The 288358-nt window shown below is 37.1% G+C and overlaps 1 protein-coding gene across 1 annotated transcript; it reads left to right on the forward strand.

The window, feature by feature from the left end:
• The first annotated feature begins 241957 nt into the window (after window positions 1-241957).
• Window positions 241958-243204, forward strand: LOC145039366 (secreted RxLR effector protein 161-like). The gene is made up of 2 exons (XM_078987430.1): window positions 241958-242402; window positions 243164-243204. The coding sequence occupies exons 1-2, from the start codon at window positions 241958-241960 to the stop codon at window positions 243202-243204; spliced, it is 486 nt and encodes a 161-aa protein (XP_078843556.1).
• The last annotated feature ends 45154 nt before the right edge of the window (window positions 243205-288358 follow it).

Raw genomic sequence — 288358 nt, forward strand, 5'->3', positions numbered from 1 at the left:
TTTATATTGAAAGGTAGATCGGTAACTTGGAAGAGTTCTAAGTAATAGATGGTGGAAGATTCTACTTGTGAATCAGAGTAAATCACAGCAAGCGAGGCAACGAAGGAAGTGGCATGGTTGACAAACTTTGTTGGAGATCTTGGAGCTATTCCTTCAATTCAAGAACCAATAGATAATTTCTGGTAAAACGAAGGTTCGGTTCCTTTGCCCTATGAAGTAAAGGGTCATGATAGATCAAGGCACATTGACAAAAAAATACTCTTATATTCAACATCGAGTAGAAGAAGGTAAAATAGTGGTGATTGAAGTATCATCAGAGGATAATTCTATTAATCCTCTCATAAAGGTGTTAAGTAATATCAAACACTTCGAGCATGCTAGGAGCATTAGGCTAAGATGATGTTAGATTTGAGATTTTAGTAGTTAGTGGATAGAAATGAAACAATGTAACAATAATAAATTGTAATGGAATGGTGATTAACTAATAGGGATGTATTTATATTCAAATTATGTGAAACCACTTGTTAATTAATTTATTCTTGTGTTCCACTTTGCATGTTCTATGTAACATCCCAAAAAACATGAAAAAAATTTCATTTATAAAAAACATTTTCTTAAAAAATAAGACTATTAAACATTGTTTTCAAAACCAAATCTATAAAAATCAGTGTGTCAAACAATCTCTCAACACAAAAGTCAGTTGGAAGATGTGTACGATCACGCCTTCACCTTTCCCGGATCATCTGGATCACCTGAAAATATTGAAATCAACAACTGTAAGCCAAAGCTTACTGAGTTCCCTGAAAGTACCCCGCACAACAATACGTATATAATGCATGCACACTAGGATCTATCATAAGACTTGATTTCCCCTGAGCCTAGATCATTAGACTTGATTTCCTCTCCCATAACTCATCTTATGAATGGCTTGCACCCGATCGCACATCATAATACTGGAATGCCCCTCCTAGTCCTCAACTATTGACTGGTTAGGTCCCGGGTTTGTTGTATTATAGCACGAAGCAGTACCGCTTGAACGTAAACACATTATGTCGACATAATTAAATAATAGTGAATAACCAAAAAATGCAGGTAATCGTATAAGTCTACCAATCTAACAGATCACTATAGTATACCAACATCCTACACACAAGGATACATATGACAATACAAAGTATAGTAGGAAAATTTAGCTCAAAGTCTAGAAGATGACAACACCGATCACAGATCCAAAAACCAGTATGGCACCTACACTGAAAAAAGGGACCAGATCTCAAACTACATCCTGAAACCCTAAAGTTTACCTAAACTTAAACTTAGTCAAAATATCAATGATAAAAGTCAAAGTCAACACTCAAGATTCATACAGTCGGTCGCTACATCGTGACATCCTGCTGGTCATGTTGTGGTAGAATGAAGACAAAACGGTCGTGAAACATGCCATCGCCACGTTTTGACGCCCAAACCCGTCATGTCATTGAGAACGCTCTGAATAGCTTAATGCCTTAAGCTCTTAATCCTTCAATCCAAGCAACGAAAATTTTTAGAAGCCTTTCTTCATCTCAAAATACCATAAAACTATAACTTTTTAGAAAAACAAGTCCAATGCATATTTTTAACACCAACTAGGTCAAAATTAAAGGAAAATAAGATCAAATCCCATGAATGCAACCCAAAAATCACTAATATTTTAGATCTGGAACAAAGGGATACAAGGGAGTCACAAGAACTCGTGAAGTTGCCAAGTTTATGAGTTTCCAACACTCAATTTCCGTTAAAATGTGAGAAAAGTGAACCAAACCCTAGATCTAACATGCTTGAACTAATAAGGTAGGAACTTAAGGAGTTACAAGAGTCCTAATGCAACTCAAGATGACATGGGAGTGGATTGCTAGCTGGGATGATGCACCAAAATGCATTCTCTTCTTCCTTAAGGCTTCAAATCACCAAAAAGAGCTCAAAGATCAAATATGGAGGATAAGGGTTTCTTGAAAGTATAAGGGACGTGATGGAGGCTAAGACTATGCAAACTCTAGTCCCTCACTTCCTTTAAATATGGGACTAACATCGAAATTAAGGATTTTTATACAAAGGTTGTCACGTCGTGACAACCAATAAGATGCACGTTTCTCACCGGGCATAGTCACACTGTGACAAAATTATGCTAATGTCGTGACCAAGGTCTTATGCTTATAATTGATTGATAATTCAAAATTAATGGTTACCTAGAACTGGTTGTTGCAATTCCCCCCACTTGAATTTGATTTCATCCTCGAAATCCTCAGTTGCAAATAAATATGGGTAGTGCTCGTGCATCCCCGATACGGGATCGCATGTCCACTCGGAACCCTTCTAATGCTACCACTAAATCTTGACAAAAGGTACCACGATGTCACACATGGTATTCATCTTCCTATTCAGGTGCTTATCGACCAGAATGCCATATAACAGAACCACCATCGTATCATCAACCAAGCACTTCCGAAGGTAAGAGACATGGAAGGTGCTAGGAATCTGACTAAGATCCTCATAAAGATCCAACCGCTTACCCACCTTTCCTACCTTGTACATCACTCTAAAAGGTCTGATGAATCGGGGGCCCAACTTTCCCTGCTTCCTGAAGCGTATAACACCCTTCCATGATGATACCTTCAACAAAACCATGTCCCAAACCTGAAACTCCTACTAAGACTGTCAAATATCAACATAACTATTATGTGTGCTATGTGTTGTCTATAACCTCTGCTTGATCTGCTAAATAAGCTTCATCGCCTGGAGAACTACCTTAGTCCCCCCTGACCTTATGACCAACCATTACCTAATAACCTAGAGTATGACATTTCCTCCCATATAAAAGCTCATACAAAGGTGCACCAATGTTGGAATGATAGTTGTTATTGTAAAAACACTTCTCTCGGGGGAGGTAGGAGTCCCAACTCCCACCAAAATCAATGACACAAGCCCTAAACACATCCTTGAGTGTCTTAGTAGTTTTCTTATTCTGACCATCTTTATGAGGGTGATAAGCAGTGCTGAAGTGCAATCTCGTACCCAACACCTCATGAAACCTCTGCCAAAATCGTGAAGTGAATCGCACATCACAATCGGACACGACGAAAACCAGTACACCATGGCTAGTGAAAATCTCATGTACATACTGTTGGATATAGTGTCTAAGTCCATAACTTTATTTGGTATGTACTTGACCCGACCTGACATGGTGCATTTGGGTTGCATGGCATTGCAATACTTGGATAGACTAAATGAGAGAAAGGACACTTGTGATTATTAATATATTATAAGTTCTAATATATTAATAATAGTATTATTTAATTAGTGATGATCAAGTATTAATTTAGAATTAATTTGGTGATCAAAATGAGACTAGTTAAATATATAGGGTTGATTATGACAATCATCTAATCTTTTATGATGGATTTATGATCCATGTTTTTTGGAGTTGGGTTATAACCATTTGGAGCTCCATGGATAGTTCATGAGAGTTACAAACTCATGGATCATTAGAAATGTTGAGTCATGACAATTAAGGGTATTCATGTGTAAACCCTAATTGTGGCAACACTATAAAAGGATCCCTATAGCTAGCAAAATCGGACTACTAGTGAGTTGTAAGAGAGCATAACCGATTTTTGGGTCAAGTGTATTCTCTCAAGTTATTCCAAGTCTTGTAGTGTTGTGTGAAGCATTTCAAGCACATCATTTAGGGTGCTAGGCTCACAAAGATTTCAAAGATTCCAAGCAACAAGAAATGTATGTACTTCTACTGGTTTTATATTACAAATTCCCCATGCCTAGCTAGTTAGGAAGTAAACCTTGAAAAATCAAATTTGCATGTATATTAGAGAAAACATATATTCAAGGTTTAGAGGGTTGCATGTACACCATAGGAGTGTTAGAATGCTCAAAACCCATCAATGGTATCAGAGCCTAGGATTGTTTTCTGTATATTTGATGCAATCTGCTTGAAAAATCGAAAAACTACTCACTGTTCGACTAGACTCGCCGAGTGCAAGGGGAGAACGCGACGAGTCCAAGGCAAAATATATCCTACTCCTCGAGTAGGATCATGCACTCGATGAGTACGCGCGTGTTGAGCAGTTTTCCGAGTTTTGTTGCTGGAAATGGGCTAGAATCATTATACCAAACTGTTTTTGACTTGTAAAATCTGTTTTTCAAAGTGGTAATGATTATGTTAACCCATTTCAAATGACTTTTATCAATTTTCAAGTTTTATATGTGTTAATATGATTTCTTGAAATTGTTTGATATGAATATTTGTTCTTATGAGTTTTAGAAGATCATAGGAGTTGTGAGTAACCTACACGCTTGTTTAATTCATGATCTTAATGCTAGTGATGGTGTCCATAACTTGTCCTCAAGTTATGGATAACCAAAAGTCACTTCTATAAAAGTTGTCATTAAAGAATAGGAGGTTTCATAAAATGAAGAGTCTTCAACTTTATGAACTGTTAAAACTCATAAGTTACAAATTGAAGAGTCTTGAAATAGTTTCAAAATTTGCCCTCAAGTTTTGGAATTTGTAAAGTCGTACACTTTAATACTTTAATTCTAGATTAAATCTTAGTTTTTTAAAAAGGTTTAAAAAACAACACTTATACTATTATTATAATTTTATTTATATAGATATGTATAACAATAAGTCAATCTTACCGCAAGTAGGCGTCATTCATGAAGTCGGTCTATAAGGGGGGTATAAGGTTGTTGCCTATAAAATGGCAGCTTAATAGGTGTCCACTCTCACCCACCACTTCCTTGACTAGTGGAGGATCATTAACCGAACGGGTAGGATAAGACTTTAACTCTCATTAAAAGTATAATGAATTATAAAGTAACTATACATTATTAATTCACAATCTTAGTTACTTTAGGAAAATGTTAAATAGGTGCTAGCCAATAAAATTACACTTTGTACCTTACCAAGTCGTTAGTGGAGTGTGTGGTTAACAGGAACACTAACAAGGACTAGTAAGTGTGGAAAAGGGTAACTTGACTTTATTATAGATCGGTGGAGCGTGTGTAGTTAACCGACACATCGATTAGGTAATATAGTTAAGGGTACCAAGTCAATTTGTATAGTTATTCACACCTTGTTTGTGATCCTCGACATCCCAGTCACAAACTTGAGAGGGCACAATCGAGTTTCAAATATGCCATTGAAAACTTCAATGTATCTCAAAAGATCTAGGAGCTACAAATCCAATAAAACCTAATAATAAAATATTTTGTTCTTATGGTGGAAATTGGTAAATCGTCATTTACCTACCTTCAAATATTTTATAGCTTGGATTACAGCATCCCTCTTCCAGCTATAAATAGTTTGTTGGATCCTAGCCTTAATATTTCATTTAGGTGACTTATTAAGGATTCTTCATCTAATTAAACTTGTCCTTCTTCATTTCAGATGTCGTCCAACACTACTACTGGCTCAAACACTACAGGCTCCTTTTCCCTCATGAACTTGTGTGGGAAAGTCACTTTTGATGGGTTTAACTTCAATGAATGGATTAGAAACATCAGGATGATTACCCGCTATGAGAAACAAGGAATATGTCCTTGATAAGGATCTTAGGGTTATCAATGAGTCCACTGCTACTCCTGAGGAGGTTGCAGAGTACACTGCACATGAGAGGGATGCTACCAAAGTGTCCTGCATCATGTTGGCTACCATGACTCCCGAACTCTAGAAATCCTATGAAGATTTCTACCCCTCTGAGATGCACCTGGATCTGATGGATAGATACCATCAGAGCATGCGTCAAGAGAGGTATGAAATCATCTCCTCCATGGTAACGGCCAGGATGAAGGATGGTGAACCCATCACTGGTCACTTGCAGAAAATGCAAAGGTTCGTGGACCGGTTGCTGAAGATGAATGTGGACTTCCCTGAGGACTTGGAAATTGATATCATTCTCCATTCCTTACCTCCTAGTTATGATCAGTTTTGAATGACTTATCATATGAACAAGGAGGAAGTTACACTTATCAAACTTCAAGGACTTATACGGACCGCTAAAAGTAGCCTTAAAGGTAAGATGGCTGCTACTTCTACACCTACTCATTCAACAACCCATGTTCTTGCAATTGGACAAGGAAAGGGTAAGAAGAGGAAAAACCCTTCGAGGTACCAAAGGTAAGCCCCTTGATGGTTCCTCTTCAAGTAGGACAAATAAAGGTCGCATTACTCCTTCCTCAAACCCAAAGGAAGCACAATGCTTCTATTGCCAGGAAAAGGGGCACTGGAATCGAAACTGCCCCAAATACTTGCAGGATGTAAAGGATGGGAAAGTTAAACCCACTCATGTAGGTATTTATACAATATTGTCTAATAACTCATCTAATGCTAATTCTTGGGTGCTTGATACAGGTTGTGGTATTCACATTTGTACTAATTCGCAGGGCCTAAGAAGAAGTGAGCAAGTGGAGCATGGGTAGATAAACTTAGTCACGGGCAACAGGAAAGAATCACCTGTCACCAACATAGGAGTTTATTCTTTATTGCTTAATAATGGGTTAATTTTAGATTTGAACAAATGTTGTTACTTGCCTGAAATGGCAAGAAATATTATTTCCTTTCATGGCTTGTACAAACAAGGGTTTACATTTTCTTTTGATAATAATAATGGTGCTATTAATGTTTATTACAATGATGTATTTTACTTTAAAGCATTACCTTATGATGGTGTATATGAAGCTGTGAATGTTGTAGACAATATAGGAAATAATGTGTTGTATATTGATTCTTCAAATAGCTTGGATAAAGCATCCTTGTGGCATTGTCGTCTTGGACATGTCAACAAGAAGCGCATAGGCCAACTCCAAAAGGCTGGAGTCTTGAAATCATTTGACCTAAAGTCGGATGATAGTTGCGAGTCTTGTTTACTTGGAAAAATAACAAAGTCGCCCTTCACAGGTACTTGTGATAGGGGTGAAGGTTTGTTGGACCTGGTACACATAGATATGTGTGGGCCCTTCAGAGTTGCTACAAGGGATGCTAATCGCTATTATGTGACTTTCACTAATGATTACAGCAGATATGGATATATCTACTTAATCAAGCATAAGTTAGAAACCTTTGAAAATTTCAAAGAGTTTAAGCAGGAAGTAGAGAATCAATTGGGCAGGAACATCAAGATGCTCCGATCCGATCAGGGAAGAGAGTATCTTAGCATTGAGTTCCTTGACTATCTTAAGGAATGTGGGATTGTCTCACAATTGAGACTTCCCAAAACACCACAACTAAATGGTGTGGCTGAGAGGCACAATAGAACCTTGTTGGATATGGTTCGTTCCATCATGAGTTGAGCTTCGTTACCAATCTCTTTTTGGGGGTATGCCTTAGAGACTGTCGTCCATATCCTTAATCTAGTCCCTACTAAAAAGGTGGCCAAAACACCTCACGAGGTGTGGACAGGGAAAGTTCCCAATCTAGACCACATCTAGATTTGGGGTTGCGAAGCTTTTGTGAGGCTCGAGTCTCATGACAAGCTTGAACCTTGAAGTGAGAGGTGTATTTTCATCGGCTATCCACTGAGATCCTTTGGTTACCTCTTTTACAGACCCAGTGATAATATGGTCTTTGTAGCTAGAAGAGGAGTCTTTCGTGAGAGATAATTTATAAGCCAAGGGGATAGTGGGAGGAAAATTGACCTTGAAGAGCTTCAAGAGTCAAGTGGTGAAGGAACCTCGAATACTATCGACCAACTTGAGGAGGAAACACCTGTCGAGTCGATAGATGAGTTTGTACCTCTGAGGTGTTCCACTATGGTGAGGAACACACCTGATTTTTATTATGGTTATCACATCAATATTGAAGGTGAAACATTTATCAATGATAGTACACTGATAGATTTTCATGAACCTAATAATTACAGGGAAGCCATGGTGGCCCTGATTCTGCTAAATGGAAGGAGGCTATGGACAGCGAGATTCAGTCCATGTATGACAATCAAGTTTGGAACTTGGTTGATAATGTACTAGGTCGAAAGACAGTTGGGTGCAAATGGATCTTCAAGAAGAAGACCGACATGGATGGGAAGGTACACACCTACAAAACGCGACTGGTAGAGAAGGGCTTTACTCAAACTCCGGGAGTTGACTATGATGAGACCTTTTCACCAGTAGAAAAGATTAAGTCTATTAGAGTTTTGCTGGCCATAGCTGCATTTCATGATTATGAAATATGGAAAATGAATGTCAAAACTGCTTTCCTTAATGGAAAGTTGGTTGAGGATGTTTACATGGCTCAGCCAGAGGGTTTGGTCGATGCAAAGTAACCTAATAGGGTGTGTACGCTTGAGAAATCCATTTATGGATTGAAACAAGCATCTCGTAGATGGAATCTTTGCGTCGATGAGAAAGTCAAAGAATTTGGCTTTTCGAGGAGCAAAGATGAGTCCTGTGTGTATGTTAGGGCTAGTGGGAGTATAGTCAGGTTTCTAGTGTTGTATATGGATGACATACTACTCATAGGAAATGACATCCCAACTTTGCAGGAGGTTAAGTCCTGGCTTGGGAAGTGTTTCGCTATGAAGGATCTTGGAGAAGCCACCTATATCCTAGGCATAAGAAAATTGAGAGATAGTAGCAAGAGACTAATTAGACTTAGTTAAAGTACTTACTTGGATAAGGTGCTTAAGAGGTTCAGCATGCAAGATTCCAAGAAAGGGGAATTACCTATCCAGAGTAATGCCAAGCTGAGTAAGACTGAGAGTCTGAGTACAGAGGTTGAGATAGCTGAGATGAGTCATATACCATATGCTTCCGCTGTGGACTCGATCATGTATGCTATGACTTGTACTCACGCTGATGTGGCCTTTGTTTTGAGCATGGTCAGTAGATATCAAGGGAACCCAAGCAAGGCTCACTGGACTGTGGTAAAGAATATTCTCAAATATCTGCGGAGGACTAAGGACTGGGTCTTTATCCTAAATGGACGGGAAACTACTTGGAAAATTTCCAAGCAGGAGATAGTAACTGTTTCTACTTGTGAACCAGAGTACATGGCAGCGAGTGAAGCGGCAAAGGAGGCGACATGGCTAAAGAACTTCATCAGAGACCTTGGAGTTGTACCAGCTATAAAGGAGCCAATAGAAATTTTATGTGACAGCGAAAGTGCGGTTGGTTTGGCTAAGGAACCAAGAGATCACAGGAGATCTAGGCACATTGACAGAAAATACCATTTCATCAGAAATCGAATAGAAGAATGACTCCTCGTGGCAAAGAGGGTATTATCAGATGAGAACCCAACAGATCCCCTCACGAAGGGACTGAGTAGAGTTAAGCATTTACAGCATGCGAGGCGCATCGGGCTGAAGGATGATATTAGTTTCAATAATTAGATTTCTGAAACTTGTAAAATGTAATTGACATTTTGATGATTAAATAAAAGTTGTTATTTATGTATTAGTAAAGTGTTACTATCTTTTGTTAATCGTTTACTATGGTTTCAATTTTGCATGTTTTGACTTCCAGAATAATTATTTTATTCGAACTCTCCACAGTCGGTCATATGTCGGAAGTAGATATGAATCAAGACTGTAATGAATTTGGTTTGTATGATAAGTCTAAAAGATATTAGACATAGCAATAGTTGCTGCAACATTCATGAGTGCTCATAAGTCCTGATTATTGGATTCAACCCATGCTCACTTGCATCACTTCATGGTATTTATCTCGAGTGATCGTGAGACGGTAATATGATATAAATCTTTAAACCTAGAGATATGAGTTGGTTATCCATTGATTGTACGAAACCACATTGGTAACTCGATGTTATAGAATGTTCTTTTGTGCATAATTCAACAAGTAGTCAGTACAAGCATATGAGTCGAAGTTTATCTATTCCTTCTAGAAATAGAAGCGATATCTGGGCTACTCGATGATTTGGTTTTGACTTAAGTATCGGGCCCGGTCAGAACCTAATTGACGTGTTAAATTTAGTTCTATGTTGAGACAAATCAGAGATCAAGAAACAAATGCTGGACAATAAGTAAGACCATGTCCCATGTGTTTGTCCGGCTGATATCTTGAGAGCAGAGGATAATATGACCACTTATCTTAAATGGTGTATCATTAACATCTCAGTTCCAAGAGACTTTGAAAGAGCTACGATTACTAGTCGGATTCTGAAGTCATATATGAAAATATAGTTATTAGACTTATCCAAGTGGGAGACTGTTGGATATAGTGTCTAAGTCCATAACTTTATTTGATATGTACTTGACCCGACCCGACATGGTCCATTTGGGTTGCATGGCATTGCAATACTTGGATAGACTAAATGAGAGAAAGGACACTTGTGATTATTAATATATTATAAGTTCTAATATATTAATAATAGTATTATTTAATTAGTGTTGATCAAGTATTAATTTAGAATTAATTTGGTGATCAAAATGAGACTAGTTAAATATGTAGGGTTGATTATGACAATCATCTAATCTTTTATGGTGGATTTATGATCCATGGTTTATGGAGTTGGGTTATAACCATTTGGAGCTCCATGGATAGTTCATAGGAGTTACAAACCCATGGATCATTATAAATGAAGAGTCATGACAATTAAGGGTATTCATGTGTAAACCCTAATTGTGGCAACACTATAAAAGGATCCCTATAGCTAGCAAAATCGGACTACTAGTGAGTTGTAAGAGGGCATAACCGATTTTTGGGTCAAGTGTATTCTCTTAAGTTATTCCAAGTCTTGTAGTGTTGTGTGAAGCATTTCAAGCACATCATTTGGGGTGCTAGGTTCACAAAGATTTCAAGGATTCCAAGCAACAAGAAATGTATGTACTTCTACTAGTTTTATATTACATATTCCCCATGCCATGCTAGTTAGCAAGTAAACCTTGAAAAATCAAATTTGCATGTATATTAGAGAAAGCATAGATTCAAGGTTTATAGGGTTGCATGTACACCATGGGGGTGTTAGAATGCTCAAAACCCATCACATACACGTCTACCAATTTCTCGATCGATGAACTCTCCCAAATGGAAAGAAAATAGAAACTCTTGGTTAGGTGGTCAACAATAACCCATATGGCATCAAATCCCTTGGCCGTCCTCGACAACTTGGAGATGAAATCCATGGAAAATTTCTCCAATTTCCACATTGGATCCTCCAAGGGGTGTAAGTTGTCATGCGGTCTCTAGTGCTTTTCCATAACCATATTACATGTCAAGAATCTCTCCACATTCCAAGCTATCTCACACTTCATGCATGGCTACTAATAGCTTAATCTCTGGTCTTAGTAGATTTTTGTGGCTCTAGGATGTATCGATTTGTGCGTCTCCTATAACAATGTGTTTTGGACCCCACAAGAAATTGGACCCAAACCTACCCATACTTGGGTCATAAGCCTTCGGCCATCAATAACAAATATACCAACTTGTCCCCAGATATTCTCCTTTTTCCAATTCTCCCTCTTGATTCCCTCATCCTAATCTTCCTAATCAGATCCAACATCGGTAAAACGATGGTCATTCTCAAACATAATCCTCGAATGGGATTATTGTCCGCCAAGTGGATAAAAGCATCATCGACCACAATATCATTCCATGGATGATAAATAATCTCACAGTCATAATCCATAACCACAACAAGCCACCTAAATTGCCTCATATTTAGATTTGGCTGATCCATAAGATATCTCGGGCTCTTGTGATCCGTGTAGATGACACAATGGATCCCATAGTGATAGTGTCGCAAAATCTTGAGGGAAAACACTATGACCCCCAACTCCAAATCACAAGTTAGATAACTAACCTCATGAGGCTTTAGCTACCTAAAAGTATACATGATGACCCTACCTCGTTGCCTAAGTACCACCCACAGTCCCATGATCGAAGCATCACAAAATACCACAAAATCATCAACACCCTTTGGAAGGGTCGATGTCGAGGCCTCACATAAACTCTGCCCTAGAGTCTCATATGTTACCTATTGTTCATGTCACACCCCCAAACCAAGATGGTGGAAACGTCCAGGGGCGGGTGACTATCATGTAGTGTATCATAACAGTTGAGTATAAATGTTCAAAGCAAACACAACCAACATATATATAATTAAAAAAGTTACATCATTTGTACGTATTACATGTTTCAAAATATCAATTAAATATGTTGTCAAAAGATTTGTTTAGACGCCTAAGAGTCCCATCCTCAAAGCCAGTTGTTATCTGATTTACTGATTTCCTGAGAATACAAGTTATTTGAAAAGAGAGTATCAGCATTTAAGTTGGTGAGTTCATAAGCATTTGTATGTATATTTATAAACCTTTTCTATGAAATGTAATAATGTTTATTTTCCGGAAAATCCTATATTTTCCCTAAAATGAGATATGGCCTTAAATGAACCAAGACCAAAGCGTATAAGTAATTTCCTACTTAAAATGATGTTATGCAGTTTTGTTTGTATATTAAACTGTTTGAAGACTATCTTTGTGTAAACGAAAAGTGTCGTTGTTGTTTTATGTGACTTTTCATTTTTATCTTATAACCATGCTTGTTTGACCCATACTGCCTTGTTCACAACGTTCTTCAGGTTTCGATTTCGTTATGACATTTGTCACCCCCAAACTTGTCGGTCCAGCTGTTGCAAGCAACTAAGGTGTGGGATTGTTAGTCCCAGTATACATCTATACACAACTATCATGCTCTCCCTACAAGAGACTCTAGTTATATTTAACAGGACTTTCGTGTGTACTTTATAAGGTACCATGATAAAAAAACGCACTAAATTTGATCAATAAGTTTACGTGTTTTTGTGCTAAAAATGTTTGTATAAATGATCATCCCCTAAGACTGGGATAGCTATGAAAAATATCGTGAAATCTTTAGATATGCATTTGATACTATTTTACCCTTTTCTCAACAGGATACAAATGGGGTAAAGTTTCGTAAACTATATTTGTGTATTTTTGATGCTGAAAAAAAGTTTTTTAAACAAAACATATGTATGCAAATGGTTAAATATATGTATAAATTTTAAAAGATGATTTGGTATGTTTCGTAATTGTTGTTCATATTCGTACGTTTTTATTAGAAACTTTGCATGAAATAATCCTTAAGTTTGATAGTAAAGACCATTTTGTACTTATCATTTTTGTAAAAATTGTAATTAAACATATTTAAATGATTGTGTTTTAACTTCCTTAATGTATAAACCTTGCTGAAAAATGTTAGAAGGTGTTAAAAAATCTATAAATCACTTTTGACAGTTTTACCCTTTATTGTCCCTGTTTTTAGAAAACTTATACAAAAATCATCGAAAGTCGAAAACTGAATCCGTCACCTCTGAAGAGTTTACAAAATAAGTCTAATTTGTTCCTAATTTTTTTAATGATTTTTAGTGGTCTCAAACTAGTGTGAAAATGAACATCCTCACAGATTGGTACGGAATCACTTCTGAAATGATAGGCAGTTTTATAACAATCGTCATAAATTGCAAAAAAGTCATATGAACGCGTGCGAGTAGTCCTTAGAAAGGTATAAACCTTAAATATTTTCATATTTTATAGTTTTGAAAGATATTAAGTTTAAGATGGTCAAAACAGTCCGTGAACAAGACTTAACTTTTCTATAGAAAGTTGTCTTTTAAATTTAAGTTATGTTTAGTGTTCTAAATTATACCCCCCCCCCCCCTTAAAACTAGAAGAAAACATGAAAATATAGGGGTATGAACTCACATTATGTGAATATTTGAAGAATGGAAGGTTGAAGATGAAGAACTTTTGGGTGTTGCTTTGATGCTCCAAAACAGCCACTGTTTTGGCTATGTTGTTGTCACGAAAACTTCACAGCAAAAGTGTAAAGGGTATTTTACTCACTGTTTTGAATCTATAATTTTGATTAGAATAACAACTAGCTTCCAGGGGTATTTGGTGGTAAAAATATCAAGCAAAAGGAAGGTGTATATGGGTGAAATGGTGGCTGAAATACAAATGGGAGAACAGCCCTTTAGTTCACGGTTTTGATGGCTTTAGAGGGAAGTTCTTGTGGCTGAAAATGAGATGAAGGTTGAGAGTGATTCCCTGGAGTATTGGCTGTTGAATTGAGGGTAAAATGAAGAGGAAATTTCGTAATTATGAAGGAGGAAAGAGTGGAAGAGGATAAGGGGATAAAACCTAGACTAGCTTGTGATGGGATGTGAATTTAAATGATGTGATCTTGTCTAGCCACTTGTTTGGGTGGTTGCTTATAGAAAGGGTTAGTTAAATAACTAACTACTAGTTATTTGGTTAGTTAGGAGTTCTAGTTAAGGAGAGGGAATATCTTAATCTCGAAAATTAGAAGAGGAATTAAGAAGCATTCTTAGTAAAATGTCTTAAGTGATTAAGCACTTATTACTTAAGTTGGCACTTATATCCACCAATTCTCTTATCTTAATTGATTTAGACATCATATTCCTTACATGAAATCACTTTAATTCATGACCCATAACTAGTCATTCACTAGATAATTATACATATGTACAAATACATACATGTATACTTAGTATAAAATAACAATGCTGTTTTTGTGTATTTGAACTTTAATGTTTATGTTTTATTCTTTTTATTCAAAAACACTTAAATACATTCTAATTATACCTTATAATAAATCATTTTATATTTTTATTTATTTAAATATAAAATTTATTCACCAAGGTATAATTTCGTGAGATTTAGCTGGTTAACCATATCGTTAAACACGTTTGTCACTTTGGTTCGTATATTTGTTAAATTTAGATCCTCCACAACTATTAAGCACACATTTTACATAGAACCTAACTTACTTATCAACTAAATACATGTTGATCTAAAAATTACGTTTGTTTCGTTCAAATGATGTTATATGCTAATTTTCACAAACCGGAAATGGTTCGTAGTCATACATCATAATATAATTTACCAATAATTACTTGTTTTATATTTCAAGAACTTATTTAAATAAAAGAGGTAAAAGTCCTTCAACCATTCTTGATAAAATACTCATATTCCTTAATAATGAAAACATAGCATCGTATGATCGCTCCTATTTTTACCAATTGTTATAGTTCATGCCCCCAACAGAAATCCATGCTCTTTTTCTTCAGGCGAGTAAGAGGAGGAACAATCTTGGAGAAATCCTAGATGAACCTCCGATAGTAACCTAACGACCCTAGAAAACTCATGATTTTAGATGGGGACGTTGGGACCTCCCACTTTATAATTGTCTCAATCTTGGCCGGATCGACCAAAATTCCATTATGGTTGATGAGGTGTCCCAAGAACTAGACCTCTCGTAACAAGAACTCAAACTTGGAGAACTTGGCATATAGCCTCTCTTTACTTAGAACTACAAGTAGCTCTCGCAGGTGCTCCTCATGATGCTATTTGGTATTGGACTAGAACAAAATACCATCAATGAAAACAATAACCAAATAGATGAACATTGTTCTGCATACCCGATTCATCAAACCCATAAATACTATAGGTGCATTTGTGAGCCCAAACGACATCACTACAAACTCATTATGACCATAGTGTGTCTGAAATACTATCTTCTCCACATCCTCCTCTCCAACCCTCATCTCATGGTATCCCGACCTTAGATCAATCTTGGAGAGCCAATATGCACCCTAAAATTGATCTAAAAGATCATCAATCCTAGGAAGTGGGTAACGATTCTTCACCATCAACTTGTTTAATACCTGATAATATATGGACATATGGTGAGACCCATCCTTCTTCTTCACAAACAAAATTGATGTTCCCCACGGTAAAATACTCCGTCCAATAAACTTCTTTCCTAGTAGCTCTTAGATCTAAGAGGACAAATCCTGCATCTCTGGTGATTCAAGGCGATACGACGTGTTAGCAATCGAGGCCACATCGGGGATCATATTGATCCTAAAATCCACCTTCCTTGCGGGAGGAACACTATGTAATTCATCTATAAAAACATTTGGACACTCTCTAACCACTGACATATCTGCAACCGAATTCTTCCCCACAACTCAAGTGTCGACCACATATGCGAGATAACCGAAACATCCATGTTAGAGATACTGCTTGGCCCTTGCAGCCGAACAAAATTCTAAACCAATCCTACTTGGATCGCCATAAATTGTTAGCTCTCCCCTAATTAGGGTTGGAATCATCACTAGCAGCCTGTCGCAATCGATCACAACTTCAAACCTACTAAGCCAGTCGATCCCTACAATCACACATACATCCCCATAGTGATAATAATCGGGTCAATTGGGTAAGGCACCCTGAATACCTACAAAGTAAAAATCACAAAACATGATCGAATCAGAAGCATTGTATTCGTTGATGATGGAAAATCACAACGGACAATCCATCTCACCTATGGTCATATCGAAATCCCTACTGAAGGATTGAGATACAAAAGACCGATGCGTACGCGAGTCAAAAAGCACAAGAGTAGGCAAACAATTCACTAAGAAGGTACCTATCAGGAATACAACATAAGCTTACAAAAATTAACTTATCAGAATAATAAATGAATCCATACCAATAACGATGTCAAGCACCACCCTGGCCTCCTCTGCAATAAGCTGAAGAGCGTGACCCCTGGCCCTTATGGCCATCCGTGATCTAAAGGGTGGTCAGAGTTGGTTCCTACCCTGGTCTACAAGTGAGCAAGGCATATTTTTCCTTCAAATGAACAAATTGATCACAGTGGTAACAAATCCTAGTGCTCGGCGGTGGAACCTGCCAATAACAATCCCTAGTATAATGACCCTCCCTGCTATAATTATCACACTATGTCACTGATTGGCATGGTCCCTCATGCATCTTCTCACACTTTCCACAAGTGTGGCTCCTTTGGCCTTCAAATCTTAAATCAGTAGGTTTGAATTGCTTCGTTGCTCATTGAGTCTGAACTGGGGTCTGCTTATTCTCTCTTGCTTGGATCTCAATATCAATCTCCTTCTTTTAAGAGAAAGACTGCATCTTGGAGAAGGCCTAATATTTTTCCTTCGACACAAACTCACGGATCTTCGTCTTAAACATGCTCAAGTAGCAGGACATCTGAAACTTCTCTGAAACAACATACTTGAGGCATAAAAGAGCTCTCTCAGTAACCATCTTTGTGATCTCTATCACCAAATATGTCGTCTAGTTAAATGAACAATATTCATGGGCTAACCTCTACCTCTCGACCAATGGAACATACTCAATATGGAACATCTTCTTGAACTGTTCCCAAGTTAATGCAACCTTCTCTATAGGAGAATAAGCAGTTGTTACCAATTTCCACCAATCCTTCACTGCCAATCGTAGAAAGCTCAAAGTGAACATGACCTTCTAGTCCTCCGGGCATGAGCATATGAAGAAACAACCCTCCACATTAGATATCTACCTCATTGAAATGATTGGTTCCTTGACCCCGTTAAACTATAGGGGCTCCGTGCTGTTGATGTCCCGATACTACATCATCCCTCCCCCCCTGAAATCCCTTAATAGTGGTTGTGGTAGCTGCAACCTCAGAAATGGATCCATAATGCTTGTAAGATAGCTTAATCATGGCGGACTTGAAAGATCTGAACATCTCTGGGATCACCTCCCTAACTTCCATGGTCACGTGGGTGGTGTTTATCTCCCGAATCTCCTCTTCATTCATTATTGGCTTCTATGGTCCGTCAAATCTAGATCCTGGACCTCTATTGATCGCCATACTGAAAATAAACCGGAACACATCCAAAAATCACATAATAATTCAACATATCACTACTCGACCACTAAATCCTCAGAATTCATGACTACCTTGATATACATATGAGTCCTGTTCTTTCAGTAGTACGAGCTCATACTACCTTCCACACCTACCCGTATTTGTCTTGAAGAATCACTGCTAATTTCTCAACCACAAAGCCCATGCAAGTAGAATACGCATACATCCTATAACCACTCTCACAAGAGTAGCTAACCAAATGTTACGCCTATTTCTCACAGTGACACCCACTCATGAAACTTCCACTAACCCTGCAACCGCTTTGTGTATGCTAATTATACATAACACTAGATTCGATAGATAGTCGAATAACTGATTCTACCCTAAGCCCACAGCAAGAAAAGGAATAGGAAATAATGCTAAATCGAACATTCTCAGGATATAAAATCTTAGTTATGTATAACTATGATGCACACACTAAACAAGTGGCCGAAAATCACAGCGTATCAGCCCTATTTATATTGCAGTCAAGAAACCCTAGATAATCCCAAATCCAAGATTATCTTAAACCGGTTAATTATCCACTTTCCTGATTATCCATTAGAGACTATTCAAGAAACCCTAAGGCACTAAAAAACCATCCATAGCCTATGGAGGGTTCTAGATTATCTCTTGCTCAACTATTGAACAATTACAATTCAGTCCCTACACTATTAATTAATTATTTTAATCCCAAAATTAATTCTAATTAATTTCTAATTAAATATTACCATTTCTAATTAATATATTATTCTCATAATATATTAATAAATTACTTAGTTCAATTTATTAATCAAATTAATAAATCAACTTCTTTCTCCAAAATCATCCTTCCCAGTTGCTAGTCTTAAGGACAACCCAAAAGGATTGTGTTACTATAAATTTAAGTATATACCAATTATAGTTATGAGCTTAGTCATGTAATCCAACATATACAATGCATGCATATCGGGCCCACAACATAAGACTGGATTGACCCCAAGCCTACAAAAGAAGACTAGATTGAACCTCCTGGCCCTTAGCTTATGATTGACTTGCTCCCAAGTCCACATCATAAGACTAGAATGCCCCCTTTCGGGCCTTTGGCTTTTAAATGACTTTCTCCTGGTTTTTTTTTTATCTTGTAGTACAAAGCGGTATTGACTCAACCCAACCATAATTTTTCAATGTATTTAAATAATAATAAATAACCAGCAAATATAGGTAATAATACAAATATACCAATCTAACAGATCACTATAGTATACCAATATCCTACATACAAGCACACATACTGCAATACAATAGATAGTGAGAAAACTCACCATGCGGTCTAGAAGATAATAGCATCGACCATAGATCCAAAAACTAGAACTACAGGTCACCTATACAGCAAACAGGGACAACATCTCAAACTACATCCTGGAACCCTAATTTGACCTAAAGTCAAACTTGGTTAAAAAGTCAATGATCAAAGTGAAAGTCAACACTCAAGGCTTATGCAACCAATAGCCACATCATGACCACCTATTGGTCACCTTGTTGCAGAATAAAGACAAAATAGTCGTGAAATAGGCAATAGTCAAATCTTGACGCCCAACCCATCACATCATGGAGAACGCTCTGAACAACTTAATACCTTAAGCTCTTAATCCTTCAAGCCAAGCAACCAATCTTTCTAGAAGGCTTTCCCCATCTCAAAATACATTAAAATCGTAACTTTTTATACATACATATCTGATGCATCTATCTAACACCAACTAGGTAAAATGAAAGGAAAATGACATCAAATCCCATGCATGGAACCCAAAACTCATTAATAATCTAGATTTGTGACAAAGGGATTCCAGGGAGTCACAAGATCTCATAAAGGTGCCAAGTTTATGAGTTTCCAACATTCAAACTCCCTCAAAAGGTTAGAAAAGTGAACCAAACCCTAGATCTAATATGCTTGAACTAAAAAGGGTGGAACTTGAGGACTAACAAGAGTCCTAATGCATCTGAAGATGATGAGGGAATGGGTTGCTAGCTGAGATGATGCACCAAAATTTCTTCTCTTCTTCTTTAATGTTTCAAATCACTAAAAATGGATCACATATCAAATATGGAGGTTTAGGGATTATTGAGGGTAAGGGAAGTGATGGAGGATGAGGGTGTGCAAGCCATAGCCCCTTACTTTCTCTAGATAGGGGATAACCTCCAAATTAGGGTTTTTAAAGGAAAAGATGTCACATCATGATCAACATATGTGTCACGCCGTTATAGCAGATGAGATACACATTTCTCACATGGCACCATCACATCGTGACACAATTGTGGTCACGTCGTGACCAAGGTCTTAACCTTCTAATTAATTGATAACTCAGAATAAATGTTTACCTCAAATTGGGTGATACATTTTACTTCCTAAATATTAATTTATTCTAAGTTCCATAGTTACGCATACTTCTGGGGAGTTGGTATTGATTTAAGACTATCATAAATCATATATAGATTGTCCATAGGGATTGGACATCGCATATGTATTGTTGTAATATTCATGAGTACCTAGAAACTAAGGATTTTGAGTGTTGGTTAAACCTGCCCTTAGAGATTACTCCAAAGATTTAATTATGTGTAATTATAACACAATTAACTCTTTTATTCTGAAATTGAAGATATATAATTCATAGTTTATGAATTTCTTATACAATGGTTTGCATCAATGCATCCATAATTAGTTGTCATAAAGTGTATTTACATGTATGCCATGCTAAGTAAAATGTATGATTATATACTTAATGTTTAATTGTTCCTTTTTTATATTTAGGGAAGGTGATATCTTTGGGGCCCCTGATGATTTGATGTTGACATTATAGTGTTGAGCCCGGTCGAGACTAAATTGATGTGGTCAATTTGTAATCTGATAACGTCATCATAAATCGAGAAATCAAAAAATTGAATCTTGGACCATGAGATATTGAGATTGATTATAATCTGTGTCTCATGTCTAAACGATATCAGGAAGAATGGAGGAATAGCTGATCACTTATCTTAGGGCTGACGTCTGATTTAATCAGACTTTAGCATTGGCATTGAGTGAACTCTTTACTAGCTATTCAGAGAGTTATGCTTGCACTATAGTTGATGACTTATCAAAGTGAGAGACTGTTGGATTAGGATTTATAAGGTCTTAACTAAATTGGTCTATTAAGTGAATAATAGTAAAGTTCTTTTTGGGTTATCTTCATAACCGGGAAATGGCCTGGATTGATATTGATATATATATATATATATATATATGTATATATATATATATATATATATATATATATATATATAATTTATTAGTATAATATAGGATTAATATATTAATTAGAGATAGAAATAATTAACTGAGAAATAATTAGAGTTAATTTAATTAATTGTTCTAGATTAATTAGAAGTAATTAATGTGTCTACGGGTTAGGGTACAATTGTTCAAAAGTTGAACAAAGAAGCATTCTAGATCTTCCATAGGAGGGTACCGTTCTGGAGTCCCTTTCTTGGGCTTTTGGAAGCCTCCTTGGTTGATAAGCAAAGTGAAATTGAATTGCAATTTGTTATTATTATTTTGAATTCAAATTAGAGTTTCCTACAAATATAAGTAAGGACCTCCATAAGATCCAAGAACCCAACAAAAACACAAGGAATTCTCGAAATCCCTCTCCATCTCTCTATTATCGATCTTAGCATTTGTGTGTGACTCATTAGAGGCTTCTACACTACTGGGGCTAGCAATCCAAGAATGATTCTTCAACGTAAATTACTATTTTCGATAATAGCAATAACATATTTAATCAAACCTTATGATTTTCGATTCTACTACAATTATTTAGTTTTTCAAAGTATGTTTCTATATAAGAAAACCCATAGAATTTCTAAGTTGCATGTGGCCATAACTGCTATGTGAAAATCTGCAAGTACATAGAAGTAATATAGAAAACCTATCGGCTTTGTCCTAATCATCATAGAGAAGTGTTACCAAGAAAATATGGCATGCATACATCACATATAAAACATCACAAAACACACTTACTATTATTTACCTATCGTACCTCACACATCAAATAAAAGAATCTAGCATATAAGCATCATAAATTCTCATATATAGTAAGGAATTCAACATTAACAAAAACAAATCATACATAATAGGGGGACATGCAACCTATAAAACTTAGGTTTATTCCGATCCCTCTAAGATATAGAATTCACTAACATTGTACTTTAATTCCACAAAGAATAACTCACCTTTCTAAAAAAAATGTTCTTTCCGTCTTTAGGTCATACAATCACTCAGGGTATCAAGATTTTCCTTAACACAACACAAAAAGTATATTACTAGATGTTTTCAAGATTAAAAATGATTATTCTATATCCTAAAAACATAGACGAATTACTAGACTAAAGTTCCACATTTTGACTCGAAGCAACATCGTGTTCAAGGTCGTTTTAACACCACCAAAACCTGCAAAAGAAAGAATCTTTTTCTATATTATACTAGCTTAGAATTTTTTTTTTTCTTTCTAGGGATGAATTGTACATGTCCTTATGATTTTTCTAGACTTTTTATGGATTTTAGAAAATTGCATATCAAGGAAGCTAATTCTGGATCAGTCTGTGAAAATGATGATTTTCACAGTATTTGGAAAATCAAATCAGAGAAAAAAATCAGGGACATACTAGACTTAATATCTAAATTCTTAGAATTTACGGGTACTAAATCCAACTCACGGAGGTTTTTCTAGAATTTTTACAAAATATGGACATAATAAATATTTTCATACAATTTCCCAAATTTGACTTTTAAGTGTTAATTGATATCATTACCCATTAAGCGATAACCAAAAACAACGATCAATCTTAAAAATGAGTTCTTAATAGTAGCAAAAATCTGTGGAGTCAAAAAGGACAATTTCAACTTCAATCCTTGACTCAAAGTAGAATGCTTTTAAGGGAAAAACAAAGTATGATGCTAAAAAGGGAAAAACCAACTTAGGTTTGAGTTTCATCCTCCATTAAGCCACATACAAATATATTTAGATACTATTTTGAGAACCTTTTAGATGGTTCAAAACATGGTTTTTATTCAGACAAAACATCACACATGAAATCACAAGAATCGAGATAACAAAAAGCAAGAATTTAAAGACTTTTCAACCTAGTAGTTTGATATCTTCTTGGTAGAATAGCAAGGTACTTTAAAAGACATTTAGAGATTTTTTTAAGAATGTTATGAAAGGTTAAAAACACGTACTTTAAAATACCACACACAAACTCAATAAGAGTAGAAGTGAAAGAAAAGAAGATTAATCAACAAATGGGAGGCAAATTCAGTTTCACAATTCCAAACAATTCTATAGCCATTGAGATATAAACATGAGAGGAAGAAACAATTTCAAAACATTTACCACTAGATTACTCAAATTCAACACTAATAGCAATCACAAAAAATCCGTCGACCTCCAATACCTCACTGCTCCGCGAACGTCGTTCCCCTCTCCCCCTTCACGATCGATTTTTTTTTCCTCCAGATACACGATCGACCCAATCAACAGAACAACGGCCCACAAAATTAATTTGGTGCTTACATATTCGAATTAAGAAAAAAAACAAACAAACGACCCTCAAGCTTTAATCTCATTGATCCGAGTTCATGGGAGTTATATGCATTTTTCCTTTTGCGCCCCCTCAACATTTGATATTGACTCGCCCTTCAACCCTAACACTATATATTTTAACAATATAAATTTCTTTTAATGATATTTATCCCCTTCAACCTTCATATAAACCTTTTAATAACATTAAATCACCCTTTTAATGATTTTGTAACCATAAAATCTCATATAAATTAGTCACCTTTTAATTATTGATTAATCCTCTTTATATATATATATATATATATATATATATATATATATATATATATATATATATATATATATATATATATATATATAGGTTTAGGTTCATTTGAGACCATTCTAATTTTGTGAGAGCGTGAGACCAAATTTAAAAATAATTTTAAAATGCAAAATAAATGGAAAAATCCAAAAATTCTTTTTTTAAATATTATTTTCGGAACTTAAATTAACTAAAAAAAATATAAAAATATATAAAAAAAATAAAAAAAATATAAAAAATTCCGTTTTTTTTTTGAAAAATACGTGAAATATTTTAAATAGAATATTACACTAACATATTCTAAAAAATAATTTTAAAATGCAAAATAATTGGAAAAATCTAAAAATTCTTTTTTTAAATATTATTTTCGGAACTTGAATTAACTAAAAAAAATAAAAATAAAAAAAAAAATTCTATTTTTTTTGAAAAATACGTGAAATATTCTAAATAGAATATTACACTGTACATATTCTAAAAATAATTTTAAAATGCAAAATAAATGGAAAAATCAAAAAATTCTTTTTTTAAATATTATTTTCGGAACATGAATTAACTAAAAAAAATAAAAAAAATAAAAAATGCGTCTCACGGTCTCACAAAATATAGGTTGTCTCAAATGAACCTAACCCTATATATATACATATATATATATATATATATATATATATATATATATATATATATATATATATATATATATATATATATATATTACTATTTTTATTTAATTTATTTCATTTTAACACTGTAAAGCTAAAATCATTCGCATAATTAATTATTCGGATAGCAGAAGCAAATCGTTGATGGAAGGTAATGCGGGTCGTTACATAATTAATCTCAACACAATATTGATCATTCTAACTCAATCCTTAATACTCCACCCACCCCATATGATTCTTGGATTCTTTCTTAAGAGTTGAAAAATTGATGTATATCTTTTTTATTTAATTTATTTCAGTTTAACACTGTAAAGCTAAAATCATTCGCATAATTAATTATTCGGATAGCAGAAGCAAATCGTTGATGGAAGGTAATGCGGGTCGTTACATAATTAATCTTAACACAATATTGATCATTCTAACTCAATCCTTAATACTCCACCCACCCCATATGATTCTTGGATTCTTTCTTAAGAGTTGAAAAATTGATGTATATCTTCAAACATTGTAATCATGAACATTTTCATATTATATAATCTAAACTTTCTACATTCCTCGGGTTCTAAAGATGGTAATAGGATACTCAATCCTAACAATTATTCTTGCATAAGTTGAAAATTGCTACTCAATTTCATACAATCCTATAAGCATGACTTCATTGCTTAATCTCAACACGTATCAATACATATTCTATTGGCGGAGGTAGCCCAATAGCGGGTGTAAGGAGTTAAAGGCTATAATAAAAATCGTACAATTTGGACATTTGGTTGAAATTACTAGATTGTAAAAAATATATAAAATTGTACAACAAATGACAAACAATAAAACTTTGACATTTTGGAGAATTTTGCATTCCAAACAAGTATTGTGTTTCCCGAGTGATTATCTAAGGTTGTTTAGGCTTTGGACGGGTGTTGGTACTAATCTAACAAAAAAAATATGGAAAAAAAAAAATATATATAGAATTAATGCTTTCATCGTCGTAAGGTTTCGAAACAATTACTCGTATTTTGGAGCAGTTCTTTGGATTTCTGACAAACATTTTTAATATTCCAACTTAAATTTGTATTCAAAAGAGCATGCCATATTAATTTGCTTCATAGCATCCATGTATTTCTCCAGAAAAAACTTAAAAGTTTGACTTGAATTTTTTTTACAGAATTTCAAAATGTCAATTATATATATATATATATATATATATATATATATATATATATATATATATATATATATATATATATATATATATATATATATGAGGATAACATACATATAGATAACACATTTTTGGACTAATTCATTAGTTATTAGAAACTGTCAAAATAAAGATTTTTTTTAAGTATAAAAATGGTTAGTTTAATCAACTATAATAAATGAAGAATTATTTTGCCACATATCAATTTCTTACGAATTTTGATAATTGTTATTTTATTATATTTTCGAAATAAATAATATCTATATGTTAATTTTTGGGTTTTTTTTTTTTTTTTTTTTTTTTTTATAATTTTAAGTTAAAAAGCCATATAATACTTATATTTTTTATATATAAAATAATAAATATAATTGTAATTATAATTAATAGGTTTCTTCATTTCTTATTTCAAAATTTTATTTAAAAAAATACTTAATGTTTAAATTTTAATATTTATGATTTTATTTAATTAATCTATGTAATACAAGAGTTTTATATCTAATTTCCTATAAAATATGATAAATAGAAAATTAGTTTTCAGATAGTTTTGTTTGTTTATTTATTTATTTATTTATTTTTTTTGGCATGTATAGATGCATGTATGGATGAATGTATAGATGCATGTATGGATGAAGATACTTTTAAAGAATAGGTAGAAACGTCATTATAGCATGGGAGTGATGTCATCATAAACCCCACAAGTTAATGGGTAGTGATGGTGGCATAGGCATAGCCATCATCAAATCCTTGGCTAATGAATTATATAGCAAGAGGAGCATATTAAATAAAACAAGTCCTAAAAAGTTTAAATAAAGTGTGTTTCTTATGGGGACCAAACTTGCCATGCGTGTGACCACCAAAAACACATAAATAAAACAATTATTTAAGCTGCTTACATTCTTGGCCTATTTTGGGAGACCATGGTAGCCATGTAAGTCATCTCACAAATAGATAAAATCATGTATTTATGTTACTCTCATTGGGTCGGTACAAAAAGAGTTAAAAGTGTGCATAAAAACATGATCACCAAAATCTAGGTGCCTAAAATTTTTCCAACCTTTGTATTAGCCTAGGTCCAATTTTTTTAACGGAAATATGATTTATTAAGGTAATTTTTTATAGAACGGCGGTATGTTTTAACGGAAGCCCCTTCATATTTTTCAACGAAGACCTCGAGATCGAATAATCCAATAGGGCAGAGACGATCCCATAAAGATTCCAGGGAAAAATTCCCCACATGAGGAGATAAACACTTTATCTATTTTTTTATAGAGGCTTTGCGGGAGTCGAACTCCCAACCTTCCACCTCATATGAGTATAAAACTCATGTCTCTTCCTAGCTAGGTTTGAAGTCATTGACTTATTATTAAGATAATTAATTTTTTGATTTCTTCACATCTATGTAACTAGTTTTTATTTATTTATTTATTTATATATTGTATATATCTAGGTAACAAACTTTTTGAAAGTGTTCACATATAATCGTTATAACATGTTGTAGCAGGTTATATCCGGTATGAAAACAGTTTCAACAAGTTCGTTACCTTGATATGTACAAAAAAATAGTTACCCACCCATATGAACAAAACGAAAAGTAAGAGTAAATTACACGAATGGTCACTGTGGGTTGGGAAAATTTATATCTCTGGTCCCTAATTAATTTTTTTAACCCGGATGGTCCCTATTGTTTATTTTTGTTGGACACTTGGTCCATGTCTCACCTAAAAAGAGTATTGTGCTCTTATTAATTTATTTTTTTTAATTAATTTTCTTATTTGTATATTTATTATTTATATACTTAAAAAAAATTAATAGAACGTACATATTTGTATCTCATCCCTCCTAACTTCTATTTTCTTTTAATCTTTAGTGATATTGACGTCTTCACAATCTCTTCTTATTTTGGTCCTTCAACTCCGGCGAACCTATACCACAACCCCCTTTCTCTTCATCGACTTTTCCACCACCACAACCCAATGCATCACAAAAAGAAGGGATGGTCGATTGTGGTATTGGTTTGCCGGAGTTAAAGTACCAAAAGAAGAACGGGTGATGAAGGCGTCGTTGCCATTAAAGATGGAAAAGAAATAGAAGTTTGGGAGGATGAGAGACAAATATGTGGGGTCTATTAATCTTTTTAAATATATAAAAAATAAATACATAAATAAAAAATTAATTCAAAAATAAATTAATAAGGACACAATATTGTTTTTAGTAAGAAAGAGAGCAAACGCGCAACAAAAATAAACAATATGAATCATCCGAGTTAAAAAAAACAAGTTATGGACCAAACGTATAAATTGCCCCAAACCACAGGGACCATTCGTGTAATTTACTCTTACTTTTCGTTTTGTTCATGTTTGGGTAACTATTTTTTTTTGTACACATTCAGGTAACGAACTTGTTGAAAGTGTTCACATATGACCATTATGACCGGATGTAACATGCTAAAGCATGTCATAATGGTCATATGTGAACACTTCAAAAAAGTTCGTTACTTAGATGTGTACAAAAAATAGTTACCCAAATATGAACAAACTGAAAAGTTAATTACCTTAATAAGTTATATTCCCTTTTTTAACCAAAATAGTATTAGGTTATCTATTAGTGAAGGAAATGAACGACAAAAAAGGAGAATCATAAGCTGGAATCAGAAAGTTTTGGCTAAAAAATGACGCTTAGGTTCCTTTAATGTTGCAGACAATGATTACGATTCAGGTATGGGAACAAATTAATGATGCCAGCGAAATAGCGAATCCCCGTCCAACTCCTTGGTAAAGTTCTCATTCTTTCATTCTTTGTTTAAAATCCGAAAAATGATTCATATGAAACCTTTCAATCTTTGAACAACATCAGAAGCATTGAGTTCTTATCTCTTTCTTCTTACTTCTTTCTTCATACATCTTTAATAATCTTCATAAATATTCGAAATTAGACTGAAATCGGAAGCCTTCAATTGTCAATAAGAGTTGTTGAAAATAAGAATTCAGGTCTTAGGGAGTAGGGATGAAAATCTAAAGGTGTTATACACTTTTTCATCTATATTATACATATATGATACTATTTAGAGGTTGTTTGGTAATAATTTACGTTTATTTTATCTTTAATTTAGATTTTTTTTATAAGAAGAAATCAAGATTTGAAAAACAGAAGATATTCTTATAACTCTCACCTTAGATTTTTTAGTAAAATGTTTTTCCTATTCTTATAACTCTCACCAGGATCAGGTTTGGATCTCTCATTTGATAGGTTTGGAATGATGGTGTGTTTCTTCTTTATGGAAAGTTCGGCATCTCTGAGTTTAGGATCATCCTAAACTCCCTTTGTAGGTTTGTTTAGAGGACTTAATTTCCCGACGGGATATATGCAGATATACCTCATTAAGTCCCCCTAGTTCAGATTATTATTATTAATAATCATTCAAATTATAGCATTAGATCCGAACCTTTCTTGGAATGGATAAGTCTAAATTTACCAAATTTTCCATAAATGTGAAGGGACTATTCTACAAGTCTATCTCTCATCATTACCCTATTACATCATAAATTCCATTTCCCTTAAATCCTGATTTTTTCTCTATTTAAGACTTCAACAACAATATTTAAACATCCACTCATTAGTTTCCTCTTCCGCTTCATTATTCTTATTCTTCTTGCAACCTTTTTTTATTCTTATTTCCATTCCTTTCGATTTGCCATGGCGAAGAATAATATAGGTATTTAGACTGTGTTAAACTCCTTTAGCAATAATCAATTCTCTAACCTCATTAAGTTGTTCAAAATCGATCCTTTCTTCAAGCTGCAACTTCCTTTTTCCCATTCAAATGATTACCAATCTTGCTCACAGGTTTGTGGAAGTATATAACAATTTCTTTTGGTTAGGCTTGAGGTTGCCATATTTTGATTTCTTGTCAATTTTCCTTGATCATCATCATCTCCATATCACCCAAATCACTCCAAATAATTTTTGTAAAATCGTGTATCATTATGCTTTACAAAGCTTTAAAGATCGTGCCTTTACCTACCCTATTGTGGCATTTTGTAAGTCCCCAAATCTGCTTGTGTATCAATCAGATCCAGTTGATGGTGTGGAATCCCAATCAATTGGATGATGTCAGATCAAAATAAAAGAGAAGGAGAAGAAGATGATGATGAATCTATGATGTATTAATGAAATGATTGATGCTCCATACACATAGTTCATGCGCACTCTTCTCTCTTGTGTCTCTCACACCTTAGAATACACACACTTAAGCTCCTTGGCTATGTGACTCACATGCACTCCTCACCCTATATATATATATATATATATATATATATATATATATATATATATATATATATATATATATATATATATATATATATATATATATATATATATGGACCTAAGGCTAAGCCCAAAATACAAATAATCCAATGCTAGACTAAAAACACATGGGTTTTCGGTCCAAGCTACAATTAATCCTATACAATTTTTTCCCAAATAATTAAAACAATAAATGCTTAGAAAAGTAAAGTATAAACCATATTTTTGACCCAACAATCTCCCTCTTGGTTTATAGCTTTCTTTTATAATTGACCCAACAAGCTCCCCCTAAAAAGTAGATGGCACTTCTTGTCAATCTTCATTGGGAGCTTGGCTTCGGCTATTATCTTCAAGTTCTTCACAACGTCAAGATGATTTTGATGAATCTTCAATGAATGACTTCATCTAGAGCATTTGGGATTTTCTTTAAGATTTGACATTGAACGCACATTGGGTGAGGAAGCTTCATTTACTGATTCTTGAAAGATAGCGCTTTCAGCTTAAGAATCTTCAGAGAGAACTAACAGAGAGAAATAATCTTCTGGATCACTTAAGCAGGTACAAAGATAGCAACAGAATGATTGAGGAGGTTTCAATGCAATCTGTCACATAATGTTCAATTATAGCTTCACCATGCTTCTGGGTTTGAAAGATTGAATGTCGAAAGAATAATCTTCATTTCTTTCTCCTTCGAATGAGAATTCTTCGATGATCACGGATAAATCCTTGGCTAAGAAAATCTTCGATACAGTCTCCATGAGTCTCATCTACATCTGAATTCATTTTTTCAAGACGAAAGAAAACTTAGCACACAGTATTTTTGGACTTTTTATATTTTCTGGAAAAATAAAAACAAAAACAAAATATTTTTGGAATTTTGATTTCTGTGAAGAAGAAATAAAACGGAATACAACACTATTTTTGGATTTTTAATTTTCTGATTTTTGTTTGATTTTTGAATTTTTTTTAATACTCCCCTAAAATTGTGCATAGAGGAAAACTATGAACAAATTTAACAAAAACAAAAATATTTAAGATCAAAGTTGTTAGACAGTCTTAATCCGTTTGTCAGTGCCTTCCCCTTCATGAATAGATATGGTCGATCGTCGGTATTGTGGTCCGTTTAAGCACGAAAAATTGTGACAAATTTTGGACATGCTATACGTAACAAGACAAGTTGATCCTATGTTCCAAGATAAAACTTCCTAAGGACCATTCATCCGACGACGACCAAGGATATTTTTGTCCACCTAAGTTAAGCAACGAGATCTACAGATAACCTATAAATCGTTCAATTTTAGTTGTACTAGAACGTGTTTCCCGCTTCCTGATATACCCAAATAATCAAGGACTTCCGAAATGCTCCTTACATTAGGTGAGTAGACAATTATTAGGAGAGAGGATAGATTTAGAATGCATATGTTGTACACCCAGGTTGGATCTCTTCCAATCACATAGAGGGTGAAACATATGACTAACTATAGTTTCAGAGGGATTGAGAAGCAGAAGGTTGCATATGCTGTGTACCAGGTCGGATTATTAATCACACAAAGGAGACAACATATGGCTAACAGACAGAAAGAATAGCATAGCTAGAAGATGCAGAGAGACATAGTTGCATATGTTGCAGTCCAGGTCGGATCTTTTGATCACACAGAGGAGGCAACATATGACTAACAATAGGAAAGAAAGAAAATAACTTTCTATAGACCTAATTTATCGGAATTTCCCAGTTGCCCCCATCAATATCGGAATTAAGGACAAAATTCGTCCGTTAAGGAAAAGTTAAACCACAGTTCTAGATAAGGGTTCTGTTAATGTGACTGGTAGATTCTCATGTATATCTCCCTGCTCAACCTACCCAAGCGTCATATTGTCAGGCTAAATGGAACTATCTAGGTCAAGATTTATCAAGTCTCTAGATTCCTTAAGTTCATCTGTACCTAGTCAAGTCCATTAAACTTTTCATGCCTACCAGCGCATCGAACACTGAGCCTAGAAAATTCAGCTTTGGTACTTTACACAGATTCAGATTGCTTGTTATCACAAGTTTTATATCACTTCCCAAAAATACCTAATAACGAAAAACTATAAGAAAATAAAAGATTAACTTCAAAATGAATCAGTGTAAAATAAACTCAGGAGTATCGAGAAGAAAACTCAAACCGTAATTCACCGATTGAATTTGCATCCAGAAGGTCTGAGAACACCATGCATAATCTCAGAACATATCCGAAAATTCTTCATGTTATTAATGACTAACCCCATGTGTGATCCCTTCCTTTCTTCCTTTCCCACAAAGGACACATACTCTCAAACAAAGTTCTGAATGTTGTACAGTTGAGATATGCCTCCTATCAAGTGCCTGTAATAGCCACTCTCAACAAACCGAATTCTGATTATATGCCTCCATAGCTGTTCCGACACCAAGTGGGATCAGTTGGTCTTTGGAACCTAGTACATTTTGAAATTGGGTTGACCTTTGTCATCTTTGCAAGGAACTCTCTTACATGGCATATCATGCATATCACAAATAGAAGATGATGAAATATTAGAATCGTTAGAATATTTGGGAGATTGAACCTTTGGTGCCCATCTGTAGTTGGGTTTGACCTATTTCTTGTTCGAGCGGATGGGTGCCTCGGCACTTGATTTTGAACTTGAAGCCGTCCTTTGAGATGACTTTGACCTAGTTGGTCTTGGCTTCACTGGAACATCTCTTGGATTAGGCTTCTTGCCTGACATTTCCTTCTTGCCATTGGGATTCGAATTCTTGACCTTTTGTGCGTTCCACTCACCATTGCGCGATTGAGACCTGGAAAGGTTTCTTTAGAAGTATCTCCCACTTGGAGCGTTTTGCCATCCTTGTGCGTAGTAGGGAACGTATGCGCGAATTGGACAGTTTTGGGCAATGTTTCCAAATGTTCCACAGTGAAAACAAGTCTTTTTCTTCACAGTGAAATTATTTCTTCTTGCCCCTGGTGGCGTGTCTATGCCTTGTCTCAGGTTGTTCCCACATGCACACTTGCAACAAGCCGTAAGTTTCGCTTGTTTTGGTGGCCTGTATTTCTCAACAACAGGTTGATTAGAAGCAACTGAGTTCGAAGCAACAGATTTAGAGTTCAAGGAGTCATTGGATTGTTCAATTCTTTTCTCCTTGTTCTCATCTTCTGCTACTTTACCTACACATGTAACAAAATCTTTAGAAACATTCACCTCAACCTTTTCTGGCACAACCACAGCATGTGTAACGCCCGCGTTTCCATGCTAGGCATTATGTTGATGTAATAGTCTAAGTTAACTCTTGTAACTCTTTTTGAAGTATTAATGATGAAATATTTCAGTATTATGTGAATTATGTGTTTATTTTCTTAATTATTATAATTTAATGAATTAAGAATAAAATAAGCGTCAAAATTAAAGTGTGAGATAATCCCTATATCTTTGCATGAAGATGCAGTGGTTGAAACAAGGATTCCGGAGATATAAAGAATTCTGAAATCCGAGTTATAACGAAGATTCTATGACCTGTCGAAGTTTCGTGATAGAACCGACAACGCTGAATGATGTAAAAAGTGAAATTTATGTTAGAGCGATATTTATCCTTAGTGATCTAAATGAAAGTCATAGAGTTCATTAAACCGAGAGCGTGCATTAAAAGAACGCCCAAATCTGACTTCGTATGAGGAAGTTATGATTTTCCGAAGTTTCGACTTATTAGTATGCAGCCTGAATACTCGATTTGAGACCAAACGCTTTTTAGCCGAAACAATCTAAACGAGAATTGAAGATCTCGTTAATAATAGTGAAACGATAAAAGGACAGGCGAAAACGGACATCAACTGAAAAAGTTATGAATTTATAACGAACTTTTCCCGTCCCGGCCTACTAAAAATAAATAATAAAAATAAAGTCAAAAATAGCCGACAGAGTCTAAATGAAAGTTGTAAAGCGTAGTCTCACCTACGCAGATATATAACAAACGTCGAAAACGGAGTTCGTATGAGGAAGATATGAATTTTTGAAGTTTATTAAATAATTAAAATATTAAATTTAATTATAAATTCCGATATTATCCAAAGGGGGGGGAGTCAGCGATCTTATCCGGGTTACGCCCAGCGTAACTAGGATTTACGCCCCGCGTAAATCGAGGATCCAGCCCCCTATAAAAGGGAGTCGAGGCTTCCGAGTTTCTTTGCTCAGTTCCTCTTCTCTCTCTCTCCCGTTTTACCTCGATTTTCGTGCAAGAAATATCCCGAAGCCTTGGTATCATTCCTGAGATTCGAAGCAAGTCCCAAAGCCCCGGAGATCCTGAGAAGTAAAATTCCCGATCCGAAGCTCTGCCTACGAGGAGCCCGATTTTTGTGAAGATCTTCCAGATCTACCGAAGAATACTACTTCTACAAGCCGTAGTGTTGTCCGATCATCTTCTGATCAAGTGAGTGTGTAGTCACTTTCTTCTAATGCATAATTATGAAGTATTTTATACGAAATACATGTTATGTGTATATTTTTTTGTTATATGTGTGAATGTATATTCACTTTCTTCTATCTCATAGATATGATTTATTCTTTATGAAATACTTGTTATGTGTATGTGTCTCATCTGTTGTGTTGGAATATGTATTGAATGAGAATGCTATACAGGTTTTAAACTATATAAAAGGGAGGCGAGGCTTCCGAGTTTCTTTGCTCAATTCCTCTTTTCTCTTTCCCGTTTTACCTCGATTTTCATGCAAGAAATATCCCGAAGCCCCAGTATCATTCCCGAGACCCGAAGCAAGTCCCGAAGCCCTGAAGATCTTGAGAAGTAAAATTCCTGATCCGAAGCTCTACCCACGAGGAGCCCGGTTTTTATGAAGATCTTCCAGATCTACCGAAGAATACTACTTCTACAAGCCGTAGTGTTGTCCGATCATCTTTTGATCAAGTGAGTGTGTAGTCACATTCTTCTAACGCAAAAGTATGAAGTATTTTATACGAAATATGTGTTATGTGTATATTTTGATGTTATATGTGTGAATGTATATTCACTTTCTTTTATCTCATAGATATGATTTATTCTCTATGAAATACGTATTATGTGTATGTGTCTTATCTGTTGTTTGGAATATGTATAGAATGAGAATGTTATACCGGTTTTAAACCATGTATAAAAATATATATTTTATCTACTAATATGTTGGGTAGAACATGGGTAGATATTTGATGTGTGATAAACAGATGAGTGGCCTCGATGTTGTTTTTGATTCAGTCATCTAGCGGAGTTTAGATGACGACCACGGACTTGGGTGTTCATTCGTTGTACTCCATCCGCCTCATGGTTGCCTTATTTGACATATATTGCCGGGAAACCCCCGAAGCATGTGTTGTCACCCTGATGAAATATTCTGAGACTAGGTCCCTTGTGTTAGTTGTTTTAGGGACGTGAAGTGAGAATAAGAGGAATGGGTGATTGGGTTATTGTTGGTTAATGAAAATTAATTTAATTATTTATTGTTGGTTGAAAACCCTATATGCTCACCAAGCTCCCAAGCCTGACCCACTCAGTTTCTTTGTATTACAGGTAGTGGTGCCAGAGCATATGTTGGATGATTTGTCAGGATATTTTGGATTATAGACCTGTTGTTGTAAATAACTGTTGTAAGGTCTGCATTGAAATGTTTATTCTTTTGGTCTATTTATCGGAACATGACATCCCAAGTATTGTAATATAATGAAAAATACATTTCTTTAAGAAATGCTTTGGTAAATCTTATTTTTATCATATTTCATTTTGGGAACAAATTCTGCAACTGTTTTAATCAACGGATTACTCTGAAATTAATTTAAAAGCATAAATATACCGGTCTAGTCTAGTCGTGATTTTGGAGATGTCACAGTTGGTATCAGAGCATTAGTTTAAGCGAACTAGGAATTTGTAGGACTTCTAGACTTAAACTTAGAATGGTAAGTGAAATTGTGAGATGTGTGTCTGTTATATTTTAGACACGAGCACTAGTTTATTTTAGGAAAATTGACTAAAATGCGTTTATGTGCTAAATGTTATATGTTTTCCATATATGATATTATTTGTTCGGATCTATGGTCTGTTGCCGATCGGATCTGGAAACCTTATGTGTGTAGGATTCTAAGCATAGGTTTACGATATTAGAACTAGCATGTAAACGTTTCGGAGTGATAGGGATTATTTGAATATCTATCGTGAATGAGGATTTAATTTGACCTTACTCGGTGTATAGATCAAAAATGGTGAGAACCAAAAGTGGCATTGGAAACACAGATGAAAACAGAAATCAACCACCAGTGATTGAGCAAATACCTGTTGTAGCAGCAGCACCTGAGCCAATGACAATGGTTGGTGTACAAATGATAATTCAAACAATGATGGATCGTCAAATGGAAGAGACTAGGCGTTTGCTTCAACATAATCATGAAGAACTGTCAATTCAAGTGGAATATCCCGAATTAAATGAACGGCACTCGGAAGGTGGAAACTTCAGTGGATCTGTTGGTCAAGCCAACCCACCGATAGTTAGGCAGAACAACCAGGATAGAAGGAATGATGGAATGGGATGCAAGTATAAGGATTTTATGACTTGCAAACCATCGACATTCACTGGAAAGGAGGATCCGATCGGAGTTATGGATTGGATCTCGGAAATGGAGCTAGCCTTCATGACGTGTGGTTGTAGAGGCAAGTTGCAAACTACGTTCACTATACGTCAGTTCAGGGGTGGAGTTGTTCGTTGGTGGAACACTTTGGGGAAGACCCGAAGCCCTAATGAGCCATTACAACTGACATGGGCAGAGTTCTTGGTGCAGTTCAAGCGCAAGTTCTGTTTGGCCCAAAATCTGTTGGAGTTGGAGAACAAGTTTCTGACATTGACAAAGGGCAGCATGTCGGTCGACGATTACACTAACACTTTCACAGACAAGATGCAGTTTTCTTTGCGCATCATTCCAGATAAGCTGACAAAGGTTGACCGATATGCAAAAGGACTCCCATGGGAGTACACGATGCTAGTGCGTCAGGAACCTACTTGTAACATACACGTTTTAAAATCATGTTTTGTAATGAATAAAACTGTGAAATATTATGTAAAATTGAGTGTTGAGTTCTAACAGATGGTTTTTACTAGAAATGAAGTAAAACTATGTTTAGAATCACTTAGAAAATATTGGAAGTCTTATGAGTTTCCAATTAAAAGCCAAATAGTAAAATTTAGCGAAAATATGAAATTTTAAATAAGTAAAATTTTATTATTTGATGTTGTAGAGAATCTCGTTAGAAAATTGTAGGAGAAAACCTCATCAAAATCCGAGTTATAATGAAGAAGTTATGACCAACCGAAGATCCGCGACAAAACCGGCACGGCGCCGAATGACGTAAAAAGTGAGTTTTTGATAAACTACTTTTTATCCTTAGTAATCTAAATGAAAGTCGTAGTATTCGTTAAACCGAGAAATTCGATAAAAAAACGCCAAAATCTGACTTCGTATGAGGAAGTTATGATTTTTCGAAGTTTCAACTTAGCAGCAGACAGCTAAAAACTCGAATTTTAGATCGAGCGATATTTTACCAATACATCCTAAATGAGAATCGAAGGTCTCTTCATATGTAGTACAACGGTAAAAAGTCTGACAAAAACGGATGTCGGATGAAGAAGTTATGAATTTTTAACGGATTTTCCTGTCCCGGTCTGTTAAAAATAATAATATTAAAATTAAATTCAAAATTAGCCGATGAAGTCTAAACGAAAGTTGTTTAGCATTATTTTATCTACGCGTGCATATAAAGAACGTCAAAAACGGAGCTCGTATGTAAAAGTTATGGATTTTAGAAGTTCGGGGCACGAAAATCGGAAATTTTCGCATGAATAGAAACCGGCCACGTCACCTCGCACGAAGCAGGTGCGTCACCGAAGACGTGGCCCGGACCGAACTACTTCGTTGCCTGCTTCCGGAAGTCCGACGCGTGCTGCTCAGCCATTCGACCGAAGTGCGAGCCAATAGGCTTCCGATGCGCCTCACCCTCGTGTCCGAGTCTCGCACCTCCACGTCGCGCCTACCAGCTTCGTAGCCGAGCCTCGCATCCGAGCCTCCTTCTCGCGCCACCTGCTTCGCTCTGCTTCTGCCACCGAGCTTCGCTTCTTAAGCCGACATCCGAACCTTGGCCCTATATAAAGGGGCCTACGAACCTTTCCGACTAACTTTGAAAATTTGACACATTTAGCCCCTCTTTCCATATTTTCTTCATATTAACTTTTCCCGAAGCCTCGAAATCAATTTTAGAACTCGAAACACATCCCGAGACCCCCAAGAAGCCCGGAAAATTTTATCTTTTCGGTTTTGAAGCCCTACCTTCGCAGAGCCCGGTTTTCAAACAAACTCCCGGTTTTCATTATAGAAAGGCATATTTAAAGCCGAAGTGCTGTCCAAATTACTATTTTAACCCCCAGTTAACTTAAGGTGAGTTCAATATATATGAACAATTGTATGTTATGTGTTATATGTGCTATGTGCTTTTCAGTATTATCATTCTGAGTTATTTTCTCGTGTTATTCGCTATGTTAATAGCAATTGTAATACCTTTGACCATGTGATCAGTGAAAGGACTTAGATTCACATTGGTATTGGTACGTAGCCTCTGGCTATGTAGAGCATGTCTCCGTAAGAGAATGAATTCTATTCTATGGCATTGGAAAATGGTTAGAAAGGATTATAAGCATGAAATCTAATAAGATGTTAATCAGAAATTGCATGTCTTTTATGCCAATTGGGCCAAAGCTTTATTGATATATATCAAGAATTGAAAAGAATATCTTTGAATAATGTCTTTGATTGATATGAACGTTTGTCACATGATCTCACATACTTCTTGTTGTTCCCCTTTGCTTTTGCCACATTGAAGTATATATATATGGCATAACATTATATTGTATCTATTTTTGAACTCACTAAGCGTCACCGCTTACCCTATCAATGTGTAACAATTGCAGGTGATAAATAAATAGTATGTTTACATACTATTGAAAGATGTAGAATAGTTTGTAATAGTACTTTTGTACTACTTTTTCCATATTTTGCCAAGATCTATCTAAAAACGCAGAAATCTCTTCAAAATAAGATCAAATAAGCTCCAGATCTGAAAAAAATGATTGATACAAACCAAGCTCGGATACCACTTGTAAGTCCCCAAATATGCTTGTGTATCAATCAGATCCAATTGATGGTGCGGAATCCCAATCAATTGGATGATGTCAGATCAAAATAGAAGAGAAGGAGAAGAAGAAGATGATGAATCTATGATGTATTAATGAATTGATTGATGCTCCATACACATAGTTCACGCACACTCTTCTCTCTTGTTTCTCTCACACCTTAGAATACACACACTTAAGCTCCTTGGCTATGTCACTAACATGCACCCCTCACCCTATATATATATATATATATATATATATATATATATATATATATATATATATATATATATATATATATATATATATATATAATCCAATGCTAGACCGAAGACACATGGGTTTTTGGTCCAAGCAACAATTAATCCTATACAATTTTGGCCCAAATAATTAAAACAATAAATGCTTAGAAAGAAAAGTATAAACCATATTTTTGACCCAACACATTTCTATATGACTATGGTTAGTAATGTTTAGGTATCCTTCTTTCTTTGCAAGGACAGGATCGATATCTGTTTTAGGTTACCCACTTCAACTATGAAGTGGAAGAATGAATTCTTTTTCATGGATGCCTATTGTTTACCGATACGAAAGTTTGGGAATCTTGTGGATTGTGATTCTAACCCTACCCCTGAACTCAATTTCAAAAAGAAAGCTAATCTTGAGAGATCGTATGCAGATTACATGTAGTGGTCTGACCCTAATGAGGGAATGCTTAAGATGGTCGAACTGAACAATGCTTGGGGTAAGGAAGAGACGAAATATGTACCAATTCTTCAAGGCAAAACTCCTACTCTTTTGGATCGTTTTCACCATCGAGGTCTCGTCGGGACTTCCAAATAATTTGAGGGTCCTACGACTATGTCCCTTGGAACTTCTGAGGAAAAACCAACTCTTCACTTGAGTCGAGTATTGATTCGGCTTTTATTATAGAGGATACTAAATTTGAACACCCCATATGTTGTCAAGATGAGACGAAGGTCATCAAAGCTAAGCGATCTGACATCAAACCTTCAACATCTTCTTCCATTAGGGTGCTTGTGTCATGTAAGAGGAAGGAAGCAAATCTTCCTATTCGTCTAGGAGTGGTTGATTCTGAGATTGACAGAATTTTATTTTGGATACAGTGATGGAACGTTCAAGTGATCCCTTAAGTGTCTCTCCTCTCAAGTGCCGTAGGACTTATTGCTCCCTAAAATCTAAACTTGCTTCTTCAAAAAATGTTGAGGTTATATCTCTGCTACTGCCTATAATTATTGTGAGTGTGAATGAAACTACCGAGCTATATGAGTTTCAAATTCACTCTAACCCTATCTTGACTGATTTTATAGAGATTGATACCGAGCCAGTTCCTATAAAGACTCCTCATGAAGGTTTGGGAGAGAGAGCCCATATTCAATCTGATAACACCTAGGTTTCAATCGTTGTTCCCCTACTATTGGTATTTCTAATCTCCTTATTGATTTTTTGAAACTTTCTTTTTGCCAGAAGTTCTTCAGCTAAAGATTTGGTATTGGTATGTCCAAACCTGACTTGAAAGTGAAGCCAACTATTAATGTATCTTATGAAACAATCCTATCTGGAAAATGGTCCCTAAGCATGCCATTATTGACACTATTGACTCGTACTCCTTCCTGACTACTTCAAGTCAACTAGCTATCCATTTTGATGCCGATGTTGCTGCACATATAACTCTTATTTCCTCCGTGGGTATTTCTAAGGCTATTGGTATGGCCCTCTCTCTTTGTACTAAATTTTTTATTTTTTTTAATTTGTGTACATGCTTTCTTTATTTTATCTCATACAATTTTTAACGTTATAATCATCTCATATATGAACGAGGCTCCAGAACCAACCCTAATGTTTTATGCTGCCTCTATTCCTTCCTTCACTTGTCCCTTTACCCGTACCAAATTTGTTATCACAACTGGCTTGGGGAAGATGAACGATAAAGAGGGCATTGATAAAGATCTTTCTCACCTCCTGGAAGGGCTTTATCTAATCAAAAAACTTCTTCCTTAGCTTCCAAGGAGATAGAGTTTAAGTCTTTGAATAAGGCTTTAAAAGGGGCTCACATTAGCTATGAAGATTTAGAAAGGAAGAAACTACAGCTAGCTTAGAAGAATGCTAATTTGGTCATTGGGAATAAGAAGGTGATTGCCGATCTCAGCGAGAACATGTTTAAACAAGAGGAGTCGAGCCAACTAAACTTGGAGTTGCAGATGTAGAGCGAGGTTTCTTGTAACCAAAAAGCTTCTGCCACTAAAGCTTTATACGATCTAAATCAACAGTTTGAGTGTTTAAAGGTTCTTTTTACACAGAAGGTATCTAACGCTGACAACGCTTGTTCCAAAATGGATGTAAGCATCAGGTTGTTGGAAGAAGAATTATCTTTGTGTCTGGTAATTATGAAGGAAAATAAATCCTGATTTCATCTCCCGGATTCTGAGAAGGCTAAAGCCCATCATGATCTCGGTTTTCAGAACACCCTGGACTCGCAATGGATTATAAAGATAGGGATTTATACCTTTATTTGTGATTTTTTAAGTTCAGAGTATTTTAGTATAATGAATTCCTCTCTTTAGACTGCTACTATCCAGCTAGGTCTGCATCAAGATTGCGCTCAGATGAAAGGTAAGTATCTAAAAGAGATACCATGAAAGAATCATTTGTATTTGTATCCCAATGTTGAAGAGATCGTGTTGGAGTGTTTTACTAAGTTATTTAATGATGACTACTCTTTTCTCAAGACATTTGATGCAGAGGATATTGATAAGAGGTCACTGAAGAAATTCATGGAAGACGTCCTCCCCTTATGTGACAAGGTTGATCAATGTAGTTCCTCTCATTATTTTATGTCATGGCTTCTATTGTATTTTTCATCTTTGTCTTGTTGTTTTATCTATGTAAGGGTTTGATAATTGTTTGAATCCGGATATGTTGTTGTTGGGGATGTATGACAATGAACTTCTTCTACTTCCTTATTATTATTTTTAGCTCAACATGTGTGTATATCTACCTTTTCATTATCTTAAACATTCATGTGTTTAGACTTTTGATTTTCTTTCTATTGTAACATCCGTGTTTTAGGTATGAATATTTAATGTAAAAAAATATGACTTTTAGATGGTCATGATGTGGTGAAAGTATCACCATGATGTGGCATAGACAAAGGATACATACATATTAGTGTATTGGCCACAATGTGGTGATTGATTATGTGCAAAACTCTAATTTTCGGGATTAAGGCCCTATTTAAAGGAAGTGTTGGCTAGGGTTTTCCTCATCCTCAACCTCCATCACCTCCTAAATCCTTGAAGCAAACCTGAATCCCCTCTTCTTCATTTTGAGCACATTTTGGTGTTCTTATTGATTATTTAAGGAAAAAGAAGTCCCTTGTGGTGTAAAGGACCTTTTGGCAAGCTTGGAGATTTCATTCGAGCAACTTCTAGATTTTGTATGTCTCCTTTTTTTAGATCTTGTTGGTTAGGTTTTTCTAGATCTAGGTATAAATACTTATCCTTCATGTTCTTTGTGTTTTGAGTGATTAGATTCATTAAAGTTTGCAACTTTCCTTGAGGTCCCTAGATGGTTAGATGTTGCAAATCTAAAGAGTTATGTAACCTTGAGTTCATGCATGGGGTTTTGACAATATTTATGCCATTTTTACCTAGTAGAGCAAATGAAATGCAATGGACATGTATGTCATCAAAGCAAGGATTTTTAAGGACCATTAGGATCCCAGTAACTCTTCTTGAAAGTTTGAGCTTAGGTATTTACAAATTGAGACCTTAAAACATTAAGCTCATCAAAGTAATTATCACAACGTAGCGGATTGGCCACCACGACGTGGTGACACACAAACTTTACGATGATTTTGTCTATTGTTGCCACGACGTTGCCAATGAATGGCCATGACGCGGCCAATGGATTGCTACGACATGGAAGAACTGAAGTCAACTTTCACTGTTGACCTTGGCTGTTGACTTTTTGACCAAGTTGAATTTTGGTCAAATTACTAGTTCTGGTGTGTAGACTAAGGTGTGACCTTGTGTGATTCGTTAGTAGGTTGTACTACCAATTTCGTGTCAGTCGAGTTGCAGCTTATCTAATTTCGTGAGCAAGGTGAGTATTCTCACTATACTATGTAGGATGGTAGTTGTCTTTGTGATACTTGCATGGACGATCAAGATCAGGATCTGGCCCTAACATTTGTATGAAAGACCATGGGGGTTGCCCATGGCAGTTGTTTGAAAGACCATGGGGGAAGCCAATGGCACTTGCTTGTAGTACCAGGATTTGACTCTTGACATTGCAACGAAAGACAATGGGGAGTATCCCATGACAAAAAGTGATTGTAAGACTATAATTTGGCTCATAGATTTCACTTAGGGTTGAAATAGACCCGATATATTATGTGTGGCATGTAGTATTTTGGGGTACTTGCTACGTTTTGTGCTTATGTTGTATGTTTAAAATGTTTCAGGTACTTCTAGTTCCGAAGGGAAGGGACGACTTGATCACACTGCATCCCCTAGATATTTCATTCCCCATTGACTATTTATGATTTTACTATGACGTTTTAAGAATATTTTTACTCTGATTGTCTTTTGATACAAATGAATGATCGCTTTGGGGTAATTAAAATGAAAATTTTTACTTAGTGTTTTTAAACTGTTATAAATTGATATCAGAGCTTTGGTTTGAGGGATTTGAGTACACTTTTTGGTGTGTCTGAACGCAAACTGAGGATTTATAAAATATTCTCTAAATGAAAACGATTTTATAAAAAGGTTTTTTATAAAGAATAAGGGGTGTGATGCATGCAATTAGTTGCGCTCAAGTAAGTGATTTTAAAAGTACCTATACATGTTGATATGTTATATGTGTTATTGTATGATATACATGATAGAAATTAAATTAAGGACCTGCTTAGGGTTGTATGCTAGAATGCTTGCAAGGGAGAGATCCTTTTTAGGTATGGCATGTGAGCTATTGGACATGCATAAGGACCTTCAGGAAGTGCGAGTGGCAATTGCCTAATATTGATGATGCCTTATTACCAATTGGTTTTTCTGGAATGTTTCTTGCTTTATGATATATGAGACTCCTATTGATTTTGATTAACTAATAATTGAATACGTGAGGTTGCATGCTATAGGGATAAAATAGTTTTTCAATGCTTGATTTAGATCGATTACGCAACTCTTTTTTGACACCAACCGCTATAGTGCAGGATCTAACAGTCAAAGATTATTTAATTCTTGTTGCATGTGATTGTATTTTCATGAGATATTAAGTCAACATTGATGGAAGTTTTATTTGTGCTTGAGAGTAGGGTGAAGTAGTGTTCCTCATGGAGTAAGGACAGTTGTAACACCCCAACATTCAAGGCCAAAAATTACATTTTTAAATAAGTTGTTATAAAACAATAAGTATAAAAACATCCATAATAACATCGCATGTCAAAACCCAAGTGTCAATAGTCAAATGTGTGATCATAAAGTAATATTAGAGTGTAATCCCAAGGATCTCATGTGCGGAAAAAATAGTGTGACGCACCGCAATCGAGCCGACTCCTTTCCTTTAAAAATGTAGTACCTGAAACCAAAACTAAAAACCGTAAGCACAAAGCGTAGTGTGTCCCCCCCCCCCATCACACCACATACCACAGAACATACATACTGTCAGGAAATTCTGGGGTGCCCAACCTACCCATGTCAAGCAGTTTTGGGGTGCTGACCAACCCATGTCAAGCAGTTATGGGGTGCTGACTAACCCATGTCAAACAGTTCTGGGGTGCTAACCTACCCTCCAGTTTATCCCAACCAGCTTCGAGGACTATTTCAACCCTATTACTATCACATAAAATATAACATAAACATACTGTCAAGCATATCTGGGTGCCCGACCTACCCTTCGGTCCTAACAACTGAACTTAGGGACTATTCCCCTCTTACTACCACTATCACATATAACGTATCATAAACATACTGCTAGGCTTGCATGGGTTCTGACGACCCCTTCGGTATCTTCCAACCAGTATCCGGGGCCGATTTCACCCCTACTACTACTAATATGTTTCACAAAGCATCCTAGCACACAAACATAACAGATAATGGCAAATTAGATAATTATCACAAAGATAATCATCTAACAAAAAACTCCTACTAGTGGGTCGGCATTATGGCCGTAGACCCACCACTACTGGAAGGTAAGTCACCTCATAATGTTGAAGCCCCATAGACAAAACCCCCAGCTGCTGGATGATAGATTCCCAAACTGTCGATGTTAAAACATCACCCAATTAATAATTGGGTTCCAATACATAACCATAAATACATACTTGGGGGTAAATACTACTTTACCCATAACTTAGCTTTATTCAAACCCAATGCCCAATCCAAAGGCCCAAAAGTCAACTATGATTCAAAGCCCAACATATGACCCAATTTTCCAAATTGGGCCTAAACCTTAACAAGGTCTTACCATAATTCCCAACCATGTAGTCCAATCCAACATTCAACATTCTAATGGCCCAATATCACATAATCATAAAGGCCCAAACTATGTCCCAATTTTCCACATTCGGCCTAACTCCTCATATGGGCCTTACCTTAAAGCCCATTAATTATTCTAGTCCATTTGCTTGCTCTTGGATAACCCATTAATAACCTAATCATCAAGGCCCAATAGAAACGCCCAACAATAAACCCCAGTGAAATTAGGGTTTCTCATAAGATGATGATTAGGGTTAAGTGTTTCTCACTTAACGTATTAAGGACTTAATTCATTAGGTCCATCATTCTTCTAATTAAATCAAATGGTGGGATTGGGTTTAATACAAAATTTCATTCCAACGGCCCAAATGTGAGTCCCGATAAGTCCAAGCCTATAAATCCAATATTAGGATTTTCTAAACCCTAGTTAGGGTTTCTAACCCCATCTTAGCCTAATAGGCCCAATAGCTAGGTCTATTGATCAATTAAGGTTCATTAGGCCCATTAGGGTTTCACTAGGCCCATTAGTCATATGTTTGGGCTTTTAGGCCATTGAGGGCTTGATTGGGCCCACTAGGGTTTATTAGGCTCATTAGCGTTTTAGTCCCTTATCCAAACATCCAAACAAGTTACAAACCAAACAAGGCACACCGCCACCCGATGCGGCGGCCGGTGGTGGTTAGGGTTTCTTTTTCATTATTCAATTGTTTTAGAATTTACAATGCATATTTCCAAAGTAATACACACTAAAAAATAAGCACACACACACAGCCACCCTTGTGATGGCCGGTGGTGGTAGAGGGCGGAAGCCACCACCTCACGGTGGTGGTGATGCCTTTTCTGACCAAATAAACACCCACACACACCTCTCCATGATTTAAACACCCACATACATGCTTCTAATATGCAAGATGTCCCCCCTAGCCACCCTCACGGTGGCTCACAGCGGCGACAGAAACCCTTTTGGGATGACAGCCACCACCCCACAGTGGTGGGGGTGATCTCTTCTGGTTCTCAATCAAGCAGTAGCACACCCTGACCACACCTTGCTCAAGCAGCTACCACTTTGTGGCGCATACGACAACAACAGTAGTTCAAGCAGCCACAACGGTGGCTATCGACGGCAAAACGAAAAGGAAGAAGAAGAAGAAGAAGAAGAAGAAGGATGGTGGCAGAAAAGTAACTCGACAAAGAACAACACTTGGAGATGTCATCCACTCCTCATCGCTCTCCGATGTTGACAGTAACGAGGGCTACCCGGTGGTGCTAGGCGGTCGGAAAATGAACGAAATGGATGGTGGCGATAGAGGTGCGGCGGAGGGAGTGAGAGTGGTGAAGATGACGGTTGTAACCATTCTTTGGGGTTAGGGTTTGAATGGATGGTGCCTTATATACTCACGTTCATTCTCAAAATTTTGCTATAATGGCACTTCTAGCCCTTCCATCTCCTTCTTCTTCCAAAATAAATCCAATATTTACCATTTAAACCCTCAACATTAAAATCCATTACAAATTAGGTACAAAATTTACCAACAGCCCCTATCCTCCAAAATCTCTTCAAATGAAGTCCCTTAAATTCCCATTTAGTCCCTGCCTTCAATAATACTAACAAATTATGTCCGGATTTTATACTTTAATCTTCGCCTTCTAAAATTATGACAATTAGCTCCTTGATACCAACACCTTGCTATATAATTATTAATTTTGGGCTACTATTCATTCATTAATTTGTTTATTTATTTATTAAATAAACGTGGTGTGACTAAAGTGTTGGGGAGTGTTTATAGGAAGTGGAATCCTAGGAGGGCGTAGGAGATAACCTAGTCTGATTGAAGTACTTTGCTTAAAAAAATTCCCTATGAGTTTAGCCACAGAGGAGAGAATTAGAGAAAGTACAAATAGTTATGGAAGGTATTATTGGGCATGTACAACTGAAAACACAATATTTGTAATCACGGAGATCCTAAGGAGCTTGTAGCATGAGAGATAACTCGAGTTCCGATTGTTAATATGTTTACCTATTAGTATGGTGGTAATCACTTGAGGATGAGGTTCTGGTTCAGGATTTGGTACTAAACCAATTGATAAGAGGATATGAAAGTTCACCACATCAGAGATTGCTCAAGGTTCTGGTTTAGGTTCCGGTACTAAACCCTGGAGGATATGATTGCATGCGCCCGAGAGCAAGAAATTGATTTGGAGCTTTGGATGAAGTGGAAGCTAGCTCCAATTTAGACATTAAAGGGCTCAACGAAGAAGCCCAAGACTCATGACTCGCAATTTAGGGACCAACACGGTCGGGGCCGTTGGCAAAAGTGTGGAAAGGTACTATGGGGCTTGTATAATGGGTGGTTCGGGCTACTATAAATGTTGTGAGACAGGTCACCTTAGCAGGGATTGTACTTAGGGGTCAAGACAGATTTGCTTTAACTACAATCTGTGACAACTATACAAATTTAGTCATCGTTAAACGTGTAACGTCATAAAATTCCAACCAAAAATTTTCATTTTTATAATCATCAAAACCTGAGTAATAAGTTTAGATTCCAATGTAACAATTTAGTCATAACCGATCACATAAAAAAGATAACAAAATGGTTTCCCCGAGTGTGTGTACGGTCACGCTGGCGCCTTCCCACGGTCCTCGCTAGTACCCGAAACACATAATACAACAACTGTAAGCATAAAGCTTAGTGAGTTCCCCAAAATACAACCTACGCACGTACGCCTTTCCAGGCCTTGACCTTCCGATCCATGTGTCTCAGGGGACTTCCGTCCCGACTGGGTAAACCTTCCATTCCTACCCACGTTAACCTTACAGTCCATATGACCACGCCTTCCGGCCCATATCATGTTGCCTTCCGGCTCAAATCAAACATATCATACATGGCACATATAACGAATAACTTAACACACATAAGGCATATATCTCATATCATATTCGACCTTCCGGTCACACAGTCAAAACCCAACCGGGTACAGTATAGTGAGAAGACTCACCTCGTATGCCTCGCTAAGTCGCTAATCGTGAATCCTGGAATCACTCGGGCTCGAACCCTTGAGCTGCAATCCTCCTATGATATTATAAATCTATAATTATTACTTGTACCACAAAGGTGGACCTTCCTTATCAAGTCAACACAGGTTGACTTGGTCAACAGTCTTTAGTCAATTTGGACCGGACTCGGCGAGTGCACAATAGTGACTCGGCGAGTCTACGCATTTTAACCAACTCTCAAGGTTTTCCCCTTTGACTCGTCGAGTACTCCCCCGACTCGACGAGTTCCTACTGGGCCTGAATCACAGGGCCACCGCGACTCAACTCGCCGAGTCGAAGGTCAACTCGGCGAGTCCCAACCTGACTCGGTCCACCTGTCAAAACCTTTCCAACTCTCTGCAACTCACTGAGTCGCCCATAACTCGGTCCGGACTACACACAGGGTGGTCTCAAGGACAATCTTCAAGCGACTCGTCGAGTGTGTTCTTCAGACTCGGCGAGTCCATGCCATGCACCAGCTAAAACTGGATTTTGCGGTCAGATTGGTTCCATACATACATAGATCTGGCCTTCCCAAGCTTATTTGTCACGTAAAGTCTCAGTCTTGGTTGCCATGCAATGCATACAAGGCTTATTTTGAAGAAACAACCTCTAATATGGCAAGTTTAGCTTCTAACTCAAAAGAATGGACATAAAGCTTGACATATGGGGTCTCCTAGACCTGCTAAGGTCCAGATCTAGGTTCCATATCTCCATGGGACCTCTCATACTTCCAATTCAAGCCAAGAAATGCAAAAAGAAACCCTAGATTTAGCACATCAACACAAAACACGAAGTTTAGCTCTGAAATTTACCTCAAGAAGACTCCCTTGATGAAATAGCAACAGATCCAAGCTCCCCAACTCTTCAAGCTTGATCCTCTCCCTCCTTTCCTTGCAATATCCCACAAAAGTGATGAACAAAAAGCCTCCAAACACACTCACAAGGGCTCACAGACGTATGGGGGCTCTTAGGATTCAAGGTGGCCGCAAATGAGGGCCATAAGGTCCTTTAAATAGGGCTTAGGACCGGGAAATTAGGGTTTCATTAAACAGCACGGACTCGCCGAGTCCATCCCTTGGACTCACTGAGTCCGGACGCGAACCCCCACCCAAAACCGCGACCCGACTCGGCGAGTTCAACCTCCAACTCGCCGAGTCCCCTCACAGAATGTCAAAAATATGAAATGAAGGTACCTGGGGATCCGAGCTGTTACAATTCTCCCCCACTAGAATAAGACTTCGCCCTCGAAGTCCCGCTAGGCAAATAGCTCCGGATGCTTCTCCCGCATCTCACGTTCCGGCTCCCAGGTCATCTCTGATCCCTTCCGATGCTACCACTGAACCAATACCAGGGGTACCTCCTTGTTTCTCAAAACCTTGATCTTCCGATCTCTGATGGCTACAGGTCTTTCAGCATAATTCAGGCTTGCATCCACGTGAATATCCCCTAACGAAACCACCGTCGATTCGTCGGCTATACATTTTCTCAGTTGCGACACATGGAAAGTATCGTGAATCTGTCCCAACTCTGCTGGCAAGTCCAAACGGTAGGCTACCCGACCCACCCTCGCGATCACACGGAAAGGACCAATATATCGGGGCCCCAACTTGCCCCTCTTCCTGAACCGAATCACTCCTTTCCAAGGAGAGACCTTCAGGAGTACGAGATCACCAACTTGGAACTCAAGCTCGGACCGTCGCTTGTCTGCATAACTATTATGTCGGCTCTGAGCGGTCAACAACCTTTGCCTGACCATCTGAATTTGCTCGGTCGTCTGAAGCACGATCTCCGTGCTACCCATAACCTGTTGTCCCACCTCACCCCAACAGATGGGGGTGCGACACCTCCGCCCATACAACAGCTCAAAGGGCGGCATACCAATGCTCGAATGATGGCTGTTGTTATACGAGAACTCTGCTAAAGGTAGATAGGTGTCCCAGCTCCCTCCGAAGTCCAACACACATGCCCGAAGCATGTCCTCAAGTGTCTGAATTGTCCGCTCACTCTGACCGTCTGTCTGAGGATGATATGCCGTACTGAAATGTAACCTAGTACCCAACTCCTCATGGAATTTCTTCCAGAACCTGGAAGTGAAACGCACGTCGCGGTCCGAAATAATCGAGATCGACACCCCGTGCCGAGACACTACTTCCCTCACATATAACTCGGCCAACGTCTCCGCAGAAGAGCTCTCGCTAATGGCTAGAAAATGAGCGCTCTTTGTCAGCCGATCCATGATCACCCAAATCGCATCGACTCCTCTCGCCGTTCGCGGTAACTTGGTGATGAAATCCATAGAGATTTGTTCCCAATTTCATTCGGGAATCTCTAGCGGTTGCAGCTTACCGTGCGGTCGCTGGTGCTCGGCCTTGACATGTCGACAAGTCAAGCACCTCTCGACAAACCAAGCGACATCCCTTTTCATACAGGCCACCAGTACTCCTTCTTGAGATCCAAATACATTTTCGTAGCACTAGGATGAATCGAGAATTTCGATCGATGTGCTTCCTCCATCAAAATAGTGCGCGCACCGCCCACAAATGGCACCCAAATCCGTCCCTAAAAAGTCATAAGCCGTCGACCATCCGTAACAAATCCTGATACCTGACCTACAACCCGTTTCTTCTTCTGGTGTTCCGGCTTTGCAGCCTCCACCTGAGCCCCTCGAATAATATCCAGAATCGGGGTCAAAACCGTCAATCTCTTACAAATATCTCGGATCGGGGTGCTATCCGCCCTACGGCTCAATGCATCGGCTACCACATTAGCCTTGCCCGGGTGGTACAGGATCTCACAATCGTAATCCTTCACCACATCCAACCACCTCCTCTGTTGCATATTTAGATTTGGCTGATCCATCAAGTATTTCAAGCTCTTATGGTCCGTGTAAATCGTACACCGAACCCCGTACAAATAGTGTCGCCAGATCTTGACGGCAAACACCACCGCCCCCAATTCCAGGTCGTGTGTGGGATATCTCGACTCATGAGGCTTCAACTGCCTCGAAGCGTACGCTATCACATGACCCCTCTGCATAAGTACCGCCCCCAAACCCGATATAGAGGCATCACAGTATACCACAAAATCCTCCATCCCTTCCGGGAGTGCATGCACTGGAGCCTCGCACAATTTCTGACGAAGCGTCTCGAATGAGGACTGCTGCTCCGGTCCCCATGAAAACGTAACACCCTTCCGGGTCATCCTAGTAAGTGGCACATCGATCTTGGAGAAATCCTTGATAAATCTGCGATAATATCCAGCCAAACCCAGAAAACTCCTGATCTCGGTGGGCGATCTCGGCATCTCCCACCTCAACACCACCTCAATCTTGGCCGGGTCGACCAATATCCCTTTCTGGTTCACAAGGTGCCCGAGGAACTGGACCTCTTGTAACCAGAAATCACACTTGGAGAACTTGGCATACAGTCTCTCCGATCTCAAAACCCCAAGAATCTCCCGCAAATGTTCCTCATGCTGGTCCCTAGTCCTCGAATACACCAAAATATCATCGATGAATACAATCACCGACCGATCCAGCATCGGTCGGCACACCCGGTTCATGAGATCCATGAACGCGGCCGGGGCATTGGTGAGCCCAAAAGGCATCACCACAAACTCATAATGTCCATAACGAGTCCTAAAAGCAGTCTTTTGGATATCCTCCTCGCGAACCCTCATCTGATGATATCCCGACCTCAAGTCAATCTTGGAAAACCAAGATGCCCCCTGCAACTGATCGAATAGATCGTCGATCCTAGGTAACGGATATCGGTTCTTCACCGTCAACTTGTTCAACTCCCGATAATCGATACACATCCGATGGGAACCATCCTTTTTCTTGACGAACAAAATCGACGCTCCCCAAGGCGAGCTACTCGGTCGAATGAATCCCTTTCCCAACAGCTCCTGAAGCTGCGAGGATAATTCCTGCATTTCCGGCGGAGCGAGACGATAAGGCGCCTTGGCGATGGGCGCCGCTCCCGGAACCAAATCGATACGAAACTCCACTTGCCTCTCCGGAGGCACACCTGGTAACTCTTCAGGGAACACATCCGAAAACTCACATACGACCGGAACGTCATCAATCGAATTGGGCCTCTCCGCGGTCACACGAGTATCCATCACATAGGCTATGAATCCATCACAGCCCTGCTGCAAACTCTGCCTCGCCCTGGTAGCCGAACAAAACGCCGACCCACACCGGGTCCCCTCGCCATAAACAGTGACCACTCCCCCACTAGGGTCTCGAATCATCACCAGATGTCTCTCGCAGTCAATGACTGCTCCAAACTTGCTCAACCAATCCATGTCCACGATAATGCAAACATCCCCCATAGCTATAGGGACCAAGTCTATAGGAAACTTGACCCCAAAAATCTCGAGCACGCATCCTCGAATCACTTTGGTGGCGTATACCACTCTCTCATTCGCTATAGCAACTCGCAGGAGACGACTCATCGCCTCACGATCGATATCGATGTGCTGGCTAAAAGCCAACGAAACAAAGGACCGACTCGCACCCGAGTCGAATAATACCAAAGCAGGCACATGATTCACAAGAAAAGTACCTACGCAGATAATAATATAAGCATAATATATCAGTATAAATGTAAGTACATGAAAGAATACATACCGGCACGACATCAGGCGCCACACGGACCTCCTCCGCAGTCAACTGGAAAGCTCTCCCACGAGCCTTCGGAGTCTCGGTCTTCACTGGTCGAACCTCAGGAACCCTGGCAGCAGGCGAAGATCCCTGGCGAAGATGGGGGCACTCGGCCTTCTGATGGCTAGTCTGGTTGCAATGGAAGCAAACCATGAATCCCTTGGGGCAATCCCTAGCAATGTGCACCTCCTTGCCACACTTCCCATAAGTGCGGCTCTTCTGACCTCCGGATCTCAAATTAGCGGACTTGGTCTGCTTGGCTGCCGGCTGAGACTGAGCCGGCCGCCGATCCACCTGTTGAGACTCGGCCTCCTCCCTGGCCTGGGTCTCCAACTCAATCTTACGCTTACTGGCATTCGCCTGAAGCTCAGCAAAAGTATGATATGACAAGTTCGATACGAACTCCCGGATATCTCTCCTCAGCACTCCCAAATACCGGCTCATCCGAGCCTGCTCCGTGGACACCTGCTCGGGGTAGAACATCGCCCTCTCATGAAACTTCCGCGTGATCACCATAACCGAATCATTACCCTGCTTGAGGGTCAAGAACTCCTGAACCAACCGTTCCCTCTCCACCGGGGGAACATACTCGTCTCTGAACATAGCAGTAAATCTCTCCCAAGTCACGGCTGAAACCTCCGCAAGAGTGAAGTTCGCCGTCACGAACTTCCACCAATCCTTTGCTCCCAGGCGGAGCTGGTTCAAAGCGAACCGTACCCTCAGATGCTCCGGACATGAACAAGTATAGAAGCATCCCTCGATATCAGCAATCCATCTCATCGCAGTAATCGGATCCTGCGTCCCGTCAAACTCTGGTGGCTTCGTGTTGCTGAACTCTCGGAACAGCAACGAGTCACCCCCCTGTGGTCTGGCAGCGGCCACAGTTGCGGTAGCTGCAGCAGCGGCAGCCTCAGTCAACGCGGCGTACCGCTCATCAAACATCTCCATCAGCATGGTCTTAATAGACCCAAACATCTCCGAAATCTCGGCCCGGATCACTTCAGCTACCTCCTCATGAATTATCTGATGAAGCTCCTCGTCAGTCACTCCAATCGTACCAGGTCTGTGTCGTTGTCCAACCATGATGTCTCTGAAATACAACATAAAAATATCAGAGACTCTATCGGGTATAATCACACTCGATAACGCAGTCCCACTTAGTCTCCGATACTCAGGGATTCTTACTTGGGCTGCCCACTGACCCGGTGTCCTTGGTAGTACGGGCCCAATACTACCAATTACACCGCATCGATATTCACCCCAAGTCCTCCTCCCCAAACCCCGAATCCTGAGTACTCTATTCTTGTCATACACTAGTTACCCACTCGCTCTCAAGCACTTCATAGAAACAGGTTTCCCTAGACTAAGGCATCACAAAATCAGGCCACTCTAGTCCTAATATGTATACCTAGTCTACTAGCATGCGTATCATATCATATCATATCTCATAACACATATTGTAAGAGTATTTTGGGGATTTTTACCGTTCGGGCGCTAGCTGACCGTACACACTCTTTCTTCTTTGGTTGTCTCAAAATCACTTATCAAAATTTTTTTGATTTATTAATTAAAATTTTCTCAAATCCCTGGTTTGAGTTCAGTTACGCCCGAAGGTGTATGCGAATCCCTCAAACCAAGGCTCTGATACCAACTTGTAACGTCATAAAATTCCAACCAAAAATTTTCATTTTTACAATCATCAAAACATGAGTAATAAGTTTAGATTCCAATGTAACAATTTAGTCATAACCGATCACATAAAAAAAAGATAACAAAATGGTTATCCTGAGTGTGTGTACGGTCACGCTGGCGCCTTCCCACGGTCCTCGCTAGTACCTGAAACACATAATACAACAACTGTAAGCATAAAGCTTAGTGAGTTCCCCAAAATACAACCTACGCACGTACGCCTTTCCAGGCCTTGACCTTCCGGTCCATGTGTCTCAGGGGACTTCCGTCCCGACTGGGTAAACCTTCTGGTCCTACCCACGTCAACCTTACAGTCCATATGACCACGCCTTCCGGCCCATATCATGTTGCCTTCCGGCCCAAATCAAACATATCATACATGGCATATATAACGAATAACTTAACACACATAAGGCATATATCTCATATCATATTCGACCTTCCGGTCACACAGTCAAAACCCTTCCGGGTACAGTATAGTGAGAAGACTCACCTCGTATGCCTCGCTAAGTCGCTAATCGTGAATCCTGGAATCACTCGGGCTCAAACCCTCGAGCTGCAATCCTCCTATGATATTATAAATCTATAATTATTACTTGTACCACAAAGGTGGACCTTCCTTATCAAGTCAACACAGGTTGACTTGGTCAACAGTCTGTAACGACCCATCCTTGGTATGTGGTTTTTAGTATCTATTTTTGAAGTTAATGGAGGAACTCGGCAAGTCTATGTCCCGAATCGTCGAGTAGGGTCGCGTTGTTGATCAACGTATAGATCGGCGACTCGGCGAGTCCATATTCGGGACTTGACGAGTCGGTCTGCCAGGTTGAAACCCTAAATCTTCGGGTTGCTCACTATTTAATCCACCTTATAGCCCCCATTCTCGCCTCCTTCACCCTCAGAACGATGTTAGAAAACCCTAATCCATCCTTGAGTGATCTAAGTGTTCTTATGTGATTTGTGAAGGCTTGAAGAAGGAGAAGAAGAAAGGAACAAGGAGAAGAGGAGTAGTGCAAAGATCCAAGGGCAAATCAGAGTTATTTCAGCCGGGGAGATACCGGAGCAGCATCAGATAGTTCCCGGAGCCACACACTCAGCAGCCAGATCACGAGGTGAGTTTCCCTTCAGTAGGAATGGGTCTAAGGCCACAATGCCGGCCCGTTTAGCTAGCAGTAGTATCCGGACTTCGGTTCGATGCAGATTTTAGTATATTTGATGCCTTCATGGCTCGGACAGTATTTGGTGTTATGTGTTCCGGGTTACATCCCGATGTAGTATGTTATGTATGTACTCGTGGTAGTTGATATGCTTATGTGATGCTATGTTCAGTATGTTCCGGACTTCTGTCTGATGCAGTCAGTTCCGGAATTCGGTCCGATGCAGTAGTTTCGGACTTTGGTCCGATGCAGGAGGCAAGGCCTCAGTAGTTCCGGATCCCAATCCGATGCAGAGGGCAAGGCCCTGGGTAGTTCCGAACTTTGGTCCGATGCAGTTTCCGGACTTCGGTCCGATGCAGTGGGCAAGGCCCAGTATGTGATTATATGTATTATTTGGTATGTGGTAGTTTGGGGGAGCTTACTAAGCTTCGTGCTTACAGTTTCAGTTTTGGTTTCAGGTACTTCCGCAAGCAAAGGGAAGAGCTCGAGTTGATGGCATCGCACACACCCACCACATTATCATTTGTCCTGAGAGTTGTTTTGTTTTTCATAGATGTGACTAATACATTTTGATTCAGTTCACTTATAACACTTTATTATTGTTGTGAGATATTGACGTACGAGTTTACCTTATGATTTTATTATGGTGTTTTTAGTAATTATAAAAAAAAATTGGGTCATTTCTTTTGGGATGTTACAAGTTGGTATCAGAGCCTTGGTTTGAGGGATTCGGGTGCACCCTGGGTGTATCTGAACTCAAACTAAGGGAGAGATAAAAAGATTTTCAAAAAGGAAAAATGTTTTCAAAAAAAAAACAACACTTAGAAAGAAAAGAAGTTTTAAACAAGATAAGGGTGTGGTGCGTGCGATCAGCCGAGCTCAAGTAAGTACTCCCAAATTACCCATACAAGTTTTATAATTCTGAATAATTGTTCTAGTTTCAGTAGAACAGCATGCTAGTATAGGACTAAGGAACGAGTAGACAATAGTGACTCGGCGAGTGCACAATAGTGACTCGACGAGTCTACGCATTTTAACCAACTCTCAAGGTTTTCCCCTTTGACTCGTCGAGTACTCCCCCGACTCGACGAGTTCCTCCTGGGCCTGAATCACAGGGCCACCGCGACTCAACTCGCCGAGTCGAAGGTCAACTCGGCGAGTCCCAACCTGACTTGGTCCACCTGTCAAAACCTTTCCAACTCTCTGCAACTCACTGATTCGCCCATAACTCGGTCCGGACTACACACAGGGTGGTCTCAAGGACAATCTTCAAGCGACTAGTCGAGTCTGTTCTTCAGACTCGGCGAGTCCATGCCATGCACCAGCTAAAACTGGATTTTGCGGTCAGATCGGTTCCATACATACATAGATCTGGCCTTCCCAAGCTTATTTGCCATGTAAAGTCTCAGTCTTGGTTGCCATGCAATGCATACAAGGCTTATTTTGAAGAAACAACCTCTAATATGGCAAGTTTAGCTTCTAACTCAAAAGAATGGACATAAAGCTTGACATATGGGGTCTCCTGGACCTGCTAAGGTCCAGATCTAGGTTCCATATCTCCATGGGACCTCTCATACTTCCAATTCAAGCCAAGAAATACAAGAAGAAACCCTAAATTTAGCACATCAACACAAAACACGAAGTTTGGCTCTGAAATTTACCTCAAGAAGACTCCCTTGATGAAATAGCAACAGATCCAAGCTCCCTAACTCTTCAAGCTTGATCCTCTCCCTCCTTTCCTTGCAATATCCCACAAAATGATGAACAAAAAGCCTCCAAACACACTCACAAGGGCTCACAGACGTATGGGGCTCTTAGGGTACAAGGTGGCCGCAAATAAGGGCCATAAGGTCCTTTAAATAGGGTTTGGGACCGGGAAATTAGGGTTTCATTAAACAGCACGGACTCGCCGAGTCCGGATGCGAACCCTCGCCCAAAACCGTGACCCGACTCGGCGAGTTCGACCTCCAACTCACCGAGTCCCCTCACAGAATGTCAAAAATATGAAATGAAGGTACCTGGGGATCCGAGCTGTTACAAAACGAACAATGTAAACCTGATCACTGTCGTAATAGATTTAATATGTAATAATTCATGGTTTTATTTTTTTTATAGGATTTTATACTTTGAAATACATTCAATTTATTAGTCAAGTCTTGGATTGATATGAAATACATAAGGAATTGGTTAGTTTAGATGATTAAAATATATATATCTAATAGACATTATTATTGGAGACCAATAGGATCATGACTTAGTCCTTGAAATTAGCGAAATTTAAACATAAATAACATCAAAAATGGAGTTTGGATGCAAAATATATGACCATTTTAAAAATATCTCACCGCCTGATAGGTATCAAAATCCCACTTCAAATGAAAAAATGAGACGTCTTAGGAAAAGAACTTTTATTCCCGGATAATTTTCACATGATTTTCATTCATTTCAAGAAATTGTCATCTTCCTAAATTTTTATGCCCGAAAATACCCCGAGTTGTTGTGGATAGGGTTGGACCGGTATGGTTCGCGTTCTTCTCTAAGTAATCTTCGTACGACTTGTAGAATCATTTCCGGGTTTTGTATTGAAAAGTTAGTTATATATTACGAATTAGGTTTTGATGTATTGTTTAATACAATAGCTAAATTTTATGTCTCATGTCGTCTCGATTCTTTTACGAAGTGAAAGTTCGTAACTGAAAGTGCAAAACGCCCAAAAAAACAATTTGAAACACTTAGTGAGGATAGCTACATTTTTCCTTCACGACTACAAATCTAACCCTTTTTCTAACATAGTAATGTGTTTAGGATCCTGTAAATCTAAGAATGATATAAGAGTTGTAATTGGTTATCATGACCAACCGATCAACAAAATTACTTGAGTTGTGGGTCACCGCCTCAAGTTATTTTGGGTGACGTGGATCTTAGCTTTTCAAAATTTAATTGGACATGTAATTAATTTCTAAATGAAATTATATCAAAGATATTAAAATGAATCTTATTATTTTGTAGATGACTAACCCAACTGTAACCACCTCATCACTCACCATTCGATACATCCTCGAAAAAGAAAAATAAGCAGACCCAACTTTCTTGATTGGTTTAGACAACTAAGAATTGTCCTTAAGCTTGAGAAAAAGGACTATGCCCTTGATGAACCTATCCCAAAAGAAATCCCGACCAACACTACCAAAGCATTGAAAGATGCTCGTGCGAAACACGTAAATGGTTCGACCGAAGTGGATTGCATCATGCTAACAACTATGACTCCTGAACTTCAAAAAAAATTTGAGTTTCATGAAGTTTTCAAAATGATTGAACAACTTCGAGTGCTGTTTCTAGTTCAGGCTATGAAAGAGAGGTTTGAGACCTTGAATTCTTTCATTGGTTGCAAGATAGATGAGGGATCTTGTGTGAGTCCACATCCGCTCAAAATGAAAGCTTATGTTGAGCAAATTGATTGCCTCGGATTCCCGTTTGGGGATGAGCTAGAAACTGATTTGATCCCATCCTCATTTCCCACGTCATTCAACTAATTTGAATTGAACTACACAATGAATAAATATGAGAGTAGCATTATTAAGCTTCATAACATGCTCAAGAATGATGTGGCAAACATTAAGAAATCTGGGAACAACTAGGTGTTGATGATCAGTGAGGGTCAAATCTCCCAACAGAAAACTAATACTAATATCGGTAAAGGGAAAGGAAAAGCTACCATGACAAGTAAGGGCGTAGGAAAGGGTAAATGGAAGCCTGCCGCTACCAACCTAATTCCTAAGCCCAAATCTGTTACTGAATCTTATTGCTTTCACTGCAATAAAATGGGACACTGGAAACGTAACTATACCAAGTATCTAGAGCAACTTAAGAAGATCAAGGCCAACCAGGTTGGCACTTCAGGTATATATGTGATTGTATTATACATATGACGTACTAGTTCTTGGGTATTCAATATTGTAAGTGGTACTAACATATGCAATGATTTGTAGTGCCTAAAGAATATTAGAGAATGCAAAGATGTCGATTTGGAACTTCATGTTGGTAATGACACTAAAGCAGCTGTAAAATCCATAGGAAAATATCAACTCTTGCTTCCAAATTTCCATAATCTTATTTTGAACAATTGTTGTTATGTACCTTGTATAACTAGTCCCAATAATGGAATATATGAAATGGTTCATACCAAAAGGATAATTCAATGTACAACTTAAATAAGAAAACAAAGTTAGGCTCAAATAGAACTTATTTATGACTTTGTTGACTTAGGTACAAAAAAACTCACATTGCAAAGCTATAAAAGTGTGACAACCCGATATTTCAACTCTTTGTAACGACCAAAGTGGGTCAAGTATTGTAACCACTTCTGAGTAATAAAATTTACTTTCATAATAAATGTACAAATAAGTTCTATTTATTTTCCTTCTATGATTAAATGTCTTTGAACCATGATCGTACGTGAAAAGAACGCCCAAATCCGACTTCATTTAGCGAAATTATGAATTTTCCAAATTCGACTCAGCAACAGACAACTAAAAACTCGAATCAGAAATCGAGTGACTTTTGACCGGAATGACCTAAACGAGAATCGAAGGTCTCAACAATGGTATTCTAGCGGTAAAAAGTCTGGCAAAAACCGACATCAGATAAAGAAGTTACGAATTTTCAAAGAAATTCCTTAAACACGATAGATTTTATATTTAATAAAAAAAATAATTTTGGAATTTGCCGACGGAGTCTAAACGAAAGTTGAAGAGCGTAGTCTCACCTACGCGGGGATATAAAGACCATCGAAAACGGAGTTCGTATGAAGAAGACATGAATTTTTGAAGCTTATTAAATAAATTAATTATTTATTTAAATCAATATTCGGATATTATCCGAAGGGGAGTCAGCATACGCGTTACGCGCCGCGTACTGCTGTACGCCCCGCGTACCCGAGAATGCTCGGTCTCAAACAGTCCACGCCGCACGATCCGAAGACCCGACCCGACGTCCCATCCGACCCGCGTGCCAGCGATCCATCCCATCCGACCCGCGAACCCAGGAACCCGTCCCATCCGAGGCAGAGGCGGTCGTGGCTCGGTCACGCATGACGCACGCGTACGCGCTGCGTACTAGCGTACGCCCCGCGTACCGAGGCAGACCAGCCTCCCTATAAATAGCATGCGAGGGTTTCCAAAGAAGGGGCTCATTTCTCTTCTCTCTCACTCTACTTTGCCTCGTTTTCCGTGCCCTTTCAAACCCGAAGCTCTGGTCTTTTTGGCTCAAGTCCCGAAGGTTGATTTTACTCCCGAGATTCCCGAGAATCCCGAGGAAAATCCGTTTCCCGAGACGAAACTCTGCCCGGTCTTCCATCTCGCTATCTCCAAAACTTTCAAGTGAGTTTCATACCCCTTAATCAACCGTTTTAATTATTCTAAATACTTTTATATGCTTTCAAAGGGGGGGATTACAAGTAAAACACATGAGTATTATCGTGTGTTACATAAAGAAACTCTTTTATATACTGTTAAATACTCAAATCACATTCGGTTTATAAACTTTTAAAGGAACTTTTATATATAAATACAACACATATGTTACAATAGTATTCGAATCTTTTAAAATATGAAGTTGTTGTAATACATGTGTAAAACTAAACTGTTCTTAAATTATTCTTTTTCTAAGTATTTCTAAACAAACAAAGCACACTTTTCGAAACTATAATAGGTATAGTTTTACGAATAGATTTCTAACTCTTATGTACTAGAAACATATATTTCAAGAGGTTTACCTTCGTATACAAGAACAAACGTAACATTTTAACAAGTTGATCTGTTTTTATACCACGGGTTTGTGAGACACTAACTTCATGTACGTTCGAGTACACATCTCAAGTCCTGTATTATATACCAGAATCCCTTGGAGGGGGAGCATGGTGTTTGTGTATAGATCTATACGGGCTTGACAACCCGCGCCCTGACTGTTAGCTACAGTCCACCGTTTGGGGTGACAAACGTCATAACATTCCAACGCCTGAAGAACGTTGTGTATAGGCATTTCGAGTCAATAGTATGGTTATAAAACTCACAAGGGGTATTAAAAACGCATTGATTTACAAGGTTTTCAAACTCATTTATTATTTTACTTTTACATACATTTTGGAAACAAACATTGGTCTCGAGTGAAGGCTACTTTTATGCTAGTAGAAAATATAGGATTTTCTAAACACACACAAGAAAAGATAAAACATTTCATTTCATTTAAACATTGTCATTTAAATACTTATGGAATTCACCAGCTTAAATGCTGATCAACTCTTTCAAAATTACTTGTATGTCCCAGGGATTCAGTAAATTTCAGGTACTAGTATGCTTTTGAAGAAGAGATGCTGCAGCGCCAGTTTAATCTCATATTTTGACATCATATTGTAATTGGTTTTGAACATGTAACTTTTGACAAATGTAAACTTTCAATTATATATATGATGGTTGTATTGCTTTCTTTACTATGTATTCATTTGTTACGCTACCACATGAAGTCATCCACCCCCGAACGTTTCCGCCGTTCAGGTTTGGGGGTGTGACAGATTGGTATCAGAGCAATGTTTATAGTGAACTAAGTATATCGAACCACATAAGATATACAAACTATAAATGCTTAAGGGACTAATACTCTCTAACAAAACAAATTTCTTTTTACACTTAAGCAGCATTTCGTTCAACTTAAATTAATAGTTCATTTAAGTACAATTACATGCATACCACAAACTATTTTCATGTTATACAATTTTACAAGTATATAGGCAAGTTGATACGCACGAATCAAGGAATGATCATTGTGAGCAACAAGTCAAACCTTACCAAGTCATTACAAAAATCAAACACAAAAATTTAAATACTATAGGAGTATTTGTTATCTAAAACTAGTTTAACTTACACGTTTTACATGTTCCGACGTTATTCAATTCTTATAACCTTAATTCTCGTATAGTCAAATGGCTGGATTTCACCACCCTGGCGATCCCTACTTTCCCAACCAAGGTAACGGAGGATGGATCGAAGATGATCCCGAAGAGGACGAGGAACCCATAAACGTGGGTGATGACTCCGGTACCGACTTAGAGCCGGATGTCATCGATCCACCACCCATTCAACCTCCCGTCTTCGTAAGGAACTTTCAAGGACCGACTCCCGTCTGGGGAAGTCACCTCCACCATTGGAGCCAACAGCAGAACCTACGCCCTCCCTACGGCATGTGCCGGGACTTCTATGATGTCCGCGGCGGAGGTTCGGCTGATCGAGCACTCCCAGTAATGGTGGGTAAGTTAGCCAATCAGTCCTATCAGTCTGGAGTACAAGCTAGTCGACTCCGGGATGTCAACGTGGAAGTGCAGGTTCACACTTCTGACATCCGTAGGTTGGACAATAGGCAAGACAACGCTCAGTTCCAAACCAAAGCGTTTCAAGCGCAAATTATTGCAGCCCTCGCCGAACTAAGGGAACAACAAGCCGCTTTAGATAGACGTTTAATGGAGTCAAAGCAATCAGGTACGGAGTCAAGCTCCAAACACAACTTTCGACGCAAGTAGTGCTTGTCAAGAACTCAAAATTTTGTTATAGCTTAGGACCTCGGCTAAAAGTCTTTAAATTTCTTAAACTTAGTAAACGGAGATCCTTATAAAGGACAAATTTTCTTGATCGTTGTAACAACTTTTATATTAATATAAGTGGCACTATTATTACTATGTGGAGTATTTCGTTCGAACCATGAATGGTCCTTGGGAACCCAAATACTTGTTTCATACCTTCAGTCTTACAAATAACTTTCATTCTTCTATTTTAAGACTCATGCTATCCTTTGTTGTTGAATTATAGTGATTTAATTCATGAGACACATACATTTTCCATTTCATGAAATTCTTATCATTGTTTTTCCTTCCATCTATAGTTGAAGGATGCCTCCGCGTAGGAATCCAAGGCGATACAACAATGAGGAAATACCTATACCACCACCTCCACCACCCCAATTTGATGTTGTAATGTTTCAAGCAGCCGTCACCGCAGCAGTGGCAGCTGCCATGTCACAGATCAATAACTCGAGTGCTAATGTCTCGGGATCTGGCGTACACACGTCCAATCATGGCGAGAGTCATGGACCACCTCGGGAATGCAACTATAAGGACTTCACCAATGCCAAGCCCCGGATGTTTTATGGTACTGGTGGTGTGATGGCCCTGAGACAGTGGATTGAAAGGACGGAGGCAGTCTTTGAAATATGCTCCTGTCCCGAACACAGCAAGGTCAAGTTTGCAACCTTCACCCTTCTCGATAAAGCTTTAACTTGGTGGAATGGCCACGTTAAAGTACTTACCCTAATCGTGGCAAACTCCATAAGCTGGGAGAGCTTGAAGGCCATGATGATGAGAGAATACTGCCCGCGGGGAGAAATTCAAAAGCTTGAACACGAACTATGGACTCTCGGAATGGTGGGTACCGACATCGCTACTTATACCAACAGATTCTGTGAACTGGCAATCCTTTGTCCAGACATGATTGCTCCTGAGAGCAAGAAGATAGAAAGGTACATCTGGGGACTGACGCCCCAGATGCGGTCAAGCGTGTTAGCTTCCAAACCTGACACCTTCGAAAGTGCTAAGGAACTGGCACAATCTCTGATCGACTACGGAGGTCATCAGAACTCAACCACTTCTGCACCAGCACCACAGAAAGGAAACAACAACTACAACAACAACAATGGCAGGAAGAGAGCGTGGATCAAAGGAAAGGCTGGATCTTCCCAAGAATCCGCAAAGAAACCACTCGTGTCGGTTAACGCTGCTATTGTACCTGCTACAGTCCCTACAAATACCTACCCAACAAAGCCTTATGTAGGCAACCTCCCAAAGTGCACCAAGTGCAATTTCCACCACCATGGACCGTGTCGAGATATGCAGTGTGCCAACTGCAACCGGAAAGGACACACGGCTCGTTTCTGCAAAGAACCCGCAAAGCCGATCACTCAAATTCCCGGTGCGGGTGTAGGGCAGGCTTGCTACGGTTGTGGCGAGGTGGGCCACTACAAGAGGAACTGTCCTAAGGCAGCAGGCACTGGAGGTGTAGGACGAGTTTTGGCAATAGGCCACGACGAAGCTGTAGCTGACCCAACTATAGTTGCTGGTACGTTTCTTCTCGATAATTCATACGCATGCATATTATTCGATAGTGGAGCGGAGAGAAGCTTCGTAAGTCAAAACTTTATCCATTTACTTAAACCTAAACCTAGCAAGTTAAAAGAATCATTCACTGTAGAGATGGCCAATGGAAAAACCGAAAGCACAAATTACATATACATGGGCTGTACGTTAACATTGGACGGCCATTCTTTCCCAATCAATCTCATGCCAGTACAAATTAAAAGTTTCGACGTCATAGTCGGCATGGATTGGTTGAGTATCTTTCGCGCTGACATCATGTGCTTTGAGAAAGCAGTCCGTCTTAATCTCCCGAACAACGAAACATTAGTTATCTACGGCGACAAACCTAGTACAAACCTTCGCATCATTTCGTGCATCCAAGCTCGAAAGTGCTTGCGGAAGGATTTTCGGGCATTCCTAGCACACATCGTCGATACAAGTCAAGAACTGAAGGACATCAAGAGTATCTTGGTAGTACGCGACTTTCCCGATATCTTTCCAGAAGAACTACCAGGATTACCACCGCAACGCCAAGTCGAGTTCAGGATCGACTTAATTCCAGGAGCTACCCCAGTAGCGAGGTCGCCTTATCGCCTGGCACCAGCAGAGATGCAAGAACTTTCCAGTCAACTTAACGAACTCCTTCGCAAAGGATTCATAAGACCAAGTTTCTCACCTTGGGGAGCACCGGTCTTGTTTGTAAAGAAGAAAGACGGATCGTTCCGTATGTGCATCGACTACAGAGAGCTGAACAAACTTACTGTCAAAAACCGCTATCCTCTACCCCGTATCGACGACCTATTCGATCAACTGGAAGGGGCGAACTACTTCTCAAAAATAGACCTACGATCCGGATATCACCAATTACGAGTTCTAGAGGGGGACATTCCAAAGACAGCTTTCCGAACTCGTTATGGACACTATGAATTCGTGGTGATGCCGTTCGGATTAACCAATGCACCAGCAGTATTTATGGACCTAATGAATAGGGTATGCCGCCCTTACTTGGACCAGTTCATCATCGTCTTTATCGACGATATACTTATCTACTCTCGAAGTGGGGAAGAGCATGGTCAACACCTACGAAAAGTCCTAGAAACACTACGAACGGAAAAACTCTATGCGAAGTTCTCTAAATGCGAATTTTGGATTCGAAGAGTCGAATTTTTAGGTCACGTTGTTAGCGAAAAGGGTATACACGTGGACCCCTCCAAAATTAAGGCTATTGAGAATTGGTCGGCACCAAAGACACCTACTGAAATTCGTCAATTTCTAGGTCTAGCTGGCTACTATCACAGATTCATAAAGAACTTTTCGAGCATTGCGAAACCTCTTACTTCATTAACCCAGAGAGGTGTGGCCTTTGACTGGGAAGCGAAACAAGAGAAGGCATTCCAGACACTAAAGCAGGCCTTGTGCACCGCACCGATACTAGCCCTCCCCGAAGGAATAGAAGACTTCGTTGTGTATTGCGATGCTTCAAATCAAGGACTAGGTTGTGTTCTTATGCAGAGGGGAAAGGTTATCGCTTATGCCTCCCGACAGCTTAAGACACACGAAGTGAACTATACGACACACGATCTCGAATTAGGAGCTGTGGTATTTGCTCTGAAGATCTGGAGATACTACTTATACGGAACAAAGAGTACCATCTTCACCGATCACAAGAGCCTTCAACACATTTTCGATCAGAAGGAACTCAACATGCGACAACGACGATGGGTCGAGTTACTGAATGACTACGAATGTGAGATTCGTTACCATCCTGGAAAGGCCAACGTAGTAGCCGACGCCCTCAGTCGAAAAGAATACACTGGTCGGAGGGTCAAATCTCTGACCATGACTATCCATTCCCACTTATCCACACAAATTAAGGAGGCACAAATGGAAGCTTTGCAACCCGAAAATGTGGCGGGTGAATCCCTGCGAGGAATGGAGAAGAATTTAGAAGTCAAGGGTGGCGGAGCCTACTATCTCATGGACCGAATCTGGACCCCAAAACATGGTGATTTCAGAAACATAGTCATGACTGAAGCTCACAACTCAAGATATTCCGTTCACCCGGGTTCAGATAAAATGTATCTGGATCTTAAGAAACTGTACTGGTGGCCTAACATGAAAGCAGAGATTGCTACCTTCGTGAGTAAATGTCTTACTTGCGCTAAGGTTAAGGTCGAGTATCAGAAACCGTCAGGACTACTACAACAGCCAGAGATACCGGAATGGAAATGGGAGCGGATTACTATGGACTTCATAACCAAGTTACCCAAGACGACATGTGGACTCGATACCATATGGGTCATTGTCGACAGACTGACCAAATCCGCGCATTTCCTACCCATCAAGGAGACTGACAAAATGGAGAAGCTTACAAGGACTTACTTAAGGGAAGTAGTGCGACTGCATGGTGTTCCGATATCCATTATCTCCGATCGAGATAGTAGATTCACTTCAAGGTTCTGGCAGTCACTACAAAGTTCCCTGGGAACTAGGCTGGACATGAGTACGGCCTACCACCCACAGACAGACGGACAAAGTGAGAGAACGATACAAACTTTAGAAGACATGCTGAGAGCCTGCGTGATTGATTTTGGAAAGGCATGGGATGTTCATTTACCCCTTGTCGAATTTTCATACAACAATAGCTATCATACAAGCATAAAGGCTGCTCCGTTTGAAGCCCTCTATGGTCGAAAGTGCAGATCCCCTCTGTGTTGGACTGAAGTTGGCGATACCCAGTTAGCTGGAGGAAGAGTTCCTGAAAGCACTCTCACCGGTCCGGAGATCATACGTGAAACAACAGAGAAGATCGTTCAGATTCGTGAACGATTGAAAGCCTCAAGAGACCGACAGAAAAGCTACGCTGACCAAAGGAGGAAACCTTTGGAATTCCAGGTAGGAGACCACGTCTTGTTAAAGGTCTCACCGTGGAAGGGTTTAATACGATTTGGAAAGCGTGGGAAACTAAATCCAAGATACATAGGGCCTTTCGAGATTCTTGCCAGAATCGGCCCTGTGGCTTACAAGCTTAACCTACCGCGCGAACTTAGTAACATCCATCCAACCTTCCACGTCTCAAACTTGAAAAAGTGTCTGTCCGACGAGACTCTTGTTATCCCAATCGACGAAATCGAGATCAACGAGAGCCTCAACTTTGTGGAAGAACCAGTAGAAATCATGGACCGAGAGGTCAAACAAATAAAACAAAGTCGCATACCCATCGTGAAGGTTCGCTGGAACGCCAAGCGGGGACCCGAATTCACTTGGGAACGCGAAGATCAGATGAAACAAAAGTATCCTCATCTCTTTCATATTCACTAGTATCTTTACTACTTTAAATTTCGGGACGAAATTCTCTCTAACGGGGGGATGATGTGACAACCCGATATTTCAACTCTTTGTAACGACCAAAGTGGGTCAAGTATTGTAACCACTTCTGAGTAATAAAATTTACTTTCATAATAAATGTACAAATAAGTTCTATTTATTTTCCTTCTATGATTAAATGTCTTTGAACCATGATCGTACGTGAAAAGAACGCCCAAATCCGACTTCATTTAGCGAAATTATGAATTTTCCAAATTCGACTCAGCAACAGACAGCTAAAAACTCGAATCAGAAATCAAGTGACTTTTGACCGGAATGACCTAAACGAGAATCGAAGGTCTCAACAATGGTATTCTAGCGGTAAAAAGTCTGGCAAAAACCGACATCAGATAAAGAAGTTACGAATTTTCAAAGAAATTCCTTAAACACGATAGATTTTATATTTAATAAAAAAATAATTTTGGAATTTGCCGACGGAGTCTAAACGAAAGTTGAAGAGCGTAGTCTCACCTACGTGGGGATATAAAGACCATCGAAAACGGAGTTCGTATGAAGAAGATATGAATTTTTGAAGTTTATTAAATAAATTAATTATTTATTTAAATCAATATTCGGATATTATCCGAAGGGGAGTCAGCATACGCGTTACGCGCCGCGTACTGCTGTACGCCCCGCGTACCCGAGAATGCTCGGTCTCAAACAGTCCACATCGCACGATCCGAAGACCCGACCCGACGTCCCATCCGACCCGCGTGCCAGCGATCCGTCCCATCCGACCCGCGAACCCAGGAACCCGTCCCATCCGAGGCAGAGGCGGTCGTGGCTCGGTCACGCATGACGCACGCGTACGCGCTGCGTACTAGCGTACGCCCCGCGTACCGAGGCAGACCAGCCTCCCTATAAATAGCATGCGAGGGTTTCCAAAGAAGGGGCTCATTTCTCTTCTCTCTCACTCTACTTTGCCTCGTTTTCCGTGCCCTTTCAAACCCGAAGCTCTGGTCTTTTTGGCTCAAGTCCCGAAGGTTGATTTTACTCCCGAGATTCCCGAGAATCCCGAGGAAAATCCGTTTCCCGAGACGAAACTCTGCCCGGTCTTCCATCTCGCTATCTCCAAAACTTTCAAGTGAGTTTCATACCCCTTAATCAACCGTTTTAATTATTCTAAATACTTTTATATGCTTTCAAAGGGGGGGATTACAAGTAAAACACATGAGTATTATCGTGTGTTACATAAAGAAACTCTTTTATATACTGTTAAATACTCAAATCACATTCGGTTTATAAACTTTTAAAGGAACTTTTATATATAAATACAACACATATGTTACAATAGTATTCGAATCTTTTAAAATATGAAGTTGTTGTAATACATGTGTAAAACTAAACTGTTCTTAAATTATTCTTTTTCTAAGTATTTCTAAACAAACAAAGCACACTTTTCGAAACTATAATAGGTATAGTTTTACGAATAGATTTCTAACTCTTATGTACTAGAAACATATATTTCAAGAGGTTTACCTTCGTATACAAGAACAAACGTAACATTTTAACAAGTTGATCTGTTTTTATACCACGGGTTTGTGAGACACTAACTTCATGTACGTTCGAGTACACATCTCAAGTCCTGTATTATATACCAGAATCCCTTGGAGGGGGAGCATGGTGTTTGTGTATAGATCTATACGGGCTTGACAACCCGCGCCCTGACTGTTAGCTACAGTCCACCGTTTGGGGTGACAAACGTCATAACATTCCAACGCCTGAAGAACGTTGTGTATAGGCATTTCGAGTCAATAGTATGGTTATAAAACTCACAAGGGGTATTAAAAACGCATTGATTTACAAGGTTTTCAAACTCATTTATTATTTTACTTTTACATACATTTTGGAAACAAACATTGGTCTCGAGTGAAGGCTACTTTTATGCTAGTAGAAAATATAGGATTTTCTAAACACACACAAGAAAAGATAAAACATTTCATTTCATTTAAACATTGTCATTTAAATACTTATGGAATTCACCAGCTTAAATGCTGATCAACTCTTTCAAAATTACTTGTATGTCCCAGGGATTCAGTAAATTTCAGGTACTAGTATGCTTTTGAAGAAGAGATGCTGCGGCGCCAGTTTAATCTCATATTTTGACATCATATTGTAATTGGTTTTGAACATGTAACTTTTGACAAATGTAAACTTTCAATTATATATATGATGGTTGTATTGCTTTCTTTACTATGTATTCATTTGTTACGCTACCACATGAAGTCATCCACCCCCGAACGTTTCCGCCGTTCAGGTTTGGGGGTGTGACAAAAAGGATGGAATCTTAGAGTCAATAAGCTGAGAGTCTTTTGATGCATGTGAATCGTGTTTAAATGGAAAGATGACCAAAGCTCCTTTTACCGGTGTTGATGAAAGAGCTTCGGATCTATTAGGACTCATACATACTTATGTATGTGGACCTTTTAGAAGAATGACTAGAAGCAGTGGAATATACTTCATTACATTTACTGATTATTTCAGTAGATTTGGATATACGTCTCTCATGAAACATAAACATGAAGCATTCGATGTCTTCAAGGTATTCCAAAATTAAGTAAAAAATCATCTTGGTAAAAAGATTAAAACCATACGATCAGATCGTGGTAGTGAATATCTAAGATGTGAGTTTGATGAACATCTCAAGAATTATGGCATAGTATTACTACTCACTCCACACAGAACACCTCATCATAATGGTGTCTCAGAAAGGAGATATCATACTCTACTTGATATGGTACGATTAATGATGAGTCTTACCTCCCTTCCTCATTTATTTTAGTGTTATGCCCTTGAAACTGCAACTCGAATTGTAAACATGTTCCCAACTAAAAAGATTAGTAAGATTACGTACGAGTTATGGCATGGAAAATTTCCAACAATGTCTTACTTAAAGATTAGGGTTGTGAATCATATGTTAAAAGAGAGACATCTAACAAGATTGACCCTAGATCTCAAAAGTGTATCTTTGTGGGATACCCCAACTAAAAAGGTTAGTAAGATTTCTTGAAACTGACTTTATCTTGCTTAAAGCAAGTGGGAGCCTCACTGACCTCGAAGAAATTTGGGAGACACATCCTTTAGTTGAGAATGATAATCAACAAAGCATTGTTGAACCTAAAATTATCGTTCAAAAGCTAGAAACCACACTCACTGTACGATACTTCAGTAAACCTTGACATGAACCTAATAGATTTGGATTTTTCATTGCTAAAGAGGAATTCTTTTTGATGGATCAATGTGATCCCATCAATTACAAGGCTTTTACTACAGACCTAAAGTTTCACAAATGGCTTGAAACCATGAGAGCTAAAATTCAATCCATGAATGACAATCAAGTATGAAACTTGGTTGACATAACTCCTAACAACAGAGTTGTCAGAAGCAACTGGATCTTCAAGAAGAAGATCGACATGGAAGAAAATGTACAAAACTTCAAAGCACGACTTGTTGTGAAAGGGGATACTTAAATTCAAGGTGTTAACTATGAAGATACTTTGTCACCATTTGAAAAGATTAAATCTATTACGAGTATCATGGCCATAGCTGCATATTATGACTAGGAGATATGGTAAATGGATGTCAAAACCGCTTTCCTTAACGAATATCTTGAGGAAGATGTTTATATGGAACAGCCTGAAGGTTTTGTCAAAGTAGATAACCTAAAGAAGCTGTATAAGCTAAAACAAGTCCATTTACGAATTGAAACAAGCATCTAGGTTCTGGTATCATCGTTTTGATGAGAACATCAAAAAGTTTGGTTTCTTAAAAATTCTCGATGAACCATGTGTATACAACAAAGTAAGTAGGAGCCATAATGTTTTTCTAATTCTATATTACGATGGCATATTACTGATCGGGAAAGATATCCCAATATTGAAAAATCTAGGGGATACTGCACACATACCCGGTTTTAGGATCTATAGAGATAAATCCCAAAGACTCATTGGTTTGAGTCAGAGTACATACATTGAAAAAGTCTTAAAACGATTTTCAATGGATAACTCAAAATGAGGAATTGTACCCATACTTCTTGGCACCATTCTTTTTAGGCTAACAACCATAATACTGAACATGAAATCAAAAGAATGAGTTGTATACCATATGCTTCATCAGTAGTTCTGTTTACGTATGATATGGCATGTACAAGGCTAGATGCACCTTATGCTATTAGTATAACTAGAAGGTATCAAGCTAATCCTAGAAAATAACACTGGATGGATATTAAGTACATACTTAAGTACATAAGAAGGACTAAAGATATGTTTCTAGTTTATGGAGGAGTTGAAGAAGTGCTTACTTTAAGATGTTACACTGATGCTGACTTTAACACTGATCAAGATAACTAACGATCATATTTAATGGAGGAGCCATTTCCTAGGAAAGTTAAAACAAAAACGTGGTCGCACTTTCTACAACATAATCAGAGTATATAGATGCATCTTAAGCTAATCAAGAAGTTGATTGGATGAAGAAATTCATCGGTGATCTAGATGTTGTTCCAAGTTGTCACACCCCCAAACCGGAATGGCAGAAACGTTCGGGGGCGGATGACATCATGTTCAGTATCACAACAAATGCATAATAGAAATCAAAGTACAACAACCATGTATTGATAAAGTATAAGTTTTACATTTATGTTCAAAATCATTGTATACATGACAACAAAATGTATATCAAAAGTTTAAAAGACATGAGTCTATGAAGCTCCATCTTCTCAAAACATGTGGATACCTGCTTACTGTTTTCCTGAAAATACAAGTAGTTTTGAAAAAAGTGTCAACAATTAAGTTGGTGAGTTCATATGCAAGTTTGTAATTGAAAATTTGTCATTTGTTCCTTGAAAACGTAAGTATGTTTTTTTCCAGAAAATCCTATATTTTCTATTGTAAATGTTTTGTAGTCTTAATACTCTAAGTCCGAAATGTATGGTTGATACCGTACTCTGGAATAATATAATGTAGTTTTAATTCACATAAAACCCTGAAATGTATGTTTGCTCTTTACTAGTATGGTATTCTTTAATTTTACTTGTATGAAAACTCTGTAACCGTAAGTGTCTGGATTCAGCAGTTGTACTTTGAAATACTGTATTATAGATTTATTTAAAAATAAAACTAAGTATAGTTGTTTACTTATTCATACACTAATCGTATTGGTCAATACCAAATTATAAGTTATAATAACCATGCTTGATGACATCGGAATGCCTGAACACGACGTTCTTCATGTGTCTTAATTGGTATGACATTTGTCACCTCAGGCCTGCCGGCCTAGCTGTTGCAAACAACTCAGGTGTGGGATTCTCAGTTTCATATAGATCTATACAAAAGTGTCCAAATATGATTACTTAACTATCTAGGTTTGACTGTAGTGTTCAACATCTAAATACTTATGTTTTGCTCCTCTTGTGATACTTATCCTAGTATGCAAGCATGTATGTATGCTTTTATAAAAATATTGTTACATTTTAAAAGTATAACTCTTTGTCAGAGTGCTTTAGCCCCATTATATTTATAGTTGTATATCTTTTATGGTTTGATATACTTAGATCAATATAAACAATGATCTGATTCCAATATGTGACACCCCCAAACCGGAACGACGAAAACGTTCGGGGGTGGATGATTTCATGTTCAATATCAAAACAATTGCATAATATAATTCAAAGTACAAAAACTATGTGTTGATAAAGTATAAGTTTTACATTTGTGTTCAAAATCATTGTGTACATGACAACCAAATGTATATCAAAAGTTTAGAAGACATGATTCTATGAAGCTCCGTCTTCTCAAAACCTATGGATACCTGCTTATTGTTTTCCTGAGAATACAAGTAGTTTTAAAAAGAGTGTCAACAATTGTACTGTGAAATATTGTATTATAGTTTTATTTAAAAATAAAAATGAAATAACCTTTATATTTATATATACATATAAGATATATAACTAAAAATGAAAAGGCAGTCGGACAAATAACCGATACCCTAAGTACACACCCAAACAACGAAAAGGAAATAAAGCGAGTCCTAAGACCTTTAAGTTATATATATATATATATATATATATATATATATATATATATATATATATATATATATATATATATATATATATATATATGAATTTTGGGGAAAATATATATTTATAAAATATTTTAAAGAGTTTAACATTTTAAAACACTTTTGATTACTTGATGTCATTTTAACAAATTTGAAAACATTTGATTTAAAAATATTTGAAATCCATTTGTAAGATATTTTGAATCCATTTGTCTATAACACAAAATCCTTGTGTTAGACTTGTATCCCCCCCCCCCCCCTTTAAGATAGTAAATACTATGAAAATATGGGGGTATGAACCCACCTTTTGGAAGGTGATTCAAATGATGATTTGGTATAGGATGCTTGGTATGCCAAGTGACATCCCGAGCACAAATGGGTCCTATTTATCATATATTAACATATATTTATGAACTTAGGGTCTATAATAGTTAATATGTAAAGGAAACCTCCTTAGGAACTAGGAAACACTTACAATAAAGTGTTAGTAACGAAAATGAAGAGCTGAAAGATGATCACGACCACACAAGAGGGGTTCACGGCCCTTGAATTGGTCACGGTCCAAGAACACTTGAAGTGTTCATGACCCAGATGAAGGGTTCACGACCCAAATGAGGTGTTCATGACCCTGAGTTCTTGATAAATGAAGAACACTTGATGATCCTAAGCAAGTTCCTAAGAAGATTCAAAGGTCTTTAGATGAGTGTTCTTTGTGAAAACTAGTGAAATTCATGGATTTCAGCCTAGTATAAGATGATTTAAGGGTGTTCTTGAAGTGATAACAAGATCAAGAAATGATACATGTTAGATATTATGACGAACTAGTGATTATCACTAGAAATTGATGAGAAAGGATGATCTTAGCATGTTCTTGAGGTGAGAGGTAGTTCTTGGCTAATGATACTTGAGATAGTAAAAATCTGCTGAATTGTGTGTCTATATATATATATATATATATATATATATATATATATATATATATATATATATATATATATATATATATATATATATATATATTAGGGTTCACGACCATGAACCTCGTTTGCGATTTGAAGGCGGTGGTGGCCGAGAAGCGAGATTGCGGCCAGCTAAGGAGTTCATGGTCCGAGGGTTTACGACGCTCGTTTACGGCCGAAGTTCTCGATCTTGATCACGGCTGCGAGGCTGCTGACCGAAGGGAAAGAAAGAAAAAGATGCGAAACTTTCCCGATTCAATTTAACTCCCTTCTTAAACACCTAATATTCTTAGGGTATTATTATGCAATTATTATTATTCTAACCCTAACAAAAATCCAAATAAATAAGGTGCATTGCATCATGCTCGCTACAATGACTGCTGAACTCCAAAAGTGCTACGAGGACTACTATCCATACGAGATGCACCAATATTTGATGGAAAGGTACCATCAAAGTGCTAGGCAGGAGAGGTACGATATCATCGCCTCGATGATCACTATCAAAATGAAGTATGAAGATTCCATTATGCCCCACTTGTAGAAAGTGCAATTGTTTGTGGGCCGCTTGCTGAAGTTGAATGTCAACTTCGATGAGGAGTTGACCATAGATATCATTCTAAACTCGTTGGCTCTTTGTTACGGCCAGTTTCATATGACCTATCATATGAACAAGGAGGAGGTCACTTTGAGCAAGCTTCAAGGCCTGCTAAGCACTGTTGAGAGTAGTCTAAAAGGAAAATCTGTTACATCTACTCCTACTATTGCTTCCCCAGTCTTGGCTATTGGGCAAAGAAAAGGGAAGAAGAGGAAGGCTCCTTCTAAGAGCCACAAGGGAAAGTCCCATAATGGAATCTCTTCTAGTCTAACCAAAGGTGGTCCTGTTGCTTCCTCTTCCAATCCGAAGGATGCAGAGTGCTTCTACTACCACAAAAAATGGCATTGGAAACAAAGCTATCCAAAGTATCTACAAGGCATCAAGTATGGGAAGATAAAGCCCAGCTTCACAGGTATTTATACTATTCAATCTAATAACTTATCACATTCTATTGTTTGGGTCCTTGGTACAAGATGTGGTTTTCACATTTGTTCTGATTTGCAAGTTCTAAGAATAATTAGGGATGTGGAGCATGGGATGATGAACTTGATAATGGGGAATAGGAAAGTGTCGTCTGTCACCGAGATTGGCGATTACTCTTTAGTGCTTAGTAGTGGGTTAGGTTTAGAGTTGAATAATTGTTTCTAATCGCCAGAAACGACACGAAACATTATTTCTTTTCATGGTTTGTATAAAAAAGGTTTCAGATTTCGTTTATCAATGAAATTGGTTCAATTAATGCTTTCTTGAATGGTACTTTCTATTTTGAAGGATTCCCTTGTAATGGTATATATGAAGCTTTGATGGTTGTAGAAAACTTAGGAAATAATTTGTTCCATATCGATTCATCCAATGCTTTGGATAAAGCATGCTTATGGCACTGTCGTCTTGGACACGTTAACAAGAAGCGAGTATTCCAACTCTAAAAGGATGGAGTCTTGGAGTCATTTGATCTAAGGTCCTATGACATGTGCGGATCTTATTTTCTTGGAAATATGACCAAGTCACACTTCACTGGGACTTATGAAAGGGGTGAGGGTTTATTGGATGTCATACATACGGATGTATGTGGGCCCTTTAGATCCACCACAAGGGATGCAAAGCGCTTCTATGTGACTTTTACAGATGATTATAGCATATATGGGTACATCTACTTAATGAAGCATAAGTCAGAAACCTTTGAAAAGTTCAAGGAGTTTTAGCAAGAAGTGGAGAATCAGTTGGGCAGGAAGATAAAGATGCTCCGATCTGATCGAGGTGGTAAGTATCTTAGTATCGAGTTCCAAGACTATCTTAAGGATTGTGGAATTGTTTCTCAATTGACATTGCTAAGGAGACCGCAGTTGAAGGGTGTGGCTGAGAGGCACAATCGAACCCTGTTGAACATGGTTCGTTCAATGATGAGTCGAGCTTCATTAAGGGTTACGCTAGCCATAGCTGAGTTTCATGATTATAAAATATGGCAGATGGATGTCAAAACTGCTTTCCTAAATGGGAAGTTGGCTGAAGATTTTTACATGATTCAGCCAAATGCGTTTTGTCGATACATAGTACCCTAATAGAGTGTCTAAGTTTGAGAAATCCGTTTATGGATTGAAAAAAAGCATCTCGTTGATGGAATTTTTATTTCGATAAGAAAGTCAAAGAGTTTGGTTTTTTGAGAAGTGAGGATGAGTCCTTTGAAAATGTCAAAGGTAGTGGGAGTATAGTTAGCTTTCTCGTATTGTCTGTGGATGACATACTTCTCATCGGAAACAACATCCCAACCTTGCAGAAGTTTAAGTCCTAGATTGGGAAGTGCTTCACTATGCAGGACCTCGGAGAAGCTGCTTATATTCTGGGGATAAGGATATTGAGAAATAGGAGTAAAAGACTAATATGACTTAGTTAGAGTACTTACTTGGATAAGTGTTGAAACGTTTCAGCATGGACAATTCCAAGAAAAGGGAGTTACCAATACAGAGCAATACCAAAGTGATTAAGACTCAGAGTCCGAGTACCAATGCTAAGATGGAAAAAATGAGTCGAGTACCTTATGCTTCCGTTGTTGGCTCGATCATGTATGCTATGACGTGTACTCGCTCTGATGTGGCCTTCGCTTTGAGCATAGACAACATATATCTAAGGAATCCTGGTAGAGCTCATTAGAATGTGGTAAGGAATCTTGGTACATGCGGAGGACTAAGGACCGGGCTCTTATCCTCGGGGGAAGTGATGACTTGCGAGTGCGAGGGTATAGTGATGCTAGTTTTCAGACCGACCAAGACAATTTCCTCTCTTAGTTGGGCTGGGTATTTACCCTGAATGGAGAAGTAGTGACTTGGTAAAGTTCCAAGTAGGACAACCCAGAAGATCCACTTACGAAGGGAATATGTAGGGTTAAGCACTTGTTGCATGCTGGGAGTATTCGGCTGAAGGATGATATTAGTTTTAATGATTAGATAGCTTTTAGAAAATTGTAATAGATAAATTGTAATTAAGACTTGATGATTAAATAAAGGAATATTATTTATAAGTAATGTTACTATCTTGTGTTAATTATTTACTATTGTTTCATTTTGCATGTTTTTACTTCATAAGTAATAAGATTATTTAAATTATCCACAGTCGATCATACGTTGGAAGTAAGTATGAAAGAAGGTTGTCATGAATTGGCTTGTAGATTGTCTAAGCGTTTAGACATAGCAAAGGTTTTCTGCAACGTTAATGAGTGCTTCTGAAATAAGATTTGAGTATTGGATTAAACTCGCGCTCACATGAATCGATTCATGGAATTTAATCAGGAGTGATTGTGAGACGATAATATCATATTGTCTTTAAACCTACATATATGAGTTGTTGTTTACGAGTTGGTTGTGCATGGATAATGTGTAAACGCATTAGTAACTTGATTTTATACAACATATTGTTGTGTACAATTTGATGAGTAAATAGTACAAGCATATAAGTCAAAGTTTATTTGTTCCTTTTATCCTACGAGGCTAAAAGCGATATCTTGGGCCCCTTGATGTTTTGATTTGACTTATTTTTTGGGCCCGGTCAGGACTAAGTTGATGTGTTCAATTAAGTTCTATGTCACACAAATCAAAAATTGGGAAACAAACCGTTGGACAATAAGTATGAGTATGTTCCATGTATTTCTCCACATGATATCTTGAGAGCGGAGGACTATACGATCCCTTATATAAAGGACGTGTCAAAGTTCGACAACGGCTTTTGAGAGCCACAATTGCTAATCGGATTTTGAAGCCATACTTTCATTTATAGTTATTAGACTTATCCAAGTGGGAGACTGATGGATTAGGTGTCTAAGACCATAAATATAATTGGTATGTACTTGACCTGATAGTAGCGTAGTCCTTTTGGGTTGCCTTTACCAAAGCAACTTGACTGGATGAATTATGGAGAAAGAGGTTAATGGTGATTTATTAATACATTACGTGAATAATATATTAAAAAATAAATCATATTATTTAATTGATATAGATCAAGAATTAATTTAGAATTAATTTTATGGTCAAACGAGATTAATCAAATTTAGGGGACTGATTTTGTAATTATAAGATAGTTACAAAATGGGTTAAGGATCTCTTAGATAAGAGATGGAAAAAATCTTATAGAAGGCCATAAGGATTTTGTCCAATGATAAGGTTCTGGAGTGATCCTATGGGCTGCTTAGTGCTTAAGCAACCATATTAAGTATTTGAGCTATATAAGGAACCCCTTAGGCACCTAAAATTGGCTACCAGAAACCCTATAAGGATCTTAGACCTGATTTTGAGCCTCCTCCTCCTCCTCCTCCTCCTCCTCTCTCTCTCTCTCTCACACACACACACACATATTTTCCAACTTGCTTTTGGTGTTTGTGATCGATTAGAGGTATTATACTTGTGATACTAAAGCTCTCAGAGGTTGAAGATCTTCAAGCAACAAAGAAAGGTATCAATTATTATGTCAATTTCGAAATATGCATGCTAGATTAGGCTTTATAAGCTTTGGATGATTATTGAACGTATAATTAGAAAAACTAGATCCAAAGCTTTAGGCTTTGCATGTGCACCATAGGATTGTTGTTATGCTCAAAACCCATCAAGTTGATCTAGGAGGATCCCAAAATTTTCGAAGTTCTTTTTATTGGCTTTAGATTATATATATATATATATATATATATATATATATATATATATATATATATATATATATATATAACTTGTATTCATCACAATATACATGATTTTTTGGCAGTATACTAGCACTTGTATTCATACTCATTACATTTTCTCTGTAATTATTCATTTCAATCAATAAAATCATTAAGGAGGGTGATCATTATCAACTACCAAGGTTTTATGTCGGAGATTCTTGTAAGGATCAAGGGATTTCCTTGTAAATCTCTTGTGTAATCTTGTTCTAATTTCATTAATTACTTCACTTACAACACATTAGCTTCTCATACACTTTGGTTGATATCCCTTCAGTCGATTTTTGATCAAAACATGTACCATAGCTTATCATACACACACACACACAAATCCATTCCAGCCATATATTCTTCATTACTATTTTATGATTCTGTGTATGAATCCAGTCACTAATGAGAATTTGAAAACTCTATGTCTTTGGGTATATCACGTCCCGTGATGTATTTCACACACCTACCCATTCTTTCCAAAATTTATTCAATTAAAAAGGTTGATGATTCACTGTATCTACCATATAGTGATAAAACTTTGACATTCTTTTCCATTGGGTACACTACGTATCAGAATGTATTACATACATCATCCTATTCTCACCCTTTATTCTTCTAATAAAAGAAGTTAATGATTCAACGTATAAAACCGTATGCTGATGAGACATCACAATACTATGTTAGTGAATGATAGTACAAACCCATACTATTAGGAGACATCTCAATCTTACTTGTTCTTTAGCTATAACTTTGATCAACTGATAATATAACTGTGATACTTTGATCGCTTTCGTTGATGTTTCATGACGTTGATGTTATGTCTCACTAATTCACTTATTTAAACGATGACTTTCGGATGGAAATTAAATATTCGAATCAACATCTTGAAATAAAAGATTTTTATGGTGCTGCTCTCTCCAATCATGATTTAGTAAAAGGGAAGAAAATTCACGGATAAATTAGGAGAACTCTCTCTCATAGGTCACTTTTTCAACTTATTCGAGGAGTCGAAGTTCTCTCTCAAGAGGCTCTCTCGATCATCATATTCTTTGTCTCAATTTCTTCAAGATTTCATCATTTAAAAGGTTTTCTACGTGTTTTCTCTTGATGGTAATGTGGTCAAAGGCCCCCATGCTCCTGATACTCCCATCATTGTCCAAGCAAACAACGTTGCCTTTTTATATATCATCACAAATCAATAAAAGGATTTAGGAATTGAAGACTTTGTCAACTACATCAAAAGCTTTCCTCTTCACTATGTGTTCTGTGATTTCTCAAAGCTATTCTACCCTAAGCAAGTATGTGAGTTCTACTATTATTTCACTCTCTACTATAATGCTAAAACCATTACCGGAACCGTTGGAGACTGTCATTCTAGGGTTGTTATCAATGCACCATCTTTTCGACTTGATCTACGTCTTACCCAATCAAAAAATTACTCTAAAACTCTTTCCAAGGAAAGATGAAAGTCTATTCGATACATATTAGGGTATAATTTCTCTACTCAGGGTACTGCTCCTGACCCAACCAAATACACCCTTCGTCAATGCTATTATGTTAGGTGGAAGTGTCTAACAGGGGTAATTGGTAAATGTATTGGATATAAGAAGGGAAGTTTAGATCAGTTAAACCTTTGAGCAAGTAATTGCGTATGCTATGTCCTATAACCAAATGTTGGATTTTGCACAACTCTTTTTTGATCAACTGGTTGAGTGTGTCACTAGAAACAAAAAACCAACCTACTTTCCATATCCTCATTGGCTTGCACTAATTATAACTCACACTAGAGTAGGTTACATTTTCGAACATGGAGCCTCCTTGCCAATTTTAGTTCTTTCATAAAAGATTATTAATGTCGATCCCTACGATGTGCTAACACATTAGCTTCTCCTCGACTTTTACTTCATCAACAACTCCTTCTGCAGAAGCTATAACACAGCACAGATCATCCCCAACTCAAGTGGAAACCATTGATCCATTGATTCATGTTGTGAATTCTACAAGACCAGCATCTCCTCCTCCTCAAGCTGCAACTGTCCCTCTAATATCAATTCCTATACAGACTATTGCAACCTTTCAGGGGGTGGGTCTAACTTAAACTTAAAATGAATATGCTCTCCCAACTCTCCTTATTGGTTCATATGACTGCATGTCTTGCAGAAAGATTGACCAATGTTGAGAGTCATGTCGCTGACGTCAAACACATAATGGCTTGGTTGATAATGATGATGATGATGATGATGTGATGATTGATGAAACTCCTCCTAGCTCTCTAGCTGATGATCAACCACATCCACCACTATTGAGAAATAATGTACCTCTACCACCACCTAGAAATAATACTCCTCCACCACCAACAAATCCCCATCGACGCACTCCTTCTCCACCTCAAATATCTCCTCCCCAAGATGAAGATGCCAAAAGAGGGAGAATAATCAAGAACTGGTGATGACAGTTGCAATTATGTTACAGCCTGATCAGCTTGAATCAACGAATGATGACCAGTCTATTCCAGACATTGATAATCAGCATACTTTAGTGTTTCAATATTGATGTGGCGAAATGAAATAGGGTCCTTAAGCTGAATGATCTAATCATACGGAAGAAATTCAGAGATATTTTGGCTCTAAGATATCAACTTGATCCCATCGTCAATTTCATGTGCTTAAAACCCAAGAATGAATCACTCTAGATTCATCTGGTCTGGAAGAAGTCAGAGTATGAATAAACTAAAGTTGTCTTTGCTTGTGAGTCAGTTAAATATGTCTAAAATGAGTGGATACAAATTTAGGAGATAATTTCTAAACATAAAGGTGTTTATGCTCAGGAGGTAAAATTGGCAATTCAACATTTGATCAACCGAGTTAAGAAGCTAAATTTAGTGCCTTCAGCTGGTCCATCTCAACCATCCACTTCAGAAAGAACTATCAATCCCATAATGTTCAAATATACTAAGTTCCTTCTTCCATATGACACTCCCTACATGAACAACAAACTGCTAGAGGGTGTTGAACCAATTCAACAGATGTCATTTGGGAACCAGAACCTGGTATTTCCAACCTTAATAGTTAGAACCAAATGTGCTTCCAACGCACTGGAGATCTTCCTGCTCCTCCCACTGAGAATCTATTCAATCCTCATCTAGAGGTTATGTGACATAAAGAACTAGAACGAGGCTTCCGTGTGTTGATCTATGCTAAACTTAGTAAGTGTCTAGTTGACCTTCATCTTGATGAATTTAAGTGGTTGAAGCCTGAGATCTTTACTGAAGCTGAAAAATTCTCCAATGATGACTCCAATGTAGATTAATTTTGAAATCATAAAATAGAGGGAGATTGTATGGTTACACCTTATGATCTGATAATTTAAACACAATACACACTGACAACCAGCACCAGCACCAGCATCAGGTAGATCAAAATCAGCGTGAACCCAATGATCTTAGTGATCATATGTATATTAGGTAGTTATAAGTTGTATATATATATATATATATATATATATATATATATATATATATATATATATAAAATAGATATCTGATTTGTAATTTTAGTTATAAGGATCAGACCTTTACATAGATTAGAATATATCCCCAAAACAGTAGGATCTTTGTTTCTATAATTGTATATAGTATACTATAAGGGTTAAACTCTAATAGAGCTTATGCTAGCTTTGTGACCTGTTCTCTTTGTAAGAACCCTCTTTCTTAGTGAAAGTATATTTGTGATCATCTTATCCTTTGTTCCTTGTTTTCTCTTTATTATTCATACTTGAGTGTATCCAATCGATACCAACCTTCAATCCGCTACCCGAATTGACTTGACTATGACTAAAAGGATTGTTGTTATTTGTTTCTGTATTAGGATTGTCATGATAATGACCACGATCATGGCCAAAAGCGGATGAACCTCCTCAACTAGGGTGTCCATGAGAACTAGATGAAATAAGATATTGCTTGTATTTGATAGAACAAATCCTATGAAAACAAATAATTTAAAGTGGCCATACCAATATGTAAATCATAAATAGTAAACGTGCAGTTTTAGAAAACAATGTACTTAACAATCAAGTTCATCCCATCTAAATTATGAAGAGTGGTTAGAGAGAACCATTCCACCTTCATTATCATTTGTACCTTCTTCATATTTAAATTCTACATATTCAAATTGTACCTCTTCAATAGTTAGTTCATTCAACAACTCTTGTTCATCAATTTGGAATAACCCATCTTCATATGGGTTCCAATCATGGGAAACTTCAAGTTCATTTCCTTTATAGAACCCTCTTGGTTTTGTCTTAACAACCTCCCATAAATTATTTTCATTACAAGGTATCATGTATAAAACACTTGTTATGTTGGTGATGCTCATATGTGACAACCGGTAATTTCCGGTCAAGACAAAAAGTCAACCGAAGTCAACAAGTCAAACCGTTTGACTCAATTTGCCCGTGGGTACTAGAATTTACATTATGAAACTTCTACATAACTCTCTATTCTAATGAGAAATCATAAAGCAAAAAGTGCGAACATCTAGATCTCCTTAACCTAAAACTGTGGTACGTGGCGAGCTAAACCGATAAAACAATGTTGCATACTCATCGGGAGTGTGTAAGATCCTTAAACAAGGCTTAACAGGGTTTACGAACCAGGCATTGCGATGCCGAACACTCACAATTGTCACACATGGAACCTCTCTCAATCGTTTTCACTCTATCTCTCTCTATGTCAAATCTCTCCAAGTATGTGAAACCTCTCTCAAATATCTCTCTATATGAGAAATCTCTCCAAGAATGTCAAATCTCTCCCAAATCTCTCCAAGTATGTGAAATCTCTCTCAAATATCTCTGTATGAGAAATCTCTCCAAGAATGTCAAATCTCTCCCAAATCTCTCCAAGTATGTGAAATCTCTCTCAAATATCTCTCTATATGAGAAATCTCTCCAAGAATGTCAAATCTCTCCCAAATCTCTCCAAGTATGTGAAAACTCTTGCAAATATCTCTTTGTATGAGAAATCTCTCCAAGAATGTCAAATCTCTCCCAAATCTCTCTCAAAAGTTTCCCGTAACTTTTTAGAATCATTCGGGTCATTCCGACCCTTAACCGGGTCAAAAACGGCTTAAAACGGGGTAAAAACGAGAAAACTGGACCTTAGGAACCGAAACCCTTCTTAAGGAGCCGAAGCTCCTTAAGGTCGAGACTAGGAACCGAAAATGCCCCAGGACCGAACCGAGCCCCTGTAGCTGAGACCGAGTCTCGATCTCTGTTGCCTCCTCTCTGTCGCTTCTCCTCTCTGTTCTCGCTTCTCGCTCTCGGTCGCTTCTCAGTCTCTGTCGCTTCTCGCTTTCGGTCGCTTCTTCACTCTCTGTTCCTCCCGCCTCTCTTCCCCTCTCGGTCTCTATTCTCTCTTCTCTCCTCTCTGTCTATTCTCTTCTTTCGGTCTCTCTTCTCCCCTCTCGGTTCCTTCTCTCCCTCTTCTCCCCCTCGGTTTCTACCCTCTCTCCTCTCGGTTTCAACATCAGAAGGCCGAACCTAGGCTAGAATTCGGAATATTGTCACTTTTAACCCCTTTTTGATATTTTTAACATTTTAAGCCCGTTTTTCGTGATTTTAAAGCGGGATTTTCTCCAGAAATTATATTTTAACATAATAAACCCTAAATATTCATAATTTAAACATATTTTGATGAAAATCATTATCTAAATAATAAAGATCTAATGGGGGATTTATTTAAGGTGGAGTGTTGACTTTGCCTTAACTTATGTCACAAGCAACCATCCCACACCCACTCTATGACCAGCCACACCTCCCCACCTTACCTAGGTCACTTCAATGTCCCTTACACTTAATTTACACTCATTCCCACGTTTTTAGAGCTGGAACAAACATCCTCTCTCCTCATTTCTCTCATTTGCTCTCCTGTCACTAAGTATCAAACACCACTTTTCTCTCAAACTTTTTCTCCACCAAACTCGAGATTCAAGGCTGATTATCAAGTGTTCTTCCACATTTGGGAAGCATAATCCATTCTCCTTATGATTATCTCACTTATTTCCACTCAAATCATGGATATCTTACACAAACTCCATCATTTTTGTGTTAGAGCTTCGAATCTCCAAGTGATTCTTCAAGTGTTCTTGGGTTGAACACTTCTCTTCTTTAACACTTATCTGCTGAAATCACTCAAGGTGAGTTCATACCCCTACATTTTCATGTTTTCTCAAGCTTTTAAGGGGGGAATACAAGTTAAAACACCAAGAACATAACTAAATTTTTCTAATAGCCTTCATCAGAAAAGTTAAACTCCATTCACGGACTGTTTTGGGTATCTTAAACACTTTTGTTTTCAAAACTGTACAAGGTGAAAATAGTTCAAGTTTTTAGTTTTAAAATTACTACTTGCACATCTCCATACGATTTTTCTACAATTTATGGTGATTTTTACAAAACTGCCTATCATTTCAAACAACGATCCGGACCAGTCTGTGATTTTGGACTTTTTCACCCAAGTTGGAAGTCATTAAAAATCGTGATAAAAATTATGAGTAAACTAGATATATTTTTTGAACTCTCAGAGTTTACGGATCTAGTTTTCGACTTCGTATGATTTTTCTATGATTTTTCCAAAACAGTGCAGAATGGCTAAAGTTAGCCAACAGCATATAAATATCATAACACTTTGTATTATGTTGAGCAAAGTGTATAATCATAAGTTCTAATTATTGAATGTGTTTCTTTGTTAGTTTATCATCATGAACTGAAACTAAGTCATTCGTAATAAATATTATACATTCATTTTAGAACACGTATAATAAACTATAAAAAGTATAGTTTAATAAATTCATAACACTAATACGTTTCCATAAAAGAGTTCATACATATTACAAACGTTTTAGATAAACTATAATAGGTATAGTTTATGATACATCACACAACACACTCGTACAAAAAGGGTACATTCATACAGAAAAGATTTATATCCACACACATTTCACGTAAACTTGTTAACCTATATTGTGAAACATTCTCTCCCCGTACGTCCGAGTGCGGGATATAATTTCTGGTAGTTATAATCGGAATCTCCTTGAGGGAGAACGTGATACTTGTATATAGATCTATATTGGGTTTGACACCCCACACCTTGCTGCTAGCTACAGTGGGACCTGCAGGTCTACGGGTGACAAATATCATTTTCGTTTTCGTGACGTCTGAGAAACGACGTGGCAGGTTCACATAGTCATAGTATGATTATAGCGACTCACATAGGGATATAACAATCCATAAGTTTATGGGATTTTATTTATAAAACCTAAATAAGTTTCATGTCGATTTAAAATCACTTTTTATCTCAATGAGTACAGATATTACTGTACACTTTTGGTTTTGGTAGTTATGACTACACATAATTTGAAACCACATTTATACCTTTAAGTATAGTCAATACTTGTTCTTTCTCGGTCTTCGGATTTAGGACTACATATACATAAAGTATTAACAAACATGAGAACATACGGAAATTTCATTTAATTCAAACGCGTCCATGTCCGTTTAAACATATAACATTTTCTATTAATAAGAAAAGTTACTTATACATTTTGGTCTTCGGTCATAAGACTACATTACACAGATTTTAAAGAAAATATCGGATTTTCTGGATACAAATTCTAACGCTTTTACAAGGAAAACGGTTTACTTTTCTAATGAAATCTCTTATGAACTCACCAACCTTTGTGTTGACACTTTTCAAAACTACTTGTATTCTCAGGAATTCAGTGAAAACAGGAAATCAACAACGTTTTGAGGATGGGACGATAAATCGTCAAACAGTTCATTTTGTATCATAATGTAATTGATGTGAATCATGTAAACATGTGCTTTGATGTAATGTTTTCAATTATATTTGTGTTGGTTGTATTTACTTTGAGCACTATTATACTCATTGTTGTGATACTCTACATGAAGTCCTCCACCCCCCGGACGTTTCCGCCATCCTTGGTTTGGGGGTGTGACAGATTGGTATCATAGCATTGTTTATAGTGAACTCAATATATCAAACCACATAATATATACAATCTATAAATGCATTGGGAATAAGTCTCTGATTTAAAGTTTCAAAACAACTATACTTTTAGAAATAAATAGTTTCGTATTAAAAGTATACATGCATACATACATACTAAGGTCAGCATCATTCTAGAACAAAACAAAAGTAACGATTGTTGGATATCACAGGTAATCTTGGGGATGTATGGTCAGTCTTGGGAGTAGCATAGCCTGATCAACTATGCTGGTCTGAGGAGTGATTAGCACATGCCCAAGAATAGTTGTGATATGGCAACAAATCTAAAAACTTACCAACACTACCACAATGAGAACATTAGAACAGAACATGAGTTTAAAATACTATAGGAGTATTTTGTAATATCATAACTTATATGAAAACTAAATAGCTCCTTAATCATAGGTCTATAGTCCCCATGTGGATACTTTAAGGTTATATATAACTTAGAAATTATAGACTTAGAATTTGTGGTCATTACTTTACTTCCTTTTCCTTGTTTGGATGTGGACCTAGAGTGGGATCACTTATTCAAAGGTCTATCGTATCTTGTTATATGTAATTAGTATGCACTATGTCATTATAGAAGTAACTAATAAGGATCACCCCCTATAAGTAATTGATAATAGAGTTAGACGCATAGTACTTATCTCCTCCACTCCTATTGTTGCAAATACGACATAGCAAAATCCTACTTACCGGACGACCCTTACTTTCCTAATCCGAACTCGAGGAATGGTGAATGGTTATGAGAAGAATCAGAAGCGGAACCGGAGGTAATCGATCCTCCATGCATAGCAAGGGTTCCGTGAACCGTTTCGACTATATCGAACATGTGCCCCGTGGGGCAATCGTGATCGAGGGTTGAATGTCGACAACAATGACAACAACCACCATGTGGAGACCAACGAGGGTGCTATGACCTCAACCACAGGGGAACGATTGACAGAGCCCTCCCGGTGAAGACCTGGCGGATCGCGGACATTGGGGATTAAAACAGGAAAACTACAATCTCAGTTCAGAAAACTGCACGCTAATACAGACCCTACCATCTTGTGTACCCGTGACTCAGAATTAGACTACTATTCCTGAGATCAACTCTCTTTTTAGGACTTTATTGCCACTCGTGAAGAGGAAAGAGAGTGACAGGGTAGACACACGACATTCAAAGGAAGGATGATTGCAGCCAAGTATCGATTGGCAAAGCTACAAAATGCATCGACCTAGCCTCAGTCATCACGAGGGATGGATCGTCGTGAGTAGAGTTCATACCGCTCACCAGACCTGGTAAATTAGCTTCATAAGTATGCGCTGGTGCTACTCTATTGTAAGTAAAATCACGACACTACAAATTAAGTGGTCATACTAAACGAGAAATCTATATACTATAAAAACCCGCCCATGCACAAATGTGAAGTAGAGCTGCATCGAGGTCAAAATTTTCATTGAAACCATGATTACTAAAGTCATATTAACAAGATGGGCTTAGGATGTACCTAACAGACTCGAAGGACTATCTAGCCTTAATTATATAACTAAGCATACATCAATAGGTCGTGATAAGGACCTAGCTTGGGTCAAGTATAAGGTTTCACTTGGATACAATGCTACTAAAATACATGAGTTTATTATACCAAGAATCTCGTTATAAATTGTTTTCAGAACACCCTAAACAACCGAACTTTGATACAAATCGATATGAGATAAACTTAGTTAGAAAACTCGCGACATATAGCCATTCTAAAAACTCATTATCATCTCACCTTTAAACATTTGTTGAGAAGTTTCTTCTTCATAGACCTATGGAGTGCGAACATTCCAGCACTAATGCACCGGATCCCATCAAAATTCCTTAGCCAAGTGTGTTCGGACAAACATGATTCTAAGAGGAGTAAAGCTTAATGTCCGTATGAAACCTACTTGTACCTACTGCCATAACTCCATCTCGGGAGCGTTAGCAGAAACACTAAGAATAGTACAGTAATGTGCAAAAATTTATATGCGTAAATATAAATTGTAAGGATGCACTTAGACAATCATTTCCACTAACGAAGTCGTTTTTCGTCATGAAACAGAGCTATGTCTTCACCAAGAGGCAACAAACCAACTAGCAAGGCGCCAACACTTCAGATAGACGCTGCTTCTTTTCAAGCTGCAGTCACGGCAGCCGTGGCAGCCGTCATGATGCATTTCAATACTAACAATGTCAGCAGGGGTGGAAGCGGTACTAACAATACAAATTGTGGTAACAATCAGGGACACCAATGGGTACCTACCAACAAAAATACCTCAGGCCACGAACCTACGAACAAGAAGAGAAAGTTTTGGAACATGAAAGAGCGCCACCAATCTCAAGGATACACTAAAAGACAACAACCTAAGGCCTCCCCTACCATTACAACAGCAGTCATGACACATGCCTCGACACTAGCCACGGGGTTTGCCACCCAAATGCCTGCCAGACCATATGAGGGATCACTCCCAAAGTGCAACCAATGTGGCTTTCATCACCATGGGGCTTGCCGGGAGATGCACTGTAAAAACTGCAATAGGAAAGGGCATACCGTCCGTTTCTGTAGGGCCCCAGCCCATCACCTCCCTTCAATCACCTGCACCAAGGTAGGCCCAGTATGCTACCTATGCAGTGAAACGGGACACTTCAAGAGAGAATGTCCAACTGAGAAGAATGACGAAGGAATAAGAGGAATATGATGAACACACCAATAGGAGCAGCAAGGGAACCATGTTAGGACGTTTGTAATGTTTCCAACGACAAAACGTTTAGGTACTATATGTTTGTAATGAATTTGGTACGCTTACTAAAGTAACCGTCCTTCTAAAAAGTAGCTAAAATATTTTCTCTCTCATACAAATCAAACCAAAGACATTCATATGTGACCTTAGGAGCATTACCTGTAAGTTGTGATGACCTTGTCCCTACATCGGGGTTAATTTAAAATCAAAATACTAAAGTCTTGAAACAGATAATTCCATCCTAACTCCGATTCCATGTCTAGTATTAGGGGTCGAGTGGGGTCACCTACTCGACGATTGCACGATATCAATTTACATACGACGATCATATACCGCTCGATCGTGAGGAGACCTGTCAGGAATCATGATATCAAGTATCATTATTGGCTATCGAAAACACACCCACTACCAGTTCTAGACACTGTGGTATGAAGCATCTACAATAATCATAACATTTAACAAAACGGAACACATAGAAAAGAAATACAGGACACTCTATCACTCTAGTGATCTCTTTCTTCGAATACAACTTATCTCATGTTATCTAGAAAGATATTGTTGTCGTTATCCAATTTTGATTGATATAGCCCTCGTCTTCCCGATTTAACGACTACAAAAGGGCCCTTCGCCTAACCCCCTGAATATCGAAACTATCATCTCTCATAAACATCCAGCACAGACCTTTGGGTCATCTCTCGCAGTGGAACTCCAAAACACGCACCAGAGGAGTGTTATACTTCCCGAAGCCTTATCACATGTATATACAGGAGACCTTCGGGAATGTCGCGCATGTAGCAGACAAGATTCAAGCATAGAAGCTTGGGACAGATATGGTACGAGTCCTGCCATGAGCTTCGGGCTAAGGTTGCCCAAAAGGACGAGTAAATGTCCTACCATTCAAAAAAGGCCTAGTCGCATAAACCAAACCCACATACTTCCTACCGAGCTACAAGAGCTGTCAGGTCAAACCTGTCGAACTACTCAACAATGAAATTGAAGAACCAAGCTTCTCACCCTAGAAAACTATGGTCTTATTCGTCAAATAGAAAAGCAAATCGATCATAATTCCATCGATTTCAGAGGCCCCGACAACATCTCCAATAGAAACCTTTACTATCTGCCTCGCATAGACGAATAGGCCGACAAACCGCAAGGAACGAGGTGCCCTTCAGGAATTGGACCTAAGATCTGAATATCACCATTTACGAGTATTGAAGAAGGATGTCCGAGAACAATCCTCCAATTTCGATGCAGACGCTGAAGGTTCGTAGTGATAACCCTCGGATACGACCAAACCCACTCGTAGAATTCATGAACGTAATAAATAGGATATGCCATTCTTGCTAGGATTAGTTCATCATCGTCATTACAAATGACTTACTTACCTACCCTGGTAGTAAGAAGGAAACCAAGGAGAGCAGCTACAATAAACCACGGAAGCAATACGATCTGAGAAGTATTACCCGAAGTTCTCTAGATACGAGTTTTGGAATTGAGGAGTCCAATTCTCAAGACACATCGTTATCAAGGTGGAAATTCATAAGGACCCTTTCAATTGATCAAAACCATTGAGAAACAGTCAGCACCGAAGGCGTTAGCAGGAATACGCCAAAATTCTAGGTCTCGCTGACCTACCGTCTTAGTTCCTTTGGAACTTCTCGAAAAATACGGACCCCCCTCCCAACTTTGACCCTAAAGGGAGCAACCTTTGACAGGAAGAGAAGCAAGAGGAAGAAACCTTTAGAACTCCAGTATAACCGACCAAAATTCCTCTAGAAACACTCACTCTAGGAAGGCTTAGCACGCTTCGAAAGCATGGAAAGCCAATACCCCAAATAATTGTGTCTTTCGAGATTCTTGTCAGAATCAGCCCTGTAACTCGCTACTTCAATCTACTCCCGCGAGCTTGGTAAAGTACACCCTACCCAACACATGCCAAATTTACAAGAAGTATCTATCTGACGAGACTCTTACAATTCCCCTCGACGAGATCGAGTTCCACAAGAGCCTTACCTTCTTGGAAGAACCATGGTGACCATGGACCGAGGTCAAGCGGATGAAACAACGCCACTTCCCATTAGTGAAAGTTCGCTGGAATACTAACCAAGGACCTAGAGTCACATGGGAGCGCGTGAGTCAGTCGATTAGGAAGTATCCTCACTTCTTGGCTTGATTATTCATGCCTACTCATTGCCTAAATTCAATTTTCGGGATGAAATTCCCTCTAACGGGGGGATGATGTGACAACCGTCAATTTCCGGTCAAGACAAAGTCAACCGAAGTCAACAAGTCAAACCGTTTGACTCAATTTGCCTGTGGGTACTAGAATTTACATTATGAAACTTCTACATAACTCTCTATCCTAATGAGAAATCATAAAGCAAAAAGTGCGAACATCTAGATCTCTTTAACCTAAAATTATGGTACGTGGCGAGCCAAACCGATAAAACAATGTTGCATACTCATCGGGAGTGTGTAAGATCCTTAAACAAGGCTTAACAGGGTTTACGAACCATGCATTGCGATGCCGGACACTCACAATTGTCACACATGGAACCTCTCTCAATCGTTTTCACTCTATCTCTCTCTATGTCAAATCTCTCCCAAATCTCTCCAAGTATGTGAAACCTCTCTCAAATATCTCTTTGTATGAGAAATCTCTCCAAGAATGTCAAATCTCTCCCAAATCTCTCCAAGTATGTGAAATCTCTCTCAAATATCTCTCTTTTTGAGAAATCTCTCCAAGAATGTCAAATCTCTCCCAAATCTCTCCAAGTATGTGAAATCTCTCTCAAATATCTCTCTCTATGAGAAATCTCTCCAAGAATGTCAAATCTCTCCCAAATCTCTCCAAGTATGTGAAAACTCTCGCAAATATCTCTTTGTATGAGAAATCTCTCCAAGAATGTCAAATCTCTCCCAAATCTCTCCAAGTGTGAGAAATCTCTCCCAAATCTCTCTCAAAAGTTTCCCGTAACTTTTTAGAATCATTCGGGTCATTCCGACCCTTAACCGGGTCAAAAACGGCTTAAAACGGGGTAAAAACGAGAAAACTGGACCTTAGGAACCGAAACCCTTCTTAAGGAGCCGAAGCTCCTTAAGGCCGAGACTAGGAACCGAAAATGCCCCAGGACCGAACCGAGCCCCTGTAGCTAAGACCGAGTCTCGGTATCTGTTGCCTCCTCTCTGTCGCTTCTCCTCTCTGTTCTCGCTTCTCGCTCTCGGTCGCTTCTCAGTCTCTGTCGCTTCTCGCTCTCGGTCGCTTCTTCACTCTCTGTTCCTCCCGCCTCTCTTCCCCTCTCGGTCTCTATTCTCTCTTCTCTCCTCTCTGTCTCTTCTCTTCTCTCGGTCTCTCTTCTCCCCTCTCAGTTCCTTCTCTCCCTCTTCTCCCCCCTCGGTTTCTACCCTCTCTCCTCTCGGTTTCAACATCAGAAGGCCGAACCTCGGCCAGAATTCGGAATATTGTCACTTTTAGCCCCTTTTTGATATTTTTAACATTTTAAGCCTGTTTTTCGTGATTTTAAAGCGGGATTTTCTCCAGAAATTATATTTTAACATAATAAACCCTAAATATTCATAATTTAAACATATTTTGATGAAAATCATTATCTAAATAATAAAGATCTAATGGGGGATTTATTTAAAGTGGAGTGTTGACTTTGCCTTAACTTATGTCACAAGCAACCACCCCACACCCACTCTATGACCATCCACACCTCCCCACCTTACCTAGGTCAATTCAATGTCCCTTACACTCAATTTACACTCATTTCCACGTTTTTAGAGCTGGAACAAACATCCTCTCTCCTCATTTCTCTCATTTGCTCTCATTTCACTAAGTATCAAACACCACTTTTCTCTCAAACTTTTTCTCCACCAAACTCGAGATTCAAGGCTGATTATCAAGTGTTCTTCCACATTTGGTAAGCATAATCCATTCTCCTTATGATTATCTCACTTATTTCCACTCAAATCATGGATATCTTACACAAACTCCATCATATTTGTGTTAGAGCTTCGAATCTCCAAGTGCTTCTTCAAGTGTTCTTGGGTTGAACACTTATCTTCAACACTTATCTGCTGAAATCACTCAAGGTGAGTTCATAACCCTAAATTTTCATGTTTTTTCAAGTTTTTAAGGGGGGAATACAAGTTAAAACACCAAGAACATAACTAAATTTTTCTAACAGCCTTCATCAGAAAAGTTCAACTCCATTCACGGACTGTTTTGGGTATCTTAAACATTTTTGTTTTCAAAACTGTACAAGGTGCAAATAGCTGAAAATTTTATCTTTAAAATGACTACTTGCACATCTCCATACGATTTTTCTACAATTATGGTGATTTTTACAAAACTGCCTATCATTTCAAACAACGATCCGGACCAGTCTGTGATTTTGGAGTTTTTCACCCAAGTTGCAGGTCATTAAAAATCGTGATAAAAATTATGAGTAAACTAGATATATTTTGTGAACTCTCAGAATTTACGGATCTAGTTTTCGACTTCGTATGATTTTTCTATGATTTTTCCAAAACAGTGCAGAATGGCTAAAGTTAGCCAACAGCATATAAATATCATAACACTTTGTATTATGTTGTGCAAAGTGTATAATCATAAGTTCTAATTATTGAATGTGTTTCTTTGTTAGTTTATCATCATGAACTGAAACTAAGTCATTCGTAATAAATATTATACATTCATTTTAGAACACGTATAATAAACTATAAAAAGTATAGTTTAATAAATTCATAACACTAATACATTTCCATAAAAGAGTTCATACATATTACAAACGTTTTAGATAAACTATAATAGGTATAGTTTATGATACATCACATAACACACTCGTACAAAAAGGGTACATTCATACAGAAAAGATTTATATTCACACACATTTCACGTAAACTTGTTAACCTATATTGTGAGACATTCTCTCCCCGTACGTCCGAGTGTGGGATATAATTTCTGGTAGTTATAATCAGAATCTCCTTGAGGGAGAACGTGATACTTGTATATAGATCTATATTGGGTTTGACACCCCACACCTTGCTGCTAGCTACAGTGGGACCTGCAGGTCTACGGGTGACAAATGTCATTTTCGTTTTCGCGACGTCTGAGAAACGACGTGGCAGGTTCACATAGTCATAGTATGATTATAGCGACTCACATAGGGATATAACATTCCATAAGTTTATGGGATTTTATTTATAAAACCTAAATAAGTTTCATGTCAATTTAAAATCACTTTTTATCTCAATGAGTACAGATATTACTGTACACTTTTGGTTTTGGTAGTTATGACTACACATCATTTGAAACCACATTTATACCTTTAAGTATAGTCAATACTTGTTCTTTCTCGATCCTCGGATTTAGGACTACATATACATAAAGTATTAACAAACATGAGAACATACGGAAATTTCATTTAATTCAAACGCGTCCATGTCCATTTAAACACATAACATTTTCTATTAGTAAGAAAGGTTACTTATACATTTTGGTCTTCGGTCATAAGACTACATTACACAAATTTTAAAGAAAATATCGGATTTTCTAGATACAAATTCTAACGCTTTTACAAGGAAAACGGTTTACTTTTCTAACGAAATCTCTTATGAACTCACCAACCTTTGTGTTGACACTTTTCAAAACTACTTGTATTCTCAGGAATTCAGTGAAAACAGGAAATCAACAACGTTTTGAGGATGGGACGATAAATCGTCAAACAGTTCATTTTGTATCATAATGTAATTGATGTGAATCATGTAAACATGTGCTTTGATGTAATGTTTTCAATTATATTTGTGTTGGTTGTATTTACTTTGAGCACTATTATACTCATTGTTGTGATACTCTACATGAAGTCCTCCACCCCCGGACGTTTCCGCCATCCTTGGTTTGGGGGTGTGACATCATACAGAAGGGTCACTAGTTTGAAGTCGAGACTTATACTTAACATCGAACAACCTATTCTTGTTAATTACTACACCATGGTATTTATCTAACCAAACATATTACAACACTATAACAGTTGAATACACATTGCAAATATACTCAAACTCTAGTTTATAGCTAATCGCCTATAATAGTCAGACTCTTGGGTGTTATATGTCTCCCTCTCATACTTACTCTATAGTTGCTCGTTATGCATCCTAAACCGTATGCATGTGTGTGTGGAAACCATTTACAAAGTACCCATTGTGAGACTTAGTGTGTCATGATGGATTCCTTGCTAAAATTTCGAAACATTTAGCAGCATGGTTTTCATTAGATGTGACTGTCAATAGCTAGATTGAAGAACACACATGCATTGTGTTGGTTATCAATGCATTAATAGTAATTCTTATGATTTAGTTGGTTTTAATTTTGTTGTGTTTGAACCATTTAGCAAAGTATATATCTCTAAGGCACGGTTTTGGGCCATTTAGATATATTTGTGATGGCACTTTATCAAACTCATCGATGTAAGGGGTGGCTTCTGGATAATTTAATAGCATATAATTGAGTTGTTTATGTGTTCTCTATTAGGGGTATTATAACTAGTTGGATGTCGAAGTTACAGAAGTGTATTTCTCTTTCAATAACAGAAGAAGAGTACATGGTAACTATAGGAGCAAACAAGGAGGTTATGGTTAAAGAACATCTTATTAGAACTTGGGATGCAATAGGAAGATTGTGTATTCCATTATGAAATCATAGTGCAATAGATTTAGTTAAGAATCCAATGTTTCATATTAGGAGGAAACACAAGGTACCACTTTATTTGATAAAAAATAAGTGATGGTATGCTGGACCCGAAGAAGATCATTGGTTCAATGATTCTAACAAATATGTTTACCAAGGTGGTGGCAATAGAGAAGTTGAAGTTATCAACAAATTCAACTAGCCTTTTAGGTACTTGATCAAAATGCATGAACAAGAGAGAGAGAGAGAGAGAGAGAGAGAGAGCAAGAAAGAGGGAGAGAAAGAGAGAGAGAGAGATAGAGAGAGAGAGAGAGAAAAAAAAAAGAAGGAAATAGATGGAGTTACAAAGTTCTAGATTAGATGACATCACTTTGGTGGATCAGCCTCAAAGTAGGAGATTGTTAAGTTGTATAGAACGATTCATCATGTTGACATTGTAGCCGCTAGGCAAACTGAGCATCAAGTACCACTTGTGTTCGCTCCTGGACGTAGCTAACCACTATGATTGTATGAACCATCTAAATTTATTATGTTCTTGTTTTCTCGTTTTCACTATTACTATATATGAAATCATTCAAGTATTTTTTATTTGTTGAAGTGCTTAAAACATAATAATACTAACTGAACAAGCTGCGGACGATGCCTAATTTGTGTCACACCCGAATATTTGAGGAGCAACTTTAGGTATAAATCACCTTTTGATGATTGAACATAGCATTTTGGAGGCACCAACATGACATGTTCAGATAAGATGAGGTATAAGTTTCATTGTAAGAAACACAACATGTTGATGGCTGGAATGAATCCCTACTCTTTTGGGTTTTGCTCCGTATTTAAAGGAATGTGGAGGCTAGGGTTTCTTTACCCTCAGCCCCCATCAGCCCCTCAAGCCTTAAAAGAAATCCTAATCATCATTCCCTCCCATTTTTGAAGCTAGTTTGGATTTTTTGAAGCTAAATAAGGAGGAAGGTGAAAGAAGGAGGAAAAGATCCAACAAGCAATTCCCATTCTTCAACTTGGCACTCTTCTGGACCTTTATATGTGTCCAAGACTCGATTTTTTATCATTCAAAGTTGTTAGATCTTGGGTTTCGTCCCTTTAGCTTCTTGGTCTTGAATGTTGGAATGGTTAGATCTCATAAAGTTTGCAACTTTATGAATCTCCAGGTCAAGGTGACCTAGTAGTGTCTTGGATCAGGTCTATAATCAAGTTTTAATGCCATGCATAAAGATTAGGTCATAAATATCAATTTCACCTAATATGGGTTCAAGACATGCATTGGACATGTACGTCTAAAAAGCACCAACCTTTATGATGGTTTAGGTGTTTAGATCACTTCCGGAAAGCATGGACTTCAGACTTTAAGTATTAAGTACGTACTGGTTAAGCCCTTCCATTATTAAGCTTTATGGTTTGGTTTTTGAACCTTTTTAGTAGTCCCCAATGGATAAAGTTTGAAACTTTATCCTTCTTAATCACATATTGGTCTAGATCTGAGCTTTGGAGCTCTTAGGGTCGAAGATACACCTGAATGTTTTATGTTGTTGGAACTCAAGTGAACACAGCATGTTTGCAAGTCAATACGGCGTGTTGGCTAAAGTTTTCTCGACTATTTGGATGCTGGCGGAACACGGTATAGCCAAGGGGAACACGATGTGTTTGGTCAACATGAACTGTTGACCTTGACCATTGACTTTGACTAAGTTGGACCTTGAGGATATTTTGGGTGTTTTGTATTTTGATGGAATTCAGCACTTGGTGGAAATAGGTATCGGTTAGAGAGATGAGATTCGGAGTCAGTCCTCATCAATTCTGTTCAATATGCGAGGTGAGTTTTCCTCACTCTACTTACAGGTCGAAGGCACCAAGGCCAGCTCATTGGATTGCTATCATGGTTTATCGCATTTTGGCATGCTATAGTGAGCTGTTAGGTCTGTATCCTGGTATATAGGATGATGCTAGTATCCAGGTATATAGGATGATGTTGTGCTTAGTGCTCTGTAAGATCTGTCTGTTGGTTGGTTATATGTTTAGTTGTGTATGTGTCATCACGATGTGAGTGGGTTGAGACTGTACTGCTTTGTGTTTTCAGTCAACAAACCCGATAATGTTTATATCGATAAGTATATGTTGACATGTCATGTGTGGTTGGGTTGAGGCGGTCCTGCTATGTGTTGAAGGCCAAGAGACCCAGGGCATTCCAGATATACTGTGGGCCAGAGGGGCGTACCAATCAAGCCGAAGGCCAGGAGAACGTTCCAAATAGGTTGAAGGTCCGATGAGGCGTACCAGTTATACTAAAGGTTCTGTGAGCGTACCAGACAGACTGTAGTCTGGTGGGGCGTTCCAGTCAGGCTGAAGGCTTTGTGAGCGTACCAGATAGAATGTAGGCTAGTGGGGCGTTCCAGTCAAGTTGAAGGCTCTGTTTGATTATTGGTTGGTTATTTGTATCATTGTCTGTTAGATATGTGTTTCGAAACGATTTATCTGTGGTTGAAGTTAGGCGGTCCTATTTTCTGCTAAAGGTCAACAAACCCAGGACGTCACGGATAGACTGCAGGCTAGTAAGGCATACCAGTCAGGCCGAAGGCCTGGAGAACGTTCTAGATAGGCTGAAGGCTTGGTGTGGCATACCAGTCATGTTGTATGTTATGTGCGCATACGAGGTAAGCTGTAGGTCGACGGGGGCATTCCAGTTAGATGGAAGGCTTTGTATGCATGTTGTTGATGGTAGGTTATCTGTTTGTGTGATGGTATTTTGGGAGAACTCACTAAGTTTTCGTGGTTACAGTTTGATTTATGATTTCAAGTACCTTAGTGGACGATGGGAGGGCGAAGGTGTGGTCGTACACATCATTGGTTTTACAACTAATTGGATCTTGCGACACTCTGATTTTTAATAACGTTTTGGAAATAATAGTTTGTAAACACTTCTATTACTAAATTAGTGGTTTTTGAAAGGTTTGAATTTATTAAAATTTTTGGACTGTTACTGGACAAATAATTTGATTGAAGGTTTACTTTTTATATTTTAAATAAAGAAAATGCAACAAAGACTTTAGGTTGTCTTTAAGTTCTCTTCTTTTTAGAAGAAATGTGATTACCTGAATTTTTTAAAACTTTAATCCTATTCGGTTTTGTTCACAATATTAGCATTTTAGTGTCCAAACAAATCATGAAGACATCCAAAATTTTAGTCGAGCCAAATTCTAAATACTTCCAACAGTTTGGAACCATATCATAGATTGCAAGAAGTCAAAAATTGATGGCCGACTAAGAAGCCTCATACTTACAGTTGGAAAGTAAATTTTGGACCAGATGGTCCACAAAGTCAACCAATTTGAACGATTGCAATCAACCATACAATATCCCTCAAGATCCTAATTAAGTGGGTCCAAAGTGTGTGTTGACGGCTTGTTAATCTCTCACTTAAGTAAACTCTAGGAAGCCTCAACCTCCCAAATCGACAAAGTCTATGGCGCTCGTTCATTGACTCTTTTTTTTTTTTTTTTTTTTTTTTTTTTTTTGTTCATGTGTTGAACCTTGTAGTAAACACTAAACATCTCAATCAGTTAGCATCAAATTATTCTTTATTCTCATGGTTGTTAGTTAGGAGGATAATTTTCTAATCCGAGGTTTATCTTTTAATCTTCATATATATAATTCTCAATGTTATTAACAAAATATGCCGGACTTAACAAAAATCACAAATAAAGTTTTAGATTATATTCTTTTATAATTCAAATTACAAACCCTTGTGTTATCATCTAGTTAAATTGAACGAATATTATATTTATAATACCTTAACCCTAAGTTGTAACCCCTCATAGTGCATTATGATCAACCATAATTAACATCATCTTATCTTATGATCAACTATAATTAACATCATCATTCATTTTTGCTAATTATACTACAAACCAAAATCTCAACACTAGAGGTGTGTATGAGATGGTTTTGTTTGGTTATGGTTAAAACCGAACCATAATCAGTACAATTAGTTAATGTTTTTCGATATCCATTGAGTAACAGTTAATATTGGTTTTGATTAATGATTTTGATCGGTTAATATCTAATGCTAGTTAATAATAATGATTCAAAATAACATAAAAAATTTTAAATAAATTCTATTAAAATTTGAAAACATAAAGCTCATTGCTTTTAAAAAAAAAGTAAATTATTGTGTATATATAATCGTAATAATAAAAGATTATTTATCCTATCTAATAAAAAATAATTATCTTTTAAATTTTCAATTCCTAATATAATTTACATATCATATATTTAATATTATATTACATTAAAAGGTTTATAAATATTAATTGTTCAATTCAATTTATTGTGGTTTGGTTTTAGATGAAAACAGTAATTAAACCAAATGTATTTGATAAATCAAAATTGAAAACTGCACCATATCTTTTGTGTTAAAATGGTTCGGTATATCGGTTAATTTGATAGGTTAATTTGATATGTTCACCCCTACTTAACATATAAATAATAATTAACATATAAATAATAAGGAACCGTTGGATTTAACAAGTAACGTAATTCATATTTTAATGGATATCTTAATGGTGTTCTTTGTTGCATATATTTTGTTGTAATATTATAACGCATACTTGATACGATATTTTTGTTTATATATTTTATAAGCGTAGGATATCAATGAAAAGACAATACACAAATAAATCTCAAATAATTATTTACATTTTAAAGACCGAACATATACAAAGTAGGTGTTCACGGTTCGGTTATTAGATCAAAACAAAATCAAACCGTTAGTAACGGTTTTTGTCAAGCAAAAATCGAAGGTAAACCATTGAAAATTTAAAATCGAATCAAACTAAATTGTTACTAACGGTTTGGCTTCGGTTTTGGGTTCACGGTTCGGTTATTAGATCAAAACAAAGTCAAACCGTTAGTTACGGTTTTTGTCAAGCGAAAATCAAAGGTGAACCATTGAAAATTTAAAATCAAACAAAACTAAATTGTTACTAACGATTTGGGCTTTTAGGCCCATTTTAATTGAACCCGTTAAACTATTTTAAAAAAAAAAAAAAACTTCACTACTAAAACTATTAAAACAGCAAAAATATTATCAAATATTAAAAAACAAAAAAAAAATTGCAATATTAAAATTGGCAAAACAGTAAAATTTCTAACAATTATTGTTATTAAAAAAAAAAAAAAAAAAAAAAAAAAAAAAAAAAAACTGAAATATTAAAATTATCAAAAAAAAAAAAAAAAAAAAAAAACTGCTAAAACAGTAAATAAAAAATAGTAATGATAATATCAAACATTGTGATAATATATCAACTATTTGTCCAATTCATTCATCCTAAAAAAACCATCTAAAACAGTAAATAAAAACAGCAAATATTGTTTCTATTAAATTAAACATTAAATATTGTTTCTATTAAATTAAACATTAGATTATTACACAAAGCCTAATAAGTTGTCCAAAACGGTCTAATTATTGTTCCAAAAACATTATCAACAAGCTCACTTCCAAAATACTATAAAATTCATAATTTTCTATTATCCAAAAAAATCAATATTAAAATATCACACCAAAAATTCAATATAAAAACCATGAGAAGAAAGGGTACATTTGAATCGATTTTGTCGGTGCAAATATTAATTTTCTTTGCAAAATCTAATACAATTTATATTTTGTTAGAAATAATAACTAACATAAAATATATAACTATTGAAAATTTGAAAACTTGCATTTTCAATTTCTTCAAGGTCTTCAATTTCTATCAACACATCTTCATAACCAACTTTTGCAGTTTTTTTAAACACACCCCGAATCCAATTTTGTGGGCATACAAGCGCTTGCATTGTTTTAGGAGAAAGACTTCTCCTAAATGAATCCAAAACTCTACCCCCATGCTAAGTGCGGATTTTGAAGCAACTATAGAAACTGGAGCAACCAAGACACCACTTGCAATTTTTCCTAAAATTTTATATTTTGCTTCATTTGTCTTCCGTCAATCCAACAAGTCAAATGACTTGTAGCTTAGCTCTGGATTATCTAAGAAATATCTTTCAAACTCACTCACTTATCTTGTTTTTTCATCTTTCAAATGTGCCTTATATTTTAGCATACGCTTCTCTTGTTTGCTAAGACTCTTATTAACTTTGCTTCTGTTATGATTCTTGATTTAAGAAGAACTTTTGGCATGCATAGGATCTTTTGCCAAATAGAAGTCATAAAGTCGAGTCAAAGTGGCTTTTAACTTCTTTTTCAAGTCAGATGCAATATCATCAATAGGATACATTTCTTCCAAACTCCAATTGACATATTTTAACTTGTATCGAGGATCAAGAACAACAACTATATACATTAAAGGATTCATCTTTTCTCCATTTCCTCAATTTTTATCATACTTTCCTTTTACATTCATAGCCATCGAACTCAACCACCAATCATCAATTTTCATTGCATTCATCAATATGGCTATTCAATGACATGTATCATAAAAGTAAGCACTCGAAGTTGCATACAAAGACCTCGAGGCTACACTTTGGAAAAAAACCACATGCTATTCCGACTTCAAACGAATTAGATATTCACGTTTTAAAACATTCACATAATACAAAAAAAAAATTAAAAACATAAAATGTCTAGTTCTGATATCCCGACTTTGAGGGGATGTAAGTCAATGAATATTAACTCAAAATTCACAAAATTATAGTCTAAAATCATATACAAACTATAAAATACACTCTGGAAAAAACCTCATGCCAATCCGATTTCAAACGAATGAGATATGCATGTTTTAAACTTTTCATAGAAACCGGTACCGGCCCCTAAAACCGGCTTCGGTTCCTAAAAGAGTTTCGATTCTTAAACCCGGTTTACCCGGACCCAAAGGACCCGAAACTTGGATTATCCAAACCCGGATAAAGCCATTCTTTAAACCCTGGGCTCGGACTGCTTCTACATATTCTGGTTCTAATGGTTCTAGTTCTGGTCCGATTCTGGTTCCAGTCCGGTTTTCCGGTTCTAAATCTCATCCCTACCCGAGAGTGTGCCTGAATCCCTCAAACCAAGGCTCTGATACCAACTTGTAACATTCCAAAAAATTTACGGTAAAATTTTCATTTTTTTAAAAATTTTTGTTTAACCAAGTGGTCTAAATCACTTGGCCACCAGGGGTGACCTTGGGTGGTTTTACCATGGGAGGTCTCGGGTTCGAGACTTGCTAAGGGCTTTTCCTCAGGAAATGGGATAGGGGGATTGTTGTTATGGATCGGCCTGTGAAGCGAGGTGTTCGAGGATGCCATATTGCCCATTTGGATGTCACTTGACTCCTTGACCCACTAACCTATATCCTTGTCGTTCTAAAAAAATCATTTTTAATTAAACCATAAACACCATATATCCTTTTCAACCATTCAAGATCATATAAAGGTAAAAATATTAATTATAGTACAATCCAAAAAATATAAAGTGCGGAACTATGGGTGAATGCACATCGATCAAGCCGGGTCATTATCTGAAACCACAACCATGAAACCGTAAGCACAAATCCTAGTGTGTTCCCCCACATAACATATACCATACATATAATGGGCTATGCCTGCCATCCATCAGGCCTTGCCTAATATCGAGCCCCGGCCGATACAGATATGTCAGAAACATGCAATAGGCCTCGCCCATCACACTCATCAGGTCCCGCTTGGCATCAGGCCCCGCTCAGAATACATACAACACATGCAAGGGTCACACAAACAAGTAGCATACAAATAACAATAATCCATCGGTTGAAATTGGTTCCTTCAACCAGCCAAGCACTACGATGAGACTCACCTCAATCCGAGATAAAAGAAACACACATGTTACAACTACCGGATCCCTCACAGTGAACAAAACCAAATTATCCCTATTCAATAATTAAGATAATTCCCCATGATCAAAGGTCCAATTCATTTTCTATTATTCCAATGGGTAAAAGACCATTTTACCCTTCCCATATCTGATCTAACAACTCCTGTCTCAACTCTCAAAAGACCCACGACCCAAAAGGCCTAATAAGTACATTTAACGAGTACGCCTCGAGTACTAGATTAGTATGCCATACGTACTGCATGTTAATGCATAACGTACAGCTTACCACAACATGATATCGGGAAAACATGCATTACGTTGAGCGTACACATATGTACGCCTAAAGTACGCCCTAGGTGATCAAATTCCACTTTATGCACTTAATGGTTATGACCAAAACATCCACACTCAGATCTAACTTCTAAGGAATGTCTTAAACCATAAAGTTCCTGAGTTTTTGATTTTGCATGGCTTAATGGAGTCCAAACCAAAATCCAAGCTTCATAACCTCAAAAAAGACCAAATATGATGCTCAAAGGTTCTAGAGTAGCTTCTACTCACAAGAACCACAACCATGGGACCAAAACAAGACAAGTTATGAACCAAACTAGATCTATATGAGAAATCCATCAAGATTAAAACGTTATAACTCTAAAAGCTAGATCAATATGAACAAGGCCTGGATCTACAAGCTCTAAGATAAACAACACTTCTCCAAGGAGTTATTCTACTTCCAAAGGCACCAAAAATCCACCAAACCACTCCAATGCTCAAAATCTATCTAAATGGGGGCTAGGGTTTTGAATCTAGGGTTAGCGGGGATGGAGGTTGAAGATAATGAGAGTTGGAAATAAGTTAAGGCCTTGAAATCGGGTTCAAGCCCCAATATTAGGGTTTGAGACTAATTTGTGTATGCACTGCGTACATCTGGTATGCCTAACGTACCAGAGAGGAACGCCCCGATCATCATAAGCTAGTACGCCCAGCATATGCAGCTTAACCCCAAAATCCATAACTTCTAATCGTCTTAAAATTTTTGTTCCAACTCCGTTTTCGATGATCCTTATATCTAAAGAAAGGTATTGAGGAGTTTTATAACCCTATCTAATTCCTTTGGACTTAAAACACCTCGAACTAAAATACTTAACTAATGAAAGGCTCGAACCATGACTTTTACCTTTATACCCTTAGGCTCTAAGGAACCAACCAAACTCTTGGATCGTATAATCTACATTACTCACATCCAAATGGATCTAAATATCTCCTTCCCTGAAGTCCGAAGCCTTATGATAACTAGAATTTGAGCCACAACCTCGAATTATGAAACGAATCGAAACAGGGTGTTACAACCTTTCATACACTGACATGACCTTTGATCCATTTCCAATATACCGATGTATTATTCCCAACCACAAAATAAAAATATAATCCGTTTATCAAATATATATCTCAAAATCTATCTTACTAAAATCACTAGACTTGAGACTTTCGGCATCAACTAGACATTTGGCCCTAAAATCAATTAGACTTTTGAGGTCAAACCAACTTTTTCTTGATTTGGTAGATAGTTTTGTAGACATAAAAGGAAAAGAATATGCCATTAATGATATTTTCAAAACAATCTTTTAATCAGTCGTTATGGAAACACAAATACGCCACACTATAATTTTCATTGGCACTAAAAGTTCAAAACTGAGTTATTATGATATTTTCTCAAGGAAAGCACAAGATTTAACAATTCGTCATCCCCAAACAAAGCACAAATTGCACAAAATCTCAAAAGCCTAAATTTTTTATAAATATAAAACATTGTTTCAATCTTTATGACACTCAACATACAACAATATACAAGAGTGTTAATAACTAAGGCACTAATCTGCAATAATAGAGATAAAAACATGTTTGTTAAAGAATACATATACAAAAACTCCACCAAATCAATCAGAAAGAAACATACCTCATAGAGTGCCAGAGTAGAACATTAAAACCTAAAATTCTCATTATCATTGGACAAAGGTTGTGCAATATAGTAAAGGGCCAATACTTCCAACCAAAAATTATTGAAATTAAAGCACAAATTAGACCTCTACACTTTAAAATTGATCTTCGTCCCCCATAATCTATATACATAGATTCCAAGAAGGGTGACATAGGAAATGCTAATAACCGAGTTGTGTAAATTACATATGGAAAAGGTTTGGAGGAAGAAGTGTTTAGGGTTTTTTTTCTTTATTGTGTCTTTAAAAGGAAATAGAATTAGATAGAGATGTAGGAAGAAAAAACTCAAAAATCGTAGAGCAAAAAAATATATAGGAATCACACACCAGCAAAAATAAATGAAGAAACTGAACACCAAAATAAAAGCTAACCTTTCTTACTGTTGATTGACCACTGATTAAAGGAGATTTGTAAAACAAAACCTTTAATTCAAACTAATCGATTGAATGGGTGTCCACTCTCTCCACTGCTTGATCCCAAAGTTTAAACAATACTACGACTTTGGATTAGTATTGCTATATAGCAATCAAAGGTATGTTTTGTAACCCTAATTATGTGTTTTGATTCTATTATAGTTTTCTACGGTTTCTACATTATTGTTCATATTGTATGTTCAGTTAGACAAAATGCAGATCAAATTATTTAGGGTTGCATGCATGCATAGGATTATATGTTTTGCATAATACCCATCAGTGGCATCAGAACGTAGGTGTAGTTTTCTATTGATTTATTATGATGTTTTAACTTGAATAAGAAATAGAAAACATAATCATCATTTTGTACCGCAAACACGCCGTGGTATTTTTCCAACACGACGTGTCGGCCTACGAATTTGTCCTAACACGGCGTGGTGATTGTTTATCACAGTGTGTTGGACTATCAGATCCACAAATTTTGGTTTTAAGATATATCATGAATTGATTTGGATAACTACCTTTAATAGTGCTTTAATTGTATAAAAATAAATATTTTTTTTAAAATGTAATTTGATATCCTTATCTTGAATTCATGATTGGTTTTATTTTAAATTTAATTAATTGAATGCTAATTTTGAAATTTTAAAATATAACCTTAGTATTTTTGAAAATTTTTAAAAATTGTAACATCCCAATTCTGAAGACCAAAAGTTTCATTTTTATATGACGATTTAGAAAAACAATTATAGGAAAACGTCATCAAGTCACTTCATTTCATAAAACCATAGTCACATGTCTCAAATCCATATCATAAAATAGTAACAATGCCAGAGTATAATCTCAAGAATCTTATAATGCAGAAATCCTATGTGTGTGTGATGCGTTGCTACCGTGTCGGCTCCTTCCCCTTCGATGAAGAGGTACCTGACAACAAAACTGAAAGGTATAAGCACAAAGCTTAGTGAGTTCCTCCATCATACCACATACCACATATATATATATATATATATATATATATATATATATATATATATATATATATATATATATATATATATATATATATATATATATATATATATATATACACATAATGCCTAGCAAATCTGGGTGCTGGCCTCCCCTTTGGTCTCTTTTAATCGGTAACTACCTAGCATATCTGGGTGCTGGCGTCCCTTTCGGTCTCTTTCAACCAGTAACCAGGAACTATTTCACCCCTACTACTACCACATAATAATCTAGCATAAAACATATAAATCATATACTGCCGGGCATATATGGGTGCTGGCATCCCCTTCGGTCTCTTTCAACCCGTAATCGGGGACTATTTCACACCCTACCACTATCATATAATAACATAGAATACTAGCACGTAAAGTATAACAAATAGCAGAATACAATACAATTATCATAAAGACAATCATCTCAACTATAGTTACTTACTAGTGGGCCAACATTGGCGCCTTCGACCCACTCCTACTGGAAAATAACTCACCTCAATGTCGTGTAGTGTCTGAACTATCCTCGGTGCTAGGATCACTCCTCTCAAACTCTTACACATAACAATCTTCCTTAATTACCTTTTCATACTCATAACCCTTTCAAGGGCCAACTCAGGTTAAAGTCAAAGTCAAGGTCACCACCTTGGTCAAATTAAACTTTTGGTTAAAGTCAACATCTAGTTGATTCAACTCGTCGAGTTGGTCCACCAACTCGCCGAGTTCCTTAATCCCCAAAATTTTGGAACTTCGATCCTACTCGTTGAGTATTTCAAGAACTCTTTGAGTTCCCTACTACATATTCGAGACTTTTTCTCCTAACTCGTTGAGTTCTACTTGAACTCGTCTTGTTCTCCTTCATACAAAATTGGGACCTTTTTCTCATGACTCGCCGAGTTCATCCTTGAAGTCGTCGATTCCTACTTCATATTAGTTGGGACATTTAGCCCTTGACTCGCCGAGTTCTTCCTTGAACTCGTCGAGTTCTTCTTCAAGTCCATATTCGCGTCCATCTTGCTGAGTCCTCTCCTAGACTCAACCAAATTGCTCAGAAACAAAAAAGGTTGGGAAATTATGACCCGACTCGCCGAGTTATATGAACGACTCGTCGAGTCCCCTAAAGTCCAAGTCCATCCAGTCGATTTCATTCGGGCTTATTACATCCAAAGCATATATTTGACCTCCTAGGGTCAATATAACACATAAAGTTACAAACTTTACGTGCATGCATGGGTGTTATGAATCTAAACACCAAAAATAAGCTATAAAGTAGTTCTAATGCATGGGATAGGGCCATAGGTCAAGAAAGGTGGCAACTTTAAGCTTCCTAATCTCCAAAGTTCCCAGATCTGAAGTCATTACTCTAATATGCACTCAAATCCCTAGAGTGGATTAGAAATGGCCCAAAAATGACAACTTGCAAGCCCTACAGAATATTTAAGTGATGGAGATCCAAGTTATAAGCTTTATACCTCAAACAAGTTGGAAATGCAACCTAAACTCTGGATCTACTACCCTCTTCTTGAATCTCCAAGCATTTCCTTCCTTCTCCAAGCTTCAAATCACTAAAATGGCACAAAATAGCTCAAGAATACTCACAAGCTGATTAGGGTTTCTTGAATAAGGTCTGAAGGTGATGGAGGCTAGAGTGGAGTGCATATAACGTGTTTAAATAGGGTGCAACCCCTGAAAATTAGGGTTTCATTCTGGCAGAACTACTCATCGAGTCGCGGGCCTCCGACTCATCGAGTAGACTCTTCCACCCGCGACCCTGATCTGTCCCTACTCGATGAGTTTGGGGCCTCCAACTCGTCGAGTTCCATTATAAAAGTACAAAATTCTTATTTAAAATATGAACCAAGAACCGGGCGTTACAAAAATACACCCTTATATTATATGTAACATTAAAGGTCTAATATGACTATATATATAAGACAAGTCAGTCAACCACTAGTATGCCTCATTTAGGAAGCCGATCTATAAGCGTGGATAAGGAAATTGTCTATAAAATGTCGATTGAATAGGTGTCCACTCTCTCAACCGCTTCCTAGATTGGTAGAAGGTTGATAGCGGAATGGGTTCGATGGGACAACCTGATCCTCATTAATAAGTATAATGAATGATAATGTAACTAAACATATTTTTATAAAATTCCCAGACTTAATTAGTTTAGGAAAAATGTGAACTTGTATGCTAACCCATGAAATAACACATTGCACTTTATGAGTCGTTAGTGGAGCGCGTGTGGTTAACCGGCACACCAATAGGAACAAATAAAGAGTGAATAAAGAGTGGTAATGGGCGTCTCGAAAATTATCATTGATTAATGGAGTGTATGTGGCTAACCAACACATTAAAATGAGATGATAAATGACAACGAGAGTACCAAGTCAATTTGCATGGTTATTCACTTCTTGTTTGTGATCCTCGGTATCCCAGTCACAAATGGAAGAGTATAATCGGGATTAAACATGCCACTGAAAAGTTCAATGATTCTCAAAAGATCTAGCATTTAATTTTAAAAAAAAATCGTTAAAATTTTGTTTTCAGTAGTGAAATTGGTAATTCGTCCTTTACCTACCTTTATATAATTTAAAATTAGATTACGAAATCCCTTTTCTAATTCATGAATTATTTAGTTGAATCCTAGCCTTGATATTTCACTTGGGTGTTATATTGAGGATTATTCTTAAGTAACTAAAACTATCTTTCTTCTTTTTATAGATGTCTACTCTAAATGATGCTTCTGGATCCTCCTCATCCTCCTCCAACAACAACAAGTTCTCTCTGTTGAACATTTGCTCAAAGGTGCAATTGGATGGCTTCAATTACAACGACTGGATGTGCAACATCAAAATGGAACTTCATTTTAAGGATAAGGACTATGTCATCGAGAAATCACTCGATGAGATCGATGAAACGAAGGCTACTCCTGAAGAAATGGATGCCAATGAGAAACACTAAAAGGATGCAACAAAATTTTCTTGCATCATGGTGGCCACAATGACTCCAGAATTACAAAGATACTATGAGGATTGATGGCCATATGAGATGAACAAGGACCTTATGGAAAAGTACCATAAGTGAGATCATTAATAGAAGTACGAGGTGGTAAAGTTCCTCATGGCGTGCAAGATGAAGGATGGTGAGTCTATAAGATGGAAATCGATATAGTGTTGAACTCTATGACAAGTTTTGGATAGGATCATCAAGATGAATGTGAATTTTGATGAAGGTAAAAGTACCATAAGTGAGCTCATCGAGAATGCAACGATATGTGGATAGGCTCATCAAGATGAATGTGCATTTTGATGAAAAGTTGGCAATTAGCATAGTGTTGAACTCTTTTCCAAGTTGTTAAGATTACTTCACTTGTTACCAAGATTCGAGTTTATATCTTTGTGCTTAATAGTGGGGTAGGGTTAGATTTATTGAATTGTTGCTACTCGTCAGAGATGACATGAAACATCATTTCATTTCATGATTTATATAAACAAGGTTTTAGATATTCTTTTGATGATAAGAATGGTTCTATTTTTGTTTATAAAAATGGTGCGTTTTATTTTGATGCTATAACTTGTGATGGTGTGTGTGAAACTTTGATGATTGTAGACAATTTAGGAAATAGTGTTTTTCATATTGATTCGTCTAATGGTATAGACAAAGTGTGATTGTGGAATTGGTGTCTTAGACATATTAACAAGAAACACATGGCCCAACTCCAAAAGGATGGAGTGTTGGAATCATTTAACTTAAAGTCAGATGATACATGCGAGTCGTGCTTGCTAGGTAAGATGACAAAATCATCTTTCATTGGTTCTTGTGACAGAGGTGAAGGATTTTTGGACCTCATACACATAGATGTGTGTGGGACCTTCAGATCCACCATAAGGGATGAAAATCGATTCTATATGACTTTTACTAATGATTATAGAAGATATGACTTTTACTAATGATTATAGAAGGTATGGAATAGTTTTAAAATTGACTCCTCCAAGGACACCACAACTTAATGGTATGGTTGAGAGGCATAATCAAACCTTTTTAGACATGGTTCGTTCCATGATGAGTCGATCTTCACTTCCAATATCTTTATATGGGTATTCCTTAGAGACTGTCACCTACATTCTTAATCTTGTCCCAACTAAGAAGGTTGCCAAAACACCTCACGAAATGTGGACATTGAAGGTTCCCTCGTTGGAACACATCAAGGTTTTGGCTTGTGAATCTTTTGCTAGAAGAGAGACTTGTGACAAGCTCGAACCTCAAAGTGAGAGATGTATTTTCATCGACTACTCACAGAAGTTCTTCAGATATTTGTTCTACAGACCTGGTGAGAATGTGGTCTTCATAGCACGAAGGGGAGTCTTTCACAAGAAAGAGCTCATATGCAAAGAGGACAATGGGAGTACCATTGATCTTGAAGAAATTATAGAGTCAAACAATAAAGGAACATCTAAAAATACTACCGCCCAACCTGAGGAAAAAATTCTAGTTGAACCAATTGATGAGTCATTACCTCTTAGACGTTCAAGTAGATTTAAAATGCCACCTGAATTTTATGGTTTCCATATTAATATAGATGGTGATATGTTTATTAGTGATAGTACACTGGTAAATTTGGATGAACCAGCTAACTACAAGGAAGACATGGCAAGCCCTAAGTCAACCAAGTGGAAAGAGGAAATAGACAGCGAGATCAAGTCCATGTATGACAATCACGTTTGGAATTTGGTTGATAACATACCAGGCCGTAAGACAGTTGGGTGCAATTGCATCTTCAAGAAGAAGACCGAAATGGATGGAAAGGTACACACTTTCAAGGCTTGACTGGTTGGAAAAGGCTTTACTCAAATCCTAGGGGTTGACCATGATGAGACTTTGTCACCATTGGCCAAGATAAAATCTATTAGGGCAATGTTGGCCATAGTTGCATTTCATGACTATGAAATTTTGTAGATGGATGTCAAAACTATTTTCCTAAATGGAAAGTTGGATGAGGATGTTTACATGAGTCATCCAATAGTTTTTTGTAGATGCCAACTATCCGAATAGAGTGTGTATGCTTGAGAAATCAATTTATGGATTAAAGCAAGCTTCTCGCAGATATAATCCTTGCTTTGACGAGAAGGTCAAAGAGTTTTGCTTATCTAGAAGTGAAGATGAATCTTGTGTATATGTCAATGCTAGTGGGAGTATAGTAACCTTCCTGGTTTTGTATGTTGATGACATATTTCTTATAGGAAACAACATTCCAACCTTGCAAGAGGTCAATTCTCTGCTTGGAAAATGTTTCGCTATTAAGGATCTGGGCGAGGTTGCTTATATTCCGGGATAAAGATTTTGAGAGACAAGAGTAAAAGGCTAATTGGACTTAGTCAGAGTACATATCTGGATAAGGTACTAAAACGTTTTAGTATGGAAAATTCCAAGAAGGGAGAACTGCCTATATACAGAGTAATACCAAACAGAGTAAGACTTAGAGTCCGATTACAGATGAAAATATAACATAAATGAGTAGAGTTCCATATTCTTTCGCTGTTGGATCTATCATGTATGTTATAACATGTACTCGCCCTGGTGTGCCTTTTTCTTTAAGCATGGTTAGTCGTTATTAGGGAAATTCGGGTAGAGCTCACTGGATAGTGGTCAAGAATATTCTTAAGTATCTGCGGAAAACTAAGGACTGAGTCCTTATGCTTGCTGGCAGTGACAACTAAAGAGTAACCGCAACTTTCAGACAGACAGAGACAACTTTTGTTCTCAGTCTTGCTGGGTGTTTACCCTTAATGGAGGAGCGGTAACATGGAAAAGTTCCAAACAGGAGACAGTGGCTGATTCTACTTGTGAATCAGAGTACATAGCAACGAGAAAAGCATCAAAGGAGGATATTTGGTTAAATAAATTCTTTGGAGGCCATGGATTTGTTCCAACCATAAAGGAGCTAATGAAGATTTTCTGTGATAACGAAGGAGCGGTTGCCTTAACAAAGGAGCCAAGAGATCATGGCAGATCGAGGCATATTGACAGAAAATACCATTTGATCAGACATAGAGTGGAAGAAGGTCACTTCGTCATGAAGAGAGTATTATTAGAATAGAATCTAGCAGATCCCTCACAAAGGGTCTGAGTAGGATTAGGCATGTTTAGCAAGCTAGGAGCATTGGTCTGAAGGATGATATTAGTTTTAGTAGTTAGATACTTGTTTAGAAACTTGTAATAAAATAAATGTAATTGACTCTTGTTGATAAAGTAATGGAGAATTATTTATGAATATTGGTTACTATGTTTTATCAATTGTTTATTATTGTGTTTTACTTTGCATGTTTTACTTCACGGATAATTTGATAATTCAAATATCCATAGTCGATCATACTTTTCGAGGTAAGTAGTGAATTAAGACACTCGTGAATTGATTGTAGATTTTATAATGATTTTTAGGCATAGCATTGGCGTTCCTGCAATGTTCATGAGTACTTTGAAATGGAGAATTTAAGTATTGGATTAACCCACGCTCAGAGAATTACTTCATGGAATTTATCACGAGCAATTCTGAGATGATAATATGTTATAATCTTTAAAGAAAGATATATGAGTTGTTTTTTACGAGTTGGTTGTGTATTGATAATACATAAACGCATCAATAACTTGATGTTATAAAATGTATTGTTGTGCATGATTTGATGGAATATAAGCAAAGGTTATATGTTCCTTTTTCCCTTAGGGAGAAAATGCGATATCTCTAGGCCCCTCGATGATTTGGTGTTGACCTGTAGTGTCGGGCGTGGCCAGGACTCAATTGATTTGTTCGATTAGTAGTTCTTTATCATTACAAATAAGAAATCGGGAAACAAAGTTCTGGACAATGAGTTTGATTATGATCCATGTCTCATATCCACATGATATCTTGCAAAACGGATGTTTATATGATATCTTATCTTAGGATATGTGATTAACTAGGTCAAAGTTTGAAAACACCGTTTGAGAGCTATAATTTGCTAATCAATTTTGAAGAATATACTAGCAATTATATTTATTAGACTTATCCAAGTGGGAGACTGTTGGATTAGGTGTCTAAGCCCATAACTATAATTAGTATGTACTTAAATTGATAGCAACACAATCCTTTTGGGTTGCCCTCAAGACTAGCAACTGGGAAGGATGATTTTGGAGAAAGAGGTTGATTTATTAATTAAGTAATTAATTGAAATAAATAATTTCTTAATATATTATGATAAAAATATATTAATTAGAAATAGTAATATTTGATTAATATTTAATCAGAAATTAATTGGAATTAATTTTGCGATTAAAAGAATTACCTAAAAGTGCAAAGACTGAATTGTAATTGTTCAATAGTTGAACAAGAGACAATCTAGAACCCTCCATAGACTATGGATGGTTTTCATGAACCTTAGGGTTTCTAGAATGGTCTTTAATGGATAATCAGGAAAGTAGATAAATACCTAGTTTAAGATAATCTTGGACTTGAGCTTATCTAGCGTTTCCTATGTATACTATAAATAGGATCATAAACCTACAAATTTTGGCCAATTATTTACAAGAGTACCAACCAAAAACTTAAAGCCTTCCTACTCCTTCTCAATTATCTTCCATTGCTAGTATTGGGTGTGAGACATTAGAGGCGTGACAATTGTGACGTTTGCTCTCAAAGTTTGAACAATACAAAGATTTACCTTGTTATTGCTATATAACAATCAAATGTATGTTTTATAACCCTAATTATGTGTTTTATTATATACTAGTGCTCTAATATTTCTACATTGTTGTTCATATTGTATGTTCAATTAGAGAAAACGTAGATCGAAATTATTTAGGGTTGCATGCACACATATGATTATATGTTTAGCATAATACCCATCATTTATAACCCTAGTTTATAATTTAGAGATGATTTTTCTTCTAGTAACATATCAATTCGAAGGGTATATATAGGGGGTTTTCTAGTATAAGGGTAAATTGGGTAAATTTTTAGATTAGAAAAATTGGAGGAGGCTGGAAATATTGACACGTAGCAAACATTGTATTTATTTATTAAGTAGGTAGATTTTATTCAGTTTGTACATGCATTTCACATAGCGAAAGAAACTTATTTATATTGACTACAAAATAAAAAATTTGTGAAATCTTAAAATAAAACTATAAGAAAAATAGTTTTACTTATTTTTGGAATATAAAAAATAATTTAATTAATTTTTTTTCTATAAAAAAATATTATGATTATGTTTTATATTATTGAAAGTAATTTATGATTATAATTTTGTTATTTTAAGGTAGTGTTTGGTGGATGGAATAAGAGTCACCCTATCCATTGATATTGTCCTTTCTATGTCTATAATTGCGCCAAATGTAAGACTAGGTAACAATTTTGTCAAATAAGTTGTACACTTTGGGATCTAGCAAACAACTGACTGACTAAGTATTCCTAAACACCTAGATATGGTTGTCTTTGTTATGTCCTCTTCATTTGAAGAGTATAGTGAAATATCATTTTGAAGGTGTTTATAATCTAGGTTGTGGTCTGCATAAGAATTGTCTCAAATATGATTTCTTCTAAATCCTAGCTTTAGTTTCTTTTATTGCATGTTAATTTAAGTTTTTTTTAATCAACTAAAAATAGCTTTTTTATTTAATTATCGTTTACTTTTATGTCAAGTGGATATACCATCTATGAAGAAGCATATAACAATAGCTATGTGTCCTTGTAGATATAAACCCTATTTCAACTATACTATCCCTTGGTGGTAGGTATATTTTATGCACCTATTTTGCATATTTATTTCCATCCTTTCATTGCATTTTACTTCTTAATTCTTGAATTTAGTTAAGTATGTGGGCACTTGTAAGTTTTATTTGGAATGTCTGGTATTTCACTATTTTTGATTTGTTATGTAGGCATTATGGAGCTTAGAGCATTGGAGGCGAGCAAGAAGCATGGAGCCTGGATGATAGAGATAAGATGGAACAAACGTGTTGTAAAAGAAAACATAAAGACATATCCCAAGTCGTTGCACATCATCATAACAAAGGACTACATTTGAAACACGATCTATGTCACACCAAAATAGATCATGCTTGTCCTTTTCATCATATATTTAAGCAACATAACTTGGGTCGAAGTTAGAATGAAGACGAAGGCAAGTTTCAAGGCTGATAGAAGTTTTAGCAGGAAGCACGGTCTGATCCAAAACTCATAGTCATGAGCAAAAAAACATGGTCAAATAGGAAAACTCATGGGTTGGAAGTAAAAATGCACGATATGGAGTCTGATCATGCGTTTCACCCGAGAGAAGTTACCTTTTATGCTAAAAATGAGGAATTTGGCTCATTCCTTGATAGAAACAGTTTTTGATAGCACAACGAGAGATTCTAGGTATTATTGGGAGATTTTGAAGATTTCTAGTCATTGCAAAGATCTTAAAGTTGAATTTTTAAGCATCATGCATTTCTAATTCCCTCTTTTTGTTTGATTTGTTCTTAGATATGTGTAGCTAAGAAACCTTGGTTTCTAGTTCTTATTTAAAACATGCTGATTGTTTGATTTGATACATATGGCTTGATGTTTTATTTATTATTTTATTTTAGTGATTATGTTCTTCTTTAAATTAGAATCCTTGAACTTGATTTATGTTTGATTGGCAACTTATATGAACTGAATTCATGTGTAGCTAACTAACTTTTTAGGAACTTAATCATTCTATAAATTCAATAATTGGTAACAAACAACAGGTTTTCTTATTGTACTTATACCACACGTTTTCACACATCTGAGCATATGCGAAGAAATGAACATTGTGGGGAAGCTTGTATAAAACTTAATGCGGTTATTGAATGCAATCTAAGAGTGTGTTTAGGTTGAATTAGTAAATCTATGTCTAGTCAAAGAACGTGTTTTGATTATATAATTTGGAAAGCATGGGATATTAGAGCGTGTTAATATCTTTTAGTACCAAGTTAGAATAGTAATCTTGAGTTGCGTAAAGTCATAATCAAGTTAAATGACAATGTTGAGAACTAGAATGGAACCATTTCAAATACTTGTTACAAATCTATTTAATTTTTTGCATGATTTAAAAGTATATTGTTATTTGTATTTTCAAACAAGCCTCCCTTTTTGTGACCAAGGTACATTGTGTAAGGAGTTATAGACTTTTGTCTCGTGCCTCTGAGGATCAACTCTACTTTCTATGAAGTACTTTTTAGTCTATTATAACAGTGAATTTGGAGTCTATAGTACCCATATTATGTGGTGGGTTTGACATGCCTAACAAGTTGGCGACTTTGTTGGGGACAAAGTGTTACTAAGTGTGTATGCCAAGATATTTTCATACAGGTACATTATTTCCAATCAACACAGATATAAAGAAGACACTCAAGAGGATAAAGAAGCTAGCCAAGCTTCGAAAGAAGCAACCGTATTAAGGTTCCACTTCATCACCCGTTCCTCTTATCATCAAAATCTAGGCGGAAGTACCCATTTTCAAGTTTATCAGAAACCAAAATAGAAACCTTCTTACTCTCACCTCAACCATCCTCATCTAGAAATACCACTCCACCTTCCTCACATACTTACAACATCCTAAATTCTACACCTTTAGAAACCTCAATTCCTAATTCCACCATAGGAGACCAGGGATACAATAACAACCCACCTTCACCACACAAGCAAACCCTTCGCCAATGGGCAAGGAAAGAGGTTGCTCACCAACCTCTTTGCATCACTTATCCAACTACAGCTAACCTTGAACTAAAATCTGGACTCATCCACAAACTCCTAACCTTTAGTGGTCTTGAAAATGAGGACCTGCATAAGTTCCTTACCGAATTCCATAATATATGTGTTGGAATTAAGTCACACAATGTTATAAAGGATCAAGTCAAGCTTACGGAATTCCCCTTCGCGGTGAATGATGAAACAAAAGATTGGCATGTGCCTCCCACCGGGGATGGTCAACATATGGGTAGACCTTACACATCTCTTCTTAGACAAATACTGAGGGGTTTTGGTCCTAAGACATCCTATATGCTCATACAAACCCTAAAGCTCGGATCTAGGTTTCACTATTGTACATGCAAGTTATCCAAGACTATAAACCCTAATTCTAGCATTCAAATAATCATATTAACATGAGAATAAGTTTATAATGTTACCTTGATTGTTATGTAGCAATAACAATCCCAATTCCTCCTTGAATTGAATTTGGAAGTCTTAGAGTCGCAAGTGTCACTCCTCTAATGGTTCACAAACACCATAAGCAAGAGGATGAAGAGGAGAGAGGTTGGAGGCTACCAAAAACGTGTAGAAACCCTAATAAGAAGCTTAACCACGTTTTTGAGCCTTACGGGGTCTTTATATAGTTGGGCTATTAGGGTTATCTAACAAGGAAACCCTAAATTAGATGCTTAAGCCTTTAGCAACCCATGGACCCTTCTAATTAAGGTCTTGGACGATTTCATATTGGCTTCCCCCATAGAATTCGTCCACCCCTTAATATAAGGCAATCCATGGCCCAAATTATAATTATCTTCTAATTACAATTCCAGACCCTTAAGTTTAATTAATCTCTTTTAGTCACAAAACTAATTATTGACTAATATCAATTAAACAATATGATTTCTCCTTTAATATATTATTCCCATAATATATTAATAAATCATATTTAATCCTTTCTCTCCATAATTCATCCTATCAAGTTGCTTTGGTGAAGGCAACCCAAAAGGACCATGCACCATCGGGTCAAGTACATACCAAAATAGTTATGCACTTAGACACTAATCCAACAGTCTCCCACTTGGATAAGTCTAATAACTATTTTGCATATGACTTCAGATCAAGATCTGCAATTGTAGCTTTCCAAAGCCGCTGTCAACTCTGATCCTATCAGATACGCGTGTCCTTAGATAAGGGATCATATATTCCTCCATTCTAGATATCGTATGAGACATGATTTCTAATCATTCTCTTTGTACTATTTCTCGATTCCCAATTTATGACGACTGACTAATTGAACAAATCAAATTAGCCCTAGCACGGCCGAGCATTTACGTTTTTCATCACTAAACCATCGAGGGGCCCAAAGATATCGCTTTTATCCTTTTTTGGATAAAAGGAACGGATAAACTTTGATACAATGCTTTCTTGCACTCACTCACCGAATCACACACAACAATATGTTTTATAACACCAAGTTAGTAGTGCGTTTTCATATTATCAATATGCAACTGATTAGCAAGATACAACTCACACATCTCGGTTTCAAGAATATAAGATGTTATCGTCTCACCAATCACTCGTGATACAATTCATGGAGTGATCTAAGTGAGCGTGGGTTTAATCCAATGCTCAAATTCATATTCATAAGCACTCATGAACGTTGCAACAAACATTTGCTTATGTCTAATACTCTTTTAGACAATCCACACACCAATTCACGATAGTCTTCATTCATACCTACTTCCAATATATGAACGACTATGGCCCGTTCGAATAGTTTGATTGTTCTTAACCAATTAAATTATTCAGGAAGTCAAAACATGCAAAGTGAAACACAAGAATAATACTAATCCCATATGGCCTCAAACCTTTGAGTATAAATAAAACTCCTTTTATTTATCACCATATTGATTACTCATTATTTGTTGTTTCGGATAATCAACTTCTTACTTGAATTTCAACACTTATCCCATGCTCATAGCATGTACACAATGTTTACCTACGGTTCTTACTTTTGTGAAATAGATCAAATTGAACACATTTCCAATCATTCTCATTTCACAACTCCAAATCCTTTTTCATAAGTGAAAGAATATCAAATTCTTGCTACTTATAGAATATGCTAGATTCTAACATTCTATGCAACAATCCTTTTCATAATATCATTGCACCAAAGTCACAAAGACTATTGCCAATGATATTACAAAATCTTCTATCGAAGATTGTTACAAGACAATTCCTTAGATATGATGTCTCTCACTCAAAGTACATTCTTTGAACATCCTTTTGCATAAACGTTTCTAATCTAGACATAGATTTTAAATATTCAATTCCAAATATGGACACACTTCCATATTTTCCATTTGACAACTAATTCTTAATAGAATCTTGTCTATTCATAATAATGTCGATATGGTCCATTCAATACCATGCTTCGAACTACTCACAAGCAACCAATCATCGTCGAACTTTGGATTGTCCTTTGATAGTTGTTTAATTATTTTAGTCAAAACCGATCCTAGTCCTTTTTCCCTCTAAATGCACTAGACATTTGGAAAATTTTAGAATGGTCAAACATTAAAACATTTGCAATTGATCCTATGCCCGAAGCGTATGGGACACGATGCATAATGTTTTATTTGCTATGTTCTCAAAATTCGAATTGTGAAGAGGAATGCCGTAATCATAATCGAAATTTTAAGAACACACTATGTACCTTTGACTTAATTATTAACATTCCACAACCTAAGCCTTTATATTTGAAATGAAGCATAATATTCTCTCCCTTAATTATAGCAAAACAACTATTCCATCCTTACAACTTTGCAAAGAATGACTCTTGTTTTTCTATAATTAATATTGCCAACTTGCAATACTTTCCTTAATAATCATACAATCATAACATTTATGCTCCTACTATCATGATGATTATTATAAAACATAACACTTATGCTCCCACTAGCTTTGACATGTATTCAAAACATCTTAACTTCCAGAAAAAAATACCTATTGAATTTCTTAAGTCCATGTTTCTAATACTTAATGCTTTGATAATCTTTTATCAAGGCCTCTTAAGCTTATACACCTTTGCCTTACATAGTTCATATGTGTGTCTAAACAATTAAGACTAATTGCCAAACCTCACAATTCAAATTATGGAAAGGGATACCGTAACCATAATCGAATTCGAGAATGCAATTTTACAATCACTATCTTCTTAAAATCTTTCTTAGTGAAAGCATTTCCTTACAATCATTTTCATGAAGGAGGAAATCTTATGACACTTAGATTTAAACGGTGTATGTGTTCCCGTCCATGTGAATTTGTTAAAACCAAAGTTTACAACAAATTTAAACTCATATGGATCGAACTTTCTTGATCTTGATTTCTTGCCTTATGGTAGCACAGCTGCCCACCACGTCTTCCAAGTAGTTAAGCATCTCACCTTTTCCTATCAATGTACCTTTCATTGATCAAGGTGCTTTGCCTTTTATGCGTTCAAAATGAGAACTCATAGGACTCACATGCATAATTAACTCAATTGAAACAGCACAGAATCAAAATATTGTCAACACGATAGGTTGTAAACCTCAACTCGTGTGCTAGTGATGATCGATAAGTTTTATTTGATTTGTTCTTGAAACCTTTCAAGACCATTAAGACTCCCACTTACTCATTGACATATAAGATTCTTTTGTCAATAAACAATTCTTGACAAACAAATATTCAAGAGTTAGTGTAGTTTTTATCAAAACACTTCATAAATTGGTCCTAGTTGGCCTTTATCTCATCCAAGACATCACAACTTTCCATATTTGATGAATGTTATAAACCTTTAATACTTTTCACTTATTGTCACAATCTTAACTTTAAGACTTGTTATTGGAACGAAGTATGATAGACTTCTTGATTTAACCATTTCTTCAATCCTTGATTCCTATCCTTAAACATACAATTGTACTAAGACTCACTTAGAGGATCAATTGAGATATGGTTCTTAATAATTAAGACCCATTATAAAGCATAAAAGCTACTCTCCCTTCTTCTTAGAATGGATAAACTTTTATCTTTCTGCCTACTTGATTCTTCTTATTCGTTCTACTATTGATCTAAACCCTTTAATCAATTCAGAATTACACTTAATCTTGTAGGTGTAATCATATTTACTAAGCCTTTAGTAAATCATGATGAATATCTTTGTTACTCTTATGGTGAACTTGATCAACACACAACTTTGTGTACTCGATCTCCTAGTCCTTCACTTGACACTTTGTCAACGAATTTGTCTAATTTCCAAATATGAAATTACTCATTCATCATGCAACCAAGTTGCGTGATTCCAAATTTCAGTCCAAATGAAATTTGGGCGATGAGAAACTCTCCCTATTTGGTAAATTCTTGACATTTTCATAAATAATACAACTAAAAATCATATCCATTCGTTGTAGAAATATGCAAACATCAATTTTCATAACGATTTCATTGCAAAGAAGTAAACAAATAAATAAATAAGTCAAACAAAATTTAGTTTATTTCTAAAAGCAGTGGAAAAACATTTGTCCTTACAATGCAAAATCTGTTGAAAACTATGTAAAAGGAAAATTTCTAACAACTCTATCATAACTATCTAAGCTCAAAATCAAATCTTCAAGTCCATGCGATCGAGATCCATCTCTTGTGATTAGATTCATCTTTCTCTCTTATCAAGCTTCCTTTCTTTTCACCGATCCTGCAAAACATTCAAATGCAATCTTATCACATCATGTATTAAGAATCAATGAATAGGAACTTAACGGAGTTAGATAGTGGATTTTACCTGAAGCGTAGTCATACTTTTGACTCTCCCATCTCTTAGATCTCTGAGGTAAATAGGGCAACTTCATCTCCAATGCCCCTTCTCTTGGCAATAAAAGCAAATTGACTCTTTTGGAACAACACATTGAACTACTTCAGACATCGCCTTTCTCTTATGATCAAACTTTTTGATCATTGCATGTCTTTCATTGTCATTGTCTATATCCATAGAGATCTTGAAGGCAGATTCACCAATCAACTTTGCTTTTCTATTGCGCCAAACCATTGCTTATTCAGCAGCAATAAGCATATAGGTGAGATCAATAAGGCTCACGTCGTGGTTCATCATATAGTACTCTCTTACGAACTCACTATACGAGTTAGGAAGTGACTGAAGAACCCAATCAACAGCCATCTCTTCACCGACAACGGATCCCATCATTCTTAACCTATCAATGTGTGACTTCATCCCTAAGACGTGTGCACACACCGACTTTCCTTCTTTATGTTTACTTGCCAAAAGGGCTTGAGTGATCTTGAACCTTCCAATTTTACAATCTTGTGGGTTAGGGAGAATAATTGGAGGTGGAGGAGGAAGTGAAGCATGATTTCTTGTTCCTCGATCGAATCGTGGAATATCATTGTTCATGTGGAATGCTTGTTCCACAGGATTTGAGAAGACCATAGTTGTCGAACTTTGACATTTACAAAACGGGAGAAAAAAAACGAATTCAAGTTAGTTGATAGATTGAGTCCTTAGTAAATTACCCAAATGAAATACTAAGGCTAGGACCCAACACAATATGCTACAACCTAGAAAAGGGATGCCGTAATCTAGTTGCAGAATATTTGAAGGTAAGTGAATGACGATTCACCAATTTCCACCATGAAAAACGAAAAATAAATTTAAGTTTTAAATATATGAAAACTCCTAGATCCTTTGAGATTCATCGAAAATTTCAATGGCATGTTTATATCTCGATATGCCCCTCTTGTTTGTGATTGAGATGCCGAGGATCACAAAGCGGGTGTGAATAACCATGCAAACTTACATGGTGCCCTCACATGTTACAGTCACCTATTCGATGTGCCGGTAAACCACACACGCTCCACCGAACTATGACAAACATTGAGTCACCCTTTGCTACCATTTCTTAGAACCATTTAGTGTTCCGGTAAACCACACACGCTCCACTAACGTCTTTGCAAGGGCATAGAGTGTAATTTCTTGGAATTACATCAATTCACTTTTGACTAAGTAACTAAGATTGGGAATTAGATAAACATTTAGTTACTTTGTATTTCATTATACTTATAATGGAAGGTTTCGTCCTATCCTACCCGTTCGGCTAATGACCCTCCACCAGTCAAGAGTGCGGTGGGTAAGAGTGGATACCCATTCAATCGCCATATTATAGGCAATTTCCTTAAACACCCCTTATAGACCAGCTTCGTGAATGAGGCCTACTAACGGTAAGACTAACTTTTACTCATACATATATATAATGTTAGACTTTTAATGTTATATATATATATATATATATATATATATATATATATATATATATATATATATATATATATATATATAATATAGGGTGTATTTTACACTTTTAAAATACTAGGTGGTCTAATTTAACAACTATACTTTTAATTCAATTAAATTGTAAACCTAAACTTTTATGGATTTATTAAACTTCTTTTAATTATACACCTTAATTAATTAATAAAACCATAAGGGTGTAAATTGAACTTTTCAAAATTTTACTAGGGTTTTAGAATTTAACATTCCTAATTAACTTTTAATCAACTTTTAAATTCCAAAACTTGAGGGCAAGTTTTGAAATATTTCAAAAACATCAGGGTTTAGAATTTAAATATACATCACAATTAAACTATTAATCAAAATTTAAATTCCAAAACTTGAGGGCAAGTTTTGAAACCTTTTTCAAAACATTAGGGTTTTAACTATTTAAATTTCAAAACAACAAAACTTTTGGGTTCAAATTTAAACTATAAAACCTAAAGGGGAAAATATGAAACTTTTCATAACAACAAGGATCAAATAACAAATAATTTTAAATTAACATTTAATCACATAATTATCCATATTTGATTTATTTAATGATTTCTTGCAAAACAATTTATCAATTTACTCAAAATAATTAATCAATTATCTTATAAGGAAACAATTATCTTATTAATTGATAAATATCTTGATTTAGATCAAAAATATAGTCAAATATATCATATAATCGGATTAATATCGATCTAACATGATAAGGTAACTATCCTAATGCAAAAACAGCAAGAAATCCCGAGATAAGCACTATCTGACGAGTTGACTCGTCGAGTCAAGCTTGGACTCGTCGAGTCAGCATGGACTCGGTGAGTTCAGCTATGGACTTCGCGAGTCCAGCCTCCAGAACACCAAAAATCGAATTTTTCATATATACAATGCATCATTACAATTGAAACCAAGCTAGGCTCTGATACCACTGATGGGTTTTGGTCCTAAGACATCCTATATGCTCATACAATCCCTAAAGCTCGGATCTAGGTTTCACTATTGTACATGCAAGTTATTCAAGACTATAAACCCTAATTCTAGCATTCAAATAATCATATTAACATGAGAATAAGTTTATAATGTTACCTTGATTGTTATGTAGCAATAACAATCCCAATTCCTCCTTGAATTGACTTTGGAAGGCTTAGAGTCACAAGTGTCACTCCTCTAATGGTTCACAAACACCATAAGCAAGAGGATGAAGAGGAGAGAGGTTAGAGGCTACCAAAAACGTGTAGAAACCCTAATAAGAAGCTTAACCACGTTTTTGAGCCTTACGGGGTCTTTATATAGTTGGGCTATTAGGGTTATCTAACAAGGAAACCCTAAATTAGATGCTTAAGCCTTTAGCAACCCATGGACCCTTCTAATTAAGGCCTTGGACGATTTCATATGGGCTTCCCCCATAGAATTCGTCCACCCCTTAATATAAGGCAATCCATGGCCCAAATTATAATTATCTTATAATTACAATTCCAGTCCCTTAAGTTTAATTAATCTCTTTTAGTCACAAAACTAATTATTGACTAATATTAATTAAACAATATGATTTCTCCTTTAATATATTATTCCTATAATATATTAATAAATCATATTTAATCCTTTCTCTCCATAATTCATCCTATCAAGTTGCTTTGGTGAAGGCAACCCAAAAGGACCATGCACCATCGGGTCAAGTACATACCAAAATAGTTATGGACTTAGACACTAATCCAACAAATACTTCCTAAAAATGAAATCCTTATCCCTAAGAAGAGAGATCATTAGGATCAAGTAGAAGAAGAGAGAAGCCTTTCATGCATACTGGGAAAGGATAAAAAAATCTTTGTGCCCATTCCCCAAAGCATGGAATCAGCAACTATGAAAGCCTCCAATATTTAATTGAAGGCATCACTCGATGGGAAAGGAGGCTTCTTAATGCCTCTAGTGGAGGGTCTTCATCCGATAAGACCCCAACCGATATTTTTGATGTTATCAAGAAAAAGGCGAACGACTCCAAAGATATGATTCATAATGAAGAATTTTTTGCGGACGTACCTTTTGGTGTCAAAGAGTTGAACATTCCATATATTGAAGCTCAACTATCAGAGTTGACAAATGCGGTCATGATGCTCGTCAAAGAGAAAGGTGTGCAACCCACACCTTGCCATTACGTTATTTTCACTTAAGTGGGACATCCAACCAATATGTTCCTACAACTTCAAGAAGAAGGTTATGAATAAGCAAGAGATTTAAGAGGTTATACCAGGCCTAATCAGAGGAGTTATGATCAAACTTGATGCAATCAAGGGTGGAACAACATCCAAAACACGAGTTATCAACAAAGACAACCACCCCTTACCAAAAAATGGCACTATTCCCACCTTAGAAATTTTCAGCCAATGTAGTCGCAACATTCTTCTCAACAAGCAGGTTCATCAAGTATTTCCCTGGAGGACATAGTGAAGAGTTTGTCCACTAGCACCCAATCCTTCCAACAATATACAAAAGCAAGCATCAATAACCTAGAGAAAAATATTTTATATTTTAATACTTCGGTTAGTAGGTTAGATTCTCAAGGTAAACTACCAGCTCAAACTGAAACAAACCTAAGGCACAAAGTGTGTGCTATTGCATTGAGAGGTGGAAAGAGTTATGATGGTCCAAAAATACTAGTTGAAAAAGAAAAATAAGATGAGGAGATAATGGTGGAGAAGATGGGTAACAAGGAGGAAAATAAAGAAATATCCAATAAAAACAATCATGCCCCATCGAAATCAAATATACTCCATTCACTCCATTTCCCAAAATATTTGAGAGCACAAAGAAAGGACGAGCAGAGGGCGAGATCATGAAAATGTTTCAGAGAGTTCAAATCAACACCCCAATCCTCTAGGCCATAAAGAAGGTACCTAGATATTATACGTTCTTAAAAGAACTTTTCACATATAAAAATACATTTAAAGGTAATGAAATGGTAAAAGTTGGTGAGAATATTTTAACGATTTTGCAAAATAGGATGCCCCCGAAGTGCAAGGATCCTGGTGTCTTTACTGTTCCTTGAAAAGTGAGGAATATTCCTGTACCTCAAGCTATACTTTACTTGGGTTCATCTATAAACATCCTACCATACTCCTTTTAGAAATCAATTGGTGTTGGAACATTGACCAAAATTGGTTCAATCATTCAACATGTTGTACGATCGATAAGATGCCTAAAAGGTGTACTAGAGGATGTGTTAGTGTAAGTCAATGAACTTATTTTCCTGGCTAGTTTTTATGTGCATGATATGGGAGATGATGACAACCTGACATCGAGTTCCATAGTTTTAGGTAAACCATTTTTAGCAACTACAAAAACAAAAATCGATGTCTACAATGGAACTTTATCAATGCAATTTGATGGGAAAGTCATTAACGTTAATATTTTTGAAGAGAAGAAGTACCCAACTGATGTTTACTCTTTAAATTTCATGGATATTGTTCAGATTTGACTGAAAAATGCTTTTAGTTGACTAACGATGATTCTTTAGAGTTAGTTTTTAACTAGGAACATTGATAAAAGTTTAGTCAAGCAGATTATCAAGAAATTCAAGCTAGATGACAAGTTGTTGGGAATTATGGAGTATATGGATGGCAAGAAGAGCATGGGGTTTAATGAAATGGGTATTCACTGAAAGGTAAATATTCTAGAGTTAGAGCAAGTTCGAAATAAAGTCTTCGAGAAGTCACACATCTATAAGGACAAGAGTAAAACATTTCTTAAGAAGTACCTTCCCCTGTAAGACCTTTAAGGTTGGTCAAAAGGTATTACTCTATCACTCTCATATGAAATGGTTTCTTGTAAGTTACGGTCCTGGTAGGTGGGATAATTTATTGTTACTAATGTTTATGATATTGTGTAGTCGAGATTAAAAGTAACAAAAGGTGAAACGTATTCAACGTTGATGGTCACATGTTGAAGATCTTTTATGAAGGTTTCCAAGAGAATGATATGGAGGTTGATCGTTTGGCACACCTAAACTATGTCAAGTAACATTTGAAGGGACAAAGTCGAGCCAAATACTTATAACAAGGGCAGCTAACCGAGAGGTAACTGGAGAGTATTTTCTTTTTGATTTTCAAATATTTACTTCCCTAATTATATGTTGCAATATTTTTTAGTCTTTTTGGAGTGTCCCAAAAATAATTTTCATATCTTAATGATCGAGAAATAGTCATGTTTTAAAAGTTGAAAAATGCATTTTTCGTGAACAAAACCCAAAACGCATGGTCTGGGGTCAAAACACACGGTCATGCATTTTGCCGGTGAGGTCACTTCGATGTTTTTCAAAGAAAGAAATCACGCACGGGCAAAACTAAAAAAACATGCAGGCCGGGTTCCAAAACGCACGGCCTAGGCATGATCATGTTTTTTGAAAAAAAAAACTTTGATTGTGTACCCTCCAAATCCTCCTAAAACTTCATTTTTTTTTCTCTTCAAGTTCTTCAATGTTAAGCTTGGGGAAGGGGCCTAGAACAAAGAAAGGTTTTACCTCTATTTGTGCGTTCCATCATTATGAGCTCAAGTTTGTCTAGATTTTGAAGATGAGGTTAAAGACCAAGCAAACACCAAAAGTTCAAGCTTTTTGCTGGTATATCCCTTCCATGCTTCAATTTGTATGCATAAATCTCAACTTTTCTTGACTAGAATTAGTAGAAATCTAATTGTGTGTTTTAAATAGTTATACATTAGTGCTTCAATAGTTGTACTGCTAAAACGTATTTTCCCTATAATGAGATTTTTATTTCAATGAGGTATAAATACAAGAATAGCCTTGGGTCGATACATACAAAGGTAATGGGATATGCTAATGTAAATAGTACAAATACATATATACATAGTCTGCTAAGATCCCCCACACTTTGATCTGGAGGAGAATTCTGAATGTTTAAATGGGTCTTGAAATCGGTGAAGAGTGTTGGCAGAAGTCCTTTGGTGAAGATATATGCGTATTAAGCAGAGGACGGGACATGTAAAACTTAAACAAGACTACGTGCAACTCGATCACACACAAAATGAATGTATATATGGATGTGTTTTGTGCGCTAGGGTTGAACTGGATTTATGGACATGTAAATACAGCTGTTGTTGTCACAGTAGACAATGGTGTCGAATTGGATTTGTGGACATGTAAATAGAGTTGGTGTTGAACTGAATTTGTGGACATGTAAATAGAGGCATCGGTGAGACTGTGTTGAAAACACATGTTAAGGGGATACCGAGCAAATCATTGATACCAGGCCCAAGGGGCCTAGTTCAGGCTGTATAAGGATTGCTGAAGATGTCAAACATAATCCAGGTGCTGAGAATCCTGAAATCCTGAGGGCTGATGCATACAAACAGTATCCTAAAGATCACCATAAAGGAAGTCATTCTTCATGTTAAGCTGGTGAATAGGCTAGTGTCTGGAGATGGCCAAGCTGAGCACACTATGTACAGTTGCCGATTTAACCACCAGACTGAAAGTCTCTTCACAATTGATCCCCTGCTGTTGGCTACACCCATTTTCCACTAAACATGATTTATAGAGAGATAATGATATGTTGGAATTAAACTTCTGTTTGAATAGCCACATAAAAAAATGACATTGGCCCCAGGTAGGTGAGGTACAGGAACCCATGTACCATTGGTAGTAAGAGCATCATATTCCTTGTTCATGGCTTTTTGCTAGTTTTGATCTTTCAAAGCCTGTATTTGTGACATTGGGAATGAAGAAATGGAAATGGAGTGAATATTGAGACATTGGGTTGGTTTTACAATGCCACTTTGAGATAGAGTATGCATGTGAGGAGTAGGAGAGGGAGCATTATGGTTTGGTGGAGGAGAAGAAGAAGGTGTGGGAGGGGAGAAGGGAGCAAGAGGTGTGGGAGATAGGGTGGACCTTACCTTATCCTTAAGGTAAGTAGGAGTAGAGTTATTAGGAGTGGGATTAAGAATGTGACGGAGAGTAGGAGATATGTATGATTCAGTGAGAAAATCAAAAGAGGAATGTTCTGTGGGAGTGACCGAACCATAGGGAAAGACAGACTCATCGAAAGGGACATGATGAGAGATAATGACCTTTCGGGTAGAAAGATCAAAACAACTGTGCAAAAGCAAGTTATATTGCAATATACCAAAACTAAATAAAAGAGATGTCCACAAACCAGAGTGAAAAATTCCAAACGGTGCAACAATAGTAGAAATAGACAAATAAAATGGAAGTCTAGTGTGTTTGCCAAGTTGACAAGAATGTCAAGTAACATTATATTTTGATAAATGACAATAAATTAAACTACTAGAAGATAGATGATTTAAGACTTGATCTCTAGGATGATCGAGTCGTTGATGCTAAGTAGTCGATGAGGTGGAGACAAAGTCATGACTTGTAGAGCTTGAGAAGGGATAAAGAGGCCTAGAGCTATCACATCATATGAAGTTTTTAATAATGTTTGGTGTTATAAGAACATTTTGTAAATGAAGGGGACGATAGATATTAGGAATAGTAAAAAAAAAAAAAGGGTGTCCCGATGTTAGTCTATGCAGATCCATTACCGACATAAATAGAGCGAGGTGTATGATAATTATTACAAATGAAGTTGAGTATAATTACATTGACATGAACATGGTCAGTTGCCCTAAATCCCATAACCCTTCTGCTTTGTCCCGGATCATTGATAGACATCGTATTAAGCGAGGTGGGCTAATCAACACTTGCTAACTTGGCCCAAGGGGCCGTTCGGATCTAGAAAACTGATGGTAGGCTTGCACAATTTTGTTGAAGAATTGGTGGGCTGATGAAGGTCTTCTACCTAGTAGACCTAGAATGTTAGATGTGGGTTTGGTCCATGAATGGGATGTAGGGTGCAAATGTTGTTGATTACCCAAGGCAGATTGATGAGGCAGTGCTAGAGCATTCCATGAAGGTGAGTAGTGAGGTGTCAGTGGTGGGATATACACCCACCCATAGCGATTGTTTATAGAGGGCTAACTAGCGACTAAGGGAGTCTGTTGACAATGTTGATTGTTAGACGAGTGACCTCCTGAAGAACCGCCTCCCCCTTGATTTGAAGAAGAATTTCAGATGTGGAGAAGATATTGAGACGAGGGGTGATTTTCGTGAGATGAAGTGGTGATGTCGGTGGTTGATAGGAGAGTTTCCTCCATATCAAACATATATTCATCTCAGAAAGAGTAGGAAAAGGCTTACTGTACCGTATTATCCCAACAATATTTTTGTATTTGCTGGATAGCCCATTGAATGCATGAACGACCACATGTTTCTCTTTAATAGGTTCTCTGAGTCCTTCAAGCAGGTATGCGAGTTTCTTAACTTTATCATAGTTTTCTTGAACACTTAGGTGTCCCATTTAGATATTCATGAATTCTATTTCCACCTTCATTGCTTTAGACTCCTTATTGTCATAGAATAGAGAGTGAAGATTGAGCCAAACTATACGTGCAGTGGCATTGGATGAGTATGCATATGTGATGAGACGTTGAGAGATAGATCCAAACAACTAAAATTTAACCATAGAATCAATTTTCTCCCATTCTGGATTGGTTGGAGGCTTGTTTTCCATTTCTAAGATGTCGTCAATGTCATCCAACGCCTCGTCAGCAATGTAGTGAGCTTTAAACAAGTCACTATAGGGTTCGTAGTTGCTAGTGTTGGGGTCAAGAATTAAAGGGACGTAGGTTTTGATTCTTTTTATACCATAAGCTTTGTGTGGGGGTGTGGAAGAACTGGAGCTGTCACCTGGCATTGTAGAGAAAGGAAAAAAATGAAAAAAAAGGAATGAAGAAGGTGACAATCGACAGATGAGAATGTCGACACCGGAAGGGATCTAGTAGGGTTTTAGAGATGTTATGTATGATACCATGATAAAACATATTTCCCCATAAGGAGATTTGTACTGCAATGAGTTATAAGTATAAGAATGGCCTTGGTCCGATACATACAAAGGTAATGGGCTATACTAATGTAAACAATACAAATACATAAAGACATAGTCCATTAACATGTACATCCACTTCTGTCACCTTTTCATTATCATCTCCAAACATGTTGAAAATATGCAGTTCTTGAGGAACTGGATCCCCTATGGCCTGCCTCCCCTTCATCCTTCCGATAACCAGGTTGTCCTACCCTCTCCGAGCATCGAGGACGATGCTTAATCTTGAGCTTGGAGAGACGTCTTTATATATTAGGTTCTAGGCTACTCATGCATTTCATCAAAATGTTTGAAAATTTCAAAAACACTTTGCTTTTCTTATTATCATTTTTTAAGTGCATTCATTTCAAAGAATCTAAAGAAAATCACAAAAAAAAAATCAATCTTTTTAATTCCTTTGCATTTTGCATTATTAATCACCAAAAATTACAAAAAGATTTTGTTTTGAGCTTACTTTTAGTTTGCATTTATGTTTTTTCATTTCATTAAAAAAAATTCTAAATTCTAAAAACATTCTCTATTTTCATATTTTTGCATGTTAAAAAAAGAGGTTTTAGAAAAATATATATCCATCAATAATAATGGGTATGAGTAGTTGACCACCTTGAAACCCAAACAATTAAAGAAAATAATAACTCCGCACTTCGAATGTGTCTCGCATAAACAGGGAATGATAGGCCTGAAGGCGTACTCCTCAAGGATTCGAGGTGTGGGTTTGGTAACCCAGAACTAGTAGGTAGATGATTTTATGTGTTATGTTCTAGAGTAAAGGAAGGTAAAACAACTTTTAAAAACTACCACGCTCTTAAAAACCCAATACTTAATACCAAATCAAATGTGAAAAGATCAGACGTCCATCTTTAGAATTACTTTTGGGTAGACCTCTTGAAGGGGGATTTTGTTGCATCTACCCTTCCACATGTCTGTTGAAGTATTGAAGACCTGGTGGGTAATTTTACTCAAATCAAACCAAAAATACGCATCTCTTATCAAATGGATCAAAGTGTTCAAAATCTAAAAAGATCAATGAGAGACCATGAGTTTAGTCTTCCCAACCAAAGAGATTTAAAAGCAATCAAGTCAAATCAAAACAAAATAATCTCGAAAGAAAAAAAAGAAAGAGATAAATCAACTTGAAGAAGTGAAAAAACAAAGTTCATCAATGCAAGTCAAAGAAGTCAAGTTGGAATTTAAAGATGCGGGCAACATAAGATATCAGGTGGATGTGATGATTGGTACCTATGGGAGTAAGCCTGAGATGGATAGTGAGATTGGGGGAATGTAAGGTTGAGTGAACCTAGAGTACTCTGAAGGAGTTTTAGAGAAGTGGTCCATTTTTTAAAAATATGACAGCTTCCCAAATAAAGTAATTTGGCACCAGGGTTGTCTACATTTTCAAAACCATTAAATCTGTGACTTTTTTTATGAAGTCTCATGACCCTCTAACCATGAACTCTGGCCTTACGACTGTCACTTTGAGGACAAGACCCAAGGTGTGACTCTGTTGAGACTTTCTTGGAGTAACGAAAAAAATTGAACTAAGTTTTGTGCTTGGATGACCAGTAGTGGACTTTTATACCCTTGGCGATTATAAAAATTAAAATTGAAATTTATGGATAAAAACAAATTTATTTGAACAAATTTTCTTTTCCTTGATTTTCTTACTCTTTTCTTTGTACATTGTAAGTCCCCAAAATCGCTTGACATATCAATCTGATCCACTTGAAGGTGTAGAATCCCAATCAAATGGATGATGCAAGATCAAATAGAGAAGAAGAATAAGAACTTGATGAATATTGAATGTATTGATGGTTAGAATGATGATCCAACATACAAGATCCAAAAACACACATTAGTTCTCTCTCTAGCTTTCTCTCTCTAGGATATACATATGAGAATGAATGCTCTCTAGACACCCCTCCCCTCCAAGACACGATTTATATATATGGACCGAAAACCCATGACCCAAAATCAATACCTAGACCGAAAACACATGATTTTTTGGTCCAAGCTATAAATAAATCAAATAATATTTTCGCCTAAGACTAAAAACAATAAATGCTTATAAAAGCAAAGTATAAACCAATTTTTAGACCCAACAATCTCCCCCTTGGTTTATAACTTTCATTTCTTATGACCCAACAAACTCCCCCTAAAATTGTAGCTTGCTTTTCTTGTCAATTTTCAATATGAGCTTGGATTCAACACTAATCTTCAATTTCTTCACGACTTCAAGATGAGTATATGAATCTTCTAACTAAGTGACTTTGTCTTGAACAGTTGGGTATTTCTCTAAAATTTGACTTTGAACGCACGTTATGTGTGGAGGCTTCTTGAAAAAGATTCTTGAAAATCAGCACTTTCAGCTTGAGAATCTTCATAGAGAATAACAGAGAACGAATCTTCTGGATCACTTCAACAGGTTCATAGATAGCAGTAAATTGATTCAGGAGGTTTCAATGCAATCTGTCACATATTCTTCAAATATACTTTCACCATGCTTTTGGGGTTGAAAAAATGAATGTTGAAACAATAATCTTCATTTCTTATTCCTTCGAATGAATATTCTTTGACAACCACGGGATGAAGCCTTGGCTCAGAAATTTTCGATATAGTCTCCATGAGTCTAATCTACATCTGAATTCACTTTTCAAGACAAAGAAAATTTGTGATAAAAACAAAACTAAAAGAAAACTTAGCACACAATATTTTTGGATTTTTCATATTTTCTGAAAAATAAATAAATAAATAAAAATAAAATAGAAACAAAAAACATTTTTGGATTTTTGATTTTTCAAAAAAATAAAAAATAAGATAGAAATAATAAGATTTTTTGATTTTTGGTTTTTTGATTTTTGTTTGATTTTTTTTTTATTTTAATTCTCCCCCTTAAATTTGTGCATAGAGGAAAACTATAAACAAATTTAACAAAAACAAAAATAAGGACTAAAATTAAAAACTTTTGGGATCAAAATTGTCAAGAAATTCAATATCGTTTATCATCACACAATTGCATGTTTAGATCTGGTCAATCGCCAATATTGTGGTCCACTTAAACACAAATGATATTTGACATATTTGATAGATTATAAGTGACAAGTCATTGTGATATATATATATATATATATATATTCCTAAATGGGCTATTTAGCTGACGACGACCAAGGATATTGTTGTCCACTTAAATTAAGCAGCGAGATCTAAAGACAACCTATTAAATGGTTCAATTTTAGATGTACTAGAACATGTTCCCCACCTCCCGACATACATCGGTAATCAAGAACTTCCAAAGAACTCCTTACTTTAGGTGAGTATTTAATCGTTAAGAGAAAAGATAGATATAGAAATGCATATGTTGTATCTCAGATCGGATGTCTTCTAATCATGCAGAGGGAATAACATATGACTAACACAGATAGAGGATTAGAGAGATAGTAGGGTGTATATGCTGTGTCCCAGGTCGGATCTTCCGTTCACGTAGAGGGGATAGCATATGGCTAACTGACAGAAAGAATTTGCATAGATAAGGAGATGCATAGAGATAGAGTTGTATACGTTGCTTTCCAGGTCAGATATGTTCCAATCACACAGAGGATGCAACATATGACTGATATATAGAAAGTAAGAAAATAATTTCCTACATACCTACTTTATCAGAACCCCCAATCGCCCTATCAATACCGAAATTAAGGACATTAGTCCATATATCAAGGAAATGTTGAACCACAGTTCTAGATAACTAACTTTTAGTGTATCTCGCAAGTTCCCATGTTTATCTCAATGCTCAATCTACCCGAGTGTCGTATGGTTAGTTCAAATGAAACTATCTAAGTCCATATTATCTAGTCCTTTCATTCTCAATCAATCTCTAGTCCATTTAAATCCTTTATGCCAACCAACACATTTAACATAGAGTCTAGGCTATTTGGCTTTAGTGCATTACATGAATTTCATATTGCCCTTTAGCACCAAACTTCATATCTCGTCCCAACAAAAAATACCAACAAACGAAAAACTATAAGAAAATAAAAGATTGTCTTCAAAATGAATCATATAAAAAAACTCAGAAGTATCTAGAACAGCACGTATATTTCAATCTTAGAATAGATCTGAATATTCTTCGCATCGTTAAGCACAATCTCCATGTGTGATCCTTTCCTTTCTTCCTTTCCTGCAAAGGATAGATACTCTCAAACAAAGTTCTGAGTGTTGTACAGTTGAAAGATGACACCTATCATGTGCCTAGAACACCAATTATCAACAAACCGACGTCTAATGATATGCCTCCATAGCTATTCCATCATAAAGTGCGGGATTAGCTGGTATTTGTAACCCTGTCCATTTTGAAACTGGGTTGACCTTTAACATCTACGCAAGGTACTCTCCCAAGACATATCCTGCTTATCACAAGCAGAAGATGAAGAAATGTTAGAATCATTAGGTGATTTGGGAGAATGAACCTTTGGTACCCATCTGTAGTCAGGTTTAACTCGCTTCTTGTTCGAGCGGGTAGATGCCTTATCACTTGCTTTTGAACTTGAAGCCGATCGTCGAGATGACTTTGATTTAACCGGTCTTCGTTCACTGGAGCAACTCTTATATTTGGCTTCTTGGCCGGCATTTCCTTCTTGATCTTTGGAGTTGGATTCTTAGCCTTTTTTGAATTCCAGTCGCCATTATTTGAATGTGGCCTTGAAGGGTTTCTTTTGAAAAATCTCCCTCTTAATGTATTCTACCACCCTTGTGCATAGTAAGGAACGTATGCGCGATTTGGACAATTTCTGGCAATATGTCCAGGTTTTCCACAGTGAAAACATGTTTGTTTCTTCACGTCAGAGTTGTTTCTTCCTACCCCTGGTTGCATGCTCTTGCCTCGATTCTGATTGTTCCTACATGCACACATACAACAAGTCGTCTGTTTCACTTGTTGTGGTGGCATGTATTTACCAAAATCAGGTTGATCCGAAGCAATAGAATTAGAAGTAACCGATTCAGAGCTCAAGGAGTCATTGGTTTGACAGCCAACATAATTTATAGAACTAGAATTAATTATGTTCTCCTTATCCTCATCCTCCACTACTTTACCTGCACACAGGAAGTAGAATCTTTAAAATCCTTTCTCTTAGCACCCTCATTTGGCCCTGATTGTTCAGTCTTAACTGAAGATGGTACAGTGTTTTGGCCAAACTGAGCAGGTATTTCTTCCTCATTGGTCTCAAAGGGTGGGTTATAATTGTCATTGAAAGGAGGAGGAACACTATGATACCTTAAACCCTTAGTTTGATTATCTTTAATTGTTAAATTTTTTTCTATCATGGATGTAACTACCTCAATTGACTCGTTAAATTTCTTAAAGTTGAATTCAACATCTTTATATTTAGCTTTTAATGCATCAATTTCGATAGTCAAGTTAGCAAGTTGTTCCTTAGCATAGGTATAATTCGCATATTTGTTGTTATATTCTTCTTGAAGTTTTCTAAAGTCCTTTGTTTTGGCCTCTAGTTATCCTTTTAAGGGTTTTTTTACCTTTCCTAAGAGTATATCCTTCATATTTAAGGTCCTCATTTTCTCTTTTTAATAAATCGATTTAATCACGGAGAAACGTGATTGTAGCTTCATAAGATTGAGAACATGAAACTTCATTAACTTTTACCGAAATGCCCTTTGACTTGAAACCTCGAAAGTCAATCTTAAAAGTCAAATTTAAAAACTCAAACTTGAAAAGTCAAACTTTTAAGTCAAACCGAAAAGCTAAACGTGAAAACTTGAAAGTTAAACGAGATAATCAAAGTTTACAGTCAAAGGTCAAACTTGAAAGTCAAAGTCAATTTTTAAGGCCAAAAGTAAAAAATTATAGTAAAAAATTAAAAGTTAAAGTTTTGGGCTGAAAACGAAATTTTAAAATTCGAAAAATTGATTTTTTTGGGCCAATATTAACAAAAATCGGAAATTAGAACCGAAAAAGCGAAGCTACTTGAACTAAACCATGAAGACATATAACATGTGGCATACTAGACGGATTGGTAAGATGGTGGGTTGTGTCTGTGAGAGACCCAAGTTCGATCTTTCACACCCCATATTTTTTAAATATTCGCTGATTACTGAGAACTAGGCCACAATCGATGACCGCAAAGGAGGGAATAGAAAACCTTCGAGGATCGAACACATGCGCGATCTAATCCGCTTCTGACAACATACAAACTTCTGGTCGAAAACTCCGCGAAACCCTAATACGAGATTTCGGCCGCCACCGAGAAAAACGAGGTATGACCGAAAACGTGACCGAGAACCCTTGTTTTCGGCTGTAAAGGACCTTCTGACCGAAAATCCTCGGGAAAACATAGCTGGTGAGCGAAAATGGCCGCCGAAGTCGCTAATTACGACCAAAAAACACAAATTTTCACATTTTTAGCTCCAAAACTCGATCGAAAAGCCATTTTTATGAAGAACACGAAGAACAAACCCCCAATATTTTGTCAAAAACTATCCAAAACATATAATCGTTCAAGAAAAAAGTCGAAAAAATGCTCAAGATCTTGCCAAAATGATTGATACAATCCAAGCTCTGATACAAACTGTAAGTCCAAAAAATCACTTGATGTATCAATCCGATCCACTTGATGGTGCGGAATCCCAATAAAGTGGATAATGCAAGATCAAAGGGAGAAGAAGAAGAACTTGATGAATCTTGAATGTATTGATGATTAGAATGATCATCCAACATACAAGATCCAAAAAGACACACTAGTTCTCTCTCTAACTTTCTCTCTCGAGCACATGCATATGATAATGAATGCTCTCTAGACACCCTCCCCTCCTAGACACGATTTATATATATGGACCGAAATCCCATGGCCCAAACTCAATACCTAGACCGAAAACACATGAGTTTTCGGTCTAAGCTACAAATAAACCCAATAACACAGATAGAGAGCAGTCATTGTCATATTCATGTTTTTCGGTCTAAGCTAGAAATAAATCCCATGGTCCAAACTCAATACCCAGACCGAACTCCACATGAAACGTGCATTCAAAATCAAATTTTAAGTAAATTCCTAATTGTTCAAGATGAAGGCACTCACTTAGAAGATTCATATGATCATCTTGAAGTCGTGAAGAAATTGAAGATTAATGCTGAATCCAAGCTCATATTGAAGATAGACATGAAAAGCAAACTACAATTTTAGGGGGAGTTTGTCGGGTCATAAGAAAAGAAAGTTATAAACCAAGGGGGAGATTGTTGGGTCTAAAAATTGGTTTATACTTTTCTTTTCTAAGCATTTATTATTTTTAGTCTTGGGTGAAAATATTATTAGGTTTGTTTTTAGCTTGGACCGAAAACTCATATGTTTTCAGTCTAGGTATTGAGTTTGGGCCATGGGTTTTCGATCCATATATATAAATCGTGTCTAGGAGGGGAGGGGTATCTAGAGAGCATTCATTGTCGTATGCATGTCCTAGAGAGAGAAAGTTAGAGAGAGAACCAGTGTGTGCTTTTGGATCTTGTATGTTGGATCATCTTTCTAACCATCAATATGTTCAAGATTCATCAAGCTCTTCTTCTTCTTCTTCTTCTTCTTCTTCTTCTCTATTTGATCTTGCATCATCCACTTGATTGGCATTCCACACCATCAAGTGGATTTGATTGATAAGTCAAGCGAATTTGGGGACTTACATACACAAATCAACTTTCATTTTTATTTCATTGCATGCGTGCACTCTTAGTGCCCTCTAGGTTCTTTTCATTCTTTCCGTTCTTTGCATCCTAGTTTTCTTTTTGTCACCTATCCTCTTCTCTAGGTTATTCTTCATTTTTTTTCTTGAGAACAAGAAAGGTCTAAGCTTTGGGAGGTTCGGTAGGTGTATTTTATGCACCTATTTTTAATGTTTATTACCATCCTTTCATTGGATTTTTACTTCCTAATTCTTGCATTTAGTTAACTAGTTGTGCACAAAAAAAGCACGGTCAGATAGCACTATCTGATCCAAAACTCATGGTTACAAGCAAAAAAGCAAGATCAGATAGTAAAACTCACGATAGGGAAGTAAAATTGTATGGCCAGGTGTTTGACTATGTGTTTCAACTGAGAGAAGTTACCATTTATGCTAAAAATGAGGAATTTCTCACATTCATTGATACATATAGTTTTTGAAAGCATAAGGGGCAATTTTGGGTGATTTTTGGGTGCTTTTGAATATTTCTAATCATTGCAAACATCTTTAATTTCAATTTGTAAGCATTAAACATTTCCAATTCCCTTTTTTCTTTAGCCATGTGTGGCTAAGAAACCATAGTTTCTAGTTCTTGTTCAAAACATGTATGTTGTTTTGATTTGATACATATGACTTAATGTTTGATTGATGATTCTATTTTAGTGATTATGTTCTTGTTTAAATTAGAATCCTTGAATTTGATTTATGTTAGAATTTCCACTTATATGAATTGAATTCCTGTGTAGTTAATTAAATTTTAGGGCACCTAATCATTATATAAAGTCAATGATTGGTAACAAACAATATGTTTTCTTATTATAGAACATATATTACATGTTTTCACACTTCCGAGCGTATGAAAAGAAATGAATATTGTTAGGAAGTTTGTACAAAACTTAATGTAGTTTTTTAATGCAATCTAAGAGCGTGTTTATGTTGAATTAGTAAAGATAGGTCTAGTTAAAGAGTGTGTTTTGATTAGATAATTTGGCAAGCAATAGGTATTAGAGCGTGTTAATATCATTGAATACCAACTTAGAATAATAATTACATAAAGTTATAATACAAAACTTAATGTAGTTTTTTAATGCAATCTAAGAGCGTGTTTAGGTTGAATTAGTAAAGATAGGTCTAGTTAAAGAGTTTGTTTTGATTAAATAATTTGGCAAACAAGATGTATTAGAGCGTGTTAATATCATTGAGTACCAACTTAGAATAATAATTACATAAAGTTATAATCAAGTCAAATGATAATGTTGAGAACTAGAATTCGAACAATTTCAACAACTTGTTTACAAATCTATTTAATTTTCTCCATTTTTTAAAAGTAAATTGTTATTTATATTTTCAAAAAAACCCCTTTTGTGCCCCAAGTACCTTGTGCAAAGAGGTATAGAGTTCTTTTATCATATCTCTAAGGATTAACCTTGCTTGCGTTGAACTACTTTTTAGCAGTGTATTTGGAGTCTATAGGACCCTATTACTTGTTGGGTTTGACACACCTAACACTTGGCATAACTAATAGTATTTCTATACCCCATCTTATTTGTTGGTTAGACGACACTCACACACCAACCTTAACAAATTCCCACAAATGTGTCTACAAAGCAACAGACCTAATGAAGTTTGCCATAGTTTCAACCTCCAAGTTAGTTAGGCATCGTAATACCTAAAAATTTAAATTTATTAAGTCTTATTTTAAATCTCCAAGAAAGATAAAAACATTGAATAACTTGAATACTATTGATAGTATTCGACTCATTCCATTCCCTGACAAAGACTACATCATCATTATAAAACAAATGATAGATCTGAATAGAAATATCCTCAAAAATATAGATGCCTATGAATAGAACTATCCACAAAAATATGCCTCACTCTCTAACCATTTGGAAAGAAACATGCAAACTTTCCATCAACAAAATGGACAAGAATATTAACAATTGATTACTCTTATAAAGACTTCTATGCAATTTGAATTTAGTCATAAGAGGCCATTGACCAAATCCCAGCCCATGAAACATCACACGAACCCTTAAATCTACCATATCTATGTTTCACTAAAACTCATCTTCTGAAGAATGTCATCAAGAAAATCCCACTAAACAAAGTTATAAGATTTCTCAAAATCCACATTGAATACCATAACTTTATTTTTAGCTTTGCACCACTAAACCACCTCATTCATAATCATGGACCAACAAAAATCTATGTACGTTTAAAAAAGGCAGACTACTCCGAGTTCATCAACCCATCTATTACGGAGGCTTACCTATTAACTAATATTTTGCTAATAATTTTGTATTACAACCTATTAGGCTAATAAGGTGGAATTCTTTAACAAACTTGGAATCTTAGACTTCAGAAATAAGAGTAATAAAAGAAATATAGAAACATTTGGAGAACTTAGTATTGTTGAAAAAAATCCACAACAACCGCCACAACATATAATTCAAGTACCAAAACATCACGATGAATTCAAAAGTGAACCCATCATGTCCTCGAGGTTTCCCAAAACCATAATGCCAGATAACTCTTTTGATCTCTTCACATGTAGCATCACACTCTATACCGGTGATTGCTCTGAAGACACGCAATTGTATAATATATAACTAATAAGAGGTCGAACCATATCCATCTTTAAAAAACAGTCACACAAATGAGTTAAAATTCATTCTTGACCCGATCTGGCACGTCCAACCAATCACCATCAACTAACACCCATGAATAACAAGTTGCATATGTTTTCTATTGAGGAGACCATGAAAATACTTATTTTTTTCATCACCCTCAATTGGCCACCTCACTTTAGCCTTTCAATAAATGTTGTCACCTCTATTGATCGCTAATAGCCTTTAATAAGGAAGGTCAAATAGTCAAATCAATCAGGACCCTTCCGTTTAGTCGACTCTCCCCACCAAATCTGTAAAAAAACCAAGGTGTCTTAGCTTTGGAAGCAAGTTAAGAGTCCGTAGCAATAGTACTTTAACTTCTTAGGCTCTTTTTCAACACTTGGAGTTTCTTTATAAAGGACACTATCACATTCTACTCTACAAACATATCATTTTTCTAGGAGTTCTTTTGGAACCCATTAAGAAAGAATTGAAAATGAAAGAAAATGGAACGGAATAGGAAGATAATCAATAATCATCTCTTTTAATAAGATCGGTCAGCTATCAGAAAGATAACAATCTCAAATAACCACATACAAGTAAAGAAAACCACTAAACAACTCTTCTAGAAAAAGCAATATATATATATATATATATATATATATATATATATATATATATATATATATATATATATATATATATATATATATATATATATATATATAACTTACTCATTTTACTTATTGACCTAATAGTCCAAATAAAAAACCCACCAAACAGTCATATAACAGCCCAACATTGGCAACAAACCCTTTAAATAAGTGTGCCTAATAAAAATGTGACATCATATCTTTCACGTTCTTTTTTCAATCGCTTCATACCAAACATTACCCAAATCGTAAGTTGATAAAATAAAATTTTGGTTAGTGTCTTTGAGTTAAATTTGAACCTTATTTCTTAAGATTTATATAAATATGTTATCGGTAAGTTGTAAGATCTAAGTTTGAATGTTTCCCCACTTTACAGCGTACTAAAATATTTTGGTTTCATTTAAAAAAAATATGTACTTGCTTTTTATAAATATTAACATTTTAAAGTATGGTTTCCGATCTTTTACCTATTAATTTTTATTATAAGGTTTTATTTTAATATTCGTTGTTATTTACACTCGAATTGGGAAACTTTATTGTTATGGGGAATCTTTATTGCTAAAGAAAACTGATATTATCTATAAAACAATCAAGGTATTGAAATCCTAATCGTTTATACAATAATAAATGATGTCTATCACTTATTAGTCGGAACTTGACCTTTAGTCTTTGTTTAGGGCGAGCTTATAATGTAGGCTATAGCCCACACCAATAAAGAAGCCCAATAATGTTAGAGATGACTCATGTAATTATTATCAAGTTCATGGATCAATACATCAAATGATTACTTTTGGACGTAGAATTAAATTTTGTAAAATTAAATTCATATAATTTGTTGATTAAAGAAAAAAAGTGAACGTATTTGAATCACTTTAAGAGAAGAGCGTAAGGAGAATTTAAATATCATTGGTCTATATGGTAAAATCGGGTGTCTTTTTAGCAAAATTCGTGTAAATATGTGTAGATAGCCGGGGCTGACCTTGAAATTTTTCGAAGAAGGGGCAAAAAATAATCTAATTTTTTTTAGGGGGGCAAAAAAATTTTGAAGAGTCAAAACATGTTATTTTGAAAGGGCAAAAATCATTTTTTTAAAAAACCTATTTTTTGATTAAATTTTTATTGTTGTGGGGCAGGCACCCCACTGCCCCCAATGTAAGTCCGCTCAAGCATGTAGTGGCGTACATGTCAAAATTTGTGGTGATTTTAAGGATGGTATGTCCAGAAAATTTCTCAAAATATTTATATTTTGGTGTAAAATTTGAAGAATTATGTCCACCCTTGTGTGCATATCACTATAATATGAAGGTATATAAATGCATTTTTAAATGGTTTCAGATAGTTTTGATTTACTCATTCATTTAGGACAACTTTTGAACGGTCTTGGAAATAAATGTGAAGTTTGACTCAACAAAATAAGATGACAGGGCCAATGAACCCAACATTAATAATTATATAAGTATATTTATAACTATTATTGATAAAGAAACAAAAAAAAAAAACCTATTTAGTTTAACCCAAATAGATAATATTGTACTTCTAAGAAAAATACACAAATATTATAAAAAGATTTTGCAACATGATTACTTTCCACCAATAAGGTCCATAAATTGATGCTCGTGACTTTATTTTACTTGACTAGGCTTTTCTAAGTTTTAATTTTATATGAAATCTTTTAAATATCTAGCTTGATAAATCAAACTTACTATTAATTTTTATTTATTTTAGTTTATTAGCAGACCTTTCTAGTAATCGATGTTTTTGTGAGGACTTTCTAGGTTTGTTAATAGACTAAAATAAATAAAAATTAATAGTATATTTGATTTATCAAGATATGTAGATGATGTTTTTGTTGATTGAATACTCCAAATTAGACTTATAATACGCAATAAGATACACAAGTGAAAGATTAAATTCTAGTTTCTGTCATTGTATGGCTTCCACCACCCCCACCCAATTCTAATTCTTCAATGCTTGGATGCTCAATAAAGATTTTAACTACGTTTTCGATAATGCGTGGAACAATTTTTGCCATTTTGGTGCCTGTAATTTAATGGCAAAACTCAAATACTTGAAAGATAGTCTTAAAAAATGGAGATTAGTAGAAGCGTAAAAGGAATCAGGTTCTCTCAAACTACTAAGAACTAAAGTGGATAACATTGAAATAGAGGCTGAATCTTGTGCTCTCTCCGTATCTAAGATCGCCTTGAAACGGGATACAAAACTCAAAATACGTAAACTCGAACATGCAAACCTTTCAACAGAAAGCAAAAGTCAAATGAACTTCTCATGATGAGGAAAACAATCATTTTTTTCCATGGGTTATTGAAAACAATAGTGTTGCTAATAAGACACCCCTTAGACACCCTATTATCACTTTTATAAAAATTCAACTTATTATCAGTTTTTTCGGAAAATAATATAATTTCAATCAATAAAAATATTTTAAAAATTAATTAAGGTGTCTATATGGTAAAATGGAGTGTCTTTTTAGTCAACCCCAACATAACCAGATACACGACATTGATATAAATGGGACCTGGGCATCAGACCCTAAAATCATAAAGAATGAGGTTTTGGACTTCTTTGGAGCTAAATTCCATGAATCATGGACAATAACATCACATCTCATCATCCCGCTTTTCAAGAAGCTCTCACCTAATCAAAGTCGTTTCTTGAATAAAAAATTTTGATCAATGAAATTAAATTCACTGTTTGGGGGTGCGGTACAGAGAAAGCTCTTGGTCCTGAAGGTTACACTTTCAAAACTCATAAAAAACAAATGTGAGATAATGAAAGATAACATCATTTGATACATTCAACACTTCGAGGCGACTGACACTTTCTCCATTGGCTATAACTCATCATTTATAACATTCATACTTAAAGTGAAGGATCCAATAACTCTATCTGACTACCGACCTTTTAGCCTCATTGGCTGTATTTACAAAATAGTCGCTAAAATACTTGCAAATCAATTGTAAGGTGTTATTGATAAATCATCAATGTGATCTTCTTTTCCATACTTTGGAACATATGGCTGGCATGAAATGATAAATTCTACAAAAAGATCAATTTCTCTCCGACAAAAACGACGAACCTCATCATGACACAAATGTTTGAAAGCTGCAAGCTCATGGGTAATACAGAAAAAAGTAAGGTGGAATGAAGTTGATCTGTTTTTTAATTATTCCTTGTTGTTTCCGACTTCAATTTTGTTTTAATTGGTTTTCTTTTTCCTTGAATACTCCATCCTTAGCTATTCGTTGGGATTTTTCAATATATATATATATATATATATATATTCTTTTCCAACATGGAGCATTTGGATCATGTTCATGAAGCATTTGGAGCACTTGGAACTAAGTAGACCAGTTAGGGTTCACGGAGCATGTGACAAAGGAACAAATCACCTAAGAAGGGAATGGATTGTCTGACAAAGGAACAGATAAAGTGTCATAGGAACGGTTCATATAAAAGGGGGTTTGGAGCACCTAGCAGAGGTTCAGAGCACATGGTAGTGATATAGAGCAACAAGGGGACCTTGTTGCACTATATGATAAAAGGATGGGCCAAGAAGGATATTATTGCGCCATAAGCATTCCTTATTATAGCACTATAATACTAGAGCCAAACACATGAAAACAAAGAACCCTTGTTGATATATCTATATATGCTAAGTGTATACATATAGGTTATATATAAATAAGATTTTATAGACTTAGAATAAGTGATTTAACTTTACTTCTTATTCCTTGTTTGGTTGTGGACTTAGAGTAGGATCACTTAATCAAAGGCCTATTTAGTTTTAGTTATATATAATTTGTGTACACTATGTGATTATAGTAGGATTGGACACAAATCACATCATACAAATTCATTCCAAGTGTTGCTATAAATTTAATGGCGATTGTTTACTTGTATTAGTAGACTTCCACTGTAAATCGCTTAGTAGAACGCTATAACTGTCAGGATAAGAAATACCTTGTTCAATATCACGTGACTCATGATCACTATAGAGGACTTATCATCATTTTCTCTTTAATCATTTTAGAGAAAGATGCCTCCAAAGAAGTCCAACAGAAAGAAAAACAATCCTCCAACAAATCCACAACCGCCAACACCTCTTCAGTACGATGATGTTGTGTTCCAAGCAGCAGTAACTATCGTCATGGCAGCAATGATGACGCAAATCAATGCCAGTGGCATGAGTGGGGCGGGTAGTAACGTTCACCCTTCTTATCATGGAGATAGTGATGGATACCCGAGGGAGTGTTCATACAAGGACTTCACCAACGGTAAACCTTTATCCTTTGATGGCACTAGAGGTGTCATTACATTAACCCGTTGGTTTGAGAAAACCAAATCAATATTCGAAATCTGTGCATGCCCTAAGTCTAGCAAAGTGAAATATGCAGCATGCACCTTCACCAACAGAGCTCTCACTTGGTGGAACAACCAAGTTAAATCCCTGACTCTCCCGATAGCTAATGCTATGAGTTGGGATGATTTGAAAAAACTAATGCTGGCAGAATATTGTCCAAGGGGTGAAATGTAAAAACTAGAGCAGGAGTTTTGGAATTTGAAAATAAAGGGCTCCGATATCGCTGCTTACACTGCTAGGTTCAGTGACCTGGCTCTTCTGTGTCCCGTGATGGTCACCCCGGAGAGTAAGAAGGTGGAAAGATACATATGGGGGTTAACTCCCCCGACTCAAGGAAATGTTGTAGTTGTCAATCCACTTACATTTTACAGTGCCAAGCATCTGACACATACACTAGTGGATCACGGAGATCGCCAGGACTCTGTAGCAGCCACTCCCGAACCGCCAAAAGAAAGTGGTGGAAAGAAGAAATTATGGAGCAAAAGGAAAGGGAAAACATCTCATGAGCCCTAAAACAAGCAATAAGTAGTGGTAGTTCATGCTGCTACTATATCTGAAGTTGCTCCTACTACTCAAACACCTCCCAGTCGATATGTTGTCAACCTCCCGAGAAACAACAAATGAAACGTCCACCACAACAGGCCTTGTCGAGAAATGCAGTGCACTAACTAAACCTAGAAGGGACATACACCCCACTTCTGTAAGACACCCACATAGCCTAATGCTCAGACCCCCAGAGCTGGATTAGGTCAGGCCTGTTATGGGTGTGGTGAAACCGGACTTTACAAGAGGGATTTCTCCAGAGCAAGAAATACTGGAAACAAAGGAAGGGAGCTAGCAATCGACCAGGAGGAGGTAGTAGCATATCCCACCGTAGTCACGAGTACGTTCCTCCTCGACAACTCTTATGTATGCATTCTCTTTGATAGTGGTGCGGAGAGGAGTTTCATTAGTCATAATTTCAAACACTTGCTCAAACAAAAACCCCAATCACTAAACCAAACATTCACCATCGAGATGGCTAACTGGAAGAAGGAGACCACTAACGACCTATTCTACGAATAGACGACCTATTCGATCAACTCCAAGGAGCAAGCTACTTTTTCAAAGATCGACCTAATATCAGGCTACCATCAATTATGTGTCCAGGAGAGTGATGTTACCAAGACAGCATTCTGAACTTGTTATGGTCACTACGAGTTTGTAGTGATGCCCTTTGGTCTAACCAATGCACCCGCGATATTTATGGATCTAATGAATCGGGTGTGCCATCCCTTCCTAGACAAATTCGTGATAGTATCCATAGATGATATACTTATCTATTCACGAAGCAAGGAAGAACATAGTCAACACTTGAGACAAGTGCTAGAAACATCAAGGACGGAAAAACTATACGCGAAATTCTCAAAGTGTAAGTTTTGGATTAGGAAGGTAACTTTCCTTTGTGATGTGGTTAGCGAAGAAGGAATACACGTGGACCCATCCAAAATAAAGGCGATCGGAGAATTGGTCAGCACCGAGAACACCCACAAAAATCAATCAATTCTTGGGTGTTGTTGGCTATTATCGCATATTCATACGAATTTTCTCCAGAATCGCTAAACTGTTTACCAACCTGACTTAGAAGGGTGTTACTTTTTGTTGGGGAGAAAAACAAGAGTCTACATTCTCGACAGTAATGCGAGCCCTGTTCAGCACACCCATCTTGTCTCTTCCAGAAGGGACAGATGATTTCGTTGTATACTGTAAGGCATCCAACCAGGGGCTAGGTTGTGTATGTATGCAGCAAGCAAAGGTTATTGCTTATGCCTCGAGACAACATAAGGCACATGAGGTCAACTACACCGCTCATGATCTTGATTTGGGAGCAGTAGTCTTTGCACTAAAAATCTGGAGACATTACCTTTATGGTACTAAGTGCACCATTTTCACCGACCACAAAATCCTTCAACACCTCTTTGATCAAAAAGAACTTAACATGAGATAGCGACGATTTGTAGAGTTACTCAGTGATTACGAATGTGAAATTCGCTATCATCTTGGTAAAGCCAATGTAGTAGCAGATGCCCTTAGTCGAAAGGAGTACACATGTCGTAGGGTGAAGGAAATAACCATGACAATCCATTCACATTTGTCCACCCAAATCAAAGAAGCTTGGTTAGAAGCCTTAAAACTCGAAAATGTGACAGGTGAAGCTTTAAGAGGAATGGAGAAGAAATTCGAGATCAAGGGAGACGGAGTTCGTTATTTCATGAACCGGATCTGGACCCTAAAGTTCTGTGGATTTAGGGACGTAGTCATGAATGAAGCACACAAGACTCGATACTCCGTTCACCCACGTTCAGACAAGATGTATTTGGATCTCAAGAAACTAGATTGGTGGCCAAACATGAAAGCCAAAACTGCTACCTATGTGGGCAAGTGCCTAAGTTGCGCCAATGTATAGCTAGAATACGAAAAGCCATCAGGTTCACTACAACAAACAGAGATACCTGAGTGGAAGTGGGAGCGGATTAGAATAGATTTCATTACCAAGTTACCCAAGACAACAGGTGGTAATGACACCATTTGAGTAATTGTTGAGAGATTAACCAAGTCTGCACACTTCCTGCCAATTAAAGAAACAAGAAATATGGAGAAACTGACTAGAAATTACATCCGAGAGATATTACAACTGCATGGTGTACCCATATCTATTATCTTGGATAAAGACAGTAGATTCACCTCGTGATTCTGGCAGTCATTACAGAAAGCTCTTGGAACTAAGCTGGACATTAGTACAGCCTACCATCCAAAAACTAACGGGTAGAGTGAGAGAACCATTCAAACATTAGAAGATATGTCGAGAGCCTATGTGATCGACTTTGGTAAAGCAAAGGATACCCATTTTACACTAGTCAAGTTTTCATATAACAACAGCTACCAATCCAACATCAAGGCTACCCTACTCGAAGCCTGTTATGGCCGTAAGTGCAGATCCCCTCTGAGTTGGGATGAAGTGGGCAACACATAGATAGCTAAGGTACAAGTCCATGATAGCGCTCTCATTGGTCCGAAGATCATTCGAGAACCCACAGAAAAGATCGTTCACATCCGAGAATGACTTAAAGCCTTTAGAGATAGACAAAAGAGCCACGCAGACAAAAGACGTAAACCGTTGGAATTTCAGGTTGGTGATCGCGTTCTGTTGAAGGTATCACCCTGGAAAGGCACGATATGATTTAGAAAGCGTGCAAAACTAAATCCAAGGTACATTGGGCCATTCGAGATTCTCGCTAGAATCGACCAGTAGCCTACAAAATCCATCTACCACAAGAACGTAACAACATACACTCTGTCTTCCACGTGTCATTAATAAGGTGCTATTTGATTTTCTGAAGAAAAAATTCATGAAGTCTGCGGACCACTTCTGCAACCCTCTGCAGTAGAAGAGGTGGACCAAATGGTTGCAGACTGTAATAAGAAGCGTGTTCATTTTTTGAACATCTGCATATTGTTGCGGATATTAAAAAATTAAAATAAACTAATTTTATAAACCGAAAATTGCTTTTTAGTACGAAAAATTTAATAATGTATAACATTTCGATAAAAATTAATGATAATTCAGTAAAAAATAATGATATTTCAACAAAAAATAAAGATATTTTAGTAAAAAATAATGATATTACATCAAGAAATTATCATTATTTAATATTAAAAAAATGAAAAATAAATTCAACAAGAATAAACAAAAAAAAAATGTGAACTAAAGTTTTAACCATATAATGAAAATTTCAGTAATAAAAAAGAAGAAGAAGAAGTGGTTGGAAGAGATTCGAAGAGGCAGTACAAGTGCTCCGCCAAACAGAGCACGCACAGAGGTTTTTAACTCAGAAGACTTCTAAAAAACAAACAACCGCGAGATGAAAAGTGTTGCGCATGTGCTGTGTCGCGCAACAATAAGAGGTTTGAAGAAGTTTTTTCCAAAAATACAAACAGTACCTAAGTGTCTATTCGAAGAGACACTTGAGATTCCACAAGATGAAATCGACATTCACGAGAGTCTTAAGTTTGTGGAAGAACCGGTAAAAATTATTTATAGGGAAGTCAAAAGAACGAAACAATATATATATATATATATATATATATATATATATATATATATATATATATATATATATATATATATATATATATATTCTTTTCCAACATGGAGCATTTGGATCATGTTCATGGAGCATTTGGAGCACTTGGAACTAAGTAGACCACTTGGGGTTCACGGAGCATGTGACAAAGGAACAAATCACCTAAGAAGGGAATGGATTGTCTAACAAAGGAAAAGATAAAGTGTCATAGGAACGGTTCATATAAAAGGGGGTTTGGAGCACCTAGCAGAGGTTTGGAGCACTTGGTAGTGATATAGAGCAACAAGGGGACCTTGTTGCACTATATGATAAAAGGATGGGCCAAGAAGGATATTATTGTGCCATAAGCATTCCTTATTATAGCACTATAATACTAGAGCCAAACACATGAAGACAAAGAACCCTTGTTGATAGATCTATATATGCTAAGTGTATACATATATGTTATATATAAATAAGATTTTATAGACTTAGAATAAGTGATTTAACTTTACTTCTTATTCCTTGTTTGGTTGTGGACTTAGAGTAGGATCACTTAATCAAAGGCCTATTTAGTTTTAGTTATATATAATTTGTGTACACTATGTGATTATAGTAGGATTGGACACAAATCACATCATACAAATTCATTCCAAGTGTTGCTATAAACTTAATGGCGATTGTTTACTTGTATTAGTAGACTTCCACTGTAAATCGCTTAGTAGAACGCTATAACTGTCAGGATAAGATATACATTGTTCAATATCACGTGACTCATGATCACTATAGAGGAATTATCATCATTTTCTCTTTAATCATTTTAGAGAAAGATGCCTCCAAAAAAGTACAACAGAAAGAAAAACAATCCTCCAACAAATCCACAACCGCCAACACCTCTTCAGTACGATCATGTTGTGTTCCAAGCAGCAGTAACTATCGTCATGGCAGCAATGATGACGCAAATCAATGCCAGTGGCATGAGTGGGGCGGGTAGTAACGTTCACCCTTCTTATCATGGAGATAGTGATGGATACCCGAGGGAGTGTTCATACAAGGACTTCACCAACGGTAAACCTTTATCCTTTGATGGCACTAGAGGTGTCATTACATTAACCCGTTGGTTTGAGAAAACCAAATCAATATTCGAAATCTGTGCATGCCCTAAGTCTAGCAAAGTGAAATATGCAGCATGCACCTTCACCAACAGAGCTCTCACTTGGTGGAACAACCAAGTTAAATCCCTGACTCTCCCGATAGCTAATGCTATGAGTTGGGATGATTTGAAAAAACTAATGCTGGCAGAATATTGTCCAAGGGGTGAAATGTAAAAACTAGAGCAGGAGTTTTGGAATTTGAAAATAAAGGGCTCCGATATCGCTGCTTACACTGCTAGGTTCAGTGACCTGGCTCTTCTGTGTCCCGTGATGGTCACCCCGGAGAGTAAGAAGGTGGAAAGATACATATGGGGGTTAACTCCCCCGACTCAAGGAAATGTTGTAGTTGTCAATCCACTTACATTTTACAGTGCCAAGCATCTGACACATACACTAGTGGATCACGGAGATCGCCAGGACTCTGTAGCAGCCACTCCCGAACCGCCAAAAGAAAGTGGTGGAAAGAAGAAATTATGGAGCAAAAGGAAAGGGAAAACATCTCATGAGCCCTAAAACAAGCAATAAGTAGTGGTAGTTCATGCTGCTACTATATCGGAAGTTGCTCCTACTACTCAAACACCTCCCAGTCGATATGTTGTCAACCTCCCGAGAAACAACAAATGAAACGTCCACCACAACAGGCCTTGTCGAGAAATGCAGCGCACTAACAAAACCAACAAGGGACATACACCCCACTTCTGTAAGACACCCACGTAGCCTAATGCTCAGATCCCCAGAGCTGGATTAGGTCAGGCCTGTTATGCGTGTGGTGAAACCGGACTTTACAAGAGGGATTTCTCCAGAGCAAGAAATACTGGAAACAAAGGAAGGGTTCTAGCAATCGACTAGGAGGAGGTAGTAGCATATCCCACCGTAGTCACGAGTACGTTCCTCATCGACAACTCTTATGTATGCATTCTCTTTGATAGTGGTGCGGAGAGGAGTTTCATTAGTCATAATTTCAAACACTATCTCAAACAAAAACCCCAATCACTAAACCAAACATTCACCATCGAGATGGATAACAGGAAGAAGGAGACCACTAATGACATATTCATAGGTTGTACCCTCACTCTAAATGATTATTCTTCCCAATCGATCTTATGTTGATCTCCATAAAAAGCTTTGATGTCATCATCGACATGGATTGGTTAAGTCCTTATCATGCTGATATCCTTTGTTATGAAAAATCCATTCATCTTAATCAACCAAATGGAAAAGCCCTCGTTATCTACGGCAACAAACTCAGTACGAACCTTCGCATCATTTCGTGCATCAAAGTCCAAAAATACATGTGAAAGGAGTGTCACGCATTCCTAGCTCATGTAGTTAATGAAACACAAGAAGTTAAAGACCTCGAGAGCATCCCCTAAGTCTGTAAATTTCCCGATATCTTCCAGGGGTTCCTCCTGAACGCCAAGACGAGTTTTGAATCGACTTGATTCCTGGAGCTACCCCCATAGCCAAATCCCCGTATCATCTAGCACCAGCAGGGATGCGGGAATTATCTAGCCAACTAAACAAACTACTCAATAAGGGATTCATCAGACCATGCTTCTCACCTTGGGGAGTACTGGTGCTGTTTGTGAAGAACAAGGATGGATCTTTCCAAATGCACATAGACGACCGCGAACTTAACAAGCTTACCATTAAGAACCGATACCCTTGTTCTACGAATAGACGACCTATTCGATCAACTCCAAGGAGCAAGCTACTTTTTCAAAGATCGACCTAATATCAGGCTACCATCAATTATGTGTCCAGGAGAGTGATGTTACCAAGACAGCATTCCGAACTTGTTATGGTCACTACGAGTTTGTAGTGATGCCCTTTGGTCTAACCAATGCACCCGCGGTATTTATGGATCTAATGAATCGGGTGTGCCATCCCTTCCTAGACAAATTCGTGATAGTATCCATAGATGATATACTTATCTATTCACGAAGCAAGGAAGAACATAGTCAACACTTGAGACAAGTGCTAGAAACATCAAGGATGGAAAAACTATATGCGAAATTCTCAAAGTGTAAGTTTTGGATTAGGAAGGTAACTTTCCTTTGTGATGATGTTAGCGAAGATGGAATACACGTGGACCCTTCCAAAATAAAGGCGATCGGAGAATTGGTCAGCACCGAGAACGCCCACAAAAATCAATCAATTCTTGGGTCTTGCTGGCTATTATCGCATATTCATACAAACTTTCTCCAGAATCGCTAAACTGTTTACTAGCCTGACTTAGAAGGGTGTTACTTTTTGTTGGGGAGAAAAACAAGAGTCTACATTGTCGACAGTAATGCGAGCCCTGTTCAGCGCACCCATCTTTTCTCTTCCAGAAGGGACAGATGATTTCGTTGTATACTGTAAGGCATCCAACCAGGGGCTAGGTTGTGTATTTATGCAGCGAGCAAAGGTTATTGCTTATGCCTCGAGACAACATAAGGCACATGAGGTCAACTACACCGCTCATGATCTTGATTTGGGAGCAGTAGTCTTTGCACTAAAAATCTGGAGACATTACCTTTATGGTACTAAGTGCACCATTTTCACCGACCACAAAATCCTTCAACACCTCTTTGATCAAAAAGAACTTAACATGAGATAGCGACGATTTGTAGAGTTACTCAGTGATTACGAATGTGAAATTCGCTATCATCTTGGTAAATCCAATGTAGTAGCAGTTGCCCTTAGTCGAAAGGAGTACACATGTCGTAGGGTGAAGGAAATAACCATGACTACACATGTCGTAGGGTGAAGGCAATAACCATGACAATCCATTCACATTTGTCCACCCAAATCAAAGAGGCTCAGTTAGAAGCCTTAAAACTCGAAAATGTGACAGGTGAAGCTTTAAGAGGAATGGAGAAGAAATTTGAGATCAAGGGAGATGGAGTTCGTTATTTCATGTACCAGATCTGGACCCTAAAGTTCTGTGGATTCAGGGACATAGTCATGAATGAAGCCAACAAGACTCGAGACTCCGTTCACCCACATTCAGACAAGATGTATTTGGATCTCAAGAAACTATATTGGTGGCCAAACATGAAAGCAGAAATTGCTACCTATGTGGGCAAGTGCCTAAGTTGCGCCAATGTATAGCTAGAATACGAAAAGCCATCAGGTTTACTACAACAAACAGAGATACCTGAGTGGAAGTGGGAGCGGATTAGAATAGATTTCATTACCAAGTTTCCAAAGACAATAGGACGTAATGACATCATTTGAGTAATTGTTGATAGATTAACCAAGTCTGCACACTTCCTGCTAATTAAAGAAACAAGAAATATGGAGAAACTGACTAGAAATTACATCCGAGAGATATTACAACTGCATGGTGTACCCATATCTATTATCTTGGATAGAGACAGTAGATTCACCTCGTGATTCTGGCAGTCATTACAGAAAGCTCTTGGAACTAAGCTGGACATTAGTACAGCCTACCATCCAAAAACTAACGGGCAGAGTGAGAGAACCATTCAAACATTAGAAGGTATGTCGAGAGCATATGTGATCGACTTTGGTAAAGCAAAGGATACCCATTTTCCACTAGTCAAGTTTTCATATAACAACAGCTACCAATCCAACATCAAGGCTATCCTACTTGAAGCCTTTTATGGCCGTAAGTGCAGATCCCCTCTAAGTTGGGATTAAGTGGGAAACACATATCTAGCTAAGGTACAAGTCCATGATAACGCTCTCACTGGTCCGAAGATCATTCGAGAAACCACAGAAAAGATTGTTCAAATCCAAGAATGACTGAAAGCCTTTAGAGATAGACAAAAGAGCCACGCAGACAAAAGACGTAAACCGTTGGAATTTCAGGTTGGTGATCGCGTTCTGTTGAAGGTATCACCCTGGAAAGGCACGATATGATTTAGAAAGCGTGGAAAACTAAATCCAAGGTACATTGGGCCATTCGAGATTCTCGCTAGAATCGGCCCAGTAGCCTACAAAATCCATCTACCACAAGAACGTAACAACATACACTCTGTCTTCCACGTGTCATTAATAAGGTGCTATTTGATTTTTTGAAGAAAAAATTCATGAAGTCTGCGGACCACTTCTGCAACCCTCTGAAGTAGAAGAGGTGGACCAAATGGTTGCAGACTGTAATAAGAAGCGTGTTCGTTTTTTGAACATCTGCATATTGTTGCGGATATTAAAAAATTAAAATAAACTAATTTTATAAACCGAAAATTGCTTTTTAGTACGTAAAATTTAATAATGTATAACATTTCGGTAAAAATTAATGATAATTCAGTAAAAAAATAATGGTATTCAACAAAAAATAAAGATATTTTAGTAAAAAATAATGATATTTCATCAAGAAATTATCGTTGTTGAATATTAAAAAAATGAAAAATAAATTCAACAAGAATAAACAAAAAAAAATGTGAACTAAAGTTTTAACCATATAATCAAAATTTTAGTAATAAAAAAAGAAGAAGAAGTGGTTGGAAGAGATTGTAAGAGGCAGTACAAGTGCTCCGCCAAACAGAGCACGCACAGAGGTTTTTAACTCAGAAGACTTCTAAAAAACAAACAACTGCGAGATGAAAAGTGTTGCGCATATGCTGTGTCGCGCAACAATAAGATGTTTGAAGAAGTTTTTTCCAAAAAAGCAAACAGTACCTAAGTGTCTATTCGAAGAGACACTTGAGATTCCACAAGATGAAATCGACATTCACGAGAGTCTTAAGTTTGTGGAAGAACCGGTAAAAATTATGTATAGGGAAGTCAAAAGAACGAAACAAAGTCGCATACAAATAGTGAAGGTTCGCTGGAATGCTAAGCGGAGACCTGAATTCACTTGGGAGCGAGAAGATTAGATGCAATAGAAGTATTCGCATCTTTTTCCCTAGTCCATGATGTACTCACTATGAAAAGAATTTCGGGACAAAATTCCCTCTAACCGGGGGAAAATTTAACAACCCATCATTTCCAAATCAATAAGAGTCCAGACCACATTTCAATCCTTGATGTATATATATCCTCTATTGCCTTAAGGGCATGCTTATAAGCTAATAACTAAACATAGCTTAAGTGTTAAGTTGATTTGTGATATTATAAATTAACATAAGCTTAAAGACTAAGGTTTAAACTATAAAAGAACCCCCATATAAGGGATTTCGGTCAAGGAAATTAGGAAACCATAAGTTTTCAGACAAGGAACCTAATCCAAATAGAGTTTACAGTTGACTTAAATCAAGAGTATGAGTTTTCGGCCAAGCATGACCGAAAACACCCTTAATGGGCCGAAAACTCCATAAAAAGTCCCTTAGTGGACCGAAAACCCAAAGCCAAAGGCCCTTTAAGGCCGAAAAATCTTTCTATATATAAGTGTTTTGGCAGTAAACTCAATTCATTTCCCAGTTTTCCAACCATGAACACCTTCAAATTTCCTCTCAAGTATCATCCGTAAAAAGCCTATATTCAAGAATTTCCTACCCATATATTCTTATTTTCACCAAGAACACCAATAACATTCATCAAAATGTTCAAATCTTCAAGCATCCACCAAGAAAACACTGAAAACTCCTTAAGGCCACCGAAAATTCCCTAAGCCCATCGAAAACCACATTTGTCCACCAAAAACCCCTTTCAACACTTCAAATTATTCCAAATAATTTTGTAAGTATTCCTTACATAATTAAAGTGATGTCTAACACTTTAATTATTATTTAAATCATTATTTGATCCGTAATTTAAATTAATATCTTATTAATTTAAATACGACGTTGGATACACTTATTTTTAGGATAACGTTATTCGCACGTAAGCTTAACCGAGGATCGTCTCTATAGCTCTCTATTTAAACACAAACGCACATTCGAGGTGAGTTCATACCCCTACATTTTCACTGTTTTAAATGTTTGAGGGGGGGGGGGGGGGAGGGGGAATAAAAGTAAAACACAAGAACTCTTGTGTTAATATTTAAACGATTTCAAAACCTTTTTGCAATTGATTAAAAATGATTTACCGTTACAATTTGTGAAAATATATTTATGTGTATTTTTAACCTTTTTGTAACATTTGAGCTTATCACGAATCGCTTACTACTACTTCATATACATGGTTAAATTGAAAAGGTTTTCCGTACACTACTAACATTACATTTAAACTATAATTGGTACAGTTTGAGAACTACTACACGATTTTACTAAGTACAAGAACCTATACAAGAACATACAATCAAGCTATAATAGGTATAGTTTGGGAAACACTATGTAAGGTCATATTTTGTTGTTTTGGGCTAGGCATTCATCTGTATGAGTCTTGTTAGTCTTTGTTTAGGTGTTTAGAGTGTTTTCGGTTGGGTGAACTGAAAACAAGGTGTTTTTGATTTACATGGTGTTTGCGGTTGCAAGTCTGTTTACGGCCGTGAACTGTTTACGGTTCATGTTCCCTATTTATATGTGTTAGTCTTGTCAGAACGTGTGGTTGTATGTATGTGTTTCCATTGTACCAATCATTTGCGGCTCAATGGAAATGTGTGCAATTTGGATTATTCTTGCTTCTACTCCTTCTTATTCTCGTTGAATATTGCTTGTTCTTTGGTTTGATCACTAGTTGGTTCCAGAGTTGGGAACTTACAATCAAAACCCTACAAAACACTATTGATTTGAGTTAATTTCAACATAGTGAGGATCGCCTTTGATGTACCTACAAGAATCAAGGGTTAATTTCTAATGAAAATAACAAATAGATGGTGAATTGATGATGTGATGAATCTAGGGGATAATGTGCTTGACTTTAATGATGATAACTTATTCTTTGCGTTTGAGCAGGGTGATGATTTTAGGCCAAGTAATGAGGAACTCAATGTGTTCTTTGATGATGTCCATGATGTATTACAACCTACAATGGAGACTGAGGGAGTTAGTAATATTCTCAAGTTGATGCCTCCAACTACATATCAGATGGCCGAAACTTCAACTACTCTGGATTCAACTAGAAGGATTCCTCCCCTTTCAGTTGCTACTCCAGCCACTTTTCCATCTAAAGTTGATCTCAGTCTGACACAAGCCTCCCAACCTCCACTCAAATAGAGAAGAGCGGATCTAAGGTCGGGAGTGTTGATTAGGGAACAAGCTTCACCGACCCAACAATCTTTTGCAACTGCTACACCGACCCAACAATCCCATGTTTTGAATGAAGAACCAAGTGTTGTGCGATCTTTCTTTGAAACTGGTGAGAGTTCTTCAGCTCTAGATAGCTCATCAACTCCTGTACCCTCACACGATGTAGCCTTGGAGTGGCTGGCAAGATTTTTGGCTCGGGAGGATGTTGTGAAGGGTTTTGAGCATTCTAACAATCCTAAGGTGTACATGAAACCCTAGAAACCTTGGATCTATGTTTTACTAAGATACATGCAAATTTGATTTTTCCAAGGTTCTTAACCTAACTAGAATGGCATGGGGAACTTGAAAAATAAAAGCTAGTAGGAAAAACATACCTTTCTTGTTGCTTGGATTCCTTGAGAACTTTGTGAGCCTAGCACCCCAAATGTGATGCCTCAAGTGTTTCACACAACACCACAACTCTTGAAATAACATTGAGGGAAGTACACTATCACTCAAAATCAGCTAGCCCTCTTGTTCTACACATAGTGCCGATTTTGGTAGCCCATGGGGTCCTGTTATAGTGGTGTCACAAGTAGGGTTACAACATGTAAACCCTATTTGACATGGCATTTCATGTTCCATGATCCATGGGTTTATAACCTCCATGGACTATCCATGGAGCACCTTATGCGTTTTAGTCCAATTCAATAAACGATGGATCATTAGCCCACTATATAAGAATGGATGATTTTCACAATCAACCCCACATATTTAATTAGTCTCCTTTTGATCACCAAATTAATTATAAATTAATTCTTGATCAATACTAATTAAATAATATTATTAATATATTAAAACTTATAATATATTAATAAACCTTAAGTGTCCTTCCTCTCATTTTATCTATCCAAGTGTCATGATGCATGCAACCCAAATGGACCATGCCAACCGGGTCAAGTACATTCCAGAAAATAGTTATGAACTTAGACACCTAATCCAACAGTCTCCCACTTGATTTAGTCTAAAAACTATAACTGCGAGAATGACTTCAGGAACCAATCAGAAATCATAGCTCTTTCAATGTCTCATGGAACTGAGACGATGATGATACGCCATTTAAGATAAGTGATCATATAATCCTCTACTCTCATGATATCAGCCGGACAAATACATGGAACAATGTCTTACTTATTGTCCAGTAGTTTGTTTCCTGATTTCCGATTTGTTTGACATAGAACTTAATCGACTACATCAATTTATTTCTGACTGGGCCCGATACATAGGTCAAAACAAAATCATCGAGGGGCCCAAATATCACTTCTAATCCAATAAGGAACAAATAAACTTCAACTCATATGCTTGTTCTACTACTTGTTGAATTATACATAAAGGCATGTTTTATAACATCGAGTTACCAATGCGTTTTCGTAGAATCAATGTATAACCAACTCATATTCAATAACTTATATCTCTAGGTTTGAAGACTTATATGATATTACCATGTCACGATCACTCGAGATAAATTCCATGAAGTGATACAATTGAGCGTGAGTTGAATCCAACACTTAGAACTTATGAGCACTCATGAATGTTGTAGCAACTCTTGCTATGTTCAACAAGCCAAGTTCATGACAGTCTTGATTCATATCTACTTCCAACATATGACCTACTATAGGGAACTTGAATAATATGATATACCATAACATAATTATTCTGGAAGTCAAAACATGCAAAATGAAATGATAGTAAACGATTGACAAAATATAACAACAATTTACTCATAAATAAACAACAACTTTTATGTATCATCAAATTTCAATTACACTTTACAAATTTCAAAAAACTATCTAATTTCTAGAACTAATATCATCCTTTAGCCCTATACGCCTCGGATGCTGAAGATGCATAACCCTACTCAGTTCCTTTGTGAGGGGATTTGGTGGGTTCTCATTCGATGATACCCTCTTTACCACGAGGAGTCCTTCTTCTATTCAATGTCTGATGAAATGGAATTTTCTGTCGATGTGTAGGGATCTTCCGTGATCCCTTGGTTCCTTGGCTAAGCCAACTGCACTTTCACTATCACAGAAAATCTCCATAGGCTCCTTTATAGCTGGTACAACTCCAAGGTCTCTAATGAAGTTGTTTAGCCATATAGCCTCCTTTGCTGCCTCGCTTGCTGCTATATATTCTGATTCACAAGTTGAATCAACCACTGTCTTCTGCTTGTAACTTTTCCAAGTAATTGCTCCTCCGTTTAAGGTAAAGACCCAGCCTGACTTACAGTGGAAATTATCCCTATCAGTATGGAAGCTAGAATCACTATACCCTACTACTCTCAAGTAATCACTCCCACTGAGGATAAGGACCCAATCCTTAGTCCTCTGCAGGTACTTGAGAATGTTCTTTACCGCAGTCCAGTGAGCCTTGCCAGGGTTCCCCTGATATCTGCTGACCATGCTCAAGGAAAAGGCCACATCAAGACGAGTAGATGTCATAGCATACATTATCGAGCCTACAACGAAAGCATACAATACTCAACTATCTCAGCCTATGTACTCGGGCTCTGAGTCTTACTCAGTCTGGCATTATTCTAGATCGGTAACTCTCCTTTCTTGGAATCCTGCATGTTGAACCTATTCAGCACCTTATCCAAGTAGGTACTCTGACTAAGTCCAGTCAGTCTCTTACTCCTGTCTCTCAAAATCCTTATCCCTAGGACATAGGCATCATCTCCAAGGTCCTTCATAGCAAAACACTTCCCAAGCCAGAACTTCACTTCCTTCAGAGTTGGGATGTCATTTCCTATGAGTAGTATGTCATCCACATACAATAATAAAAATATAACTATACTCCCACTAGCCTTTGCATATACATAAGATTCATCTTCACTTCTCGAAAAGCCAAAATTTTTGACTTTCTCATCGAAACAAAGATTCCTTCTGCAAGGTGCTTGTTTCAATCCATAAATGGATTTCTCAAGCTTACACACTCTATTAGGGTACTCTGTATTAAGAAAACCCTATGTATAGCACCTGGTTCCTGGTATGTATTTTAATCTAAGTATTTTTGCATTTTTAGCTGGGACTCGGTGAGTTGTAGGACTGACTCGTCGAGTAGAGACGAGATATTAAGCACGTTTAAGTTGGCAACTCGGCGAGTCCATATCCTAGACTCGGCGAGTCCGCTAGTCTGGAAGAAACCCTAGATCCACGGGTTTTTCACCCTATTTAAACCATGTTATGAGCCCCAAACTCGCCTCCTTCACCCTCAGAGCATCATTTAGCAAACCCTAACCATTCCTTGAGCATTTTGAGCATTTCCTGTGTGAATCTTGAAGTTTTGAAGAGAAGAAGGAAGCCAGATCCAAGGGAGTAGAAGGAGATCAAAGATCTTGCACCCACTATAGAGTTTATTGAGGTAATAATCGGATTCCTTCTGTTTATATGACTGATTCTCCATTATAAGCACATATAAGCCATTTTATCAATTTCTTAGCTTGATTATAGTAGAGAGATCATATTTAGGCCATTTTATCTAACACCTTTATGGAGCTATTTTACATGAAAGCCCTAGATCTACTCTTTTAATTGTCTTTTGAGCCTTTAAATCCCTTTTCATGCATATATACATGTAAAGTTGTAAACTTTACATGGTAAACAAGCCTTAGAAACCCAGATCTATAAAATTTATGCAGTGGTTTTGAGCAGGATCGATTGTATAGAAGTTGCATGCAACCAAATCGGCGAGTTGTTCTTCAGACTCGGCGAGTTGGGTCACGAGTCCTCGAGTTTTCCCCCTTCTATGTATTCTAGCTAGTGGAACTAGTGACTTTTAGGTGGACTCAGTGAGTCGGAGATCTGACTCATTGATGGAGGGACTCGGCGAGTCCAAGGCAATCTTCATATCTCAAGAACAGACTCGGCGATTTGTTCATACAACTCGGCGAGTCCCAGTTGGAGTGCTCATATGATGAAGGAGAACTCGACGAGTTGTTTATACAACTCGGCGAGTCGGATGCAATTTGACTAAGTGTCTGTATCAAATAGGAACTCATCGAGTCAATGCCAAGCTCGACGAGTAGTAGCGTGCATAATTGAGAAATGAAAGTAGGTACTCGACGAGTTGGTGGCCCAACTGAACGAGTCAGGTCAACTGCATGTTGACTTTGACTAAGAGGGTGACTTTGACCAGGGGTAAAATAGTCATTTTACCCTCAGCATAGTTATCAGTATTTGATTGAGTGTACTTATGGAAATTGTAGTCGGGGTGAAACCGGAGTAGCAGCAGACAGATTCCAGAGTAGTTCATTCAACAGCTAGACTACGAGGTGAGTCTTCCTTCCAGTAGGAATGGGTCTACGGCCACAATATCGGCCCGTTTAGTTAGCAGTAGTTCCGGACCTCGGTCCGATGTAGTAGTTAGATTGCTTGATGTCTTTGTGATTCAAGCATGTTTTGTATTATGTGTTCCGGACTTCGGTCCAATGCAGTGTGCAGTATATGTGCTTATGCTAGTTGATATGTTTATGCTATGCCATGTTATGCTCAGTCAGTTTCCGTACTTCGGTCCGATGCAGGGGACAAGGTCCCAGTCAGTTCTGGATTTCGTTCTGATGCAGTTAGTTCCAAACTTCGGTCCGATGCAGGGGACAAGGTCCCAGTTAGTTCTGGACTTCGGTCCGATGCAGTTTCTGGGCTTCGGTCTGATGCAAAGGGCAAGGCCCTGGTTAGTTCCAGAATTCAGTCCGATGAAGTGGGCAATGCCCAGTATGTGTTTATATGTTATTGTATGGTATGTGGTAGTTTGGTGGAGCTCACTAAGCTTCGTGCTTATAGTTTCAGTTTTGGTTTCAGGTACTTCCACAAGTATAGGGAAGAGCTCGGGATGATGGCATCGCACACACCACAGCTTCAGTTTTGTCCTGGGAATTGATTTAGCTTTTCATTGACATGATTTGATGCAGTCTTGATACAGTTTTCTTGTGATACTTTGTTATGGTTTTGAGACATTGACGTATGAGTTTTATTTTATGGTATTGATCTAATGATTTTAGTAATGATTAAACAAAAAAATTTGGGTTGTATTTTGGAATGTTACACTGTGGCTGACTCATGTAAACATCCTCAGCCAACCTTCCATTAAGAAAGTAGTTTTGACATCCATTTTCCATATTTCATAATCATGAAATGCAGAAATGGCTAACATAACCCTAATAGACTTAATCATTTCTACTGGTGAAAAGGTATCATCATAATCAACTCCCGGAGTTTGAGAAAATTCCTTTGCAACCAGTTGCGCCTTATAAGTGTTTACATTACCATCCATGTCAGTCTTCTTCTTGAAGATCCATTTGCATCCGACTATCTTACGACCTGGTAAATTGTCAACCAAGTTCCAAACTTGATTGCCATACATGGGCTGTATCTCGCTGTCCATGGCCTTTTTCCATTTCGTATACTCAGGGCCTGCCATGGCTTCCGTGTAGCTGTTAGGTTCACCTATACTTACCAATGTGTTATCACTGATAAGTGTACCACCTTCCGCAGTAATATGGAAACCATAGTAATGCTCAGGTGCATTCCTAACACTCGTGGAACGCCTTAGAGGTACAGACTCATTAGTCGAATCAACAAGAGTTTCCTCCTCAGGTTGATTGCTAGGGTTTGAGGTTCCTTCACCACTTGACTCTTGAATTTCTTCAAGGTCAATTTGCCTCCCACTATTTCCATGGCTTATGAACTCTCTCTCCCTCTCTCTCTCTCTGTCTCTCTCTCAAGACTCCTTTCCTTGATACAAAGACCACATTATCACTGGGTTTATAGAAGAGGCAACCAAAGGATTTATGTGGGTAGCCGATGAAAATACACCTCTCACTTCGAGGTTCGAGCTTATCATGAGTCTCACACCTCACGAAAGCCTCGCAACCCAAAATCTTGATGTGGTCTAGATTGGGAACTTTTCCAGTCCACATCTCGTGAGGTGTTTTGGCAACCTTCTTGGTAAGGACTAGATTAAGGATATGGACGGTAGTCTCTAAGGAATACCCCCAAAATGAGATTGGTAGTAAAGCTCGACTCATCATGGAACCAACCATATCCAATAAGGTTTAATTACGCCTCTCAGCCGCACCATTAAGCCATGGTGTTCTGGGAGGTGTCAATTGTGAGACAATCCCATATTCCTTAAGATAGTCAAGGAACTCTGTACATGGATACTCACCACCTTGACCGGATCAGAGCATCTTAATGTTCCTGCCCAACTGATTCTCCGCTTCTTATTTAAACTCCTTGATTAAGTAGACATATCCATATCTACTGTAATCATCAGTAAAAGTCACATAGAAGCGGTTAACATCCCTTGTGGCGGTTCTGAAGGGTCCAAACACATCAGTATGTATGAGGTCTAACAAACCCTCACCCTAGCACAAGTACCAGTGAAGGGTGATTTTGTCATTTTTCCAAGCAAACAATATTCACAGCTATCAACTGGCTTCAGGTCAAATGACTCCAAGACTCTATCCTTTTGGAGTTGGCATATGCGTTTCTTGCTCACACAAGTTAGTGGAAAAATTGATACACAACACATTATTTCCTAGGTTATCAACAACCGAAACAGTTTCATATACACCATCACAAGGTAATTCTTTAAAATAAACATTATTAAAGAAAGCATTAATACCACCACATTCATTATCAAACGAAAAGGTAAACCCTTGTTTGTACAAACCATGAAAGGAAATAATATTTCTCACCATTTCAGATGAGTAACAACATTTATTCAAATCTAATGTTAACCCACTACTTAGCAACAAAGAATAAACTCCAATCTTGGTGACAGGTGAAGCTTTCCTATTCCCTATGATCAAGTTTATTTTCCCATGCTCCAAATTCTCACTTCTTCTTAGTCCCTGCAAACTAGAACACATATGAATACCACAACCTGTATCAAGGACCCAAGAATTAGAATATGGTGAGTTATTAGACAATATACTGTAAATACCTGCATGGATAGCATTCACTTTCCCATCCTTAACATCTTGCAGGTACTTTGGGCAGTTTCGCTTCCAGTGCGACTTTTCATGGCAATAGAAACATTCAGCCTCTTTAGGGTTGGCAGAAGGCGTGACAGAACAACATTTGGTTCTACTTGAAGACGATCCATCAAGGGAGTTTCCCTTGGTACCCTTCGAAGGGCTCTTCCACTGCTTCCATTTACCTTGCCTGATTGCCAAGATAGGGACGACGGTAGGAGTAGGAGTGGTAACAACCAATTTCCCTTTAAAACCACTTTTGGAGGTCTTCAAAATACCTTGAAGTTTGCTAAGTATAGCTTCCTCCTTGTTCATGTGGTATGCCATTCATAATTGATCATAACAATAAAGTAAGGAGTGAAAAATGATGTCAATTGCCAACTCCACGGGGAAGTTCACATTTAGTTTCAGCAAACGATCCACATACCTTTGCATTTTTTGTAAGTGGACCATGATGGGTTCACCATCCTTCATTTGGGTTGTTATCATGGAGGAGATGATGACGTACCTCTCTTAACGAGTACTTTGATGGTAGAGGTCCATTAAGTCCTGGTGTATCTCAAAAGGGTAAAAGTCCTCATAGGACATTTGGAGCTCGGTTGTCATCGTGGCCAACATGATACATGCCACTTTAGTGGCATCTCTCTCATATGCCCGAAATTCAGCAATCTCCTCGGGAGTAGCAGACGACTCATCAAGTTCCTTAAGCTCCTTGTCGAGGACATATTCCTTTTCCTCGTAACAAGTGATCATTCTGATGTTCCGGATCAAATCCATAAAGTTGGAACCATCTAAGATGACTCTCCCACAAAGGTTAATGCAAGAAAAGGAGCCAGTAGGGTTTGAGCTAGAAGCAACGTTGTTGGAAGACATCTGAAAAAAGAGAAAGACAAGTTTAGATTAGATATAAAGATAGTCCTTAATAAGACACACAAATGTAATATTAAGGCTAGGACCCAACACAATATTTTATAACTTAGAAGATGGATGTCGTAATCCAAGCTATAAAATATTTGAAGGTAGGTGAATGACGATTCACCAATTTCCACCATGAAAAAGGAAATGTATTATTAGGTTTTAATTGGTTTTTGAAACTCCTAGATTCTTTAGAGATTCATTGAACTTTTCAATGGCATGTTTCAATCTCAAGTATGCCCTTCAAGTTTTGCGACTAGGATACCGAGGATCACAGAACAAGGTGTGAATTAACCATGCAAATTACTTGGTACTCTTAATGTTTATCACCTAACCGATGTGCCGGTTAACAACACACGCTCTAACGATCTATGATAAACCTTAAGCCACCCTTTTCTTACCTTGTTAAATTCAGGTTAGTGTGTTGGTTAACTATATACGCTCCACTAACGACTTAAGCAAAGTGCAAAGTGTAATTTCATGGGTTAGCACCATACCCGCATTTTCCTAAAGTAACTAACATTGAGAATTCATAAAACATTTAGTTACTTTATATCCATCATACTTTTAATGAGGATTAAAGTCATTGTCCTACCCGTTCGACTAACGACCCTCCACCAGTCAAAGAAGCGGTGGGTGAGAGTGGACACCTATTAAGCTGCCATTTTATAGGCAACAACCTTATACCCCCTTATAGAGCGGCTTCGTGAATGAGGCCTACTAACAGTAAAATGACTTGTTCTCATACACACACACACACACACACACACACATATATATATATATATATATATATATATATATATATATATATATATATATATATATATATATATATATTATTAACATATAATATTATAAAGTATAAGGGTTGAATTTTAACTTTTAAAACTCTAGAGTTTGAAACTAAAGTTTTTTAAAGTGACTTTACATGTTCCAAAACTTGAGGGCATGTTTTGTAACTATTAAAAAGTTTTCAACTTAATAACTTATGAGTTAATGGTTTATTAAAATGAAGACTCTTCATTTTATGTAACTTGTGAGTTTCTTTAATGGACTTTAAAAGAATGAATTTTGGTAATCCATAACTTGAGGACAAATTATGGATTCCATTAAAACACATCAAGATCAAGAATTAAACTAACAAACTATTAGCAAATAATTCCTATGATCTTCTAAACTCATAAGTGTATAAATATTCATGTCAAAAATTTCAAGAATCATAAATCACACATAAAAAAACTTGAAGTTTTGATAATAGCCCTTGTAAATGGATTAGCATAACCATTGCACCATCTAAAACAAGTTTTATAAGACCAAAAAAGTTTAAGGTAATGTTTCTAGTCCATTTTCAGAAGAAAAATGCAAGAAGCTACTCGACTAGTAGGATGAAATAACACATGGACTCATCGAGTCCCTCCATGGAATCGGTGAGTTCACTCAACAGAATGCAGAAATCTTGAGTTTTTCCAACAATTTGCAACAAGTATGAAGAAAACAAGCCTACGCTCTGATACCACTGAAGGGTTTTGAGCATTCTAACACTTCTATGGTGTACATGCAACCCTAGAAACCTTGGATCTATGTTTTACTAAGATACGTGCAAATTTGATTTTTCCAAGGTTCTAAACCTAACTAGCATGACATGGGGAACTTGAAACATAAAAGCTAGTAGGAAAAACATAGATTTCTTGTTGCTTGGATTCCTTGAGAAATTTGTGAGCCTAGCACCCCAAATGTGATGTCTCAAGTGTTTCACACAACACCACAACTCTTGGAATAACTTTGAGAGAAGTACACTCTCACTTAAAATCGGATAGCCCTCTTGTTCTACACATAGTGATAATTTTGGTAGCCCATGGGGTCCTTTTATAGTGGTGTTAGAAGTAGGGTTACAACATGTAAACCCTAATTGACATGACATTTCATGTTCCATGATCCATGGGTTTATAACCTCCATTGACTATCCATGGAGCACCTTATGGGTTTTAACCCAATTCAATAAACAATGGATCATTAGCCCACTATATAAGAGTGGATGATGTACACAATCAACCTCATATATTTAATTAGTCTCCTTTTGATCACCAAATTAATTATAAATTAATTCTTGATTAATACTAATTAAATAATATTATTAATATATTAGAACTTATAATATATTAATAAACCTTAAGTGTCCTTCCTCTCATTTTGTCTATCCACGTGTCATGATGTCATGCAACCCAAATGGACCATGTCAACTGAGTCAAGTACATTCCAGAAATAGTTATGAGCTTACACACCTTATTCAACATGTTGATCCTGCACCAAGGGGCAAGGGTATATCAATAGGTGTAGGGAGCTCAGACAAAGAAGACATCACAATTTTTGAGCTCAAGGAGGAGATCGGAATTCTAAATCAAAAGATTATCGAGAAGGATGTTTTGATTGGAAAACTTGATGTTAGATTTTCCGAGCATGAGGAGAAAAATTCCCTAAAATCAAAATAGATCTCCAACTTACAGCTAAACCTTGGTGCCTTGTCTGTTGGGTACTTCGACCTGAAAAACAAGCTAATCAGTGAATTTGGCGAAAAATTCAAAAAACCGGTCGCTAAACCAAATGCACCAGAACCTTCTCATTATGCTCATTCCCAAGCCGCTTAAGATCCTCTTGTTAATCCTCCTCCTGTCAGAACCACAAGAATTTTTGACCGATTTAAGAGTGAACTAAGTCAAGCCAATCCAAGAGTTATTCTCAAACAATCTCAAAAACAGGTATATTTACAAAATAAGGGGAAGTGGCTCTTCATGAAAAAATCATATCAAAATGTTCCTGGAGACCAGCCCCAACGAACTATGACTGGGCTTGGAAAGAAGCAGTTCAGAGATAAGTATCATGATGGGTCAGAAATTCTTATGTGGGGTTTTCATGAATGATTAAATTACTAGTTGGTGAAGCGCAAGAGCGGAAACGTAGAGTGTTGTAGGCATAAGAATGACTTTTCTTCTTGGACGAAGGTGGACCTCACTAAACTTGATGATGCTCCATTTTCAAACGCAACTAATGATCTACGAGGAATGGATTTCAACCTCTTCTTGGAAAATCAAGTAAAGAGAAAAATTGATGGAATGAAGACAACCGAATCGTTCGTAAAAAGAGCCAAAGTTATTTTTGATCCTAAGACCAATAAGAGCTACAAGAATGTAATGTGGCCTCCTACCAAAAAGATGACACAACCTCTGCTGTCATAAAATTCCCAGATGGTGTTTTTCGTATCGTTGATAAAAAGGATTTCTTGTAATTTAGTGAATGTGGTATTCACACTTTGGCTCATCATCAAATCATTTGAAAGCATGAGATTCTAGAGGATGTTACTAAAGAATTTACAAGCATGATCATGGAGATTGTTGAAAAGAAGATGTGGCTAGGAGCGATGGGAAGTCCTGATGTGCTGGTCATAGAAAAAGACTGAACTTATGCTAGCCTCCAACCAAGGGGGAGACCATAAGGTCATATTTTGTTGGTTTGGGCTACGCATGAATATGTATGAGTCTTGTTAGCCTTTGATTAGGTGTTTAGAGTGTTTGCAGTTGCGAGTTTGTTTACGGTCATGAACTGCTTACCGTTCATGATCCCTATTTGTATGTGTTAGTATTATCAGAATGTGTGGTTGTATGTGTGTATATCCATTGTACCAAATGTTTGCTGCTCAATAGAAACGTGTTTAATTTGGATCATTCTTGCTTCTACTCCTTCTTGGTCTCATTGATTATTGCTTGTTCTTGTGTTTGATCACCAGTTGGTTCCAGATTTGGGGACTTACACACTACACTACTTTTACAAATTCAAGAACACTATTCAGAAACGAGCATATAAAATATAAATAGATAGTTTATGGAACACTACTATAATACATTGATTCAAGGAAACACTACTAAATAATTATTTAAGTATAATTATTTTACATTACAAAGTACACTACTATGAGTAGATATAGTTTTCAAGTATAAGAGAACACTACAACACTACACGTACTAGTTAATACAGGGTTGTGAGGCACTAATTCAATTGTCCCACTAGGGTACAGGTTCTAAATCCTATAAAGTATAATCAGAGTCTCCTAGAGGGAGAGCGTGAGTTTGTGTATAGATCTATACGAGATTGAGAACCCCACACCTAAACTGTTAGCTATAGTTAAGCTAACATGCTTGGCCTGACAAACATCATAACACTCCGACACCTGAAGAACGTTGTCGAGGTCGCTAGTAAGATTAGCATGGTTATATGAAACTCACAACAGTATAACTAAAACATTTGTTTACGGGATTAACACTTCTTCAATACTTTTATTTTTATTAATATAACTACAATACACTACTATATATTACAACTGGTGGTATCCAGGCATACATACAAAAGGTTTTCATACAGTACACTAGTATACATTACAGTTGGTGGTATCCATGCAAACATACAAAAGGTTTTCATGACAAACACTACTACGATACACTATTTTCCTAGTATAAAGTACTCTAGTACTAGATACAATTTGGGAAAAACATACGTGATATGGTTCTATTCAATAATAAGGCTACACACACAATTAGAGAATACAGTAACAAACAAAAATTTTGGTCTTAAGCCCCAAGACTACTTTCCATTACTAAAAAAAATATTGGATTTGCTAGAAGTACACTATTGTTGGGTTTTGAGCAATATAACACTTCCTAAGTGTGCATGCAACCCTAATAAACCTTGGATCTATGTTTATCTAAATACATGCAAAATAATCATTTTCCAATGTTCATAACGTATCTAACATGGCATGGGGTACTTTTAAACATAAAAGAATTAGATGAGATTACATACCTTATGATGAGTTTGATTCCTATGGAGTTTGAGAGCCAAGCACCAATAGTGTGAATACCTCAAATGGAAATCACAAATCACCACAAACACTTGGAAAAATTTGAGAGAGTAGTATACTTTCTTATGAAATCGGCCACCACTAAGTCTCACACAACTAGAGTGTCATTTCTTGCATCATATGCTTCTTTATATAGTGTGCATGGTTATGGTGAAACCCTAATAACCCATGTCTTTTCCTTTCCAAGGATCCATTGGTTAAAAGTTCCATTAATCATCCATGGACTTCCATATTAGCTTAGCCCATTAACAAATGAGTATTAGCCCACACTATATAAAATATAATAGCCCATAATTTAATTAGTCTTCTTTTTAATCTCTAAATTAATTCATAATTAATTTAAGACTAAAACTAATTAAATAACATGACTTCATATTAATATATTATAATATATTAATAAACCGTAAGTATACAATTCTCATAAAATTATCCATAAATCGTTTGGATGAAATGCAACCTAAATGGACCATACTGGGTTGGGTCAAGTATGTACCAAATAAGTTATGGACTTAGACACCTTATCCAACAGACTCCCACTTGGATAAGTCTAATAACTATATTTGCGTATGTTACTTCAAGAACCAACCATCAATCGTAGCTCTCGAAAACATTGTTGAACTATGAAGCACCATTTTAGATAAGTGATCATATAATCCTCTGTTCTCATGATATCGGCCGGACAAATACATGGAACAATGTTGTACTTATTGTCTAGCAGTTTGTTTCCCGATTTTCGATTTGTTTGACAAAGAACTTAATCGAACACATCAATTTAGTTCTAACCAGCCGGTACATAGGTCACAACAAAATCATCGAGGGGCCCAGATATCGCTTCTATTTCTAGAAGGAACAGATAAACTTCGACTCATATGCTTGTTCTACTACTTGTTGAATTGTACACAAAGGCACGTTTTATAACATCAAGTTACTGATGCATTTACGTGCAATCAATGCACAACCAACTCATAGGTAACAACTCATATCTCTAGGTTTGAAGATTTATATGATATTACTGTCTGACGATCACTCGAGATAAATTCCATGAAGTGATACAAGAGAGCGTGGGTTTATTCCAATACTCACAACTTATGAGCACTCATGAATGTTGTAGCAACCATTGCTATGACTAAACCCATTTAGCCATCTACAAACTCGATTCATGACAGTCTTGATTCATACCTACTTCCAACATATGAACGACTGTGGAGTGTTTAAATAACTTAGTCATTTGGAAAGAATAACCTAGCTATTTTGGAAGTCAAAACATGCAAAGTGAAACACAATAATAATCGAATCTAATATGGTCTCAGAACCCTTTTGAATATAAATAGAACCACCTTTTATTTATCACCATATTGATTACACATTATTCATTGTATAATGTTTCAAACAATCAACTTAAGACATGAATAAAAACAACAGTCTTCCCATGCTCCTGGCATGTACACTTTGTTTTTCTAAACAATAGTTATGCCATACTCCAAGTATGCACACTATGTTTGTCTATGATCCTTACATTGTGATGTAGATCAATTGAACATGATTCCAATGATACTCATTTCACAATCCCAAATCCATATTGTAAATGTGAGAATCCCCGATTCCTATCATTTACCAAAAAATCTGTTAGATTTTAGACTTTTATGCAATGTTCCTCTTGTAATAATTATTCAAAAAGTCACCAAAACCTTGTCACCAGTCATTACAGAGTATTCCAAAGAAGGTCAACTTCTATGGAACGGGAGTCTCATATTCAAAGTACATTGCTTTGAACATCCTTCTTGCATTAAGGTTTTCTAATCTTACATAGATTGAATAACTTCCACCTATGGAGAAATTTCCATAGTCCCATTTTGACTATCATTTCCGAACAAGAGTTACTTCTTTTCAGAACATGTCAATACGGTCCTTTCCGACAACTTACATCATACTTCCAACTTTCCCTGAGCAACCAATCTTTGGCGAACCTCAGATTGTCCTCGACAATTGCTTAATCACTTTAGTCATATCCAGTTCTAGACTTTTCCCTTCTCAATGCCTTAAGCATTTGGAAAATTTAGAAAAGATAACTATTATAGCACATGCAATCGATCCTATATCCGAAGCATATGGGACACGATTCATGATGTTTGACATAATGGCATGATACTAGACCAATATTTTGCTACAATACTTTTTATTTGCTATGTTTTCAAAATTTACCTATGAAGAGGGATGCCGTAATCATAATCAAATTTTTAAAACGCAATATACATAGAATTTCTTCAAGTTGAACCATTCCAACACAAAATATATATATATATATATATATATATATATATATATATATATATATATATATATATATATATATATATATATATATATATATTCTTGACTAAAGATGATTAAAATCTAAATCTAATTATGCTTTAGAATTGAAATGAAGTATAATTTCCTCTTCCTTAATTATAGCAAAACAACTTTTCAATCCCTGCAACTTCACGAATTAAAACTTTGTTTTCTATAATTAACATTGCTAACTTGCAACACTAAACGTAATAATCATGCTCCCACTAACATGATGATTATCAGCATACCACTTATGCTTCCACTAGCTCTGATACCACTGTTGGGTTTTGAGCAATCTAACACTTCCTAAGTGTGCATGCAACCCTAATAAACCTTGGATCTATGTTTGTTTAAATACATGCAAAATAATAATTTTCCAAGGTTCATAACCTATCTAACATGGCATGGGGTACTTTTAAACATAAAAGAATTAGATGAGATTACATACCTTATGATGAGTTTGATTCCTATGGAGTTTGAGAGCCAAACACCAATAGTGTGAATGCCTCAAATGGAAATCAAAAATCACCACAAACACTTGGAAAATTTTGAGAGAGTAGTATACTTTCTTATGAAATTGGCCACCACTAAGTCTCACACAACTAGAGTGTCATTTCTTGCATCATATGCTTCTTTATATAGTGTGCATGGTTAGGGTGAAACCCTAATAACCCATGTCTTTTCCTTTCCAAGGATCCATGGGTTAAAAGTGCCATGGATCATCCATGGACTTCCATATTAGCTTAGCCCATTAACAAATGAGTATTAGCCCACACTATATAAAATCTAATAGCCCATAATTTAATCAATCTTCTTTTTAATCTCTAAATTAATTCATAATTAATTTAAGACTAAAACTAATTAAATAACATGACTTCATATTAATATATTATAATATATTAATAAATAGTAAGTATACAAATCTCATAAAATTATCCATAAATCGTTTGGATGAAATGCAACCCAAATGGACCATGTCGGGTCGGGTCAAGTATGTACCAAATAAGTTATGGACTTAAACACCTTATCCAACAACTATAACATGTTCAAGGAACAAAGACAAGCTTTTCATCTCAAAAACATACTTATGAACTCACCAACTTAAATGTTGATACACTTTCAAAACCACTTGTATTCTTAGGGAACGGGTAGACGTGTACACCCACAGGTTTTGAGAAGACGGAGCTTTTAGAATCATGTCTTTTATACTTTTGCGATACATTTTTGATGTCATACAAACTATGTATCGAATAGATGTAAATACTTTACTTTATCAATGTAATGATTGTGTTTGCTTTGATTCCTGTTATACAATTGTTATGATATTGTACATGACATCCTCTGTCCCCGAACATTACTGTCATTTCGGTTTGAGGGTGTGAGAGTTGCACCGCTATTCGAATAAAATATCTCACAAATTCAATATTTTTTATTGTACCTCGATTATGCATATAATAGAAGCATAAAACTTATTCATCATATATCGATCTTAATTCAGCTTCATTTTGCAGTAATTTGAGTTGATATTGACTTAAAAAAAAAACCCGATGCATCTGATTGACTAAATTTAAACTACATTGATTATCATATTTTAATCAAATCCCTCACAAATTAATTTTCATTTAAGTGTACAAACAGTATGCATCTAATAGATGCATAACTTACTTTTATCATTATCAATATCGATCAACATCGTTTTAAATAATCGATTAATTGAAATCAATTTAATATTTTTGTTTACTCGTCTATCCTTAATTTAAATTAAAACGTGTTGTTTAAAAAGTTCAATCTAATCTATTGAAATTTGATCTAAATTAAGATCGTAGTGCTATTAATTGGTTTGTTGGTTCGATGTCTCAAATGGTTTGTAATCTCTCTCTCTTTATATATATATATATATATATATATATATATATATATATATATATATATATATATATATATATATATATATATATATATAAAAGTTCAATCTAATCTATTGATTTTTGATCTAAATTAAGATTGTAGCGCTATTAATTGGTTTGTAATTGATCTCTCTCTCCCCCTCTCTCTCTCTCTCTCTCTCTCTCTCTCTCTCTATATATATATATATATATATATATATATATATATATATATATATATATATATATATATATATATATATATATATATATATATATATATATATATATATATATATAGGGTCCGGTTCCTGTGAGTATACATTTTAAAGTGAGGACACCTTAAAAACATTGAAAAAAAATACAAATCATAAAATCTAGCATAGATCAATGTTCGGGAGAAAAAAATTCGAAAATAAATTGTGCATCATTAAAACTGATCCATGATTTAATTTTAATGTTTAGTTTTGCATCATTATGATCCATGATTCAATTTTAATGATCAATTTTTTTTTCTCCTGGACATAGATCTATGCACGATTTTATGATTTGTATTTTTCTTAGATTTTTTTTCAATTTTTTTACGGAGTCCTCACGGGTCCTCACTTTAAAATAAATCATCACCCGATTATATATATATATATATATATATATATATATATATATATATATATATATATATATATATATATATATATATATATATATATATATATATATATATATATAAGGGATAGTTCACTTGGGATTAAAAAAAATTAAAATCTTGAGATTCAACCTTAATCGGATATCTCTCATTTGTCGTTCTAACGCTTTAGCGTGCCGACAACCATAGGGTACTGCCTAACCTGACAACTAATACATTAATCATATATGATTATATGGCAAAAGGGTATAATAATATATGATTATACATAATTATATGTATATGCCTAATCATAAATATTTATACATATATGTATGTTCACAGATTGAGTAATAATATATGATTATAACAGTTGGTAGCAGAAGAAGTGGTGATGACAGAGGTGGCGATGGTATAAGTGGCGAAGGTGGTACTGGTAAGGTCAGCTGGTGGCAACGGTGGTAGTAGTGGTAGTGGTGGTGGCAGTTGTAGCGGTGGGAATGGTGGCGGAGGAGAAAGGAACGGACAACGTTATATAATCATTTATGATTATAAAAGATCTGTCGCGCCGGTACACCGGATGGTTAGAACAACAGATATAAAATATATGATTGATGTTAAATTTCAAGATTTCTATTTTATTTTGAATCTCAACGGAACTTACGTGTGACAACCCTATATTTTCCAAAAGCAGTGTAACACTCAAAAGTCAAATACAACGAAGACTATTTGGAATCAACGAAATTTACCTCAAAAATAAAGTGTTCAAATATCTAAATTGGGATGCATCAAATGTTAAATATCGTGCCAAGGTTTCCAAAAACCTAAAGAACAGTCGAAACCGGGTTATATTGAAGAAATTATAACCACTCAAATATTTACGACACACCGTTAAAACATTATTTAAACGTAAAAAGTGAAATTACAATAAGATGCATTTTAGCAAGTATCTAAACAAAAGTTGTAGAGTTCGTTAAACTGAAAACGTACATAAAAAGATCGCCCAAATTGGACCTAGTATGAAGAAGTTACGGATTTTCTAAGTTTCGTAACAGTAGTAGAGGGCTAAAAACTCGAATTGAAGATCGAGCGTTATTTAGATAACACAACCTAAACGAAAGTTGAAGGTCTTCACAATATGAGTAAAATGATTAAAAGACAAACGAAAACTGATGTCGAATAAAGAAACTATGAATTTTTTACAAACTTTAATAGTCCCGGCCTATTAAAAACATATCATTAAAAATAAAGTCAAAACTAGACGATGGAGTCTAAATGAAAGTTGTAGAGCATAATCTCACCTACGCGTGGATATAAAGAATGCGAAAAACGGAGCCCGTACGCGAAAATTACGGAATTTAGAAGACGGCAGTCGGGATTATGGCCAGCGTAATGTAGGGGTACGCCCAGCGTACTTAGGTGCAGGGTCGAGTCCCATCGGCTGCAGCTCTACGCCTAGCTAGACTCGAGTCGTAAGCCATGACGCAAAGTTACGCCCAGCGTAACCGAAGTACGCCCAGCGTACTCCGGTGGTACGCCTAACGTACTCACCTTTCCAGCACTATAAATAAAAGGCATAAGCTACGGATTTTTGCCACACATTATCAAACTTCCACTCACTCTCACATACTTTCAAGCACCAAAAGTTGTCCCGACGCCCTCAGTTTCCGCACTCGAGCCCTCAACGAAAGTTCTACGCTACCGAGATCCCCGAAGAGCTCGAAGACGCAGCTTTCCGCAGTTGAAGTTCTGCTCGACTCTAGCCCCACTCTCTTCAAACCAAACAAGTGAGTTCATACCCCTACCTTTCAAGTCTTTTCATGTTTTTGGGGGGTGGGGGGGATACAAGTAAAACTCAAGTAAAAGCATCGTTTTATAAACATAAATGTAACATCTATCTTATTAATTATCGATATTCAACATATTACTTTACATATAAAGGGCTAGTATATCATCAAGTTATTTTCATCAAATGGAGCATACTTTCTGAAAAACTATAATGGGTATAGTTAGCAAGTTATTAATACATTCTTACGTATACATCTTGAAAAACGAAATACTTTCAAACACAATGAAGTAAAGTCTTTCTTATCGTAAATCTATTTATACTCAGCGATGTGAGATATTCAAACTTCAACGTACTCTTATGTATGCATTTCAAGTCCTATATTATATACCATAATCTCTTGGAGGGAGAGCGTGATACTTGTGTATAGATTTATACGGGATTGACAACCCTGCACCTAAACTGTTAGCTACAGTTAGACCGGCAGGTCTAGGGTGACAAATGTCATAACACTACAACACCTGAAGAATGTTGTTACAGACAGTCAGTGTCAATAGTATGGTTATAAAACTCACATGAAAGTATAAAAGCAAGTTTGATTTACGAGATTCATATATGCATTTAGTTTTCTACATTATTTTGAGCACAAAGTTTATCTTTATCATTCAAGTATGAAAAAGACTAACGCACTCCAACTTTGAGAACTTATCAAACTATGTATAGAAAATATTGGATTTTCTGAAAACCTCGTTCATTGATTTGCTACCAAAAGGACATACTTTTCAATACAAAACACTTATGAACTCGCCAACTTAATTGTTGATACTTTTTCGAAACCACTTGTGTTTCTCAGGGAATCAGTAATACATGTAACCACCATCTTTTAAAGAAGGAACGCTAAGGACGTTTCTTATTAAACATTTACATCATCATATTGTAATATTCTTTTGGTAATATGTATAACGCAACAATATACGTTTTTATTATATATATGATGGTTGTGTTACTTTCTTTACAATATTCAATTGTTATGGTGCTACGTGAAATCATCCACCCCCGAATGTTTCCGCCATTCTGGTTTGGGGGTGTGACACTACGTGTTTATATATATATATATATATATATATATATATATATATATATATATATATATATATATATATATATATATATATATATATATATATATATATATATATATATATATATATAGGGAAAAGTGAATATACCCTTAAGGGTATATAAACTTAGGTACCCAAACTCACCATAATACGTTATTTTGTTTGATATATTCATTATAGTGTTCTTAAAATTCAACCCTAACTTGATTACTTTCAAGATTTTCGAAATTTCATTCTTAACTTCCTCTTACATCACATCTTTATACCGGACACCTACTAGGCTATATATATTATTGTTAAAAATGAAAATTATGTAAAAGGAAGATAAATGTAAAATTTATAAAAATATTGGACTTATATCAAGTTAGAAGTTGAATTAGAAGAACATTGGACATTTACAATGTGTATATACGATACAAAACGACGTATTATGGTGGGTTTGGGTACCTAAGCTTATATACCCTTAAGGGTATATTCACTTTTCCCTATATATATATATATATATATATATATATATATATATATATATATATATATATATATATATATATATATATATATATTCGAGATTGAAATATTTTGTTGAAAACATTCTAATGCTATGATTTTAATAATATCCATAGGCATCTACTTTGGCCCAAAGGTACCGGCCTACTCATTGAACATTTAATGTGTTAAACCCCACAGGCTGACATAGATATTTTCCTTGTTTTGGATTATTTAATTTTTTCTCCGATAAATTTTTTTTAATGATTTAATGTAATAAGTCGTGTATATTTAAATGTTTTTATAAAAAAATCGTAAAAAACGTGCATAAATGTTGGTGCCTATATGAGACATGTAAATGTATGTATATATGAGACATGTAAATGTATGTAAGCATGAAATAAAAAGGCACATATTCACCTTCGTATACACAAGTTTTCTTTTTTGACATTTTATACGAAAAAATTTATATAAGACAAACTTAATGAAGTAAGTATTTTTTTTTAACAGCTATCGAACAAAAGAGTTCGCAAGATAGATGGATAAGTTTGAATTTATTTTTCGCAAAATATGAGTTGTGTGTGTTTGTGTGAGTCTGAGTATACCTTGTTATTTAATAAAATAAAGACATAAAAACCCTACTTGTGAATTCAATGAACGATGCGCAAGGATAAGGTTTGAAAACTGAAACCATGATATAATCAAAGATCGATGTCTGCTCTTAATTGAAGTTCCAGTCAAATCTGGTAAAATCAATCGAGACTTGAAGTAAATATTCAACAAAGTACCAAGTGTTTAATGAACAAAATTTGAGTATGATAAATGTAAAAACAATAAATGAACAATAAGAATTTTATGAAAGATTTGATGTGAGAGCAAAATTAAAGTAAAGTAAATGAAGTTTTAGCTATCTTTGGAGAAGCAATCCATGTTTTTACTTGTCATTCAGATACTCCTTATATAGGAAAGGATACTAACATAGGACTAGATAATAACCAATTTCTGACTTCTGATTATCTAACTAACATAAATGGATAAGTCCTATGAAAAGTAATGTCACATAAAAGACAAGTAAAATAAATGTTCAAATACATGATTAATCTTAGATCTTGATTCTACTTCAGACACAACTCCATCTCGTACCAAAAGCTTATCTCTGACCACTTCTCATCTCGGACTCAAGACTGACTTCGGATCTTCATAACATTATGATTGCTAGAGGTTCACTTTCAGGTTCCAACAATCCCCCCCCCCCCCCCCCCCTCCCCGAACTTAGCAATCTGGATAATTCAGTTCGATTCTTCCTTGATAAACACATATTCCATGTACAACCAATCTTTAACTTCAAGATACCACTTAAGTTGGCTTATAAACTTGGTCTTCACATGTTCAGGGACATATGACTTTGCTGCATGATTGATGAACGTTTGAATGGCCTTGGAGGGGACCAGATGCTTGTCTATGATTTTGAAGAAGTCTTCCTGTTTTGCTTTCTTCTATAGGTAGACATACCCTAACACCGGTTCCTCAATTGGCCCTTCTGCCAATATCTCTGCTTAAGGTAACTTAAAATCAATCTTTACCAAGAAATTTTCAATTCCGAACAAGTGGGCTAATTCAAAGTCACACCTACAGATTTGAGAAAACAAAAGGCAGCGTTATAGGTTCCGATGCTGGTATCATCATTCCAGTGGCCTCGGAAGTGTGCAACTATTGTTAAGATATTGTTGGGATTGATGTTTGGGAAGTCCGCATCCGTGATAATCAATTAAGTTGATTTGTTTTGGAAAATTTAGTAACGATACAACATACAGTTCAAGTCAAATTTGGTTAGAACTCTCCTTCCGAACCAAGAGATCTTTGTTATTCTCTTCTGAGACCAAACTTCTTTGTGGGGAAGTACATTCTTGGATTAGAAGGTCTTTAATCGTTCTCTTTTAGTTCAAATGATCATTTTAGGATCTTCCTCTAGGTGGAGAGGAGCAAACTTGATGTAAAGTTTGCTGTATGGAGAGATGGGTAAATCAAATTGATAAGAATTTTGATTCGTCAAATCATAATACATGAATGTTACGATGTCCAAGTCATGTATTATCCCTTGTAGACAAAGGGTGGGGGGGGGGGGGGCGGGTCCTAGCATCGGATTCGGGTTATCTTTGAGGGCTTGAATTCTAATGCTTTCTTCAAGGGCTTGATCTATCTGGGCCTGAGACCAACCTTCTTTTTTTTAAAGGAGGTTCAGAGCGGTGGAGTTCATATATGGGTCTTTTGCCTTTATCATGTTGTTTGCTGAGAACCAAGATAGTATGGTGCATGTTTTCATCAACGGTGAATTGCAGATGAGGAGGAACCAATGACTCATCAGGGATGTTATCAGGTTTCCGAAGTGGATAAGCTTCATTGGTGGGAGCGACTCTCGGAGAGGTAATTAGGGAAAGCATTGATTGTGTGGCTCAAAAGGCATCGATAGTTAGCTTGGTTTTTTGATATGGCTATTTCTCTGCTTCGTTTCAACACATCAGGCAGGGATGATGGCCAAGAGACTGCATACCAAATCCTCTTTCCGTCCTCAGATAGAGTCTTTGATGGAAACTTCTTTGGGGCCTCAACTCCTATAACAACATTAGCGATATACATATCATCATCATGACCATCATCATTATCATTAGGAGTACCTGAAATAACAACTTGCACAGAGTCATCATCAGATTTATCTTCATCTCGGAAGAGATCAAACTTCTTTTTGGGGAAGTGCATTCTAGGAGTAGAAAGTCTTTAATCGTTCTCTTTCATTTCAGATGATGATTTGAGGTTCATTCTCTGGATGGAGAGTATAAAACTTGCTATAAAGCTTGGTGTATGGAGAGATGTGTAAATCAATTTGACGAGAATTTTGATTCGGCAGATCATAATACATGAATGTTACGATGTCCAAGTCATGTATTATCCCTTCTAGACAAAGAGGGGAAAGTCCTAGCATCGGATTGGGGTTGTCTTTGAGGGCTTGAATTCTAATGCTTTCTTCAAGGGCTTGATCTATCTGGGCCTGAGACCAACCTTCTTTTTGTTTGGAGGAAGGTTAAGAGCGTTGGAGTTTAGAGATGGGTCTTTTGCTTTTATCATGTTTTTTGCTGAGAACCGTGATAGTATGCTACATGTTTTCATCAATGGTAAATTGTAGAGGAGGAGGAACCAATGACTCATTAGGGATGTTATCAGGTTTCTGAAGTGGAGAACCTTCATCGGTGGGAGCGACTCTCAGAGAGGGAATTGGGGGAAGCATTGATTGTGTGGCTCAAAAGGCATTGACAATTAGCTTGGTTTTTTATATGGCTATTTCTCTACTTTGTTTCAACACATCAGATAAGGACGATGGTCAAGAGATCGCAGACTAAATCCTCTTTTCGTCCTCAGAGGATGTATTTGATGGAAACTTCTTAGGGGCCTCAACTCTTATAACAACATTAGTGATATACATATCTTTGTCATCATCATCGACATCATCATCATCATCATCATCATCATCATCATCATCATCAGGAGTACCTGTAATAACAACTTGCACATAGTCATCATTAGATTCATCTTCATCTCAGAGTTTGAACTCCAAGGCAGGCTTCTATAAGATGGATTGTTCTTGTCGAATGGGTTCTTCTCCCCCTCTTGCATTGGATGCCCCCACAGCCGAGGCAAGTATGGCTAAACGCTAAAACTCCAAAAGTCGAGCAAAGATTTTCTAAAAACTTGTGTTCATTTGCAGGGTTAGGGAATCATATGCCTTAGTTGTGGGAGCCTGAGCTTTCAGGTGATCGAACAAAGATGCAAGCATTAAGATCATTTTATCAAATTTGTTGTTGGTAAGATCCACAATATTCCAACATGCTCGGAGGAGTTTTACCAACACTACTTGTTGCATAATCATGTTCAACTCATCCTTCTTCTTAATCTCCTTTTCCATTCTCTAAATCTGTTTTTCATGTTGGACATGTGTCTGCTTAATCAACTCATTCTTGGCACTATTCATGTCATCGTGGACTTTGAGCATAGTGGTGATGGTGTCAAGATAGTGATCAAGACCGGCATTGTATTTTCTTCAACCTCTTTAATAGTGTGATTGAGACGAAGAGAAATGAGTTGATCTAACTTTTGTGCTCGTTCTTCATCGGAAGGCCCTGGCCTCTTTGATTATGAGATAGACTTGCGAATGCCATGAAGTTTACTTTCGAGATCAGACACTTTTTCATTAAGCTTGGAATCAAGCTATGCAACAGATTTATCAAGAGATTCAACTTTGGAGAATGCAGAGGAGACATTTTCTCGATGTTTCAGGAGTGCGAAGGGATCAACAAAGTTGCCTAAAGATGGTCCCGTATCCGAGGAGGAACTGTCAGTCTTTGGATTCACTGATGGTTCGGAAGGGCCTGGACGGTTGACAGTGTTTGCTTGATCATCCTTTGGAGGATTGGTCTCAGTTTTTACTTTAGCTTGGATTTCTTCATCAACTAGTTCAGATGATGAATAGGAGAGTCCAAAGTGATAAGTTGTTTTGGATTGAGGATGGTTTTTGAAGGAGATGAATGGAGGAGCGAATAGCTGGAGCAATAATGGAAGCATATTCATCATCAAACATGAAATCAGAGGAATGTTCCTCATCAGGATCAACATAGAATGCATCACGGCGGGGAGACTTTAGAGGATTGTCTAGGATGATGTTGGCGTGGTCAGTCTCTCCAGATGCAAACTCTAAATTAGCAACTTCATCTGATGGAAATGGAAGATTGCTTTAGATTGCTTGGTTCCTCATCGAAATAAGAGTAGCTTCAACATATGATTTGGTAAGCTCACGATGCCTTGTATTTTCCCTACTAACAAAATCAATCTAATCCGGATTGTCAGAACCTAGTATTCCTTTACCTTTACCAGGTATCAGACTAGTTGTGGCATCCGAAGTGGGAGGGACAACTCCTGCTTCAGAATGCTTAGGATCCGAGACAAGGGTCTCAATAGTGCCTATGTAGAAGAAGGGGGGATTTCCTAAATGACTCGTGGGGTTTTTCTAGGGGGTGTGAGGAACTATATTCAACAACGGCGTCACCATGTTGGGAAGGTAAGGGTAGATTATGGGGAGACTCTTGTGAGTGTGTGCAGTGTCTTTTGAAACTCTGAAGGGTACCTTAGAAGAGTGGGTAGGTGGGGTGAACGGGTGACCACACTCAGCCAGAGTATCCTTGATCAATTCATTGTGAGAGGAAGCATCGAATTTGGTTCTCTTTTTGGCTTTAGGTTTCGAGGGAGAGGACTTCCACTTAGCAACCTTATTTTTCTTACCTAGCTGAGGCTGGTTGGGCCATATCTGAGACGGTCTCAATGGGGGCTGGAGTAGATTGTGGTTGGTCGAAAACAACCAAAATCTCGAAGTGAAGTTTCAAATAGGGGACTCGGATGAAAAGATGGCCAACATATGTTCAGGAAGTCTACAAACAGGTCCAAAAGATGTCTGATTCAAAAGGCAATAAGTTTCAATAGTTTTGAAGGTCAAAAATACCTCTTTCGGAATAGTATTGATAAGAATTGGCTCATGCATCTCTTTGTAGAGTTGTTGGATTATGAGAGCCCAGAATCTAGGACTATATATCTCCATTAGCTTCCTTTTCTTAACAAACTTCCAAAAGTCTTTCCACAAGACTTCTGTTAGATTAATGACATTAGTTTTGCCAGAGAAGATGTTGTAGACGACATAGAGCCACGCCTTGCTTATCGTGTCTATTCCACTGTGCTTATTGGACAAACCTCTAAGAATAAGGCGCATCAGAACTGTTTGAAACTCTTCATAATTCGGTTCCTTGACTGTAAAATATTTAGGGTTTTAAGGAATTTAGATTGCTTTCGAGAAAGTGGGTTTGTGAATTGGAACAATCCGATCACCAATTATATTGATTTCAAGAACTCCATCGAAAATTTTTAGTCGTTCAAAAGCGGTATGGAGAAGACGAAGAGGAATGGATGGGTCAGCAATTTTGGTGAGTGGAACTAAAACGGGATGATGATCAACAAACTCTATTATAACCCTGATGGACTCATCGTAGTCTGTGGGGTCTATAGAGAACAGTCAAGTTGAATCTCTTAGAAACAGTTCTGTTGAAGATGACAAAGTCGAACCTTTTGATGATTTCTTTTTGAGGCAGGTTTGGTAATTTTGGCGTCGGATTGTGCAGACACCATTATTGCAGGTTGTGAAAGCTTGAAGAACACTTTTGAGGCAGATAGAAGAAGATGAAGGTTTTGAGGGTGTAAGGGATACCAGGTGGGTTTAGAGGGTCTTCTATAGGTTTAGGGAAAAATGAGTCGGGTTGGAAAAGGCAATGATGAAAACCAGATGAGGTAATAGACCACATTAAATGTATTGCCAAGTATGGGATGAATTAACCTGTAAGGACCAAAAAGGGAATTCACAGTACATATAAAATGGCAACCATCATTTCATTGACATGATGTTTGCTTTTAAGGAGACGTGTTCGAAAAAGGTGCATTTTCCAAGTATTAAAGATAATCATCATTTTAAAAAATAACTGTTTGGGTAATTAAGAAAGTGTTTCAGAACTTTAGAGGAAAACTATTTGAACTTCTTTAGAAAGAACTGATCTCGGAGCCAGAGAGTTTTGAGATGAATTGACAAGGGATCTCGTACCAAGAAATATCTGATATGATTTTGCAGTGATATCTCGGAGCATGAGAGTTCCGAGATAAATTCTTATGACATGGTTTTGAGATGAAAGATAAAAGTATTTGTACATGATATAGAGTCTGATATTGCATAGGCTCAGGCTGAATATCAATGTAAAAGAAAGGACGGTCTCAGAGGACACATTTAAGCAGATTTTGAAGGTCCGAGATGAGATAAAACTGATCTCGGACAAGACAAGTTATGAGAATACGATACCGTTTCGGAATTGAATTCCGAGATGAACTTTATAACACTCTTTATGATACAAATTCTGAGATGTGATTAGATAACAATACCAATGTGACTATATTGGTCATGAACTTCCAATGATTAATTGAACTGTACTACTTAGGAATAGAACAAAAGGTAAGATAAGAAGACACGTAAAACGATCCTATTTATTCTGAGAGAAAATAGTTTCGAGATAAAAAGATTTGACTTCGGATTGATTTCACTTCCTGATGATAAGATCAGAGAGTGCAAACCTCTTGAAAGGATTGAGTATCAAGCAACATCATACCCATTTTGTTTAGAAACCCATTGCATTTGGTTTCGTCTAAGGCCTTAGTAAATACATCAGCAATCTCATCATTAGAAGGAACAAAAGTAAGTTCAATGTTTCCTTTTAAAACATTATCTTTAAGGAAATGCTATCGTATATCGATGTGCTTCGTGATGGAGTGCTGAATTGGATTGTTTGAAATCACAATGACCGTTTGTGAATCACAATAGATGGGAATTTTTTGAAACCGGTAACCATAATCCATGATCTGTGATTTCCTCCAAAGAACTTGAGAGGTGAAACTTGTAGCATCGATGTATTCAGCTTCAGCTGTTGATAGAGCAATGTTGTTCTGCTTCTTAGATGACCAACTAAGTAGTATTCCACCCAAAAATTGACAGCCACCAGATGTGCTTTTTTCGTCCAGTTGAAGACCACCATATATCAAGTCAGAATATGCTTGAAGGAGCAAACTCTCATTTGTTGGGTACCAGATTCCATGACTTTTTGTACCTTTGAGGTATCGGAATATTTGCGTTACTGCCAATAGATGAGATATTTTTGGATTGACTTCAAATCTGGCATACAAACATGTGGAGAACATGATGTCTGGATGACTTGATGTTAGGTAGAGTAGTGATCCAATCCCATGTATACTTCTTTTCATCAACAGCAACACATGATGGGTTCGAGAAAATGTTGTGTCCAAAACCCATTGGAACCTTGGCTGAGATACATGTGTCCACTGAATATTTTTTGAGAAGCACCAAAATGTTTTTTTTCTTGGTGAATAAAGATTCCTCTACTAGTCTGTTTTACTTGAATACCTAGGAAGAAACTTAGTTCACGATTCATGCTCATTTGGAATACGCTAACCATTAACTTTGTGAAATCAACAACCATTGATGAATCCGTGGATCCAAAAATGATAACGTCGACATAGATTTGAATCAGCATGAGATGCTTTCCATTTGCTCGTTGAAACATGGTAGGATTGAGAACTCCTATTTGAAAACCATAACACTTGAGAAAATAGTGAGAGTCTCGTACCATGCGTGAGGAGCTTGCTTGAGGCCGTAAATAACTTTTCAGAGTTTGTAGTAGTAGTTCGGATATGAAAGATTGACAAAACCGGGAGGTTGTTGGAGATACACTTCGGTATCAAGTTCACCATTAAGAAAAACAATCTTAGCGCCCATTTGGTAAACTTTAAAGCCTTTATGAGCTGCATTAGCAAGAAAGGTTCTGATGGGTTCAAGACGGGTAACATGAGCAAAGGTCTCGTCATAATCAAGTCCTTCAATCTATGTGAATCCCTTTGCCACCAATCTTGCTTTATTACGAATGATAACACCTGCATCGTCTAGCTTGTTTCATAACACCCATCCTGTACCAACATTGGGATGATCCTGAGGAGGAGGAACGAGAGTCCACACTTTATTTCGATCAAATTATGCCAACTCTTCCTGCATGGTTGTAATCCAGTCAGCATGTTCTAATGCTTCCTTTATGGAATTGGATTTAACCATTAAGATGAATGCCGATAAATGATATTCATTTTTAATATTTGTGGCAGAATGGGATTGAACACCGACGTTTAGATTTTGAATCACTTGGTTCAGAGGATGATCCTTGGTCCAGATGTGTAGTCTCGAAAGTTGTTGAGCAGTAGAAGGTCCAACATCAACAATGGGGTTATGTTGATCCCCTTAAATAATTTGAACTTCGGGATGATGCTCCCCCCCTGAACTTCTGAACTAGATAAATTGACATCGTCGTCAGGTGGGAAATCAAAGAAATTGAGATCATCTTCATTGTTGATCGGAGTGGAATGAAATTCATCAAATTGATTGGTTGCTTCTTGGAATCCATCCACATTTGATTCAAGGGTAGTTTGACCATTCTCCCCCTCAACATGAGAAGGTTGAAATGGTTCGGAATCGAATGGACTAAAATTGGTTGTTAGACCTGAAAGATTTTTAGAAACAGGAGCTATAATTGACGATGTTCGTCTTGTTCGAGATTCCGAAACAAGAGTTGTTTCAATAGGTCCGAACGGGGTTTCAATGTCAACTTCACGAATGGTTTGTTGGTTTGGACATCCTGGGGCTAGAGCATCGGACCCCATGATATGGATTGTGACATGGGTTGGGCCAGAATTCTAAACATAGTTTTCATCAAAGGTGGCATCAAAGCTTTCCTCAAGAACACGAATTCGACGATTAAGAACTCTGTAAGCTTTTGATTTGGATGAGTATCCAAGAAATATTGCTTCATCGGCTTTGGTTTGAAACATTGTAAGTTAATCATGGTTGTTTTTGATGAATCATCTGCGTCCGAAAATGTGAAGAAAAGAGATACTTAGCTTACGACTGTTTATGGTTTCATATGGTGTCATATTGAGGCGCCGATTGATGATACTCTGACTCTAAGTGAAGCAAGCTGTTGACACGGATTTGACTCATAGATAGAGTGGAAAATTTATGAAGTTAAGCATGGATCAAGCAATATTAACTAGTGTTCTATTATATCTTTCGACTACACCATTTTGTTGTGGAGTATAAGGAGCAGAGAAATTGTGGTCAATTCCTTTAGCGGATAGGAATCTCTCAATCTTGACATTGGTAAACTCTGAGCCATTATCACTTCAAATTCGACAAACAAGAAATTTCACAAGAACTTCAATACCCTTGATGTAGGTAATAGTTCCGAGGTGGTTTCTGAATTTAGCCTGAGGAAGAAAACCCAGGTGAACCTTGTAAAATCATCCGTAATCACAAGAATGTATTTCTTATGATGTAGAATTTTTATGGTGGAGGGTCCACATAGATCAATGTGTAGGAGTTCTAATGGTTCCGAGATTGATTTTTTTTTTATGATGATAGGATGACCTTTCTTCGATTGCTTTCCACATTCACACGAAACACATAGATGGTCGTTTTCAAACTTGAGGAGAGGCAGACCTATTACCATTGCACTGGAAACAAGATCATTCATATATCAAAAGTTTTTATGAGAAACCCTTTGATGCCATAGCCAACTGACACCAGGAACTGCTTTTGAGAGGAGACAGGGTTGAGGCTTTCCAACGATCATGTTGATGTCAAGCGGATACATGTTATTGTTGCAATTTGACTTGATCAGACATTCTTTTTGGTCTTCGAACATAACATAGTTGTGTTTCTTGTAGATTTCAACTCGTCGATTTGTATCAGTAAGTTGAGCAACACTGGTTAGATTATGCTTTAGGTCAACTACATATGCCACATTTGATACAGAGAGCTTTCCATTGGTGAGGATGCCATTACCACGAATTTGAGAGTTAGAGTTGTTTCCATACATCACATAGCCAATATTAGGTGAAATTTTGAGATCATGCATAAATTCTTTTTGCCCCGTCATGTGCATGGAACAAGCACTATCAATATATTATATTGTATCTTGTTCTGAAGTATAGAGTTCTTACAAAATTAGTGAATTTTGAAGTTTTTAGGCTCCGATTTCGGTTTTGGGACTTTGGCACCGACTTTGGACTTTGGCAGTGACTTTTGAGCAACAGGTGTTGTGGAATGCTTATTTCGAGATTCTTTGGGAAAGAATAAAAAACATAAGGTCTTTCATTAATCTAGAAGTCATATTCAACATCAGGTTGTTTTGAAACAATTTTTCTCGGACCAACACTTTTTGAAGGTGTAGGAATCACAATATTACTTGAGGTTACAAAATCTCTTTTCGACACTTTTAACTCTCCACTAAAAAATTTGTTTTGAATTCTTTGAAAATGTATGAGTGAGTTTAACCAAACTTTCTTTGTTTACTGACTTTGATGGTGCACTTGGTTTTGAAAGATTTTGGGGTTCAAAAATTATGCCATCAACTTTAGCAATAAAAACAGAGGAAATAGTCCGAGGAGAGTTATTTCTTGTGGGACAAGTATCAACAATCTTTTTCTAAACGAGACTGAAAGCTTTATTTTGAACAACTATACTAGGAAGGATTGATAGCATTTTGAGTATTTTAATAGGCGCAAATGTTTTATGGTTCCTAGGTTCCATGCTCACACTCTGAGATGTTTTCTTCTTAGAATCCTCAATGAATCTGGAATTCTGTCTAGATCTAATTTCCTTTTTGAGAGCATTTTTGGCTTCTACTTTAGGATCAATGAGTATTCAATGAAGGTTTCTTCCTTGAGTTAGATATTGACTTGGAAGTTTGGCCAATGGATGGGTTGTTAAACTTAGGTTTGATTGGCACTACGGTGGTTTTGGAAATCACTTGAGAGTTTGAAACACATGAATCGGATGAATCATCACATATGGTCTCTACACTAACATCATCATCTAGGGATTCCCAAACAAAGGTTGATTTTCAGAGTTAGGTCCAATTGTCTTCAGAATAATTTCCTTAACAAGGCAATTGTTAGGATTATTGGGACAAGATTCTGAGGTCTGATTCAGGTCCAGGGGTGTTAGAGGCGGAAGAGGCATGGAATCAGGACATTTGGAAACTATTGGTTGAAACTCAAGAATTAAGGACAAGAATTGGTCCAAAGTCTCAGGAAGGGGTGACAATGGCGAGACATGAGTATTAGAATGTTTGTGGTTCGGAATTTCTCCCATAAAAGTTAGATTTTGTAACTCCTTTAAGGGGCGAGCAATAGGTTTCAGAAACTCACTTCCTAGACCAGGTGATTTAGACCAAGGATGGTGAAAATTGTGAGTCATCATTTCGTATGCTTCAATAATGTCTATGGAATTCTGTAAAGCATCTATTTTGGATTCAGATGTTTGTTATCAGAGATCCAAGCATTTCTTTCAGAATAAGTGATTTCACATTTATCTTAAAGAATGATACATTCATCTTTTGACATTACAAGTTCACGCTCTAAAGATTTTATCTTAAACTTCTTATCCTTAAAACATAATCTAAGTCAACTTAATTCGCTTTACATCTTCTCACTGGCTTCTATGACAGACTCATAGGCTTTGTAAATGATGTTTATATCTGATTAGATATGGGTTAGATATGTTTCACAAAGAGGTAAATCAAAATTATTATCAGAAATCGTGGATTTTACCTGTTAAATGATGCTTCTACTAGGTGGATAGTTAGTAGCCATGTAGCAATAGTTTGGCTTAGCATCATCATCATCTCCCTCTGATCTAGACGAGTAGTAGCCTTCATCATATTCGATGGTTTGTATAGGCATAAGAAACATGTTTCTCCCAGTGTCCACATCATCATCATCTCCAGATGACCAATACCCTTCAAGATCTCTAGACATAATGATAACAAAACCTTTCTCACTAGAAATCATCTCTTGAGCTCGATGTGAATAGTATGCAAATTTTTTAAACTTTGGATTTTTTTGGAGCTTCTACCAAGCAGTCTTTGGCAAATTGGTTTACATGACCACACTTGTGACAACCAATTTTTGGTTTTTATGACTTCGGAGTCTTATGAAATTCTGAGGAGTGATTTTGAGTTTGAATGTTTTGGGTTGTATGTTGGTGGGTTTTCGGAAGGTTTAGGGTAAGGTTGGGCATTACTTTGATGAGGATCTTGGAAACGGTTGTGGTAGGGTTTGTAACTAGGATTGAAGAGGCGCTTATATTTCATAGGATCAAAGAAAACTATTGTTGAAAACATAGTTCAAATTCCATTGCTCTAGGCTCAAGATCTCCATCTAACTGATAGTTAGAGCTAGCAAAAGCATGCAAAGTTGATGAAGAGGGTTGAATAGGTGGAATGGATGGTATAAATGCTTTGAAATGGTTTGAGACAGAGTGGTTCAGAACTTAAGGATCAAAGAAACTGACAATAGCTAGAGGACCTCCTGAGAGTACTCTTAAGGTTTGTGCAACATTTGATTCATGACCTTGAAGCTCATCGAGCAGTTGGTAGAGCTTCATCTTGTTCATAGATCCATTACGGTGACGAAAAGACTTCACATTTCCCCATCTTTTTCCGAGACTTTTAATGAATTTGAGATTTTACTCTAGAGGAGTTCGAACAATCCCATGAGCTGTCATGTTGTTGACCACGATTCTGTATCTGTTGGAGGCTGAGGCAACAAATTCATTGGGTTTGTGGTGAAAGTATTAAACTCGTTGACAACTAAAGTCAAATGCTTATCTTTCATGTTCTTTGATCCCTCGAACAGGTCTTGAAGAGTGTCCAAAACACCATTTTATAAAATGTAACTTGATCAACGTGCAACTTCTCGTTATCATCATCAGTAAGGGGTGTTTGATGTTGTTCATCCTGTCCAATGAGAGTTGCAGTGGCATCTCTAATAGTCATTCTCACAGGGACATGTGGACCTTCTTTAACAAATCTCCAGATATCTTCACTTTTTTCTTTTCCATGCAAAAACCAGTCCATTCTGAGTTTCCAGTGATCATACTCTTCAACAACTAGCAATGGGGCACGAGAAGGGCAACCCATGCTATTTGATATTTGCATTGAATACATTTTTTGAGAATTTAGAGCAGCCATTGAATCATAGATATTAGATTAGAAGTGGTATATAGAAGAAATTTTATCCTGAAGACATAAATGATCGAAATACCAAGGTAATTTCGAATCAACTATAATCTATTCTTATGCATTCAAAGTACAATCTCTCAACCTCTGATAGCAATTATGAGTTCAAAGAATGATGTTCAAGGATAAGGTTTGAAAACTCAAACCTTTAGAAAATCAAAGATCGATGTCTGCTCTTAATTGAATTTCCAGTCAAGTCTGGTAAAACCAATCGAGACTTGAAGTAAATATTTAACAAAGTCCCCAAGTGTTTAATGAATAAACTTTGAGTATGATAAATGTAAATACAATAAATGAAAAATAAAAATGTTATCAAAGATTTGATGTGAGAGCAAAATGAAAGTAAAGTAAATGAAGTTTTAGCTATCTTTGGAGAAGCAATCCGTGTTTTTACTCGTCATTCAAACACTCCTTATATAGGAAAGGAGGTACATTGTACAAACAAGTAATACTAACATAGGACTAGATAATAACCAATTTCCGACTTCTGATTATCTAACTGGCATAAAAGACTAAGTTCTATGAAAAGTAACATCACATAAAAGACAAGTAAAATAAATTTTGAAATACATGACTGATCTCGAATCTTGATTCTACTTCAGACATAACTCCATCTCGTACCAAAAGCTTATCTTTGACCACTTTTCATCTTGGACTGAAGACTAACTTCAGATCTTCATAACATTGTCATTGCTAGAGGTACACTTTCAGGTTGCAACACTACTTTGATGTTATTATTTTGTTATTAATTTTGTATATATATGTGGAATGTTATATTAAATTCTAATGTGAATATTATCGTATGATTGTTCATATATTTATTGTTATGCCGACTCTCTTTACCAATTTAGATCGATTACGACTAGCAACAAAATATGTTATGTCAATAAATAATTCGTGGAAGTACTTAGGTAACATCCCGGAAAACACAGAAAAAGAATTAATATTATATTAAAGGGAACTACCATTGCAACCTCTGGACAACATCATCACCTGATTTATAGAAGTTACGAAGGTCCCTTTGACCATGTATAAATACCTTGACGGATGTCGTTAAGAGATCACATCTATTGTTCACTTATTTTTTTGCATAACTTCCTGTATCACACCACCAAACGAAATCCTCAAGGCATAAACCCTCAGTCCAGGAAGCGATAGAGCATCATTGGTGTAATGCCTGCAGATTTAGACTAGTCAATTTAGAAACAATAAGCGTAAAAAATGACTTTTTGATAGAATATTATTTCGAATGATTAATCTTAACCAAGTTATAGTATATGTCACAAGGTTCCGTACATATACAGAATGCTGAAATCCGAGTTATAACGAAGAAGTTATGACCCATCGAAGTTTTACGACAAACCCGACACGATATCGGGAATCGTAACTCTCGTAGATTCGGGCTAGTCAATTTAGAGAAAATAAGCGTAAAAAATGAAAAGGTTTCCATACATATAAAGAAAGCCGAAATCCGAGTTATAACAAAGAAGTTATGACCCGTCGAAGTTTTATGGCAAAATCGGCACGACATCGGGAATCATTAAAAATAAATTTTTCATAATTACTTTTTATCTTTGTTGGTCTAAACAAAAGTCGTAGTATACCTTAAACCGATAACCTGCAAAAAAAATGTCCAAATCTGACTTCGTATGAGGAAGTTATGATTTTCTATGATTTTGCATAGCAGTGCACAACCAAGAATTCGAATTTTAGATCGATCGATTTTTAGCCGACACAACCTAAATGAGAATTGAAGATCTCATTAATAGGAGATCAACGATAAAAAGACAGTTGAAAATGGAGTCCATGTGTAGAAGTTATAAATTTTACATGGTCGTTAAACAATGTAATCTTCTCATACTGTATAATTTATATCGGTCGAGAATTAGTCGATGAAGATAAAAGGAGAGTTGTATATCTTGTCAATACATATGCATGGATAAAAAGAACATCAAAAATGGAGCTTGTATGTGAAATTAAAAAAATTTAGAAGTCGAGATGGGGTGATGTGAAGTGGGTGACATAGTGTGATCTAAGTCATTGCTTCCTCCCCACGCCTTGCCTCCAGATGGTGACACATGGCACCCAAATCGATGAGTTTAAGGCTCATAACTCTCTAACTTTATCCATTTTAATCCTATAAATACAATGCGAGGCTCACTAATATTCCTCTCACCTTAACCCTTCTCTCCCTCTCTGTAACTTTTCTTTAAACCTCCCCCAACCTCTAGTAACTTGTAAGTGATAGAGGAAAGCCCCAGAGCACCTGAAGTCTCAGAGAAAAAAGATCTTTTTAGATAGGAATTTATGCCTCTGTAGAGCCTGGTTCCTAGCCAAACATCCTGGTAAGTGAGTTATGCTTACCCTACTTTAAGTATAGCTTATGTCTAAGTTAAATATCATTATTATGAACTAATAAATAATAGATATTATAAAATATAATATACAAAGTGTTATTATAATATCTTTCAACTACTTGCAGTATGGGGAATCTAGTTTGAAGGGTCACATAGGGTTGTTGGATTTCAGAAGTGCTATAATGCCAAAATGGACCCGCTCTCCGGTGTTTCATGTATAGCCCCTGTTTATACAAAGTGGTTGAAAAGTATTGTTTAACGCTTATAAAATGATGTGATTCATAAATAGTCGCAATAAATATTAGACTAAAATCTAGTACTAATAATACTAGGTTTCTTCGAAGGAAAATTGAATTGCTAAAAGTGAAGCGTTGTTCGAGTTTGGAATCGTGACTTTAACAAGTGAGTGCATAGTCCATTTCATGAGAATGATTTTAATACATGTATTGGTTAAAGTATTAATAATATGTTTGTGTGTGAAATATTTGTTATTGCCTAAAATGCATGTTAAGAGCCTATATGATAGTATATGATGATTTAGGATACATAGTAAACCTAAATTAATTAAGAGCAATACTGGGTAGTGTCTTATTATTAGTACGAGTGAGATATAAAAGGAGAGTCAGACTTTAAGATTTGTCATTGTTCCGAGGGCATGGATAATACACAGTCATTTGTCCTTAGTCCGCGAGAATGGAGAGGACTTATTTATTTCTCATTAATCCGGGAGCATGGATTAGACATAATCATTTGTCCATAGTATGAGAGTATGGAGAGGGTATCGTTATTTGTCATTAATCCAGGAGCATGGATTAGACATAGTCGGTTATCCATAGTCTGTGAGTATCGAATGGGCGTAGTTGTTTATCCAAGAGCATGGATTAATCATACTGAAGCCGGGAGTATGGATTTGGTAAAGAAGTTAATTTTATATTTGAAAGTATAGATCGTGTCATTGTGAGGATCGACAAGGTGGGGTGAAATTACTTATATGGCGTGAAATTGTATATATTGTAAGTTCTAATATATATATATATATATATATATATATATATATATATATATATATATATATATATATATATATATATATATATATATATATATATATTCGTATCACAGGTGTTGATATGTAGCTACATTAAACTGAGAGATTAAGGGAGATGTGAATCACTAATCTAAATGAATGTAAGGTTCGTTTATGCTTAGGTTTCTGTATGGACGATGACATCCCAAAGTTTTAGTATAAACAAAATACATTTATTTGGAAATGCTTTGATAAAATATTTATCATGTTTTCTGGGAGAAAATTCAGTAATATTATTCTTTAAAATGAAAACTATGATTTTCATATTAGCATAAATAAAAATTTTAAAATGACCATGAATTTTAGGATGTCACAGTTGATATCAGAGCATTAGTTTAAGTTAACTAGAAATAAGGATTTAATTCTAGACTTAAAATTATAATGCTAAGCGATGATTGTGAGTTAAGTGTGTCTAATACATTTAGGTAGTAGACCCGAATAGACACCAACACTAGCCAATTTAGGGAAGATGCCTAAAATGTTTTTATATGCTAAATGATTCGTGGCGCTTTATGATGCCATTATTTGATCGGATATATGGTGTGTTGCCAACTGGATCTAGAAAATTTATGTGTTCAAATTTCTAAACGTTTAATTACGGTATTAGAACTAACATATAACTTTTCAACATGATAAGGAGATTTATACGACTATCATAAATGAAGCTTTCCCTATCTTAATTCTCGTCACTGCAAACCGGACGTCTGAATTGGTATATAGATCGACATGTTGAGAACTCGAAGCAGATTTAGAAATGGGAATCCTAATGTTAATCAGTTGCCTATGATTGAGTGTGAACTAGAAGTAGCGGCTGCACCCGAGCCAATTACTATAGCATGAGTACTAGTAATGATTCAAATGATGTTGGATCATCAGATTGAGAAACAAGGCGTATACTTCAACAAAATAGGGATGAACCTACTATGCCTGTGAAACAGCCTGAAAAAAATGAAGGTCAACCAGAAGAAGGAAACTTTAGTAGAACCATTGGCCAAGATGAACCGCCAATGGTTAGGAGAAATAAACAAGATGAAGGGTTTGAAAGAAATGGATGCAAGTAAAAAGACTTCATGACTTGCAAACCATCAACTTTTACTGGGAAATAAGATCTAATCGGAGTTATGTACTAGATCTCTGAGATGGAGCTAGATTTCATAACATGTGGTTGCAACGGCGATCTGCAAACCACTTATATTGTGTGTCAGTTTAGGGGTGGCACTATTCCTTGGTGGAACACTTTGGGAAAGATCATAAGCCCCAATGAGCCACTACAACTGACATAGATAGAGTTCTTGTTCCACTTTAAATGCAAGTTCTGCTCATCCCAAGACATGCTAGAACTGGAAAGCTAGTTTCTGACATTAAAGAAGGGCAACATGTCCATTGACAAGTATACCAATGCCATCACAGACAAGATGGAGTTTGCATTACACATCGTCTCTGAAGAGCTAACAAAAGTCGATAAGTACATGTAGGGACTACCATGGGTGTATGTTATGCCAGTACACCTAGAACCTACTCCTAAGGCGGCTATCTAGGCTGATAAGTCGGTTGAGGAGATGATCAAGAGTAGAGTCACCAACATGGTTGAAGTTGGGGAAAATAGGAAGTTCGAGGGGTCTTCAAGGTCCAAAAAAAATAGGTTCCTGAAGTTTGCCCCAACAACAAAAGGTATGGGGATAGTAATGAAGAAAAGTGGTGTGACAAGTGAAGAAGGAAGCACATTGAGAGACGCTCTAAAGAGGTGATTTGCTTCAAATGCAGGAAGACGGGTCATTATGCAAGTGAATACACAAATGAAAGACAAGTCCACTTTAAGTGTGGTGAAGAAGGAAACTTCAAGCATGACTGCCCAAATAAAGACGGAGCTACAAGGCCAAACGTACCGCCGAAGCCAAAGGCAAGAGCATTCCAGATGATCCATAATGAAGTAGGCGAGGATGCAAGGGATCAGGAGTGAGGATATTTATATCCAAATATCGAGATATAATGCAGCCATTTTAGATAGTATTATATAGTGTAGCCTAATATAAGAGGCATATTGTAGGGTGAACTTAAATATCTATGTAATCGTTTAAAGAATTAACATAAGCCTTCATTATGTTATCTGATGTGTTAAATGATTATGTGAAATTCTTGTATGGTGACATGGAAAACAACAAGACAGTACTTGGGACGAGTATGAGTAGGTTTGAATGGTAGTAGAGGCCTATACTACCAGAAGCACATGACTCGCACTTGGATCAGGGAAAGTCACAAGGTTACCAAGAAGCTAGTAATTGATTTTGTTTTGTTCAAATATGTCATTACCATCGTTTCGGTAATGACTAAGAAGATGATTTTTGTTCCGACCCTATAGGTCATATAATATCGATTCCGACTAATACGAGTATATTACATGGTTCAGAGAACCAAGATCGATGTAGCATCTAGCTTAAGCCAGAAGATTGAAGTGAGAGATAATCAAAGCGATCAATAGAAGTATCATGATCATTGTAAGGAACTTGTTGCTAGAAGTGCTACATCCTAGAATGTGATTATATCACATTAGAACACGAAGGAAGGAAACTTCCATTTTGGAATTTGACTCCAAAAGACATGAGTCTAAGCAGTGCATTATACGATAAGAGGTCATTGGAACATGACCCGTCGGTCTGTCATGATAATTGAAGTAAAGAACTTCTCTTAAGTTAAGTCTGTTTAAGAGGAATTAGGAGTCTCCAATGACAATTATTGTGTAAATCGAAGGTTACAATTGAAATTCCACCATAGAATAAAGAGTATGTGCAAGATTGAGCAACACCTGCCGTTAGGAAGTCCAAGAGTTATATATTAATTTGAAGTAACATAGAAGTTACGGTTATTACCTAGGATGAAGAGATAATGTATGGATTCATTATACAAGGCATACTTTTTTGATTATTCCGGGATGTAATCATCCTAAGCGGGAGATAATTGTAACGCCAGTAGATTCGAGCCAGTCAATTTATAGACAATAAGCGTAAAAAAATGATTTTTATGGAAGATTATTTAGAACGAATAATCTTAACCAAGTTATAGTATATTTCACAAGGGTTCCATACATATAAAGAACACTGAAATCCGAGTTATAACGAAGAAGATATGACCCGTCGAAGCTTTACAGCAAAACTAACACGACACCGGGAATCGTAAAACGTGAGTTTTTGATAAATTACGTTTTAGCATTAGCAATCAAGATGAAAGTCTTAGTATACCTTAAACTGTGAACATGCATAAGAATAACGTCCAAATCTGACTTCGTATGCAGATGTTATGATTTTTCTAAGATTTAGCTTAGTAGTGCACAACCCGAAATTCGAATGTTAGATTGATCGATTTTTATCCGACACAACCTAAATGATGATTGAAGATCTCATTAATATGAGCTCAATGATAAAAAAACAGTCAAACATAAAGTCCGTATGTAGAAGTTATGAATTTACATGGTCGTTAAATAATGTAATCTTCGCATACTATTAAATTTAAAATCAGTTGAGAATTCGCTGATGGAGTCAATGGGAGAGTTGTATATCTTATTAATACCTATGCATGGATATAAAGAACATAAAAAACGGAGCTTATATGTGAAAGTTATGGAATTTAGAAGTAGGGATGGACTGATGCGAAGTGTGTGACGTGACGCGATCTAAGTCATTGCTTCCTACGCCTTGCCACCAAATGGTGACACCTGACATCCAACTCGACAAGTTGGAGGCTAATAACCCAAAGAGTTGGGCCATTTTTTAGCCAATAAATACCATGCGAGGCTCACCATTTTCCTTATACGTCAACCCTTCTCTCTCTCTCTCTCTCTATATATATATATATATATATATATATATATATATATATATATATATATATATATGTATATATATATATATATATGTTGGGCTTAGAAGATTGCGTCTTTTGGGCTCGTTTGTTAATAATTCTTTGTATTACGGTTTGGGCCTGTCCAACCGTATGTCATTTATGCTTTGTATATAAGCTTATGCTTGCATGCATATTAGGTCAAGTTTTTAAGAGATCTGAGAATACGATATTTTCCAGACGACTAAAGGTTTCTCTGATCATACTTGTAACCTTCCAATCCTCTACAGTTGATGTTCTTAATCGAGCTCTTCTGAGGATTTTGTTTTAATCATTCGACACGTTTGATTCATTCTTGTTCTATAATTTTACTGTGTTTATATCGTCATTGTTTTCATAACTTGTTCAAGATCTTTTCGATCTTCATAGATTAAAAAGAAACATTAATCATAATAATTGGTATCAGAGCGGGAGGCTGTGTAATTGATACACATCTTTTCTGTGAAAAAGATTATCATTAGGGTTTTTCCGCAATCATTAATATTTATTGAGCCGTCATCTTTATTGACGTATCTTGATATTTATTATTTTTCCCTATTCTGCTTTATTACAAGTCTGATCTTTGAACAGGTTTTTACGATCATAATGGACGCGACACAATCAAACGTTATCAATATTTCAAACAGCATTGGTTCGACGACAAGGATTCCGATCTTATACACCAACGATTATGAAGTATGGGCACATCATTTCGAAGACTACGTTATTGGGTCGGAGGAAAATGGGTATTTGATTTGGGAAGCCATCACCAACGGACCGTTTTCTCATTCTGCAACGTCCAGAGTCATTAAAACTCAAAAAGAATACAATGATCTGCTTAAGGACGTGAAAGACATTGCACAAGATGAAAAAGACAAGTTCCAATGCAATATCAAAGCACTAAGATTGATCCGGTTTGCCCTTCAGTCCGATACATTCAGATTGGTTAGCTCTTGTACGACGGCGAAGGATGTATGGGACAGACTTCGTGAATTGTATTCTACAGACGAAGATCTCGAACATTCTATTCAAACTCTGCTTCTATCTGAGTTTGGTGAATTTAGACAAGGGGCTGAAGAATCTGTAACCCAGACATTCGATCGCTTCAATCATCTTCTTAGCAAGATGATCAAACATGATATCGAAAGGAAGCTCATCGAACAGAAAGTTACATTCCTGAATGGTCTAAGGTCTGAGTGGAGAGCAGTAGTTTCCACAGTTAAAGCCCATGAGCAATTTAAATCATACTCTTTGGCGAAACTGGTGGGAATTCTCAAGTCTCAAGAGAAAAATGTGGTGCAAGAAAAGAATGTCGTTTCCGGTCTCGGTTCGTTGGCTCTCTTGTCAAAAAGTAAAGCCATTATGGAGGATGAAGACCTCAGCCTGGAAGAATATGATCTCACATCAGAAGATTATGCCTTGATGGTATCCAATCCCAAAAGGTTCATAAAGAAGAAATTTCCCAGCAACAAAAACCGAAACTGGCAGGGAAGTTACAGCTCAGAAAAGGTGGTTAATGAACCGAAAGTTGAGGAGCACAAGAAGGAACCGAAGGTTGACGGCGACTCTGGAGTGAGCTGTTTCTACTGTGGTGGGAAAAATCATTATGCTAAGGACTGTGTCCTGAAGAAAATGGCTGAGAAAGATGATGGAAACAATGAGGAAGCTGTGTTGCAGAAAAGGCTAGAAGAGTTGAGAAAGAAGAAGTCTGCTGCTAACCCACCTTGTAATGCCCTTATTGTGCAGGGTTCTGTTCCAGGTGATGAATTCGGTAGCACGGAAGTTTGGTCTACTGACTCAGAAGACGAGGAAGTGAGGCAACCTACTCATGGAAAGGCGTTCGTGTCTAAGGAAGAAGGCAGTGGTGGTAAATGCCTTATGGTTTCTGACGTATCTCAATTGAGGGGATACAACACCGATGGAGGCAATGATGGACAGAATGCAAAAGAGGATATGTGCTTCACAGCCAAACCACTCAGCCAGCAGTTCAATGAGCTGGATGAACTGATAAAGAAGGTACAATCTGTTTTTATTTCATGCAAAGTACCATCATCCTCTTACGAGAAAGAACTAAAAAATGTCAATTCAAGAATATCTCATTTAGATAGTAGCTTAACTCAAACTCGGGTCACAAATTCTAACCTAACTGATCAATTGAGCAGGGCTGCGTCGAAGAGTGAGGAGCGGAGAATGTGGATAGAGTTAAAAGAATCGGAATTAGTCAGAGTTAAAGATGAAAACATTTATTTGCAAAGAGACAATTTGAAATTGTTAAAACAACGAAATGTTTTTTGTTTAATTGCTAAACGTCTGTATTCTAATATTACTCAGCTTCACTTGGATTGTGAAATAGGCCAAAGAATTCACCGCATGATTTTGCCCTTCCTGGAATTTAAGGAAGATGAAATCGATGCCGAAGCTTATAACTGTGAAAGTGTGATATCATCTGATAACATAAATCCCACCTACATGTATGGACTGGACAAAATTGAGTCCTTCATTAAATCTAAAGACCACAAGCTCATGCTTAAAAATCTTTTGGATGAAAATGACAGACTTAAACTGAGGACCGAAACCATGCAAAAATTTGACTCTTTAAACACCAAAGTAAGCTCAGAAAACAAAATTGATGTTGAAAATGCATCTGAGCTTGATGAGGATGACAATATGAGTGAAATTTCTGTAGAGGACACGGTTGATTGCTCAGAATTTATTAAAACCGAGCCAGAAAATCACAAGAATCTTATTTCTGAAAATTCGGTAGAGTTTGCTCGGATGTCCCATCAAAAGTCCCCAAAATTAGTTGAGAAAGCTGTTGTGTATCAAAAGGTCAGGACTACTCCAAATCAAGTATACAAGGTAACAGGAGTAACTGAACATCAAACAGCCGAACTTGCAGCCATTGTAGACAAAGACAATGTTGATGGCTGTGATGAATACTTCTGGGAAGCTCCTATTGATAATGCAGACGAAACCATTGGTTTATCTGAAAGAACTTCATGGAAGAGCAAAGGAAGATATATACCCGAACCTTTGAATAAGCCAAACAACTTCAGTGAGTCGAGCACTAGTGGTACAAAAGATACTCCTCAGAAGGATGTTCACTCACCAACAGAAACCATTCCTTCGGCTTCTTCAGCTCAAAATAATTCCACTACAGTTCAAATGGAACCAATCAAGGGGTCAGCAAAAACAAAAGCAAATGTTCATCATCAACCATCTCAGATACGGAACAGGAAGATAGAAAGGAACAATAGATACCGGAAGAACCTTTCTGAAAGGAAACAATTCTGGCGTTCCCAGAATGCATACTTCACTCATCAAGACAAGAATCTAAAGTATGAAAACAATCCTGCAGAAAAGCTTGAAAGTCCCAACAACCGAAAGCAGAAGTTCGGTTCTGAAAAGGATATCATCCAGAACCAAAGGTTCGGTTCCAAAGGTGGCTCCAACCGAACACAAAGGTTCGGTTCTGAAGACAAAAGAGTTCAAAACTCTAAGGTCGGTCCCTCCAATGATCAAAAACAAAAGGGTCACCTAAAGTCTCCTTCTAAGTCTGATTCTTTTCATTCTTCCAATTCTTCTTCATCCTCAGTTTCATATCAATCTCGTTCTAAATCTCATTCATCAACTGAGCAAATGTGGAAGCAGAAAGTCGAAAAATCCACATCAAAGACCGAATCTAACTCTACTAATCTTAACAAAATAAAAGTGTACACCATTAAAAGGAAAGATAAAACAACTCTCGTAAAAAGAACTTTTCTTGTTGATATCTCTCTCATTGCTCCTGTTTCCATGCAAAGCTCACGTGGACCCAAGAAACTTTGGGTTCCTAAATCTCTCTAAATTTTGCAGGTTATAAGTGACGAGCAGTTTGATGAAGAATGGTACATTGATAGTGGCTGCTCACGTCACATGACAGGGAGGAAAGAAGAGCTTAGGGAGTACAGATCACTTGCAAATGGTGGCAACGTCAAGTTCGGAAACAATTCTTTCGGCACCATAAAGGGATACGGAATGATAACCAATGGGGATTTCTCAATAAGGAAGGTGGCATATGTGGAAGGACTCCAGCACAACCTCATTAGTGTATCTCAACTGGTTGGAGGTACAGGTCTCAAAGTCTCATTCGATGATGAAGGTTCAGAAATAATAGAGAAAAAGTCAAATAAAATAATTCTCAAGTCAGAGCGAAAGGGTGAAATGTTTCCCTTAAACATGAAACCCATCAAAGGAAACCCAGCTGTATGCTTATTGTCAAAAGCGCAATCCGATGAAAGCTGGTTGTGGCATCGAAGATTATCTCATCTTAACTTCAAAGATATCAATCGTCTTGTTACAGGGGGTCATGTAAGGGGACTTCCATTACTCAAGTTCGACAGGGATCATCTATGTGCTGCATGCGAAATGGGAAAGCAGAGTCGTCAAAGTCATCCATCTATTATCAATACAAAAGTTGTTGAACCACTCGAATTAATTCATATTGATTTGTGTGGTCCTTCATCTATCGAAAGCATCGGTGGTAGCAAGTATATTCTTGTTATCGTTGATGACTTTTCTCGATTTACATGGGTGTTCTTTCTAAAGCTCAAATCTGAAGCGACTCAAAAGCTGAAAACGTTTATTACGCAAATTGAAGTACAGCTCAAAAAGGTTGTCCGCAACATCCGAAGCGACAATGGTCTCGAATTCAAGAACAGGGAGTTTGAAGAGTTTCTTGCAGAGAAGGGAATTAGTCATAATTTCTCAGCTCCCTACACACCTCAACAGAACGGAATAGTCGAAAGACGAAACCGATCCTTGTGTGAAGCTGCCCGTACTATGCTAAGTTTTGCTTCTTTACCTCTTTATTTTTGGGCTGATGCTATTTGTGCTGCTTGTTTTACACAGAACAGGTCATATCTCAACAAAAGGTTCGCTCTCACCCCATATGAGATATTGAACAACAGGAAGCCAAATGTGAAATTTTTTCATGTGTTCGGCTCAAGGTGTTTCATCTTCAACTCCAAAGAACACCGCAACAAGTTTGATGTCAAAGCCGACGAAGGAATTTTCCTGGGTTACTCTCTCACATCCAAGGCATACAGGGTCCTAAACAAGCGTTCAAGAAAAATTGAAGAGACGTATTATGTGACCTTTGACGACAACTATGTCAAGAAGCTGCAGGCTAAAGAAAATATCACTGGGGAAATCTTTCCTCCAAATGGCATGGTTACAGTCTCGGTTGCTAATCTATTCGAGACATTTCTGGAGCTCTTTGACGAACCAGAGAATGCTTCACTTTCTGAAGCTGGTGCAGCAGACAACAAAGTTGATCACATGGAGCAGATTGTTGAAGATGCTGCAAGGAGAATGTATGAAGAAGAATCAATCTGTAACGACTCTCCTTCCAACGAAGCTCAAATCGAGGGGGAGCCAAGTGCTCAAGTCGAGGGGGGGCCATGCACACAAGACGAAGGGGAGCCATGCAGACAAGTCGAGGGGGAGCCAAACGCTCAAGTCCAGGGGGAGTCAAATTCCACAACTTCAACCAAAGAGGTCTCAACACCAGCAAGCTCAGGTCCACTAGAATCACACGAACCTCATATCTTCCAAAGTACACCAACTGAGGTACAACATGACGATGTGACACTCGGTTATGATAGCCAATCTGAACTAGAAGAAATAATCAATGCCGACTTAGACCCAACCGTTGATCCAAATTACCCTCCTCTTATCAAATGGACCAGAGATCATCCTGTCTCTCAGGTAGTTGGGGATGTATCTGAAAAGGTTCTGACCCGATCACAACTGAAGGCAAAACAGACTTCCTTATTTTCAAAGGTAGAGTTTTGCATGTTCAATTCATTCGTATCAAAAGTTGAACCAAAGACAGTTAACACTGCTCTCGACCACTCTGATTGGGTTCAAGCAATGCAAGACGAGTTGAACGAATTTGAAAGAAACAAAGTCTGGCGCCTAATTCCAACTCCTCCAGATGCTTCGGTTGTTGGTCTCAAATGGGTCTTTAGGAACAAAATGGACAAGGAAGGTAATGTTATACGGAACAAGGCTCGTCTGGTGGTCAAGGGATATTGTCAAGAGGAAGGGATAGACTACGAAGAGACTTTCGCTCCAGTAGCTCGGCTAGAATCTGTCAGAATATTCCTAGCTTATGCTGCTCACAAGAACTTTGAAGTTTTCCAAATGGACGTCAAGTGTGCATTTCTCAATGGAGAACTTGAAGAGACGGTGTACGTAGAGCAACCTCCTGGATTCGTGAACGAAAAGCATCCAAATCATTGCTATATTCTGGATAAAGCTGTGTACGGCCTTAAACAAGCTCCGAGAGCCTGGTATGAAACGCTTACAAAATTTTTAAAGATGTCTAAATTCAAACAAGGTTCGGTTGACCCAACCTTCTTTCGCAAAAAGGAAGGTAACCACCTTATGATAGTTCAAATTTATGTCGATGATATCATCTTTGGCTCCACGAATCCAAGCTTAACGGCTGAATTCAGAAAGCTGATGGAGACTAAGTTTGAAATGAGCTCAATGGGTCCTATTAACTTTTTCCTTGGTTTAAACATAAGACAGGGACCCGAAGGCATCTTTATTAATCAGGAAGCTTACACAAAGACTCTCCTAGCAAAGTTCGGTATGATGGGAGACTCAAAAGTCAAAGTCCCAATGGCATTCGGCACTAAGCTTACCCCATCTCTAGACAAACCAGCTGTCGATATCACTCTCTATCGTCAAATGATTGGATCATTAATGTATCTTACTGCTAGCAGACCTGATATCATGTTTTCTGTGTGTTATTGTGCTCGATTTCAGGCAAACCCCCGTGAACCTCACATGCTTGCTGTAAAGAACATCCTCCGATATCTCAAGCAAACCACCTCCTTAGGTCTCTGGTATCCATCCAACTCAGGCTTCTTCGTTCAAGCCTATTCTGATGCTGACCTTGGAGGATGTGGACTCGACCGAAAAAGCACGACCGGTGGATGTCAATTTCTTGACGGGAAGTTAGTTAGCTGGCAATCCAAGAAACAGACATGCGTGTCGCTATCTACAGCCGAAGCAGAATACATTGCAGCCGCATCATGCACATCACAAGTGATTTGGATCCAAAGTCAACTTCGAGACTATGGACTCAATATGAAGAAAATCCCACTATATTGTGACTCCGAAAGTGCAATTAGGATTTGTCATAACCCAGTGCAACACTCCAAAACCAAACACATAGCACTAAGGTATCACTTCATCAAAGATCATGTGGAAGATGGAAATGTCGAAGTTCACTTCGTAAGAACCACTGATCAGCTGGCTGACATCTTTACAAAAGCTCTTCCTGAAGCATCATTCAATCAGATATTGCAAGGCTTAGGCATGATGGTTGCAGAATCGGTCCCAAATCCTCATGTTTCTATATAAAAAAATATATATATATATATAAAAAAAAAAAAAAAAAATTAATAAAAAAAAAAAAAAAATATATATATATATATATATATATATATATAAAAAAAAAAAAAAAAAAAAAAAACAAAAAAAAAAAAAAAAAAAAAAAAAACAAAAAAAAAAAAAAAAAAAAAAAAAAGGAAAACCGAACCTAACAGACCGCTCGGTTGCTCTCTGTTCTGGTAAAATTCAAGAACCGAACCTAACAGACCGCTCGGTTGCTCTCTGTTCTGGTAAAATTCAAGAACCGAACCTAACAGACCGCTCGGTTGCTCTCTGTTCTGGTAAAATTCAAGAACCGAACCTAACAGACCACTCGGTTGCTCTCTGTTCTGGTAAAATTCAAGAACCGAACCTAACAGACCGCTCGGTTGCTCTCTGTTCTGGTAAAATTCAAGAACCGAACCTAACAGACCACTCGGTTGCTCTCTGTTCTGGTCAAATTCAAGAACCGAACCTAACAGACCGCTCGGTTACTCTCTACTCTGGCAAAATCAAAGAACCGAACCTAGCAGAACGCTCTGTTGCTCTCTGCTCTGGTAACATAACGGAACCAAATCAAACAGAGCGCTCGGTCTCTCTCTGTCTCTACAAGATAGGCACTCATTCAATCAAACCGCTCGGTTCTTCCTAATCTCTACTACTTTTCCTTGCTTAAATTTTGTCTTTCTGTTTTTTTTTTCTTTTTCAGAAACTTCAAATTTAACAAAAATATTTTATCTTTCTGTTTTTATTTTTTTTGAAAATTAAAAATAAACAAAAATATTTTGTCTTTCAGTATTTATTTATCTCTAAGTAAATTTCAAAATTTCAAAAATATTTCATATTTCTAGTATATGTTCTTCTTGCTCAACTGAATACAAGTATCTCCTTATGGATCGTTCATCCAGGTATGTTTTTCTCTTATAAGACTAGTTAGACGTCCCTAGAAGCATGCTGCTGTATGTTGTCTCAAGCCTCTATGACCTTGAGCATGCCTTAATGATTCGATCAATACCTATCGTTTCTTCCCAATCAGGCTATTCTCTCATATTCGGTCTAGAGCTACCTTCTTTTACTCATCTGAAACATGAGTTGCTCTGCTTTGTCCCATTTATGTAGCAGAAGGTACGTTCGGTCTCTTAACCATCTCTTCAACTTCTTCACTTACATTCGCTCCCCAAAGTAACCCTTGATGCTCTCGGTCTTTACCACTGAGGCTTATGGTTGCACAACATCTGAGTTCATGATCTTAGATTCGATTACCACGTTCTGAGTGAAACCCAAAATCCAACACCTAAATAGAATTGACGGTGAGTTATTAACTCAAGCTTTTACTTGGAAATCTTCTTTATGAGTGATCTTTTATGAAACTGTCTCGTCCTAAGACATTTCTTCCCAAAGAGATCCAGTTTAATTTATTTTGAGATTTCTGTCTATATCATTCCCATCACAGAATACTTCCCACCTACCTGTTCAACAGATCACATCGGTCTCACAGATAACTCTACCAACACTTAGTTTTATGTCAAGACTTAATGGTTGGTTTGAGTTCAGCCACCTCTTAGCCATCATCAGAAGACGCCTTTCATTGTTTCTCTAAAAACAACTGATCGTATTTCTCGGGATACCACACAAACACTTCAGGTCTCTCTTGACTCTGAAGGAAGCGATTCTTGCCCGGAATCTTTAGCCTTCTGTCTTTTATTTAGACAACACGCACTACCAAACACATTAGCTTTATTTCCTTGTCTTTCACACTCCTATGCACGGAATTGTTTTCCCACATTCTAATTACTGTTTGGGACATGGTACTAAGTCTCAACTATAACCAAACAAGGGCACAAGGGATTTCAAACGGTACGAAAAAGATTTGGGCGCGTGCAAAGGATTCGTTTCAGCCCCACGTGTGCTGACGTCTTCATTGAACACACCATAACTTCTAATCGCGCTTTTTCAGGCGACGTTTTGGGTTCCTAATCATCACGATTTTCTCTCTCCTGAGAATGGTATAAATAAGACGTGATCGTGTTCTTTGGCAGTTACCTCTCAAAGCATGATCTCTCTGATAAAGTTGCACTGTTCATCTTCTTCCAAAAACTCAACAATGGCGACTTCTTCTTCTGCTCACGATCAATCGGCTTCTTCTTCCTTTCTTGCAATCAAACCAAATCAGAACATGATCATAGAGTTGTCTCCATTCGTCTATGACTCATATATGCTCTACGTGGTGGAATGCCTCAAATATTCCCCATTGGTATTGGCATTAACGCAGGTGGAGGCAGTTCCTATGTCCCTGCTATCTCAAGTCTACTCCACAGCAAGCTATGACAAACACAAAGACCGTATCTACTTCTCTATTCACGACAAGAAGACTTCCGTTTCCAAAACACGGTTTTGCTCTCTTCTAGGGCTTGCCGTGGATGCTTCTGTCATCTCTCCAGACTTCATCTCAACCGCCCAAATCTTTAAGATGATGTACGAGATGGGGTATACAGATGTTCTAACATCTGTTGGCAAAGTCAAGAAATCATGTCTTCCATCTCAATGGAATGGATTGCTTACCCTTTTAATTAAGGGTTTAGCGGAGCGATGTGGTGGTTCCGACACCACCAGCAAAGGATTTCTCACAATGCTGTATGGGCTTTACAACGGGATCAATCTGGACTATGGGTCGATTCTCTGGTCTCAAGTGGTTCAGAGTCTCAACTCTACCGCAAGGCACTCAGAAATTTCATGCGCCAGGTTTTGGACCCTCATCACCAGGAGAGCCATCGATTCTCTTGACATCCCTGTCATGAAGGATGTTCTTATGGCTTCAATTGCCACATACCACACCAAGAAAATCATTCTCTCAGATCCAAGTAAGTTCCTCCACTATGGACTAATCCCTGAGTCCATGTACAGATGTGTCACGCCCCACAGCAAGATTATGGCGGACTACAGCTCCAGAACCCCCCTGCCTCCTAGGGTTCTTTCTGAGGAACAACGTGCAGCTCTTGAGGCTCTGGATCGGCCTGCTAACCGGGGCAAAAGAGCGAGCAAAAAGAAGAAGGCTGAGATGAAGGAACCCTCACCCCAAACGGAGAAAAAGAGAAGGTCCTCCAAACGCAAATCCGAGGCAGAGGAACCTTCTCAGCCGAGATCGAAAAAGGTCAAGAAGATGGCTAAAAGAGCCAAAGGATCTCCTTCTGAATCAAAACAGAATGCACCATCCGAAACAGAAGATGTTGATCCTCAACCCGAAACTACACCCGTTTCGTCTCCACAAAACTCTCCTACCCCACCAGACGATAATCCTCTAACCGAAACTACACCCGTTTCGTCTCCACAAAACTCGCCTACCCCACCTAAATCTCCCCAAATTACCAAATCTCCTTCTCCTCCTACTTCCCCAAAATTTCCAACTCCAACCCAATCACCCAAACAGAACATCTCAAGTTCTGTTCCAACATCAATTCCCCAAACCACAACCGAAACCACTATTCCCTTCACCATTTCTCAACCTTTATCTTCTATCTCCCAACCTATTATCACAGAATCTATCACCATAACCACAACCCAACCACCAGTAACGGTCAACGTATCTGATACGGGGGCTGCTTCTGTGGTTGAAACCCCGGTCATCATCCCTCAATCCTCCCCTTCTCCATCTTCCAACTCCGGTGCTACCCTAGGGGGTGATGATGATGAATTTGATTCCATCTATTACAGCCCTTACCGGATCCCTACCGACACCGATACAGATACCCCTGTGTCAAGTCAGCAACTTCAAGAGATTCACGCAAAACTCGACAGTCTGCTGGCTGACAGTAAAGCATATGGGGGTGCTGTGCTGAAGGCTTTCATCGAGTCAGCAATCCAGACTTACACCGAAGCCTTGGATCGCTCCACTGACGCTGTAGACAATTCAGCAGCCTCATGCTCCAAAGCCACTAAGGAAGTTTCTGAGGTTGTTCATACAACTCAGATCTTTCTTGATTCTCTCAAGGCTCATGCTGATTCAAATGCTTCCAAATTTCAAGCGTCAGTAGACTCGTTCGCAGCCACCCTTCAGGGAGAAACCAGGAAATTTGAGGCTCTGCGTGCTGACCTCAAAACTGAATCCACTACAATTCTCAAATCTTTGGATTCACGTTTTGCCTCTTTAGCAGCCGAGAGCACCCTGAAGGAAGAAGTTATCAAGCACCAGGCAACTATTGACTTACAGAAAGTTCAACTGGCCCAGGCACAACAAGAAATCACTTTACTTCAAACTCAACGGGCAGTTCTTCAGAGTTGCGCTGGTGATGTTAAAAATATGTTAACCGGTGTTCTTGACTCCCATGATCCCTTCCTAACCCTCACTGTTCGTCAGCATCTCCAGGCGAAACTCCTTCCGGCGATCACTATCCTAAGTGAAATGAAGGGTGTCTCGGAGAAGCATGTTCTTCCGAGACAAGGGGGAGAGGAAGGTATGTCCAAACAAGAACCGAAGGGTAATGTAGCTTCGGGTTCTGGTAAACATGTCCTAGTTGAGAGCGAATCAGAATCAGATGAAACCATTACTGAAGCTCTTCAACGCAAGAAACGGGACAGAGAGCTTGATGAAACATTGAAGATAGCTCGTGAGGCAGAAGCCAGAGAAAGGAAAATCCGGGAGGATGAGGAGGCAATTCAAGCTAAAAAGACTCTGTTCCCAGATTGGGACAGAGACACACTCATCACTCAAGCAATTGAGTTTCCTTCTATTTATTGGTTGGAACCGATTGCATCTTTTGAGTGTGAAAACTCCAAAGACTCGCAGTTCGACATGCCCATTACGCGTAAAGCCTTCACTTTTCACTGCTTTGATGTCACTGCAAATGTCCCTCATCCGAACCCGAAGGTTGACAGGGAGCTTATCGATTTCTATCTGAAATTCGGTCAACCTCAGTACTTGACTTGGAGTGCCCAGAAAATTATAAGAGTCAAGGTACTGAAACCAACCCAGGCTGGGAAATTTGTAAACGTCAATTTCAAAATCAACAGAGGAACTGCCAACACCGAACATCTTATTTCTCTGGCAGATCTTCCCAGTCTGAACCCCCACGATTGGATCTTGCTATACAACATTCTTCTCTCCAACCAGAGAGAATATGAACCAATTCTTTCTCATCTAAAAATAATGTTGGCTTCCTATGTCCATGAGCTAGCCACTATGGATCAGGAAATAGCAAAGGTAATGAATAAGAAACCGACTGTCAAGCCCACTTCCAAAACCGGAGATGTCCATAAAATGAAGTTGGGGCAGATTGATTCTTCCAATCTGACAGTTATGTTCACAAGGGGGGATAAGCACAAGTTTCTGTTTGCGTTGGTAGACAAGCATCTGTTCTCTACAGAGTGTCTGGAGCACATCATCAATATCATTCACCGATGCAAACAGAATACAACAGCAGATAAGAAGAACTTTACAGATATGCTTCGTTGGTATATTACCTTCAGGCATCATATTCTAGCTTTGATACCGAAAATTTTTCAAACGGTAAAGAAGCCATCTGCTTTGAAGACAGAGTGAAGATCTCACCCCAAATTGACGCAAAGGGGGAGATTGTTGGGCTTAGAAGATTGCGTCTTTTGGGCTCGTTTGTTAATAATTCTTTGTATTACGGTTTGGGCCTGTCCAACCGTATGTCATTTATGCTTTGTATATAAGCTTATGCTTGCATGCATATTAGGTCAAGTTTTTAAGAGATCTGAGAATACGATATTTTCCAGACGACTAAAGGTTTCTCTGATCATACTTGTAACCTTCCAATCCTCTACAGTTGATGTTCTTAATCGAGCTCTTCTGAGGATTTTGTTTTAATCATTCGACACGTTTGATTCATTCTTGTTCTATAATTTTAATGTGTTTATATCGTCATTGTTTTCATAACTTGTTCAAGATCTTTTCGATCTTCATAGATTAAAAAGAAACATTAATCATAATAATATATATATATATATATATATATATCTAACTTCTCTCTAAACCTCCCCCAACCTCTAGTAACTTCTAAGTGCTAGATGAAAGACCCAGAGCACTAGAAGGCTAAAAATAGCTTTTCAGATTAGATGTTCTGCCCCTGCAGAGCCAGGTTCCTAGCCAAACCTCCCGATAAGTGAGTTATGTTTACCCTACTTTAAGTATAGCTTATGTTTAAGTTAGATATCATTATTATGAACTCATAAACAATATATATTATAAAATATAATATACAAAGTGTTATTATAATATCTTTTAACTACTTGCAGTATGAGGAATCTGGTTTGAAGGACCGCATAAGGTTGTTGGATTTCAAAAATGCTATAATGCCAAAATGGTCCTACCCTCCGACGATTCATGTCTGCTCCTGTCTGTACAAAGTGGTTGAAAAGTATCGTCTAACACTTATAAAACGATATAATTTGTAAATAGTCACAATAAATATTAAACTAAATTCTAGTGGTAATAGTACTAGGTTTCGTCGAAGGAAAATAGAATCTATAAAAGCGAAGCGTTGTCCGAGTTTGAATCATCACTTTAACAAGTGGGTACATCGTCCCTTTCATGAATATGATTTAATACAAGTATTGATTAAAGTATTAAATATATGTTTATGGGTGAAATATTTGATATTGCCTGAAATACGTGTTAAGAGCATATCTTATAATATATGATGATTTAGGATACAGAGTAAACATAAATTAATTAAGAGAAATATTGGGTAGTATCTCCTTATTAGTACGACTGAGATATACATGGAGAGACAAACTTTAAAATTTGTCATTGATCCGAGAGCATGGAAAATACAGTCATTTGTCCTTAGTCCAAGAGTATGGTGAGCACTTAGTTATTTTTCATTAATATGAGAGCATGGATTAGACATTGTCATTTCTCCTTAGTCCGAGAGTATGGAGAGGACATAGTTAATTGTCATTAATCTAGGAGCATGGATTAGAAATAGTCAATAGTTCCTAGTTCGAGAGTATGGAATGAGCATAGTAATTGATCCGAGAGCATGGACTAGATATACCGAGTATGGGAGTATGGATTAGGAAAAGAGGTTAATTTTAAAGGAGATGTAAATCACTAGTTTAAATGAATGTAAGGTCTATCTATGCCTATGTTCCTGTATTGATGATTACATCCCAAAATTTTAATATAAACAAAATACATTTCTTCGTAAATGCTTTGATAAAATATCTATCATGTTTTATGGTAGCAATTTCCGCAATATTATTCTTTAAAATGAAGACTTTGATTTTCAAATAAGCATAAATAAAAATTTACAATAACGTGAGTTTGTGAATGTCACAATTGGTGCCATCCAAAATTACCTTGCAAGACAAGGAAGTCGCTTCACATTCCATAGCAGATTCATCTACAAGTTATATTACTATGCAATTGTGGCTGATGATATAAAGATTGAATAAGGATAGTTACTCAATACTGTATTAAAATTTGACAATAAATATAAAAAATATGTTGAAGAATGAGCTTTTGATGTGTGAAAATAATCACATAAAAAGTGACCAAAGTGTGGAACTCGATCTAAATGATATGATGTTGAACACGATGTCCTTGATGTTGGTAAGAAAAAACAGAAATCAAGAGAAAAAAATGAAATGTATCGCAATTGCAAAGTTTAGGTTTGATAAAGCAACCATAAATATGTTTTGTACGATTTTGAGAAAAAACATAATCACAATGTTTTTTTCTAGTTCAAGTAACAAGTACCTATCAATAAATAAGCACAAATTGGACTACACAGAAGAACATTTCATTCTTGATCTAAGTTCACGTAACATTTGTTCTACAAAAGCTTATTCGTTGATGAAGACCTTAAAGGGAGGATATAATAAGGTTCGTGGAACCAAATTGATTTAAAAAATTATGCTAGGGATACGAGGTCATATATTGGTGTTAGTGATGCAAAAATGGTTGTGAATATAATGATTAAAAGGAAGGAAAATGTACAAAACTTGTTGTTTGATTATCTAGTTTCTGGTGATGACGAATTAAATGGGTTATTTTAGGATGATGAAACAGTAAAAATAAATTATAAAGAATTTTGGCGCATGCTTTCATTTGATGCAACCTATATGATAAACATGTAAGTTTTTTCAACATATAGTATGATTTGTACTTATAACTATTATATATGTTTGTAGAAATAAACACAATTCATATATAAAAGTAACTGCAGGTATAGATATTAGTTCATATACATGAGAGAATTAATTTTTCCCAACCTATATTTTATTTATATCATGTACAACATGGTATTTGTGCCATTCACATGAATAGATAATTACAAACATTCTATTACATTTCGTGTTGGCTTAATTAATAATGATATGACTGATTCTTATACGTGGTTATTGAGTTTTGTTTTTGGTTGTGTTCAGTAAAGAACCAAATCTTGTTGTAACCGATCTAGACACCCCAATGAGAAAGGTAGTTACAATAGGTTTTAAGAGTGTCTGGCATAGACTATGTATGTGGCATACTGGAGAAAATCTAAATGACAAGGTATTTGAAAGTAATATATAGTTTTTGTTGAGATTAAAACTCTAATGATCGAATAGATTCAAAACGGAAAAAGTAATCAAACACAGAATCTGAATCAAGAATGTGTCGAATGATTAAAAGTCACAACCTCAGAAGAGCTCGATAAAGAACTGCTACTGTAGATCCTATGTAGGGTTTACAATGCAAAAGACGATTACAAGCCACGGTGAATGCATGCACCTTAAATAGTAAAACCATAATAAATAAATCATAGGTGGGTAGGCCCAACCTAGATACACAAAATAATATACAAAAGCCCATAAAGACACAACGCCAAATACCCAACAATCTCCCCCTTTACGTCGAATGAGGCAGGTGGCTCTTCACTACTGTGCTCGCTTTTGAGTCTTGAACGGATTGGGCATAACACTGAGAAAAGAACTGCGAAAGGCAATGTACCAGTAAATCATGTCATAATAACACTTCTTCGCAACACCATTGTTCGCATTGCAAGTGCTTGTGATGTCCAAGATGTAGTTCAAGCAAACTGTAGAAAACTAATGCTTATCCGACAGTGCAAACAGACACTTCTGAATATCTCCTCTCTTTCTCTTAAACATCTTTGAAACATAACTGTCTAGTTATCAGTTTCGATTTTCTCCTTTTGCATCTTCTCGATATCACTTGCTGAGCCTTGGGGAAGGACTATTGGTTTCTTTCATAAAACCTAAGCGATTTCAACATCGAACTTCGCAACTTCGTATGTATACAAAACCAACATCCTTTTGATGTGAGCAACAACTAGTTCTTATTTCTTCATATCTTGCATCAGGAAGTGTAACCAAATAATCCAGTCATAAGGGTTTAAGCATGAAAGATCTACAAGCGAGAACTGAAACACTGAATTCGCAAAACCTCGAGTGGTTTTGAATTTGCCATTAACGAAACTCTTGGTTTGAATAGGTCCAATAAACTTGACATCATTGATCTTCTGCGAACTCCAAGCCTGGTACAGAGGTTTTTCATACTTCAAATAAAAAGTCATCAGGGACTTGTCAACATTTGTAGCTGAGTCTGGAACCACATCAAAACATCGAAACAAGAATGGTTTCGGTGTGATGGGGATGTTGAGTTGCGAATCAAGAGTGTTCTCCAACTCATATGAAGTAACTGGCTACAACCGGCGAAGGCTCGGATTGTCAACTGCCTCGTTTAAAATTCGCTCCAAGGACCAAGGAGGAAATAGCAATTTCTTTGCAGCTAAGGCAGTTTGAGTATCACGTTAAGCCTTTTCTTTTTCCTCTGCCTCCCTAGCAATGCGTATGTTTTCATTGAGAATGGCATCACCAGCCTTGCGCTTTAGTTTTTCATTTTCTTCTTCTTCCTCCTCTTCTTCTTCTAACACTTTCTCTTTTCCCTTTAAACCCGAAGCTACACTAACCTTCGGTTCAGATTCAGATCCCTTTGGCATCTCCGGTTCACTAACTTTCTTGGGTTATTTTGTAGGTGGAGGTTTCTCAGATTCTCCCCCTTGTTTTGGAAGTGAGCTAAACTCCAAAACATCCTCAAGGCGATTTAACATTGCGAACGCGGGGCGGAGCTTATCTACTAGATGCTTCCAAACAGTGATAGGGATCAATGGATTACGAGCCTCAATAATATCTGATAGCAACGAGTTCACACTACAACACAACTTTTTACAACAACTCTCTCAGATAGGAGGTCATAAACTTTCTTGTCAGTAGTCTCAAGCTTCACATTTAGCACTTTCACCTTCTCAATCTTGTGTATGAGAGCATCCATTATTTTACTCTCAAAAGCTAAGTCATCATGGAGCTTAACAATTTTGGATGTGATAGATGAGTTGAGCTTGAAGTGGTCAGACTTGATTCCCATGCGAACCTTTTCGAGAGCCTCCTACCCGGTGCGAAGGGAAACACACAAACTTGAGATAGCTTCACTGGCTTTGGCAGTGTTAGACTCAAAGGAGCTCTAAAAAGTTCTCATGAAGGCTTGGGCATCAGTAATTATTTTATCGACTTTTTCGGTCACTTCTTTGCATGTCTTAGCCGAATCCTCGACGACTTTGTTCGATTTTTTAAGGTTCACATTATGTTCTTTTAGTGTTATTTCTATTAAATCTTTCACTTCTTCCTGAGAATAGGCATTGCTTGACGAAGCATTTGTAGATTGGATCAGCAAATCGAGTTTCTCAGTGATGAATTTGAATTGTTTTTGAGTTACTGGGGCATCATAATCACTTTCGTCAAGAATGTGGAAAGGACTGAAGGTAAAATATCCGAAATTAACATCACCTTCAAAAATGGTATCTGGATCATCCTAACTAAGTGGAGAAATAGATGGTGTTGAATGACCGACTGAGAAACTTGAAGCCCTTTCCCCCGCATCAAATATGTTGACATTGACTGGAGGTTCGTCATTGGTAGTGATTGTTGTAGCGGTTGAATATGTGAAGAGTGGGGTTTGTCTTTGCGAAACACCCAAAGATACCGGTAGACAAGAGGCGATGATGATAGGAGTGGAGATGATAGATATGTGTGAAGGGATGGAAAAATATTGGAACATATTTTCAGTAATTGGAACAGAGGTTGGAATTTCAAATTTTACCTCAAGGTTCATAGTTGCAAGCTCTAAAACCTTTGGTTGAGATGTAGCTTTAGTACTATCCTCTTTATGAACCTCTTCCCGAGTAGGAGTCTCTGAGACCATGTTCGATTGCGAATCTTTGTGGTCACTCGGAGTCGGAGATCTTGGCCGACGAGCAACTTTCTTGACCTTTCTCTTTTTGGGAGTTTGAACTGGTTCAGATGGACCAACCTTCGCAGGCCTTTTCTTGCCTCCCTTCTTGGGTTTTTCTGCTTCTTTAAGTGTCTTTCGCATTTCATCGGTGAGAGGGAGAAAGCCAGAAATTTGTAGATTTCTATAAGTGTGTAGAACTTCACTTGTAGTAGGCACATCGCAAAGCATCACCTCCGGAATAGATCCAATGAATGTAAATTTAGAGTTGTCAACCATAATGATGTTGGTAGTGTGGAAGATTTGAATTGCAGCCATAACAGAATCTTCTGGGACTGGAATGTGTAGCTATTCAATGGTCCTTTGAACCACATTAATCCAGAAATGAGCACATGAAATCTCGCTATGACAGGTAGTCGAATGAGTACTTTGGACCAGTTGAGCCCAAAGCACCGTACCAAAATCAAGATTCATAGCTGTGTAGACTCAATACATGATTTTCATATAGAGTTTCTTGGCACAATCAAAGCCCATTACATTTTCAGAGAAGCTCTTTAACAGGAGGGTTAGCAACCCATTCCATATTGGTGGCAAACTAGGCTTCTTGAATTTTGAAAGAGCTGTTAAAACATCCTTGTACCCAATATGGTAAAACATTTCCATGATGGCAGAATTAGTGATGGAATCAGGGTCGACCAATTTATCCCCTTGTGGAAGCCCTAGCAGAGAACAAAATCGGCACTTGGTAATGTGAGTTTTTTGTTGAAGACTTAAAACGTAATCATCTCTTTAGTCTTCTGATATCTAGCAGTTGAATATGCCCTGGATAGATGAACGATGGGCACAAATTCATATTTTGTCAAAGAAATTACCAGAGAAGAATAGCGGAGGCACTCAATGATGGGTTGAAGAAAGTTGTCGTATTTTGAAGGATCAAGGTTGAGAACCATATTTTGGTTGGCCTTGATGTGGAGAAGAGAGGATTCTACAACAATAGAAGTTTCTGATGAACCTGCCATGTTTTCTTGTTAAAGGATATTAATAGTAGAGAGAGAATTTGCCTTTGAGTTTGAATTCTTTGAAAGCGGTAATGACAACTAAATCATCAAAATCGTTTTATAACGTGTAGTAGGAGAGAGAAAATCCGACGTTTGGCACTTCAAAAGCCTGAAAAAGCGCCTAAAAAAGCGTGAGTGACAACTATTATATTAGGCGTGTGTGTCATGCGGTGGTAAATTAGGTGTCAAGTCAGGAGCTATTTCAAATTCCACACATCTAAAATCAAATCTTATCGTTGAGAATCATCCTTTCAAATTATAACTTTCACAGCCTCATACATTTACAACTGATTACCATTTACAGTACTCCGAACCTGAAAGTAATCAATATGACAATGAACCAGAATTTTGAAAATCATAAAGATCTTCATGCAAGAGTGTGCCAAAGATAAATAAACAAATCGAGTCTTCTTAGGGATTCTAGTGATGTCATATAAGACATATGGATCCCGGGCAACTATCTCTTCCTTCGCAGTCAAGAGAGACTTGTAACTGCTTGTGTGGTGTCTCGTTGAATTACAATCATTTGTTTGTGGAGAAACAGTGAAAGGCTTCTTTTAATAAGGCGAATGAGGTGGCTTCTTCTTCAACTAAATATGAAACTCAACATAATTTCGAACATTTGTATGAAGTACTTGTTTGACTAGTGTAGCCATAACAAGTATGCTTTGAAATAAATTTAAGTGACTAGGATAGATATAGAAATCTCAAGAAAAATAAAATTGGATCTATTAGGTAGATATGTCTTAGGATTAGAACATTTGATTACGATCTTGCAAAAGAAAAAGAGATTTCATGGTATAGAACACGAAAGTTGGACATTCATTAATTCGTTGGTGAAAAAATCTAGAACATGTAATTGTTCACCGTCAATTCATAAAAATGTGTTGGATTTTGGGTTTCACTAAGTTTGTGGTATAACGAATTTAAGATATAAACATAGAAGTTGTGTAACCATAAACCTCAGTGGTAATTTCTGAGAGTCTCAAGGGTTACATTCATGAATGTGAAAGTGATGGAGAAGTAGTAGGAGGTGGTTCCAAAGAAATAGTGTACCTCTACTATGAGAAAGTGACCAAGCAGCGAACTCTTAACTCAATGTGAGACGAGTAAGATAACTCATGACTTATGTGAATAAACAGCCTAATCGGGAAGAAATTATTGGTGTTATCGATTCATTAAGGCTTCAACATAGAGTCTTTGAGGCTTCGAACTATATGCAACAACATGCTTCAAGCGACACTTAACTAGTGCATAGATTAAGAACTGAATACCTGCCCCATCATTCATAATTGAGATTACGATGATATGGATCTTCAAACCTACTCAATTATCTAATATTTTTTGTATTTTGATTGATATATGAAAAAAAAGAACAAAAATAAAGAAAATATTTTTTTATTTTTGATTATTTGAAAAAGAAATAAAATAGAAAGAAATAAAATATTTTTGGATTTTGTTTTTCTGAAAAAGAAATAAAAACAAAAACAAATAAGAAGAAATTAACAAAGTGTACAAATGATACATGAAGTTCCGAACCTCTGAGTGAACAGTGCACTGCGAGTCACTACAAGCGTTCACACTGATTCACAGTATGAAAAGTAGATTGCGAGTCACTGCGAGCGTTCGCACAAATTCGCAGTTAAAACATTACGCATGCGAAGGTTGCTTTGGAACAGATTCAACCTCTATCATTCCTAGGCCTTGAAGAATTTGATTGAAGGTCTACTCAGGCAAGGCTTTCATGAAGATGTCGGCCAATTGATTAGTGGATCTAACAAAGTGTATCTCTACATTACCATCTTCCACATGATCTTTGATGAAGTGATACCTCAGTGCTATGTGTTTCATCTTTGAATGTTGCACTGGGTTGTGACAAATACAAATGGCGCTCTCCGAATCGCAATATAAAGGAATTCGCTTCATGTTGATGCCATAGTTATGAAGCTGACTTTGAATCCAGATTACTTAGGAAGTGCAAGTGGCAGCCTCTATGTAATCTACTTCAACAATTGATAGGAAAATGAAAGTTTTCTTTTTAGATTGCCAACTAAGAAGTTTTCCATAAAGGAATTGACATTCTCCCATAGTACTCTTTCTATCCAAACCATTGCCGCCAATATTAGCATCCGAAAACGAATGTACAAAGAAACCCCAAGTTGAAGGATACCATATTGCTAGTGAGGATGTTCGCTTAAGATACCTAAAGATACTCTTAATAGTGTTCATGTGAGGTTCACAAGGATTCGCTTGAAACTTGGCACAATAGTAGACTGAAAACATGATACCTAGATGGCTGGCAGTCAGATACATCAATGAACCTAACATTTGACGATATAGAGTCATATCAACATCTGTCTTGTCCAGAGATGGTGTTAGTATCGTTCCAAATTCCATTGGAACCTTCACCTTTGAATCTCACACCATTCCAAAATTGGAGAGTAAGGTCTTTGTATAAGCCTCCTGACCGATAAAGATACCTTCCCGACTCTGTCTTATATTCTACCCAAGAAAAAAGTTAATCGGACCCATGGAGTGAATTTCAAACTTAGTTTCCATCAACTTTAGGAACTCAGTGGTCACCATTTTTCTTGATAAAGAAGGTTGGGTTGACCGATCCTTTTTTAAATTTAGCCTATTTTAGAAAATGAGTTAAAATTTCATACCAGGCTCTCAGAGCTTGCTTTACACCGTAAACTGCCTTGTTCAGAACGTAACAATGGTTCGGATACTTTTCGTTTATGAACCATAGTGCTTGTTCCATATACACTTTTTCTTCTAGTTCCCTATTTATAAATGCACACTTGACATCCATCTGATATACTTCAGAGTTCTTGTGTGATGCGTATGCTAGAAAGATGTGAATATATTCTAACCTTGCAACTGGGGTGAAGGTCTCTTTGCAGTTAATGCCTTCTTCCTTACAGTATCCCTTGACAACAAGTCGTGTCTTGTTCCTTATCATGTTTCCTTCTTTATCCAGCTTGGTGCGAAATACCTATTTTAGACCAACTACAGATACATCCTTTGGAGTGGGAATAAGTTTCCATACTTTGTTTAGTTTGAATTCATTGAGCTCCTCTTACATTGCTTGTACCCAATCAGAGTGATCAATTGCAACTTGAACATTTTTAGGTTTAATTTTGGAGATAAATGAGTTAAACATGCAATATTCCAATTTAGAGAACAATGCAATTCGCATCGCCTTTTGTTGTGCTTTTGTAAGAACTCCTGAAGACGAATCTTCAATAACTTGTGTTTTTGGATCTTTGGTCCATTTAGCCAACAGAGGGTAATTAGGATCATACTTTGGATCCAATTTTACATTCAGTTCTTCAAACTCGTGCTGCACATCCGAATCATCATTTGAATTCACCTTCTCACCCTTGAATGATGTATGTATATTTTCTTCTGGATTCAGATTCTCCCCTTGGAAAGGTGATTCTTAGTTGAAATCAGGGGTTTCATTCTCCCCCTGAATAGGTGTTTTTGATAAGGAGGTTGAAGTATAACCCTCCTCCCGCGGTGAGGCATTTGCACGTGTTGATGGAACTTCAGGATCGTTCAAAGTTGGGTGCTCACGTTCAATTTCTCTCGCATCATCATCAATGATTTTCTTCAATTCATGTTCCTTTTTGTCCGCTTCTTTTGACTCGGAGGGGATGGCCTTTTTAGGTTCATCGAATAAGTTTATGAACTCCTCGTAGATATTGGAGAGTGGGATGGTAGCAGAATTTTGTGTGGGAAAGATCTCATGTGTTGGACTGTCATTCTTCTGAAACTTCTTCAAGTAATTGTCATAGAAAGTAACATAGTAGATTTCTTATATCCTTTTGGACCTTTTGTTGAGAACCCTATATGCTTTAGAAGTCAAAGAATACCCCAATAAAATAACTTCATCATCTTTCACATCGAATTTGTTCAGCTGCTCCTTGGAATTGAAAATAAAGAACCTGGAACCAAAAACATGGAAAAACTTGACATTAGGTTTGTGATTATTTATGATTTCATATGTAGTGACATAGAATCACTTATTAAGGATGGATCGACTCTGTGTAAAGCAGGCAGTTCCAATCGCATCAGCCCAGAAATAAAGCGATAGATTCGCACAAGAAAGCATGGATCGACCCCATTCTATTGTGGAGTGTAAGAAGCTGAAAAGTTATGAGTAACTCCTTTCGTAGTCAAAAATTCTTCAAACACTTGTTTTTTGAATTCCAACCCATTTTCACTGCGAATGTTGCAAACCAGCTTTCACAGTTGTATCTCAATCTTCTTTATGAAATCCTTGAGCTTGGGCGTGACTTCTGATTTTTGCTTAAGAAAGTGCATCAAAGTGAATCTATAAGAATCATCTACTATTACGAGAATGTACTTATTACCACCAACACTTTCAATTCCAGATGGACCACAAAGGTCTATATGCAAAAGCTTGAGTGGATCTATGAATTTCGTGTTCATAATAGTTGGATGACTCTTCCTGCTCTACTTCCTTAATTCGCAGGCTACAAAAAGAGGTTCTTTCTCATACTTCAAGATTGGAAGTCCTCACACATGATCACTAAGAACTAGTTTGTTGATGTCTTTGAAATTTATGTGCAGTAGTCTACGATGCCATGGCCAACTATCATCTGATGAAACTTTCATAACTAGACAGATGGTAGGCTTCCCTTTGATTAGATTCAGATTAAAAGGGTACATTTCTCCTTTTCTCTTTGACTTTAACAACACATTTTTGGTTGCCTTTTCAATGATTTTTGACCCTTCTTCATTGAATGAAACCTTCAATCTTGTACCAACCACCAACTGTAAAACACTAATGAGATTGTGTTGCATTCCTTCCACATACGCATCTTTGCAAATTAAAAACTCTCCATTTGTGATCATCCCATAGCCGTTTATTTCTCCAAGTGAATTGTTTCCATACTTTACTCTTCCACCATCTTTCAGCGCTCTAGACTCACGTAACTCTTCCTTTCTTCCTATCATGTGATGCGAGCAGCCACTATCTATATAACATTCGGAGTCAAACTGCTCGTCACAAATTACCTGCAAAAATCAAGCAGATTTAGGAACCCAAAGTTGTTTGGGTCCACATGAGGTTTTCACAGAAATAGGAAAAGTAATAAAACATCAACCTGATAAGTTCGTTTTATTAGAGGGGTTTTATCTTTCTTTGTAATTGGAAAAACATTAATCCTTCAAATCACAAAATATTTACGAATTTCATAATTTGACGAACAAGAAAAAATAATCCCTAATTTCATTGATCAAGTGAAAAGAGCACAAACCAATCATGGAATGAAACCAAATCAAAGACTGCTAGATAGGTAACACGAAATTAAGTTCACATGACGATCCAAACAAGTATTCAGAATCTAGACTCAGAAAATAGATGAAAAGTTAGCCACATGTGACTAACTTACAACACAAATTTTACTAGTTTAAATCTTCATCAAAATTAAAAATCTAAAGAAAAAAATGTTTCCCAAAGTTCCCAATGATGACAAGTTCTCCTAAAATCGTCCCTTAGAACTGTTAGTTCGAAGTCCGCTCAAAAAGTTCCCAAGAGACCAGATAAATTGGATGTTAAAATTTTGAAAAACTATTAAAAACACCTTACACATATATGTAATGATATGCGTTGCGAAAGCACATCCGTCTAACGACTTTGATATGCTGGAAAATCTCCAATGCATGACCATGTAATTAAAAGAGTAACAAAAGTTCTGGTCGTGTAATGATCTGAGATATATCCATTTTTCGATTTTCTAACTTCAGTTTATTTGCAATATATCTAAAACCTTGTGTAGAGCCTCCATCGAACATTCTATGCATGCTCTAATCTTTAAATCACCCACAAACATCCACAAAAACTGTGAGAAGTAGATAGATCCTTGATTTATCCCAAAAATGCAAAATGCATGTAAAAATACACTAAAATGTCATGCAATGCTATAAATAAACATTAAATGAGTGTGTAGAATGGTAGATTTTATGCATCTATGAAATCTCCGCAAGTTTGAACCTTTTCTTGTCCTCAAGAAAAAAAATTGAATCAACACAGGAAAGATAATGGAAATGCATACGCAAATAAGAAACAAAATGAAAGAATGCCTTACGTTATTCATCCCGACAACCTAATCATGATTAAAAATTGTCAATCTATACCTTATACACACATAAATGCACTGCATTTGAAAACAAGACAATAGAAGACTTGGAACACAAATATTCACCAAACAATTAGTTTAAATGAATAGAGTTATGGTATATGACATCTCCTCGTAACGCTTACGGATAAGGCAGGTGCATCTCAATCTATAGGACAGACTCACTGAAGCACTCATTCACCTGTGTATGCACTCATTTCATATGATGTGCGAACTCAGTCCTATCAACATCTACACTCAATTATTTAAGGTGGATGGCTTTTAGGTATCAGCAAGGCATATCAAATTCTCTGTTGTCCTCTCTTCATGCTTTTCGACAACTTGCGGTTAAACAATACATATATCATCTTCCAAGTCTTGTGTCAATTTCCAACAATCCATAATAGGAGACAAATCTATACACCATGACAGGGGCTGAAAAGAAACATACAAAAAAATTATCAAACACTCAACATACAAACTAAATTAAATTGAACCATATAACATAATTGTTGGCCTCAAATAAACTATCAATACCAAAAAAGCCAACGCTATCAAAACTATTACAATGATTACCAATCCTCTATGAAAAGATTAAATATCACCATCAGAAATCTGGAATTGCTTTGTTCGGTTCTTTTGTTTTTTTTTTTTTTTTTTTTTTTTTTTTTTTGAAAGCAGCATAAGGATGTACATGGACTCAACTCAAATATTTACAAAAATAGAACTCACAAACTAAAAACTTTTTACATACAACTATATACAAGATATAGGAAACTAACTTTGAAGAATTCTACAAAATTAATAAAAGATTTGATTAGGGATTTTGCTTTTTGATGACTTCGTGGTTTTCATAAATAAACATTTGGTTTAAAATAGGCAACAAACTTATAAATATTTACAACTATTAAACTCAACGAAACAACTTTAGCAACTATCTTATGGAAAATTTATTTCAATTCAAAACACACAAAGACAAATATTGAAAAATCTGCATATATATATATATATATATATATATATATATATATATATATATATATATATATATATATATATATATATATATATATATATATATATATATATATATAAACCAATGCAGAACATATTCAAGAATTAAAAAAATCAGTTACTGTAAATTATACAATACAAATTAAAGCAAAACAAGAATATATATATATATATATATATATATATATATATATATATATATATATATATATATATATATATATATATATAAACAAAAATATAAAACTAAAAAGGTAACTAGATAAGTATACCTAAGTTATCTCTCTGCAAATAAATCAACTCATCCCTATACTTAGATTAATATAAAACTAATTTTTCAATCCACATGTGCATCTCTTCAGTTTTTGATGAAACTCTGCCAAGTTGATCCGTTAAGTTAGAATTTGTTAAACGAGTTCGTTTCAGGCTATTATTGAAACTTGAAAATGTGTATTTTAGCTCGTTCAATTCAGCTTCATATCTAGACACAATTATATTTAGAGAGTCAAGAATAGAGTTCACCTTGTTGATCTCCTGCCCACACTTGCTTATCTGCTCAAGAACTGGTTTCACAGTGAAACAGCTATTAGGACTACAACCACTATCCGTTGCATCACCCCTCATATCTAACACTTCATTGGTAACCATCAAACATCTTCCATTAAACTGCAAAACTTCATCCTTTGCCAGAAATCTCCTTCCATGAGTAGGTCTGCGGACCTCTTCATCTTCGGAGTCGGTTGACCAGGCCTCAACTCTGCGAAACACATCTTCATATTTGTTTTCTTGCACAATCATAGTAGGCATGGTGTTATCAACATTCTTCTTCTTTTTTATCTCCTCCAACTTTCGGAGATAGTATTTCTCGTCATCCTCTCCCTCCTTCTTCTTGTTCATTCTTCTCAGCATGCATTCCTTGGCTACATGGTTTTTTCCAAGACAATAATTACAATCATTGCTATGGTCCCCAACAAGCTTTTTATCCTTCTTCGCTTCTTCTTTCTGAGAGTTATTTGCATTCTCCTCCTTTACCTTTTTAGAGCAAGAACAACTTTGCTAGTTATGGATTTTTTTTTTTTTTTTTTTTTTTGCGACTGAAGTTCTTCTTTGCAAATCTCTTTGGATTAGACACCATCATAGAAAATTCCTCCTTAGAAAGTTCACAATTAGAGAGATTAGATCCCAAACCATCATCGTCTACAACCTTTTTACCCTTCGCAACAAGGGACAGTGATCTCATCCCATAAACTAACTTCCACTCTTTCGTCTCTTCAACTTCATGTGACCTCAATATTCCAATAAGCTTCGTCAACATGTAGTTCTTCAACTGCTCATGCACTTTTACGGTAGAAAATACAACCTTCCGTTCTGATCTTAGCCCGTTCATGAACGTGAATTTTTGATCAATTAGTTCTCGTCCAATCTTGTGCTTCATCATCCTACTGAGAAGATGATTATAGCGATTGAAAGTTTGATCTAGACTCGTTTCATGATTTTGTATAAAGGCTCCAAAACTCGGAAAGAAATAGTGTTTGAGTAGAATGCTCAAGATCAGCATCACTTTAGTATAGTTCCTTGAGCCTATCCCAGATGGCGTTTTCTATGCGGCATGAAATCACCAAATAAAAAGTTTATGGTGGCAAAGCAAACCTGATGATCCTCATTGCTTTAATGTTGCTTATCAGATTATCCTTCTCATCTTGTGGTATGTCTTTTACATAAATATGAAGCTTGTTGTAGTTGGCTTGAGTTTTAATTTCTCTTCTTGTTGCTATATGAGGAAACTTCTGGATAGTAATGGCTTCCCATATCAGATAGCCATTCTCTTCAAGCGTAAGGACACAATCTTCAAAGTGCAATGCCCACACTTCATAATCACTGGGGAAAAGAATAGGGATTCTGGTTGTAGATCTAATGTTGCTTGAAAGATTTATGAAGTTAATGTGAGAATTGTCTAACATGTTTAAAGATCGATTAAAACCTATATGAATCATATGTGTAAACTAAAATAGTCTTTGGGAAATATAAAGATCAAAGATCAGCATTAATAACAATGGTGACGGCTGAACCAGATTCAGTAATGGCGGAAACCCTAAAAACTCTTTTAACAGAAAAGATGTGTATAGATTACATAGTCTCCTGCTCTGATACCAATTGTTGAGATTAAAACTCTAAAGAATGAATAGATTCAAACAGGAAAAAGTAATCAAACACAAAATATGAATCAAGAATGTGTCGATTGATTAAAAGTCATAGCCTCAGAAGATCTCGATAAAGAACTGCTATTGTAGAGGCTATGTAGGGTTTATAATTCAAAAGATGATTACACGACACGGTGCATGTATGTAATTTAAATCGTAAAACCCTAATAAATAAATCACAGGTAGATAGGCCCAACCTGGATACAAAAAAGACTATACAAAAAAGCTCATAAAGACACACCACTAAATACCCAACAGTTTTTACTATTATTTTTTAATTTAAAAAGTATATTGATATCTTAAGATTTTAATGTATAAAACCCATGTCTTACTTATAGTTATCTCCACACGTTTTAGCCTCTGATTTCAAGCAGATAATTCTATCTCTAATATGGAATAATAAAATAGATCACAATCAGTTTGATAGTATGTGGAAAGAACAAATTAATGACTTTAAAATTCACAAAAACAAATGGTTAAAGGAAATGTTTTTGATAAGTTATATGTGGATATATACCATCATATTTTGAAGATATACCACTAGAAGGACTTATTTAGACGACGTTAAGGTCAGAAAGTGAAAATTCATTTTTTGGTGGATACCTGAACAAACACTTGAATCTTTCTTGGTTTCACATATTCAGTTGAGACAACGATGGAATCACAAAGACATACATAGTTTGTAAATGATTATAACTGAGAAGGAACCACTCATGTGTTAGAAACTCATTTATTAATAGAGAAAAATTCGAAATATTTAGAATTATGGAAAAAAGAATCTATTTATTGTGTTTTGTTATGTTCACATCACTTGGTTATTGAAGAGGGTGATTTGGAGGTCTTTAAAGTTAAATATGAACAAAAAATTTCATTTAGGAAAGACAACAAAGGTTGTGACTATACACATGAAGACGATCGTAAATGAGAAACAACTATGAATGTTGCGTCAGCATACGTGGTAATTTATTAGTTATTGTTTGTTCATTTATGTATTTTCGTTCCTTTATGAACATATAATATGTTCATAAGTGAAGATTCACCAATTATGACTGACTTATATGATTTTTGTTGCCATTTTTTTACAGGTTGAGATATACAATGAGGATACGATAACTTGTCCATGTAGTTTCTACTTGCATCTAGGTGTATTTTTCCAGCACATATTTTGTTTCTTGAAGCTTAAAAATATTGACAGAATTCCAGAAAAATACATATTAAAACATTAGGAGAAAGGATTTATATCATCTGAACAGTTGTAAAAAATGTATAGATATGGATATAATAATGGTGCATGTAGTAAAACGGTAGAAGATACGAATAGTAAGTATCAAGCATGTATTTAAATGAAATTATAAGATATAGATGCACTAAGAAATTTTATTGAGCAAATTAAGGAAATTATAGATAAAATGGAAGCAAATCGATCGAACCAAGCAACAAATTACAAAAACGAATGTAATGAAAGTCTTAATGGTGTGTCGAAACCGATGTGGTTAGAATACATAATCTGAACATATACATATAAAGGGTTTTGGATCTGGCAAAAGGATTCAAGAATTAAAAGAGAAAGAAAAAAAGAGGAATATAGAATGTTATTATTGTTTGGAATATGCACCCCATGATTACAAAATTACTCAACGAACATAGAATCTGAGAGGTTAACACAAGAAAAAGAAATAATATAATTTTATTTCGTTGTTTTTTCATGAAATTTAGAGCCGCTACCTTTTTTAATAAGATGTTTATAGTTGGAACAATATGTTTTGGAAGTTATATTTGGTTTTTAAATTATGTGTGTTACTTAACAGATGTTTGTATTACTACATATTTTAGAATACGTTGTTTTAAGTTTGCACATATGTTCACTTATGAATGTACTGGTACTTAACATATGTTCATACAGGAACATTCGTTCACTTATGAATGTATGCTCATATATAAATTTATGTTCACATACTTGTGTGAGTGGAATGTGTTATGTTTGGTCTTAAAATTTGTGTGTGGGACTTTACATGTTCATTTGTACTAGTATGGTACATGTATGCTCATTTATACATGTGTGTTCAAATATCAATGTATATTCATATATGAACGTGTGTTCATTTATGAAGGTATATCATTTAGGATTGGAAGTTAATTTGTAAACACATGCCTTCATTGTTTAATAATACTAGCATAGTGTGCCTAGGGCTAACCCCCGGGTCTTCCTACTCATAACTACATGGGCTGACATTGTGTCCGTAGACCCATTCACACAAAGGGAAACTCACCTGCACTGCTGAAGTTTGCTAATAAACCTCTGGCTGTTGTCCGAAAACTCTCTGAACCGCTGCTCCACTAGCTCCCCGAGCTACTAATATCAATATAACACTTTGCTCCAAACTGGACTCTAAATGTAAAAATTAGTCAACTGTGGTCAAAGTCAAAGTCCTAGTCAAAGTCAACCTTCCAGTTGAGTCGACTCGCCGAATCAACGCGTAGACTTGCCGAGTTCTTAAACTCAGAAACTCTCAAAATATGAATCAACTCGCCGAGTCACCCCAAGACTCACCGAGTTCAACAATCTCTGAGTCCCATCCTGTCCAGCTCGTTGAGTCACCCCAAAACTCACTCTATCATAAATTCACTATTTACGCTTCCCGGTATCGTGCCGGTTCAATCGCAAAATTTCGACGGGTCATAACTTCTTCGTTACAACTCGAATTTCGTCGTTCTTTATATCTCTAGAATCCTTGTTTCGACCACTACAACTTTATGTAAAGATATCGGGTTTATCTTACATTTTAATTTTGACGCTTATTTTTATTCTTTATGTATTATACATTTATAAATGAGTAGTAAGCACATGAATACACATAATTCACATAATACTCAAATATTTCATTTTTATTATTTCAGAAAGAGTTACAATCGTTGACCTAGACTATTACATTGTCTAAAAATGCTTAGCCCCAAAACCCGGGCATTACAATTCTCTCCTCCTTAGGACGATTTCGTCCCAGAATCATGTATCAACAAACAGATGTGGGTAGCGAATCATCATGTCACTTTCTGTTTCCCAAGTGAGATTCAGCCCATTCGAATGTTTCCAACGGACTAGCACTAAGTCGACCATCTTGCATCGTAACTTCTTCGTCTGACTGTTAATAATTGCCTCGGGCTCTTCAATCAGTCTCTTTTCTCATCCTTTCTTAATTCTGAGATTGGAAGTAGGTCGAGAACTTCTCCCATTAATTTCCTCAAATAACACACATGGAAGGTGTTATGAATACCATCTAGTTCTTTGGGTAATTCGAACTTGTAAGCTTGGTTCCCAATCTTCTGAAGAACTTTGAACGGTCCAATAAACATTGGACTCAACTTTGCTCGTTTCCCGAATCTTATAAGTCCCTTCCACGGTGAGACTTTAAGCAAAACCGAATCCCCAACTTCGAAGGTCATCGATCGTCTTTTCTTGTCAGCATAGCTCTTTTGACGATCTTGAGCTGCTAACATCCTTTCCCTAATCACTTTCAACTTTTCAGCAGTCTCATGGACTATCTCGGGGCCCATAAACTACTTCTCTCCAGCCTCAAGCCAACAAGACAGCGTATGACACTTTTTTCTGTACAACGCTTGATAGGGTGTCATCTTGATGCTCGAGTGGAAACTGTTGTTGTAGGAGAATTCTACCAAAGGTAAGTGCTCATCCCAGCTACCTTGGAAATCAAGGGTACACGCTCTCAGCATATCCTCAAGTGTTTGAATCGTTCTCTCGCTCTGACCATCAGTCTGCGGATGGTAAGCTGTACTCAAACACAATTTTGTACCTAATTCCTCCTTTAGACTTCTCCAGAACCTTGACGTGAAACGACTGTCACGATCTGACACAATTGTTAGAGGAACACCGTGAAGTCTTACAATTTCCTTCATGTAAGCATTTGCGAGCTTATCCATAGACCACTTCTCGTTGGCTGTTATGAAGTGTGCACTCTTAGTGAAACGATCCACGACCACCCAAATCATGTCGTGTCCGTTCTTCGTCCTAGGCAATTTAGTCACAAAATCCATGGTGATGTCTTCTGATTTACCCATGGGTACAGGTAAAGGTTCTAAACTCCCATACGGTTTCTGATGTTGTGCCTTAACTCTCGCACATGTCACACACTCGGCCACATACTTCGCAACATCGAGCTTCATTGTCGGCCACCAGTAGTAAGGTTTTAGGTCCCTATACACTTTAGTGCTACCGAGATGAATCGAGTATATGGTCTTGTGTGCTTCTTGCAACAAAAGTTCTCTTATTCCTCCCATATTAGGTACTCAAACCTGATCTTGAAATACCTTCAGTCCTTGACTTTTTGTACCGAACACTAACATTTTGCCCAAACGTTCTTCCTTTCGGTTATTCTTCTCTAAAGCTTCTTCTTGAGCTTTCCTAATACTTTCCACAATCGTCGAGACGACTTCAATTCTCAATGCTCTTGGCCTTTTCCTTTCAAGGTTGACTTTCCGACTAAGAGCATCAACAACAACAATTGCTTTATCGGGGTGGTAAAGTATCTCACAGTCATAGTCCTTGAGTAGTTCTAGCCAGCGTCGTTGCCTCATGTTCAATTCTTTCTGATTAAAGAGATACTGGAGACTCTTATGATCAGTGAAAAGCTTGCACTTCGTGCCATAGAGTTAATGCCTCCATATCTTTAAGGCAAATACTATCGCCACCAACTCTAGATCAAGAGTGGGGTAGTTCTTTTCGTGCTCTTTCAATTGTTGAGAGGCATATGTATCACCTTTTCTCTTTGGGTCAGAATACAGCCCAACCCGACTCAAGATGTGTCACTGTATACCGCAAAGTCTTCAACTCCATCTGGTAGTGAAAGTATCGCTGCTTCACATAACTTCTTCTTTAGCTTCTCGAATGCCTCATCGTGTTTCTCACTCCACGTATACGTAGCTCCTTTGTGGGTTAACGTTGTCAGTGGAGCAGCTATCGAAGAAAATCCTTAGATAAATCTTTGGTAATATTCGGCTAATCCTAGAAAGCTTCGAATATCCGTCGGACTCTTTGGACGTTCCCACTGTATTACCGCTTCGATTTTTGTTGGGTCAACCATTATCCCTTCTTGGTTAACCACATGACCCAAGAATTGGACTTCTCGGATCCAAAAATCACACTTTGAGAACTTAGCGTAAAGCTTCTCCCTCTTTAACACTTCCACCACTTCTCGTAGATGCTTTTCATGCTCCTCTGGGCTTTTCGAGTAGATCAGAATGTCGTCGATGAACACTATCACAGATTTATCAAGGAATGGTTTACAAACCCTGTTCATCAAATCCATGAACGCTGCTGGAGCATTATTTAGTCCAAATGACATAACCAAGAACTCGTAGTGTCCATATCTAGTTATGAATGCAGTCTTTTCAATATCTTGCTCTCTCACCTTCAGCTGATGATATCCTAACCTAAGATCGATCTTTGAGAAATAGCTCGAACCTTGCAATTGATCGAATAGGTCATCAATCCTCAGCAATGGGTACTTGTTCTTCACCGTTTCATTGTTTAGCTCTCGGTAGTCTATACACATTCTCATGCTTCCATCCTTCTTCACGAATAACACCGGAGCTCCCCAAGGTGATGAACTAGGTCGAAGGAAACTGTTGTCCAAAAGCTCCTAAAGTTGTGTCATAAGTTCCTTCATCTCCGTCGGTGCTAATCGGTATGGTGCTTTCGCTATTGGTGTCGTCCCTGGAAACAAGTCGAAATGTTGTAATGAGTCAAAGTCTGTCTTTAGTATCTTCGAACATTTTTAATGTATTTTACTAGGGCATAATATTCGGAGGATCATGTTTAGTCCTTAGTATATTTTTTGTACGCTTGTATCTCCTATAAATAGGAGTAGTTACTAGTGTCTTGGTAACGAAGTCTTTACAGAATTTTCACTTGTACTCTGTAAAACTGAAAAAGCGTAATAGAGTCAAACAGCTCATATTTACATCGGTGTTCAAATCTTTCAATCTTACCTTGAATTGACATTCTAATTCATTCAATACTTGATTCTTTGTCTCATCAATTGGTATCATAACAAGAATCATATTTCTGATCTGATTTTCACATTGTTCAAAAGGTTTTTGAATCAACTTTTTGATTCAAAAGTTTCCGCACTTTTTGAAAGTGAAATTTTTTTTAGATCTAAGTCAGTGATTCGATTTTGCACTTAATTCATTGAATCGAGTGTTCTAAGAGTGATTTTGATTTGAATCATATAGTTTGTTGTCAAATTCTCGAAGTTTCTTCAAAAATTCTCAAGGATTTATTCCGTACATCAATGGCTTCTTTCAATCTGAATTCTATGACTTCATTTTCTCATCTCCTTGGATCATCCACCAAAATTCTTATGCTCATCCCTGAGTATTATGATCAGTGGGCTGATTGTATGAAGGATTATCTCAATGGATTGGATGAAGAACTGTGGAATTGCATTTCTGGAAATCTCAAACCACCGTCGAATGTTCAACCAATTGGTTCATCCACTGGAAATTCTGAAGTTGAGAATCAATCTGATCGTCTGAAAAAGCTGGAGAAGAGGTGTGTTAGAGAGCTAAGAGGTTTACCTGTACTTAAATTTGACAATTATTCTTTATGTTCAGCTTGTGAAGTTGGCAAGCAACATAAACAAGGTCATCCAATCACAATTGATTTGAAAATTGTTGCACCTCTGGAGTTGTTACATATTGATTTGTGTGGTCCTTCAACTGTTTCAACTCTCAACAATAAACGGTACATTTTAGTTATTGTTGATGATTTTTCCAGATTTACGTGGGTTTATTTTCTCAGGCTCAAATCTGAAGTTGCACAAATCATGATTGACTTCATCAAAAATATGGAAACCATGTTGAAGAAAACTGTTTGAAAAATCAAGAGTGATCATGGAACTGAATTTAAGAATAATGTTCTTGATTCATTTTTGGTAGACAAAGGGATTTCACATAATTTTTCATCTCCATACACACCACAACAAAATGAAGTTGTACAACGAAGGAATCACTCATTATGCAAAGCAACAAGAACCATGTTGGCATATGCGAATTTACCTCAATATCTATGGGCTGAAGCTATTTTAACTGCATGTTTTACTTAAAACAGATCGTTTATTCATCTTCGATTTAATATTACACCATACGAAATTCTGAATAATCGTAAACCTAATGTGAATTTCTTTCATGTTTTCGGATGTAGGTGCTTTATTATGAATCTCAAGGATCATCTTTCGAAATTTCACGCAAAAGCTGATGAAGGTATTTTTCTTGGATATTCGCACAATTATGTTGCATATCGAGTGTTAAATAAGTGAATATGAAAAGTGGAAGAAACTTTCAATCACACATTCGATGATTACTATATTAAACAAAATGAGCATACATTTGCAAATCATCCAATTTTGCAAGAAACTCAAGTTGAAACTGAAACTATACAAATGGATGATACTGATTATGATTTGATTTTTGGTATTTTAGATCATGCAGTTGATGCTGAATTTCATGCTCTTGATAATCACAAACCAGAATTTGCAAAGTTAACTGATGAATCTACATCAACTTCACAACAAAGTGAAAGTATGCAAAACAGTCCAATAGAGGGGGAGCAGTTGGATTCGAATACTTTAAATGATGAAGATCATTCTTTCGAGGGGGAGAAAGATCAAATGAATGCTGAAGTTAAGGGGGAGCATATTGTTGAGGGGGAGCATAATGTTGATGATGCTTGTTTGAATACAGGCTCAGAAAATGATGAAATATACGAAGATGCACCTTTGGAATTTAATCCAGCATATCCACCAATGGAAAAATGGACAAGAGATCATCCGAAGGATCAAGTAACTGGGAATCCACAATAGGGAGTTATGACAAGAGCTCAAATTCGTGCAAAGAATGAGGTATTGAATACTCATCAAGAATTTTGCATGTTTAATGTTTTCATATCTAAAATTGAACCAAAAACAGTTAAGAATGCAATGGAACACTCAGATTCGGTTGTTGCAATGCAATCTGAATTGTCAGAATTTGAACGAAACAAGGTTTGGAGATTAATTCCTAAACCTGAAAATATTTCGATTGTCGGGTTAAAATGGATTTTCAAAAATAAAACCGATACAGATGGAAATATTGTTCGAAACAAAGCCAGACTTGTTGTAAAAGGATATTCACAACAAGAAGGAATCGACTATGAAGAAACTTTTTCCCCTGTCGCAAGACTCGAGGCAGTTCGAATATTTCTGGCTTATGCAGCTCACAAAGATTTTGATGTTTATCAAATGGACGTGAAGGGTGCATTTTTTAAATGGAGAGCTTGAAAAAACTATTTATGTGGAACAACCTCCAGGTTTTATTATGAAGAATATCCTAATCATGTTTATGTTTTAGATACGGCGGTTTATGGTCTGAAACAAGCACCACGAGCATGGTATGCAACTCTTACATCATTTTTTGAAACAATCTAAATTTAAACAAGGATCTGTTGATCCCACTTTATTTCAAAAGAAAGTGGGGAATCATCTTATGCTTGTTCAAATTTATGTTGATGATATTATTTTTTGGCTCGACTGACCCTACTTTGTCTAGAGAATTCGAAGATTTTATGAAAAGCAAGTTTGAAATGAGCATGATGGGAAAATCAATAATTTTCTTTCCTTGAATATTCGTCAAAACAGAAATGGGATTTACATCAATCAGGAAAAATATACGAAAAGTCTGCTAGAAAAGTTTTGATTGACGAATAGCAGAAAGCTTCGTGTACCAATGGCAACGGGCATAAAGCTAACACCATCATTAGACACACCTGTTGTTGATATAACGTTGTATAGGAGCATGATTGGTTCATTACTTTATCTTACATCATGTAGACCTGATATCATGTTTTCTGTGTGTAATTGTGCAAGTTATCAGTCTAATCCACATGAACCACATCTAACTGCTGTGAAGAATATTTTTTGTTATCTTAAAGAAACAATTTCGTTAGGATTGTGGTATCCTTCGAAAACCGGATTCTTCGTTCAAGCATACTCAGATGCAAACTTGGGTGGCTGCAATCTTGAGCGAAAAAGCACAAGTGGAGGATGTCAATTTCTTGATGGCAAATTAGTCAGTTGGAAGTCGAAAAAGAAAACGTGTGTGTTAATTTCCACAGCTGAAGCAGAATATGTGGCTGCTGCTGCTTGCACTTCACAAATAATATGGATCCAAAGTCAATTACTTGGTTATGCAATTAATATGAAAAGGATTCCATTATATTGTGATTCTCAAAGTGAGATAAGAATTTGTCATAATCCTGTGCAGCATTTGAAGACTAAGCACATAGCTCTTCATTATTATTTTATTAAAGATCACGTGGAGGATGGGAACATTGAAGTACATTTCGTGAAAACAACTGATTAGTTAGCTGATATTTTCACGAAACCTTTGGATGAAAAGTCATTTGTGAGAATAATAGAAGGGATTGGAATGATCGATGGAAAATTTTTTCCATGCGAAAAAGAAGAATGATGGGTGACAAAGAATGAATAAGAGAGTTGTATAAAACACAAAGCAAAGTCATTCAGTATTCAGCGGTTACTATTCATGGTGAACGCTTCGACCACTTTGAATTAGTATGTTTGTTACTTATTTTCAGCGTTGAGGTAGTGGTTACTGTTCATAGTCAAAGCTTCAAACGCTTCGAATTCGTATATTTTTCACTCCTAAAGGAATGTCAAACATTCGTCTGCTTGCAATAAATTCAGTCTCCTTGTCAATTTTTAAATAACTCAAAAATCCAAAAAGATTTTATTTTGTTTTTTCCTTCAATTTTTCGAAAAATCAAAAATCCAAAAAGATTTGTTTTTGTTTTGTTTTTTATATTTTCGAAAAATCAAAAATTCAAAAAGATTTTATTTTGTTATGTCTTTATTTTCGAAAAATTCGAAAACAACAAAAATATTTTTACTTCTTTTTAGAATTTTATTGCAGATTGTGATGATGATTCAGAGGGGACAATGGAAGCAGTATAAGGGTCAGGTAAAAAAAAATTCGTATGAATTGATATGTTTCTCATTATTCGAACTAGTTAGGATATCCCTAGAATCATGTTGTTGAATGTTGTCCAAAGCCTCCGTGACTCAATGTGTGTGTACGAAAGCCTTAATGAAATTTTTTGTTGAGTCTATTGGGTTGCGTAATGCGCTCGGTCCATAGCCCAGTTTGAATGCCGGTAGTAGGTTTGTCCAGCCGTGCATAATTTTTTATTAGGGTTTAGTATATAAGCTGCATGCATGCAGACTTATATGGTAGAGTTTTTTGATTGTTTTTGTTTAAGATCTATTGTAAACCCTAGCTCGCCTCTACAGCGGAAGTTCTTTATCGAGCTCTGCTGAGGCGTGACTTTGTTTGAATCATAAGCATAAGTTTGATTCTGTTTTGTGTTCATACTCATATTAATCTTAAACTGTTGGATTACTTTTGTCATACTTGTTAAAGATCTAATCAATCTAAGAGTTTATAACTCATCAATTGGTATCAGAGCAGGAGACTGTGTGATCCATACACAACTCTTCTGTCAAAGGAGCTCATAGGGTTTAATTCCGCATTAATTGACATTAATCGAGCCATCACTCTTTATTGACGTATCTCAATAATTGTTAATCCAACCCTAATGAAATATTACACGTCTGATCTTTTACAGGTTATCAATCAAAAGTATTTACAATGTCCATGGATGATGCACAAACCAATCCGATCAATATTTCCAACAACATAGGATCTACAACAAGAATACCGATCTTGTATACGCAAGACTATGAAGTCTGGACGTATCATTTCGAAGATTACGTGATTGGATCGGAGGACAATGGGTATCTAATCTGGGAAGCAATCACTTCAGGCCCATTCGCTCATTCTAGCACATCAAAGATTATTAAAATGCAAAAAGAATACAATCAGCTTATCAATGACGTCAAAGACATTCCTCAGGACGAAAAAGAGAAGTTTCAGTGCAACATCAAAGCTCTAAGGATGATACGGTTTGCATTGCAATCGGATATATTTCGTTTGGTAAGTTCCTGTGCTACAGCTAAGGATATCTGGGATAGATTGAAGGAATTATATTCCACAGATGAAGATCTGGAACACTCTATTCAAACCCTCCTATTATCAGAGTTTGGCGACTTTAAGCAAAACCCTGAAGAAAAACTTATCCAAACTTTTGATCGTTTCAATCATCTTTTGAGTAAGATGATCAAGCATGGGATTGAAAGAAAGGTGATTAAACAAAAGGTCACTTTCATGAATGGTCTCAGACCTGAATGGATGGCCGTTGTGTCCATTGTCAAAGCTCATGAACAATTCAAGTCATACTCTCTGGCAAAACTTGTGGGTATTTTAAAATCCCATGAGAATGCCTTATTAAATAAACGAATGTAGTTTCGGGTCTTGGTTCTTTAGCTCTTGTCTCCAAAGGAAAGAGTTCGGTTGAAAAAGAAGAGGAATTAGATCTTGCAGATTTTGATCTTACTGGCGAAGAATATGCAATGATGATGTCAAATCCCAGAAAATTCATCAAGAAGAAATTCCCAGCCAACAAGAACCGAAATTGGCAGGGAAGTTATAGCGCCGAATGGATCAAGGAGGAACCGAAGATGGGATCAAAATCGGAAGAGTCAAAGAAGGAAGCTAAAATTGGAGGCGACTCAGGTTTTGACTGTCATTACTGTGGAGGCAAAAATCATTTTGCTAAAGACTACATGCTGAGAAAGAAAAAAGAGAAGACATGTGAATTTGACGAGGAAGCGAGCCTCCTGAGAAGATTGGAGGAGATAAAGAAAAGAAAGTCTGCTGTTAATAACTCTAATATGAATGCTTTAATTGTGTAGGGTTCAAACAACAGTGATGAGTTTGGAGGTGTGGAGGTCTGGTCCACAGATTCGGAGGATGATGAAGTTAGGAAGCCTACTCACGAAAAAGCTATGATGGAAAAAGCAGAGCAGTCAATAGGAAGATGCTTTGAAGTGACCGAGGGTGTGTCCCAAATGAGAGGATACACAACTGATGGGCGAGTTGAAGAGGAGAGAGAGCGAGAGGACAGATGTTTTGCTGCCAAACCTGTCAGTGTTCAGATCAACGAATGTGATGAGTTGATCAAAAAGGTACAAGATATTCTTGCTTCTCTAAAAATACCTACTGGTAATTATGAAAAGGAATTAAATAATTTGAAGTCAAAATTCTCTAGCATAAGTAGCAGTCTCACCCAAACCCGTGTCACGAATTCTAACCTAACTTATCAAATCAGCAGGATTTCATCAAAGAGTGAGGAACGAAGAATATGGATCGAGCAAAAGGAAAAGGAATAAATTAGATCTAAAGATGATTCCATTTATTTACAGAGAGACAATCTTAAACTTCTCAAGCAGAGAAACGTTTTTTGTTTGATTGCAAAGAGACTTTATTTTAACATCACTCAGTTGCATCTTGATTGTGAAATAGGGAAGAAACTACATCGTATGATTTTACCTTTTCTTGAATTAAAGGAGGATGAAATTGATGCTGAAGCCTACACTTGTGAAAGTGTTGTGTCTTCGGACGAAGTGTCCCCTGCATACAAAATAGGTCTGGACAAGATTGAATCCTACATAAAGTCCAAGGACCACAAGGACATGCTCAAAAATCTGTTAGATGAAAATGATAAATTGAAATTGAGAGCCGAAACTATACAAAAATTTGACTCCTTGAATGCCAACTTGAGTTCAGAAAACAAAATTGATGTTGAAAATACATCTGAACTTAATGAGGATGATGACATGAGTGAAATTTATGTAGAAGATTTGGTAGACTGTTCTAAATTAGCCAAAAACAAACCCAAGTCCAATAAGAACCTAATTTCTAAAAACTCTGTTGAATTCACTCGTTCCTCTACTAACAACTCCAAATCCATCAAATCTAAAGATATTGTGTATCAAAAGGTACATACCACTCCAAACCAAGTCTACACAGTGTAGGCTATCACTCCATAACAAACTGCAGAACTAACCGCTATGGTTGAAGAAGATAATGCTGGTGGATGCGATGAATTCTTCTGGTCGGCCCCAATAGACAACGCAAACGAGACGAAGGGTCTTTCCCATAAAACCTCATGGAGAGTAAAAGGTAGATACATACCTGAACCTCTAAATGAGCCTGCAAAGTATGATGTGCCGAGTACAAGCGGAACTAAAACTCCTTTAGATGGACCTTTGCAAACCGCTAGTGATACTTCTTCAGGAAAGAATGAATGTTGTGCTCATGCTTCTAAAAGAAAGGCCAACATTCATAGACATCCAAAACAATTCGCTGATCGAAAGCATCAACGAAACGTAAGGTACAAGAAGAATCTTTCCGAAAGAAAACGTTTTTGGAAATCTCAGAATCCTTATTTTGTAAGGATTGAAAAGAAGCAAAAATCAGAAGAAGACACAAGGAACCGAAAGGGAGGTTTCGTTCGTTCAATTAACAGGAACCGAAAGGATAGTTTCGATCCTTCGACCAACTGGAACTGAAAGGATGAGTTCGGTCCTTCAACAAATAGGTACTGAAAGAGTGGTTTGGGCCCAACGACTGAAAACAACCGAAAGGGTAGTTTCGGTCCTTCGACTGAAAACAACCGAAAGGGTGGTTTCGGTCCATCATCCATCTACAACCGAAAGGGTAGTTTTGGTCCATCTTCCATCAACAACCGAAAGAGTTGTTTCAGTCCCTGATCCTCGACTGAAAACAACCGAAAGGGTAGTTTCGGTCCATCATCCATCTACAACCGAAAGGGTAGTTTCGGTCCATCTTCCATCAACAACCGAAAGAGCTTTTTTGGTCCCTCATCCTACAACAACCGAAAGGAGAGTTTCGGTTCCTCATCCAATGACAAACGGAATAACAATTTCGGTCCTCAAGCCTACAAGTCTGATCACAAAAACCAAGAACCTAATGTCTCTCCTAACTCCAAATCTCTAAATTTCGGTCCTTCTGTCAAAAACCCTAGTCCTCCTAAGTCAAGAAAAATTAAAGTTTTCACCATTAAAAGAAAAGGTGAAACAGCTTTAATTAAACGCACATATATGGTTGATATTTCTCTTACAATACCATGTCCTGTAAAAGGCTCACAAGGACCCAAGAAACTTTGGGTTCCTAAATCTGCTTAATTTTTTGCAGGTTATACGTGACGAGCAGTTTGACGAAGAATGGTACATTGATAGTGCCTGCACGAGTCACATGAAAGGAAGGAAGGAGGAACTATGGGAGTTTCGCTCTCTCAAAGATGGCGATATTGTAAATTATGGCAACAACTCTTTTGGAACTATTAAAGGCCACGAAATGATCACTAATGGCGAATTCTCTATAAGGAAGGTTACATACGTTAAAGGGCTCCAACACAATCTCATCAGTGTATCACAGCTGGGGGTTGGTACCGGGTTAAAAGTATCATTCGTCGATGAAGGCTCAGAAATTGTCGACAAGAAGTCAAGCAACGTTCTATTAAAATCCAAGCGAAAAGGAGAAATATATCCACTGAACCTAAATCCGATAAGAGGTAAAACAGGAGTCTGTTTACTCGCAAAGGCTCACTCCGATGAAAGCTGGTTATGGCATAGAAGACTCTCTCACTTGAACTTCAAGGACATCAACAAATTAGTTTTAGGTGATCATGTTCGAGGGCTACCAGTTTTGAAATTCGATAAAGAACATCTCTGTGCTGCATGTGAAATAGGAAATCAAAGTCGAAAAATTCATCCTTCTATTATCAATACCAAAGTAATAGAACCACAGGAATTATTGCACATTGATCTATGTGGTCCCTCGTCCATCGAAAGCATTGGGAGAAGCAAATACATTCTAGTTATTGTTGATGATTTCTCGAGGAGTACGTGGGTTTTCTTTCTTATGCAAAAGTCTAAAGCAACTCCAAAGCTCATGCTCTTCATTAAGCAAATCGAGATGCAACTACGAAAGGTTCTTCGTAATATAAGGAGTGATAATGGTCTAGAATTCAAAAACAAAGATTTTGAATGCTTTCTTGCTGAAAAGGGGACGACTAACAATTTCTCAGCACCCTATACTCCTCAGCAAAATGACATTGTTGAAAGGAGAAATCGGTCATTATGTGAAGCTACTCCTACCATGTTATGAATTGCGTCCTTGCCATTGTACTTTTGGGCTGATGCAATCGCGGCTGCATGTTATACTCAGAATCGATCATTCTTGAATAAATGATTCTCAATTACTCCTGACGAGATCCTAAACAATCAAAAACCAAATGTGAAATTCTTTCATATCTTCGCTTCAAGATGTTTTATTTTCAACTCCAAAGAGAATCGAAACAAGTTCGACGTCATGGCAGATGAAGGAATTTTCTTAGCTTATTCCCTGAACTGCAAGGCGTATAGAGTTCTCAATAAACGATCGAACAAAATTAAAGAAACATACTATGTCACTTTTGATGATAGTTATGTTAGAAGCTGAAATCAACAGAAGATGCATCACAAGATATATTTTCCAAGAATGGTCAGGTCACCATCTCCATCTCGAATCTGTTCGACCAATTCATGCTCTTGTTCGATGAGCCTCAAAAGGCGATTGACTCTAAATCAAATGAAAAAGACAACAAAGTTGATAATCTAAAATAAGTTATAGAAGATGCTGCTAAGAAGATGGCTAAAAATCAATCCAAAGACACCGAAGGTGCAAATGCAAACGAACCTTCTCATGATCATCCTACTGTCCAGGGGGAGGGTTCGTCTGCTCCTCATGATCATCCTACTGTCCAGGGAGAGGGTTCCTCTACTCCTTACGATCACGGTCCTTCATTCCAGGGGGAGAACTCATCGCCAAATTCTTCCAGCTCCACTGAAATTCCAGTCAATAAAGAAGATACAAATGCTAGTCCTAAACATGGTTTATTCTTCGAGGGGGAGAACACCAATGTTGGTGATGATGAAATCATGTATGAAATAGGGGAACAAGTAAATGCTGAACTGGATCCTATTTATGATCCAACGTTTCCTCCACTCGTTAAATGGACCAAAGATCATCCGCAAACTCAGATTATTAGGGAAACATCGGAAAAAGTGTTAACTCGCTCTCAAATAAAAGCAAAACAGGATGCACTTTTTTCAAAAGTAGAATTCCGCATGTTCAACTCATTCGTCTCTAAAATTGAACCAAAAACTGTCAACACAGTTCTTGATCATTCAGACTGGGTTCAAGCAATGCAGGATGAGTTAAATGAGTTTGAGCGGAACAAGGTATGGCGTCTTATTCCAACTCCTAAGGATGCTTCGGTTGTCTGTCTCAAATGGGTAATCAGGAACAAGATGGACAAAGAGGGGAACATTATTCGTAAAAAAGTGAGGTTGGTCGTCAAAGGATATTGTCAGGAAGAAGGAATTGATTATGAAGAAACCTTCGCTCCTGTGGCAAGATTAGAATCTGTTCGTAACTTTCTTGTGTATGCTGCTTACAAGAACTTTGAAGTCTATCAAATGGACGTCAAATGTGTTATCCTCAACGGTGAACTTGAAGAAACCGTATATGTTGAGCAACCGCCAGGCTTCATGAACGAGAAGTATCCAGATCACTGTTATATTCTTGACAAAGCAGTATATGGTCTTAAACAGGCTCCCAGAGCATGGTATGAAACTCTTACTCGTTTCTTAAAAATGTCTAAATTCAAACAAGGTTCAGTTGACCCAACCTTCTTTCGTAAGCGAGAAGGTAACCACCTTATGATAGTCCAAATTTATGTTGATAACATCATCTTTTGTTCCACGAATCCTAGCTTAACAGCGGAATTCAGAATGCTGATGGAAACTAAATTTGAAATGAGCTCAATGGGTCCAATTAACTTTTTCCTTGGTTTAAACATTAGACAGGGAACCAAAGGCATTGTTATCAATCAGGAAGCATATACCAAAACTTTGTTAACCAAGTTTGGAATAATGGGAGACTCCAAAGTGAAAGTGCCTATGGCTTTTGGTACTAAACTCACACCATCCTTGGAGAAACCAGCAACCGACGTAACCCTATATCATCAGATGATTGGATCTCTGATGTATCTCGCAGCCAGTATACCTGACATCATGTTCTCTGTCTGTTACTATTCACGATTTCAAGCCAACCCTCGAGAACCTCATCTTCAAGAAGTGAAGAACATCTTTTGATATCTGAAGCGAACCTCCTCTCTCGGCCTATGGTATCCAGCCAACTCAGGATTCTTCGTTCAAGGATTTTCAGATGCAGATCTGGGTGGTTGTGGATTAGATCGTAAAAGTACCATAGAAGGATGTCAATTTCTTGATGGAAAATTAGTCAGTTGGCAATCCAAGAAACAGACATGTGTTTCGTTGTCCACTGCAGAAGCCGAGTATATTGCTGCAGCATCCTGTACATCTCAAGTCGTATGGATACAAAGTCAACTCAAGGATTATGGGTTAAACATGAAGAAAATCCCACTATATTGTGACTCTGAAAGCGCAATTAGGATTTGTCACAACCCAGTACAACACTCCAAGACGAAGCATATAGCTATGAGATATCACTTCATCAACGATCACGTCGAAGATGGTAACGTAGAAATTCACTTCCTTAGAACGATTGATCAATTAGCAGACATATTCACGAAGGCCTTACCAGAAGCAAGCTTCAATAAGATTCTACAAGGTCTAGGAATGATGCAAGCTGAGTCTGTACCGAAATTGCCTTCGCTCTCCTAAAGGTAACAAGCAAAATTGAGCGAACCGAAATGAACCGAACGCTCGGTCTATTTCGGGTTCGTTCCAATTCGGGTTCGGTCTATTTCGGGTGAAGTTGGTCCATGAAACGAAATGAACCGAGCGTTCGGTCTATTTCGGGTTCGATCCTTCTGAACTTGTTAATTTTTTAAGGCATTTTCAATCGTAAATAGTTTCCTAGTTAGGGGTCCCTAGAAGCATGCTGCTATATGTTGACTAAAGCCTCGACGGATTTTGAGTGAAGCCTTAATAACATGATATATACCAATCATGTTTTCCCAATCCAGGCTATGTGATTCACTCTAATCATGAGCTACCTTACTCTACTCACATTGAGTTTAGAGTTTTCTGCTTGGTCCTTCTTTTCGTCAATGCAGAGGTACTTTCGCTTCTTATACCGTCTCTATCATCTTTCTCCATTATAACTCGTTTCATCAATATAACCCCTGAGACTTTCAGTCTTAACCACTGAAGTTTATGGTTATACAACATCTGTGTTCATGATCTTAGTCTCCTGCTACTATGTACTAACTGAAACCCAAAGTTTAACACCACTAATGAATTGACGGTGAATCTAACGATTCAAGATCTTACTTGTTACCCTATGAAATCTCCGTTTTGAGTGATCTTTATGAGTTTGCTTTTCACCAACGCTTCTCTAACCCTAAAAGATCCAGTTTTTTTTTTTTTTTTTGAGATTTCCTCTTTTCCTTGTCACTATAAAGTTTATCCTACCTACTTGTTCAACAGATCACAATGATCTCACAAGTACTTCATTCAAATTCGATCTTATGTTAAGTATCGAAATTATGAATTGATGCAAAAGCCACCCCCTTTAACCTTTAAAAAGAAGCCTTTCAAAACTTCTCAACAAGTTTTTGATCGTTATTCCATGGGAAACCAAGCAAGCACTTTAATGTCTCTCGTAACGTTGAAGCAAGTGATTTCTGCCCAGAATCAATTGTTTTATGTCAGATTTCGACATCACATATAATCTCTAAAAAATTGTTTTATTTCCTTATCTTTTACACCCTACGCACGAAAATTTTAATTTTCCAAATTCTAGTTCTGATTTCGATTGATCATTAAAGCACTATAGGGACAAAGATTCAAGTGTCATACGAAACGACTAGGTTAAAGTGGACGCTGACTCAGCAGCTATCCAAATGCTTGGAGATTTGAAAAAGTGGATTTTATGAAACGGCGTGAAAAAAGGAACTTTCTTTCTCTCTCCTACGTCATCCTTGGCACGCCAACTGTAGACCCATCAACTCAGGCACTACTTATGAGATTTTCCAAGATTTCAGCCGAATTTTTCTCTCTCCTCAGTGTATCTATAAAAGGAATTGGAAAGACACACTCTCATCCTTTATCAATTCCAAAATCCACTCAAAGAAACCCGGTCACTTTCTGCAACTGTTCATTATCTTCTTCAAGCTACTTCAATGGCAGACTCATCCTCAGTTCACGATACCTCAGTTCGTCAAAATCTTCTCACCATCAAACCTTAACAGAATCTAATCATCAATCTTACGTCGTTCATCTATGAGCCATATATCCTGTACATGGTTGAGTGTCTCAAATACTCACCACTCGTCGAAGCACTAACTAAAGTTGAAGTGGTTCACATGCCGTGCTTGTCTCTTGTCTACGCTTCTGCCTTCTATGACAGAATCAGTGAACACATTCACTTTGAACTTCACAATGAGAAGAACTCCATCTTCAAGAATCGATTATGTGACCTAATCGGTCTTGCTCAAGATTCCTCTCTGGTAAATTCCGACTCCATTACTACTGGTCAATTATTTTCAATATTCTATCAGATGGGGTATACTGAAACCCTAACCACCATTACGAAGTTCAAGAATTCCTAACTTCCTCCCCAATGGAGTGGTCTTTTTACATTATTATTCATGGGACTGTCTGAGCGAAGCGCCGGCTCCGATGGTGCAAGTAAATCCTTCATGACAGTACTATACGGGTTGTACCACGACATTAACCTCGATTATGGGACCATCATATGGCAGCAGTTGGTTCAAAGCTTGGTTTCTTCATCCAGGCATTCTGAGATATCCTATGGGCGTTTCTGGTCTATTATCACCCAATGGGCAATGGACCAACTTCGTGTTCCAATAATGGCGGATTCCCTGCTCTCATCCATTGCTACATTTCATACGACGAAGATCATTGTTACTAATCCATCGAAGTTTTCATTTATTGGCTCTATTCCTGAATCGATGCTCAGTCGTATTTCTGCATCGATTAATATTCTACTGGAATACAACAAGCGTCCATCGGTTGGTCCACGAGAGCTTACGCAGACAATGGTTCGGTCCATTGACGAGGCTGACAAGCCAACCAAGAGGGGCAAAAAGCCTGAAACACATAGGGGAGAACAGGTCTCCAAACAAACCAAGGAGAAAAACCCCCTAGAAGCGAAAGACTAATAAACCTGCCCCTTCTCAAGTTCAACCGAATAAGCAAAAGAATCCGGCTCGGAGACTTATTCTACAATCTTCAAGTGATTCAGAATATGTCCCTCCTAAGCACAAAACACTCCTCCATCCGAATCTGAGAGCCAAAGCTCAGAAGAAGAGGCTTCGGGCCGAGGTGATACTCCACCTCGCTCTCCTACCTCAGGCATTCCACTTTGCTCCAATCCCCCTTCACCTATCCCTATAACAATCCCAGTATTCACCTCTCAACCATCCACCACAATTCCCATTCCCACTCCCATATTCACACATACTACCACTACCACACAAACTCACTCTACTATTCCTGATCCAGTCACAACCAAACCTCCCGTCATAACTGAACCACAAGTTCCAACTGAGCCTCCACCTTCTTCCAAACCTTGATCTCCTACGCAATCTGCTGAAACAACTCCTATACTGGGTGGTGAGGATTTGGAATTTGATTCCACATACTTCAGTCCTTACAGAGTACAGAGTGATGACGATGACGATGAGCCAATTACCAAACGACACTTAAAGTTTGTCAACGAAAAGCTTGACAAGCTGCTTTCCTCCTCTTCCTCTACATCTGGTTCCTATTCTAAAGCTTCCTTGAAGGCTTTATTCTCCTCAGTTGTCACCGAACACAGCACTGCCTTGTCCGATGCAGCTAAGGCAATTGCATCCTCCACTTCTCAATGTCAACAGGCCTCTATTGTTTTTGATGCTTCCACTAAGGAATGCAAGGAAGCGACCGCAAAAGTCGACAAACTGGTCTCTGAAGCTCACATATTTTTAGATTCCTTGCAGGGTGCTGTTGCCAAAAAAGCTAAATTGGTCAACGCTTCATTCGAGAACCTTCAAAAGTCCATTCAAGTTGAGCGATCGAACCTTGAAGCACCACGCCTAGCCATTCAAAAAGCCAACGAAAAACTCCATGCTAATGTCAACGATCGCTTAACTCAACTGGAAGCGGAGTTAGCTGTGGAGAATAGAATTATGGAGGAGCTTGACCGACATACCTCCCAGCTCAAATTGCAAACTCAGAAGCTGTGTTCTACTGAGGCTGCCCTTAATGACCTCAAGTCAGAAAGGGAAGTTATCAAAAGTTCTGCTGGAGACGTTCACTCAATCCTTCTTCATCTTGTTGAGGCTCATGATCCGGTCATCACTATCACAGAGAGACGTCATTTGGCGGAAAAACTCAGACCGGCATTGGATGTTCTTAGCCGCATTGAAGGTGTTTTGGTTACCGGGGTTCAACCAAAACAAGGGGGAGAGAAATTTTCATCACAACCTCCTCCTTCCGGATCAAAGCCATCAGCTGGACTGTCTGCTGGACCGAAGGTTAATGTAGCTTCGGTCAGCAACAAAGACAAAAAGAAGAAGCAAATCGGTGATGATGATACAGACAATGAAGATGATGTATATGCTAAAAATCCGCCAAATCCCTTCCAGAAAGTTAAATCTTCAGAAAAAGAACTGGAAGAAAACATAAAGAAGCAGCAAGCCGAGTTGGAAATGAAGCGAAAGGAAACTAAGCTCCTTGAAAAGAAAAAGTCCCTGTTTCCCATGTGGACAAAAGAATCGCTTCAGAGATGTGTAATTGACGAGCCAACTATTCTCAGGATCGAACCAATAATGTCCTTTGGTCTTGACAACTCCAAGGATGCACAGTTCGATATGTCAATCACCCGAAAGGCATTCATCTTCCACTGCTTTAACTCGACTGTTGCTATTCCTTCTCCAGACCCGAAGGTAGATAGGGATCTTCTGGAGTTTTACTTGGAGTTTGCTCAACCCCAATACCAGACCTGGAGCTCAAAGAAAATAACCACAGTCAAGGTGCTGAAGCCCTATTCAGCATGGAAATTTATTAATGTCAAATTCAGGGTGACTCGAGGAACCGAAGGCTCAGTCTACCATTTTTCCTTGATGATCTACCAAATCTCAACCCCCGTGACTGGATACTCCTCAACAACATTCTTCTACTAAATCCTCAGGAGTATCAGCCAATAATCGATCATGTCAAGCGTATGCTTGTTTGCTACATTCATGAGGTAGCGAAGATGGACCAGGAAATTGCCTCTGCCATACATAAGCAACCAACAATCAAACCCATGGGCAAATCTAGCAATATCAATACCATGATCCAAGGGAAGATAGATTCAACGTATCACACGGTCATGTTTCCTAGGGGCGAAGGTCAAAAATGTATGTTCGCCCTTGTTGATAAACACCTCTTCTCTACATCTTGTCTTGAGCATATCTTGGAGATTATACAGAGGTGTGACCAGAATAGTGTTGCTGATAAGAAGCTTTTTGTTGACATGATAAGGTGGTACATTCGATTCTGACAGACTCTTCCTTCCATTATTCCTAAATTGTTTAAAGTTGTAAAGACAGTAAGGCCTGCTCAGAAGAAATAATCTCTCGCCTCATTTGACGCAAAGGGGGAGAATTTTGAGTCTATTGGGTTGTGTCATGGGCTCGATCCATAGCCTAGTTTCAATGCCGGCATTAGGTCTGTCCAGTCGTGCATAATTTTGTATTTGGGTTTAGTATATAAGCTGCATGCATGCAGACTTAGATGGTAGAGTTTTTTTATTGTTTTTATTTAAGATCTATTGTAAACCCTAGCTCGCCTCTACAGTGGAAGTTCTTTATCGAGCTATGTTGAGGCGTGACTTTGTTTGAATCATAAGCATAAGTTTGATTCTGTCTTGTGTTCATACTCATATTATTCTTAAACTGTTTGATTACTTTTGTCATACTTGTGAAAGATCTAATCGATCTAAGAGTTTATAACTCATCATTTTTCATACGAAAATTTCTTCCTAATCAGGCTTATATTAATATTTGTCTCTGAGCTACATTACTCTTCTCAAACTGAGTAAAGAGTTTTCTGTTTGGTCCAAAACATAACAGAGGTACTTTTCGTGTCTTATAGCAATCTTTTTCATTTATAATATACTTACACGATCACACACAAAGACGTATGTCTGAGAGGTCTCTGATCAAACCCGGCCATCGAGACTTAGATATATAACAACTCTGTGTTTATGATTTGACATCATGAGTCTGTGATGAAAGTGAAACCCAAACATCTTGAAAATTAAGGAATTGACGGGGAACATTGTTCTAGATATATACAAAACTTTTGTTTCTGTACCAAGGTTCGAAACTCCAAATCATATTCATTTCGAATTAGTGGTCTTGATCAAACATTCGAAACCCACGATGTTTGTTATCCAACAAGATCCAGTACACAAATTGTTTTCATTGTTTCATTCAAATGTCCTAGTTATGTTAAAAAAAAATCAAAGCCAACTTGTCACGGACTACACTGGTCAAACAAGTAATTTCTATTACACTTTATCACCTTATGTTTAGGTTGACATGTAACGAAATTTTGAACCTACCCACGAAGCATTCTCAAAAGAAGCCCTTTGATACTTACTAAAAAGTATTTGATTGTACTTCACGGGAACATACACAAGCTGTTGATCATCTTTCTTGATGATTAACGAAGCAACCTTTGCCTAGGGTTTAACTGCCTTCGTGTCAAATTGCATTTTTCACATCACTACATTCCAAAAAAAAAAAATTGTTTCTTTGTCTAACTTTCTTTGGAACACTGCACACATGAAATCCTTGAGGTTTTGAGTAATACCAACTTAGGCTGATGATTTCGAATATCTGGCATATGACTTCGCTTTTAATCCCACAAGTGAAAGAGTCTTGCTTCCATTCGAAGGGTTCTGACGGTTACAATTCTCTTGAGGGGATAATGACAGGTTGTTTATCCATGACATATGGTATTCTGTCTGATTTTCTAGGTGAAGTGTCAGCTATGTTTTGACGCATAGCTATCTTTCCGCAGTAACGGTCCGATTTTCAAGGTGTCACGTCGGATATCATTAAATACATCCCTCTTCAAATTCAAATCATTCAGGGTTACTTATAAAAGGGGGTTCAAGAGTACTTTATATGTTTACGCGATCAAACTCCAAAATTCTCAAATTCACTTTTCTTCATCTTCTTCAAACCCTAACAAAGGCAACTGCTGCTCACGTAGATCCTTCAACTGAAGATATTTCCTCTGCTCCAGTTATGAAGATTCAATCTACCAATTATTATGTCAATGGTGAAATTTCTCAATGTCCAGAGGAATTCAAGATGCTTATTGTTGCTTTAAAACACTTTGTTTTATCCAAAGAAATGTTCAATTCCTTTTCTTTTTCGATATCCTGGCTTTCTCAAGAAGGATCTACTGCCACATATAACAAAGCCTCTGATTCGATTACTTTCCACCCGATCAATGACAAAAAGGTTAGGCTTTCCAAGAAACTATTTTGCCAGATTCTTGATATTCCGAATACCCCTCCTTTTGCTGAATTTCAATTTCCCCAAATTATTCATATGTTTAATGAAATGGGATATCAGCCCCCATTTTCAAAAATAAGTGATTTTAAGAAGTATAGACTTCCAAAAGTATGGAATTTCTTGTTTGGGATCTTTCTGCGTTATTTAACCGGAAGAACAGTTGGGTTACACAAAGGAAGGATGGAGGTTTACTCCATGGTGGCAGGATTATATTATGATCTTTTAGTAGATTACTCTACACAGTTATGGAAGGAATTCCAAAAAGGTGTAGAACATATGGATGCTGGTCATGGCATTTCGTGTGCTCGTTACTGGAGCCTTATTCTGTCACATTTTTACAATAAGGAAGGCATCTTGGTTTCAAATGAAGAAGAGAAGGTTACTTTTCAAGCTTATCACTTTCTGAAGGAGGTTGTTGACGATGCCGATGAATTTCCACACGTTGCTCGGATTCCAGACGCGATGCTTAAAAGGGTGGATCCTAAGAATCCTGTTTTGATTGCCTACCTGAAAACATTTGATTCATCTATTCCAACGGGAATTTTGTTGCCACGGGAAGAAAAGAAGTCGAAAAATTCAAAGAAGGCTGCTCCTGCTTCACCTGAATAAAAGACAAAGGGTTCAAAATCCTCTGAGTCTCCAAAGAAGCAGACTGAAAATGTTGAAGTGACAGTTGATGAAACACATGTGATTAAGCCAATTGTGGAAGAGACTCAAGAGAATTCCATTATTCCTTCGAAAATTGGGATGTTTCGAAGAATCAAGATGAAATCTACTCACAAACGAAAGTCATCATCATAGAAGCTGGTTCGCAAACCTCAAATTACTCACCAAGGAGTTTTAATTTGTGACGTACCTGTTCCTGTTTCTCCCGGGTCCAAGAAACGAGTAGCAGAAGATATGGCAAAACATTTGTCCCAACCGAAGAAGAAGGAGACGAAGAAGACTCGAAAGCTTGTTTTATCTACTGAGTCTATAGAAGAAGATGAACGAATACCAGAAACTCCAGAGTTCACTCCTATCATTACAAGTTCCATTCCTAAGAATATTGTTATCATACCACCCGAAGTTTCAATTGTCGAGTCAATTTTTGAGGAGGTTCGAACTTCAGACATCCCTGCACACGTATCTGATACGAATGCAAATGTCAATATGGGTGAAGGAGGTTCGAAAGATGCAGATCAAGGTCCAATTATCTTTACTACTTTCGAATCATTTGTTACTGTTACACTAACATCTACTATTCCTCTCACATCAACCACTGTTTCGCCAACATTCTAACATATCATCAATCAACCATTCACTTCCATTTTTCCTTCTCAATCCACTAATACACCCAAACTATCTTCACCAACTGACACTGATAATGAAGGGTTTAGTGGTACGTTCGAAAATCTGTAATTTCAAGAAGATGAAGAAGAATTTCCTGATCACATGTTGATGACAATGAAGCAATACAAAATTCTTAATCAAAAGTTGAACTCCATCTTTCAATCCCAAGATGATCATGGAGGAAATTCATCTATTTCAAGTTTGGAGGTTGATTCAATGCTCAAGATGTTCGAATCAAGAGTAATCACCAAAGTTTCTGGAATATTGAAAGCCTTAGAGTCTGCTATTTTAGAGAAGGTTGATTACACAGATCAGAATTCTGAGCTTAGTGTTAAAACTCTCAGATCTGATTTTATGGGAGAAGTTAAGAATCTGAAAAGCACAACAAAAGAACATCATGTTCTTTTTGTTCAAAAGGTGAAGAAAGTGAAGGTGGACGTTAACTCACAAATTCACGAACTTCGTGAAGATATGAAAAAGGAAATTCTTTCTGTTAGACTTGATTATGTGTCCTTGCATCAGAAGGTCGATATCATTTGTGATGTTGTAACTCATTTTGTCAAGCTATATGAAGGTTTGAGTTCTCAAATAAATCAAATCTCCAAATCTGAAAGTGAAAATTTTGAAGGTGTGATAAAGTTGCTAACAGAATTGAGGGAGATCTCAACGAAACCAGTTTCGTCCCCGTTGATTACTCCAGAATATTTATCCCAGAAGTTTGTGCAGTTCGAAGCCATACTTAACAAGCAAGTTGCTCCACTATTTCGCATATCCAGTCTTCTTCCCTCAAGTACTTCCCCTCATGTTTTCACAGGGGTGCAAGGGGGATAAAGGAAGTCAGTAGAAGAAGAAGCGAAAGTGGTGGGCACGGTTTTCTCTTCAAACATACCTTCAACTAAACTAATGATAGTGTCTGCTGAACCAGTGACCTCAACAATCGTAACAACATTGCCAATTACAAGAACAATTTCGAAAGGAATTGTAATTGGTAAACCTTTGGAATCTGGAGGAAGTGGTTCGAAGCCAAAAGAGGTAACTAAAAAGTCTGCTTCGACAGACAAAGGAAAATCAATTCTTGTGGAAAAATCAAAAGAAGAAAAGAAGGTTGAGGCTGAAGCTGAGATTGAAAAGCTTAGACTCGTCAATGTATAATGGCTCAGAGGGCTAATGATCCGAAGGGGATGGATAAAGGTGATCCGGCAAAACACTATAACTATGAAACAATCGAAGCCATGGTTGCTTTCAACCACATGTATACATTCGAAAAGAAGCCTAAGCAAAGTTATGTGATCACAAATTTTGATGTTTTCCAGTTGGATTTCCCTATAAACAAGATGATGTTTATCATGCCTCAATTCAAAGATGAAGAGAATTTCAAAGAAAAAGATGAAGGGAATCATATGAAAATTCGTTTTCATGCAATACTTGGCAAAGCTCCTGAGGATGTTTGGTCACTGATCAAAATCAAGAAGGTGATAAGCATGAAAAAGGATGTGGTTTTTGAAAACACAGTCCAAAATATCAAGTATGTGGTTTCTAGGGCGAATGGAAAAACATGCGAATTCATGATTGCAGATTTTCCTTTGATGAACTTGTATGACCTTATACAAGTTGCATTGCTTTTAAAAAGACAAATCTTTTTCTTTTCTTCAGAACACAGATCCAGAGGAATTCAAACTTGGAGTTGCTCACATCAAGATCTTCATTGAAACTTACTATGAGTGTCTAGCTCTAACTGATGTAGAGTTGGCAGCTGCCAAGGGAATGGAGATAAATGCCCCAATGGCTCCTTCGAAGACACAGGCCGAGTTAAAGAAATATGATGATGGAGAAACTTGTCTTAAGCCATTTGGGATAGTTTTTGCTGGAAAGGATAAAGCTCGAAAAGCGAAGCGGTTTTTATTCCAAGCTATCGAAGTAGAGAGATATTCTACCTCTCAATATACGAACTTGATTGTTCGTATGAATCACTGTAAGAAGAACAATGAAGGAGACAAGAAGGAGTCGAAGATATTTGTTTCTTGGTATACTGAGGTTCGAAGAGTTTTGCTATATTCCATTACACTTCTCACAAACTGAAGACTACGACTTTGATTACAAAGGGGGAGACTGTTAGAGTCGAAATGTTGTAATGAGTCGAAGTCTGTCTTTAGTATCTTCGAACATTTTTAATGTATTTTACTAGGGCATAATATTTGAAGCATCATATTTAGTCCTTAGTATATTTTTTTTTATGCTTTCATCTCCTATAAATCGGAGTAGTTACTAGTGTCTTAGTAACGAAGTCTTTACAGAATTTTCACTTGTACTCTGTAAAACTGAAAAAGCATAATAGAGCCAAACAGATCATATTTACATCGGTGCTTAAATCTTTCAATCTTACTTTGAATTTACATTCTAGTTCAATCAATACTTGATTCTTTGTCTCATCAACAAGTCTATTCGGAACTATACTTGTATATCAGGTGGTAATCCGAGAAGATCTTCGGGAAAAACTTCTAGAAAATCACACACGACCGGTATATTCTACACCTCCTTCTTTTCCTTCTTAGCATTGATTATGAATGCCAAGTATGATGCACATCCCTTGGTCAAAAATTTTCTGGCTTTCATCAGGGAGATGATTCCAGAATTTACTCGGTGTTTGTCCCCGTACACCATAAATGACTATTTTTCGGGTGGGTTTACTCTTACTATCTTCTATCGGCATAATATCTCGGCATCCTTGGCGCTAAGCCAATCCATTCCGAAAACAATTTAAACCATTTAATATATGGGTAATAGCTCCTCGTGGAATTCGTTTCCATTTAGGTCAATGACGATGTTCCTAATACGTTCACTAACAGGTACGAATTTGCCACTGGCAACTTCTACAATCAGGGCATTATCAAGTTTTTTCTACAGGCAATGCTAATTTCCCACCAAATGTATGCGACACAAACGAGTAGTTTGCTCCGGAATCAAATAGTATATTTCCAAGCAAACCATTTACAAGAAAGGTACCTGAACCGACATCTGCTACCTCCTTCGCAGCCTCGAGCATCATCTGGAAGGCTCTTGCCTTTGGCTTCGGTGGAATGTTGGGTCTTCCTACCTCCTTCTTCTTCGGGCAATCCCTCGAAATGTGCCCCTCCTCGTTGTACTCATAACATACCTTCTTAGTGAACGAGCATTCGTTGGCATAGTGCCCAGGCTTTCCACACTTGAAACAAGTGACTCCTCCGTCACATTTCCCCTGGTGCTTCTTCTTGCACTTGTTGCACCATTTTTCTTCGGCTCCTCCTCCTCTTCTCGAACCAGATTTTGAGAATTTGATCTTCTTTCCGGACCTCGAGGATCCGTCAAATTTCCTTTTCTCACTAGTCTCTGTCCTCTCCAGACCCCTTTCTTTCTGCTGGGTCTCCACATTCTTAGCCGCTCGAACAGCTAATTTCAGAGTGGTTGTCATCTTGACTGTTGGGCCATAGTTGGCTGGCAGTCCATTTGCGAATTTCTCAATTTTGGAGAGTTCGGTTAGCACTAGGTATGGAAACTACTTCATCTTTTCCGTGAATGCAGCAGCATAGTCATCGATGCTCATTCTCCCCTTCTTCAAGTTTTAGAATTCATTGTTCAGATCAATCAGATTTATCTCCGAACAGTACTACGCATTCATTTGTTCTAAGAACTCATCCCATGACATCTTCAGAGCTTCTCCTCGTGACATTGTATCCTCCAATAGTTTCCACCAGCTCAAGACTCCAGTTTTCAGTTGTCTTATAGCGAAAATGGTCTTCTGTTTCTCGCTACAGTCGCAACTCTCAAACACCATCTCCATCTCAGAGATCCAATCCATAATCTCAACAGGCTTTGGGCTTCCTGAGAGACTTGGTGGTTTCGCACCCAAGAAATTCTTGTACATTCGCCCATCCTTGTCATTTCTCCTTTCTGGGCCATCCCTTCATTCACCTTGAGTCCCCACTTGACTCACTTGACGGCTGTAGTTCCCTTCCTCCGATTGCTCGGGAATCAGCTCGGGTTGCTCAATGGGCACAGTAGGTTCGTCCCTATTTTCGTGCAACATCTGCCTCATTTCCTCCCTTTGTTCTGCTAACATGGCATGAATCATGGCTTGTACTCTAGCCATGGTAATTGGTTCACCTGCACTGCTGAACTTTGTTGATAACCCTCTAGCCGTTGTCTGACAACTCTCTGAACCGCTGCTCCACTAGCTCCCCGAGCTACTAATATCAATGTAACACTTAGCTCCAAACTGGACTCTAGAAGTCAAAGTAGTCAACTCTGGTCAAAGTTAAAGTCTTGGTCAAAATCAACCTTCCAGGTGACTCGAGGTCGCCGAGTCAACGCATAGACTCGCCGAGTTCTTAAACTTAGAAACTCTCAAAATATGAATCAACTCGCCGAGTGTGACATCCCCAATTTCAAGGCCAGAAAAGACCGATTTTGTTTATACTTTATTTCAAAATTAGAGTAACCTTTTAATAAAAGAGTTGCGGAATTTGTCCCAAAACTATAATATGATAATGATTTATCAAAAGCATTTCCTTAGAAATGTATTTCATTAAAAGAGTCGGGATGTCATGTTCGATACAGTACATAAGTATAAACAATACAATATAAGTCTTACTACATTATTTCGTATATACAGACCTATATCCGTAATCCCTCATCCCAACACATCACACCTATGCTCGAGTGCCACTACCTGTAATACATAAAACTGAGTGGGTCAGGCTTGGGAGTTTGGTGAGCACATAGGGTTTTCAACCCACAATAAATAAGTTTATTAATTTCATCAACCAACAATAACCCGATTACCCGTTCCCGTTATCCTCACATTACGTCCCTAAACACTTATCATAAGGGACCTATCCTAAGGATCATCATCGGGATGGACACTACTGCTAAGGGGGTTCCTTAGCAATAAATTTCCTAAAGGCAACCATGTGGGGGATGGAGTACACCGGTGAACACATCGTTCACAACACCCACAGGTTGCGAGCCTGCCAGCGTTCCACTGGACTGTCTAGAAGAGTCCGTTGTCGTCATCTATACTCCGCTAGATGACTGGATCAACAACAACAACATCGAGGCCTCTCATCATTTTATCACACATCGTCTAATACATCTACCCATGTTTTACCCCAACATTTTTGTAGATATAAAATACATATACAATTTAAATCATATAAAACTTGTATAAAATCGTCATCCAGTATAGATAGCAAGTATAAAAATAATATACACACATAGCAAGTACTTTATATAAAATACTTCATATCTAAGTGTAAGATGAAAGGGACCATGCACTCACTTGAAAAGATGGTGATTCCGAACTCAGACAGTGCTTCGCTTCTTAAAAATAATTTCCTTCGACGAAACCTAGTATTATTACCACTAGAGTTTAGTCTATTATTCGCCAAGACTAATTAATAGTCTAGCTATTATTACTATTATATAAGAGTTAAAAAAATACTTATATAACCCATAATAATAGCCCAAGTATTTATTATAAGTTCCTAATAACGTTACTATAATTAAGTAAAAGTTATATTAAAAATAGCGTAGGCGTAGCTCACTTACAGCGGGTTTTATAGAAAACTAGGCTTTTCTTGGAGCAGTGTTCCCGAGCCGAAAAACTCTTCTTCTCAGAGCCATCAAGCACTTTGGGGCTTTCCGCCTCGTGCTAGGGAGGTTCCCTAGGCTTTTCGGGGGATTTCGGGGCTAGAGAGAGGTTCTAGAGAGAGAGTAAAGAGAAGAAAGAATTGGAAATGTGTGAAGAAAATGAGGGTGTGAGAGGTGGTATTTATAGGGTGAAATGTGGTTGAACTTGGTGTCACATGTCACCATCTGGTGGCAAGCTTTGGGGAGAAAGCAATGGCCAAGATTGTGCCACATCACCCATTTTTGCACAGTACACTTCCGACTTCTAAAATCCGTAACTTTCACATACGAGCTCCGTTTCTGACGTTCTTTATATCCACACATAGGTAAAATAAGATCTAAAACTTTCATTTTAATTCCGTCGGCTAATTATCGACCAATCTTAAATTTAATAATATGAGGAGATTATATTGTTAAATATCCGCGTAAAATTCATAACTTCTACATACAGACTCTATTTTCGTCTGTCTTTTTACCATTGAGTTCCTATTAATGAGATCTTCAATTCTCATTTAGTTCGCGTAGGCCAAAAACCGCTTTATCTAAATTCGAGTTTCGGGCTGTACACTACAAAGCCAAAACTTCAAAAAATCATAATTTCCTCATACGAAGTCAAATTTGGGCGTTCTTTTATGGACGCTCTCGGTTTAACGTATTCTACGACTTTCGTTTAGATCATTTAGGCTAAAACTTGCTCTATCGTAAATTCACTATTTACGCTTCCCGGTATCGTGCTGGTTCAATCGCGAAACTTCGACGGGTCATAACTTCTTCGTTACAACTCGGATTTCGGCGTTCTTTATATCTCCAAAATCATTGTTTCGACCACTACAACTTTATGTAAAGATATCGGGTTTATCTCACAGTTTAATTTTGACGCTTATTTTTATCCTTTATTTGTTATATATTTATAAATGAGTAATAAGCACATGAATACACATAATTCACATAATACTCAAATATTTCATTTTTATTATTTCAGAAAGAGTTACAATCATTGACCTAGACTATTACATTATCTAAAAATGCTTAGCCCCGAAATCCGGGCGTTACACGGAGTCACCCCAAGACTCACTGAGTTCAACGATCTCTGAGTCCCATCTTGTCAAACTCACTAAGTCACCACTCAACTCACAGATTTGTGTCTTAACTAGAAAAGGTTGAGGTTCTGCAACCAGACTCCCCGAGTCCAAGAGCAGACTCACCGAGTCCAAGGCAATCTTCAACAGACTCGCGGAGTTGTTCTTCCAACTCGACGAGTTCCTGCCCATCTTCATACAACTCGTCGAGTCCACCCATGTGACTCGTCAAGTCGCTTCAGTTCTTAATCCATACAGTGGCTTTTCGAGCCATGTAGGGGCTCCAAATTGTAGATCTACTCTTCTAAGGCCCACCCTTCACGTAAAGTTGCAAACTTTACGTGAAACCAAGGAGCTATAGGCTTCAAACACTCTAGGGCTAGGGTTTAAGACAAACATGCTTCACTAACACACCAAGGGTTGATACTTTATGGGTTTTTAGACCAAGACAAGCCTAGATCTGAAGTAGCAACCTCAGATCTGGACTTCTAATTCGAAATGGCTCCTTGACATGCTAAAATGCCCCAAAACATCATCCAAGAAAAGATCTAGAAGCAACAAAGGCAAAGCGACAAGTTGTTACCTTCAAACTGATGCTCACAACCAAAGAGTTGAATCCTCCAGCTCCTTAGTGGTCAAATCCTCCAAATCTTCCTCTTGCAAAAGCCCCAAGCTCACTTTCCTCCTCCTCTTACTCAAGTTAGGGTTTGGAATTGCTTAAAGAAGCTTCTGGCCGAAAGGGGGGGGGGGGGGCTAAGGAGAGGATATAAGGTCCTTTAAATAGGGTGAAAACCCTAAGATTAGGGATTTTCTCATCCAGAACAGACTCGCTGAGTCGGTCACTTATTCTATAACCCGGATCCTGCTCCGACTCGTCGAGTTCTTCCCTGGACTCGACGAGTTGACTCCTTGACTTGGAGCTTTTCCTTTCTTTTCTTGGTCTTTCTGATTCTGGGTGTTACATAAATGAACAAGCTATTAGTAAATATATGATTTATGTTTCTATAATAAAATGTTGATGTCTTGGATGCCTTTAATGTATTGTACTACTAAGAATAAGGAAAACTTGTTCACAAAATGATGCCTTACTAATGGAAAGAAAATCACTAAAGTTTTGCTCACATATAAATAAAACCACTAATTATGCCTTTTCAAACAATTAACGAAATAAAAAATTAACAAATCATCAAATCCTTAAAAAAAATACTTTGGTACTTATCAACATCAACTAGTGTAATTTAGAAAATTCTTCATATTCCTTAAGCACTGTCTCCTTTAATAAATTCGCATCTGACACCAACATGTTTGTTGCCTACCTGCGTAAAATATAGACTATGTCTTTTGATCTTCTGATTCATTGAGAAACCCAAAATTCCTTTTTTCCGTCAATTGTTTCATCATATGATTTCATATGACACATCAAGAAAATTCTACAATCATGTACATTCTCTGCTGTTTTTCATATGAAAATAAAGAGGAATAAGTCTGCATTTTTTCAATTGTGAAAAAATTATGTTCTATTGTTCTCAAGATATCAAACAAAAAATGCTTTCTTTTAGTTTTGTGTGTGTGTGTGTGTGTATATATATATATATATATATAAATAGTAACATCCTATTTCCAGTTATTTTTTGGACATAGGAAGAAAGTCGTGTCACACCCCCGAACCGAACGGCGGAAACGTCCGAGGGCTATCGTGACTCATTGAATACCATCACAATGCATATACATGAAACATAACATTATACATCACCAACATTTGGAATGATACAACTGGTAGCGTTTACATTCATTACATTGTTCAAAACATTACATTCTCAAAAAAATTAACTGTTTGATACTACTTAAACCATAGCAAAACGTCATAGAGTACAAATCATCATTCACTTTATCTGTTACCTGAGAATACAAGTATTTTGAAAAACGTCAACATATGAAATGTTGGTGAGTTCATAAGTAGTGTTTGAAATCCAATGTATTGTTTGAAAACCATCAGAAAATCCGATATTTTCTAAAAATAGAATAGTGTAAAAATATGCGAAGATCCATGAGTATGCTTGTTTGAATTCTATAGATGTAAGCGTAAGAGTTGTGAAATTCGACCGGTAATTCATAATTGTACTTGTTGAAAACCCTAGGAAAACCCGACGTTTTCCTATCACTTTGCTTTACTTAGTTTGTATACTGTTGTTTCGTTGCGTTAGAGGTAATCGTTGAGCTCCGGAGGCATTGCGAGTACAGTGGGTGGTGAAGTGTTGTGACGTGCGTTAATTAAAACGTCCCATCGACAACCTTACAAGCGATCCCTTAGGCGTCACTCGTAATTATTCACACAACTCAATCCTCCCGGACTTATGTAGTCCCACGACCGGAGGGAAGGAGAGAAGGTGCGAAACCCTCGGTATTTCCCCGCGTCGTTCAAGACTATTGCAATTGCGAAGGGCCTGAAGCCCAATCCCGCAATCGTGAGTTCCCGACTTTACTAGCCGCACTGAAGGACCCTTGGGGACCAGCAGCATGTTTGCCATTGAAAGTCCTTTTACGTTATGTCGGATCGGTAAAACCCAACACTTCGTAAGAGAGAGAGGTCTTTGGGCCTTAAGATCAGGTCATTGGGCTAGCTAGGCTCAACAAACAAGATTTTACACTTTTGGGGCCCAAAGGTGGTGCGTAGACGTCTGTGCACACTCGCATGTATAGTGACTTCCCAATCGTTATTAGTTATGAATCGTAATGTCGTAATGTCATAGTGTCGTCGTGTTAGTAGTTTCGGATTTTTATTGGTTCGAGACCGAACCAATTCGTTTGACAACGACCTTTGGTGTTGTAATGTATTGTATTTCGTCGATAGTCGTGGTACCATCATTTGATCAAATTGCATGTATTGAACTAGTCTTGAGAATTTTTCTGTTTTCAGCCCCTCATTATTTGTAAAAATTTACTTTTTCAATCCTTTATTTAAAACTTTCCGGTTTGGTCCTTAAATCGATTTTCCTGACATTTTAATACCAAAAATTATTGAAATTAATATTTTTCAGCATATTTTTCATTGAAGACAGTTTAAGTCCTTGAAATTTCAGTTTTCTCGGTTATAACCCATCTTTTCGCAAGTTTGACAATTTTGGCCCAAATTGAAAATTTTTTGCAACTTTAGTCCCCTTTAAATTTAAAAAGCATTCTAAACCTTTGAAAAGGACTTGGATCACTTATAGTCCACTGTTTTACAGAAAAAATGCAGTTTTGGCCCTCCAAAACAGAAAATTTCGCATATTGGGCCTCATTGGGCCGAAAATGTCATCTTTAGCCCATTAAGCTTGGAATTTATGTTTTTAACCCTCCAAATAGTATATTTTCAGAAAATACATTATGTAAACTGTTTTGACTCATCTCACCCATCAGATTTCGAAATAATTCATTTTAGGCCCTTCAACTTTGTATTTTCAACATTTTATGTCAAAAAAATGAGTTTTTAGCCCAAATTAAGTGTTGTCAAGCCATTTGGCTATTTTTCTTAGTATACTTTGCATGTAGTAGTATATTTTATGCTATAATAAAATACATATCTCGGTTTTTAGCATTTCATAACTAGATCTAGCATCAAAATCATACAAAACATACATATAAGCATAGAAATCAACCACAACATACACATAATGATGGATCTACACCTTTGCTTGTATTCTCCCCCACAAAAACTTATGAAAACTGAAAATAAGGGGGTATGAAACTCACCTTGGGTGTTGATTCGGTTTTTGAAGAAAGAATGGAAGAAATGAAGTGATTTTTGGCCTTTGCACTCCTTGATGAAGTTTTCGAGTTTATGGAGTTTTCTAGAGTGCAAGATCACGATTTTTGCATGGATTAGGAAGGGATTTTGATAAAACAAGGAATACAAGTCATAGATCCAAGCAAAACCTTACCTTAGATGATGATTTTTGTGGAAGAACTTCCTTGAATGCTCCCTAAATCTCGAGATTTTGGATGGAGAAGAAGAAAGAAGCCTTGAGTGATCTAGGGAGTGTTTGTGAGAGATGTGTGTGTGTGTGGGTGTTTCTCGGCCGAGAGTGAGAGAGAGAGGAAGAAGAAATGATGTTTGAGGTGAGGTTTGCATGGAGACATGAGTCTCTTGCATGGAAGTCCAAAAGATAAAAGTGATGTGGCATGGGAAAGTCAAACCCTTCTCTTGGGCTTGCTTTGGGCCGAGAACATGGAAGGAGGAAGGAAAAATTTGGGCTTTTTGCTCCTAAGCCCAATATTAGAGTTAGTCTTAGGTATTTATTGGCCTTATAAAATAAATATGTGATTTTTATGTTTTAATAAGCTAGATTGGGTTAATCATGGATCAAAGCTTTCAATTTATTTCATTCTAGGCCCAATATGGCCCATAATATTGAAATAAATGAATGTGGGTCCAATTAGAGCCCAATTAGGGTTCTAAACCCATGATAGTCCAATTGGAAGCTTATTGGTCCATTTGGATCCAATAAGGAAGTTCTAGTCCAAAATGGACTTAACAAGAACTTCTAGGGTTTTCCAATTGCTTGATGTAGTGAATTGGGGTTTAGTTTTCCATTGAGTAAGCATCATACATGCTTTTGAGTTTTTGATTTCAACATTTACTTGAGTATAGTGATTACAAGACATAAAATTTCTAGTTGTGACATCATCCCCCCGTTAGAGGGAATTTCGTCCCGAAATTCTGTTTGAAAGCTAGATTTGAGAAAGCTAAAATAGGTGAGGGTACTTTTGCTTCATTTGGTCTTCGCGTTCCCAAGTGAATTCTGGCCCACGCTTTGCATTCCACCGTACTTTCACGATCGGGATGCGACTCTACTTAGTACGCTTCACCTCCCTGTCCATGATTTCGATTGGTTCTTCAACGAACAGGAGATTCTCATTGATTTTGATTTCGTCAAGGGGAATGACGAGTGTTTCATCTGAGAGACACTTCTTCAGATTAGAGACGTGAAACACTGGGTGTACACCGTTTAGCTCTGCGGGTAGTTGCAGTCTGTATGCTACTGGACCAATCCGAGCGACGATTTCGAAAGGTCCAATGTATCGCGGGTTCAGCTTTCCCCATTTTCTGAAACGTATAACCCCTTTCCAGGGCGAGACTTTTAACAATACTCGGTCACCGACCTGAAATTCTAAGGGCTTTCGCCGTTTGTCAGCGTAGCTCTTTTGTCGGTCACGCGATGCTTGCAATCGAGCTCTGATTTGAACGATCTTTTCCGTGGTTTCACGGATGATCTTCGGTCCCGTTAGTGTTTTGTCCGACGCATGCGTTCTTGCCAGCTGGGTGTCACCCACTTCAGCCCAACATAATGGTGATCTACATTTACGCCCGTACAGTGCTTCGAAAGGAGCCACCTTGATGCTCGAATGGTAACTATTGTTGTATGAGAACTCGATTAAGGGTAGGTGGGTATCCCAAGACTTTCCAAAGTCTATCACGCATGCGCGGAGCATATCTTCGAGCGTTTGAATGGTTCGCTCGCTTTGACCATCCGTTTGTGGATGATAAGCGGTGCTCATATCGAGGTTTGTTCCCATCGCCTTATGGAGTGATTGCCAAAATCGGGACGTGAACCTACTGTCCCTATCCGAGATGATAGATGTTGGTATTCCGTGGAGTCTCACGATCTCTCGAATGTATAAACGTGTCAATCTCTCCATCTTGTACGATTCTTTAATTGGCAGGAAATGGGCAGATTTCGTTAGTCGGTCGATTATTACCCATATGGTGTCTAATCCATCCGACGTTTTGGGTAGCTTGGTCACGAAATCCATAGAAATCCCCTCCCATTTCCACTCAGGGATTGCCGGTTGCTGTAACAATCCTGAGGGTTTTTGGTATTCCACTTTTACCTTGGCGCACGTAAGGCACTTACTGACGTAGGTCGCAATTTCCGCCTTCATGTTAGGCCACCAATAGTGTTGTTTAATATCCAAATACATCTTATCAGAACCGGGATGAATGGAGTATCGCGTCTTATGGGCTTCCTTCATGACAACATCTCTAAACCCTCCAAATTTAGGGACCCAAATACGGTTCATGAAATAGTATACTCCATTCTCCTTTGCCTCCAGGTTCCTTTCCATTCCGCGCAATACTTCGCTTGCTCTATTTTCCGTCTTCATGGCCTCTGACTGGGCTACTGCAATTTGAGTGGCCAGGTGTGATTGAATGGTTATCGAGAGAGTTTTCGTACAACGATTAGAGTACTCCTTCCGACTTAATGCATCAGCTACCACGTTGGCCTTGCCTGGGTGGTACTTAATCTCACACTCATAATCGTTTAGCAACTCAACCCATCTTCGTTGCCTCATGTTTAACTCCTTTTGGTTTAAGATGTGTTGGAGACTCTTGTGATCCGTGAAGATGGTGCACTTTGTACCGTAAAGGTAATGCCTCCAAATTTTTAGGGCAAAGACTACAGCTCCCAACTCTAGGTCATGGGTTGTGTAGTTTACTTCATGCGTCTTTAGCTGGCAGGATGCATAGGCTATCACTCTCCCACGTTGCATGCGAACGCAACCTAAACCCTGATTTGACGCGTCGCAGTAGACTACAAAGTCTTCCGTTCCTTCAGGCAGAGATAGTACAGGTGCGCTACAGAGAGCTTGTTTCAAGGTTTGAAACGCGATCTCTTGTTTGTCTGTCCATTTGAATGGTACGCCCTTTTGCGTAAGCGAGGTAAGTGGCTTGGCGATCTTAGAGAAGTTTTGAATGAACCTCCTATAGTAGCCTGCTAATCCCAAGAATTGACGAATTTCCGTGGGCGTTGTCGGGATTGCCCATCCTTTTACAGCCTTGACCTTAGAGGGATCCACATGGATTCCATCTTGGTTGACTACATGACCTAGGAAGTTCACGCTCCGCAGCCATAACTCACACTTGGAGAGTTTGGCGTAAAGTTTTTCTGATCGTAGAGTTTCTAAGACTTATCGGAGATGTTGGCCATGCTCTTCCTTGCTTCTAGAATAGATGAGGATGTCATCGATAAAAACAATGACAAAGTTGTCGAGGAACGGTCGGCAGATTCGATTCATTAGGTCCATAAATGCGGCAGGGGCATTCGTTAGACCGAAGGGCATTATGACAAATTCATAATGTCCGTAGCGAGTTCGGAAAGCGGTTTTTGGGATATCTTCTTCCCGGACTTTGAGTTGGTGGTATCCGGACCGTAAATCTATTTTAGAAAAACAACTAGCCCCTTGGAGCTGGTCAAATAGGTCATCGATTCGTGGGAGTGGGTAGCGGTTCTTGATTGTGAGTTTGTTTAACTCTCTGTAATCGATACACATTCTAAAAGATCCGTCTTTCTTTTTGGCAAAGAGCACCGGAGCTCCCCATGGCGAGTAACTAGGTCGAATAAATCCCTTATCCAAAAGTTCACTGAGTTGGCTGGATAATTCCTGCATCTCGGCAGGAGCCAACCGGTAGGGTGATTTAGCAAGAGGGGTTGCTCCTGGAATAAGGTTGATTCGAAATTCAACCTGTCTCTATGGGGGTACTCCCAGGAGATCTTCAGGAAACACGTCCGGAAATTCACATACTACGGGAATGTCTCGAACGTTAATCTCCTCCTTGGTTTTGTCCACCACGTGAGCCAGGAACGCCAGATTGTTCCTTTGTAGATATTTTTGTGCCTTGACACACGAAACGAGGCGAAGGTTCATGCTAGATTTGTCTCCGTAAATTACTAGGGTTTCGTGATTTGGAAGGCGAAGACGGACGGCCTTCTCATGACACATAATTTCGGCATGGTGGGGGCTTAACCAGTCCATGCCGATGATCACATCGAAGCTCCTAATTGACACTGGCATTAGGTCTATTCGAAAAACGTGTTGATTAAGAGTTAGGGTACATCCGGTGTAGATTTCCCCAGTGGATTCGGTTTTCCCATTGGCCATTTCCACCGTATAGTCTTCATTTAGCTTTTGGGGAAGTTGTTTTAATAAGTGCTTAAACTTATTGCTTACGAAACTTCGCTCCGCTCCGGTGTCAAATAAGATGCATGCATATGCGTGGTTTAAGAGAAACGTACCGGTAACAACAGAGGGGTCTTGAATAGCCTCACTCTGACCCATGGTCAACATCCTTCTTGTTCCTCCATTTCTTAAATTGTTGTTCTTGGGACAGTCTCGACGGATGTGTCCAGTCTTCCCGCATTCGAAGCAGGTGTAGCTAGGCCCTGTGCTATTGCCGCTGGCATGGGCGTTGTTGTTGTTGTTGATTCCCTGATTTTGGTTATGGGGAGGGTAAGCCTTGCAGTACTTTGCGGTGTGACCCCTTCGGTTGCAACTGGTGCACTGAAAATCCTTGCATTCTCCATAGTGATGGAAACCGCACTTGTTGCATTTGGGAAGATTACCGGAATAAGGTTTGGAAGCATTTGAAGTGGCTGAGGTTGGAGCATGTGGTGCGGCTGGAACCGATGTGGTAACAGCATTAACCGCCACTATCTGCTGCTTCTTGGAGGTGTCGGGGCCCTGGCGCCCCTTCCTCTTATTGTTCTTTCCCCTCTTGCCATCTCCTTCCTTCGTCTTCTCAGCCTCCACTGGCTTCTCTCCCTTTTTGTTGTTATGGTCGTACAACCTTTTTGCCAATCTCTTTGCACTGTCAAATGTTTCGGGGTTTGCAGCTATCACATTCCCTTGAATTGGTGATGTGAGTCCCCAGATGAATCGCTCAATCTTCTTTCCTTCCGAGGCGATCATACCCGGGCACAGCAGAGATAGTTCGCTAAATCTCGATATGTAGGCATCGATATTCGCGTTCTGCACAGTGAGGTTCCATAGCTCTTGTTCCATCTTCTGTATTTTGCCTCGTGGGCAGTACTCTGCCATTAACATTTCTTTCATCTCTGTCCACGACATAGAGTTGGCTACAGGGAGTGTCATGGATTCTACATGTCTGTTCCACCAGGTGAGTGCTTGATCCACAAAAGTGCAGGCTGCGAACTTCACCTTCATGTGCTCAGGGCAGTCGCATATCTCGAATACCGACTCCACCTTTTCGATCCATCGCTTAAGAGTGATCACCCCTCCAGTGCCATTAAAAGTCCGTGGTTTGGCGTTTGTGAAGTCCTTGTAGGTACATGTCTTGGTGGGTCCTTGATTCATTCCATTGTTTGAACTTCCGGCTCCTTGCCCATTGACTCCTCCATTGTTCCCTTGTTGAATTTGCGCAATCGCTGCAGTGACTGCTGCAGATACAGCTGCCTGGAAAGCGGCTGAGTCAACTTCAGGCGGGGTTGGTCCTGGGTTTCCGCGAGCAGGTCGGGGAGGCATCTTTCTGTCACAATACGGAAAGATGTTGAGGGTATGTTGTTTCGGTGAGGTCGTGATCCTACTGACTAGGTGCATGGTACGAACTTAAACACTACTACCATTGACCAATCAATAATAATATCTCAACACATAGCAATTTGCAATATCGTAATAAAACATGTAAAAATTTATTAATATTATCCGCATTTGATACATGAAAATTTGCTCGTAGGAGCATACATGAGTGATACTAGTTCGACAGCATAACGACTCTATGAGTAGTGTAGTCACTTAAACATAGAGTCGGAGTACATAGCATATTTCCTAACGATCTACTAAGATAAGTCTATCCCTGACCGCGATGAGCTGTGTCCGGGGGTGGTGCTGAGGATGTGGATGCTCCTTGAAGACGAGCCACCAAGCGTTCCGCGTCCCGGAGTTGAGACTCCCACCGAACCTACCTCATGTGAAACTCTCGAAGGACGTCATGCGTCTCCTGCTCCGCACGCTCGACCCTAGTCCTCAACTGGCGCACCTGATCCGCAGTGTCCTGGGCAAGGTCGCCCGTATTCCGTAACTGTTTCACCATGACTGGAAGGGCTCGATCAGCCGGTCCTCCGTCTCTCAGGTCAAAGAACTCTCGTGACATGCCGTACGGGGGTCACTGTCCCTGCTGTCTGCTCCATCTCCAAAGATCAATACCCCAGGGAGGTGTAGGACCAGTGGGGCCTACTCGATAGGCAGGCACCCTGATCGGGTAAGGGGGGTCGATGACTTCGGACTCCGCATCCGAATCACCCCTGTCACTATCATCAGCATCCTCCTCGAGGCTTTCTTCATCTTCCTCTGATTCGGCAGGCTCGCCCTCAACTTCGGCCTCCGGTTCCCCATCAGATTCCTCTTCGGGGTCTTCCTCAGGCTCCTCCTCTAACCATCCGTTGTTCCCCTGGTTAGGGAAGTAGGGGTCTCCAGGGTGATGAAAACCAGCCATGCGGTCTGCGAGAGTGTGTAATTATGCTAACGTTATTCCTAGGATGCTACAATTATCGCATAGATCAAGTAGGCGTTCTCTTTTCGGTGGTAGAGGTATAGTTTTAGGTTCCCTAGAAATCCCGATCTCATCAGAACGTTCGTTAGTTATACTTTGGAGAGAGTGTAGTTGATCAGGCTACATCCACTCCTTGGTACCACTAAGAACAGTCCTGAATTAACCGAGACACTAGTATTATTTTTGTTTGGTTCGGCGTTAGGCTCCTATTCCTAGTGCAAACAAGGTTGTTTTATTTACTTGTTTTGTTCAGAGTTATGTTAGTCCCTCTTTTTGGTTTATAGTTGCATATCCAGGTGTGGCTAGATATGCTAGTTCACTATAAACAAAGCTCTGATACCAACCTGTCACACCCCCGAACCAGACGGCGAAAACGTCCGAGGGCTATCGTGACTCATTGAATACCATCACAATGCATATACATGAAACATAACATTATACATCACCAACATTTGGAATGATACAACTTGTAGCATTTACATTCATTACATTGTTCAAAACATTACATTCTCAAAAAAATTAACTGTTTGATACTACTTAAACCATAGCAAAACGTCATAGAGTACAAATCATCCTTCACCTTATCTGTTACCTGAGAATACAAGTATTTTGAAAAACGTCAACATATGAAATGTTGGTGAGTTCATAAGTAGTGTTTGAAATCCAATGTATTGTTTGAAAACCATCAGAAAATCCGATATTTTCTAAAAATAGAATAGTGTAAAAATATGCGAAGATCCATGAGTATGCTTGTTTGAATTCTATAGATGTAAGCGTAAGAGTTGTGAAATTCGACCGGTAATTCATAATTGTACTTGTTGAAAACCCTAGGAAAACCCGACGTTTTCCTATCACTTTGCTTTACTTAGTTTGTATACTGTTGTTTCGTTGCGTTAGAGGTAATCGTTGAGCTCCGGAGGCATTGCGAGTACAGTGGGTGGTGAAGTGTTGTGACATGCGTTAATGAAAACGTCCCATCGACAACCTTACAAGAGATCCCTTAGGCGTCACTCGTAATTATTCACACAACTCAATCCTCCCGGACTTGTGTAGTCCCACGACCGGAGGGAAGGAGAGAAGGTGCGAAACCCTCGGTATTTCCCCGCGTCGTTCAAGACTATTGCAATTGCGAAGGGCCTGAAGCCCAATCCCGCAATCGTGAGTTCCCGACTTTACTAGCCGCACTGAAGGACCCTTGGGGACCAGCAGCATGTTTGCCATTGAAAGTCCTTTTACGTTATGTCGGATCGGTAAAACCCAACACTTCGTAAGAGAGAGAGGTCTTTGGGCCTTAAGATCAAGTCATTGGGCTAGCTAGGCTCAACAAACAAGATTTTACACTTTTGGGGCCCAAAGGTGGTGCGTAGACGTCTGTGCACACTCGCATGTATAGTGACTTCCCAATCGTTATTAGTTATGAATCGTAATGTCGTAATGTCATAGTGTCGTCGTGTTAGTAGTTTCGGATTTTTATTGGTTCGAGACCGAACCAATTCGTTTGACAACGACTTTTGGTGTTGTAATGTATTGTATTTCTTCGATAGTCGTGGTACCATCATTTGATCAAATTGCATGTATTGAACTAGTCTTGAGAATTTTTCTGTTTTCAGCCCCTCATTATTTGTAAAAATTTACTTTTTCAATCCTTTATTTAAAACTTTCCGGTTTGGTCCTTAAATCGATTTTCTTGACATTTTAATACCAAAAATTATTGAAATTAATATTTTTCAGCATATTTTTCATTGAAGACAGTTTAAGTCCTTGAAATTTCAGTTTTCTCGGTTATAACCCATCTTTTCGCAAGTTTGACAATTTTGGCCCAAATTGAAAATTTTTTGCAACTTTAGTCCCCTTTAAATTTAAAAAGCATTCTAAACCTTTGAAAAGGACTTGGATCACTTATAGTCCACTGTTTTACAGAAAAAATGCAGTTTTGGCCCTCCAAAACAGAAAATTTCGCATATTGGGCCTCATTGGGCCGAAAATGTCATCTTTAGCCCATTAAGCTTGGAATTTATGTTTTTAACCCTCCAAATAGTATATTTTCAGAAAATACATTATGTAAACTGTTTTGACTCATCTCACCCATCAGATTTCGAAATAATTCATTTTAGGCCCTTCAACTTTGTATTTTCAACATTTTATGTCAAAAAAATGAGTTTTTAGCCCAAATTAAGTGTTGTCAAGCCATTTGGCTATTTTTCTTAGTATATTTTGCATGTAGTAGTATATTTTATGCTATAATAAAATACATATCTCGGTTTTTAGCATTTCATAACTAGATCTAGCATCAAAATCATACAAAACATACATATAAGCATAGAAATCAACCACAACATACACATAATGATGGATCTACACCTTTCCTTGTATTCTCCCCCACAAAAACTTATGAAAACTGAAAATAAGGGGGTATGAAACTCACCTTGGGTGTTGATTCGGTTTTTGAAGAAAGAATGGAAGAAATGAAGTGATTTTTGGCCTTTGCACTCCTTGATGAAGTTTTCGAGTTTATGGAGTTTTCTAGAGTGCAAGATCACGATTTTTGCATGGATTAGGAAGGGATTTTGATAAAACAAGGAATACAAGTCATAGATCCAAGCAAAGCCTTACCTTAGATGATGATTTTTGTGGAAGAACTTCCTTGAATGCTCCCTAAATCTCGAGATTTTGGATGGAGAAGAAGAAAGAAGCCTTGAGTGATCTAGGGAGTGTTTGTGAGAGATGTGTGTGTGTGTGGGTGTTGCTCGGACGAGAGTGAGAGAGAGAGGAAGAAGAAATGATGTTTGAGGTGAGGTTTGCATGGAGACATGAGTCTCTTGCATGGAAGTCCAAAAGATAAAAGTGATGTGGCATGGGAAAGTCAAACCCTTCTCTTGGGCTTGCTTTGGGCCGAGAACATGGAAGGAGGAAGGAAAACTTTGGGCTTTTTGCTCCTAAGCCCAATATTAGAGTTAGTCTTAGGTATTTATTGGCCTTATAAAATAAAATTGTGATTTTTATGTTTTAATAAGCTAGATTGGGTTAATCATGGATCAAAGCTTTCAATTTATTTCATTCTAGGCCCAATATGGCCCATAATATTGAAATAAATGAATGTGGGTCCAATTAGAGCCCAATTAGGGTTCTAAACCCATGATAGTCCAATTGGAAGCTTATTGGTCCATTTGGATCCAATAAGGAAGTTCTAGTCCAAAATGGACTTAACAAGAACTTCTAGGGTTTTCCAATTGCTTGATGTAGTGAATTGGGGTTTAGTTTTCCATTGAGTAAGCATCATACATGCTTTTGAGTTTTTGATTTCAACATTTACTTGAGTATAGTGATTACAAGACATAAAATTTCTAGTTGTGACAAGTCGATTGTCTAGGGCTTTCGGCCTTAAGGGGGAAAAGTTTAGTCCTTATAGAAAGATGTAATGATAGTTAAGTGATTTAATATTTGAATTCTATTTTGGGCCAAAGGATCGAAAGAGAAAAGTCATAGGCCGGGTTCTTGCATGAAATATGGATTTTTTTGAGACGTTTTTAGTCTAAGATATTTACATAATATTTCTGGGCTCTTCAACACCTTTCCATGGATATAAAGTTCGTCGAAAACGAAGTTAGAACGAAGAAATTATAGCAGTTTGAATTGGGTACTGGAGGTAGTAGTATGCAGGGTATACTAGTTGATCAAGAGTGTAAGAGATCAGATGTCAAACCCTAATTTGAGGGTTTTGAGCCCTATTTAAAGCTCCTTTACTCCCCCAAACCCTTTCCATTCTCAGCATCCACCCCCTTCAACGTCCTCCCTTGAAACCCTAACCCTAGTTTGAGCCTTGTGAGCAAAAAGAACGCTTTTTTATGTGCTTTGGAAAGTTCTTGGTGCATCTTAGAGAGGAAGGAGCTCATTGGAGAAGTGTTAGTTGTATTATAGCTTGTAGATCCAGACCTTGTTCAACTTGATCTTTCTTATGGAGGTATAAAGTTTGAATCTTGATGATGTATTTGTTACATCTAGCTAGTTTTGGGTGTTATAAGCGTTTGGCCACTTTAATGCATAAATTTTAGATCTTGAAACTTTGTGACCTTGTTATGGATAAAGTTGGAAACTTTATCCATCTAAATATCATTTTGATTCAAATTTAAGATTGGAAACTTGTACATAACGAATTAAGTAAGAAAGATGCACTTTTGGTCCCTTTGGAACTTAAAAGACTAGATATTGGTTGCTTGGACCATTGTAATGGATAAAGTTGGAAAATTTATCCAGTATGGAGCTACTAGGAATCATAAAAATGTAACCTTGGTCATTATTTCCCTTCCATGCATGAGCTAGGATCTCTTATTGAGTTTAGAAGTTAGGGTTCTTGGTATTAAGCACTTAATAGCCATTCAAGACCATAAAGTTTGAAACTTTATGGTTAAGGACATCATTTGAGGACTAGATCTGGATTTTGGACGGAAGAGCTTAAGGAATTAAGCTCTTAATAGAATGAGAAGGTGGTAGCCGCATAAGTTGGGCGTACCAGGGGTACGTTGCTCTTACATGGTCAAACGACACATTTTTGGTCAAGACCTTTGTACACTAAGCGTATAAGCTGAGTACGCTAGGCGTACTCAACTGAGTTGACTCGGTTGACTTTTTGACTTTGACCGGGATTTGACCAAGTTTGACCTAAGGGTATTTTGGAGTGGTAATTAAGATTTATCGCTATTGATGTATAGGTTACTGGTAGAGCTGATATTCAGAGCAGTGTCCTGTTCAGTGAGCTTTTCAGACTAAGATGTGAGTTTTCTTCACTATACTGTTGGTTGAAGGCACCAATGCTAACCCACTTGGTTATGTAACCTAGTATATACGATTCTGTTATGCTGTAGTGATCTGTTAGATCTATATCTTGGTATATAGGATGTTGCTATGCGATAGTGATTTGTAGATCTGCCTGTTTGTCTGCTGACTGGATATATGTTTATCTGCTGCATATGTAGGCGTAATATGGTTGGGTTGAGATTGTACTGATTTGTGTTGCTAGTCAACAAATCCGAGGCAGTCCATTCGGGAGGTTGTGGGCCAGGGTAATCCAATCGGGAGGTTGTGGATCCAGTATGCAATATGTATGGCAATCAACTGGGAGGTTATGGGCCAAGGTAATCCAACCGGGAGGTCATGAACCCAGTATACGATATGTATGGCAATCCAACCAGGAGCTTGTGGACCCAACATGCGTGATTCTATATGTTAGATGTCTTTGTGGTGGTACTTTGGGAGAACTCACTATACTTTGTGCTTACAGTTTCAGTTTTATGATTTAGGTACTTCAGATGATCAGGACAAGGCGAAGACGTGAACGTGCACATCCAATTGGTTTTGATGATACTTATTTGGGAGCACTCTAATATATGATTTCTATTTTTGAGAACAATGTTTTGTAAATGAATGGTTTTAATTTGGATGATATCTACAAACATTAATTTTACTCGATTTAAAAATGAAAAATTTTTACCTTGATTTTTTAGATGCTAAATATATATAGTATAATTATTGATATATCAAAATAAATACAAATGGAATATATCAAAATACTATTCAGTGGGGTTTTGTTTTACCAAATTAATTGGAAGCATGCAATAAAATTGAGTTTAATTGTTCCTCCTCGACGAGTTGTCAATTAAAATGAATGTTGTCTTTCTTAAATAAAAAAACAAGTGCTAATGCATACGATAATGAATCAGGAAGAAAGCCTGTAAAAAAAATAGTTAGTTTGTTTAAAGAATTTATTTTAATATATTTGTTATTAATTATTCATTAATGTGTGTACTGTTCATTTATAAACATTGGCATATTCATAAATGAACCTGGATCCAAATTTAAAAAATGAACATTATTCATTTGTTAGATAACAAGCAATACATCAAAGCGTTTCTAGCCCAACGATACCAAATATTTTTCTTTCTCATTGAGATGGACGTTTAAATCTCATTTAAGATCATAGATGGTATTAGGTGTAGTTTAATAGAGATAGGTTAGATTTTCCATTCCAAAAAATTATATATATATATATATATATATATATATATATATATATATATATATATATATATATATATATATATATATATGAGAGAGATATATATATTATATTGAGAACGCGACAATGATTGTAAACCGATCATTAGTTAAAGGCGTAATAGAAAATTTACAAAACAATTTAATATGAATAAGTTATATATAATTAACGGATTCAAATGTAACTTCTAGTTTTCAAAATTAAAGATAACATTTATAAATTAAATATTCTATTTTTTATTTAACTAAAAATTATAAAATTATCATTTAATATTATCATTTAAAAAACACTTTTTTTAATTTTTAATTTTATAAATTAAAGATATTGAAAAAATATATTTTCTTTGGAATAATTTTAACAAGTAAAGGATCCCCGCTTTGCTGGGCTGGTAAGTTTTTGATGATTTTCTTCGTATTATCAATTATCTGTATCTATGCTGTGCTTTTGAAATATATTGATAATATTTGTTAAGAATTAACGAAAAATTAGAGGAATTTTTCATGTTTTCACTTGCCATTTATGTAATGGGTTGGGTTAGAAGACGTGCATTCATATTTTTTTTTAATCGAGAGTATGCAGAAAGCGACGTCAAGTCTTATTTATTTAATGTGAAGATGGAGTTTATTACATTCATTTAAACCTACTGGATAAAAACATTGATAGAAAGTAGGTCTAGTATTAGCTTCTACTTATCCGACACCTTCTTCATTACATGTTTGTATTTTCCAATCCTTTTGTGGATTGATCCAAGCATAAAGGAGATATTGTATTGCATGGAGAGGTCCTCAACTTTGGCTTCTTCAAGTATGTTTATCAAAATTTCATAGGTCCTCAATTGTGGTAAATCCTTCTTCAATTTTGGTTTAGACTGCTTCCATGAAATCTCCTACCTCGCGGAGACGTTTTCGACTTCTTTGTTTTTCATTTTCTTGGTTTTTTGGTTGGGATTGGTATTTTCTTGTGTACATGTGTTGGGGATTGGGTATTTTCTTATATAGTATTTTAAGTTGGGAGATGGGTTTTGATAATTGACGTGGAGGTATGTATCGGTTTGTGAGTGTCATTAAATTGTTGTAGGATAAATTAGCTATGTTGTGTAAGTCTATTTGGATGATGGTGTGGCTCTTTCTGATGGTTGTAGCAATAGTTTGTATGGTAGGCTATGATGGTGGGTGTATTTATTTGACCTTTTATAATTTTACCGTAATTTTGTAAGAATCGTGTGAGTGTTTTGGGTGCAATTTTTTTTACAACAAATACTCACATAGAAAAATGTTAGTTTCCAAAATAAAGAGGAAAAATAACATTTTCTTTTTATTTTTAACCCACCATTTGCTATAACATATAAATTACTAGAAAGTCGCATGTTATAAAAACATAAATCGCCACATACCTGTATTGAACATATGAAAACATTTGCAATAATATTTTGTAACATTAGAATTTAAAAACAACAATCAACTTCCTTCTCCATGAAATGAAACATTATATAATGGCATGAAATGGATACACATCTGTCATCAACAAATAAAAAATGAGAATACTCTGAAAATAATAGCAGACATGTAAGGTTGCATCGTATAGCCGATTTGATAAAAAATGTAAAATATACAGACAAAGCAGAAGAACTGTGATAAAAGGTCAGTACAGTGTTTGTCTTCGTTTTTGTCCTCATCCTCAATCTGATTCTATGCCCCATCCCTTTGTCCGTCTTCGTTGATGTCGTTTTCTTTGAATGGGCAAAACTGCAACAATAGTCTTCATCACCACATCATCTATAAATCAATCAACATCAAAGTAACTAAAAAAAGAAACTAATATAACTAAAACATCATAAACCCGCATAAATCAAATCCAATAAAAAAAGTAAAAAATATAATTATTCTTTGGAACAATATGCAAGCAGTTGGTGTGCGCAACAACTGCAAACATAACTTGCAACAAAAATAAAAACCCAATGAAAAGTTGGGTTTGATGGTGCCAACGACCAGATATAGAAAATCGACGATGGTAATAAGCAGTTCTAACTTTGGCTACTAGGTTTGAAGTTGTGTTACTTCCTTACCTTACCGATGAGGCCTGAGATTGGACTTGGAATAGTAGGGCACAAAGAAAACGACAGGAGTGGAAGAAAACCGATTGTCGAGAGAGAGGGGGATACAGTGGAGATGAAGTCATAAGAGGCAGAGAGTGAAAATGAAGTGGTAAAACTCTAAAAAGGGAGAAGTTTGGTGGCCAGTCGGTGGTTATGAAAAACATTAGAGAAGTATCTGGACTGAGTCGTTGATAAAGAAGAAATAGCGGCGGAAGAATATATGCAAGGGAAAGGAGCAAAATATGAGCACCAAAACTTATGTGGTCAAAATCTAAAAGGCTGAAAGTTTTGTGATCAAATTCGAAAATCCAAAAGAGTCATGTTCTCAAGTGTCCTCTCAATTTATTTTATATATATATATATATATATATATATATATATATATATATATATATATATATATATATATATATATATATATATATATATATATATATATATATATATATATAATAAAGCACATTTCCAGTCATAGATAAATACACTTGTATACTAAATGAATAAAACACAATTCAGATGTAAAAAATTCAATATAATTGTAATCATAAATGAATAAAACTCATTTCATATATAGTTTTATTAGACCATCACTCATAAATAAATTACACAAAATTTAGAGATAAAAAATTAAATAAATTATAAAATAAATAAATAAAACACATTGCCTTATTAATTAGATTATACTTTCATTCATAGTTGAAAAAAATAATAAACCACAATTCATACATGAATATACAAACTAAACTGTGTAGACGATCAACCAATTAGTAAGGAATCTTCCAAAGAATGGGTTAATACATTTATCACTAATATTCACAAATGAATAATGCCAAGAATAGATTCATACATGGATTTATACATTTATACAATTATATTCACAAATGGATATGTCAAAAATAGATTCATTCATTTAATAGGTTAAAAGTTGCAAGATCCATTAACATGTCAGCTTTTTCTTTGAATTGGCCGCAACCCCTTTCTTCCTTTCGAACTAAATCGCATTCACAAATAATTTGTAATTGGTTACCACCTCTAAAGAAAATATTAAAGAACAATAATATTGTGCAATTTGCGAGCTTCTTTAACGAGGAACTATAATACATATAAAAATCCACCATCTTCTTTCTTCGATCAATCTCTACAAATGGAAATAACAAAATGTTAAAAGACTTATTAGTAGCAAAAATCTGTTGTGATATAAATCACTTATGATGCCCGTAGTTGTAATTAGAAATGATTATAACTAGTATTCTATTAATGTGTGCAACCATATTTATAACCATAAATGATTATAACTAAATTATATGTGCAACCATAATTATGACCACAAATGATTATAACAAACAAATTTGTTTCTTGGACCATACCGTGATACGGTAAAGGAAAAGTCAATGGGCACTTGAAATTAAAATCGAGCCACACTAATCACTAATTGATTTTGATGAGAAAATTTAACCAATTATACAATTAAAAGTTTTATAAAACTTAAAAAAGCAAACGATCCACATTAGACATATCCTATTTTAATGTTTACATTGAAACATTACAAACAGATAAAAGAGATTGAACTTTTTTATATTTTCCATACACGCACTCATTCGACAGCTATTAGAGGGGGTGTAATATCATTAAATTAAATTTACCTATAAACAATTTTAAGTTAAATCAGTTTAACAAAATCAACCATATTTTCCTTCAGCAACTGAATTTATATTTACATGTATGCATGGTACACATATATAGAACATATTGCGGTTCTAAGGTTTCAATAAACTTTTATCATACCAAGATGAAGATAAAAAAGGATAATAACTTAAAAGGGTAATATATTTTTTGATATGTCCACGTTTAGTGAATAATTTTTTTCGTTCATATTTATCTTTTTAACTTATTAAACTGTACACATTTAATCCGTATGATTGGCTACTCCAGGTTAACCCGTAAAAATGACTTAATAGTGTAATATATTTCTCACTTTGTTCACATTTAGTCATTAATATTTTTGTACGTATTTAATCTTTAATATATATATATATATATATATATATATATATATATATATATATATATATATATATATATAGTTACCAAATAAGTTATTTTTATTTTTGTACTCATTCAGTAATTATGAATGATTTCTTTAAGTTTTTCTCACGATATCTTATGTGGGATAGCCATATGGTGGTGGGATAGGTTGAGCTGGTTCTGCTATATGTTTTAGGCCAAGATACCTAGTGCGGGCCGGCTGTAAACCGTAGGCACAGAGGCTCGAGACGAGCGGTTATGTTAAGGCGTCATGCCAATAAATCATGTGTATTCCAGTTCGATGACTGATTGGACTTGTTGCATATTGCATTCCAGTCCGAGGACTGAATGGGCGAATGTATTGTAATCTGATGAGTGTGTGGCCCATTATGCTTGATAATACGTTTGTTGTATCGAGTATTTCGGGAGAAACTCACTAAATTTTGTGTTTACCCAGTTGTTTATGTTTTCAGATTCTATCGTATATTATTCTGATTTTCGATAAATGTATTTTGGGATAAACGTATTTTTCTTAATAGTGGATTTATAATTAGAGACTTTTGACTTATTAAAAATCAAAATTTTTTGTTGTGAAAATGAGACGTTACACATAAACATCAACAGTCCCGCACACTTCATCAATGATTGTCTCACGTAAGATGTCGTGAGAAAAACCTAAAAAAATAATTCATAAGTACTGAATGAGTAGAAAAACAAAAATGACTTATTTTGAAACAAAAATAATATTAAGGACTAGATGTCTACAAAAATATTAATGACTAAATGTGTATAATATTAGAAAAATATTACCATATTAAATCAATTTTCCTGGCTAACCTGAAATAACCGGTCATAATGATTGAATGTGTACATTTTAACAAGTTGAATGGATAAATGTGGACGAAAAAAACAGAATGATTAAATGTGTATAAATCAAAAAATATATTACCTTCTTAAGGCATTATCGAAAATAAATAAATAAGATAAAAATAAAACTATTATTAGATATAAGGGATAATAATTTGAAAGGGTAACGAGCTTTCGATTTTTTTCACATTTAGTCACTAAACTTTTTTTCGTTATCTATTTGCTATTGAACTATTGAAACTGTTCACATTTTACCCTTAAAACCGACTGTTACCGGTCATAAGGGTAAAATGTGAACAGTTTCAATAGTTTAGTGGCAAATAGATAACAAAAAAACGTTTAGTGACTAGATATGAACAAAATCGAAAGTTTGTTTCCCTCTAAAAAGTCAATGACTAAATGTGAACAAACTTCCTATTGTATTATGTTTTAGCAAATTATTTATTTTTGTTAAATTGTAGCAACATTTGTTGATGAAGAAATTTATGAAATTAAAAAAAAAAATTAAAAAAAAAATAAAAAAACCGAAACTGAAATGAAAAACCAATGGTTTGACATTTTCCAAAATAAAAAATCAAAGTTTCCAATCCGATTTTAGTTTTACAAAAAAAATGAATCATTCTCACTGATATGAATTATGACCATTGGTTTGGCATACAGAATTTGTGACATCCCATGAACATGTAGTTACAATATCGTCTGAACTCGTAATTCATAGTAAGGGGTTAGAGTATCATCGCATGAATATGTAGTTACAACATTGCATGAACTCGTAATTCATCACCTACATGTTATGGGCCTGCTGGTGTTTCCACTGGGTTGCCTAGAATAGTCTGTGGTCACCATCTATACTTTGGTAGATGACTACATCGCCACATTGCCGGTTAAGGTTATGGTATCTCCTTTCATCCTACATCACCTATTCATCATCATCTATTTACCTAATTATCATCACCTTTCTATCATCACCTATCTCTCATCATTTTATTTCATCACACACCAACTATTTCATCTACCCATGTTTCATCTGCAACATATTTGTAGATATAAAATAAATATATCGTTTAAATCTTTTAAAACAGGTATAAAATTGTTCATCCAGCATAGACAGCAAGTATTCAAATAATATGCACA

The sequence above is a fragment of the Lactuca saligna genome, chromosome 4, assembly GCF_052625555.1.
Source record: "Lactuca saligna cultivar CGN05327 chromosome 4, ASM5262555v1, whole genome shotgun sequence".
Classification (NCBI taxonomy): domain Eukaryota; kingdom Viridiplantae; phylum Streptophyta; class Magnoliopsida; order Asterales; family Asteraceae; genus Lactuca; species Lactuca saligna.

Coding starts and splice junctions, on each gene's coding strand:
- LOC145039366 (XM_078987430.1), top strand. CDS start 241,958: ATGGCAACGGGCATAAAGCTAACACCATCATTAGACACACCTGTTGTT. Junction 242,403..243,163: donor ACAAATAATATGGATCCAAA/GTCAATTACTTG, acceptor ATTTTATTGCAG/ATTGTGATGATGATTCAGAG.